Source organism: Cyprinus carpio, chromosome B13, assembly GCF_018340385.1.
Source record: "Cyprinus carpio isolate SPL01 chromosome B13, ASM1834038v1, whole genome shotgun sequence".
In the NCBI taxonomy this organism is placed as follows: domain Eukaryota; kingdom Metazoa; phylum Chordata; class Actinopteri; order Cypriniformes; family Cyprinidae; genus Cyprinus; species Cyprinus carpio.
In genome coordinates this window covers 15,920,312-16,208,669 of record NC_056609.1, presented here as the reverse complement: position 1 = coordinate 16,208,669, position 288,358 = coordinate 15,920,312, and the positions used below count along the sequence as shown (strand labels likewise).

Here is a 288,358-nt window from a genome sequence, read left to right as displayed (position 1 = left end):
GAAATTAATCACTTGTTGTATTTGAAATGCCCCCCCCCCCCCACACACACACCCTCATTCACTGTTCCCTAAATTAGTCCAATAATCTAGTCCAGTTAAAGGTGTGAGTGAAAACGAGTACGCGAAATCAGACGCTGAGTGCACCAGAAGGGCTGCCGCTTCTGCATAATTTGTACTTGCTGTTTAATAATCATTTGAACCGTAGCAAACTGGCAGCTCCAATAGAGAAGATTCTTGAACTCTGTTCTGGAAACTATCATGTATAAACCTTAATTAAACTATTTAATGATCAAGTAAAAATACATTTATACCTGTATCATATTGCACTGTACCTATATAAGACCAGCGGTTTGAAAAATAGATGGATGATTCAGCTGCAGGCGCCATCTTCAGGCAAGATTTGGAAATTTATTTGGCACTACACTCACAGTGCATTTTTGGGTATTCTCTAGTTGAGTGTACATCGGTTGTACACTCGTTATTGTGTTGCATTATGGGATTAAATGAGTGCACTTGATAACGTCCCCTATAGTTTTGGACACCACAGTGAATGGCTGTCCTCTCAAATAGTGCTGTTTAGGGTGTAGGAGGAGTCTCTGTGTCACGGCACCCATTTATGTGCAGCGTTCTGCTGTATTTTGGTGAACTGATTTAACTACTGATATCTGCACAATTAATAAATCTGCACTTTTAGATTCTATCTAGTCTTGTTTCTACCCAATCTTGTTTCAAAAATTGCTTGGCAGTCTTTTATTCATCTATTTTTTTTATTTTTTAGTGTAAAACCCTTTTTGTTTCTTTGAAGTCTTTTATCCTCCTCAAGGCTGCATTTATTTAATCAAAAACATAGTAAAACAGTAATATTGTGAAATACTGTTTACAAATGTAATTGATTGCTGTGATGGCAAAGCTGAATTTTCAGCAGCCATTACTCCAGTCTCTTCAGTGTCATATGATCCTTCAGAAATCATTCTAATATGCTAATTTGGCATTCACTTAACATTCTTTATTATTATTGTCATTGTTGTGTTGCTTAATATTTTTGTGAAAACAGTAATTATTTTTTTCACGCAACTTTTGATCATTTTAATGAGACATTGCTAAATAAAAGTTTTTTTTTTATTTATTTTTTTAAATTACCACCTCTAAACTATAGCTGTTAACTTTGTTAGCTTGTTGTTTTTTCAGGAACTGATAAAGATGAAGTGTGCTCTGCTGATGGATCGGACAACAAACCAAAGCAACTCAAGTTCCCTAACCAGGTGTATATTGATCTACCTCTGTGGAAAGATGAACAGGGGGATAGCCAGGGGCCGGCTGGTGGAGGTGAGAGCCAGGAGGACCCAACAACCTCCACCAGTTCCACCAGCACCACACCGCAGCACACACCCACCAACAGCCTGAAGCGCACCACCACACGCCGGCGCACAGACACTGTTCTCTATGGCTGCGCCTCCATCCTGGCATCTGTCGCTTTAGGCTTTGACCTGCGGGAGGTTTGTAAGGGTGCTGCTAATGAGGAACCAGAGCCACGTGAGGAGAAGAAAAAACGAGAGGGCCTGTTTCAGCGTGCCACTCGCTTCCGCCGCAGCACCAGCCCCCCCGGTGGCCGCTCACGCAAGGATGAGGTTACCCCAGGACCTGTAAATCTACTCGCCATGTCATCGATTTCTGAGTGCAACTCCACCAAGTGCCTCCTGCAGACAGATTTTGAGGGGACTGTGTATAACCTAGTGAACGAGACTCCAGCTAGGAATTCCCAGACACATCAGAATACAGGCACTAGTGACATTCTTCCCTTAGCCCCTCTGCAAGATCATCCTTCTGGATCCAGCTCTCGACTTAGGAGAAAGAAGTCCAGCCCTGCTGTGTGTCAGACCAGTAAGTTATGTTATTTTTTTTTAGGAATGATCACAATATAATAATTGTTTCTTATAACTGATAAATGGCCCATATTAAAGTTGTATACCATTTTGTCAAAATAATGTAAAATATATAATCAATATAAAATCTGACCATTTTAAATGCTACAAGCGAATATAGACCTCACAGCATTATAATTTAAAGTATGAATATTTTAGTTTTTTTTATACAGTTTTTATAACGTTAATGTTTTTATTACATGACCGCAAAGGTAATCTAAATAAAAAATAGATGAAAATTATTGTTATTAATCATTATTACATTTAGATTACTTTTGCTGTCATGTAATACATCAAATGCACCTAATACATAATGCATAACTTTGCTGTCATCTAAAAACATTTTAGTTGAATTTTATAATAAAACACATCTAAATTTTCTAAATATAAAGTAGTTTGAAATGAGTATGTGAAATTAAACTCTCAATAATATAAGGATAAGGTAATTATAGTAATAATAATAATAATATAAAAAAACATTAAATATCAGCTGATTAGCAGTATGTTGTGTATCTTTAGTGCATTTAATTTAGGTTGTTGGTTTATGGGATTACAAAAAAGTTTTGAGGTTTTACTTTGCTCATTACTGCATTAACCCATGACAGTGAAGTTTTGTTTTCAAATATTGTTTATTAATGATGTTACTTTCTTTGCTTAGTTAATGGCAGCAGTGACTCCCAGGCTAGTCCAGCTGATTCCTCTACCACTTCCCTGAAGAAGAAGGCTGACAGAGAGCCTGCTCAAGAGAAGCAAGCCTCCAGACAATCAGCATCTAGACACAGGCCACTCTCCCTAAGAAGCAAACCTCACTCCTGGGGTCTTCTAAAGAGCCGCAATAAGAGCTATTCTCTTGGGCACTACACTGGGGAGAAGAGTGCCCAAAACTTGGACATGGTCCTCCCCTCAGAGGTCAAAATGGGCTGCTCTTTGCTGGATATGGACACAGAGGGTCAAAAACGAGACTGCACGGTTCCCCTCTGTCGAATACAGAGCACACCGAGTCGACCGTCTGTCTTTGAACTGGAGAAAGAGTTTTTATCCTGAAATAAGCTGCATCTGGAACACAGTCTTACTTTTGTCTTGAATCTGTCTGTTCAACATGACGTTTAGTTGTTGCTTTTATTTTCCCCCAAGATTAACATCATGGCCTTTGATCAATATTTGAGCCATTGCTGCTGGAGATATTCTGTGGTACTTTTATTTATATGCTGTATACTTTGATATGTAATTTAATATGAAGTGACATACATGAAGTGAATGATCAACATTCCACTGAATTTACAGTAGAATTGCTGGTTTGTAGATTTTTAAGAAGTGAGATGATTTGTAAACCTTTTACACTGATGAGCAAGATCTCAGATTCTGTTAGAAACTACAGATTTTTAAAGTGTTCAGGCATTTCTGTCAATTGATTTTTGTATCACGTAATGTCATATGAAAGGCATAAACAGGGCCCACAGTGTTTATATAAATAATAATAGTTGTACAGATGAAGTGGTTTAGCTAATGTGATTGACCAAACTAACAGACCTCACAATTGCGAGTTCAAACAGCGCAGTTCCCTACATAGCTCTTTATTTTTCCTGTACTAATACATTACATTTTCAGGGTTTTGTCTTTTGACACATTTGAAATTGATTCCTACTTTTTTTTTTTTTCTGAAGTTATATTGGAGACGAACCTCACATGAGACTCTCTCCTTTTTTAGCTTTAAGTCTGATGCGTTTGATCTAATTATGTCTTTTAGAGGTGTACACATGCCTGTAGCTTTTTAGGTTGCATAGCAAAAATATATATAGATATTGCCTTATGCTGCCAAATAGTGATGAATGAATTAACTATATTGTTAGTGTCTATCAGTGTTGCTATTATTTACAAATCATTCCAGTCTATACAAAACCTAAAAAAATGAATTGAACTAATAGATTCATCAAGCACCAGGATGCTACTTAAAACTCTTACCATCCAAGTAGCTTGATTTTGAGTTTTAAGCTTCAGTAGGTTCACTAAAAATTTAAAGCAGAATGTTTAGAATTGTAATTGATCATATGATGTTAAAACAGGATTTGGTGCTTGAACTGTGTGTAAGTGTTTTGATCTGTTTCTGCAAAACCCAAATGCTTTTTTTTTTTTTTCTGTCATTCTATATATTCAAACTGTTTTCTTAATTATTACCCTGTGTAAAAGACTGAATTATTAACTCGTTCATTGTCTATTGTGGACTTAAGTAGTTGAGTAACTTGCTTTTCCATTTTCTCTGTGTCTCTTAAAGTGTTGTTTTGTATCTGTGGAGACTGTGATTTGAAACGTACTTAATTGAACAAATTGAAACGTTATTTTGTGGTTATAGGGTGTCAAATGGAAGAGTACTGTACTTTTAGTACTCATCTTCTAATTGGAGGAGATGTGTTTGAGAAACAACTCAGTATTGAAAAGGTTGTTATAGTAGGGATTAGAATTATTTACTGTATTTCAGTCAGCATAAATGTACTGTTTGTGCAGAAATAATCAGAGGTTTTCCCACTGACACCCTTTATGTGGTGCTGTTTTGAAGACAGAAGAACAAAATATGTTTTGTAGCACTGGAATTTTCGAGTCATGATGACTGTTCATTACATTTATGCTGTTATTGTATTAAGGCATAATGAGTACTGTTAGTTTAGATAGACAACTGCACATTAGGATTCGTAAGAACAAAGGACTTGGAGAGACATTGTGGTGCCTCTTTTTTATGTCTTGCAATGATCATTACTAGATGAAGTAATAATATGATGCCTGTTTTTAAGGAAATCATCTGGTGTTATTGTCTAAGCACAATCATTTCTCCTATTATGGGAGAACTGCAGAGATCAAACTTTTAAAGCAGTTTTATTTAGACCGATTTCCAAATGTGAATGACAGAAAACAAAAGATTTATGTTTTCACCAAAGTTGAGGTCTTGGATTGTGAAACGGTTTTGAAAGATTGTTACATGGTACACATGCACTGCTAATAGTTTTACTGGTTTTGCTTTTTAGTGTATGTTGTATTGAGCTATGTTTTTATCCAATGTTTTACCCATGTGACCAATTTAATGTTTAAAAGTTGTTCTGTTCAGATGTGGACTGGTTATTTGCTCCAGGAGGGCTCAAAGAAAAAAGGGCTGAGCCCAGAATCATCTCATTTATATCAAATTCTACTATTTTACTGTACACAAGTGACCAATAAATACTTTATACAATTCAAGCATCGTTTTTTTTTTACATAATTTATTTAGTTTTTCTTTCAGTCATTTGTATATTTGAGTTCCAACACTTACGTAACACAACATTAAACTAATGTCTGGTGTTCAGTTCTCCACCCTAAACATGATGATTAGTTCATGTTTTATTTTCAACAGTCATTAGCCTTAAAGCTGAAGTGTGTATATATTTTAATAATAATAAAGAACTTAATACTAAATATCTTCAAGTAAGCCATTTGTTGATTTCGCTGAGAAAAAAAAAAAAGTGTAAATACTTTCCACTGCTGTTGGCTGAAACCAGTGATGTGATTTGAGGGTGGCACTATTTCTTTGTCCACCAAATGAAAGATGAGGTTTCGGGAAACCTGTGTGTAAACAGTCATTATTTTGCTGATGGTGATGTTGCTAGCGGTGCAGAAATTACACACTTCAGCTTTAATTTAACCTAAAGGCAAAGCCAGGCTTAAAGTCAGTCTTATAGTAAACATGACCTTGGTGAAAAATTGCAGACATTCTGCTATGTAGTGTGTATGTGTCTAATTTTCACGTTGAATAAAGGTCCAGAAGCAACTTCACCCTGCAGGCAGATAAAACACAAATGTTATAATCGAAACCAGAAATAGTATGAATACTCTAAAAATACATGTGCATCTTGTATGTGCTCAAAATTTCTCAGAACTGAAACTCTTAGCAAAGTAGACAATCACTCTAATTTATCCTAAGGTGGTTGGAACTTGATCTGAGGGTGTCTCAAGAGTGCAATCTCTGTCTCGAATAACAAGTAGCATGCCTGAGCTCACTTTGTCGTCTTTTTGTCTACCAACCATTAATACCCGGGAGGCAACTTGGAGAAAGCACAAAGGCGGAAACTTGCCATGGACACCATCATTTATCTCAGGTGTTTCCCTTAGTAAAGAAACCATATCACGTGTTACATAAGGCTTACCTGTGGGAGACACTAAGCCTTCAGTGAGTGCTGATGCAGGTGCTGGGACTCCGTAAGCTTTTGCGGCCTGAGCGAGGAGTAACAGATACAGCCTGAAGGCAGTAGGTGGTTTTCGGACGTAACCCCTCAATCACAAGCTCCTTGGAGCAACTGTCTGTTTCATAAACTTCCTATTTGGGAAAGATGGTGAAGGATTAGCATACTGAATTTGAGGAATTTGGAGTCATTTATAATAATTACAGTAAATTTAGGGCATGGGCTGCCAGACATTTTATTGTTAAAATTTCAAAACATTTTGGAAAAACTGCCAAATGAAGTGCAATTTGCTTTGTGCATGCTAGTGTTCGTATGCAGATTATTTCCTACAATCTAGCAAACTGCAATAAATAAAGATAAATAATTATATCAACCAATCAGCAAGCTAATTAACTAATCCAGTCATTTGTTCTCTCAGAATCAAGAACTAATAGCTGTATGCCATGTTTCAGTGGAACTCAAAATCAGACATTCTGAAGAACCTTGGTAACCAAAAAATTCTGGTAATCACTGACTTCCACTGTATGGAAAAAGATATTTCTTAACATATCTTCTTTTATGTTCCACAGAAGAAAGAAAGTCCTGTTTTGGAGCATGAGTAAATAATTCCAGCATTTTCATTTTGGGGTGTACTAACCTTTTAACTTTAATATTCAACAGTTTCGGTCATCGAATCTGATTGGCCGAGGAGAGTTCCAAGAACACTGATACAACAATGCTGATCTTTTCACTTGTTTTATCACTCCGCTTTCCATGTTGGCGCCTTCCAGACAAACTGACTGAATATTAGAGGTAACGATTTTAAACGGACTATTTCTGTTATATCTTTCCACCAGAAGTTAGTGACAAGTAACTGTCTTTATGAGTGGGTAATTGAATCATTTTCTTAACCGATTCGTTCATTTACTAAGTGTTGATACATGACAGAACACATTAAACCGACTAAAACAGATGAACAAACTGGCAATGCTGTGTTTTAAAATATGAGTTCTTTAATATTAACTTCTTGTTTACTGAACTAAAACTGTGCATCTTGAGTCAAGAGTGGTGTTGTTTCATGAGTCTTGACCATGTGATATTGTTTAAATCTATAATTTCACATAGGCTTGAATTTGTAAATGTATCTGCAAGGGTTTTCTTACCTCCTCTATATCATTGTGTATTAGGTATATTCTAAACGTCAGTTTCTGCAGTTTCGTCACTTGTATCCTAGAGCCCCTATGTCCTCGCAGTGGTGTCCTCGGAGGTCTGAGCTGCACTGAAATGATCCGTCCTGTCACGGTCACCTTTATCTGCGGTGGGCTGAAATTGGCTGTAATTCAGAGGAAGTTATTTGATGATAAGTTCCACAGGAAGAAAAAAACAAATATAAAATTGTGCTGTTATGCCATCACAATCACATTGTGTAATCTTTTTCCTCTTCAATTTGCACCTCCATATCAAAATCAACCATATTCAGATGGACGATCATTTCAAATGTAGACAAATGTGTTGAATTATAAGCTTTTCTCAAGGAAAATCCTAATTAAAATGATGCAGTATACTCACTTTCCCACTGAGGGTAAAACCTGTGGCTAAGGACCCATGATGAGAAGCCTTCAGAGGACAAGGAACGGACCCTGGCGTAGTACCATTCTCTGGGATCTGACGTTTCCTGGCTCAGGTCACACTCCAGCAACCGGATGCCCTGACAGTGTTCAGAGTTAGTCCACTCCTTGTCTCCGTATCTGAAAGAGAGATCACCAATATGAAACATTTTAATAGTTACAGAAATGTGAGGATTCAATTTGGGTGGTGCAGCAGATATTGAGTTATTTTCCAACCTAATTTACTTTCTTTGACAAGAACTTTGTGCACGCTTACATTTTATGCTGAACAAAATATGTCAGGTTCTTGAGAGCTTTGTGTGGATGTTTCCAGTGTAAGACAATCCTTAAATACAAAAAAAATAAAACCAAAAAAATTGCAGCCAAATCATCCTGCGGAAAGCCTTAAAGACAGTAAAAATGAAACTTTAAATATTGCGCATGATTGTTTATGCAGGCTGCAAATGATCAAGTTAAAGGCTTGAATTGAAAATATTTAACTGTTTGTATCAAAGTTTATAATTTAGAAGATAATATTAACAACATTAACATAGTGCCATCATCAAATTTCAGTGCAAGAGACAAGCTATTACTTACAGTCTGCCCAACACAGAAGTGACATTGCAAAAGCAAGTTCCAGGCATTTATGTCCAGTCGAGGCATACATGTTAACAGACAAATGACACTGTGGTGGTTTAACGCTGAGACCTTTTTAACTGTATCGTTCTTCCCTAAATTCGCACGTCATGACTCATGCTTGATCAAGCAGTTGTGTATTTCAGGATTTAGGAACAATACATACAATGAACAAACAAAAAGACTAGTATCAGCACTGACACTAAATTGCAGTTATTCATTGAGTGCCTGCAGCCTAAGCACAGGCCACACTTTTCTGCATAATGGTAACCACAAAATTCAAAAACATTACAGAAACTCCTGTAAATGTCAACATAACTGTACATTAAACACTTACATGTCTTTCCTTTTACTGAAAAACACTGTACTGTTTTAATACAGCCCCTTGCAAAGTATGATGGGAACTACAGATCCACTACCCACTTAGTTATGTCAACCAAATGATTTGTGAAGGTTTAACACAAATTAATTAATGAAACTTTAAGGGATGTAACGATATTATCAATATCACGATAGCAAATATGAAATATGACGATATGAAGCGATAGGTGTAGTTTTTAAAATATATTTGTTTTGGGCCATTATGCTTTGGCACAATATCTGTCAAACGAACTAAAACCAAAAGCACATTATGGTTTAATCCCTTCATCAAGCCCGCTTTTGCTGTGTGTTTTAAAGTGAAGTGCACACATTGTTCATGCGATCAGCTCGTGATCCGGTGTTCCCTATGGATCGTTCACTTCATGTTGCATTATGGGTTACACTCCTGTTTACACTGTTACTGAAGCCTGATTTGTTAATGTTTGTGTAACTGCAAAAACCAATGGCGCTTTAGCCCTCTAGAATGGGCAAAGTCGGCTCAGAGCTGAGATTCATCAGAATCTTCTTCTTCAGCGACGAGACCTTCTCTTCGCTGACCCAACTATGAAGAAGCCGAAGAAGCAGAAAGAAGAAGCTGCTACTCACCTGCTCTCCTGCTCTCCTCGCTCTCTGCTGTGGAAGGAGCCACCTGCAGCGGAAGAAGATGCTATATAGCCATATAGCTATATAAGAGCATTTCCAGAGCAAATTTCCTGAGCAAGTTTCCAGCGGCATTGTTCCCTCCAATCCCTCCAATCGCTCTGCTCCCTTGGGTTATCAGGCGAGTCAGGGAAATGAGATGTTCTCTCCTCTTGGTGGCCCCACTTTGAAGGAACCAGCCTTGGTTCCCAGAAATGATTTAGCTGACATCAGCAGGTCCGTGGAAGATACCACTGAGGAGAGACCCTCTCTCGCAGGCACAAGGCAAGATTTGGCATCCCCAGCCAGAGCTGTGTGAGTGTCCCCTTAACGGGAGTCTAGCCAGCTCCTTGCAAGAGTCTCTATCACCATCTTAGAAGCTAGAGCTCCGTCTACAAGATGTCTCTATGCTCTCAAGTACTAAACCATTACCCAATTTCATTAAACGCGAAATCAGGACCTGAATTCACATGACGTGTCCTACATGCTAACTTTCTTCAAGAACTGTTGGACGAGGGGCACACCCCATCTACAATTAATGTCTATGTGGCAGCCATCGCAGCGAATCATTCTCTGTAATGGCTGGTCAGACAGTCGGCAGGAATGACTTGGTTGTTAAATTCCTGAGGGGTGCTCGGAGGTTGAATACTCCATGTACCAGGACTGAGCTGATGTGGGATTTGCCCCTTGAGGGCCCTTCCTTCGAGCCGCTACAATCAGCTGCCATACAGGTCATGACGCTCAAAACTGCTTTGCTCTTGCCCTTAGCATCAGTCAAACGAGTGGGTGACTTGCAAGCCATGTCGGTCAGTGCTTTCTGTCCTGAGTTTGGGTCCTACGCGCAGCGGTTACGTGCCCAAGGTGCTCTCAGCTCTGTTCAGAGCCCAGGTAATATCCCTGCTGGCCCTCCCTAATAGATGGTGAACAGGGTCAGAACTTATTGTGCCTGTTCCGGCCACTCAGAGTTTACGTTGAGCCCTCTAAGTCATTCAGACAGTCTGAGCAGCTCTTTGTGTGCTTTGAAGGCTGTTCTGAAGGGCTGCCATGCAGTCACAAAGCAAAATTTTAATTTTTTCCCAATTCTTCATTTGTCTTTTTTCTTTTTAAATATCGCAATAAATATCATATTGTGGACACAATATCACAATATCACAATAAAATCATATTGTGAGATTTTGATATTGTTGCATCCCTAGCAACTTTAATTTTAAATACAAGTAAATAAAAATAAGATGGTGCAAAATGTTCAAAAATCATGTTACTTTAGCTCATTTTAATTAATTAAGCTGAACAATGGTTGTTGTTGTATTTATTATTTTATTTTTTGGAGTGAAGAAAGGGCAACCCTGCACAGAGGCCATTATGTATGTCATCCTGTACAGTATACTGTTACATTATTTTACTTGAATAATGATGTCTAAATTCTTGAATATGTAAAGCAAATGAATCTATGTATTGTTAATTACATTCAGCTTTAGTTCCCAAAATGAAATCCGAAAATGTGATCAAATATGTTTAATGGTGATCCAAAACCACAATGATAGACTCAGAAAACCCTTGAAGAAATGCTTTTTCCCTGCACCTTATTTTAAATAGTTCCTCTGTAAGGATATGGACATCATGCTGAAGTCATATGACGAATACCTCTCAGGGAATACCTCTCTCACACTCACTAACCACAGGCGTCATGCGTGAGTTGACTGCATGGAAACAAAAATAGAGTGCTTATATAAATAGGTTTTAGCTTGTGCTTGACAGGCACGTCTGTTCTTTAAAATATACATCAGATAAACCTCTGGTTCATTCACAGGAAAGAAGCAGAGGTCTACAGGAAAGAGAAATGCGTGTACTATAAAATTTAATTAGCTTTGATACCAAGTAACAAGATCGATTGTTACCTTCACGATTTTTGGAAATGGTGTAACCACATTTCCTCTTTTCTGTATGCTTTGAAATGTATCTACCTGTTTGTGTTACCCAGCTAAGACTCTGACCTTTCACTTTGTTCCCCAGCCTTTGTTTTTTCACTTTTTCACTTCACTTTTATTATTAAAAGGGCATTTACATGTCGGATATGATGAACAATGTAACGTATTACCAGCTAAATGCCACATTTTCTGTACCTGTTGTACCATTTTGTCATGGTTTTTTATTTCCATTGAAGTAAACTTACGTGTCTCTAACGTCTTTAACAGGAACAATAACAGTTTGACAGTGGAAAATGATTCCATACGCGTCACACACAACTTCTGTTTATCTAAAATTAGGGAAAGAGGGTTTTTAAATATAGGTCAGTAGCATGCAATATTTTAATATGATTTTAAACTACTGCCATGGCCTTTAAAAAAGAAGTACATTTAGCATATTTCCTGACACTTAATTGAATTTTCAATAAAATGGATTATAGTTTAAATTTATATTGAACACAGATAGCTAAACTTGTTTATGTTTTTTTGACCCACCTAAGTGGGAATTAAATACATCTTTATTCTGTTGTCCATTGTCTTTGAAATATGGTTAAAGTGTACTGCTGAAGTATACTAACAACTATTTATGGTAGACTAAGATATAATGTCATTTTTATTCTATTCTATTCTATTCTATTCTATTCTATTCTATTCTATTCTTAAATTAATATTTAAAAAATGAAAATTCCAATTATAATAAAGTACTTTACATGTGCTTTAATGTTAGAACATATTTATGTATTTTTTTTTTAACAATTCAAAAAAAAAATTTGAACATTGCTTTTTGATTCAGAAGAATGTAATGGCTCCAAAAAAAAAAGATTATTAAAACAATTATTATAAAATGTACGGCATCACATTACAATAAGGTTCAGTTTGTTAAATATATTTAATGCATTAAATAATAATACATTTGTTACAGTATCTTTGATAATGTTAATTATTATAAATACAACTCATTGTTAGTCCACATTAGATCAGGTCCATTAAATAACATCAATAGATACTTTTGTTTTAAATAATGTTTTAGTAAATGTTGGAATCAACATTAATTAAGATTAATAAAAAGGGTTAAAAGTGTTATTAAATGTACTTTAAAATGTATAACTTTTAATTTTACTATTGCAAATCACACTTTTTAAAAATGTTCTTTTATGTGCTACAATGTCAAGAAAGTGTATTCTTTTCTTTTTTCTTTAATTTTATTAGTTTTTCAAAAAACATTTTCAACAACAAAACAAACTTTAAGGATTTGAAATTCAGTACAATTAATCACACTTCTTTTTCACAAGGGTGAAGAAATGCTGAAAGTTTATTAACTGTTTAAGTAATTTGCATTAGCTATAACTGCTAAAGTAAGATTAACATTTGCCTTCAAATCTCAGGTGTGTCTTAGCTCTTTTGTGTCCAGCAACATGTGCTCATCGACTGGGAGTCTGGAGGTCTATAGAAGGGACGGGTCAAGACTACTTTTGTTGGTCTATCGAAAATACCTTTGGTTTGACCCAGTTGCCATGGTTTCATTATCATTCCCTACAGCTGTTCAGATGACCCTGCCCCACGCTGTTGTTCTCGCCATTTCCCGCCATCTGATTTACCCCCTCTCTGTATACTCGTGGTGAGTAGTTCCCCCTTGCCAGGCTTCCCTTGACATCATTTCCCAGAAAGAACAATGGCTATGTCCCCTCACCTTTAGTCAAAGAATCTCAAAAGAAAGCTGCCAAAATGATTTGTGCACTGCCTGTGAGTCACTGCGCTCTGAGAAAGTGCTGCAGAAATGATGACTCAACAAAGAAAAACCCTCAGAAACGCTGTTTGTTTGATTTATTTCTTCAGGAGATGAACAATAGAACGAGCTCAAGATATTCCTCCCTTTTTTTCTGACTGCTGTTTGCTTTTGTCACAGAATGTGTTCTGGGACTTTCACAGTACATTAACTGAAAAATGCAAGTTCACAAAGTTCATTGAGCCAAGATAATTACATGGCTCAAATTAGAGCAAACGGGTTAGTATTTTATTAACTTTTTACTGTTATATTTAAAATAAAAATAAAAGAAAGTTAAGAAACAGTAAACATGCACTTTTACAAAGGTACAAAAGCAGTCACTGTGGCAGTACCCTTTCAAAGGGTTTTTTTTTTTTTTTACCAATTTGGTATTAAAATGTACTGATATGCACCTTTCTGAGACTATAAGCGCATCTCCTTATTTGTATTAATTTATCAACCATCACATGAGGAATAATTTATGTAGGAACAAATAGAGTAGAAGCCATTTTCAAGTCATTTATACTGTACGGTATAATTGCATCTTTGCATAATGACATCCCTTCTTTTTTAAATATTTAAGTAAAATATCATTAGCTAGATGTACTTGACATTTACAGATTTTTTTGTGCTTGAACTTCCTTTCTCGCTGACTGACAGACTGAGGTGTAAAAATAGTGACAAACTATTGTGAAAGAATGCATATTGTATCAAAATGATCTGTCCAGACTATAGACCAGATATTAAACTGAGACCTGTTTCCAGAAATTGCATTTTAATTTCAGAAAAAGCTGGTTTTATAGTTAAGGTTTGAGACATAGGCTGATTGTGGACCATGTTCACACTTGAGTCAAGTTTGGCCACTTTCAACAGAGTCTGAAATTAAAACATATTGCTTTAGGTCAGATTGTCCACATACAGTTTACAGCTGCATTTATATCACTGGCTGCAGAAGTTCAGCCTGGAGTGTAAAATTTGATCAGATTGTTAGCTTAGTAAAAGAGGAAAGATTCTAGTCATGATGACTTGCAAAAAAAATAATTTCAATTGTGAAATGGAAATGTAATTGAGTAAAAGTATTCAGCTTCACTAGAACTCAAGTAAGTACTCAATTCTTTTAAATAATACTTAAGTATAATGAAGTACAATTACTAAGCATTTTACTTCTGCTGTTTAGTCTTATTTGGAAAAATCATCTACTTCTGTGTTTAAGGTGAACTTTCACTACCAGTGAAAAGTAAGAATGGACTCTTAAATGTAAGAGTTTTATTCAGCAAGAATGCATTAGGTTGATCGAAAAACATGTAACATGTAATAAGACTTCTGTTTCAAAAAAGCTGTTCTTTGAACTATTTATTCATTATTTATTCTAAAAATCATAGTTTCCACAAAAATATTCAGCAGCACAACTGTTTTCAACACTGATAATAATAAGTGTAATGTTTCCTAAGCAGCAAATCGGCATACTAGAATGACTTCTGAAGGATCGGGTGACACTAAAGACTATATATTGAATCTAATGTGTCTAATTTTCTCACCATAACGAAAGCTCTGAACATCTTGTTGACTTTGATGTCAGTTACATTAACACATATTTGAACAATGCCTGCATTCCCATTTATATGGAAGCCCGTTTCCGCCACTGAATAAAAAATTAAAAAGGTTATTGCTACTTTTTATTTCACAATTCTGACATTTATTCCTCACAATTGCGAGTTTATATCTCGCAATTACGAGAAATAAAGTCAGAATTGTGAGACAAAAAAGTCACAATTACTGTTATGAAAACAGGTACTGTTATGAAAACAGGTTGCGAGTTATAAAGTCAGAATTGCGAGATATAAACTCACAATTACGAGAAATAAAGTCAGAATTGCCTGATATAAACTCACAATTACGAGAAATAAAGTCAGAATTGCCTGATATAAACTCACAATTACGAGAAATAAAGTCAGAATTGTGAGATTAAAAAGTCGCAATTGCGAGTTATAAAGTCAGAATTGCGAGATATAAACTCACAATTACGAGAAATAAAGTCAGAATTGCGAGATATAAACTCACAATTACGAGAAATAAAGTCAGAATTGCCTGATATAAACTCACAATTACGAGAAATAAAGTCAGAATTGCCTGATATAAACTCACAATTACGAGAAATAAAGTCAGAATTGTGAGATTAAAAGTCGCAATTGCGAGTTATAAAGTCGGAATTCTGACTTTTTTTCTCGCAATTGTGAGTTTATATCTCACAATTATGACTTTTTTTCTCTTGAATAGCCACACTTTCTCGCAAAGCACTATAGGAAACCACGAGATTGAACAGAAGAACAGAGACAGAACGCGGCAGTTTTCCTTACCTTTTTATCGTAAACAGAGCTTTATATGCCATTAACCGACGACAAGGTATGGTCATATTTACTCTTTGGTATGATAATCCTTTACGATTTACGTATGTTATTATAGAAGACTTTGGGCAAGTATAAAATCTGAATGTTTAACTAGCGCGTACTATGGTATACTAGCTCATGTAACGTTAGTTTAATCTTGGATGTTAATTGTCGGTTTTATGGAAAATTAAGTAGTTTTCTATCATTGCATAAAAACTGAGTGAAATAAGGTTTGCATACAGGGCTTGCTTTGATACGCACGGCACATATTAACCATAAGCCAGAAAACCATTTCGGTTTTCTGTCTTACATACTCGGTCTATGCTTAATATTGGCCTACCAGCCTCACTCTGCTTATGTTATTAATTTCCATTAAACTATCATTGCAGGATGGACGAATTAATCTTTTTTCTGAGGGAAAGGAATATTCCAGAAACCACCATAAAAAGGCTGGAGGACGACAAGGTAATATTGAAACAAACAATTTAACCCACTGAATAAATTAAGAGGACAGTTCACCTAAAAATAACAATAGTCATAATTTAGAGGAAATTACCAATTTAAGCCCACATTTGATTTAAGTCTACTTACAGTTTTATTTCTTATAAGAATTATTTAGAGTTTATTTTATAAAATATATGTTTTAAAGGGGTCATGAAATGGAAAATAAAAATCTGTATAGAGGTTGCTATTCAATTAAAATATTCTGCAGGTTTTATACCTCAAAAGTTCACATCTCAGTTTGAAATATGAATTTTGTGTTTTCCACCTTTTTGAAAAGCCAGAATTTGATACCACCCCATTCGTGATATAAAAATTTTCCTCTGCATGCCCCTTAACATGCAAATCAAGGAAGTGTTCTGTTGATGTGCTGCCCAGCCCCATGGAAGTACCACTGTGGTCCAGTAAAATATTAATGATAAATCATTGTCTGATGATGGATATCACAGTTTACTGATTTGAGAATCATTTTCCCTGATACCATTCCATCAGTCATGTCATGTATTTTTTACTGCCACCTTTCAAAATAAGAATGTCATTTCAGCAAGTGGAGCCAGGTATCATGCAAGCACAGAAATGTTAAGACTGATGAGTAGGATGAGAGAGAACTCTTGTGAAGAAATATTTACTTGATTTTGTAATGTGCATGTAAGATATTTTCTATGAATGTGTGAGGGTTCCAATTCATTAGCCGCTATATCTAGAAGAATAACAAAGTGCAGTAAATGGTAAAACTATTTTCGCTAGAAACCAGTATGTTTATGATTATGACAGTTGATTAAAATAATAGTAAATACCAATTTTCAGTATCAAGCAGCATAACAGACTGTTTTTGTAGAGCTTAAATAACTAGATCCTTTAGTTTAGCAACCAATTCTCAATATTAACTAGTTGCTTATGCATATTAACAATATTAACTACATGCATAGTACTAGGATATTGGCTGTTTATTAGTACTTATAAAACACATATTAATGCCTTATTCTGCATGTCCATATTTTAGATCCCTTAATCTTAAACCCCATACCAAAACTTAAGAAGCAAATTAGGAGTTTATTGAGGCAAAAGTCATTGTTTATATTAAGTTAATAGTGAGAATTGGTCCCCAAACTAAAGTGTGATTAAGTTACTAACAGCAGAGCCATACTTAGATTAAACATATAATGAGTACTCCTGTGGGAAAGATGAACACATTTAATAAATGTACACAAGCAAACACTTGTATTATACAATGCATTCAAACTGCTACACCTCAGATGTATGAGAAATTATCAGTAAATAATAATTTATTAATAACATTTTAGTTTAGTACTTTTACTGTATTGAAATATAAAGTATAACATAAGTATATTTATTTAAATACTTAACTAGTTATATACAAATTAAGTTAATTATTAATGGTATAACAATTAAATAATGCATTACATATTTTGAAATATTTTTAGATTTAATTTAACAACTATATTTAAGTTTTATCTTTAACTGTAAAAGCTGCTAAATATTTTCACCCAACACAGACTTGTTACTGCTGTAGTTTTGTTACTCTAAATTTAGTCTGACTCACTTAATGCACAGCTCTATTTTTGACTTTGAATCATCAGATATTTCATTCCATGTTATTTCATCACTGTCAGTCATAGCAATTAGCCCCAGAACAATTTATTTTTTACACTTGCGTTTGTCATTCTCGAAACAGTATAGGTGGCCGTTTGGTCCTCTTAGAAAAACATTCTAAATTTCTTCAAATTGTGAATGGATTATGTACAGAAAAAACTGCGCAAAGGGCACTCCGTAGCTGATTTTTACAGTTGACCGGAAATGACTGAGCTGGCTTATCTAAAACCAGGAAGTAACTGTGCCTATGGTCAAGTGTATGACTATAATCCATTTTTGGTTTAAGAATTGCATAATACTGAAAAAAATATATATATTTTTTGCAGATTGATGTCAGTGTCCTACTGCTAATGACTGATGACCAGATGAGAAGCTATTTTCCTTCATATGGAGACAGACTCGCAGTGATGGGGTTTTGCAGGAGGCAAGAAAGTGAGCCAACTTGCAGGAAGTCAAAGCTGTTTGAGCGCCTCAAATCAAAATTGAGCAAAAAGACAAAAAACTGACAGTTCACAAACTGAAACCCAAACAACTAGAAAAAACATTCTCAGCGTACTGTAAGAAAAGTTGAGATTGGGTGGATGCACTATGATGGGCAGGGCTTTGTTCAAATGAGAGCAAAAAAAGGAGGGGGAACAAGGAAGTTGAGTGTGCCCAAAAGACTGGAAAAGGGACGAACTGATGGAGGAGGCAATTCGTTTGGTTTTTTCCCAAATGGAAAAAATTCTCATGGGAGTATTTCTGAGTTTGAATTGGATCTAACAAATTATCAGGAAGTGTCACTAGATAAAGAAAGTACAGTGGGGGAAATGTATAATGCATCCAAGCTCACAATGATGAGGTTCTACCTGACAACAAAAAAGGTGGAGAGGGAAGAGGAAACAGAAAGTGAAGTGGAAATATCAGACACAATGGACAACTTACACAGTAATAACCAGGATCAAAGTCTTCCCACTTTTAGCAGAATGAATGACTTCTTTCAAGCTTCAGACACGGATGTAATTTTTGTGGAAAGTCCAGGCAATGATGCTGTATCTCTCTTGCATTCCACCGAGGATCTGAATGTTGCAGATGATGATCTGAATGTTCCTTTTCAAAGTTCTTCAATGACCTTACCAGATTACTCAGATACAAGCGATGTAGTGACAGTATTCACTGGTGACATCACTGGGATAGATGGACAAAACTTAGATGACACTTTGCCTCTGAGCCCAGAACCCATTGTTCCACACAAAAAAATTCTTGTTGTTCATCGCGGACAGATATTTTCTGAACTTATTGCACATTTCTGTGATGAAACCCTTCCACATACACAGAGTGAAGTAGAAGTGAAGTTGCTCCTCCCAAATGGACAGTTTGAGATGGGCCATGATGTTGGTGGAGTGTTCAGGGATTGCCTATCAGAGTTTTTGGCAGGAATTCTATGATCAATGCACGCTGGGGAACAATTTTAAAGTTCCCTTTCTTCGACATGATTTTGGCAAAGAAAAGTGGGAAAGTGTAGCCCCGGATAATTCTGTTCGGGCTGGAATAAAGAGAAATATCTCCCAATAAAACTTGCACCTGCAATCTTGCAGCAAGCAATAAAAGGATCTGTAAAAAGTGATCTGATTGAGAACTTTTTGAAATATGTCTCAGAAAATGAGTGTGCTGTGTTAGAAAGCTGCAGAACAGACTTCTGTAATGCAGACCAGGAGGAATTGCTTGAGATCTTAGACAACTACAGTTGTCGGAGAATTCCAACAGAAGAAAACTTCAAGCAAATTTTGCAAGAACTGGCACATAAAACTCTCATTCAAGAGCCTGCTTATGTTCTTGAACAGTGGGCAGGCATACTTGGACCTCTGAGCAAGGACCTTGAGGAAATTGAAGATGTGTACTGTGCATTACAACCAACGGTGAGGAAAATTGTGCGATCTCTCAAATTTCCTGAAACAATGAATATACACCAAAAGGACATTTCAAAGCACTTGACAACTTACTTGAGGGAGTGTGATGCAAAACGACAGTCTCTGTTTCTTAGATTCTGTACAGGATCAGATTTGTTTATAGGCAAAACTATAACAGTTGATTTCACAGACCTTAAAGGGTTTGAGAGAAGACCGGTGGCACACACCTGTGGCTGTTTCCTGAGGCTTTCAGTGCACTATGACAACTACCCAGATTTCAGGTCTGAAATGAACAAAATTCTTGAAAGCAATGTCTGGGTCATGGACATAGTTTAGTGGTACCACAATGAAATATTGGCAGATATGAGTTATGGCCGGCTCATATGCTAGCTATTTGTCTTGGGTCATTCTTCATACACTTACAATTATTTTACACATGTATAGAAAGTAGAACATTCACTTTAATTTGTCCACTTAGTTATTTCTGGTTATGTTGAATATTGAACAACCTTTTTTGTTTTTGAAGATTTACATTTCAATAGTGAACCATCTCCATTGTTTAGGTGCAACCGAGTGTTTACATTAAATTGTACAAGTTGTTTATGTCAACTGTTCATTCAAATAGGCGTTGAACTGTTAAAAATGTTTTAATGGTTCATTCTTCATACATTTACATACTGTACAATTATTTTACACATATACATAAAGTAAAAACAGTCACTTTAATTTGTTGACTTAGTTATTGCTGTTTATGTTGAATGTTGAACAACCTTATTTATGACTTTCAATAGTGAAAGTGCTCTTCATTGTTTAGGTACAAACTACTGTTTACATTAAATTGTACAAATTCTACATGTTACCGCTTCAGTGAGATGATGGCTTTGAATCATTATAATGTGTTCTTATACTATAATGCGTTCTTAACTTTGTGCTTGTATACAGTTGGGTATTGCATTATTGTGAACCCCTTTCACACATGCCATAGGTAAAACATTTTGAACAGTTTTATAAGATTGTTTTATTTGAAATCATATTAATATGGTTTGTTTTATTCTTACTTGTTCCACATTGTAATGTTTGGTTAACCACTCATGTATTAAACACAACACAACCTGCATATATGGTGCCAAGGTTTTCTTTTTTTTTTTTTTTTTTTTGCATTGAAGATGGAGTGAGTACCAAAAGCCAATAAATAATGCACATCAAAGTCTGACTTTTTTTTAAAGAATATTCTGAAGTTTTAAATTCTATTTCAGCTGTAGCGGCACACAAAACCTGACAGCCAATGTACCATGTAAAATTATTACAACCATTCAGGTTCATCAAGCCTGTTAAATGATTTATAGGACTACATAGATAATACTTATAATAATTTTAGGTTTTGTTTGGAGCAAAATATGTACCACAACAAGGCTGCATAATTAATAAACAAAATACGATAAAAAAAATTCAGTTTCGATCAAAATTTTATTTCAGGCATAATGCAAAATACATTATAATACCTATATAACCATTTTGTTCATATTATTTTCAATCACCTGCCCTTTAAACAGGGGGGAAAATCTATACATTTTGATCATTTTCAACACATAAATACTTTATTTTTGAGGTTCAAAACATTGTCTTGTACATCTAAAACAGGTTTGCTGTGCTTCATTTGTATTCAGGTTAGGCCTGAAAGTAATGATAGTGTATCACAAAAATGTTTGAAATCATGCAAAAAAATTTACATTACTGTAGTTGGAAAAACTTAGTTTATACATTAAAAAATAGTCTTTTTTTTTAGTATTCATTACATCTAGATGCTTGTGCATTTTCCCCTTTAATTCTGATGGTTGTGCTTTTGCCATGTTATAAGACTGAAAACAAACAGATCACAAATAAGATCTTGATTTGACATTATGCTGGCCTCCTTTGCACATGAGGATAGATATGAGGATGGTATGGAACAAATTATTTCTGCCCTCTGAAAACACAAAGCAACATCACTGTGATTTTATATCATCATGCACTGATTTATAATGGAGATTATTTACTGTACCTTGAGTAATGTGTCTAATAGACAAGGTGATCCTGAGGGGTGTATATAATGATGGGATGTAAATGTTTTTCCATCTGGATCCTCAGAGTAGGCTCATGGAGCCTGAGCCTACATGACACAATAGGGTTGTTAGCAATCAAATGCAATCAGTATCAACAAAACTCCATCTTTGAATTGCATGGGTGGCACATAAGCTGCATCAGAAGTTGTATTTATGCACTTAGTCTGTTAAATGCAGCTCATTGGTAGCATAATTGCATTTACAGTACAGTTGTAAATTGCAATACAATTGCAATTGCATCAATAATGTTATGAGGTTAATGTTTTAATTATTGAAATTTTGTGTAGAAATAATGTAGAAATATGACATGTCAGTAGCTGTCCCAAATTACATTGTACACTCTTACATTATGCACTGTGTGTCTAGTGTATGGCATTTAGACAACTTGCTTGTCATCACTTACATAATTAAAGGTGCAATGACTGAGTATATGAAGTGTCCAAAATACTGTGTTGGAATTTTTAAGTGTGAACACAATGTTTATAATGGCATATAATGGCATAAGCATATGAATTCGTATGCACCTACTGATTCATTCATTCATTCAGTACACATTAAGCTGCCTATTGTATCATCAGTGCTTTTCTTGGCTTTTCTCACCTGGGTGCTTTAGAGGTTGCAGGGCTTCATACAGTGGATAATGGTTAAATCTGTCAGCAATAAGCAATATGCATAATTTAGGGTTCACCATAAGGTTCAGCAAGACTTGAAAGTTTATTACAATAAAGGGTCTGGCCCATAATTGTAAAAAAAAAAAAAAAAATGAATTCCCTGAACATAAGCATGTTTAAATACAAATGACCATAAAGTGAAATATAACTTCTGCTCACCCTTAATCTTGATAGAGATAGAGATAGCACAATGGAAGTAAGGATGGGGATTGCAGAGCCTTTGAACTCAGAAACTTGTTTTGAGACTTGATTTGCCATTTCATGAAAAAAGAACAAATAAAAACAAATACAAATAATATTCAGACAAAAAGTAAAATTTTGTATAAAAAAAATTGCCTTGTGAATTGTTGTGACCTATAATAATATGGGAAAAACAACAACATCTTTCCTTTAAACATGTAAGGGACAATTTTAAATATCATTCTTGAGTGTCAGTATAACAAAAGACAAATGCAAAAATCTTTATGGTTAGATGAAATCTTTATGGCCAGATGGGTAGTTTTTAAAAATGTGAACTATAATTATGGAGACTTGCTTCTTAATTAGCATGGCCAGCCAGTTTGTGGGAAGTGTTTTTTCCTTGCAGAACTCTGCAAATGTAGTCCTTCTTACCTATGATTGGATTAAAAACACACTGGAATGTGATGCCAAAAGCTTTGCGATTCCATCCAGTGGTCCAAGGTTGCTTGGGTAGGGAGAGTAAGGCTGCAGTTCAACATCTACAGACACAGATATAAAATTCACTTAAGGAAATATTACTTTTATACCAATTTTGGTAATCTGAAATACTAAAACAATTTAAACAATACCTTTATCTTATAGTGAATGTTGTAGATTAGATTAGAATGGTGAATCTATTCCTCCAAATCCAGTCCTTGAAGGATCAGTTCACGAAGTTGAAGGTAAAGGTCCGTAATTTCATAAACATCATCTGACATGACAAGGTTATGCTCAGCCATGAGTTCTACACACAGTTGAAAGACATCCTCATCACAAGGGTAGTCTTTAAATAAACACTCCTCTTGGCAAATGCTCAGTTTTGTTTGTTCAACTGGATGCAAGAAATTCTGCACTCCATATAAACTGGGAACAGCAAACATTATTGAAGGTCGACCACTGGGAGCACGTGGGTTGTGAGTTGGCCGTATCCTGTGGCAATTCCAGGCACTGACTATTTCATCAAGCTCTTCCTTCATGAAAAAAAAAGAAATGGAACATATATTCTACATTGTCTTGCAATTGAATTAATAAAACTGCACATTGTAGGTTATGTAAATAAATATAATATTAAGTTATAATCAAACTTCAATACTCTCTTTAATGATAAAATTAACTCTGATAGTGAACAAAATTTATTACCTGTATAAAATGTTGGAAGCAAAACTGGATGAGACATTTGTCAGTGAAAGTATCAACAAAGTGTCCATCTTCTTTTAGCTGTTCAAAATGATCCATCCAAAATTGTATGCACTGGCTTCTCAAAGTGGACCACCATCGTTCAATTCTCTGGTTCCCAGTGCTTGGACCAAGAGTGACACATTCTGAACTCGCAGTGTCTCTGAAGAATGTCTGCATATCTGCTAAATGCGTATTTTCAGTTCCATGGTCAATGCGAATTCTTTGTGGAGATCCGTTATTCTCAGCAACAGCTTGTAGGAAATAACCTGCAATTACTCGTGGGTCATTGTTCGTTTTGTATGCTTCAAGCCAGATAATTTTTCTGGAAAAACCATCAATGCATCCGTTTATGCATATTCCGTAAGGTTTTAACTTATCATATCCGTCAATATGCCAAACATAGTTTGGCCCGCGACTGTTATACATGCGTCGCCGTAGACGACCGCGAGCACGCAGATCAACTCCTTGTCCATCTAACAGTCGCATCAACTGACGGACAGTTTTCTCTGTCTGTAATAATGCCGGACAGCCAACATTTCTGGTGCATCCAGCGATAGCCATGTTGTCGTCCCGATGTCTGTAGCTGCTGGTGTATAAAACGTGCCACTTCAGCCTCATCTGTTTTATTGCGTCTCCGCCACAACTGATTCCTGCACAACGTTCTTTTCAAGAGTCCGGAAACTAAGCTTTATGTTGTGTGATTCCTCCAATAAAATTATGATTTCTCTATTAGTGAAACCGCGCCGAAAATAAATCGCCTATAATATTTTCCATTTTTAGGCTATAGAATATGCAATCCTGCTGTCTTTGACACTCCAAGGTCAATCTCAGTACCAGGAAACTAGTTGTATCTCGCAATTCTGACTCTCACAACTCTGACTTTATAACTCGCAACTGCGACTTTTTGTCTCACAATTCTGACTTTATAACTCGCAATTCCGACTTTTTATCTCAAAATTCTGACTTTATAACTCGCAATTGCGACTTTTTATCTAAAAATTCTGACTTTATAACTCGCAATTGCGACTTTTTATCTCACAATTCTGACTTTATAACTCGCAATTGCGACTTTTTATCTAAAAATTCTGACTTTATTTCTCAGAACTGCGAGTTTATGTCTCGCAATTCTGACTTTATAACTCGCAATTTCGAGTTTGTATGACGCAACTGTGAGAAAAAAAGTCAGAATTGTGAGATAAAAAGTCGCAATAATCTTTTTTTAATTTTTTATTCAGTGGCGGAAACGGGCTTCCATACATTTACTTCCTATCTGGATTAACATAATGTCTAAAATAACATTTGTTAATAGACAATAAACACTACTACTACATAGCCAATGGAGGGCAGTATAAGCAAAGAGCTGCTGAGCTGTTTCTGCATGTTATCTAACAATTTGGGCAGATGGTATTTTTAGTAGGCTATCATTTATGAACATATTGCTCCTTTTGTTTTTGGATCTTCAATAACATTAAAAATGTATATACTAATAATTTCTGGATGTAAAAATGCTGAGGGATCAAAAAGTGGTTTAGATGGCACGAGAAGGTGTTGAGCTGTTCTACCTGAGAGGTGAAAGCACAATGAGTTCTCTCACAACAGCCCTTAAAGAATGATACAGTCAGCTGGTCTGCTCAGTCATATGTTTACAGAGTGGTGTGTGGGTTTAAAAAGGAAGTCCACAGATCTGTTGCCCGTACATTCTTGTGTAGAATGACACGTATAGTTGTGAAGAAGCAAGCCACATATTTTCAGAGCAAAGTGATGCTCGCTCATTAGACATTTATGGAATGAACTCAAATAGCCTTATTGTAGTGATGCATATCATAAACATTAAGATGAAAAGAGCAAGAAAGAGCTTAGTGACAACAAAAAAAAAAAAAAAAAATATTTCTAAACAGAATGACATTTCAAAAAATAAAATAGAAGGTCAAATGGATATGACAATTGTCTATAACATTACTTAGAATATTATTGTGGGATTAAAATGGAAACATTCAGTACAAATTTTCTTGGAAGAACTTTACTCAAGTTCATCTTGTTTTTTTATTCGGAAATTAAGATAAATGCATTTCAAATAAATTATTTTATATGTAGTGCCAAATTATTCCTATGGGTTACTTGCAATACAATGCAAGACAGTACAAAAAGTAATTATTAAAAGTATTTATACAAGTTATATACCATTTAAGTAAATCATGATACGTGTGTTCATACTAGAAACAACAACAACAAAATGAAAATAAACGGGTAAAATTGAAATTAGAATAAAGCAGTTTTTTTTTTTAGTTTTATTGTTTTTGCACTACTTAGGCAACAAAAACTTGTTCTTTTGAGTCAAATCTTTTAAATGGTCATTTGAGCCCGTTGCCAAAAAAGCAGTCTGAACGACTTGTTCAATAGAAGCATAAGTTACTTTAAAGTTACTTTAATAGCCGAAAAACAGAAATGTTACAAATAAAACACACACACACACACACACACACACACACACACACACACACACACACACACACACACACAAACTTTTCAGCCTAAATTTTAAATGAGTAAACAAAAAAAAAAAAAAAACCTTCAACGCACCAATATGTGCTTAAATAAAGCTTTCTGGAACGTCAGGATATGAAAAAGTAATAAAAAAAAACAGCATTCTTCCACCTTAGAAACATTGCCAAGCTAACCCTAACCCCTGATGCAGAAAAGCTAGTTCATGCGACCTCTAGACTGGACTATTGTAATGCACTGCTAGCTGGTTGTTCTGCATCTTCAATAAACTAGCTACAGGTAGTCCAAAAATGCAGCGGCCAGATCCTTAGCAGGTCAAGAAAATATGATCATATTACCCCAATTCTACAGTCTCAACTCTACCTATTAAGTTCCGTATCAGTTACCACACCACAACCCATCACGCTCCTTAAGGTCACAAAACTCTGGACTTTTGGTAGTACCTAGGATAGCAAAGTCCACTAAAGGAGGTAGAGCTTTTTTTGCATTTGGCTCCCAAACTCTGGAATAGCCTTCCAGATAATGGTTGGGGTTCAGACACACTTTCTCTGTTTAAATCTAGATCAAAAACACTTACATCTCTTTGGCCAAGCATTCAAATAATGCATCTCATAATTTTGGATTGCAATTATATCTGATCAAATGCGCATTATTATTCTTCAACTCTACTTGTTTGGAACAGCAGCTACGCTAATTATGTCTCTATTTGTTTCTCTGTTTTGTCACGGCTAGGATTTACACAAGCTTCAGTCTGGATCCAGAACATCTGAGAAGAGATGATGCCAACCCCTCAGAGGACCTCAGATGATGCTAACCCTTAAAACAACATACAGAACTTCCACATTTTGCTATAAGTTTGATTCCATCATATAATAATTGCTGTTAATAGTGTTCATCGTCTGTTTGATTACGTTTTTATTTGATTTTTCCGTACATTTCTGTCATATGTACATAAACTGACAGTCACCACTGATAAGCTACTACTAAATATTATAGAAACTTAATTGTATCGTAAAAAAGCGCTATACAAATAAACTTGAATTGAATTGAATGTAGCCTTCAAGAATAGTTGAACTGGTTTTTTGAACCGGTTCTTTGAAACGAACTGTTCAAAAGAACCGATTTAGTGGAATTGATTCAGATTTTTATTCACCAACAGAGAGCAGAGCACAAAACAAGCCCCCGGAAACAGCCTTCGTGCAACACGATTGGTGACTTGTCAGAGTGGCGTCATATACCCGCGCTTTGTTTGGAACGTCAGCTCGTTGGCGGGATTTAGGCTCCGGGAAGAGACAGGCAGCAATTGTTTTGAGATGTGAGTTTTACTATTAAATGACAGTAACACGTAATAAATATATAGTTAAGACACCTAATATCATTGTAATATATGTATTTAATGATAAATACGTAGGAGGATTGGTGTAAGAAAGCAAATGATGCTACTTAAACTATGAACTATGTTAGCTATTTAACCTAGCATTATTCAAGTTTAGAAATCATAGTTACTGTTTATGAACTCTCATCAGAACGGTAATTTACTGTGGTGTCTGTATTGGTATTTATTGATCATCAGCTATTTAGACTTATTATTATAATCGCTGCTGGTTTGTCAACGGTTTTGTATGGATGAAAGACGTCACATTATCCAGTTTTAGTAAACTTGTTGTTCAAACTCTGTCTAGATTTGCAATGCAGTTTCCAGGCAGAAGAAAGAAGCTGATAGGCAGCTCTCAGAATGATCTGTATGATCACTGTCTTCAGTTTTATGGTCAGCCTCCTCTAGAGAACATCTCTCTCACTGAGTTTGAAACCTTTGCAGTGGAGAGATTGAAATGTGAGTCATCTGCATGGTTCAGGTTTATAGAGCCTTCAAGTAAGAATTATTTTAATATGCTAATAATTTATTTGTATATATAAATACTATGTGCTTTTCCAAGTGCTCAAGACTGTCGAAAACCTTGGGGTGAGCTGTGTGAAAAATTCAGAACAATACACCAAGAAATTGGACGCTGAAATTTCAAGTCTGAACTTCCCACAAAAGGCAGAACTGGTGAGGACAACACATTCTTCATATACACTTTATTTCTTATGCTGCACGTACACTGCATACATTTTGTTAAAAGAAACATTTTCAAAATCTTCAAAAAGAATTTTTCTTTAATAAAGAGGACGGTAGGTATTTTTATTTTACTATATTGTGCACATAATTCATTAAAAAGTTATTAAATTTGTTTTACTTATGCTTTTTGAATTCTTTATATCGCTTTTTTTTTTCTTCCAATCTGCTCTAATAACCCAGAGTGAGCAAAAGGTTCAGGGAGGAATATCTGAATATGAGAAACGAAGAAAAGACCACATCTCCCATTTTATTCTGCGCTTGGCTTATTGTCAGACGTAAGTATTCTTAATGTGCAATTCAGCATGTACTTAAACAGATTCATTAATTATTTTGTTTTGGCCAGTTATCTTTTTTTTTTTGTGAATGATACTAATCTGTTTTTAAGTGTACTGAAACTTAAGCTATGAATGTGCATTTATGTAACATTTAAAATCTTAAGTTGAAGCTGAACTGTTTACAGACCTTTGTGCAGGGTTTTGCTCCAAAGGCATATTCTCTCGTTTATTGGCAAATTTTTGAAATGTAATGTATACATTTATAGAAACCATATGCTTTTATTTCATTTTAGGGAGGACCTTAGGCGATGGTTTATCCAACAGGAAATGGATCTTTTCCGCTACCGGTTTAATGACCTTCATTCAAAGCACAAGACTGACTTTTTGCATAAAAATAATTTGAAGTACGAGACGGTGAGACTCTTTTAAATATTAATTTAATTGTTGCAACATCCCCCAATTCCCCTTCTTTTGCTGATATTTGAAAAATCTGTGTATTTTATTATTTTAGATTACAAAAACTGAAAAATAACTAATAGCTAAATTGTTTTCTGCCCTAATCAGATTCAAAACTCTCATCCAGCTTCCCAATATATTGCTGACTAATCACTTTGTCCAATGTTTTGTAACTTGAAAGATGGAAATTGTTCATTGCATGCCCCTGCTAAAACCTTCATTTTCCTTTTTATGTGTTATTAGAAAGATCCCATCATGATCATTGATGTTTTAGATCTGTGATAGAGTGTGTTTTCACGTACAGTCCTGTAGGGGGCAGTTGTTCAACACTTAAAACATGGTTCATCTTTTAGTTCATGTCTTTTCAGTTCCACTCTCTTAACATTCCTAATATGATTTCAGAGCTATGCCTGAATGCTTGTGTTTTCTAGCCGTAAATAAATGCTAATGCCATTATGTCACTGAATAAATGCTAAATAATATATTTTGTCATAACCTTTTCACATGATAATTTAATCTGCTGTTTTTCTTTCACATTGCTCTCTGAATTGTGGTGATAAATGCTTTTTGTCTTTGTCAAATGTTGTCCCTGCTTTATCTCTTGTAGTTCGAACGACAAAAATGTCAACTGTGCATTTTTTCCCTTTCATTTTACAGGTAAGTGCAGAGGAGAAGAAAAGCCTACAAGACAAGCTCATTGCCTCCAGTTATGGATTAAGTGGAACCAAAGTTGAAGAACATGATGTCTACAAAGTAAGATAATTCTAAAATTATAAAAACGGTAGAGTTCTGAAAAATGAGTAACTTTTTGTAAAATTTGGCATACTAGAAATGTTCATTACAAATCATTAAATTCATTTAAACTAAGTTAAAGTTTATAATGCATGTTCTATGACTTGTAAGTGTTTGTTTAAACTAGAATTAGATATTTTAAAAATATTTGTTTATTGACCTGCCTGTAAATCTTTTAAAAATAAGCATGAGATGTAACACTTTAACGTTATGTTTGTGCTGTAGATTTAAAAATTATTGAAGTATATAACTACTTCTTTTTCTGTGTCAAAGGTGCCATTCCAGGATGCTCTGGATTTAGTGCGCACAAGGAAAGTCTACTTGCTGGCTGGAAATGCTTACATTCCCCACCATGAAATTGTCACGATTGTCCTTAATGACTTCCGAACAAGACTGTCCAAAGCACTTGCGGTAAGTAACAAAATTGGAGTCCCTTCACAAAACTATCAGTGACCACCACCAGAGGTTCATTTGTTAATGGTGAAATGGATGTTGTAAACTTTGAAGTGAGGCATTATTAGAAGGGATTTTGCTTTTGGTTTTGATTGGAAATGGTATCAGATAAAAAAACAAAAACAAAAAAAACACCCCACTCTTACCATTCATTTCTTCAATAAACCTCAAAGGTTTCCTATTTTCGAAGGGTTCATGGGGGGTTATTGTAAGCTACGGAAACAGAGCTTGTAGCTCTCAGTTAGAGTTGATGGGGGAACTGCGTTAAGGTGGTCTTGGATGACTAGAAAGGTAACGCGACAGAGAGGTTATAGCAGTCATGATATTGCTTTTTTTTAAGGTGTGAAAGAGTGGGCGTAAGAGAGGATAGTTTGGAGAGGCTTAACGCAAAGTGCTTGATGGCACACACTGAGAAGTCATGGGTCATTTCCACCCTCAGACGGAGATTAAAAGGCGGCTAGGAGATGGAGGAGGTCACAGGGAGGGTTGTTGGTCAGGAAATCAAAAGCAGCTTTTCTGTTAGCTCCTGCCAAGATTGCTGTAACCCACCACGGAGGCGTCTTGATTTCTTCCCCCAACTCTGCCAAATGGCAGCAAAATGTGCTTCACTGCGATAGGCTATTATCTTTTGAAAAACGACGCTTGTGTTTGTGTTCCTACCATTGAGTTTCTCCCCTTGCATCATACTTATAATGCATGTTAATGTAATGTGTGTCAGGATATTCCCAGCAGACAGCACACTGAAGGCATTTCATGCTTGACGTGGAGCATGAGCTTTGCTGCTTCCTTGTTGTCTTTTGTTCAGTAGCACAAGCTCAAATATTAAAAAAGTATACAGGATCAAACGGGCTTTAATCTTTTGAAAATAGTAAGGCACTGTACTGGAAATGCTATTGAAGAAATGTATTACAATATATACAGACACATGGGGTCAGGTCATTTTTTATTTTTTTTTGAAAGAAATACTTTTATTTAGCAAGAATGCATTAAGCTAATCAAAAGTGACAGTAAACCATTTATAATGTTATAAAAGTTTAAAAATAAATGCTTTACTTTTAAACTTTACATTTTCACCAAAGATTCTAAAAAACATGGTTTTCACAGCATTGATAACACTGAAGAAATGCTTCATGAGCAGCAAATCAGTATATTAGAATGATTTCTGTAGGATCATGTGACACTGAAGACTGGAGACTGCTGGAAATTCAGCTTTGCCATCACAGAAATACATTTCCTAAAAAAAAATATTATTTCACTGAGGTTATGTATAAAATAACACTCTAAATATGAAGTGCAGTTTAAATATTTAATTCATCAGCAGAACGGTGTGGTGACTGTTAAGGTAATAGCCGCCTGTTTGTCATCTTCACTCCATTAATATCCGAGACTCAAATGAGAGTTCCTGTGATGGTAAACAATGCAGCAGCAGGTTTAATTGCTGCTATAACTGGAGAAATTAAAATGTGCACAGGATATAGGGAACAATAATAAATCGGGCAGCTTTGTGAACTCAGATTACTTAACAACATTAGTCTGCCCAGCTTGGGTTTAATTGGGCATTTTAATTGAAACTGGGGAGCGGTTGTGTTCGGTTGATCGCTGGTAAGTGGAGAAGAGACAGGCTTGGTGCATTTAGTGTTGGCATGTAGTCTGCATAAATTTCCTTGTGCTTCTGGGATTGAACGTTCTTTGTGCTAGTTGAAGATGGTTTGTAGGAAATGTGTTTTGTGTTGTGCTGTTTCTGAGTTTTATGTCACACCTGAATGTTGGGCATTATGATATGTCATAGATGGATGATGCAAAATTAAGAAAGGCTTGTCTCAGCATGTTAAATTATCTTTCAGCTTGGCAGATTTTTTTTTTTCCGTCATCTACATGCCATCTCGTCAAGGCTGGCCATCATAGTGAGTCTGCCAGGCAGTTGGACAGCTGGTGGGATGGGTTTTATTTCGGCGTAATGTCCTCAGAAAAGTCATTTAAATTATTATTCGTAAGCTCTTGTCCTACCGAAGCGGGGAATAGACACTGCTAGTCAACAGTCTCCCTCCTGCCAGTATATTGAAGCTGTATAAGCCCGCGCATTAATCCATCGTGGCTAATGAAAACATATGCTGCCTGCACATTTTCTTTTTGATGGCGTTCAGGATGGCCACGCTGGAAGAAAATGAAATGTGTCAATCTTCATATTCTCGTCGACTCCATAAATCAGGCCTGGAATGGGTCTTTTATGATACTCAGAATAATTTCCAGTGAGATTGTCTGAAATCAATTGCCTGGTTCAAAATCCTTTTCCATGCATCACCTAGTTTAACTCTGAATGTCCGTTTTAGTAAAGCTGCCATTGACCAGTAATTGTTGCAGGTGAATATTTCCAAAAGTGAGAGAATGCATTCATTTTCTATGTGTTTTTTTTTAGTAACAGTGTGTTTATTTAAAGGGTTAGTTCACTTAAAAATGAAAATTAGGCTGCGTTTTACTCACTCCTGAGGCATGCTAGGTGTATATGACTTTCTTCTTTCAGATGAATCCAATTGAGTTATATTAAAAATTCTTTGATCTATCAAGCTGTTTCATGGCACTCAACGGGTGTTGCATTGCTTCAGTTCAAAAGACATGAAATAAAAAGCAACCTTCCATAAAATAAAGTCTCACAAGTGTCTGAACAAGTGTCTGAACAAAGGCCTCCTGTCGTGAATCAATGTGTTTCTGTAAGAAAAACATCCATATTCAAAACATAATAATCACTTTAATCTTGCTTGCGCTCACTGTTAAAAATAATATTTCTTCTTTAAATTCATTTTGTGAAATATAAACATTTAAATGGTGTCTGTTGAAGAACAGGAAATTATAATGAATATGTTATGGTGCATGTATTTAGCAAAATGCCCCCTCTACTGTTTATTTTTCTCATCTGACTAATTAGTTTATGGTGACACCAAATGTTTTTTTCTGAGGTAAATGTGACATTACTTGACATTGTTTACAAGCTGTCATATTGATGTCTTTGTGCGACTGAAACACTGATTGAGCGATTGGCGTTACAAGAGTTGTAAAGTTGTACTCTTTCTTTTAACTTAACTCCGGATGTTTAGTCATGTTTATTTTGTGCTGAAACTGGTATTAATGTCGAAGAGATGATCGCGCTGCCACGTCTGTTGATCGAGGCGCTACAGCGATCTGTCACTTCACATTAAACAGCTCCAAAACAGCATTAATTGTTTAAAAACTGCAATACAATGGAAAAGATTTGAAATCTGAGACTTTATTTCATATTAAAAGTACCAAAGCATAATGCTTATTGCGATTTATTGGATGGGAAGTGCCCTTCAACGTTCTGTCCATTAACTGAAAACAGGCTAGACTAATCTTGGGATTCTTGGGATTTAAGAATTGATATTGTTCCGTAAAAATAAGAATCAATTAATATCAATATATCGATAATTTTTAACCCAGCCCTAGTGTCTAATAGGGCTGAAATGATTAGTCGACATTATCGACAATGTTGACAAAAAAAAAATTGTCGACAAATATTTTTTGTTATCGAGTAGTCGTTTGATTTAATTTGACCTAATTTAGAGCCTGCAATAATGCGGTTTGACCAGTGTGGTGCTGTAGTGCAAGACTGTAATTCAGCCCTCCTCGATGCAATTCAAGAGAAGAAGAGATACAGCGCTCAGCGCTGCTTCAGAGAAACGCACCTGAGCCGAACCGAATGGCATTTGGATATGAAAATATGACGCGCTATTTCCTCTAAATAACGAAATAAACAACAGCAACAACAACAAAACAGTCTTCAGTGTCACATGGTCCTTCAGAAATCATTCTAATAAGCTGATTTGCTGCTCAAGAAACATTTATTATTATTATTATTATTATTATTATTATTATTATTATTATTATCAATATTTAAAAAAGTAGAGTACATTTTTTTTCAGGATTCTTTGATGAATATAAAGATCCAGAGATCAGAATTTATCTGAAATAAAAAGCTTTTGTAACATTACATGCAATACCATTCAAAAGCTTGGAGTAAATATCTTTTTTTTTTTTTTTTATTGGGGTGGGGGGGATTATTGTAGAAATTAATACTTCTATTTAGCAAGGATGCTTTAAATTGACATAGACATTTATAATGTTACAAAAGATTTCTATTTTAGATAAATGCTGATCTTCTGAACTTTCTATTCATCAAAGAAACCTGAGAAATTCTGTTCAGCTGTTTTCAGCAACAACAACAACAACAACAATAATAATAATAATAAGTGTTTTTTGGAGCAGCAAATCAGTACATTAGAATGATTTCTGAAGGATCATGTGACTCGAGTAATGATGCTAAAAATTACATAATAAATTACATTTTAAAATATATTCAAATAAAAAACAGCTATTTTAAATAGTAAAAAATCTTTCAAAATCTTTTTTGCTGTACTTTGGATCAAATACATGCAGGTTTGATAGTGGTAGTTTGACTGGTAGTGTATATTTTGAATAAAATTGTTTATCCAAAAATAAAACATCTAATCACTTACCCTTATTTTGTTTCTTATCCATATTATATACTTACGAAAGGAGATGTTAGGCAGAATAATGTGTCATTCAGTTAATTTTCATATAGTAATTAAATGGTTAATAAGAAGGTTTCTCTGTCATCTCATTTTGTGTGTCAAATATATTTATTTGTATAAATTAATTGTATAATAATTGTAATTACATAATATTATTTCCCAAAGCTGAAGTGATTAGACTCTTTTATTTATTTGTTATGTATAACAGTATTTTAACTAATTGCAAGAGCTGAATAATGTCAAATTCTATTGATTAATCAGTGAAACAATAAACGATTAGTCGATTAATCGTTCTAATAATCGTTATATTAATTGATTATCAAAATAATTGTTTGTTGCAGCCCTAGTGTCTAAACCGATTAAGGTCTATAAATGGATCTATAAATGATGTTGATCTGTGTCTGGATGGTGGACATTGCTATTTTCCTGCTTATTTCCTTGTTTCATTGACTGTCTGACAAACCAGCTGAAACTTGGTTTCTTTGGAAAGTTCCAAAGGTTCTCCTGGCAGGCAAGCTGCAACTTGCCAATTATGATTTAAAAGCCTTGCGTAGTGTTCGATATTTAAAAGCGCGGTCACCAGCCAGCAGAACGAGGTGAAATACAAAGGTAGTCATGTAGAGTTAATTGTGTCCATGACGAACAAACAGAACGTCTGACATGGGGATCCATTCTTAATCAAAGCTGAGCTGCGGCTTATGGTCCGACATTTAAAGCGCTATTTCCATCAAAGTCAATGTAGTTCCCTCTCGTTGTTCAAAAGTCATCATGGATGAAGCAGCTCGCTCTGCAAATGTTCAACACTTTTTGAAAATAAGACCTCTAATATAATGAGCCTGTCCATTGACAGAAGATTATTATTAGCCTGAGCCTTATAAAGCATGTTAGAGACCGCACCATCTCACTAATTCTTTTTCTGTCATATTGGTAATGAGGTTTGGTTTAAAGCTTCAGTGTTCTTGACTTTCACACTGTTCCTATGATTCATTTTTTATGTTCTTTTCAGGGCTCAATAATATATATATATTTTTTTTTTGGCTGGTCAGGCAAGTAGTTCAGTATTACAGTAGTTCACATTATGCAAGTATGCTGCCAGTGCTGCACAAGCTCGCGGCACCAGGGTTCAAAGTCCGAAGCGGGAGGAAAATCTGCGCTGAAACTGTGTTGCTCGTCAGTTTCTCAGTAACATTTTTATACATTTTTACAGGGCACGTGACAATGCAATACGTGCGACAAACGTCTTCTCAAATTCGTATTGAAAATCATTAATGAATCTGCTGTTGTCAACAAAAAGAAGCACTGAGGTCCGCCAATTTAAAGCTGAGAAAAAGCAAGAACTCCATCATCATTCATAAATGTTAGTATTGTAATTTTACTGTTGTTCTTGAAAATACTATAAAAGACAATAGTGATAATAATAATTACAACAACTCCATTTATTCAATTTATTTTTTTCTCAAGAAATATCTGCATACACATGAAACCATGAAACCGATACAAAACTATGTAGTATACATGCCAGACCAGTATGTGGTGCTGTAATTCTGCCACAGAGATACACTCGTTCATTGTTTGTTCATGTTGTTGCTGTTACATGACATAACGTTAGCGATGTCTTGACTGGGGCGAGATGCGGGGTGATTAACAAGATCTTAGGTCAATGCTGTGTTCTGTTAATGCGTGAACTTCATTATTTAAAGTGCACTTGCCGTCCAATAATAACTTTTTGATAAAAAAAGTATCAGCTTTAAAGTTATTCAAAATTCATAAAGAAATACAAACAATAAATACAGCTTTTTTTTGGCGCTCTTATGCGGCAGGCGTGATTGCGTTAGCGCCTCAGTTCAAGCGGCAAGTAACCCATTTAATCTTTCTCTTTACTAATATAGTACATAAGGAACATGAATTAACATCAAGAGGCAGGCTATTTTATAAGAGCCTACAGTACAACTGACTGAAATGTCTCATGTAAAAGCTCATTCGTTTCAAACTGCAGGAAAACATGTAAACATTGCAACGTAATATACATTTACCTCAGAATAACCATTCGGTGTCCATAAGCTCATCAGTCAGCTAGAAAAATAACTATTAAGAGGAGCATTTTGCTATATTTATGCGCTGTTGCATTTTAATATTTTTACTTAAAGTGTTGTCTGCATGATTCAACTCCTATAAAATTGCATTTTACTAATTAAGAAAAACAGACTGAAAGTGTGAAAGACATACACTCTTAAAAATAAAGGTGCTTATAAGGTTCTTCACAGAACCATTTTTGGTTCCACAAAGAAGCATTCAGTCAAAGGTTTTTTTAAAGAACCATCTCTTTCTCAACTTTTTATAATACGAAGAACCTTCTTTCGCCACAAAGAACCTTTTGTGAAACGTAAAGATGTTAAAGGTTCTTTATGAAACCATTTAGACAAAAAAGGTTCTTCTATGGCATCGTGAAGCACCTTTACTTTTAAGAGTGTATGACAACATTTACAGGATGCATTGAGGAGGAGCCCAAACTACACTCAGTGGTCAAGTGATGCTTATGGTTCATGAAATTGGTACAGATTCTGTGTAATAAACATTTCTTTGTGACTGTAATTTTCAAGTTGGAAAATACATTTAGTTCCCATTTTAAGTGAACCTTAGTTTCCAGGTCATCTACAATTTTAATCTAATGGATTAAAATGCTCATAAAGTCAAGAAAATAAAGCATGACATGATTGAAATGTTAAAATTTAAATAATCACTTTTATCACAAGAAACCAAATGTTTACATTTATAAGACATAATAGGATGTCTAGCAAACGTATGATGTAGTGACATTTCGGCACTGGCCCGGGCAAGTGGCAGTTCCATCAACATGCTGAAGATCTCTTACAAACTCCATATGGTTGATCTTTGCTTCTTTAATAATTGGCACTTGTACTCCAGAAAATGAGAGAGAATTAATTAGTTAGTTATATGTTTTCTCTGGATGTTTTATAGATTTAATCACCAGCCAAGTTTGCTGACTTGATCATGTCAGTGTTCTTTTTCTCATTAAACAGAGCTAGTCCTAATTATGAATCTAAAAATATATCATAAGTGGCCCCTCTGTGCTGTCTGATCTTTTGTTTTTACCTTGATTTGCAGGATTTTGACTTCCAAAACTAAACTTGACTGAAAGAAAAGGCTGTCTTTCACTGAACAGTAGAAAGTTTCACATCTTAAAATAGATACTGGCAATTTGGAGCATGCATAAATCTTTCATTGTTAGAAGTGTTTGTGAGAGGGGAAACTTTGACACAAGAGTTTAAGATATTTGAAAGTTGGATTCTGTGTTCATTGGAGAGTTATTACTTTAATTAATTTGGCGCAAAATAATACATGTTTAATTAACTCTGTTTAAATATTATTTTAAATTATTTTAAAAAATTCATTCTTCTTTAAAAAAAGAAGTTTGCAGCAAGTTTGTTGTCCTGTTTTGTGTTTTTGAGCATCATCACACATACAGAGGTGCGTTTGTCATATCAGCCATAAATGTGACCTCTATTTATGCTAATATATCATCCATCATCATTTGTGTTTACATTAGATCCAATTAAACCAGATAATTTCACATACACCTTTTCAGCCATGTTTTTCTCTTTTGACTGTCAACCAGAAATGCCATTATCAATTTCTTTTGGCTGAAATCACGGAGCATCTCTAATTACTGTATTTACCGTAACACAGTAATGTTATGCCTCCAATACCTTTGCTGTATTCATGTGATAAGATTGTAAATGGCCTCCAAAGATACTTTCTTTTAATCAGTTTTTCCACACTGACTGATTCCAGGTTCTTCTCTTTAATTTTGTGAAGTGTTTCTTTTTATCACCAGGCTGTGAAATATTACCTTATCGCTAGGCATCACACACTTTTCCAAAGTAAAGCTTGGCCTAATTGATTGTCACCTAGGCAGAGTAGAGAAACACAAGCACTTCCACTCTGCCTGCCAACAATTCAATTGAAGTTGTCAATCCAGAGCCCAATTTTATCCATTTGGCTGTAGCTGGCGTGTCTGGCTAGGGCTGTGGAGGTGCCGATGGATGGATGGACACATGCTGAAGAACATGGCAATGGCAAACTCTCAATCATGCTGGGTCCTTCCGTAACTGAAAGGCCATCTCGAGCAGTTGAAGGTTTATTTTCCCTTGTCCTCTCGGGTGATTAATGAGCAAGCATAGCTGTTGTGTGTCCAGACGAAGGGCTGATGCATTCCTTGCTTCATTATCTGATCAATGCGGAGGGACTCTGATAACAACTTGAGTCAACAAAGCTTAGGGATTGGCTCAGATATATATATTCTTTTATTTTTTTGGAAAGCGGTTCGCATCAGTGAGTAATGAGTATCTGTTTCACGCTGAATAGCCTAATATTTAACTGTATCTTAATTAAGTCAAGTATTTAAATAAAATTCCCTCATGGAAATTAATCAGTTGGCTTATAAATGAACTTAAATTAACTATATATGCAGCCATGTGATAATGCTGTCTGCTAGTGCATTAAGCAGTAAATTATAACAGGATTGTTAATGGATGGATAAATGCACTTTAATGATTTTAAATAGAACCTTCAGTGCAAATCAGCATCTATTGTTCTGCGCACAAATATTTAACAAAGCATTCACAAAAGATGCTGGACTACATAGAGTGCAAATGCAAAGTGACTGTAACCTGTTATTTTAAATTCTGTGGTCAAAGCTTTGTCAGGGCTTCAGATATGAAAGCAGACTCTCCCTCAGGCTCTTAATTATTGATTTATCATGCTTTTGTGAGAATACTATGGTAAAAGATGGTACTATGGTATAGAAAAATTGTATTCTAAACTACAAATACACACAAATATTACAGCTTAATTATAACTGTATATACAGCAAATATTACAACTGTTTTCAGCATTAATAATTTGTTTATGAAGTACCAAATCAACATATTATCAACATGATTTTTTTTTTTTTTAAGGATCATGTGACACTGAAGACTGGAGTAAAGGCTATGGAAAATCATTTTTGCCATCAAAACAATACATTACATTTTAAAATCGATATCTTTAAGATGTCTTAAATAGATTGTGCCATTTCTTGATAGTTAAAGCATTTGAAAAGTCTTTGTGCTGTATATTTCTTGGTAGTCAAACCAGTGCATCCTCTTACAAAATTTATTCGCACTGCAGGTAAAATGGTTACAAAACATTCTCTGCCCATCTGGTGTACCGGCCAAATAACGACACTGATGGGAAACTAGAAAGGTTTTGCATTGTATAATGGCATCTAACTGGAGAGTTAGCACTTATGTCAATGAGGCCTTTTAAGCACTGGCTTATTCCACCAAACATCTTGAGGCAGTGTGAAGAGAATGTGCAATTAGAAACACATCCGCTTCTGTATTTTTAATTGTCTTTCATTCTCGCTCAAGACATTCTACCCACAAGTTTGCAGTCCAGTGGTCTTGTGCTGTTGATTTATGAATGTGTAATGGCAGGCTGGAGATCTCTCCCACTCTGTGCTGTGCCAAATTTCCTGATGAATGCTGGAGGAGAGAGATGACCTCCTTGTGGGATCCAGATAACAAGATTGATTTGGGTTCCTTGTCGGCAAGTCTTGCCTGGGATGTAATGATGCGAGCGCTCCATGCATTTATCAAAGCTCCACTTGTAGTCTTGTCTTCAGCGTCTCCCTTCTTGCTTAAATGCAGAACAGGGATTGCTTTAAGTAGTTTCCTGTCTTTAGGGAAGCTGGGAGCCTTCGGGCATGTTTTGTACTAATAGTTCCTCAGTACAACAACAATAATCGGTTTAAAAATATTTCTGGTATTGGACACAGGTGTCAGTTTCATGCCAGAGATATTTCGAGAAACAGACGTTGACAATTAACAGGATTTTTATTTGTGTGATTTTTATTTTACTCATTGTTTTGCCTGTACGGTAGCTGCGAATTAATTGTGAAAGAGTGAAAGAGTAATTGAGAAAGCATGATGCATTGAAATTTGCAAAACAGTTTAGTAGCAAAGTTAAAGTCTTAATGTTCCATTGGAAATATCAAACAGGTGAATGTTCAGGAAGATTTTACAATTATCCGGCTATTTTATGTTTGTGCCAGTATTCAATATAATGTGTTTTGAATTATGAAAGGAGCTCTTCATTAGATGATAATGATCTTGTGTGAATTATTCATTTTATTATAGACTGGACTAACATTTAAATTTATTGCTTACATTTTATACTGATAATTCTCTATTCAAGCCTTGAGAGGATGTTAATGTGACATTATGGATCGTTAAAGAATTGGAAAGTGGCAGCAAAAGTACAGCGTTAGGTCTTTCTCTTTTTGTGGAGGTGAAATGTTTCCAAGAAGAACGCTTCACACACTCTGTGCGCCTCTCAACACCGCCCACTTTTGAAACGCGGTTGTCGCTTGAATTTTCCAATTTTCATCTCACAAAAAGCCAGGGCTTCTGAAAGGCACTTGAATATAAATATTTTAGGGTTGTAATTATTTGAGGAGGAAGCATTGATGTTTAAATATTTAAGGCTTCGTCTTTCAGTATGCTGTGACAGTGTTTAGTGGGGCTCTCAAACTATCTTATTGCACAAAGTCTCAGACGTCTGTTACAGCGTCAGATTATAGCTCAAGTATGGATGGGTAATTGTATTTTCAGCTGTTTTATTAGCATCTTTATTTCTGGTTTGATGCTGGATCTACATGCTTGACATTCTTCACACTTCAGTGGAACACTTAAGGATGAATTTGCAGTTTGTTGATGATAGGGTAGTCATATAATTTAGTTTATTTATTTATTTTTCACTAGTAGTGATTGATTCAGCCTTAGAGATGGCGTTAAGAATTGTATATTATTTGTATTATTTCTCTGCTGTTTCAGAATAGGTCATATGAATTTTATTATAGATGTAATTACTGTTTACCATAGCAGAAAATGTCCAATAAGCGGTGATTGTTTGATATTGCACCATTGTACGAACTCTGAATTTGCAGGTGACTGATTTTAATTTCCAAAGCAACCACTGTGATAAATGTTATAATAATATAAAATGGGACCATTTTGTATTTATTTTGAATGTATTTTGTATCTTAATAACGGATACAAAGTCAGTTATTAAAGGCCGGAACACACCGTCGTTTTTATATATATGTTTTTTATAACAACATGAGCCATTTAAAATTATTAAAGTTATCATCAACATTGCAGATATTCAAAATGGTAAGCAAGCGCTGCTTTGTTTAGGTTTCATATATTTGTGTTTATCTTGTATATCTTTGTTTCGGTTTCTCCATTTGAATGACGAATATTTACCATTGATAGCTGCTGAAATAGACCGCTAAATCCTCTCACGTATGCGCAGAATGCATGTGTTAGTTTGCAGTCGGCTGTAGTCTGTGCGGTGTGTTCACGTGCAGCTTTTTGGTCCGACGCTGCCGACACGAAGCAACAACATCATCGGCTTTCATTGCTGCAAGTTTTTTGAAGTTGGCTTGGTATGTTCTGGCCTTAACACTATATACTGTTTTTTTTTTTCTTCTGCTGCTAAATTAATAAGTATGTCAACCCTCTACTATGCGAGTGTGTCACTCGCATATGCGACTAAATCTGCATTCTGGCGACTAAATGATGTCTAATATTAGCCAATGGCTAATAAATTCTCAGATTTTACTCACCAGTGTGTGAGTTGGAGGCTAAGTATAAGTTTAGCGCAGATATAGTTTCACTTGTGAACACTCTCTGACTGAGTGCTTCAGATTTCAACTCAACGTAAATCCAACTGTGCTATATTAAACTTAACCTAAACTCAAGCGCAAAGCACCACAACTCGACGTATCTTAAAATCCACACACAAACACACACAAATAGACATAGATTTGTCTCACACGCATGTAGAGAGAGAGATAGAATTGACGTGCTACATGTAATGGCGTTTAAGAACTGCCGGGTTTTCCGGTAGTGGATGGGACTAATGCACAAACGGCAATCTCATTCCCCTATTATCGTCCCTGTTTTGATTTCAGCAAATCAGTTTGAGCGAATGAACACAGCCTGATTAATATTCATAAATCCAGCAGCTTGTTAATCCATTTCATACTGTGCTTATTTGTAGAATTCGTATCATTATTTTATCAGTATTTCTGTTAGTTTTTTTCCCTAATTTCTTTCTTTTTACAAAAACACTGAATGACCAAAAAAGCACGACCACCAGTCCTAAGTTCAGTTAAAATGACTAATATGCATACATGGTTATCAAGTTTTAAATCAAAGTTCTATCATTAAATAATACTTGATTATCATATTATAATGCTTGACTGACTGTTAAGAGTGTACTTTCAGATATTTTAAAAAAAGTACCATTTTACAAACATATATGTATGTGTATGTATGTGTGTATATATATTAATATATATCAGTCTGGCGAGTAAACTAAGAAATTTACTAGCCAATGGCGATTCAATGGCCAAGGTGTCCGTAGAGGGTTGCATGTTGATGTTTATGTCTTATGACTTATGTTTCTACTAAACCTGCATTGTCCATTGTGCATTGTTCTCTGCGATTGTATTTGTCATCTGTCCATATCTTAGATCTTATTTAACACTTAATTTTAGTTCTTTGTAGTCTTTATTTACATATTTAGTACTTTATTTAAATCAATTTAATCTTTTCCATTCTTTCCATCCTTTTATTCTTTTTATATATTCATTATAAACAAAGAAATAAAGATACCATGATACAAACTATGATTGAAATGACAATAAAGCCACTCTGACTCTAAATCACAAACAACTGGAAACATCATGGGGCCTTCGAATATTGTTATAGACAATGGGGGCCTTGGAGTCAAAAAGATTGAGAATCACTGCCCTAGACTTCAGCCTGTCTTCTGGGTTTCATAGTTTTTTCATAAGTGAACATGTCAGATAGGCATCATGGGAAATGTAAAATTGACCTCCAGTGAGACGTGACCTTTAAGTTTGCTCTCAGTCTGTTGATCCCTCAAGTACCTCTGGTCACACATGGAGCGAAGGCCGCTGAACTGCACAGTGTAAGAAGGCTGGAATTGGATCACTGTTTGCTTTTCATATCACACTGAATACATTTAAGCACAGAAGATGATGATGTTAGATAAACACATTAACTCGCTTCAGTGCGAACTCTACAGAACATGCCAGTGTGTACAAAATACAGATCCAGCACATCTTTCCAGCAACAAGTCTAGTAGAGTGAGATCAATGTGAATTTAAAATGGGGAAAATAAAGTATCCAAGGGGTCAATATGTAATAACTGAATGGGTCAGTCATGGTATAGTGTCAGGGTGTGTTCCCACTTGTAGTTCAGTTCGTTTGGTTCTTTTGGTCCGTACCAAAAAGGAAAATGATACATTTGGTCCTGGAACCTAAAGATACCGAACCTAAAAGCATAGTGATATGTTCACAACCTGATTGGTCGTGTTGAATGACGTATTCGTGACGGAACTTACTGAACACGCCAAACAAAAGGTGTGTTCGACTTAAAGCGGCGCTGTGGGTGTATGATATCAAAGCACCCATTAACCGATCGGATCTGGTCAGCGCCGCTTTAAGCTGAACACACGTAATGCCATCTGCTGGACTAAGCGTGCTCATTGTTGCGAGTACATATAATTTTATTTTCACCACCTGCAAACTCACATAAAGCTCATAAAAGGCACTTTACCTCCATGTTTGCCCTCTGCTCATTTTGTTTTGGTTACACCGCTCGTTCTGTGTTATCAAATCATGTCGCATAGCATTGCATCTTATTTACTGTTTTTGGTTCGTTTAGAAGTATTTGGTCCGTGTTATGTTCATATTTCATTTGAACTGGACCCAGAGTTTGTTTGGTGCGAAACCAGGGTTTGGATGGCAGCGTTCATGAATTAATTCAAGTTTCTCACATTAAAAAAATCTAATTGTGCTTAAAGAACTAGTGCATATAGCTGAATTATTATTATTATTATTATTATTATATTAAAACATTGTAACTGTTATCAAGGTTTGCAGTGGGTTGAAAAAGTCACTTTATTTTAATGTTTCCTTGTTACAGTGCAAATGGATTTAGTTAGTTGCTTTTAATTTATGTAATGTAATTATTTAATTTACTGTTGCCTACTACAGTAAATAAATTTAACGTATAACAAGGACACATTAATATAAAGTGTTACTGAAAAAAGTGACAAGTTGATATAAGTAATATTTTCCAGATACATAACCATTTATTTTGGCTTTAGTGTAGTGGCTATGTATGTTTATATAAATCAGTTTAATTTAACAAATAACCTGTTTTCTTTATATCATACTTATGCCACCCATACAGTATATGAGGGTTATCGGATTGCTGTTTGCTTCACACCACACTACTCTGTTGTCGCCAATGTCAGTTCCAGTCAAAACACTTTTCTTTTCAACCTACAGGACTTGGGTCGCAGATAGATTAACCTGCTAAATATCTGTCAGTCAGCTGCGCTTCTCTCAGATTGCGTCTTTGAAATTTCACACAAAGCAATTGCCACTCACGTGAGCAAGCACTGATTTGCCTTCGATTTTGAGCCTTTGTTAGTGATCTCCATTAACCGTTGGTGAGTGGTAAAACAGGGCTTAAATGTAGCGTGTGGGGGACATTACTGTTGTTACGATTTCACACAGTCTAATCAAGTCCTTATACATCAATTGCATATAGCTAAGCTGTTTGTATATTTAAGAATGTATTTTAGAGATCTTGCCTTTAAAAAAATTTGAAAACCCTTGCTTTCATTTTGTCTTCCCAAGGCTGGCTGATGGTGTCTTAGGTGATGGCAGCTGTGCATCGTGGCAGCAGTCATACACAATTTTATAGGTTTCATCATGCCTTCATAAAAGAAGAATGACCTCTGTTCCAGTGTCCAGATGGCAGTACTGGTCTCCTCACAAAATGTGAAATTCGAAAACCTTGAAGTGTCGCCCAAGTGTCTTTTGTGTTGAAATACTTTGGATCCTTTTTGGAAAGTCAGTCAGTGATCTATGCGGACCGAAGGATAGTAAATGATCCTGCACCATGCATCAATTCACAGCAGTCAGCCGGTTGCCAAGTTTTAACGCCAACTCTGCAACTCTGCCTCTGTCTCTGAGCTCCGGTGAATTTGCATCGAATGACATTTTGCTGTAATGCTAACAAGGGAAGCCTGTGTTTTCAATCAGTCAGCTTGTGAAAGGCTCTTGATGTCAGCACAGGTATTCTGTGGGAAGTGCCTGAGATTATTGTGCTTACACAGCAAGTGTGATGCTGGTCACCAAGGTTACAGCTGAATTATATCTGCGTCTGTCTCAAGGACCCTGGAAAGCTTAAGATATAAAGGTTGTCATTTTGGAACTTGCCTTTGGGGTTAAAATTTTTGTCGTTCATTTAAGATACTCATTTAATGAATTCAGTGTAAAGTAATACTTTAAATAAAGAGTCCAGCTTTGCAGTCATTGTAGGTTTCCAGTGTTTTTATGGTTTTATTTCCTCAGGCTTTTTTTTGACAGGATGGAAAAGCAGAGGGCAACACTCTCTGCTCACCTGTCATTCCTTAAAGCAAAATATTCCCATCCAAATGCTGTTAGCACTTGACAGGTATGAGTGAGCTCTCCAGACCATGCATTAAGCTGTATTTCATATCAGTGTGAAGTCTGTTGGTTCCAGGCCTTCTTATTTCTTTTTCTTAACATTTCTAAGTTAATATTTTGAGGGCTGAAGCAAGGCTTGCTGTTGCAACTTTTGGTCCATCTAACGTAATGCTGGAAAAACATGTTTGGTTATAAATGTGTAATATATTTGCTAAAAAAAATTCTAATGATAACAATGTTATATATATATATATATATATATATATATATATATATATATATATATATATATATATATATATATATATATATATATATATATATATATATATATATATATATTTTTTTTTTTTTTTATCATATTCTGAAGCTCTGCCATGAATGCAAATGCTATGCAATTTTTTTTCCTTGTACTTGATTGGATTTGTACTTGCTGTAGAGCTTTTAGTTTTAAAATATGTTTTGTGCCAGTTCTGTTTTAATTTTCCAATCATTTTGGAGTTGAATGTTACACAGTAAATATACAAGAATACTCATTTACATTCAATTGTTACAGTCTAATTGTACATTTAACTCCTGAGAAATTTTAATTAACTACATATACTTACTACATGGTCAGAGCTAGGATGAGGGTTTGGTTTAGGGTTAGTTGCATGTAATTAGGCATAATTTATTGTTATTACTATTGTTGTCACATGTGTAACAAGGTCACTGTAAAATAAATTACTTAATACTGTTTGGTAGGGGTGGGCGATATGGCAAAAGATATCATATGTTTTTTTTATATAAATTTTTGGACAAAGATACACATTACAAATTTTTTCAGGTACAATAGGTGTATTTAGCAGTAGCATTCAATAAATTGAATAAACAAATATAAAAGTAAAACACTATATAGATTGATTACTCTTAAAGCAACTGTATAAGTTTTTCAGTCATGATTGGTGAGTTAATTTTCTCTTTGTGTTTTGTTGTTTTATTAACTTTGAAGGAATAGTTCACCCAAAAATAATGTCATAGTGTTTTGTATGCCATCATTAACTCACTCAAAAGTTGTTTTAAACCTAAATGAGTTTCTTCCTTCGGCTGAACATAAATGCTGTTTTGAAGAACATGGAAAACCAAACAGTTGCTGGTCCACAGTGACTTCCGTAGTATTTTTTTTTTTTAACTAGCAAATTCAATGTGGACCAGCAACTGTTTGGTTACCACATTCTTCAAAATATCTTCTTTTGTGTATTCAGCACAAGAAAGAAATTAATACAGGTTTGGGACAACATGTGAGTGAGTAAATAATGACAGAAATTACATTTTAGGGTGAACTATACCTTTAATGACAGTCAGCAGCATGTTTGGTATTGTCTCTTTAAGACCTGTATGCATCTAATATACAGGCACGCATCCATTTTTCTCTCAACTGTTTACTTTCATTTTAGACATAACCAACTGAGTCTATATGTATCATTTTGTGTTTTTTTGACAGTATTAGCACAAAAGATAACTTAGTTCAGTAATTAGGTGCTATTTGACAGGCTTTAGTGCGCGCACTTCAGTTGTAGGTGCTCAAAAAAAGCGCATGTCAGAACAGCGCGTGAATGAAATGTTTAACCGGCAAGGCTTTAAAGCACATACAAATAATGTACTTTTGTGATTGTGCATAAGTGCTATGTCCCGTGTGTGTAACTCTGCTGAGTTAATATTTGATGTGAATGAATTTGGTGTTGTACAGTATATTGAGGCAGAGGCGTCAGAACTGCAGCTGATAGAATGTGCGCTGTAGCACGATACTATGATATTTATTCAAAAGCAGATCGTGGAGACATTTTTATTGTTCACGATCAAAAATCGTCATATCGCACACCCCCACTATTTGGTAACACACTTGAAATTTTTGCCTTAACTGAAAAAAAAAAAACACTGATGTGACCATATATTAAGAGTGCACGTACTAAGACAAATGCTGCATTTTAAAGTATTACACAGCCACAGTGTTATATTTTGATACAAGCTATATACATTTTTTGTCTGTGTGTGTTTGTATGACCTATTACAATGTAATGATGATGAATCTGTAAGTTGTCTGATATGCCAAAGGGGAAAAACAAACATTTAAGTTTTTTTTTAATAAAATTTTTAGCAAAGGAAAATAAAAGCTAAACTTGTTTTCTGGCAAATAAAAGCTAAGCTTGTTGTAGGAATGTACAGTGCAACAATGCATAATTTATTTTGTTTGTTTTAAAAATTCTTCCTCTTATAAGCTGCACACTATTGGCCTCGTGTTAGACATGCATCCTGCATCTCTGTATCTTTGTTGGGCAGATTCCCCTCAGTGGTTCCAGTTAATCTTGTCGGTTTCGGTATTGCTGATTGCTTATCAAGATGCTGATGTCTCCACCAACAAAGGGGAGATGACTTTTGCAGCCTCGTTCCAGACTATGCTAATCCAGCACTCAATATGGCCTATCCGGGGATTTATGAAGGCAACAGTGGGCTTTCTGATTTACGGCTTTACACAGATCCATCTTCAGGAACACGCGGAAAGGTCTGCTCAATATGTTATCATCAGATCCAAACATTTAAAGCTCGGAGCATGGTTGTTCAGGATTTAAGCAGCTTCCAGGTTGCTCAGAGCTGCTGGACGTTCACATAAACATTATTGTTGTTGCGGGCTTATGGATTTTGAGAGGTTTGTCTTCTCCATGGTCTTCTGTGCCACATAAAGACATTTAGGACACGAAAATTAAGCCATTCTCTCATGTGCTGAACCATGTGATTCTTTCATAAGGTTCGCTCTGAGTTTCTACTCTCAGTAATGTATTTTTGTAAGCTGCTTATGAAATGGCAGTCGTCCAAATGCTCCCCTTTAAACCGAAAGCAGAATTTAATATGAGTATGAAGTGTGTGTATGTGTGTGTGTATATACACTCACTGCCCACTTTATTAGGTGCACCTTGCTAGTACCGGATTGGACCCCCCTTTGCCTTCAGAACTGCCCTAATTCTTCGTGGCATAGATTCAACAAGGTGTTGGAAACATTCCTCAGAGATTTTGGTCTATATTGACATGATAGCATCATGCAGTTGCTGCAGATTTGTCGGCTGCACATCCATGATCGAATCTCCCGTTCCACCACATCCCAAAACTGCTCTATTGGATTGAGATCTGGTGACTGTGGAGGCCATTTGAGTAAAGTGAACTTATTGTCATGTTCAAGAAACCAGTCTGAGATGATTTGAGCTTTGTGACATGGTGCATTATCCTGCTGGAAGTAGACAGCAGAAGAATGGTATTCTGCATACCTTGGTTGTAATGAGTGGTTATTTGAGTTACTGTTGCCATTCTATTATCTCTACCCAGTCTGCCCATTCATCTCTGACCTCTGACATCAACAAGGCATTTTCGTCCACACAACTGCCACTCACTAGATATTTTCTCTTTTTTTGGACCATTCTCTGTAAACCCTAGAGATGGTTGTGCGTGAAAATCCCAGTAGATCAGCAGTTTTTGATATACTCAGACCAGCCCGTCTGGCACCAACAACCATTCCACGTTGAAAGTCACTTAAATCCCCTTTCTTCCCCATTCTAATTCTCAGTTTGAACTTCAGCAAGTCGTCTTCACCACATATAGATGCGTAAATGCATTGAGTTGCTGCCATGTGATTGGCTGATTAGTAATTTGTGTTACCAAGCAATTGAATAGGTGTACCTAATAAATTGGCCGGTGTGCGTGCGTGTGTGTGTGTGTGTGTGTGTGTGTGTGTGTGTGTGTGTATAAAAATAAGGTAATTCCTGAGGACAGTGCTGCTTGGTGCATTTGTTGGCTGCATACAAGCTTTTTGAAAAAAACAAACAATCAAAAACTTCCTTGTTCAAAATCGCACTTTAATTTTCTTCAAATTAAAAGTCTTAAGGCGGAATAATGACACTAAAATCACCATCATGAACACACACACAGTTTATAATACTATTCGAATAATATTCTAATACTAAATACTACTATTATTTATATTAAATATTATATACTGAATAATAATATTGACGTTAACTTTATTAACAAACCGCATATTGAAGTCTAAACAAGTACATTCTCAACTAAACATCTTTTAAAACTACATTCTGTGACACAAAAATAGTATTATTCTTTAATTATAGTGCATTTGGCCATTACACTCACTGTGAGAAATATGGCAAGCAGAGTAATACATGATACAAGCGGTGAACCAGTCGAAGGAGCTCTGTTATCACTTTAATATCGAACTATTATCAGCCAAATAGGTTCGAGGTCCAGAAAGAACTGTTGTATAAATAAATATATATATATATATATATATATATATATATATGTGTGTGTGTGTATATTCTCATCAGTGATCTTTACGTCAACAAAATCTGCTCTGCTCAGTATATCAGTATGCGCTGTACACACTGCTAATCTCGTTAGATTGGCCTCTTGTGCTCATAATGCAGTGTGGTGACTGTACCTTTCTTCTACTAAAGATCACCAGACTCCTTTCGCATAGAGATGGACTAAGCTGTTGGCGCTTTTGCTAACAAGCAAAATCTAGAGTGCCTGCCATTCCTCAGAGAGTCCAATAAGCCTCCGTAGGACCTCAATGATGCCAATTAGCTTCATCGTCTTCTCGCCATTTTTCATAGCCTCTAGCAGTGTGCGCAAGGGCTATCTAGGAGTTAAAGTCCCTGACAAGCATGCCTCTAAATTATTTCTTGTATGTTTCATCACAGTTGAATCACCATCTGGACCAGTCCGCTCATTAGATTTTCCTGTCTGGACAATTTCACATGTTTTCTGTTGCCAGCTCGAGTCAGTATGACATGTTCTGAGGGGAAGATTGTTTAGAAAAAAAGCTGTTTTTATTTTTCTATTGGTGAACAACAATTGTATTTGAGGTTTTGATACAACCTATTTTATTAAAATACAGTAAAAATGGTATAGAACTGTTCTCTATTTAAAGGGATAGTTCATCCAAAAATGAAAATCCTGTTATTATAACTCACCCTCATGTTGTTCTAAACTCATAAGATCTTCATTCATCTTTAGAATACAAATTAAGATATTTTGGATGAAATAGAGCTTTCTGACCCTGCAAAGACAGCAACACAATTACCACATTCAAGGTCCAGAAATGTGCATCATGGTACTCTTGTGAATGCGTGTTGAAGACTGACACAGAAGATAAGAAATTGTTGAATAAAGTTATTTTTGTTTTCTTTTTTCGCACAAAAAGTATTCCCGTATCTTCATAAAATGATGGTTAAACCACTGATGTCACATTTACTATTTTAACGGTCTCCTACTACCTTTCTCAGCCTTGAATATTTCAGTTGTGTTGCTGTCCATGCAGGGTCAAAAAGCTCTCGGATTTCAAGAAAAATATCCTAATTTGCTTTCCGAAGATGAACGAAGGACTTAAAGGTTTGGAATGACAGGAGGGTGAGTAATTAATGGCAGAATTTTCATTTTTGGGTGAACTCTCCCTTTAAAGATTTATTTATGTAAATAAATCAAATTTAATTTATTCATGTGAAGGCAATGGCATAGCTGAATTTGGCAAAGCTGTTTTTGTTTGTTCTGTTGAAAACAGTTGTGGTGCTTAGTATTTTTTTAATAATTTAAAATAAAACTAAAATGATTGTCATAGTGTTTAATGCATGGTTATTAAATTTGAAGCGTTTAAAAAGATTCTGTGTGTGTGTGTGTGTGTGTGTGTGTTTTTCTCTTGACATTCCTACCTTGAACGAATGTTTCTTTTAAGGTTTGTTCAAAACATGACATTGGGTGAATGTACTGCAGTATGCATAATATAGACGTGCCTACAGAGTCATTGCTTTGCTCTTTTCTGCTTATCTCTGAAGTGACACCAGCTGAAGTAAATTCATTTTCATATCAAGCTTAAAGCTTCAAGTTGGCATGTTTGATCAGTTTCTTTTCTGTCTCAGCAGCCTGTCAGCCGGTGATGTTGTATCCAAACATAAATGGAAAGTTAACAGATATGCTCTGTTTCTGTATGAAAGGACACACTGTACAGAATTTGCTCAGCTGGAGTGTAAGGATGTCCTTGCATTACTTGTTTCGTCCTGATGGGGGAGTTGTCTTTCCAATTCTCCCTTATTTGTCTCAGCAAGCATATTTTTTGCGACATCTGTTCCCTAGTCATGTGTCTTAAGCAACCAACATGATAATCAGTTAAAAAGGAAGTCTCGCCATACTCTCCACAAAGTGTTTAATTTGTACACACTGCGTTTCTGATTTGTTAGAGTCAAGTAACAGAAAATGAACAAATTAGGTTCTAGTTTTAAGGGGACTGACATGAATTTTACTCTTTGGAATGTCTCGATTTCCATGTAACTATTAAGAATCCCCTTCAAAGAAGATAGAGATGCTGCAATTATCTCTTCATGGAGAAATTCCTGTGCATTTTTTTTGTTATTATAGCAACACTATAACTAATGACTGTTTTAATCCAGACAGAAAGATGCTAAGCATATGTTTGGCTGTGAAATAAAATATTAGTGAATCTTACGGTTTCCCTTGGTACCAAGAACATTCATAAACCACATGTTGGTTTGAGTATGGCCTAATTGTACATGTTATTTTGTGTGTAAAAATATTTTAATATATGTGTGTGTGTGTGTGTGTGTGTGTGTGTGTGTGTGTGTGTGTGTGTGTGTGTGTGTGTGTGTGTGTATAATTGTTTTTTTTTTTTTTAAGCTAAATTGCATGTTTTTAGTGCCTGTTTTGGTGAAGTCATTGTAAACTCATTTGCCTCATAGACCTGCTGCCAGACGTTTCTGGTTCTTAATTTATTATTTTGTTCACTATTACTAACTGTTTACTTTAATATTTACTTTAAATAGCATTTAGTTGTGAACTACTTAAAAGCTACACTCCAGTTAGAGCTGAAAAGATTATTTGACATTATCGACATTGTCAACAAGAAAAAATTGTAAACAGATATTTTTGTTGTCGAGTAGTCATTTGATCTCATATGACTTAATGCAGTGTTTCCCAACTGGGGTGCCGTGTAAAAAATCATTTTTTAATAATTTTAAATTGCTAAAATGTTCAAAAAAGCACCCATTATATAATATCCATTTCTGATGTTGTCAATAATTAACGATGCACTAAAATTGCAGCTGACAAAAATTTGTTCACTGCTCAGGTTTCACTTTCACATGTTGTGATGCTCTGCGTATTATACCGCTCTATGCGTCTGTGCTCTGCTCAACTCTCCACTCATTTGCCGTTCATTAAAAAGTTAGTTAACCCAAAAATGAAAATTAGGCCATAAATTACTCACCCTCAAGGCATCCTATGTGTATATGACTTTCTTCTTTCAGACGAATCCAGTCGGAGTTATATTAAAAATTGTCTTTGATCTTTCAAGCTGTTTAATGGCACTCAGCGGGTGTTGCAGTGCTTCAGTCCAAAAGAAGTGAAATAAAAAGCATCCATCCATTATTAAAAAAAAAGAAGTGTCTAACACGGTTCCGGGGGGTGAACAAAGGTAGTGAGTCGATGCATTTTTGTAAGAATAATATCCATATTCAAAACGTAATAATCAATTTAATCTAGCTTGAGCCAAAGGATGCGCTCAGTACAGTCAAGACAGTTCAGGCATTGAAGTGCATCAGAAGTAAAAAAAACGATATAAATACTGTTCCGTTTCTTGCTCAGATCGATCTTTTTGTCATCTACATTTTGGATGCCCTGGGGATAAGCAGATAAACATTAAATTTTCCTTTTTGGGTGAACTATCCCTTTAACAAAATAAAACAAATCAAAAACAAAAAACTCTTTCATCATAATCTGTAAAATGGAAACTTGTCTCTAAAAACGCGTCTAATGAGATGGCGAGTCAGGATCGGCAACTTCATCCTTGTGACACAGACTCAGAAAACACTAGTTTATTAGTAAATAATTCAAAATCTCCTTAATATTTCCCCCTGATATTCATGGTAATTACTTTTGCTGGTGCTTTGTGGCAAGCTTAAGCCTATTGCGAGCATTTGAACGCAGAACTGTTTAGCTACGCTGACGGCACTTACCCTACATTCTGCTGCTGCTGCTGGACACTAAACACCATCGAGCCGCTCTTGACAGTTGTTATAGTCTTGTGTTGTTTCCATTAGCGCGGCAATTTTTTTTAATATAAAATATAAAAATAAGGAGAAGCCTAATACAGGCCAGAGGCCCGGTCCACGTCTGATGTGAAAATTGGCCAGGGCTTTACTGTTCAAGCTCATCGAAGCAGCAAAGTCCAATAAAAAATCAAGCCGACAGGAAACATGTAGTACAGTATTGTTTCTGTTTTCAATAGCCCTACTGTGCAGTAACATGGTGTGGTATATGGGCAACACTGGAAACGCTGCCCCCTCATTGATCTGTTAACTAGGGTTGGGTATCGATTGGGTTTTTTACGATACCGGTGCCATTTCGATACTTTTAAAACAGTTCCGGTGCTTGAACCGATACTTAAAAAAAAAAAAAGGAGCCACAAAAAACTATGGATAACATTTAAAGAACATTAAAAATATTTAAAATAAATCCACAACTTTCACACGCTCCTTGGATGCTCTCATTCCCCAAGTTGTGCTTCCCTTACTTTAAGGCTAATAAATGTATTTCATGATCTGGGTCATTGTTTAATACAAAACCACACATAAACATTCAAAATTATCTCTGTCAATCACTCTGATATTAAGTTAAAATGAGTGCTGTCTGTCATTGTCTTTAATCAGTTCTGTGAATGACTGTATGGTCATTCTTTATAAAGTAGCAACAATGTCGTTTGTAAAGTACAGTACTATTTCTACTGACACACTACAGCAAAAGATATAAATAACTGACCGAACACCATTCTTTGGGATGAAAATACTAACTTGCCGAAGACTTTTGCACAGTAGTGTATGTATAAAGTACGTATAATTAAATTAAGTATATTTAAATAAATATAATTAAAAAATTGAAGTGACATACAGCCAGGTATGGTGACCCATACTCAGAATTCTTGCTTTGCATTTAACCCATCCAAAGTGCACACACACAGCAGTATGTGTTCATATGTGTTAAGGGCTAGATTGTCGCTGGAGGAAACAGCTGTGATGTGATGAGCGGTGAACGGAGCGGAAACTTTACAGTAGATGGGAAACCGATTGCTCCCTCGTGACCTTTTGTAAACTGTATTTATGACAAAGAACTGCACAGATACAGATATTCTAACAATCTATCGATAAACACACCTTGTGTCCTTTGTTTCTGTTTGAGTCTGCTTGTGCTGCTCCGCTGTTTGAGTCCACTCGCGCTGCAACAGCTTAAGTCTGTCTACACTGGATGTGACAAAGTGACCTTTGAAAACCATTTGAAATTTGTGTCAGTGCGTCATAAATAGAACACAGCAGCAGTTTACTGTCGGGAATTAGTCGCGTCGCACCGCGCCACATCCAGGGTAGACAGCATAATACGTTCTATTGTATTTTTGTCGTGGCGTGTCGTCCGGTTTGGACATGGTGTTGAGAGAAAAATATGTTCAGCTGTAGTTCACTGACAAACTAGGCGATAACGCATTCGAAATCGAGGGCGATTTTGCCTAATTGTCAGTGAAATACTTCTGGGTAGTGAAAGCCGCTCAATCTAAAAGCAGGTAATGCTTATTTACTACTAATCATGGGACCGGCTTTACTGACGAGATGCGCATGACAATCGAATGTGATTAATTGCACAGCCCTAGTTTAAATTAACTTTAAGGTACACTATTGGTTGCACTGCATATGTATATCAGCACGTAAAAGTTTTAATGTACTTACCTGTCTTTACCCATGGGATTGCTTTGAGTTGCAGTAGTAATGAGATGAGTGTGACCTTGTGAAAATCACATCAGGCTCCAATCTAGCGTCCTATCAGTGTCTTATGTTAGGGGTGCTCCGATTGATCGGCTACCGATAACTATTGGCTGATAATCACGTTGGGATGATTGATCACCGTTCTCTAAAAGGTCGATCTCAAAAAAACGATCTCAAGCTGATGACGTTGCCGTGAGAGGTTTGGCATGACATGCAGGGGCACCTTCTCAGACTCTGTCCAGCGCGGGTGAAATCACAGCGTGCGCGCTCTCACGCTTTCTCTCTCAAAATATGCAAATGCCTTCAAATCACCACACATCACGTCTGTCTATAAGCGAGCTGCATGGTGCACAGTTGACACAGGAATTGTCACTTGCACAGTCGAGACAGTGTCACATCGTCACTAAAGTTTATAAATTGCATTTATTTTTAATTCTTGCCAATGTTTAACCATTCAGCGCTTGCATGCTCTCCTGGAGACCGTACACTCATGCCATTTGCAGTGCATACGTGGTGGGTATTTTTACTGCGCTCATGTTAACGGATTGAATAAAGAATTGATTGTAAAAGAAAGGGCAGTAGAGCTGACTATTTATGTCAATGGTAAGTTTGTGATAACGTAAGAAGTTAAAATGTTTTGCCAATTGCTTGAGCAACTTAATATATAAATCTAGAAGTAAATGCAAAAGTAAAAAGCATTGAATAATATTTACTTATATTTATTGTGTTTAAACATGTCTGTGAAAGTTTGTATGACTGTACTGTGTAAAAAAAAAAAAAAAACAGATTTGCAATGCTGAAAAGGCATTACCAGCCATGGATCATTAGCGTACTCCTCTGTGAAAGCACAGTCTGTGCTGCTTCCCCTCTCACAAGAGTCACCTAAAAGAGGAAACCCCCCCCCCCCCCCCCCCCCCCCCCCCCCCCCCCCCCCCCATCAAAAAATGAAATTCAGGCCCTGAATAAATGTCTAAAAATCCTGATTGGAGTATCACTATAAATGGTTCTAAATGATAAAAAGAAGGCTTTAAAAAGACCGGTATCGGCAGATACTGCTATCTGTAATCGGTGATCAGCTTCAAAAATCCTAATCGGAGCACCCCTGTCTTATGTGCCTGACAGGCTCAACTGAAAGGGATTGTCATGCTCAGGAATGGACAAAAGTGACCTGGCTCAGGGCCACCGCCACCATGTTCCTCATCTCTCTGTCGGCTCTCCACAGTGCTGCACACTGACCCTCAGCAGGCCGGCCCTCTATGCCACCGTCCTGCTTCTGACTTCTATTTCCTGCCAATTATCTGGACCACCAACATGGCTGTTGTTGCGTAATGACTGTGCCTTGTTTTTTCTGCCGTTAGTGAGCCATCGTGGCTGATGTGTGTTGCTGTAATGGCTTCTCATGGCCATGGAGGACAGATAGGAGACATTACTGGGAGTGTCTCATTAAATGAGCATGAAATTGAAAGCTGCTTCCCATCTGACAAAGACTTTGTGTTGAGCTTTTATCTCTGATGATATGTAGTTGGGTTTCACTTGATAATACAAAAGAATGAAATTATTCCTCAAAGTCTCCTTTATGGAGTTTGTTTGTTCACTCTATTTGATTTTCAGAAGAGTCACAATTGCACAGGAAAAGACAAATACAAAGCTAACGAGTACTTTCCTGGATTTTTCATAATATTATTCTCAGTGCTGGAATTCTACAAAAATATCAAGTCACCCTTTACGATATTAAGGTCTAGAAACGGTGACGGTGCAACATGGTCTGTCTTGGTTATGTCTTATAGTCTGTTCATTTCGATTAATCACTTTTTTTTTCTTTTTTTTTTTGCACTGAAGGGTGTTCTCTGAGCAAGAAGTTCAGGGCTCCACCAAAAAATATTTACACATGATTTTGGGCACATTTGTGACAAAAAAAAAATCTATATATATATTTATTATTATTTAATATTATTCTTTTTTTGCTAGTGATTTTTATACAGCTTTAATTCTTTGAGGACTATAAATACACTTTTGTTGAGCAATTATGGTATATGACCAAAGCATTATTGATTAGTTTTTATAAAAACAATTTTTTGAAATACTCTCATTCAATGATAGCCAATGAGAATTTTTCTAAGCATTTTAAAATGTATCTAAGTTTTCAGTCTGGTCCTCCAACAGAGATAATCAGCCCAAAAATAAATTAATGTGGTTAAACAAGTAAATTCAAATAAAATAAAAAGAAAAAATTTAGCAATACTAGAAATTATTATTTTATTTTTTTGCAGTGCTAGAGATAATTACCATAGACAGATAGATAGATAGATAGATAGATAGATACAGATAGATAAATGGATAGAATGAATTTCACACTTGGTCCTTTTCAGAGGTCTGAGCGCGGTGCTTTTTGGCCCATATGTGAACACTCCAAACGATCTCAGACCCCTCGGAAGCGGACCAAACCAAGACCATCTTGGGAGGTGGTCTGAGTACGGTTTGCTTTCGGCTAATGGTACGGTTCGCTAAAATCGTGCATTATGAACACAAATCAGCCCGGGCTCACTTGATTTTTTTTCATTCGCGAATTCCGTTGTAGTTTGGTCATCGGATGTCTCCGTACAAATCAGCTGTTCATAATGGCTGCATTTTCTGTCAGATCTCTACATATTATTAGCTCACAATGTACACTCGTTTATTTTAATTTTAACCGCAAGAGAGATGCAGTTGTGCGCCTTATCATTTTTGATATACGGTTCTACGAGCATGCACATCCCGGCGGGGGTACTAAACTACACTATTAGTTTGAGCAGCATTTATTATGTTTAAACTGTCAAAAACACCCATAGTTCACATAAACACAGTTGGTTTTGTCTCAATCGAATGTAAACATCTGGGGAAAAAATTGCATGTTTTTCAATACTGATCTGTGCTTTACTGTAGTTCTAGTACAACAGCCTAATAAGATGATCAGTAGAATCTTATATTATTCATACTATGAATAATATTCAGGTTTTTTTTTTTTTTTTTTACATTTGATTGTTCCATACTTGAATGCTGCTTTTAAGGATACCTACTGTACCTGAAAAATTTAAAGCAGTTTAATATATTTTCTTTTATTTATTTTATTTTTCGTATTTTTTTCCCACAATGTTGTCAGTGTGCTATAAAATAAACATGATTATATAAACAAGGAAAACAGTTTAAAATAAATGTTTTTTTTTTTTCTTTTTACAAAGGTGCAAAAGACAAACTTAGTGAAATATTCCATGTTCAAAGGTATAAGCTCATTCAACAGTAGGCTATTTGTAGCAATATTGTTTTACAAAATAATACTAACAACACAACTACAACTATCTTTAAAAACAAGTCTCTTGGTTAGTGAGGCACATACATTGTAAGTGAATAGGATATAATTTTGGAGGCCATAGGGTCAGCCATCAAACTCTGAACTGGATTAGACCCAAAAAGCAACAGTCTGAACACAAAGAGTTCTGAGACACCATTACTCTTCAAGTGGACCAAAAAAGGATCTGACTCCTCTTTCAGGAACAAGGACAGTGAACATAAAGAAAACTGGGCCCTTTTTCACTTGGTCCACTTAAAGGGGTCTGGGTTTGGTTCTTTTAAAAAAGACCCAAGTGTGAAAACACCCGAAGTCTTGGTGCTCTTATTTTTATTTGAGAAATGTTTATTACTTATTTTTTTGCACTGCTGAGCTTTTATCCTTTTTATTCCTCTAAATCCATGAATGTCATCACTGATAATTGATGCATTTGTTTTAATGAAACATTGTTGAGGAGTGGGACTGTGGATGATCTAGTTTTAAAGGTTGTGTGTCAGTGGTCATTGGACTGGAAAGTTTGCTGCCTACGCTGCAGTTTGTCAGCATCTCGATAGCTTGATCATCCTCAGACCTCCGCGTCTCTACATCATTGTCTCCGTTTTGCTTCAGTTAACAGATATCCTGCCACTTCAGCACCAGCGTTGATTTATGATCTTGTGCTGAAGATATTTAAAAACATTATTTACTGAAAAAAACTGAAATGTGTTTTGACACTATTTCAACTACTAAACACTTTTTTTTCTTTTGTGTTTATCATTTGGTTTGTAAGTAATGTTTCTATTATGTAGCTTTTGGCCATCTAAAAGACTTTCAGCTCATTGGGTACCTTTTCTTACCCCAGGAAAATTATTCATTATTCTGTTTGGATAAATTCACAGTTCATGCTCAAGTTATTGACCTTTTGAATTTATCTTTACTGCACTGCTGTAAGAATTACTTTAACCTCTGACCCTTAACACATTTTACATTTTTTTTTTCCCTTCTAGATGACTGCACGATCCCTGCCAGCGGTACAGTCTGATGAACGACTCCAGCCTCTTTTGAGCCACCTCAGGTAATTGATGATTTTGTGTTAATCTCTTGTTACGTAAAACTATATTCTACATTTTTTATTATTACATTGTGATCATTACAGCAGCTTTATGAAAGCCAGGTGTTTTATTCAGACATATCCACATGGGACTTTTCTATTTTGTTTCTTAAAAAATAGTAGGAAAAACATTCATACAATAATCCTTAGTTGTTGTTTGCAGTTTTCTTAGCCTACTGAGGACGGATCAAACAATCCACTTGAGGCCAGCCGGTACCCAAAGTGACTCTGACTGCTTTCCTTTATCTCTCACACGCGCTTTCATTCAGTCTCTTTCATTAATGCTCTTGGCACAGTCCCATTATGATGCGCCAAGGGTCCTCCATGTGTGAACCTGGCCTTGTGTTTTGGCTGCAGCCCAGGGGGTATACCAGTGTAGATTAAAGCTGGGCCTCTCAGCCATTGGCCACTCTGCATGCACGGACGACTGTGTCCCCCCACTTGCTTGCAGTGAAGGGGAACAATGGCAGCATTCCCAGCAGTCAATTCATTTGCTTTTTGATGGACTCTGAAAGAGAGCATTTTAATTGGATGTGTCTTTAGAGGGGACAGTTGTGGCTGTGGAGGATTGGCTAGTAGACTCTTTCACTTTCTGTCAGCACTGGGCATGCCAGATAAGAGGGCGTGAAAGGCCGGCGTGGAGTGGAACAGTGAGGGAGTGTAGAGGAATGGGAGAACAGGGCCTGGAAATGCTTAATTATTAATACCATCACACACATGGCCACAGCGGATGTGGCACTGTTTGGTGGAACCAGACCAAAAGGAATCTGCTTCTTTGCACCAGTCCCATTTTTGTACGAGCTTCTCATGAAAATGTTGTGTAGTATTTGTTGTGTAGTATAACACTTCTGTTACTTGATGTCAGTGGATTCAGTAGAACAGTCTGTGGCTTTGTGATATAACAGGGCTGCACTATTGACATTTACTTTTTTCTGTTTACGCTGTGAGAATTAATGGGAGTAATAACTATAATAAAAATTACTATTTTTGTCCCCAGTATTGTCAAAATAAATGCTAATGTTCAAAAATAAATACATTAAAACTGTAATATTGTGGAGAATTAGGCCTATTACAATTTAAAATAACTGTTCAATTTTAATATGTTAAAATGTAATTCATTTCCGTGATAGCAAAGCCATTTCAGCTGCCATCACTCCAGTCTTCCAGTGTCACATGATTCTTAAGAAATCATTCTAATATGCTGATGTGGTGTTCAAGTTATATTTCTTATTATTACTTACTGTCTTATTGTTACTTAAATTTTTTTGATGAATAGAAATTTCAAAAGAACAGAATTTCTTTGAAATATAAATACATATTTTGTAAAAATTACAAGTCTTTTGTGTCATACTTGATCAATGTAATTCATTCTTTCTGAAAGTATACAAGTTTGAGTGGTAGTGTATGTGTTCCAGTTAAAAAAAAAAAAAAAAAACACTTCTTTCTCCATTTGCAAAAATATCTTATGCAACAATCTTTATTCTTGCACACTTTTTTTTTTTTTAAATCCGGGCAACAATCTAAACCAATATTTGTGTCTTGTTTCCTAAATTTGGTCCAGAGTAGAGGGTGAATTTGTTAGGGATACAATGGTCTTTTGGACTTTTTCTTCCACTGTATATTATGAATGTGAGATCCGGGCATAACCATCTTTGAGGAAAATGTGCAACAAATTATATAAAAGTTGCTTTAGTGAACTAAAACTTTAGTGTGCCCCCCAAAAAAACCCTACTTCACGGTCTAAAATTGCCTCCAAGTTAGATATTTTCTAAAGAATGTGGCATTGCTAAGAATATATCAGGTCTGCATCTTGCAGAATCTGTATTGTTTCAAGGTATGCGCTCTACTTGCAGTGTTTTGTTCCTCCACCAGAAAGCAGGAATGCATTTGAATAACTTACCTGTTAGACTGTGTTCTACTCTGACCTTGTGATTTCTCTTCACTGTGATTGGCTCTCATCATTTGTTCCTTTATTCTTTTGTTGTAGCCATGCCTATGTGGGTCAGGACTACAGCATTCAGAAGAACATCGGGAAAATTTCTCTTGAGCAGATTGATGCGGTAAGTAACAACTAAAGTTTTTGGAAGAGTTATATTAATTCTTTAAAATGCTATATGTAAGCAAAGGAGTATTTTTTTATCAAATTATTTATTTAAATCATTATTTGTGCTGCATAGGATTTATTGTGAATTCTACAAATTAATTGGGTCTCAGGAGAGTTTCTTTAACTACTTGCTTTATATTTGGCTCTTGAGACTTGTGCACATTTTTATATTTTCCTTTCCATGCATTCTCAAGTTACTAGGACATTGAGCATGTCCTACTTTGGTGGTTGGAGTGGATGTGCACAGATGTTTCCAGGGAAGAAAGCTGTCTGTGGGAAGATCTGCTTCTTTGTGTGTGTGTGTGTGTGTGTGTGTGTGTGTGTGTGTGCACGGTGTATGCCATCTCAGGGCCGGTTGCTGTGCCAATTAAGTGGCTCATCAGCACATGCAAATTTTGTCCTTCACTTTTTGCTTTTATTTGAACATTATTGGATACACGGAAATCTCTTGTAATTAAAGCCTTTGCATTTAAACAAATTGCCTCTGTTTTGAACCCTTATATCAGTATTTCAACACATTGTAACCAGGTGCAATAAAACTATTCATGTAAAAGTTTTTTTCCTAATCACACATAATAGTACATTTAAAATCAAATATTTCTTGATTGGCTGTGATTGTGTCAGTTGTTTACAGTGGACCTTTGGTCTCTGTGTTTCTTGTCTTTTAAGGAACTGATACTGTAGCTGTCTGCACCTCAGAAGTGGCTAATAAATCAAGCCATTTTTAATAACCACTCTTCTCTTTTCTTTGCTTCCACCAGCTCTCGGGCAAGTCCTTTCCTCTGTGTATGAGGCATCTCCACAAGGCACTGAGAGAGAACCATCACCTGCGGCACGGTGGGCGCATGCAGTATGGCCTCTTCCTCAAGGGCATTGGTCTTTCTCTGGAACAGGCCCTGCAGTTCTGGAGGTCAGAGTTTGTCAAAGGGAAAGTCGATGCAGACAAGGTAACTCTTCATCTTCAGCTTGTACTCCCTTACATTGTCCTGGTTTTCCACAGGTTTTTGTCCCCAGATGGTTACTTTAGTATATTTTTGTGTTTGTAGCAATTCTTTGATGTTCTGCTTTTTTTTTTTGATGATGTCATTCTGTTTCTTCATCCCTCAATAACTCTTAAGAGGGTCACCCAAATGAATGAGAGAAGATATTAGAAGGCCAAGTTATTCAGCTTTCTTATTTTGATGCTAGAGATAATTTGCCGTCCTTCCATCGTGTCCTTAATTACAATTCTAGAGGAACATGTAAGATCTTATTTTTTGCGCATGGTACATTAAACAAGAAAATTACACTCCCAATCTCAGCCCTATGTTTCCCTCCCTCCGTGCTCCGCAAATGAATGCGCATTCCCAGCTGATGCTCAATCAAGGAGAAACAAATGAATTTCAGATCCTTACCTGAGAATGGCCGTCCTGTCGGGCACACTTTTGAAGTAATCGTCAGTCTCACGAGAGCTCAGTACCAGCTCAGAAATCACTTATTACATGCTGCTCCAGCTGTTCTGGAACTCCCAGTTTTATGTCTTCCTGTTTCTTTTGGGATTGTAGCTGCTTAGTTATTATTTTTTAGGGATGCACCTACACACTGGTCCTTTATATATGGTATTATTAATTATGTTTTTGCAGGTCTTAAAAAACAATTATATAAAGTCTTACATTTGATTTTAAAAACTCTGTGATTTATCATATATTGGTGCTCTCTTATTTTACATATTGACTCTCATTTATTCTCATCCGTGAATAAGGAATATCTTTTGCTTTTATCGAGCTGATGTTATGCTAACCATCCAGAATTTGTGCCTAAACATTTCCATCTTTTTTTTTTCTCCCTAAAGCATTACAGGATTTATTAGACTGTATTTGTGTCAGCAGCTCAGATATTGAATACGCAATTGATCTACTTTTGTGCACAAGTGTTCGACTGTCCAAGAGATTTAAAATGACAGAGCATTCCTAAGCACTGGCATATTTTCTGTATCAATGGCAGAACTTCAAGGGAAATCTCCTGAAACTCTCTGAAGCTCTGCCTGATGCTTTGAAAAGATGTTAAGTATTCATGACTGGTGCAGGATAGCATTTTGTTATAATGTAATTTAATCAAATCGTACTGTAAATCTTCTATACAATTATCAGCTAATATTCAGTTAATTCTTGGATTGAGGCAACATGATTCAATTGTACCCACATACTGAATGCAAACAAATACCCTGAAATGGTTTTTGTCATGTTCTTGTGAATGCATTTTTCATGAGTAGATATACCGTGAGTGAAGAACAGCACAGCCTGTGCTAGCTGTACTAGAAATAACAACATGGTACTAACAATAACATTGGAGTTTTTGAGTGGTCTGCAATTGAGGTGAATATCAGAATCTGAAGTATGCTAAAATGAATAAGCTGCGCAATGGATCTGTCGATTTCTGCATTCACATGGGCACAGAAGAATGGTGGGCAATATTCTGTGAAAACATTGTAAAGCAAAACAAGTGAAAAATTTGGGTCATTTGCTACAGAATGGTGCTCTTTGTATTTTGGAGGAAATAAGATGTCAGTTTACTTCAAAAAAGCAATGAAAGAAGATCAAGAGGACAGACAAGATGGGGAAATGGGAAATGTATTACCAAGCACCTGCAAAGCAAAATAGAAAGTAGCCACAAATAGCTGGACTTTAATAGGTTAGACTGACATTCTTAAATGGTAAGTTTATGTTCAACAAATAATGTTGACTTTTGGCATTTACAGAAAATAAAGTTTTTTTTTTTTCATACCATCACCAAAGAAAAACTTTAGAAATAGCTAGAATAAGTTTGATCTTTATACAAGTGCCAGTCCACTTTTTCAGCAGCCTTGTTTCTGGACATATTTTTTAGTGGTCGACCGATATTGGTTTTTTGACAGCCGATGCCGATATCTTGGAAAGCAGGGTGGCCGATAGCCGATATAATTTATTTATTTTATAACTAATATTTATGAAATTTTAAATTATTTGACAATGGATTAAAAAATAAATATGTAAAATAAACATACTTATACTTTAGATGACAAAGTATTTTTCAGAAATAAATATTTAATAAATATATAATTAAAAAGGAAGTAAATACTGTAACCAACAGGGCACTCAGTATTCTGGGAAGTTTGTATGCATTGGGAATCATATTTTTCAAATAAAACCAGGGCAACACTTATTTTTCATACAGCACACAGAGAAAATGACATGAATATGACAGTGGGCAAATGCATAAAGTGCAGTATAATTTGAAATCATGAGTTTAAACTTTAAAGCATTCAATTCACATGCACCGACCATCACACAGAGAACATGTGATAATGCTTGATAAAAATACACACTTCACAAGATCTCACAGCTGGATTCGACTAAGTTTGCAAGGTTTGTGAAAATAAATGTTCATTAGTCATTCAGACATTAGTCAAAGATATAAATGCGTATTTGCTTAATGCTTATGGCAAACGAGAAAGTATTATGTTTGCCTTTCTATTACTAATAATATAAAAACAATCGTTATAATACTTATTGTATACATTAATTTCTTTGTTTAACCGTTCTATCTGATTATTAGACACACTTCTAACCGTATTTAGACAGAACTGTTAACAACGACAGTAAACGAGGGAAAATGTGAGCACTGTGTCAAAATAAATGTCCCGCCTCTAATACATTGGCCAAGCAGAAAATTTGAGTTAAAACTTATTGGCCAATGCCGATATTTAAAAAATGCCAAATATCGGCCAATATATCTGCCTTGCCGATATATCGGTCGACCACTAATATTTTCCCATAGGGCTTCCAGGACATTGCAGAACTGTTTTGGCACAAATTCCTTGTAGCAATTTTCTGATTGTTGGCTTTTTTAAATCATGGGTAATTGTAGTTTTCACCAGAAATTCTGCTGTTAAACATAATTATTTAAAAAGTAAGTTGAAATAATGTAGACTGATTGCTTCATAAAAAAAAAAAACATATGCCTTTGATTACTACCTCAGAGTTCCCAACAGGTCTATCTTTAAGTTATCATTAAAAATCAATTCCCTTATGGAAAAGTGTAGTGTGGTTTTTAATTCTGGAACCCTTCTATTGCATATATAAAGTGTAAATTCATTAGATACGCTTTTTTCCCTGACCTCTACCAACTTTTTGGTCCCTTTCAAGTATGTAGATAAAGTCAGCAGACACGTCACCCTACATGTAAAGACCAGTGCCCCTGTGCAAAGCAATTACATATTCTAGTGATATAATGCCCTGGAGCTATGTATTCAAGCGCTATTCCAGTTCTTCCTGCTTAATATCCACACTTGCCTCCATGGCAGTATCTTAAAATAGGACTTGCAGGACAAGAATGGTTAGCAGTGGCCAGCCTTCAGGAAATCAAAATCCAGGCCAATTTAGTTCTGTTAGAAATGCTGCGGCACAAGTCCATCTGAAACTTCTGTGCACTGTCAAGCGGAAAAATCTAATATTCATATCCTGTGTGCCCTATTCTTTGTTTTTGTCCTTGCTCTTAACATGTTCCCTGAAGCTAAATTCAAGTACAGATATAGTGAGCATGGAAATGAATGAGTAAATTTGGATGGGCATGCCAAAGTAGTTTAACCCTGCGATGGACCGGCCATCTGTCCAGGGTGTTTTCCTGCCTGTGGCCTGAGTTGTTGGGATAGGATTTAGCATCCCCATGTCCCTACAAGAAGTGGTTTGAAAAATGGATGAACGAATAGAAGTAATTTGAACCTATATTATGTTACATTTACATAACTGCTGTCAAGTTTGTGGTCAGGATTTTAACTTTTATAATAGCAAGGATGGATTAAATTAGTCAAACATGTAAAGACATTTAAATTTTTTTCTTTTTAATTTCAAATAAATACTGTTCTTTTGTTCTATTAGGGCTGTGTTTTGACACAAATTTCACGATTCAATTGGATTCTGACTCAAGTTCTCGATTCAAATCCACTTTTGATTTGATTCGATAAAAATCAATATCGATTATTTTGGATACATATCAAGTACAGTGCATACTAAATTTTCTTAAGGAAAAAAAAAATCAGTCAATTGTGGTACTACTACTGTATAATATTGAAGGTTAAAATGAACTGATTTGTATACAAACTCTTAAATTACACTCAGTTAAGTTTTTATAATAATAAAGTAACAATTACATAACCTAATTATATTTATACTCCAATCCGTTTTTGAAATATAACCATTTAAATGTTGACTGTCATAACTTGACAGAATTAAGAATAAATTAAATATTGAAGAACAGTTAAAAATTATAATGAATATGTTATATGGTGCATATATTTAGCAAAATGCTCCTCTCTAGAGATTATTTTTAAAGCTGACTAACGAGTTTATAGTCAACAAATGTTTTTTCTGAGACAAGATACAGATTTCGGTAAGTTGCACTCTTTTAACATACCTTTGGATGTTTATTCATGTTTATTTTGGGCTGTGACTGGTATTAAAGTGGAGGAGATGATCAGTTCATGTGCGTTTCGTGCTGCTGCTTCTCTTGAATTGAGGCGCTTTAGCGATCTTTCACTCTACATTAAACAGCACCAAAACAGCCTTTATTGTTTAAATATCATAATAAAATGGTAAGAATTTAAAATCTGTGACTTCAAAAGCAGGACCGGTTCTACGGGGGTGCTAGAGCGTGCTAAGCACCCTTAAACTAAATCAGTAGCATCTTAGTTAAAACTGTAATAATGGCATTTCATTGCAGATTTGGCAAACAATCTAGTGCAGGGGTGTCCAAACTATGGCCCATGGACCATCTGCTGCCCACTATCACTCCTGTGGCGGACCACAAGGGATTTTTAAAAAATGATATGAATCTGCAGAAGTGGGCAAACAATGCATTTCATCCATCCAGCCAGTCAGTCACTCCAAAAAAAACAAATAATATGAAAAAACAACAGAAAAAACAAATAGATCTACAGCATTTAATTAAATAACACAACACCTGATTTACAATAACACCATCCCACCGCTCCAACGCAGCCACCGGAGCTGATCGCTGCCACTCCAGTCAATGCTTGTGTTTACACCAGCTAGTGTTGCTTTCGTCAACGAAAATTGACTAAATATCATCGTCAACGAACCTTTATTACGTGACGAAAACGAGACGAGACAACGTAAATGCTGGTCATGTGACGATGACTATAATTAAATGTATAATGCAATATTGTTGACGAATAAAAACCAGACTAAATGTGGTTTACAAAATAAAAACTATGCTAAAATGTCTCTTCATTTTTGTTAACGAAAATGAGACGAAATGAAATGTTATAACGTTATTTCGTCTCGTTTAGTCATTATTATTATTTTGCAGTATTTCTGTTTCCTGCGTCTCACTTCAGGGCTGCATCAGGTCGCACTGCGCAGACGCTACTGACGTTACTTCCTCGCAGCATTATTAAGATGACAACAAACAAAGTTCAGCGGGATTTATACTTTCACCTGGCTCCGCTGACTGCGAGCGCAACTTCCCAAACGGACGAGGCTTTTATACTTGTCGCGTTCGCTACTGTACTATTCTTTGAAACGACAGGGGAGCGACGAGGAGTCGGGAATCACTGGTGAGAAGTAATTTGCCAGTACAAGTCTTGTGATGAATGAGTTGATGAATCAAGAATTTCTTTAGGTACAAACTTAAAACAATCTTAAACTATTGGCTGTATTTCGCACAAGACAACTTTAAGCAAATAGTGTATAATTAATATCTAAATGAATTCTAATTCTATTTTATACTATAAAAATAAAACGTACTTCAAATAAGAAGCCTTGGAAAAAAAAAATTCCCCTTCACCTTATGGAGTTTGAACTTCATATTAAACTGCTTCTGTTTCACACAAACGGCAACACAGACGTGTATGTTCGGATGCGGAGTTATGTGGAAAGTTACAAAAAATGCCGTGCACTCCGCCACAAGAAATTAGTTAGCGTGCACTCAAAGCGGACTTCCGGCAACACCAAGATGGCGTCATATTTTCTGGTTCACCCAAGCGAACTTGCGGACGCGTCGAGTATAAATCAGCCTTGACACAGAGAAAGGGAGCGATGGCCGGCCAGCCGGGGTTCATCTTTGGGAGAAAAATTAGCAGATTGTATTTCATTTTATTTTATTTATTGTTTTTATTTATTTTATTTAAAGATAACCTTGTTTGAAATGGGTTTGGCTAAAAGAAAATGCTGGTTTCGTCTATACAACTAGGTACTTTTATTATATTGACTGGGTTAAATAGAATGGCATTACTAAAAAGTCATCAGTTTTCGTCAACTAAAATTAGACTAAAATGTCATCAGTTTTCGTCGACTAAAACTAGACTAGACTAAAAAGAGTATGAACGTGACTAAAGCTAATAAAAACTAAAATGACAGCTTCACACAACGACTAGACTAAAACTAAAATTAAAACAGGCCGCCAAAAACAACACTAACACCAGCTCATCGCCACACAGCAAACTCAAAATAAGTCAAACTATATACACTACAAACTGGAACAATTGTAAATAAGTTACTTGTTTTAAAAATGTGAACGTGTTCATTTGTTTAGAAAAATGTCTAAAAATGCTTAAAATGCTCTGTAGACGTTCCAGTATCAGAACAAATGCCAGTGTTATCCTCCTGCTCACAGGCACTGTAATTTAGAGGGGAAAACATGCAAAGATATGCTTTCTTCTGTTTTCCACAGACATTTTTATGAAAATGGATATAGTACAGTTTTTTTCTGGATTATGAATTGAGTTTTTTCATCTGAAACGTGCTGTGATTTCCAAGGCGACTTAGGCTATATAGAGCAATTAAGGTCAAGCGCAAAGTGCACACATTAGGATTGGTGACAAAAGAAGAAAAGGCAAGTGAGTTTGTTTTGAGTTTGTATTGTGGATTTTCCAGCAACCACACTGCTTCGTTTCGCTTTAATTATTTAGGCTGGGCGTTTATAATATATGTTTATAGTGAATCCCACTATAATTTGTGTTTGTTTTGTACTTATATTTTCATTTTTTTTAGGGCTGTCAAATGATTAATCACGATTAATCACATCCAAAATAAAAGTTTTGTTTACATAATATATGTATGTGTACAGGGTATATTTATTATGTATATATAAATACACACACATAAATTATATATTTAGAAAATATTTACATGTATATACATTTATATATTTATATTCTTATATTTTTATATTATATATAAATATATTTAATATATAAACATAACATATTCTTCTTAAATATATACATTCATGTGTGTGTATTTATATATACATAATAAATATACACAGTATACACACATATATTATGTAAACAAAACTTTTATTTTGGATGTGATTAATCGTGATTAATCATTTGACAGCCCTAATTTTTTTTCCTGTTCTGAACACTGCTAAATTTACAGGATTTTTTTGTAGTGTGGGGAATATACATGTTTCTGATGTTTGTAAATGTGATGTGGCCTTCGAGACAAAAAGATTACACCCCTGGGCTAGACTAATCAATTCTTGGGATTTAAGAATCGGCATCCCAAATAAACATCAACAACAGCAAAATAGCTTAAAATAGATACATTTTCATGCTGTACATTGTAATTTTTTGATGCTTAAATTTCAATTGTACCATATAAATGATTGATTTTTGTTGTTTAGTGTTTTATTTCTTATTTAGACAGAATATATTTAGACATTGGTATAAAATGTTATTACTATTACCGTAATGGTGTGAATTGTTATAATCTTTTTGGAAATGGTCCTTGTGTTAGTAAAAACCTTTCACAGTGTTCCGCCTCTGCTAAAAGTTGAAGCAGCTCTCCTAAGCACCATATATTTGCCATGCTGCACTGCCGGCACCGAAAACATACTTGAGTTCAAAGAGGTGCTTTTGCTTTGACTACTGCTAAGCCACTTTCACAGACTCAAAAGCAGTCAGAGGGTGTCCATTTACAAATATTCCTTCTCTTAGCCGCCAACCATTCCTCTGGAAGAAGTCAGGAGGTGAAAATAATAAATAAATAAAAGAACACATCCAGACAAACACATTCTCTGGTGGTCACACACCGCCACTCGCGAAAGTGCCCCATTTCCAGGGTGGCTGCGTCCCCCTCAGTCTGCCCTCTCAGGTGGAACTCAGTCCACCCACTCACAGCGAACACAGCCTTCCTTACAAACCAGCGCATGGTGGAGTCGGTGGGATGCAGGTCGCAGTTCTGTGAGTGATGTATGAGAGGTGTCAAGGATATCAGACGGCACAAAGCCCCCATTAGCATTCCACTTTCACTGGCAAATAAACAACCGTGGCAACATCTCAGTCTGGACCGCTTGTTTTGATTTGGCAGTGGGTGGTCGCAGATAATATCCTGAGGAATAATCTATGCAATTTCTTTATGAAGGAATTGGTACAGTGTTGTTTTGCCTTTCACAGCTTTCTGTTACTTTCTGCTTTGGCATGCATGAAGGAATGCTGCCATTTAGCACCTAATTTTCAGATATGCTTCTTGTAAATGGTGGCTGTGCATTATACATGCAGTTCAGCTTTTATGCACACTGATGAGTAAAAAAAAAGCACTCTGCTGTTTTGATAAAATCCACTTCTATTTTTTTTTTTTTTTTTTGCTCCTTTGGTCCAAGGTTATTAATCTGCAGTAAGTTGCACAGTTCTTTAGTTGAGAGTAAAGCAACAACTATCATAATAAATAATGATGGCGATAATTATAGTACAAGCAACTGCAAGTTCACCTAACAGCATTCTGTATGCAGCACCAAAATGGTTTACATGCAAAATATTGTCACGAGTCATTGATTTTTGGATGAATAAATTATTGTTTACTCTGAGGCTCATCTGTTTGATTGCTGCATGAAGCACGGGACCCTGATGGCACCTGCTACATATCAGTGACATGGATTTTGTTTGGTGTCTCATTCGTGCAGAGGGCCATGAACGGCTGAGGGCAGGCAGCTATGGCCTTCCATGCTCCTCTCTGGCTAAATGGTTGCTGTTAACACTCATTTTGATTGAGTGAGCACAATGTCAGGTGCACCGGGGTGACGCTCATTAAACCAACACATCATACTCAACTCCCCAGCATGAGAGATTGTACTCTTCGACCGTAAGTGAGAATCTGGTTGCATTAATGTGGCTTTACTGGTTTATATTGTGTGTGTATATAAACTCAATTTTTCATATTTAAGGTCTCTTCACAGCAACACAGATCTTAAGCAAAACGTTTCGGCCGAGTTTTGTATGCTATTTGTCTTGTCAATATTAATACATATACATATTAAAAGAAAACTGCAGATGGGCTGAATAAAATTCATACTCTGATAGTAGGTGGCACTTACAGAAAAGCAGAAATACCCTGGGACACAAAGCACTTGGCAGCTTTCAAGAGATGAAATGAAAATTCTGTCATTAATTATTCACCCTCATGTCGTTCCAAACCTGTAAGACCATTGTTCATCTTCAGAACACAAATTCAGATATTTTTGATGAAATCCGAATGCTTTCTGACCCTGCATAGACTGCAATGCAACTGACACGTTCAAAGCCCAGAAATGTAGTTAGGACTAGAGGTAGACTCATAGTGAATTTTACCAATATTGATAGCTAGGTTGGACAACACTGGCCGTTATGACTAATCAACCAATGGTTTTTAAAATGGATACTGAACGAAAATTAAAATAGTGCTCCACTATTTAAAAAACAGCACTGAACCACAATTTGTAAATGAATAAAAATGTAATTATGATTAATTAAATTAATTATGTGAATGGCGCTATGTGAAAATAATCCATGTGACATCAGTGGTTCATCCTCTTCTGTGTCAGACTTTGACACACGTTCACGACAGTACCACGATGTATGTGTGTGGTGCTGCTGATCCAGGAGCCGGTGTTCTGACATAGAACACGATTGGGCTGCGGCTTGTTTGCAAAGAGAGGAATGCACATGCATGTGTTGTGGTACTGTCATGAACGCATGTCAAAGTCTGACATGGAAGAGAAGAAATTGTTGAACAAAGCCATTATTTTTGTTTTCTTTGTGCACAAAAAGTATTCTTGTAGCTTCAGAAACACTGATGTCACATGGACTATTTTAATAATGCCTTTACTACCTTTCTGGGCCTTGAACGTGCCAGTTGCCTTGCTGTCTATGCAGGGTCAGAAAGCTCTTGGATTTCATCAGAAATATCATAATTTGTGTTCTAAAAATGAATGAAGGTCTTAGGGGTTTGGAATGACATGAGGGTGAGTTATTAATGACAGATTTTTTTATTTTTGGGTGAACTATCCCTTCCAGTTTCTGACACGAGAAGGAAAAGTTATACAGTATTTACATGTTTTCTCAGAGATGCAAACAAATTTTATCAAACAACACCAAACACAAGAATTCAGAGAGCCTCATCTGGATTTTTCCTCTGCTATTCACTGTTATTTGGAAAAATAATCATAGTTTTAGTGTGAATCGTATTGGTGGGCCAGCTGTATTCACAGTGCGAGGTAAAAGATATTGCAACCCCTCTCTATACAAAAAAATCTGGTGCATTCACAGCATGGCAATATTTGACTCCATCAGAACAGTTGCATTAACAGCTGTTGATTCAAATTTAAAATGTTTATCACACCGAATTTTGGCACTGAACATTCATCTCTGTGTAAACAGGCCTATACAGTTTCTAAACTCAGGCTTTTGCAAAGTTGTAAAAGTTGTGGATGATTAGTAGGGCATTGCTATGCAGTTTCTATGGTATTTTAAGTGTTTATTAGTTTATTTCTCAGGTGTTTGCTTGGCGGTTTGCCCCAAATTCCTATGATTATTCCAGTCTGTAGATATATTCTTGGGTCCAGTTGTCAATGTGATTTCACAGTGGGTGATGCCACAGAAGTGAAATCTAAACTTAACAAGATGTCCTGCTGTGGCTGGTTAGGACAGAAACTCAGGTTTACATGAAAAAAAAAAGCTTTCATCTTTACTGCTACAATCCAGGTTAGGATAAATTGTAAAGGGTGTCGTTTGTGTTTTAATGCTTCCCCGTTAAGTATGATTAAAGAACTGTTCCTCATTATATGGATTTATTAAATTAATTGTTAAGTAAACTAATTGAAATATTAATTCCCCTCACTAATTAGCAAGTATCAAGTAGGCTTGTATTTGTGTTTTATTCAACAAACTTCAAAAAGGAAGAAAGAACATCTAAAGCTTTTTGTCTCCAGACATTTTCTGTCTTTTGATTATAGACTTTAATAAATAACAGAAAGCATTTGCTGTGAGTAATCCAGCCACGAGTTACTTTAAGGATGCGTAGCATTTAGAATAATTACATAGCAGGTCATTTCAATTCTTTCTAAAGTACGTTATAGCCACTTTTAATCTTTACACAGCACTGAATCATTTAACATTCGCATGGGGTGAATAATCTTCTTCAAAAGAGCATTAGCATGCAAAATATTCCATGAAAAGACAAAGGTAATTACAATACGTTTGAGCATTTTGCCAGTAACCTTTAAGGTGCATGAATCACTGTTTGGCTTATTCACCCATGCTGAGGGGGGCTTGAAGGATGGATGCAGGGAGAGGGGCATCTCACACCTCACTATTTCTGTTTAATTGAACCATGATGCCTTTTTATTATTCAACACCAATGGCCTCAGCACGAGAAAGTACAGCTTGTGGATTTGCAGCACACGGGAACGATACCAAAGCCACAGATTCTTTGGCTGTGACACCAAATATTTGATTGTGTAGTTTTCGAGTTAAACCTGTTTATTATGATCATAAAACATAAGAAATCCTCTGGCCAGAAGTATCATTTTCCTCAGATTGCATTTGGCATCTAGGTGTTTTGTCAAGAAGTGATGGGAATCTTTCTGAAACCTGTCTCTGTGCCTTTTTATATTCTCACATTCTTTTCCTCACCGCCGTCTCTTAATGCTTCCCTCAGGGAAAATGAGGAGGATAATTTATGGAAAAAATTTGGATTCCCCTTCCTGGTGTCAAAAAGGTAACTGCTCTACAAGGAACTGTGATGGTGACAAAAGTGGCTGCGTTGTTTACCGGTCTGGCTGTCTAAAACGTCCCCCGCGCCCCCCCACAGCAGCTGCCTGTTTAATTAGAGCGCCGGGCCCCCAAGAGACCAGCAGCTCCTCCAGCACACTGTATGGAGAAAACCAGACCATCTCGATCACTCAGGCCCCTTACTGTTCACGCTGTTTACTCAGCCGAGACTGCATGCACCACAAAAACTTAACGCTGAGAATTGACATAGTAAAAAAGCCAGTAAATAACAAAGGAACATGCAGGACAGTAACTGTGAAGAGAAATCATTATGCATATAGACAGTGGAGGACAGTCACTAGATACGATGTTATTCTAATCCATTCCTGAGATGTTTATGTATATATATCGCACAGTTAAGAGCACCAAATCAACACATTGGAATGATTTCTGGAGTATCATGTGACACTGAAGACTGGAGTAATGGCTATTTTAAATGTATAACAGGGTATTTTAAAATATGAAATTATTTAAAAAAAAAATATATATATTATTTCTATCTTTTGTTGTAGTGTATCAGTAGGAAATATCAGTTTACATTTTCTAAATATTCATTTAGCCGATCTGATGTCATCATCATCCAGTCTGTCTAGAATGACATGAAGAAACAGAACAAACTGAGACAGACTAAATTCAGAAGAACTGTGGCAGTGTCTCCAAGATGCTTCAAGAAACCTACCTCAAGTGTCAAGTACAGCAACAGTTTATCTGTGGCACTTCATCCATTGCTGTCAGTGAGATTCAGAGCTGGCCCCACACACAGAGAGCCGTGCCCAACCTCTCTTTTCATCTGGGTTTGCGCTTAATGCCTCTACTGAGACATCCATCTTTTGAATTCACATTTTGTCTTCCTGTTCCTCCTTTTGCAAAGCAATCTTAAGAAATTGTAGTGGTTTGCACTCCTTTCCATACTTCATTCTTTAAGAACATAAAGCATTGCCTTTTGTCAGAGATATGAAAGGCTGATTGTATCACCCCGAGCAGTGATTTTGGACTTCAATAGATTTATGTATATTTTTCACTGTTGCCATCCCTGACATGCTTTACACTTTCACAGATTATCTCATATTAGCAAGTCAGTATCATTTTATCATTCTTTCCACACTTTGGCATCAGTGGGATCAAATTAACATGGACTTTTACTGCAGTCATAAAGAACCGCTTTGCTGATGGTCATACTAAGATCCTGCGTCTGTCTGTGGCACGTACATCTATGTGCTTCTGACAAAAAGAGAGCGATTTCCTATGATGTTATCTGTATTCCCACAGGGTACAATATGAATTCAGTGAGCTGCATTTTAGCAGCTTTGCCAGACAGTATTTTTTTCTAATATAATCACCTACTCAACACTCTCCTGAGCTCTCCAATACAGTGGGTGGACTGTCGCAGCTTAAATCGAGTTTTACTAGCCTTTTGTCGCAATATGCTTAAACACATTTTAGGTGCCGGTCGACTGTGATAAAAATGGCTGCAATAACTCAGTACCTTTATGACCATCTCCAGTACGTCTCAGTCGTGTAGGGTTGTGAGAAAATGGAAAAACAGTGCAAACAGTATTTTTTTATATACTTTTACCCCCAAAATATCCTATAATAATATAATGGTTACATACAACATTGTTTTTATATTTTGTAAATTTATTTTTAAAATTTTTAATTTGAATCCATCTTTTTAAAACCTCTGGAAAAAGTGTTTAAATAAATTTCTTATAATGCTTACAATGCAAAGACAGTACCTTTTTTTTTTTTTTTTTTTTTTTTTTTTTTTTTTTTTTTTTTTTTTTTTTTATGTACAGGTTCAGTAAATATACAGTGCAATACAACCTTTTAGATGTATGATATTTTTAATTAATAGTTTCTTGTTTTCACAGAGGAATCAAATGATAATTAGCAAGAAAATGCCCGACAGAAGCATTTCAAATTCTCCTTGCTGTTGCACTCAGTGAACAGTATTATGAATCTACTGAAGCTTTCAAGTGTAATAATCTAGCATTCAATTTCCAGAAAACATCTGGAAATGAGACGAGCCTGAATCCAGCGAGGAACAGGTCATGCCAGGTGCCTGTTTTATAATCTGTAGAAAATGACGACTGATTAACTCACCGTTTATTTTGGTACAGATTTTTCTCCAGGTTTACTTTGGAACGGATATGAAATGGCTCAGATGTGCATTTGCATACATTAAGGGAGAGGCTGTTGACATTAATGCGGTAATTAGTTGCATTCTAATGAGCTGATGGTGCAGCCAACAGCAGCGAGATGTCTGTGGGTTACTGCCTGACAGCGTTTACTGTAAGTAGGAGTCAGCGGCAGAGTGCTGTGAGCCGGGGGACCCTATATGATGATTGTTTTGCCACATTACAAAATGTACTTACTGTGTTCCGGTGTGTGAACATTTAAAGTCAGCGTGAAATCAGAATTGACCTCATTTACTTTCATAATGCACATTCTTTATGACTTTCCTTTTCCGCTAGCATTGCTTAGGCAATGTGTGCAGTTGGATAATGTTAAACGATAGTCAAAAAGCTATTCAGGCATTGTTTATTTTAGCAACTTCCATTCAGCCCTATTCCTGTATGTGTATTTTAAGAAGAAAATAATGGACCTTTAGGTATGCAGCAGCTTGTCACTGTGCCAGAAACTTTATTTATGTACCTTATTTACTCCTAAAAGATGCATAATAGTGCTTTAAGGGTGTGTGTTTTTACTGTGAGGCACTAATATGCACCTTTTAGGGACAGATAAGGTGCAAAGGTGTCTCTTTTAAGGGTACTGCCCCAGTGACAAGCTATTGCACCCCTTAAGGTACTGTTTGTTTTTTTGTTTTTTGACAGTGTAATGACAACTTTTTACTATCCAAATCCATTCACACTCTACACGCCCCCCACCCCCCCATCAAATATTCTGTTTCACTCAAAAATATGTCACATTATTTAAGTAAAGTGGTTTTCAAACTGCAATTCACATTGATTTTTTAAAAGTACAAAAGATATGAATAGGTCATTTGCTATTTGACTTTGAGTGAAAACGGGGAGAATTTCGGTTCCATAAAGGCAGATTAGATTTAAAGCTCACATTCAGAGCAGATCAAGCGTGGCTCAGGCTGTTGTGAGATTGAAATGTAAACCTGGATGGGATCTCAGTCAACCAGGACAAAATTCACAGGTTAAAAATGAATTTTAGTTGGACAAAAAAGATCACAAGAAGAGTTGTGGAATAGTGATATGATATTAAAACTGAAGGGCTTGCTTGAATCTATAGACCCATCGTGTCATTAATTTGGGATTGAGTAAGTTGATTTTATGGCCTGTTTAATTGCAGCCTTGTAGATAGTCACCTTGTCAAGTTCACAAGTTTTATTACTTTGGTAATGGCATCAGACTGCTGCAGGTAATTATCTCTCTGTCTCCCTCCTTTGCTCTCTCTTCTCTCCCTCTCTAAGCTGAGACATAACCAGCTCAGGAGGCTAGGTTACCCTTTTGGATAGTTACCAGAGTGTACATGATTGGTGTATTGAGTTCAGGCCTGAGATTGAATGCACTGACCCCCATCAAATGCAAACACTTTAATGGTTTCCTAAGCATACACCATATTTCTCAAGGTGGGTGATGTACATAGCAGAAAAAGCTGTGCAAAGCACAAATAAGACTTAAAGGTGATTTCATGTCACTTTTAATTTGTATGATAATAGCCGCATGAGACTTACTTTTTCTTGTCCTTCCCCAGCCCGGCGCAAACAAAAAATTCCACATTGAAAATCTAGGATTCAAAATCTAATTTAAAACTGAAAATGTAGTTTAAGAGTTCTGCACTATTTCTAGGTCACTAATCAAATAAGGACATTTGTGACATTGATCATGTGACTCTTTGCACAGATGGTAAGATTTTCTTTTTCCATTCCTGCTCTTTAGATAATGCAGAACACGTTCATCAGAATTAACATTTGTAGAATTGATACGTCTTGAGTGCTGCTGTCATCAAATTGAAAGGGGGACAAATTCTTCTATAATTCTTAAACTATCTTTTTTTTATGGATATTTTTTTTTAGTTGTAATGTGAACAACAGTTCTAAAGTTAAGGGTCAACACGATTTTTTTTTTTTTTTTTTTTTTTTTTTGATCAAATAAATGCAGCCTTGATAAACATAAGAGATGTCTTTCAAAACTTAAAAAAAAAAAATCTTACAGACTTTCTATTCATTACAGAATCCTGAAAAAATATATATATTATCAGTTTCAAAAATCAAGGATCACGTGTCATTTTAAACTGTATCAAAATAGATTTTCTTTTAAATTATAATAGTATTTCACAATATTACAGTTTTTACTGTATTTTTGATCAAATAAATGCAGCCTTGATGACCATAAGAGACTTCTTTCAAAAACACCAAAAAATCTTACCAACCCCAAAACTTGGAATGGTAATCACAAATTAGAACAGTGTTGTTCTAAAAATCCTTTGCTCTGTGAATATTTTGCTGTTATTTTTATTTCTGCTTGAGGTAGCAGCTCTTTAACTTGGGTTTCCTTTGCATGTGTTAATTTTTTAATGTGGTTTGATGGCGATGCCTCCGAGACATGAGATTTGTGTGTAGAGAGTGAAATAGAGATGGGGGAGGGGAGCGAGAAAGAGAGCAGCCACATTATCCATAATCCAGTCACAGCTGTCTGCGGTTTGGCGACACCACTACAGCAGGTCCCTGCTAATAGCTCTATATTTCATAGCGGAAAACGCCCTGCCACAACCCACTTGATGTACGACAATGTCTTCGTTTCACCTACAACCTCCCCACTATCCCTACCCTCTTCTCACACGCTTTACTGTCCTCTCCCTCAAACTCATGTTCTCTCTCTTTCTCTCTCGTCTTTGTCTTGCTCTGCAGTTTGATAAAGCATATGCCTACAGTGTCCGCCACATGTTTGGGAAGGAAGGCAAGCGTACTGACTACACCCCCTACAGTTGCATGAAGGTGATTTTGTCAAACCCACCCAGCCAAGGCGACTACCATGGTGAGTCATACTGAGCCAGACTGTTGGTTTTAAATGCAATCGGTCCCCCCGAGGTCCATCTTTAGTTGTGTAATGAAGACAATTGAAAGACTGCATAGTACGCAGGTGGTCTTGAATTAGCTGTAAAATAAAAGTAAATACAAAAATGCAATTCCACGCAGCCTAATTGATAACACCTGCTTTTCGCAATGCACATAATGGACAAAATGCATCCGAAAGTGAGCATCACTATGTCCTGCTCACTATGAAGGCCAGAAAGCTTTAGGTTGTATATACTAAAGGGTGGAGGGCATTACTGTCTTACATGCTTCAATACACCATCACAAAGATATACACCATTGGTACTTTGTTTTGAAATGAAATCTTTCCTTGATAATATAGTATGAACATTTGTTTATAGCTGTTAGGACAGTGCTTGCATGATGTCTTTTTTTAATGAGGTTAAATCTTTTTTAATTTCCATGTGGTGGTGCTTAAAATGTAAACAAAAAAATTTAAAAAATTCAGTTATTTAAATGAAACAACAACAAAGACTTACTTTTATTCAGCAAGGATGCATTAAATTGATCAAAAGTGACATTAAAGACAAAAGATTCTCAAATAAATCCTGTTCTTTTGAACTTTCTATCCATCGAAGAATCCTGGAAAAATGTATCACGGTTTCCACAAAAAATGTTAAGCAGTACAACTGTTTTCAACTTTGATAATAGTGAGAAATGTTTCTTGAGCAGCAAATCAACATGGAAAAATGGATCATGGGATACTAGAGATTGGAGTAATGATGCTAAAAAAAAATCAGCTTTGCATCACAGTAATATTACATTTTAAAATACATTCAAATAGAAAACAGTTATGTTGAATTGTGATAATATCTCACAATATTACTGATTTTGCTCAAATAAACTTGATGAGTCTACTTTAATAACCTCTAAAACTTTACAGATGCCAAACTTTGAATGGTTGTCTTTGCATTCCTACATGTAGTTATGCAGACATTTCCTGCTGAAGGTCTTTAGAAGCATGAATTCAATTGAGGGTTTTGAAATCCCTAAAAATATCTTAAATTACCTTTTTTGAAAAACAATTGCTAGGACCCTCTACCGAGGACCACATGATCATAACTGCTAATTTACTTCCTTGAAGTGGCCATAAAGTATGTACCCTTCACTAACACTAACAACCTTGTGGAAGAGCACTAAGATTTAATTGCTCACTTTAAACACAATCCGACAAGTAGTAGCGCTTTCCTGGAGTGGCCTTCGAGGCACAAAATAAAATAAAAACGCTTGGGTCATGTTCCAACTGTCCTGTAGGACATATTTTCAGACACTGGTTTGAACTGATGCTTGTAAACTAATTTTCTCCCTCTCTTCGTCTTCTTCACAGGGTGTCCATTCCGCCACAGCGACCCTGAGCTGTTGAAACAGAAGCTGCAGAACTATAAAGTCTCCCCTAGTGGGATCAATCAGGTTTGTCCGACAACTAGCACACACTTGACCAGGCTCAGGTCATGTCTGTAAAGGGCTTTTTAAAACTTAACTTGGCATCCATTAAAATGATTTGCACAAATTCACCTCTCCAAGACCAACAAACAAACAAAATCTACCAAATGAGTAGAAAGGACATTAGTTTGACAGTTAACATGATACGACTGTATAGTAATCACACAAAAGTGGTGTGATTTTAACAAGGCATCCCTGAAAACCCTATCCTGCAGTATTTTTGGAATATTAATGAATCTGCTGTACTTCTGGAATATTAATGACAAAAAGAAATAACGCTCAGGATTCTCCAGTGTAATGACAGCTTCAGCTCTCTGTTGATTACTTTGACCTTTGCTGTATCTAGTGATTTGATGCGTTCTTTAAAGTACTCTTAAAAGTCATTTCAGCTGATTTTCTTTCTCACACATTAAAGCAGCTGCAACTGGCCAAGGCAGTGAAATGAAATGGACCAGCCTTGCTGTAATGTTCTCCTGGAGTTAGAATCCTGACGCTAATGCAATTAACGGGCTGGTTTTAATAAGGCCATTAAGTTCAGCATTAAAAGGCTCTTAAAAAATTATATAAATAAAGCCAAATCTTGCATACTATCTCTGGTTTTACAGTTAAGACTTCTAGCTGATATGTGTGAAGCTACTGTAACTATAAAAATTTTTTTTATATATATATATATATATATATATATATATATATATATATATATATATATATATATATATATATATATATATATATATATATATATATATATATATATATAATACATATTTACATTTATATGAATAGTTTTTATATCATTATTACTACGTTTTGTATTATTTGGGGGGTATGTGGAATTTAAATGATGGTAATAAATGTAACATATAATGTTAAAATAATACTTTTGAACTTTTGTTTTATAAAGCATACAGTATAGTTTGAAGTGCATGAAAAATCGTTCTGCGCTATTTGAGAAACGTTAGCTTGTTCCCACTGTAAGGTGTGCTGTTTTTTTTTCTCTCGCATGCCTCATCCGCTACCACCCATAGTGCGGTCAAGGGAAATGGCTGATGGCTGCCTAATGCAGTCCGACATGCCAGCCCAAGGGTAGCACATTTCCAATCCAATTAAATTCATAATTTCATTGGAGACCCCAAACAGTGTCCTTATACACTCTCAGTGTTCAGAGTCTTAGACCTGTGGGCGTGTGAAGCAACAGCTTGATGTTCACCCCAGGAGCTCTCGCAGCACGTGGCCCTCTCACCGCAGCACCAGCCCAGTGCTCTGGATAATTAAAAACCTCAGAAAATGTGAAAAGCCTGGGTAGTAGGGTGATTAAAATGCAGAACGTCAACCTTCTCAGTCAACCTGTCTATTGACAAAGTGACATTACAGTCAAAAGGGCAAGACTCCAGTCTGAAAAGAGAACTGGTGTAGAAAACTGAGCTCACCTCTCTCTCACTCGCACTTAGAGCCCGTCACAGCGTGACTCTTGCCTTAGGAAGTGCAGATTAAAGGATTGCATGCTTGGTTCACAGTTCAAACAGTGGGAGAAGAAGCGAGAACATGTAAAGTCACACGTAGCATGCATGTTACAGATTTAATCCCAGCATTTTTCATGCCACCACTTAATACTTTAGCATCCCCTGAAATTATAGTCTTATGTAGCTCCTATTTGTTTGCTATCAAGCTATTAAGCCACAGATATAATAAAGTAAATTTGTGCCCATTGTTGCTTCAAGTGCATAGAAATAATTTGTTTACTTTTTACTGTCAAGGTAGATGATTTCTCACCTAAGCATCATATATGGAATTACGTTTGTGGCAAACACTTAATGTGAATCAGTTCAATGAACCCATTCAAAGCTCAGTTCAATGACTCATTCCCTCTTGTTCAAGGATTTCCTGTGGGATTTTTCATGTTAAAGTGTTTGACTTGTATGCAGTTAAATGTTGCCGTTTATTACTATATAAACTGACTAAACTAAATTGATGCAAATTTTAGGAAAAAAATATATATATTCATGGGGAAAACATCCCCAATCACTTTAAAAAAAAAAAATTAATCACACTTTTTTTTTTTTTTCAGAAATTAATCGCAATTAATCCAACATAACATTAAAGTTTTTAAACATATTTTGTATTGCAATAATTTCAAAATTATCTTTGAAAAATGTACAAACATTTTTTTTTTTTATATTTGTTTAGTCTGTCTAATCTTTTTTTATGACTGAAGGCGAGTATCACTGATACCAATACTACTGATGTCTCTAGGAATTTTTTCATTTTTTTCTAATATTTAAACTTTGACTATAGCCATTCAACATTACAGTATGATTGAGAACTATAAATTTTAACATTTATTAGACTTCCAAAAAATAAAGAAAATCTTCTAATTTAACTGAACTTAAAACAATCTTCACACAAACCCATTATAATAAGTGTTGTATTTACCTGTGCCCTTCAAGTAGGAAATATACATAAATTGAAATTGAAGTTTTCAGCTCTAAAATCAAAATTAATAATAGATGAATCCTTAAAGCTACAAAAGTTAATGATTTTTTTTTTTTTTTTTTGTTCTTTGATTAACAGACATCACAGCAGCTGGGTTATTAGGTTTTTGGATGCTATTACTTAAGGAACTGCCGCTTCTGAACCTGACGCAGATCTGACATACATGCTCATAGTTTCATTCCCGCTTTAATATGAAGTAATACAGGATACAGCTTGTGCCGCCATATTTGTGTGTGCAATTGAAGAGCACGTTGTATGAGCACAGTATAAAGGCTGACAGAACAGGAAAATTAGTTTCTACTGATGTATGGCCTGACAACATCTCATCTGACCGCAGTTCACGGTTGTTCTACTTAAGCTCCTCGTCACCTATACCATTTCCGCACTCGTTTGACTAGTGCCTGGCACTGGAAGTAGAGTGCATGTCTAAAAGAAAATTCAGTTTGTGCTCATAAAGATGTACTGCATCTAAATAAATGCAATACTTGTCAAAAAAGAAGAAAAAAAGACAGAAGCAGCAGTTGTGAGTAGGGTGGCTAACGCAAGGTCCATTAAACTGGAAAAATTAATCACCTGTGTTAACAAGTTAATGTTGACAGCACTAACATTTTTATTGTATAGTGTGTGTGTTTAAGTGTGTGTGTGTGCATATATATATTTATTTATTTTTAATTTTTTCAGCCAATCATAGTGGGTAGCTAAATAGGCAAAAAGTATCTTTAGCTGCCTGCAAAAATATATTTTTCAAACTCACACATCGCTACAAGTTAAATCAGTGCAGTGTTAATGTGTAATGCATGTTATTAGCTGTTCTTGGCTATGTTATCCACAGGCAATATGTTAAACCAGTAATATTTATCTTGTTTTTTGCAGTATACATTGAACCCCTAGCTGGTGTTTTGCTGTATATTTTACCATTTCTTCCCAGTAGCGTTTGTCTCTGGAGCTTTGAGTTAGGTGTTGGATGGTGTTGGCTCTCACCTTTAAGCCCATGTATTATGCATTTCAGCTCTTGCCATTGCTAGCTGAGGTGGAATGCCATACTTTACCACAGGGAATACATGGTGTTAAAAGCATCACCTGAGGGGAGGTCTGAGCAAAAAAGAAAAGGAAAGAGAAGTAGAATGTGTAACCACTTCTCCTTCTCCCTTTGACGGCATTTTGCTGCTGTCTCTCACCTGAAACCTCATAAACGTGTGCTGTGTCGGCAAAAGTAGCACAATGCATTGTTAACTGTGTTATTCATCTTTATTGCTCATCAAAGACTGCTTAGATATTGATTTGACATTCTGGCCCCCTTTACACCTGCCATTAACATGCGTTGTCAGCGATCAGCTTGTAGTTGGATGTGACGTGACCACATTAAAATACTTTCAGATTCATTGTGTTTGGATTTAGAAGTGGTCAGGGATGGTTTCTGACCATATTCTTCCATGAAACATAAATACTAATGCATTACTGATGGGCTTGGTTATAAATTTTCTGTCAGGCTCAGTTTTTATCTTGTTGTAATGCTTATTAATATACCATTTTTCATTTTGTTTATCTGTCAGAATGGCAAAAAGCATTTCAAGCTCTCTGTTGGTGTTTTTCAGTTTACACAAGCTCTACAGTGTAATAAATAAGTGGCATTTTCCATCTGGTCATGCTGGAGACATGAACGAAGGTGTAAATAAAATTTTGTTAAAAGGACATCTTGTTACTCTTTGGATATAACGTGCATGTTAATGGCAAGTTTAAGGTGCTTTGAAATCTGATTCTTTTTGCTGTTTTGTGAAGCCAAGAAGTGTTGTCTTTCTCTTCTCAATATTTGGTCTTTAATATTTTACACAGATACTTTTTTAGAGCATACATGTAAACGTTTTATAAATAATTAAGACCACTCTATTACTTTCATTCATTATCGCTCTCACTGTTTTCCTATTCCTTTCTCTCTCCCAACCGCTCAACCCTTTCCTCTCTCTCTTTTTCACAGATTCTGGAGCTGGTCAAGGGAATGCACTATCAGCTGGCCTGCCAGAAGTACTTTGAGCTGACACACAATGTAAGGATGCTTTTCATTTTGGCCTGCTGTAATTGGGCCTGCTTTTGTCAGCTCAGGGACAGCCCTGCAAAGTCTTTACAGAGCCTGACCATTATAGTCACATCTGCCATTAGCTTAAAATCCAATAGAATCTGAATTTGTAAAGTTTGTATAGCGCTTTAAAATTCATTAACCCACTAACACATGGTATCTGCTGCAAGGACAGATAGTTTTTAACCATTTATGAGCAACATGGGTGATTAAATTTGGTTCTTAGCCATAATTCTGTATGACTGGTCTTTTTGGCTCCATCCCAAATGGCGCACTTGATGTGAATTTGCAGACTTAAGATGACCATTGCTTGTATCAGTGAAGTCCATGGATCCGTAGGGTGTCGCAATTGACATTTGAGGTCTTAGGGTGGTATTTAGGACAGGTCCTTTATGTCATAGTGTTGTTTTATTTATAACAATCATTCAGCATGGCTGACGGAAGTGGGAATGCATCAAATACTATATCTCTGGAATATCTACATTTTATCGCAATGGACAGATGTGTAATACTTTCAGAAACAGTTACAGATTGGGAATTTTTTTTAATGTTTTTTGAAGAAAGGAGACATTACATTTTTTTATTTTTTTTTTCTGATTTAATAAATCATGCATCAAAGCAATAAGCCTTCAATACGTTCACAACTTTTATCATCTAAATCTATTCAAGGTCATTAATATTTTCAAAAAACACACGCTGAGAGAAATATTTCAGAGCAATGTCAGTCAAGATTACCGGTGTGACACCTGTGCCCTGTCCCTCTGCTAAAAATGCAGCCCAGCTGACAGGTTGAGAATGAAAATGTGCACACACCAACGCCAAGCAAACGCATGCTATCTGCTAGGTGACAGGTTAATATGAAGAGGGGGAAAAGACGGTCTTGGATATGAAAGAGATTGGTAAACCTTTCAGATGTTTGTCAGCAGTGCTAGATGGATTTTAAACAGGGAACTCATGAGATTTATTTCAGAATTTACCAGAAACTTGTAAATCAGAACTACTTATAATGCTGATGCGAAATAATATATTTTTCTGAGTTTGATTAATTGACTTCGCAAATTCATAGTAAATGAATGCATAATGAAATAATTCATAGTAGGTTATTAGATGTTTTATACTCGTTTTTACTTAGTATTTACATTTTTGTACTTAATTAGTTGTTAATTTACTGTAGTTTTCAATAGCATTGTTAACTTTTTATTATTACTGTTTATTTTTATTTATTTATCTATTTATTATTTTCTAAGTGTTTTAGCTCTTTTAGTTTTAGCATTTTAGGGATGTTAAAGTAAAAAAAAGAAGTTTAATGGTGTTACATTTTTATCACAGTCTAGTATTAATGATACTGTATATATATAGTGGATTTATATATATATAATTCAAAAGTTTGGCCCCGTATAATTTATTTATTTGTTTTTATGTTTTTGAACATCATTTATTTGATTGAAGTGCAGTAATAAACAAACAAAAAAAAAGTAATACTTGTGAAATATTTTTACAATTTAAATTAAGCATTTATTTGAAATGGAAATCTTTTATAACTGTATAAATGTCTTTACTCACACTGATCAATTTAATGCATCCTTAATAAAAAAAAAAATTAAATAAAAAAAATCTTGTTGACCTCAAATGTTTGAATGGTAGAACGGTATATACAGTAGTGTGTGTGTGTGTGTGTATATATATATATATATGTATGTATATATATATGTATATGTATATATGTATGTAAATATTATTGTTTTAATCTGTGTTCATAGTTTGTTTATTTACACTGCATAATAAAATCCCACACACATCTCTGTAAACACTTCAGATCATATATGCCTCTGTTCTTGCTGTTGTTGATGCTTCAGCTCAATGTCAAGATAAGTAAATCAAAGAGCGTGTGTATAAATTTCTAATCTCTTGCACATCTAGATTTATTCCCTCAATAAGAAAGGTTTATAACAGTGTTTGTGTCTGCGCCACCCCTCTTTTAATGCCGTAATGCACTCAAAGTGTCATTGATAGGATATAATGGCTTTTAATGGCTCCCGGTGAAACGCCAGCGCCTTTGCAGTCCAAGGGCATCATTTAGCTCGTGGCCCCGGGGCGCTCGGGACTGGGGTCATTGCTGATGACTAATAGCCCCGAGCCAAACAGAGCAAACGGCTTATGATGCGGGAAAATGAATAAGACGGCTTCCCTGATGAACAGCCTGCAATAACAGGATTTGAAAGATAAACTGCCCCCTCCCTCCTACCAAGCCCAATGAAAATCACATCTCTGAAATTCATGACTCATATTTTAGTGTAGGTGAATGAAGAAACCCCTGACGTTAACTGGCTCAATAAAACATTCTTGTTGGAGCATCGGTGGATCCGCACCACCTCGCCTTCCCTCCATCTGATACGGGATGGAGCAACCATCTTGGCCGCAAAAACACGCTTGTTGGATTCGAGCGTAGGAGACTTTAATCACTGCCATATGCGCCCTCCGCTTTCACATCCGCGACACATAACAAATACACTGGCAGCATTTATTTAAAGGTCAAAATGTAATACTTCTCTGATGAAATATTTACACAACCACAATAAATCATAACAATAGAGAGAATAATGAAAAGAAGGAGGGGAGCCAAGAGAGGCGGACCTCGGAAGGAGGAAAGCTTGTTGCGCATCCGCCGGATTGATCCGCCTGTAGGCCTCGGCTGGGATTGTTTCATGTTTATGCATATTTCATTTGGCGGAGAGTTGCTGGGCGAGGGTAGTCCACTGTAATGTGTTAACTCTGAGATGAATCCGTGTAATGGATCTTTCTGTCCACAGCTTAACTACCGCAGGGACCCCATGCACTCGATTCAGAGAGACGGGTTTGAAAGTTTGATTCATGAGGAGTATCAGGGGCGTGCTGTGATTGAAGCATAATTAAACAGCCATATCCTCTGCACTTAGAAACAAATGGATTGCGCAGCGTTCTGAATGTGATGCAGCTTTCAGGAATCCATCAGCGAGAGCCTCAGCCTGAAAGAGAAGTCTGAAAGAAAGGAGAGATTGCATAGAAGCTACCAGCCTAAAAAATCCCCGTGTAGCCTGGTTCAAGGCAGTTATTAAAACGTGGTTTAATAAATACAAGCACACTATTTCAAATCTAAGTATGCTCATTTGCTCACTTAACTTGTTTTGTTTGTTTTAGGTTGAGGATGCTGGGTTTTCTCTCAATCATCCTAACCAGTACTTTACTGAGAGTCAGAAGCTTCTCAGTGGAGGCCGGGACATCAAGAAAGAAGTTGATATGTCACAAAGAAGCCAAGAAAATCCTGCCAGCGTGACCCGTCCATCTCAGGCAAACTCCAAACAGGCCCATGAGGAGATGGGGGATTTAGACTCCTTCTTCCAGGATGAATGATTTTGTAGAAGTTAAATCAAATTTGAAATGAACAGACCATACAGTGGGCCCTTACTTGTTTACTGTATTTGATACTAATTGTGTTTTCAATACAGAAAAGGTCTGATCTGGCTGTTTTTTCCTTATCCTTTTGGTGACAAGATCTTTTTCAAATGACCTGGTTTTTATAAAAATAAAAATAAAATAAAAATAATTTTTACATTTCATAAAAGCTTGTTCCATTTTTACTAAACCTATTAAGTAATAATCTGTGTAATGATCATGTTTAAACTCTTTGGTTTACAGTGGTGCACACTACCATTCAAAAGTTATGGGGCCAGTAAAAATCTTTTACAAATTAATAAATTAATACTTTCATCAAGGATGCGTGAAAGGGATAGTTCATCCAAAAATTTAAATTCTGTCATTAATTACTCACCCTCATGTCGTTCTAAACCTTTAAGACCTTCATTCATCTTCAGAAGACAAATTGAGATCTTTTTGGATGAAATCCAAGAGCTTTCTGACCCTTCATAGACAGCAATGCAAATACCACATTAAAGGCCCAGAAGGGTAGTAAGGACATTGTTAAAATGGTCCATGTGACATTAGTGGTTCAACCGTAATTTTCTGAAGCTACAAGAATACTTTTTGTGTGTACATCAGAACACCAGCTCCTGCATCAGCAGCATTACACGCATGCATCTTGGTACTCTTGAGAATGCGCAGGGAAGACTAACACAGAAGAGTTGTTGAATAAAGTCATTTATTCATGTTTTTATTTTCTTTGCGCACTAAAACTATTTTTGTAGCTTCATAAAATTAAGGTTGAACCACTGATGTCACATGGACTATTTTATCAATGTCTTTAATACCTTTCTTGCTGTCTATGGAGGGTTTGAAAATGTAATTTGTGTTCTGAAGATGAACAAAGCTCTTGTAGGTTTGGAACGACATGAGAGGGAGTAATTAATGACAGAATTTTCATTTTTGGGTGAACTATCCCTTTAAATTGATCAAAAGTAAACCAATTTATAGTGTTACAAAAGACTTAGATTTCAAATAGATCCTGTTCTTCCTATATTCATAACAAATCCTGGAACAAAAATGTATCACGGATTACACAAATATTTTAAGCAGCACAAATGTTTTCATTTTTAATGAAAACAAATGTTTCTTGAGCAGCATATTAGAATGATTTCTTAAGGATCATGTGACACTGAAGATTGGAGAAATACCTGCTGAGAAGTCAGCGTTGCAATCAAATATAAATTACATTTTAAAATACATTAAAAACAGTTGCTTTAAATTGTAATATTTCACAACGTTTAAGCACAGTAGTGAATTTTTTTCAAAAGGGAATCTCAGAATTAACATTTGCCTGAAATTTATTTGCCAAATGCTTTTATCCTAAGTGAATTTTGGTATCCAAGCTGTAAATTTTCCATTTCCAGACAATCAAACCCATGACCTTGGTGGTGTTAGTGCCATGCTGTACCAAACTGATGTAGATTGACAAAAGTGTACAGGTAGCTGTGAGGGTACTGCTGCATTTGATCGTCACTGCAGAAAATAAAAACAATACAGTAGGCGATTAAGATGATGTGGGCGACATTTAGATGCCAAATACTTTGCATTTTTCCAGCTGCACTTTTCTCATTTCAATGACAAATCTGAAAGTAAAATGGATTATTTTGGAAATGGAAAAAAAACCTTGATTCCTCTTGCTCATCATGCTGGAGGAAGAAGTAAAGCGGAGTCTCGTTCTATTACAGCCTCAAGGACATGAAGGATGTTGATTTTGGCCTCACAGGAGGTGCTTTCCATTCAGCCCTCACATTAAAGCTATCTGTAAACCCTTCATCCTCACTTCTGACTCTTAAACATAATTGCGCTTGAAATGAACATTTATTTTGAATGTCAAGCATCATTAAGTGGAGCAGCATTTGTTCTTTGTATGCCACAAATGTTATTTCTAAGTGTCTGTTGTGGCGGCACCATTGCTATGCAGTGTCACATTGTTTTCTTCTGAAAACGTCCTTGAACATTGAAAAATTCCCCTCCCCATGATCAAAATCCTCCTCCTAGGATTGCCTTACTTCTCACTCCCTCCGTAATGGTTTAGTTCTCGCCTTCTCTTTCTTACTCTGTACCCTGGACAAGCCAACATGCTAAATTTAGAGGCAATTAGAGGCACCGTGGAGTTAGACCTGCATTGTGAATGCAAATGCGTCCCCTTGGTAGGGCAAAGACAAGTAATAGTACCATTAAGGGACAAATTTAATGAATGCTCTTACCTTTGAGTGTTCATATGGTTTCAGCACAATTGTTATTCTCCAAATGTGTGCACACTTCTTTGTAATTCTGGGTTGTTTTAAATAAACCTCTAAAACGTCCCTTGGTTAGGTGAAACCAAAAATCTGCTGTGGTGTGACATCTTTATCTCTTTTCATTTTGAATTGCAGGCGAAACAAAAACTCAAACTTTGTTGCTCCATTCATATTGTTGTCTTAAACAATCATAATGATGAATGGAGGAAGAAACAGAAATTGCATTTCAATGCTTGATGACAGACTGACTGGATATGAGGTTCATTTTATATGAACTCGGGCCATAATGTTGGGCCATAATGGCTATGAAGCATGTTGTGACAGTGGAGCCGCACTGCCGGCTGTGCTTCAATCCTGCACTACACCACACTAACGGAATTAAATTAGCTTTGGAGTTTAAAAATGAAGCTTGACAGACAAGGGATTAGTGCAAAATAATATGCATCTGGATATAAGCAGTGCACAGCTGGGGTATTGACAGCAAGAGACCTTCATGTTTTATATTTGGTAGAGCTAGACTGCATTTGACAAAGCCCTCCCTCTTTACACCAGTTCCCTGGTGCTTCTTTTAGCTTTGACGCACGAGCTTGCAGTCGTTTAGCCATATTAAAGCAAGTTCAGGCTAAATTTAAAAAATGAATTCCTGTTCATTTATGTCTTGGAATTTGAATCGGCCACAGGATGCTGAATTCAACAGTCACACAGCAGATTTTAATTAGTTCAACATTTACAATTACAAAACATTTACAAACAATTACAAAACATTATAACACTTTTTTTCTACTTATTTGACACATTAGTACTGTCCAAACAATTAATTAAAAAAAATATTTAATTTTGCCACAAAATGTCCACCACATTCTATTCCGATTGAATAAATATTGATATCAAAATGTTAATCTGTTTATATGAACCTATTTTTTGAATATAAATCTTTATAACATTAAACAATTACTGTCACTTTTGACCAATTTAATATATTCTTGCTAAATACTGAATTCTTTCCTTTACTGTTACTTTTGAATATTAGTGTAAAATTTTAATGGGAAATTAATCTAAATTGTTTTGTTTTTTGTTGTTGTTTTTTTTATTTTTTATTTTTATTCAAATTTACACGGCATTCTTAATTTTAATTGTGAATGCATGGTGCACAACCCTGTATTATGGAGCATATAATCTGCACATACGCTTCATGCTTCAATTGCTGTGGAAGGGAGGGTAGTTTAGGAAAGTGCATTCGGTGGAGGAAAAGAGAGTCTAATGTATTCAATGACGTGCTCATCCGTGCTTAAAAGCTTGGATGCATTTTACCTCTGTACATATAGGCATCATTTTTGCCCATTTATCTTGGGGAAGTGAGAAAAATGGGTTTTTGTCAGTTTATGTGTATTTACTATAATGTAGTGTATAAAATGAAACATAATTTTAATGCTAATTTTTTCGAAGCACAGGTTTATTCCTATGATTTTCTTTTTTTTTTTTTTTTTTTTTTTTTTGTCAGATGTCATTCATTTAGGTGCATTAGCAATGAGACGTGCTGTATTTGATAGGAAAGATTTTGTAAAGAGCCCTGTCCCGGTGGTTTATATAAAACATGACCTTGAGAAGTTGAAGGGTGCAGAGCGTGTGGTCCTCCTTTGTGAGCACCAAGAGGTCTCATGCCACTGGATGGTAATTAGTTCCATTTGTCAGTCTTTCATGAGGTTAATATCTGAGAATGGCCAGCCTGAGCCTGGGACAGGTGCAGTTGGCTGCATGGGGTAACAGAAGTACTTACCGTAGCTTTACACTTTTGAAACATGAGCTACCAGTTTCTTTCAATTTTATCTTAATAGATTTAAAGGGATAATTCACCCCAAAATGAATGTTGTATTATCATTTACTCACCCTCATGTCATTCCAAACCTGTATGACTTTTTTTTTTTCCTGTGGAAAACAAAAGATTTTGATGTTTAATTCTGTAAAAGATGACAGATTCTTCATTTTTGGGTGAACTGTCCCTTTATCAGAATTATTTAATATCTAAAAACACGTGGCGGTGCTTACAAAGAATTTTGTTTTGCTTTGTGAACACATTGGACAGAGATTACAACTTAATTCCTAAAAAATTCACTGCTTGAGAAAGTTTATCTCTGTTTACATACAAAACTGTCAAAAATTGTGACAGACAAACAAGTTCAGGTGTCTTATTAAAGGAAAAAGAACCTACTTGGTGAGGCACAGTTGATTTTCTTGTTAAAAACAATCAAAATTAATAAATTATCTTGAGCATGATATCATTTCAAGGGGTACTTTAGTTATACTGGCAGGGCTTTGGGGGTACATCCAACAAAAAGGTCGGAAAACACATTTCTGTTCAACCCTCTGGGGTCTTCTGAAGTTTAGAATTATTTAAATATTAATTTAGATTAAGTGGGATCTCATGTTGTGTTACATCATTTGAAATGGCTTTTGTTTTTCTGAAAACAGCTTTTTTTTTCTCCAGCTCAAAAACACTGTAATGAGTAAATCTTCTGTCTGTCTGTGCACCTGTTTACTTTGACCTCATGACCACGAAGCCTCCAACTGTGGCTCCGTCATGTAAAATATTATTTTGCATTCTCTCATTTTCATGGACAAAACCCTCTACAGTTTTCTAAGCTCTGTCAGCAGCAGCCTCCCTTATCTTGATGTGTAGGGCTCTTTGTGGTAGCTTTTATCGACTGGAAGTGTAATTTCTCCACCTCTAATCTTGCTGAAAGTAAGCTTGAAATGTCATAGATAAGCACTTTTTGGAACTTGTTTGTGGCCTAGAGGGAGTAATTTGGTATTCTCAAGCATTCCACCTTGGCGTAAGCAGTGTAAGAGATGAAGTATAAAGACCGGCATTCGTACAGAAGCGTTTTTGATTCGCTGTGCTTTAGCCGTGCTCAAATATAGGACATTCGGAAAAGGGTACAGCAGTTTATCATGTAAGTTTTTGTGTTTTTGTCTTTCGAAAGAACCCGTCCTAGATCTATGAATAATAAATACAGGTGTGTAAACATTTCCGGATTGGAATGGGCTGGGAGATATTTGTCCCTGTTTTCCTTATCTACAGTTTCTGGGTATGAAGGAGGAAAAAAATGAACAAACAAAGAAATTCAGATGACTGATTCAGGGCCGTTTTTTCTCCCAATTACACTGGTGTATTTTCACAGCTAAATTGCTTTTACTGGTGCATGAAATTTATAGACGGATCCTGCCTAGTCGGAACTGAAGCCAAATATATCCATATAGTTTCTATATTGTGTTAGATTTGGGGGGGAAATCTATTACACTGATTTGAAATATCCTGCAGCTACATCTACACTCCACCTTGTACCTAATCTGTCTGGACATTGACTAATTAGCACGGGCCGCTGGTGCATTTGCTGGTCTGGAATGAATAGTACGCATCCCGCTGATGTTCCTTCTTTTCCTGTGTTTCCCTGTAAATTTATTCACCTTTTCTCTGCTCAGAATCCATGCATAACAATAAGTGTGCTACGAGTTGCATCTACTAATCTTTAGTTCTTTGACAGTTTGTCTCAATGTATGTGGGAGCTGGGAAGAGAAGTGTGCTTGCGCGAGCGTGCGTGTGTGTGTGTGTGAGTCAGGCAGCAGAGTGGAAGAGTATTTGATCATGTCTTTGACAATGCCTGTGACAATGACAGCCTGCACTGCTGGTGGAAAAGCCAGTCTGACTAGAGCCTCTGCCAGCAGTTGTGGTTGCTGGCGGTGGGGGTGGTGGGTTAGGCGTGTTGCTCTGATCTGCACAGCACATGGATGATGAGTCTGAGTCTTTGGAACAAGCTTAAATGTGTTGTAGCCCTTTCCTTAGCCACACAGAAGTCTTACCCTCCATTGAGGCTGGGCATTAAAGAGTTGAAGGTTACATCTGAACCAATGTAGAGGCCTTGAGCAAGTTACAGCTACTGCAAGTAGTTCAGTCCAATACAATGGAACCAGGAAATTATTATTCTTCGTTCTAGTTGCTCATTTTTATTTCTTTAGAATAACTTATAGGCACTAGAGCAGGACTAGATTTCCTATTTTTGCACATTGGCCAGTATCGCAAATTATACAAACTCTGGAGCAATTCCTGGTTATATTCCTGGGTGCCTTTGTGAAGGGTCAATTGTTTTTGTGGTACATTTTTCTGTGTATCTTCAAGCTTCCATTAAGGAAGCTTTGCAACAAGACACTGCAATATTATTACAAGTCTCTTAAGTCATTTTCACTACAATTGATAACGGAGACACAAAATGGTACTACTGGCATTTGTATGCAGCGAGAGAGCGACACTGCGGTGTGATACGAGAAACATGAAAGTAGTGCTGGTTAGTTGCCTGCAGGAGAGGACTCTGGCAAATATTATCTGACCAACCCAATTGCATTAGAAAATGTAAGTTGGTAATTTCTTACAAATTTATACAATTGGATTTGTACAGAAACAAAAAAGTAAACACTTTATCTTCTCTTCAAATCAACCTACAATTGAGGACAATGGAATATATTTATAAGCATGAAGGTCTATCCTTCATGTAGCTTTCTTGCTTGCTTAGTTTTTCTAAAAATCAAATTTTAGAGGCATTACAGAGCATTACTACATTACTTAGTAAGTAATACAATCCAGTATGTAATGGAAATGATGTTGCAGTCTAGCTGCTCATCTTTTCTTCTTTAAGTACTAGAGTATGACTAGATTTTATATTTCTGCACATTATATGCTGATTCCTGCTTATTATATGACTACTTACCACAGAAATGAATTCATGGACATGAAATATTGATTTGAGTTGAAATTGTTTTATAATTTTACCTGTATAATATCTTAAAGCTTCCACTAAGAAAAAAAAATCATTACATACTAAATCTGATTTGCAACGAGATGAACAGAACAGTAAACTACAGTAAAATTAAGTAATACAGTAATATTAACACTGAAGTCAACAGAGTAACTGTGTTTGCATGCAACGAGTGACACTGCAGTGTGATACAAGAAACATGAAAGTAGTGCTGGTTTGTTGTCTGCATGATTGGACTGATATATGGCATTGCCATAGTCAACAGTAAATATGATCTAACTCCATCTATTTAAAAACAAAACTATTGTCAATTTTTTAAGAAATTCGTATAGTTTGCTTTGTGGAAAATTTTAGATTTTTAGAAATACATTAATGATGAAGGTCCTCTCCTAAATCTAATTCTCTGTGCAGTGTAAACAAATTGTACGAAAGTTTGCAAATGATTTTGTATGAAAAAAAAAAAAACGAATACGCTAAATCTTAAAAATACTTACAACATGCTGTGAGAGTGTCAACATCAGACAGTGAATCAGAGTAAATTATTCCACAGAGCTGTGTAATAAAGAAGCAATATCAAAGTTAAAATGTAGCATTCTGAATCCAAACTTGCCAGCTACGTGACTACAATGGAGTAGTTTAAATTACACGCTCTTACAAAGCTGCATTATTACAAGCTTTTCTCTAATCTGTTTTCCTTGTGAAGAGCGATCAGTCCATGGCCTCCTCATTCTTTCAATAGCAGCAACATCATGTTGTTGCCTCAAAACAAATACATGCCCAAAGAATATCCATTTACTTTGATTTACTGGATGAAGCGCATAATGAATTTTAATGCATTGTTTGATGTCATTATCCATGGATGCACATGCTGTTTCCATTACCATAGAGATGCAGGTATTGTAATAAGTTGCTGTGTATAGTAGCTAAAATAGAATGTTAATCAACATACTTGTGGAATAAAAACTCGCATTGAGAGGCTACACAGAACTGAATGAAATGCAAGCATTAGCAGTTTTGTAATTTTAGGAGCTTTTCGGACATTACTCATTCATCCGCGAGTCCTGAGTTCTGTCTTATTGTATAAAGCTGTTGAGGTGGTACTGTATGATGAAAACAGCATAAATGAAAGTCAAAAAGGAGCAGTTGGTTCTCGACTTCATATCAGCTTATTCCATTGGAAGTCTTAAAGAAACAAAGTATCGGATTGCAAAATCCATGCATGGAGATTAATGGGTTCCTTCAAGCTCAAAAAGTGTAATTTTCCCATTAGAGAACTGGGGAAGTGATAACCTTCTATTTACAAGCATGTAGATTACAGAAGGTATTGTTCTGCTCAACCAAATCCAAACAGAAGGTAAATCAAAACCCATTTATTCATTTCAAAGTCTCAGTCTTCCATGAAGGCAAGCTATTGTAGTGATTTCCTTCAGATTTCTAATGCTGAATAGCAGCCCACAGGGGGTCATTTTTCATCAAGTCTATAATATGGACAAGGCTTTACTGCGGCTTCTGAAAATTTCTACTTTCGACCGCACGTATTGGTTTAATTTTGATGTGCGCCGTTTTAAAATTGCAATGACTGACTGACTAGTCTTATACAAATTGAATGGTCCCCGAAGTTCGCATGACGTCTCAACTGACGACCCAAATACATTTACATTTATTAGACTCCCCGTAACGCATGGGAGATGGTCTACTAAATATAGTGCATTGAGATGCTCTTCATGAATTGAATTTGTCAGGCTAGAGATTTGGGACTTGATTCTCTTGCATGCCAATGAGCTCTCAAACATGCTTAGCAATTATTGTCCAAGTCCCTGTCCAAGAATGTCAACAAATGCGTGATTGTGTTTACCCATATTTAAACATTCCATTTAAAATGAGCTCAGAGGTGTTGGCGAGAGGTTTGTTTTGTGTTTCTCATAAAGCATGTCTCTCAAAACCACAGTGCCGTAGCAATCCATACTCATTAATCACGCTAGCTCGTGCTAATGTGGCGCCGTCCCACCGGATGGGCAGTTCAAACTCTCATGAGGGAGAAGAGCGCAAATTTACTGCCGCCCCAATTTATTAATTGTACAATGTCGTGACCTTTTCCCTTTTAAGAGCACTTCAGCTCAACGGACAAATGGCAGCCAAAACTTTTGTGCTGCACAGATTATGCGTCTCTATTTGGAGCCCAACTGTGTCTGAAAATTAGTTTTTGACCTTGTCATGTGTTTCTTTTTTAATCTAGGCCTGGACTGATAGATTATTGCACTGCCTGCCAAGAAAGGGGGTAGTGTGTTTGTTTAGAAGGGCGGAGATGCGTGCCAATAGCAAAGTTCACCATATCCCATGGCACTCCTTGTCTTTGAAAAATATTGCTGAAATTATAATGAATTATGGAATAAAGGAGGAGTAGATTTCACAAGGCCAAACTTCAAGATATGTGACCTCCATCAAATGAAGCACGACTGAATGATTCATACGAAACCAGCCATCCTTAGACGCTTCTCCTTTTCCTCTTGTGAAGTGCATTGTTTACCTGTAGTATAAAAAAAAGCATAAGCATTTGGTTGTTTCTTCAACTATGTTGAATAAGGGACATTGTTATATACAACTGTGTTATATAAGGGATATTTATTTATTTATTTATTTATTTATTTGGACTTTAGATTTTTAAAATTTGTCTTTTTTTTTTCTTTTTTTTTTTACTAAAACTTCGTTTTATTTGTTATTTTATTAGTTATTAGCTACTTTTCAAATACCTTTTATTTATAGATTTTGTTTTACCCTAAAAAGCGAAATCCAGACTTTTAATCTTAAAAGTGACAGTGAAAATCTCAAAAATAATTATATTATAAGCTCAATATCACTTGTGACCAAATTATTTTGTATTCAGAATTTCCAAATTTTGCAAGACGTGAATATATTATTGTGCATTTCAGAAACTTAAAATGTTAGCTGTGAAAGTAGCTTTAGCAAGAGAAAAAAAAGAAAAACTTTGTTTTTATGGCAGTGTAAGGAAAATCCGTGCCCATATCTGGATGTTGAACAATTAAGCAGAAATGATAAAAAGTAAAAAGAGGATAGAAAAAAAGAGGACTCCAAGATAGAGCTGAGTAAGCCACACAACTGATGCGAGCCTTGCCTGAGGAGCTGATCGGCAGGAGCGAGACGCACGCTGTATTTGTTTGGCGTGAGTGCTGGAATGTATATTCACCGGCTGCAGAGAGTATGATGAACTGCTGAAGAAACTCACAAGATCGCCATTCCATTGGGTTTTGCTCAGGAGCGTCGCTAGACCCATTTTTCTGGGGCACGTGCCCCAGTATAAATCCTCTGTGCCCCAGTATAAATCTCTAGTTTAATTTTTAACAATTTACTTTATTTGTCAGTGTATTAATTTACATTGATAAACGCAGAAAAAAACAAAAACAAACAAACAACAACAACTGGTCTATATGCAAAGTAGTAACCTTTAACCGAAAAACACAAACTCGTGCCGTCCTTTTGTGCAGAAATCCATTTCCACACGTCTGTGTTTCCTTGCTACAACTGCAGCACGCAGCCTGGTGACGACACGCAAATGAGGTAGGCTATAAAAACACGACCAAACTAAAGCAAGTCTCTAAATAATATCGATCATCTTATTTTGAATCGATCATTGTTGGCTCCTGTAGATGGACATCAGAATTGTGTGTGTGTGCGAAGCAGAAAGGAGAGATGGTGAGTTTGAGGGAGGTAAACAAACTACTGTACATCTCCAGGCAGACAGGTCTCAGACATCATAGAATTGCAATGTTGCTGAGAAAAACAATTATGTGTTCTGTACTTTCAGATATGAAATTAATATTTAATTCACTAGCTAGGACTTGGCTGGGAACCCGAAATGCCGGACACTCACATAAAAAGTTGGCAGTACTTTTGCTGGCAGACAGTTTAATGTTAAAAAATTAACCAATCAGTTAAGGACTTGGCTGGGAACCCGAAATGCCCATAAAATGTAAAAATCAGTTTAAAGTTATTGGAAAAGATTACTTTCTATCAGTGTGAATAAAAAATAAATAAAAAATAATGTTCATGTTTAATCATTTTAGACACGTGGTTTTACTGAAGGCTACCAGGATAATGATAGAATGATGAGTTTATTAAATTCATAAACATAAACGAAGTATATCTTCTCTATTTCCAGTTTGTAGCGTGGACCATTCATTGCAACATTTAATCTAATTCTCATGCTTAAGAATCTGTTATCTTGAAAAAAAATTTACAGTATGCTACTACGGCCTACTGACTTGGTTTTAAACCTATATTATTATCCAATTTATAAGCCTTAAAACATCTTAAAATGCACATGTGTAGGTCAGGAAAATCTAAATTTTCAAGGGGGAGCATGCCCCTGAACCCCCCTACCAATCTCCTTTTAGGGACCTCGGTGTTTATAAAAACCTGCATACACCCCTGTTTGCACAGTGTATGCCATTTATGCCTTAAACAAATGTTTATGTTTAGTATGTTAAAGATATAAATATTTTTTAAATACATACATTACCTTCCTCAGTATTGTTGCAATGTAGGGATATTGGTTTAAGCAATGCAAGTTTGTACAGTGCATTGTGTTGCACACTTCTTGCACACAGCAGGCTTTAAGAATAAAGTGATAGAAAATGTAAAGGGAGCCTGTGCCCCAGTAGAGCTTTAGGTCTAGCAACGCCACTGGTTTTGCCACTCCAGAGAAAACTCTGCCTTCCAAAAAACTTTTCCCTGCCATTCATGGTCAGCGGTATTTCACACACAAGCACTCACACACCAAATCGCACGCATTTCCCCAACCATACATTCGTGATTCACTCTAATTGAACGTCTCGCATTAATGACCTTAATTTTTTTTCCTTTCAGTTTAAATGACTTGTTGGTTGAGAGTGTAGAATTTACTAACCCTGATTTTTTCCGTCCTTTATGGACATCTGACAGGTTGAGTGTTCTGTTTTGGAGAGAATGCATCGAATCTGCTGATTTTGTTTGCTTAATTCAGGTTTCGGAATAACACCACCAAGGGGCTACTCAATTCATTTAATTATGCTTGTATGGTTAGAGAGTCGGACTTGTAACCCAAAGGTCACGTGATTGTCGGTGGGGGGAGTGAATTACCAGTGGTTTCTCCACCTTCAATACCACGACTGAGGTGAGACTCCTCAGAGGTGAGGCAAGGCACCGAACCCCCAACTGCTCCGGGTGTGTGTTCACGGTGTTTGTGCACGTTTGCTCACTACTCTCTGCTGTGTGTGTGCTCTTGGATGGGTTAAATGCAGAGCACAAATTCCAAGCATGGGACACCACACGTCCTTTCCTTTTCTTTCATTTCCTTATAGGGGTCTTTCATTTGCTTTTAAAATTATGTATGAAAAAAAAAGAATTATTCTTACACACTGCAAATTGTTGTTTGCCTTTCATTGTACAATGTGCAAGCAATCTATTTAGTTTTTTTTGTAACTGTGGTTTGAAATTTCCCAGAGATATCTCTTTATTTTGAAATTTATATGGTGACAGGCCAAATCCTGCCCGAGATTTATTGTAAATAATCTTTTCCAAACTGTCATTAGGGCGCACCACCATTACATTTTAAATGTTACACAATGCTTGTTTTGAGATGTTTGAGAAAGACCTTTGTGGAAAAAAAAAAAATTACACTGCAGTCATCTCCAACTATTAACCATTGTACTAAATAAGACTTTCACAAGAGACCAGTCATTCTTTTCTTTGTCAACCTGGACATTTCTTGACTCCCAGCTGCACTTGTATCTACTTTGTGAAGTGAATGAACGGCATGCACTTAAGTCGGAAGTAGGCCATTAAAGAATCTAGCTACTTACCCATTACAAAGAAAAGCCAGTGGGAGTTTGAAGCCTTGGTAATACTTCAGTCCTCATTGTGTATCACAGGTCTACCCCCCCCCCCCCCCCCCATCCATTCCAAAAATGCAAATGAACTTGGGAGACGGGCACTGGGAACTTATTAACGCCCTGGATTTTTCCCCCTCATGTCTCAAAGGATACAAATGAGTGGTCCGGACAGAAGAGGAGAGTGTCAGTAACCTGTACTGCTGTAAATGAGTCACTTACACGTCTAATGGGAGAGCTCTGAGCTACTGCCTCATTCCTTCAAACTCCCTCCCGGCACCTCCAAGTAACACACTCAATTTTTCATGACATCCGGGACGATGAGTTCATCAGTTTTAAATGGGACATTTCCTCAATATTACCCTCTTTTAACTAGGCTGCTTTTGGCACTCTCGCTTTATGTGAAGATGAGAATGTTTAAAGAAAAAAAAAGTCAATTTTTCAGCTATCAATGAACATTCATTGTTGTAACTTTGAATAGCTTGTGCTAAAATTGCAAATGCAAATATTCACTGTGGTTCAGAAGAAAGAACCTCTGCCAAACAATTTCCAAACTAGAAAATAGCATTTTGAGAAGGCAATCTCTTACCTGTTCTGCTCAGATATAAGAAATGTTGCTATTGGACAGGAAGTGATTGGCCTGTCCAGCAGGGGTCATGGGCTGTTGGGCTGGTGCCATCTTTTTTTTTTAGATTAGTTCGATTCACAGCACTCATTGAGTGAGTGTCAGCTCGACCTTGACTGGATTCACAGTGTTCTTTCTATATGTCTGTATCCTTATTCCTGATTCAGTTTATTTTCTCAACTATGGAGACCTTTGCAGTTACCTTAATTGCATGCAGCCTCTGCTGTCAACATGCAAATGTACTGTATTTATCTGAATAAACTCAGTGAGCATCATTACATGCATACACTATATAATCTTGCATGCTAAACAGAATTTCTTATATCTTATTACATACAATTTAGGCAGAATAAGAAAGGTTAATTAGAAATGCAAAAGGTTATCTTATATGCTAGCTTAAAAACAATATAAAGTCATATCACAAAATATATGTAAAATGTGCTTTTAGATAATGTGCCATTTAGGTCTGAATTGTGTTATGATGTACAGTGACAGATTTCTTTTCTATAGCTTGTTTTTAGAATTGTTATTTGCATTCATTAGCTTTGTAACTGTTGTTTACATACTGAACAAGTATTCCTGATGACGAGCAGCATAAAAATTTGATATTATTTTGCACCACAAATGATGAAAGATATTTAGCAGTTATTTTTCATCACAGATAATGTTCAAGTGCAACATTTAATAGGCAGCTAACGCCCAATTATAGGCCCAGATATGCTAATGATGAAATAATTAGTTTCAAAATGACAGGGAGGAAGTCGTAAATTCACAGGACGAGTTGAACAGAACGATTTGGAATCTGACGGTAGTTTGTTTCTTAATGATAGTGCAGATTTCAGAAGCATAAAAACTCTCATCTCATCCTCAGAGGTACCTTTTAAAGTTTCCGATGAGATTTATGTCTGAAATTATTCCTGCAATAAAATAATCAAGGGATGTAATTAGATTTCCATATCCATAAGCCATTTTAAAATATGTTCTGTAGACTGAGCGGCATGAGTGGAGGTCAACAGGGCACGGTGAGTGTTTTTGGGAAAGAAAACAAGCAGACACACATTCCTCCATCATAACCCTCGGCATCCACAATGCATCAGACTGGCAATGGTCTCCTCTCTCGATCCTCCCACACGGTTCTTTCTAAACTTGTCTTGTGGGCTCAGAGATAGACACTGGCAATTCATTGCAGACTAGAATCATTATCCCAGTTGTATATGGCTCCAATAACTTTAATAAGTCAGTTGTGTGCCAGTATCACAGTGGCGTTAAGGTGAGAGTAGGGGTGCCTGCGAGAGACTTGAATCCCCAAGATTTCCTGCCATGGCTGCAGGAACAAGAAAACAAATGAGCTACTCTGTGCTTCCCCATTCATCAGGAGCATGTACTGTTGCTTTCTCTCTCTGTATTTGTCTCTCTTTCTTTCTTTCTTTCTTTCTCATGGGCTTTGGTTTACCTGTCATCTCAAAACCAGCCCTGCACAGACTATGTTTCTCTCATGGGAGTCTTCTTAAAACTATTTTTCATTCAGCGGTGCACAAACAAACAGTTTTTTCCTGCATGTTTCCTTCACTTCTGGTCCAATAAACACAATAAACATTAGCCTGCTTTTAACTGAAATTACCACCATTGGACTTATATGCTTTATATTTTCATCTTTTGTTTTTGCATGCATTAATGTGACGATGCCTTTCTGTATTGTTCCCTGCATCGAATCAAAGGTTGGCCTCAGGTGAAGATGTTCCTGTAATAGAGCACTCTGTATTCCCAGAGACATACACAGTTTGCAGCGGTTGTACTTATTCATCACTTACAAATTACTCCAAGGATATTCCTAGCAAAATCAGACCTAGCTACCCAAAATGTGATTTTGTAAAAACAAAGCAATAAAAGTCTTCACTTTAGAGTAGGGTGACCATTCTCTTTTTTTCTGGACATATCCTGGCCGGGATTTCTAAATTGCCTAAAATGACCAGGTTTTTGCTTTGATTTTCTATTGACACGACAGACCTCATACATTACATGTATTCATATTTGCATTGCTCTGACTATTCTCTGTAGATCCCATCTTCACGCATGCAACAATTAGTCGATTATGTACAATTCCTGCATGCCATTGGTCAAACTACTTTTGATTCATTACCTTCAGCAAGTGTAGAAATAGGAAAACAAAGCTAAAATCAAAACATTTTAGGCAAAAAATGACATACTGTACGTTCACCCTATTTAAGGTCTATTTAATTTAGACCTAAAAGCATCTTGAAACAGCATAACGTAATTGTAATAGTAATTGTGGCACAAGTGCTGAAAAAGTGTTGTGCACCATTAATTATGTATGCCTGTAATTCTAATGTATTGAATTTATTGCAAACAGTTTGCAAAATTGCAGTTTAAATTTGAATGTAAAGCCATATGACTATAATCTTTAGCACTGCTGATGTTAAAACTTTTGAAATTTGAATGTAGATGGATGGCGTTCCAGTTTAAATTCTAATTCACTTCTAACTCGTAATTTGAAAGAGGGCAGTTTTAATAAATATAAATTTATAACATGCATATTTTAATATAAATATTGCTCAAAAGCATGCTTCTACTGCATGTTTTCATACAAAACAATTACACTACATTTCAAACAGATAAAAGAACATGTTCCACTTTATTTCAAAAGTAAATACAAATACTTTCCTCAATGGCAAAATGGAGGAAATCATTTTTACACTTGTCCTCTAGCCTGAAAACCCTATAATAGTGGCATATTTCAACTTGAGTGTGTTCCTCTTGTATTATGAAGAAGAGCTATTGCAGTAGCAGATGGGGCAGAGGTCTGATATGAATCTTATCCACCTAAAAACACACACCCCTTTTTTTTTTTTTTTTGCTGAGCTTTACTTTATTCCGTGGCTAAAGGTTAATTATCTGTGCCCTCGATTTGATGTGCTAAAGTACACTTGCTCGTGCTGATTTATGCATGATTGTCTGCTGATCGACATCTCTGTATCGCTCTTTATAGGAGCTGGTGGTGCTGTTTTTAAACAGCTCTCATTTGACAGCACAATTTCCAGTGTCTGTGGCCTGTTTAACAGAATTTCAGGCGCAGCAGGGAGGATGTTGCAAAAATAGATCAAGCTGGCAGTATACTGCAAAGAATATACTGCATGTCAGTAGTTGTGAAGCAAAGTAAGAGGAGGTCATGGAGGCAGATAGAAAAGCATTTGAAGAACAAAGTAAAAGAAACAATAACTGAAATTTGTTTTGATGAGACATTCTAATACTTCTTTTTTTGTTGTTGTTGCTTAATACTAAAAAGCCACAAAGCAGAAACTTTTAAAACATAAGAAATAAACAGTGTGCACCATGCTTGATTTGATAAGAAAGTCTTTTACTAGCATCAGCATCTCTGCTTGCATATAACTAAGGCAGTGAAATCCTTCAGTGAGCCAGAGTAAACACTGCCTGTGAGCCGCTCTGAAGATGATCACCTCAAGCCCAATGGACCAATAACATTTCTCATACATTCTTCTCACCTTTAGACACTGCTCTGGGCTGTAGAGACAGACTGCTGTGATTTAACACAAAGGATAAAGAAATGAATAACTACTCCAGCCAAAGAGCTTGTGCTGCATTCAGATTAATGACTGTTACTGTATGTCCTACTGCAAGATCATCTGCTGTTACCGTAATGAGAGCTGCACAGATCACCTGAGAAATGAACCCTGCTTTCTTCCTTCCTCTCTCTTCCTTTCTGTAATCTCATGCTTTTCTATACATACATTCGTTTGGTTGGTTGTTTGTTCATTTCATCTATACTATCATTCTCTTTTTTTCAGTTTTTTGGCACAACTGACTATTTTTTAATTCTTTTGTTTTGATTAATTTATTTTTCTGTATGTTTATACACTTTAATTTCTTTAAGTAGTTCATTTTCATTTAATTTAATTTAATTTTGTTCTATATATTCTTTCTACTTTCTATATTGTCTTTTTCAATCTTTTTTCACATTCTGAAATGTAATGTAGCAAAGACTTTACTTACAGTTAGTAAAATATCAAACATGGTCTATCGAATAAAGTGTACCTTTCTTTCTTTAATTTTCTTTTTCCTTCAATAATTTCAAAATTGTTTTTTATGTACATTACTATTCAATCGTGCAGGATCTGTAATATTTCTTTATATAATTAGAAAAATGGTTACTTATACTCCCCAAGGCTGCATTTATTTGACCAAAAATACAATAAAAACCATAATATTGTGGTTATATTACCATTTGAAACAGCTTTTTCTGTTCATATATTTTAAAATGTATTTTGTTTCTGTGATGGCAAAGTTGAATTCCTCCAGTCTTGTGTCACATGATCCTTCAGAAATCATTCTTATATGCTGAACCTTGATACTGTTTTTCTTTGAGTAGAAACTTCAAAAGAAAAATCATTTTTTTGAAATGACGTTGTTTTTTATAATAATGTAAAAGTCTTTATTCTTACTTTTGATCAACATGTCCTTGCCGCATAAGAATATTCAGTAAAAGTCTTACTGACTCAAAACATTTGAATATTCTTTCATTCATTCATTTTATATTTTTATTGTCTTTCTTTCTACTGACACTATTATGTTATCAGCAAGCCATTCTAATATCTGTATCTAAACGCTAATTGATTGATAACAGTCCTAAGACCAAAGTCATTTTCACTCTCAAATTGCATAAAATGCTAATAGCACTGTTGTCCTCTTGACAATATTAGAAAGGGCAGCCCGGCACTTGAAAAAAAAAAAACTTGCTGGTAGTAAAAGTGGGAGTGGACTTCTTGAGGCTGTATGTAAACTGTTCATTATTCCGCCGGGGTTCGCTTCATTAACCTCTCAACCATATGACCTACACAGCACATTTGATTAACTTCATTCCCTAACTCCTCTCATTTCAGTAAGCCTCACCTGCGGCGCTGCTGTCAGAAGCCATTAAACCTGCAGAAGGAGACAACATCTGGAACAGAGATTTGAGAGGAATCAAACTTAAAGAAAAGGTTCAGTTCATTTTATTATTGGGAAAACAGCAGTTTATAAAGGTAGTGACTGTTTATTCCAGGATATGGACCAGAGATGGTTGTAACACTTTTCACTTTTGCAGCATTTCTTTTTTTTTATCATTTTATACAAAACCCCATCTCCAACCTATTTCATTTTAAGCATTTTAAAATGAATTGAACAAATACATAAAACATGGACTAAGCATTAAAAACATAACAGAAGGAGTTTGTTAGTGTTGTCACAATTATGCCAAATGTTGGCTTACACAATGTCTTATTTTGTTCAAACTTTGGGGGTCCAGTAAATGGGGAAAATGGTGTTAGCTCTTGTGCTGTACTAAAAATCAGGTGTTTCTGGACAGAAATAACTAGCCTTGTAAAAATGTTTTATTTATTTTTTTCTTTTAATATGTGTTGCAAATTAGCTCAAAATGGAAATGTATATAAATAATTACAATTAATTATGATTAATTAAAATTATTTATATACGCTGCCAGTAGTATCTGTAGCAGAATTAAATTGCCATCAACTAATTTGTTCGTCCAGCGAACATTCAGTGTAAGTTCATATCAACTCTAAGAAAAGATATTTTCATGGCCACAGAAAATAACTTTCTTACACTAATGCATTACAGCATGTAGCTATAGATCCGATCATAAAAGGGACACTATTCACAAAGCGGTGACAGAACCAAAAACGAATGTAATCTGTGCACAAAAGTGTTATTAACTAAACACTAACACAAAACTAATCTAGACAAACAAACATACAAATGTGACCCTGGACCACAAAACCAGTCTTAAGTCTCTGGGGTATATTTGTAGCAATAGCCAAAAAAAAAAAACATTGTATGGGTCAAAATTATACATTTTTCTTTTATACCAAAAATCATTAGGATATTTAATAAAGATCATGTTCCATGAAGATATTTTGTAAATTTCCTACCGTAAATATATCAAAAGCTAATTTTTGATTAGTTATATGCATTGCTAAGAACTTCATTTGGACAACTTTAAAGGTGATTTTCTCAGTATTTTTAATTTTTTGCACCCTCAGATTCCAGATTTTCAAATAGTTGTATCTCGGCCAAATATTGTCCTATCCTAACAAACCAAACATCAAAGGAAAGTTTATTTATTCATTCTCAATTTCAAGAATTTGACCCTTATGACTGGTTTTGTGGTCCAGGGTCACAAATAACTCATTCATGGGGAGTTGGAAGTGGATGACTGAAACTGTTAGAGAAACCAGAAAATGCAGTTATGGAAATGAGTCAGTTAACCACTTAAGTGAAACCATCAGCACTGTTTTATAATGGGGTCTACAGCTTATCCTAAACCTCTGTTTAATTTAGTTAAATGTATGATACTTGCATTGCCTTGGCCTTGAACGAGCGTCCGGATGTGGTTTCAGATGAAAGTCTTGATGGTTTGGAGGTTCGGTGTTGAAGGTTTAAAGAGTGATGAACTCCAAAAAGATGTTAATCTGACTCTGTGGTGGTCGGGAGGGAGAGTTTTCGGTAACACTTTATAATAACTGCACACTATTGATCATTAATTAAGCATTAGTAAACAGAAAATTCATAATTTATAAAGCATTAATAGACATAAATAAGCAGTTTATAAATACAGATATAAATGCTTTATTCTTGATTTAAAAGCATATCTATAATGTGTGGTAATCATCGTATTATCATACTTTATTCATGATCAATTTATCATTTCTCAATAAAGTATAGCATTAATTACAAACCAGTTATTTAGGAGTTGCCAGTGATTCATAAGTTCACAAGAAATTGTAAGTAAATGTAGTAAATTCTGGTAGTTATAAAAGCATTTAGTAATGGTCAGTTAACTATTTATGTGAGCTCATCTAAAGTGAGGACTAGGTTGCCTTGTAAAGCATTTATAAAGGATATTTAAAGGCTCAGTTATCTTCTAAACAGAAAAAGAAACAAACACAACACAGTGATACAGAAACATAGAAATATTAACAGCCTTTAAATCTCATTTGTAAAAGCTTTACAAGGCATAAATAGTCCTCACTTTAGATGAGCTCACAAAAATAGTTAACTAACAACTACACATGTTTTATAACTACCTGAATTAACCCTGAATTACAGTAGAAATACATGCTAATAAACCATTTATTAACACTCTAAGTAACTATTACTATATGTCTGAATAATAAGATGTATGAATGCACATTTAAATAGTTTATTAATAATTTACTTACATTTCTAAGTGATCTTATGAACCACTGACAACTCCTTAATAACTGGTGTGTAAATAATGCTATACTTCATTTAGAAATGATAAATTGATCATTAATAAAGTATGAAAAAAAAAAAATTATTAAATACATTATATATATGCTTTTAAATCAAGTCTAAAAACATTTATATCTGTATTTATAAACTGCTTATTAATGTCTATTAATGCTTTATAAATGATGAATTAACTGTTTTATAATGCTTAACTAATGATAAATAGCGTGCAGTTATTATAAAGTGTTACCGAGTTTTCTCCCAGATGAAAAGTGAAGAAGAGGTAAGAGAAACATCAGCTGAGATCCAAGGATCTTTGGTGAATGTAAAGACAAGGCCAAAGCCTGGTGCAGACTTAAAGGTAGCAGAAGAGTTCTAGCTCACATCCTCATCTTCTCAGAATCTAACAGAAATGCAGACTCAAGGCGGAGTCTTGAGTCTGAATCCGAGTCTGTGACTTGAGTCTGTGAGGCTTTTTTGAGGATTTGAGTGAGCCAGTGAGGAATGGTACCTTTGGAGGGAAATTTTACGATCCTTTGTCTCTAGCATGGTGTTTTGTATATGAAAATCAATTGGGTGTTCAAGAAAAGATTCTTGTTGCATAGGTATCATCAAATAATATACACTGTCATTTAGATCATGAACTCATAGATACCAAACATGGTATAGGTGGGGTTATATTAACTAGTGATCTATGATAATGCATGCATAAAACAGTATACAATACAAAATACAATATACAAGAACAGTAATAATAAACAAAAAGGAACTGAGGCTATGCGTGTTCATTTAAAGGTTTGTCTATGAATTAATAAGAGAACAGTCCATTTCTCTGGGCATTATGTGTCTTTCATATAATGTGTCTTGTTATATATATAGTGGGAAAAAAATGCCCAAAAAGTACAAAAATTATTAAACAATTTTGGGAAAATTTTTATACTTGATAAAGCAAAGTCAGTAGGTCCAGTGTGATAAAATTCCTAGCATTTTTGGGGAAAAAGACCAGTACAAATGTTAGCATATGTATTAAATTAAACAGCAGAAGTTGCTGATTCAAGTGAGACCAGATCACAGATAAGCATCCATTAACCTGATCACAAATCAAATTATAGCCCAGAAGTGAAATAAATTTTCTACCTCAGAATAGTTATGTTTTATCTATTTTTGCTCCCCTGTGCCAGTGTTTGCAGACATTAGATTCATAAGAACTGTTTTTTCCTTCTTCACTTTCCTTAGTCTAAACCAGCTGACATCATGAAACCTTGAATGTAAATGTGCTAATTTGTGGCAGTCAGACAGCAATACAAAGCCGCACAAAGGAAGTTCCTTTCACTTTGTAACCGCTGGAGTTCCACAGCTCAAGAAAAGACAAGTGAAATTGATTCCATTTTCCCGTTAGTGGCTCTTTTCCCTAAAGATTCACTTTTGGGCATGTAATTCATTTTAATTGGAATATGATGTGATGTACACAGAAATAGCAGCGGAAGAGTGGGTGATGTAGCAGCGGCCTGTCTGTCCCCGATTCTTACCCTTGTGTGATGCATGCTCGCTTTAATTATTCCCACACTGATGAAGACATGCCTTTAAAACCATTTAGCCCATTTCAAAGAGTAGACACTTTCTATCCGCATAATTTTCCATCCACAACACCAGTATAGAAAATTAGCTTTCCCTTTTTTTTTTTCTTTTTTCAGTGAAGTGAATACTGTCACATGTATTAAAACAGGTCTACATCAGAGTGTGACATATCAAAAGGAAGAAAATGGAGGGCGGAAAGGCTCTTTTTAATAGAGTGAATTGTAAGAGTGGAGTCCTCAGAGGATGCTGGGAAGACATAATGGCACTGACAATCAACTGGCTGAGTGCCTTCCTCGTTCTCTTTTCAATGGCTGTGATTTGGGGGATGCCTGTGTCTGTGTCTGTTTGAACCCGACACAGAGCCGGGGAGTCAGCTCGACTTAAGTGGAGCAGAGATAAGCACCAGGAGGCTGTGTGGAGACCCAGTTACCCATAATCCCACAGACCGCCCTGTGACATTGATAGATTAAAAGAAAAAAAGAAAGAGAATCAGTGCTCATACGTTCAAAGCTCAGTTGAGCTTGTTGTGGCTGTAAATGAATACATCACAATATAAGTCTTAAAAAAACACACACACACACAGTTCCATGGCAAGATGGCAGCCGTCAAAGCTTTGTCTGATTGAAGGTGTGATTGCTTTTTTCTCTCTTAGACCTTGCAGCTTTAACAAAGTAAACAACAGGCTTAAAATCACCTTTCCTTTCTGGGTACTTATTTATCTCTGTGAAGGAATCTGATTGCAGTGCACATTGCAAACATCCAGGTTTTTCAACAGACGTCACAGCCACTTCATATCAGGATAGATGCCTTATTAAAAAAGAAAATGAACATCTCAAGCTAATATTATTGTGACATGTAAAACATGATGGAATGCTCATAAATGTCCAAATCTCCAAATAAATGAAGTATACCAGACACCCTGCTGTCAGCTTTGATATCATAATTATAGGATGCAATACTGCAAAACATATATATGTATGTAATGTGTATTTACTGTTAATTAGATGGTGTGTGAATGCTGGAAATCAACAGCTTTAAAAGAGCTGACGTCTGAAAGCATGTGTTGATACATTAGAATTATCTTGATGTTTTTATATTTAAATGAAACTGTAATTAGCCCATCTTACCAACAGTTATATGATTTCTGCCACTATATCAGTCTAATTCTATCTTCCCCTCAAGGACTCTTTTATAATCAAATACTTTGAAGAAATATTCAGAGTTCAATACAAGTTATCAGTCTGTATTGCACTTGTGGAATAATTTTTATTATTACATAAATTAATTTAATTGATTTGTCCCCCTAAATATATACACAACAAATTACTAATAATACAAACTCTAGATTATCATTGTACACTACATTTAAAATAGCTTCTGCAGCTTGCACAGCAAACATTTGCAATGAACAAGCAGGAAGTTACTTTACTACAGCTATTGCTCATTAAACAGCACAACATACACTATAAACTTAATTCAGAGCCACCCACATCCAAACCACAAGCTCCACTCTTCAGCACAATGGTACCTCAACATAACAGGAACTCTTAAATATCAAACACAGCTGAACACTAGCAGCTCTTTCACTTTACCCAAAACACAATGTAACACTTCATTTTCAAATCCACATTTACTTCCCTGATTTATTTCAAGCATGGAACTAAAAATCCACTGCCCAATTGCAGTTATTGCTTTACAAGAATGATTCAGGGAATCTCAACTCTCTAAAAAACTTTGGACACAAAGTAGAAACAAAAAGATCAGAAATTGTGTTGCTTTAACTCATTTTAATGAATTAAATTTAACAAGCAGCATAAATATTTTTTTTTGCAGTGTATAGCCACAAGATTTGCAGTGTATTAACATGATTTTAGTTATATCCAGATTTATATTGCAAATATTGTAAAACAACTTTACAGCTTAAGTGATAAAACACAACTTTTAACAGAATAAGAATTGGCACTGACAATGAAGTGAATAATAAAATGCTTTTATAAAGCCTCTAAAAATTTGCTCCATTTACATCCATTTTAAGTTCTACACAAGAACCTTAATTTTTGCTTTTAAAGAAAACGAGAGAAGTCCTTTTTTATAAGGGTCTAGCACTATCCACAATTGAGAATTTGTATTGAACCTGGCTATTGCTTTAAGTTTTCTTTTTTAATTGCACAGATTCAAACAAATAAATGTTTTGGAAACAGACATTATGAGGCTGAGGGATACAGACTTGAGAAAGCATATTATAATATCTTGACTAACTGCTGTTGAATTGAAAGCTGCATTGCTAACATTAGAGATGGAGAACATCACCTTCACGACCTTTACAACAACCAATTAAAGCAGCATTACAGACTCTGCACAAGAGTGCCAGTGCTCCAATTAACAAGATAAATAACGACATTTGGATTTTGTGCCCTCGTCTCGGAGAAATGTGCCCCATCTAGACACAAAAGTAAATCACAAATTAAAAAGCAAACAGAAAACGCTACAAAAAAGAAACTGAACAATTACTATCAATCACTCTTGACATATTATATCTACACGATGACTTGCATGATGAAACTACCAATAGAAAGTAGATTGTCAGGTTTAATATTTTTTTAGGTTGATTGACAGGCTCACTAATTACGCTGTAGACTCTATTACTCTTAATATGTAACATTCACCTCATGCTGTCAGTCTGTGAGCTATAGTGCTAATACACCTACTAATGCCGTTCCTAAATAACCTCAGTGTTTTATGTAAGTGAACTAGCTGTTGATTGAAATGAGCTCATCTTGTGTGGAAATGAAAATTGTGACATGATTACTGCTTTAATCTTGTCTATAATTTAAAATATCAGAAGCTGTATTTGAATTGTTTTCCTCCATTATCCACTTTCTTGTTACCATGGGAACTTGAACAGACAGTCTTGTGTATGATTTGATGTGAATATATATATATATATCTTTTTCACATTAAATCTTGTCGAAGATCTCAGTGTAGGCTGTGGTGTAGTATGCAGAAGTGAACATTTCCTCTCGCTGGATCTAATGGCCACGTTCTCTGGGAGGTGGCCTTTATCACTCCTGACATGTGTTCTGTGTCGGCACAAGGAGAATTATAATGAGGAACTTGGCTAGCTAAAGAAAAGCTCATCCTCCTGGGTAACACTTTGTATTGAGCTGATGAAAATGTGTAACAGCTAAAAAATAACTTTTTGGATGGATAATAGCCTGACATCTGTGTATTTTCTGCAGTTATCCAGCTTTCTTTCAGAATCTCTGATTCTGATTTTTCCATTTGCATAGCATATGTTCAATTTCTGCTCCCTTTTTTAGTTTTATCGGTTTGGATAACAGAGTCCAGTTTCACTCATGGCAGTAATTGTCCTCTTGACATTGCTAGATGAATAATATTGGTAATGTCAAGAAGACAGTTCATGCAGAAAAGATTACCGGTCAATTGAGCTCAATTTGCTCTGTGCAAAACTAGCCGATTATTCCCATGGCTGGGTCTCACGCAACTCTCAAGTTCTTTGAGAGAACGGGCCCCCAAAGGAGATAATTGTTCTTCTTTGCTGGTGTTCTATTGTAGCTTTTAAGGAGAAATTTCTTTTTAACATTTATTCCAAGTTTAACACAACTATGCCACAGGAAGAGGGATACCATGAGTTTATTTTCTCACTATAGGAGCACAAACAACTAATAAAAATAGCTGGGTTTTTTTTTTTAAGAACTATTTGAAGTGACATATAGCCAAGTATATAAAAACATACCCACAAACCCAGCACTGCACATAAACCAACCAAACAGCACACACAAAGCAGTTAACACACACCTGCAGCAGTGGGCAGCCATTTATGCTGCAGTGCCCGGGAAGCAGTTGGGGGTTCGGTGCCTTGCTCAAGGGCACCTCAGTCGTGGTATTGCCGGCCCGAGACTCAAACCCACAACCTTAGGGTTAGGAGTCAAACTCTCTAACCACTAGGCCACGACTTCCCCTTTAATAAGACATTAGAGCACGTGGCAAGGCTGCTAGCATAAATTCATCACCTGAAATAAAGGGTGCTGCTGGAGCAACCATCAAATCCTGATGTTATCATTTTAGGCTGACAAATCTGGTTTAAATCACCTAAACACATCTTGAAAAAATCAAGGACACCGTTTCAATTAAGTTATCTGCAATGCATTCACTTGAAATTTTTGCTCAGAAATGTGTATTCAGCAATCTTTACATCGGTTTGTGACAAATATTTGTCTTTTAAAGTTTTGGCTCTTCAGATTATATTTTTAAGTTGAGAGATTCATGAAGGACAAGCAGTTCACCAAATGGCCAACCACATAGTTTCTTCACCCAAAGACCTCTTGCTTGTTTATATGGTTCTAGAAATATCAGAGTGAATGTGTTTTTGAGATCTTAAGTCCATGAGCAAATGGAGAGAAGGGACATTAGAAAATGTCAAAGTGTCTCTATCAGGAACTCCCTGAGATTTCACTTATTCCTTGCAGAAATTGAGGTGCAGTGTTTTCACAAGAGACAAAAGCCGAGCAAACACGGCTGCAGGGCTTGCCACATTGATAAGGTGAGGTCAATGCAAGCTCATAATCGACTTCAACAGCTTATGGCGCTTGCCCTCTGGGAATTTCCACATATCAACAAAAGCAGCTCGGCGGAGGAAGTAATAATCTGCTGATATCTGGACTGTGGCATGGGACTACCATCGCCAGCGGCTTTCCGAAATGGTTTTCAAACAAATCCCTTCTAAAAAAGAGAAAAGTGCTTTAAGTGATTTATCAGTTCTCTATGAGGCCTTTGTCTTCATCTTTTTGAAACCCTCTGGGCCTCAGAACACAAATGCATTTCTGCTTAACTTTGGTTACCTACACAAATGTGCCCCCCCCCCCCCCCATAGTTGTGGCTGAAATTTCTGTAGTTGTGCATTTCCTGACAGTTTGTGTGTGTGTGTGCACATTTGCTTCATGTCATATTTAAAGCGCTGTGGTCTCTAAGCAAATTAAATGCTTCAATGACATGTCAACATTGGTAATGACTACTAACGTGTGTCAAATCAGCTTTGTTGTTCATGACCCATTTCCGTGTTTCTATTCAGCATTGTCGGTGTCATTAAAAAGGATTATATTAAAATGCGTCACACATTTTAAGTCGTATGTAAATTGATGAGGTGTAATTGTAATTAAATCATAATGATTGTGCCAGGAATCGCTGCATATTAACTAACTCAAAACATGAAGATGAGTATTTTCTCTTAATTTTTGGTCATTATCCAGTAAAACGCTTCCTCTGAAGTTGATTTGGTTCAGGAATCCAACAATCCTACCTGCCAAACCATAAGCAAAGGCTGGTGTATCAGAGGACACATCACTGTGATGGATCATGAACTCTCTACAGTGTGACATGGGGAATATACATCATGCTGTCATGTGTTTTGATCCCTCCAGTGAGAACTCGAGTGTGTGACACTATGCTGCAGACAGAGGAAAAAAGCACACGACCTTCATTATAAAGACCCCATAAAATCATTATTTTTACCCTTCTACATATCTCAAGAATGAATTTGCCCTCTATGTTTTGACACAGCAGTCCTTAGGCATTAGAATCAAACCTAGTTATGGTGCAACACACTTTTAGCTGTGACAATGTTGAAACAGTAGTTTTGTTGAGGGTATGGTTCACTGAAGGGCGCATGCACCGAAATCTCTAACTTGAATCACGCAGTTTTTGATGCCCTTGTCAAATATCTCTATGAAATGTGTCTCTGCAGACTTTAAGTCTATTGTTCTACACATCTTGGCTGTTCACTTTAAAGGGATAGTTTCTTTCATTATTTATTATGAGGGTATGTTGTTCCAAACCCTTTTGCTTTTATTTTCTTTTCTGTTGAACACAAAAGGAGATTTTTTGAGGAATCTTCACATTTTATATACATTATGACAGTTCATAGTGAGCATCAGTCTAAAAGCCTTAAATGACAAGTACCAAGATTTAAGTCATTATTCATTGTAGAAAGTAATCATAGTTCAAGTCTTTATAATATTCCTTCTCTAGTTCAGCTTTTTAAAATCTAGTTATTGTATTTAAGAATCATATTTAATTAGTGCTGCTGGATAACAGGTTGGGTTTTATATAAGGATCACAAGAAAACAACTGTAGAATCTAATTAGATAACCTCACTTAAAAAAAAGCATGCGAACGCTCTTATTAATTCATATTAAATTAAATATACTAGGTGTGTATTCCAAACAACTAATTTACACTGAGCTAACTAATGTAACATTTACTGCAACTTCAAATTTCTCAGTTATAGTTACTTTAGTAATCCGATTTATTTGCTAAAAACATGCAAATCAATTGTTTTAAGAGACCAAATAAGTGTCACTCCGGTAAATTAAGCTTTAGTTGTGTAACTAGCAATAGCGTACATGCACATACTAATATGCCAACAAATCACTACCACTGCTAAACAACAATAGTTGTTTTTTAAATAAAAGAATAACTGTGCCATAAATGCAGACATAACAGAAATCCTCTTAAAACTAAATAGAACACTGACAGACCCTATATTAATATTGAGTATAAACACTTAAAATAACACTTAATTTCAACTTTTCTCCTATAGTATGAAGTAAAGCATGCTGGGAACTAGAAAGTAGTTTGAGAAAATTATACTCATAGAAATCAATTTATCTTAAAGGGACCCAAAAATGAATTATTTACTCACCTTCATGTTCTTCCAAACCCACAAGATGTTCGTTAATCTTCAAAACAAAAAATTAAGATATTTTTGATTAAATCTGTGAGTTTTCTGACCCTGCATAGACAGCAGCATAACTACCATGTGACTATTTTATAGTCCATGTGTTGCTGTCTATACAGGATCAGAAAGCTCTTGGATTTAATCAAAAATATCTTTGTGTTCTGAAGATGAACAAAGATCTTACGGGTTTGGAACGATATGATGGTGAGTAATTAAACAGAATTTTCATTTCCTCTTAAGAGGTTTCTGAGTAACATAGGCATAGTACACAAATAGTATGCAGATTACTAGATTTTTACAGTTAAAATGAACTAATTGTTGTACATTAAATAAAGTCATTTGTTCATTGTTATTTCAAGATCACAGGAAATCGAGTATATGGCCTCTTCCATAGATTTGCCAGAAAACCTGTTTACCTGCTCTGGAGCTGGACTGGCCAGCATGAGACTACAGAATGAGACGCGGAATTTAAAAAAAGGCAGATGGAGGTTTTTGCTTAAACATCACTGCTGACTGCAAAGCAGATTTTCTTAAACACAACTGCAATAGTTGTCAGTCTGGATAATATGTTAATTGCCTAACACAGATGTCAATCACACTCATTTAGCATTAACCAGAAACACTTTTTTAAAATGTATTTTTGGATTTAGGTTGTTAGAAAACCAATGAACAATAATCTTATAAATAAAATCTCTGTAAAATAACTGTCCGGGCATATTCACTTTAGTGGGCGGGGCCTATGCCCCTAAACTACAGTAGTAGGCCTACCTTTAAGAGTTCAATGAAGCAAACTGAAATAATAGAAGACATCCCAGATGCCAGACAGTAAAGTACTGTCAGAATAGGATTAATTAATTAGCGGATGGATAGAAGCATGTTATTGTGTTATGCTTTTGTTTGGAGCTATAGTGAGTTTTGGTTCACGTGGTGTTGCTGCATATGAGAAAGAATCCTTAATGACGAACAGCTGGTGAAAATCTCACTGAATCTCATTACAAGGTTCTTCTCACTTCAGATGTGCTGCAGAGCAATATACCTCAGGAAAAAGCTAAGATCTCACATGCAGCTTTCCTAAACGTGTTATAAAATATTCCATTCCAGGAGACTTTACTAGGGGTTTGGAAGATACGCTGTGCCTTAAAATGTAGTCAGTGTGTTGGTACACACACCGTGTTCTTTTTAAATTTTTATCTTCTACTCACAGAAAAATCCATCACTGGTAAGAAGGTGTGAGCCAAAAATTCTTGGAAATTTATAAAATTACCTCTGTCAGTGACATGTTTGAAGTTCTGCTTTTATGTAAATCAGCGGAGTGTCCTTGACTACAGTGAGATTTTAACAGCCTATTTTTAGCATCTGTCACCACAAAGCAGAGGAGAGGGTTTGCCTCCATGTGCTAACTGCTCAGAAGTGCTCTCCATATGAACAATTTGCAAGCAACATAGTGCTGGAAAGCCATATTGTGGTGGCTCTAAAAACAAATCATTTTTCATGTCTGCCATTTGTGGGTTGTTTTATCATGTGGAAAAAAAAGGCAAGACTAATACAGCAATAATGGATTATGTGAAATATGTTTTATCAGCTTTTATTAGCGTACCAAGGCCCAGGGATTTATAAAGGTTGTTGCATTAAAGCCCTGCATGTTCAAAGGCGATTTAATACAGCGCTGACAATAAAGTGCTACATGTGCATTTTTAAAACAAATCTCTATCCTGGGTTTGAAATCTACTAAATAATTCATTTATTTGATTAACTCAAAAGGAAAAGGCTGAGTAGATCATTATTAGACAAGATAAATGCATAAAAAGATTTTTATGGACAGATTTTGAGGAGGAAATGCTAAAAATATTTAATAAGTAAAAACATGGGCCTGTAGCAAAATTATTAAAGTGACTAAGCATTCATGTTGGAAATTAGAGTACATCACATATTTAAAAAAAAAAAAAAAAGCATTAATCTAGTATTTAGAATGACACAAATGAGTAGCAGACATGTTTTATTCAAAACCAAGATTGCAGATTACAGTTTACATATACTGTAAGTAGGCATATGAGGTTTAGTGTATCTTAGGTTTATTCCTGATTTGCAGTACATTTTGAACTCTTCAGTAAAAAAAAAAAAAGATGTTCTATGAAATGTTATACCAGACTTTCAGAAATATGCTCTGCACAAGCTCAGGCACTTTCTTCATTAATTATAATGTGGTTATTTACACAGTGACAAGAAAATTAACAGGATGCCTATGATGATGGAAAAAAAGATCCAAAGTTGCTCAGTGAAGCACAGAGAGAGAGAATCTACTTGAATTTCTTTTTATAGTTTTCATATTATTATAACCAATTTTGTCATTTTATCAACAGAATGGGATTTTTAAAATGAGACAAACCAACTATCAAAACATCACAGAACTCACATAAAATCCACTCCTCATATTTACTGATGCTTGTGCTGGTGTTGTCCCACCAAAATCACGCCACTTCCTGGGGGCTTTTTAAATTTTTTTTTTTTTTTTTTTTTTTTTTTTTTTTTTTTACACAGTATTACACATGACAAATGAAAAGTTAAACTGATTATCAATTAAAGCCACCCAAAAATAAAAAATAAAATAAATAAAAACAAAAACAAACAAAACTGGGTTTAAATTCCATTTTTAATTTATATTGTGAATTGTAATGAAAGCAAACTTTCATAATATGATTTCTTTTAAAGATTGTTTAAAGCGATATATATTTTTTAACCAGTCTATTAAAATTTGATGAAGACTTGAAAAAATGTCTTGACATTGTGGAAATGAGTCGTTGGGTCACCATTTAAATTTTTTTATCTTTTGCCTTCACTAGTTGATTTGAAATGGTCCTGTGTTATGTGAAATGCTGCTTATAGGATGCTGCAGTCTGGAACATTCCAGTTTAAACTCTGAGCTCAGAACAGTTATAAATCGAGAACAGTTATAAATCGCTGACATTTGTGCTTGTAGCACACAGTACAAATCCTGGAAAGACAGTTTTGAATTCAATACTGTCAGAACAGCAAAGAACCTATTTGAGCTGTCAGCTCATCCTCACATCAGGCCTGGCTTCCTGCCAGACAAAAACTCTGATGAATTCTGATGAACTGTTTCATCATTGAAATTCCAATTTTAAACTGTTCTGAGATAAGACTACAGCTCATCATATAACACTGACTGTTAAAGCTGTCTCCATCCATGAGGAAGTGCACTGCTTGATCTAGTGCACTGTTGTTTTATCTCATTGAAAGCTTCCACACACTCTCTCTTTTGGTGTACACTCTAAAAGTTCAATTTCAGATCAATATTTTGAGAGCTGATTAAATTTATCCTGTTATTTTTCCTCTTTAATCAAAACAAAATTGTTTGGCAAAACAAAATAAATGTATTGACTGTGTATTTTTGCAAGGCAGTTGTAATGGGTTCAGGGTGACCCATCAATGAAGCAGCACTCAAGAGCATAATGACAGCAAAAAGGAGTTAGTCCATGACTCTTTGGGCATTTAAAGGGACTATACACTTATGGAACAAATATATATATATATTTTTGCATGTATGTATATATACAGAATTATACTATACTCAAGGCACAACTGAGAATTATATACAGCATATATTTCTCAGTATATCTATATCTGTATCTATATGTATATATATATATATATATATATATATATATATATATATATATTTATAGCTGAGCCATTTAAACAGTGTAAATGCACTGCAATATAACTAGACACTCAGACACAGATTTCCCTCCTTGCGGTAATAATACAGACATGATGAAAATCCCTGAACATTGCAGTTGACAGAGCACCTCTCAGAGCTCCACTGCAGCCTTTTCCATGCGTTAGCTCCAACTTGCCAGATGCCAGACATCAGACACGCTTATTCACTGTCACAGAGACGGCCCTCAGATGCGGCGCAAGACAGGGGCTTTGTATTTTGTCCTCATCTCTGCTGCTGGGGACAGATTGGTGCAGGAAAGAGCCCCTGTGACATCTGGCCCTTATGTCAGCGGTGGGCCTAGCTGCCTAATGAAGGGACATGCTTGTGCTTGGCACTGCACTGCACACCATTTATTAACGTCAGAGAAAGTCACACCAGGGTCTGCTGCACACTTTAATGATGGTACACTCAAGCTCACAGTGTTTGCAGGCATTTGTGTGAGAAAGCTAGTCCTGTCAGACAGGCTTACACTTTACGCTCTCTTGCCCTGTCATTCCTGTAAAATATGTTCTCAACTAATAGAAGATGCATTATATGAAATGATGCAATGTTTCAAATATCCAGCATCAGATTCCTAGGTTTAATCGCACAAGTATTCAGTATTTTCACAGAATAAAAAATTCTAGCATTGTATTTTTGTCCAGTAGTCTCTTTCCCAGTTTTTCTATAATAAATTATTGTCTGCTATAGCATTCTTCCATATCTATGCATGATAACATCACTATTCTGAAGTGCACTCCACTTGTGAGTATTGAAAACACTCTGTATAAATATAACAATATTCAACAACCGAAACTGTCACATGAAGAATACATACAGGACAAACCAGCATACATTTTCCAATATTCAACTTTGGATGAGGAGTATATTTTAAACTACTGTTATTGTTACTTAGCCTATTGTTCCAGAGCATCTGCCAGTGATTTCCATGTGAACCTATAGACCCTGATGGGGTTCAGGTGTGTTTGATTAGAGTTGAAACAGAACACTGCATGATGGGAACAATTACTCAAGTCTAAAGATCTCAGCACACGTCTAGAACTGAAATAAACACTATAAGACTTCATGCAAAGGTGTGTTTCAAAGCTTTATTATGTACTGTTAAGTATAAAACCGTGTTGCTGGTCATGATTTTATCAGTGGTACTTCTATGTATTGCAATGCATGAGAGAATTCACTTTTTTATAGGACATGTACTTTCACTGGAGCATTACGATGAAGAGTATTTTAATTTGATTGTGGGTGAGTTCACATTTCTCACTATTGAAAATAAATAAATAAAAGCATTTCCTTTATTCCCTGTACCACATAGATAATAACAGAGAGACCTGGTAGATTTGCTGAATACTGCTGAGTGAAACTGGCAGTAAACTGGTTTCATACTGGTTTCAGAGATAAAACTTATTTATGACTAGAAAAAAATGTGTTTAAATGTTATCTTTACTGTTGTAGTCGAGATGTGTGCAAACTCCTATTTGACAAACCATTCTGTACAAACTATGGATTGCTTTGAGGTATATGCATTTAATCCTACAAGCTTTTCACATTCTCCAGAATGATGCTGTTTCATTTGTACAGTCATAAGGAAATTTAATTTTAAAATTCGGTCTGAGCTGTGTTGATAACCTCAAGGGCACTTAGACGGTGTTAAAATGCCACTTGAAAAAAAAACATGATTGGATGTTTTGAAATTTCCACTGCAAGGAGAAAAAGCTCAAAACACATTCAGCTGAGGAACTCAAAGCATTAATGAGAATATGTGTAGATTTATGTACTGGATTTTGATTACATACAATATTTCAATGAAGATGAGCCTTTGTGTGAAATTCACTTACTGTATGTATTGTCTAACTGTTAAATATTTTTTGAAGCCTCAGGCTTTGAAAGCACAGGTTCTGATGAGTAATATGTGCTGTATTTCAACACTGCTAGTAATGACATACAAAGAGCAAACTGAGTCATATGCTCACAGATGACACTGTGGCAGAATACAGAAACAAGCTGCTTCTATAGCCCCCAAAATACAAGAAAACTGTTTGTGTTGCATGAAGATATTTATAAGTATTTAGCTGTAAGTGGTTGCATATCTATCAAGATTTAATGCACCATGTTAAACCTTCTCATTTAGCTGTCACTGAGGTGACATAGCGTAGATGACGTACTTAGACAAAATATACTCCATCTTCAACAGCCATTTAATCCAATTATGTCCTTTTTTGTCCTGTGGGATAAAAAAGATTAAGCAAAAAGAGGATATATGACCAAAAAATTCAAGACCTTACAGCATAGCACTGTGCATGAGAAAGGATTTAAACCTGAAAACAATGTTAGGATCAACATAGCCTCATATTATACCACAATATGTGGCATGCCTTATGTTGCTATATTGATCTTAACACCATAATGCCATATTGAAATTATGGGTCTTTAAAGAATTCAAACTGGATGTGATACAACTTGAAGGTATCTGCTTGGACCTTCTACGTGGTCTGAATGAGCCAATCCAGGGTGAGGCCCATCTCATAAGACGCTGTTCAGATTTCATTTCACTGAAAAAGACAATAAAAACATGAGTCTTAACTTAGTGTCACTCCAAAGACAAATTCTCATAAATGTATCTTTTTGACTGGGAAAAATAGGATTATATATTACAGGACTCTATATTCTACATCAATACATACCAGCCAGTAAGCACCATTTATTTATTTTTATTTCTGATGTTATCAACCTGTGTTTTTTATTTCATTTTACTGCAGTATCTAAAAGCTTTCTCATGCAGTCCTTTCCCATCTGTCACAAACCAAGTGTGAATTTACAGTGACTTACACAAGATTGATACGCAGTGGTCATCTGTGCCCTGCAGTGATGTTCAGTCAAGATCAGCTCTATTCAGATCCATGGAAATGAGAAGTGCAACACTGGTGTGGAAAGAAAAGAAACAGATCATTTTTTGTGTTTGGATTCTTCACACCATTAATTCTGGTGCATTTTTATGCTTTTCCACCAACATCTGCCAATACAAGAAAATTATCATACACAAGTAAGACAGCTCATAAACTGTGGGCTGAAACGCATCATGAGCAATGTTGGCAGTGACCTCGAGAAAGCGCAGTTACATTGACAAGCATCTGTCAGTTGGATGCTGTTGTCTGCAGCCCTGCAATTATCTTTGGTTTCCAGAACAAATCCCTCAGTCAACTTGCCAAGTGTGTAGTGTTACCATAATAGCAGAGAATAAGAGAGCGCAAGTGCACTCCTGCAAGCAGATGGTGTCATTGTATCACTGTCAAACCTCTGAATTCTTGGTCCGACTGCATTAATTGACTCTTCAATCATAACATAATCTTCACAGCTTTTGGTGCATAACAAAAAAAAAAAAAAAAAAAGCAAGCATTAGCATAAATCAAATTTGTTAGAGTGAATCATAAATGCAATTAAAATACAAACTATTACTACAATTACTACTATGCTTTATGAGCAGTGGAGCATTTTATCAAGGTTTGTCAAGGTTTGTCTGGTTATCATGTTAGGGCCACCTGAGTAGTAGGGGGGTATTATGAGGATATAAAAATTCTTTCTCCATTAAGGGCCAATTTAAAATTAGTTTCATATTCTGACATAAAGTTGGAAGCAACAGTTTTTCCCTTGTACTTCGTACAGCTCATGAATGGGAATGCTAATGGGAAGATTTCTCGATGACCTCCTTGTTTCAAATGCCATTTTCCACAAAGATTTTACTCAAAGTTTTAAATGAATCACTTATTGTCTTGTTTTCAAATGTCCTTGAATCACAGCAGAGCAATTAACTTCCTAAAACAGCCGTAATTTGCAAAGAATTAAACAGATGAAGAGCTGGGTGAGTGGTAAACTGATTACATGAAAACAGGTGAAAACAGCAAGGCTCGCTGCACTCTGAATTCACAAACAGGCGCTAGGCACTCTGGGAATGTGGCCCCTGGCTCACACAGTTATAAGCTCAGCATGAGAATGGCTTGGTGCAATGTGTCTGCCAAAACAGCACAAATAATTCTGGAATCCATTATACCCCCATAATACTAATCAGTCGAACACTAAAAATAAACACATGATATGCAAACATGGCTGCATTTTCCAGGTGATGTGTTCAGGAGGTACTACAGGAGTGTGATTTTCACTAGAAGAGACAGGATAAGTCACAAATGCATATCTTCCTAAAGCGTATGGAGTGCTTATTAAATGAAGAGGAAAGTTCTCTATAATGAGAAGAGTGGGACTGCTACTAATTGAGATTCATTAAAAACTAAAGGATAATTACATTGTGTCTCGCATGCTGAATTGAATATTTGATTATCACATGATCAAAAGTGCTGCGGTTTTGAAGCACAGCTGCGATATGGCTGTGGGTTGTGCTGATATTCAGACCAGAAAAATGATTGCAAGTGTAATATTTTTTCAACAGTTCAATATATAAGACGTTAATATTGAGTAACTCACATTTGCACACAATATTGCCAGTTACTTTGTGAATATATAACTAAAATAGTTACGACTGAAGCAGTTGCGTTTAATTTCTGTGGTTTTGAGCAAAGCAATTAATGATTTAATGATGCACCCATAAACTAAGCTACTAAGGGTAAAAGTCCTAGAAATTCTGGCCTTTTTATTGACACTTATGGAATGCTGCTCAGCCAATCAAATCTGAGGAAAAGAACTAAAGGCCCGTTCACAGCACGGACAATAACTATAGGGATAACTATAGCATTTAATTATCAGTGAGACTCTAGAATGATAACAACATGTAGGAACATTGACAGCCAATCAGAATCCACCCAACATTAACAAGATTGAGCATTTAAAGGGGCAGACACTGTATCATGCAAACAGTACAACAGATGTTACTGTGGATACTATACAGCTGCATCTCATTAAATTAGAATGTCGTGGAAAAGTTCATTTCAGTAATTCAACTCAAATTGTGAAACTCGTGTATTAAATAAATTCAGTGCACACAGACTGAAGTAGTTTAAGTCTTTTGTTCTTTTGTTCAAAGCACCGAACCCCCAACTGCTCCCCGGGCGCTGCAGCATAAATGGCTGCCCACGGTGTGTGTGTGTTCACTGCTGTGTGTGTGCACTTTGGATGGGTTAAATGCAGAGCACAAATTCTTCGTATGGGTCACCATACTTAGCTGTATGTCACGTCGCTCACTTTATTGTTTGCCTCTTTAAATGCTTGAGCTCTTTAAGGTCGGGTGGATTCTGATTGGCTGTCAATGTTTTTTATTATTCATCAGGTGGAAAAAGAATAGTTCTGAAAGATATTCCATCAATATTGTTCCTCTATGTCATCATTGTTATAGCTGTGATCACAGAATTACAACAAATATTATTACTTTATACTTATAGTTATCACAATAGTTATCATCCTTGTTGTGAACTACACTTAAGTGTTGTATAATCTGATATACTGTTATTATAAGTAATATACGTATAATAATATATTTTCGCTAAGCTTTCTGTACACTTGTAAGAGGCAGGTATACACAATACTCTATATGTAACAAGAAATTGCATCTATCCTCTCAAGGAAATGTGGCTTCTGTAATTGGATGTTGAAATGCTGCGGTTACGCTTTCCATGTTTTCAAACACACTACTTACCTGGCATCCAGCGTCTGTGCACAGACTGTTTATAAGCACTTCCTCAGCCAAATGAGACAGAGCCCCTCACTGATTGGTTTTTATCAGTATGCTCCACATATCGACTGCAGAGGGCCTGCAACGGTAGAGAAGAGATGTTACTCAGGTTAAACAAACAGAACGTTTAAGGAGAGGCTGGGAAGGGATATCCTACTCTTGGCAGCATAAAAGCCAGAGATAGAGCTGGATATGTGGGAGGACTTGATGTCAGAGAACTGCTGATGATATAGTCATACCCTCCTCAGTCTAAAATCTTGCCTGAACATAGATGAAATAACATGAATATGACCACAGTCTGACATACTGGTATTTGTTGAAGAATTAATAGCCTGACATGTCGCTTTGCCTCAAACCACATCATGCAGTTGTTTTGTTTGTTAAAGATTTTTATACACCGCTTATGATTCATGATCTACTGAAGAAAAAGCTGTATCTTCTTTCACTCTCCTCCACGCTGATTGTACGAAAGCTTAACGTAGGTAATGATTACATCTTACATTACATTCTCAGGCTTAAATAAAAGCTACAAGCTTCATTTAAAAGAATTTAGTGTATTTATAGTGTATTTTCAAATCTCTACATCATCTGCACTGATTACTGATTATGGAAAAGTAATGGAGGCTGGATTAACTGGTCTCTTTCCATTATGCACGCTCATTCCTGAAGAATCCTCTAAAGAGGCTATAGGCTAAAGGCTCATACACTCTTTCAAACCTGAGTCATAAACGTCTGTTAATTCCCATACAATGGCTTTAACTGAGGCACTACATTGTGGGATATCAACATCACAGGAGTGTAAAATAAAATAACTAAATAATTTAAAAGATGAAAAGACCAACAGACTCATCAACCCACATTTCGAAGGTCTGAATGCTGCTAAGAAATTGGAGCTTGTCGATTTCTCTTTTTGTATGGTTAAGAGCTTTGTGTCCTTAACATTTGTTTTTTCTGCTCTCCTGCTGTGTTAAACCCAAAGGAACTGAATTACAGGACCAGCATGTAATGTGTTCAAGCACCATGCTGCCTAACAAAATCATTTTAACATTCATTCTTGTGTTTGGAGCTGGTTACACATTTTATATTTATATGTCATTTAAAATTTAGATAGTTAATGTTGGTAATCTTTATATTTGTCCTTTTTTTATTAAGTTCTGATGTGCTGATATTACTCTGTAGATGTTAATAAAATGCCACTAATCCAAATATATATATATATATATATATATATATATATATATATATATATATATATATATATATATATATATATATAAAATTGTCAGTAGCTGAGGAAGGTATTTTATGTACCAAAAACAAAAAACAATTTTTGTTATTGTGCCTTTGTATTGTTGTGAAAGTATCCTTAGTTTTTAATATCATGGCTTTAATAAAAGTTGCTGTTTGGGCCATAACTGTATTTTTTTATATATACAAACAAATAATTCCCTCTGTGCGAAAGAAATGTGATGACGATTCTAAAGCCCTTTCTCTTGCTCACTATGTGATGACCAACTCTGTCATAGATTACAACAGTGATTTTCAACAGAGAAAAGTCTTTGACAGCAAATTGAATGTATTGTGTGTGAATTACAGACACCCAACAGAAAGCATCATGCATTAATCTGTTATTGTCATAAATGTATTCTTCCTCACCGCAGGAAAAAAAAAATTGAAAAAGAAAATGCATTGTGAATCACAGAAAACCAGATTTAACAGCCTGAAAAGTCCAGTTGCTTGTTACTAATGAGTCTCATTAATTCACAGCACATGTGAGATCAGTCATAAACTGATATTTTTTTCATATTAATCACCTTCACATTTGCATTCAAAATATCAGATCTCATGCACTCTCTTTCACAATGGAACACTGTATAAAGACAAATGAGATATACATCCAAGCTTCAAAATCCTCTGCTGGCATGTTCATGCCGAAGGCACTACTGTGAAATAGCAAAATCGCCACCTGTGTGCCACTGATTAGAAGATAATGCCCATTTTAATTAGCAAGCCTAAAGCCATTCAGCATCATACCAGTCCACAAATCACAATATCATAAAAATTATTGAAATAATGAATAATCCATTTTTCATTACTTTTAATTATATACTATTTTACATAAATTGAATATAACGGTTAAAGATTTATGTCATGCAGACCATTAACAAAAATCACAGCAGTGTTAATGTGACTAAAACATCTTTGCCATCGTTTCCGTTCCTATTACCTTTCAATTCTCAAATAAGCCATTTGATAAGCATCAGTGATTTAATCATCCTTTGTTGGCTTACAAATGGTTCTCTGTGTGAAAAAACGCATCTGTTTGAGCATGCCCCTGTCTTGTCCTTAATTAGACTATAAAACATGGCTGACCTCTACAAAAGACTTCCATCCATCAAGAGAACCAAAATAATGTGACGATGGTCAAAATTAATAGAATGACTAATGTATGCATTTTGGAAGGCCCAAGCATTAAAAAAGCTTAAATCGATATTAAAAGTGTTGCGTTAATTGATTTAACAAATTTTTGTTTGTTTCTGATGCGCATAATTGCCTTAGCAAAAGAAAAAATAAACTAAACAGAGTGAGTCTCAAGGAATATTGTGTTTTTGTCTCTTATTGCTGTTCACATGCGGGGATCTCCTGCAGCATATTTAATACAAGAAAAAAAATAACAAAAAGTTAATTACCCAAATGTTCAAAGCTTTGTTCCTGAAGGCCACATTTCACTCGAGGTCATACAATCACTACTTAATATTTTAGTGGTGCAATTAATCTGTGCGTAGTGCCATAAGTCTATATCATACTGAGTGGGTTTCTGTCTTCAAGCTATAACCCAAAAGGATGTTTGTGTTACTTGTTAAATGGTTTATTAATTGTACTGTCACAACAAAACATTAGTACATGCTCCTCAGCTTGAAGTAGAATTGTTTGCTTTATTGTTTTGTCTCGCTCTAAGATAGCTCTATGGTACATATATGTGTATACTGGGTGTTTCCAATGTAGCATGACATATTTTTGCTAAATGAGAGTGTTTCTCACATATATGGGTGGAAATGAATGGCTGTATGGACTTCCATAATAATAAAAATCAGGCAAGAATTCATAATAAACCCCAGCAAATATATACCTAAACTACATTTGAATGCATTTGTTATCATGTTCAGAGACACTTTTGCAGCTTACCCAGTCTGACTCAATCCACTGCATCTCAGCTCACAGAGAGACTGGTACCTGTTGGAAGGATAAATCAAATTTAGGATATAGATTTCGAGGCGCTATTAGTATAATACACAAAATGAAGTAAGAAGAGACAATGAGTGAGACTACAAGTCAAAACAAACCTACACTCGCATGCACAAATAACAGATGGATTGAAAACAGTTTGACAAAGCATATGTTACTATCAAAAAAGTAAACCAATTTGTGGGGCTGGACAAAAGCTGTCAGAGCAGAATATGATTTGAGAGCAACCATCTTTTTCAGCGTGTCTGGTTAAAAAGCTTAGTTTAGGTATTAAAGATCAGTTTTAGCTTCTTTTAAAAGATGGATTGTTAATTGTTTTGTTTTTTTTAAGTCATTTTTGATGTCACTAGTTAACTTTATTAGCGGATTTAGAGGGCAGAGGCATTTATTTGGGGTTAGTGAGGGCAGGTTTACTTTTTGAAGTATAAATAACTTAATTTATGACTGGCATTCGCAACATTAGAGTTATTATTAGGGTTACCTGCTTAACGTTTAGTCATCCTTTCGAAGTCTTAATACGCGTCAGCATTCAGTTCTAATAGTCACAAAAAAGAGTTCAGGTCTCTATGGGGCCTCAATAGTGCTGATATTTAAAAGCATTGGTATTACAACACAGATGCAGCCTTCTGATGTTCATTAACATAAATAGCAAAAGAGGAAAATATACTGTAGGTAGCAGAGATAAAGCATTTTAACTGGATCCCATTCACTTCTGCGAGTGATGAAACAGTGTGAATATCAGCCATATTCACTTTGGCTACAGTGGTTAACACCAAAGGCTGAAGGCACTTAGAACATTTTATTGGAATATGGGGACGTTCTTACCTCCTGAATCTCCATATCATTCTCAGAGTCACGTTAGAGCAGACAAGTCAGTCCGACTTATTGTTTAATAAGCTGAAGCTTAAAGAGTGTGTTAAAAAAGATTCAATTTATTGGTCTAAACAGTTGATTTCCATTAACATGTTAAACATTTAAATGACTAATCATGAGTCAATGAACAATTTAGAGCTAATGTTAAAAATTATTTAACAAAGTTTAATTCTATTAATGAAGCTTATCTATTATTACACAAAATGACTTGACAACGTCTCTACGGTTCCTTTTTGTGGCTTTTCTTTGTTAAATAGATATCTATAAAAAAACATATTATCCATTTCCTCAGGTCATACAGGCATTTATTACTAGAGACAAGTACGTACCTAATCTAATTTTACAAAAATGATCTCATCTTTATTAACAAATTATAGCAACACAAGTTTAACAATTATGATCACCTATTTAGAGAAGCTTACACAAGGCGCTTTACATCCTTTTTATTACATTTTTATGTACAAATACAAGCTACACACAAAGCAAAGCACTTGGATGTGGCTACATACATAGCCAATTGCTTTCAAACCCAATACTGATATCAAAATTAAATGTACAAACTCAGTATTTACCATCATCAAATCAAGAAGTATTACGAAAGATGTTATGTACATAATGAGTCTCTCCTCATACATTTTTGTCTTAACGCAAAGGTTCCCAAAGTCAGGGAAGCATAATGTGTGGCTAATTCCATGCTTTACATTTGGGGGACAAACAATGGAAAACTAAAGGAAGGAGCATTCAATGACAAAAGTACACTGCCAAATCCTGGCCAGAATTTACGTTCATAAGTTGTCATATACAAAGTAGTCAACAGTTTCAGATAAGAAGAGGGACCATGTCGCTTCCCAAACCTACCCCCCCCCACCCCCTCCCAAGGTTAGTGTGAGTTTAAAAACATGACTGACCTATCACTTAAAAATCCAATTTTTGATTATTTAGTAAATAAGGTTGACGTTGTATGAAGGTCACATGATCTGGAGCACCTTTAATATCTACCATAGGGGTGATCTCTGTAGCCCCCTCGAGTAAGTCTTGATGCTGGAGCTTTGAGGTTGGGCCGCGATGATATCCAGTCCTCTTCTGCTAAAAGTAGAATGATTAAACAGGGGGAAAATGCAGAACTGCTTAAAACAGTTGCAACAGACTTCATTTAAAGTATCTCAGAGAAAAATGGACACAATTTAACACAAGTGAATGTAGAGGAGAGGAGCCTCTTTAAATGGGTGAAATGCAATGCTATGACAATTTTTAATGCTTTTTTGTTCTAAACATTACAAAATGATAAACTGAACATGATTTTACATATACATTTCAATAATTCATTTAGAGCCCCATTCCCGCATCCCATCTAGGGCATTGCATGTTCGCCTCGGTACATTATCGTAGATTTGAGAAATATACAATGTCACATTGCCCTAATTATCAGTTACCAAAGGCAAAGCAGATGAGGCATGAACTCCTGGCTGAGCTCACAGTATGACCCTGCTGTCATTTAAATACAGTATGTGTTGGGAGCCGATGCTCCATTAGGTTCTCTGAGTGTGATCGCTGGGCCATTGAGGAAACAATCAGCCCGCCTTCAAGGCAAAGAACCTTAACCTTCATTGTTGCTAACTACCGTTTCACAGAGAAAGGAGGAAAAACCATTATACATCATGACAAAATCCCTTTTATTCTGGTATTCTGTGTAATGATCACTACCGCACAACAGCCCTCCCTCACTCACATTATATTTAATAGCTTTCCCCCTTAGTTCCTCCTCACTGTGAAAAACTATCTCTGCTCATTGCAATCTTATGGAAGTCTATTTCCACCACTGAGTAAAAATACAATAGGTATGTGAGATACGTTAAAAATAAGAAATAAAGTCAAAATTGTGAGAAAAAAGTCAAAATGTATTACTTTTTTCTTGCTGCTTTGAAACAGTTGCAAAAAGTGCTATATAAATAAATGTGACTTGACTTTATCAAGTTAATCAATTATGAACCTAATATTATTATTATTATTTAACTCTATTTAGTTTAATATTGTTTCAATTCAGTTTAATAAAAGGGTCATTGTTGCAAAGTTAGTGTCAATATCCAGCTCAATTTAGTTCAAATTTGGTTCTTATCTGAAAGTGTAGTGTAGTTAAATCGGTAATATTACTAAATATTGTCTTTTAACCAAAAAGCTGTGAGAAACAAAGCTGCAGCTGTGAAACTTAAAGACACTGTGTGCAATAGGAAGTCAGAAAATCGCTATTGTGAGATACAGAGTCTCAATTACCTTTTTTTTTTTTTTTCTTTAAGGTGAAGTGGGCAAAACCTTTCCTAACACAATGAAATCTTGGTTTCAAGTCAAGAAGTGGCAAAACGTCAACTCATTCCTGTTAACACTTTGACACTCCACTGCACAATTTGCAACAATACAAAATGAATGAACAGGCACATATACATTGGAAAACTGGCATCAGAGGAAAACATCAATCCATGCCGAGAACAGAGGGAATACTGCATCAAATGTAATCCACAGAGGGCACATATTCAAAAGCCAAAGTAATGGCTGAAAGGCCATTCTAACTCTGTTGGTGGGCCTCAGCAACGCCTCCAGCTCTCCACTGGCTCAAGTCCACGATTTCAAGTGCATCTTAAAACCCAGCCCTGAAGCAGACTAGTAAGGTAAGATGGCAGCTGCTGTGTCCTGGGCCTCTGTGATTTAACAACTGGCAAATGCCGCTAGGTGTTTTTCCTTACCTTTAGCTCTGAAACATTTAACAGCAATATGGAAAATGAATGAGGCAAAGAGGTTTCTCACTGGTGTGGGCAATGTGCCATGACTGAGTTTCAGCCTGCCTGCCATGCAAACTACTGCTATGCAAGAGGATGTTTCTCTTTGTGGTGCACCATTCAAAATTAACAACCTAAAATCCTAATAGTTTCCAAGTAAGCTAAAAGAAAATTGATGAAAAAGTGATGTTGTTTTAGAAGAACTGTAGATAAGATGCTTACCATAATTATTGTAGGCTTCATCATTATTACCGTGTCCATATTCATAATATTCTGAGACACTGTAGGAGGGAAAATAATTCTTATGAGACATTTTGACAGATCCTTAGAGTCAAAGTTAAGCATTAATTAGCTCATGTTGTGACAAAACGTCTTTTAAAACTAAATGTGCACCTTTTTGACTGGTTGCTGTAGTTGTCATCATAGCCCTCATAACTCTGGTCATCATATTCCCCATCATAACCATCATCATATCCCTGAAATCACAGAAACACAAAAGAATAATCACAGAGGGCGACGCTACAGGACTGAATCTGTCTCAAAGCAGCACTCTAATTGTTTAGGGTTGAAAAATCAATGTTTAATTACACCGCAATAGGATTTCTCTAGTAAATATACTCCCAGAGTGGAGGACTGGCACAGCTGAATCATGTCCAACAGAAAATATTGATCAATGAGCGACAATTGTCTCATTTGCCATGTTTGAAGACAAGTGGATAATGCCTAGGTCGATCAAGTATTACAGACAAAAGAAACAATAAACAGATTAAAACTTCATGATGAGATGTTCAGGAGATCCTACATGACTCATGTCATCCATACACTATTTCTTAAGCTTTCATTGATATTGAAAGAAATTTTTCTTTTTACAATGCACATACTGAATATGCAGCACATATTTTACTATGCAATTGTGATATTTTAATGTCTGGATTTATATTTTGGCCTAATGGAAATTCAGCAGCACATAAGAATCTTTTGGGGAAAAGTATCTGAATGGGACATTCTGTTTTGTATAAACAAAATGGAGCACATTTGTATGACTATTAAAATTTGTTTGTGTCTGTGAGATACTCCCCAACAATAAGACGTTTTGGCCTGTAAAAGATACACAGCATCATAAAATGAAAATTCATCTTCGTCCTATGCTAAATACACAATTTTGTGCTGATGACACTGTTTTGGATTGATTAAAACAACTCACTATAGGGTAAACTCCAAATAATTCACAAATGCATAACATCAAGTGTGGTGTTTCCATTTTGTTGTTCACACAGACCAACTGAAAGCGCTTCCCTTTTTTATTAGGCCTAATCTGTCAGAAAAACCTGGGTACGCTATTTTGACCCTGTCTATTCCCTTTACATTACAATTCTGCACAACAGTCAGGTTTTATGAGTACGACGAAGGATTAGACTAAATTAAAGTTATGGATTATGCCAGGGATTAAGTTGTTCAGGAGATCTAACACACAAGTTTCCTTCTATTAGATTTTCCTCGTGCTAATAGGGTCAGGGTTCTGTCCTCTCCCTCTAATTGACTGGTTTGTTAACATGTCCTCTTGATAGAGTTCTATGCATATCTTAAGCAGCAGTGTATAGAAGAAACAGCATGTTTTACTATTAATGGCATATTTCAGAACATGCCAATCACTCTAATACCAACAGCACTCTAAGGAAATACATTTTGGTAGAACAGTGAGAGGTAGTGACTGACCTACCAATTTAATAGGGTCATTTCATCAAGAACAGAAGGAGTAGCTTTCATTTTAACATTTGCAAAGATGGAGATGTGTTCTTTTTGTCTGCTATGACATTTAATGAACGAACAGAATAGTTCAACTAAAAATGAAAATTAATCAAAATAGCATTTGTTATAAAGAAACAATCGCCTGCACTTTTAGAACCAATAGCTAGAACATGCCACAGTTGTAATAAAAATGTATAGGGAAAAAGCTATTCTCAACAGATCATCTTACATGAATTCTACAACAAGTTTACACAATAAATGAGCCTACAATAAAACGTGATAAATTCTAGTAAAGGTGGTCATTAGTAGTTTAAAAAGATTTCAATATATGATAGTGCTGGTTCAAGACTGTTTTCTCCTCTTTTCATTAATCTTTTTAGTTTTTTTTTTTTTTGTATTTTTAGATACTGTTCGACTTTCTCCATAGCATTTTAAAGTGGCCGGTTCTCTAAATAATTCAATTCGATCACATATTTGACCATCAGACTATCATTACAGTACAAATCATTAAATGCACTGTACATCCTCGTTTCCTGAAAGAAATTAAATATGGCTCTACTCTGACTAATGTCTATTCCTATATGTCAAAAAGTTAGAAACAAAACATTCTACAAAAGGAACACATGAAATCACATTGAAACATCTATATGAAACTATTTAGTACTTTATAGTATGGAGAGGTCTTGTGCATCTATGCAAACACTATGTGGCCAGGATATTACTTAGTTTAATAACAAAGTGTTATTTAGGAGGTCCTTGTGTCTGAGCTTTTTGACTTTAACATGCACTTACAAGCCACTGCGCATAATTTGAGCAAGCTCTAGTTAATGGTGCTTGATCGTTACATTTCAACACTCGTTTGAAAGAGCAATTAACTCTGGTCCTATTGAGCAAGCTAACAGGAAATAAATCAAGTGGCAGAGAGCACTGCAAGAGTAATTAATACAGCAGACAGCCAAAGGTCTTCAATACTCAGCTTCATTATCAATTGACAACCACCAACACCTCTTGACAGTGACTGATCTCCGTGTGGAACAGCAACTGAATATGATTCCTCACTGGAGAGCAGCAAAGGGAAATGAATGGTTGAAAATGCTTTTTGTCTGTGATTCCGTCTGCTTACTGAATCCTCTTTGTCTACCACTTGTTTCTCAACCAATTTTTCAGGGCTAATATTTTCAGTTTGAAGTATGAGCAAACATGGGCTTAAGGCCAGACAGGATGGAGCAGTCTGAAATATACTGACATCCAATAGGCCATATATCTATTTAATAGTCCATTCTGATTGTTGCAAATGTTGAATGGACACATAATTCTTTCAAACATAATCAAAATGGGATTTCATTGCACATCAATTTTATATTAAAGGGAAACTGCATTTCATATCATGGTGATTAGTGACTAATAGGTTTAAATGAATTAAATATTATGTTCAGTTAACCACAGTTTATTGGGAAAAGGATAATGAAGGCAGAAAGACCAGTGTTCTGACACAAAACTAGAGTTTTGATTTGTTTTGTTTTGTTGGTATTGTAATTGGCATCTCTGTTTGTATTTGCATCAGTAATTCACTAGTCAAAACCAATTGGCCGATGTTTAGGAAATAAATAACAATATTTATGTAGCACTGTATATTAAATATATTAGAATCATGAGTTTAAGTGGAATTTAGTTATGCTGGTATGGGAAATTCTTTGTAAAATAACTATTATGTTGATATATGTTAAAATTAACTGCATGGTATCGTTGTGGTTTGTTGAGTATCTGATTAAACAGATTATTTTTCTAAAACAGCTGTTCTCTGAGTTTCTCCATACATATCCATGCAAATATGTCAATTACCATGTGTTGCTCCATATGTAGAGAAATCATCACATATTTTTCAGGACAGATTTACACAGTCTTTGCTTTAGGAAAACAATATCTCAAATAATTTATTCAAGCAAATCTATGGCCAGGAGTCAGGTTTAAATTTTTTATATGATTTTTCCCCACAGAATTAAAAGATCTAACCACTTACAAACTGGAAATACAAATAATTGATATATCTATTTTTATCCTTCCACCAACCCAAGAACAACCACATGAATATTTATAGAGCTAAAATAACAGTTTAGAAAGCACTGGCTTTGCCTGAAAGCACAGTCGTTTGCCAGTACTAAGAAAGTGGCAGCAGAAATGTGATAAAATAGGACTGTTTATTGCCAAAGATCTCACTGTAGAAATACAGGAGCACATATTACTTGTTACATAAACTTTTACAATCACCCAAATAAAATAACTAATTCAGTAAGCTGATGACAGACAAGTAGGCTATTACTTCTAACCTTCAGAAGCAGCAATTCCTATAACGGAGCAATCTACTGCGCATTTGCAAATCATGTTGCAATAAATTTTAATAGGCGTTATTTCATGCACGACAAGGAGTTGTGATAGCCGTAGCCAGTGTTCCCTTGATTCAGTAATCACTAACCAGTAAATATACTGTAGCTCATAGAAATCATAAGGGCTGATATTTGCGTGTACTGTACACAACAATTTAACTGGTAATGACATGCAGCTCATCCCTCCTTGATATTTTCACAGCAAAAGCACAAGTGCTACTTTTCCCAGTTTTTTAACTGCCTTCTCATGTGCAGAGCTGAAATAATATTTTAAGCCTCTAGGCACTCCACATGCATCTCTTCAGCAGGATATTATTAAACTTCTTCTCGAAGAGTATGTCGTACATCTGTTTTATTCAACGAGGGAGTTCTGCATGAAGAATTCCATTTCAATAATTAGTTCACCTCAGAAATGTCAAGTCAGCGGTGTAAGCGAGTCCATTGTTAAAAAACAATTACAGCCGTGGTGAGAACCTTGCTTTGAAATAGTGCGAGTGAAGCCTTTTCACAACATTCTATTCTGCACCTTGAATTGGCTTTTGCCATGTGAAGTGGTGTGTGATTGTGTGTGTAAGAGGTTTACTGCGATACTATCCGAGACACTCAAGGGCTTCTTTCACAGCGATTGACCCTTTTCATTTATTTATCCACAGTGAGTTGGTTGTGACCTTAGAAGGCTTTTTAATTGGGTTTTCAAACAGTTAGCACATTAAAACAGTATATTATGCAGGAAAAAAGAAAACTGTGAGGCAGTTAAAGGGTTAGTTTACCCCAAAATGAAAAATCAGTCATCAGTTTCTCACCCTCAAGTCATTCAAAACCTGCAAGACTTTAGTTCATCTTCAAAACACAAATAAACATATTTTGAATTCACATATAAAAAAAAAAAAATTCTCCAGTGTGTTATCGCTGCACCACTAGAATTACCGAACAGAAATGGAAAAATAATTATTGTTCTCAAACACCTTTTTCCTGTTTGCCATTGGTCAAGACAAACATATAGCCCCTCCCCAAACTAACACCATTGGCTGAGACACTGTTGCTATGCTGGGCTGGTCAGGATACTCAAACAAACAAAAAAATGTTTTGATAACACCACAGAGCCTCAGTGTTTATACTTTTTTTTTTTAGCATACTCAACCTAAAATTAGCATATAAGCACCCTGCATATTAAGCTGGGATAAGAAAAAGTATTTTAACATCAAACAACACAAACAATGGCCAACGGATAAAAAAGCTGAAAATTACAAATCATCAAGCAGCTTTGAACTTATTATTTTGAAATGTAATAGCGGTCTCGTTTTCTGCTTAGCGACATTCAGAGCTCTGTTTATTTTGTGGGAGGAAAAGGGGCGTCAGCTCATAGAGGAGTGTCTGACTGGATTGTAGAAGAGTGAAGAGCCCTCTGAGAAAGCACTTGTGATCTTTGAGTAAAGCTGTTGTGCTGAGAGGGAGAGGAAGAGGCACTCTGGCACGGCTCGGCTGATATACATAAGAGCTGTGATTAACTGGATTCAAATCCTCACCAACAAGAAGAGCAGAACCCTGCCACACAACAGTGGATATTCATGTGTCTTTCATTTTATACATCTTAAACCTGGATGACAGTTTAATTTTGTGTAGAAGCAGACAACAAATTAATAACAGAAAGAAAACAGACTATTTCTATTGAACACATATATACACATATCTCTGTAGCTTAGCTGAAAACTAGACTGCTGTAACATTTCAAAATAATATGTTCAAAGCTGCTTGTTGATTACACACACTATACAGTATGTCATTTTTTAATGACAAGTGGAAGGACATATTACTTTTAAGGGTTTGGATAAAATATCCATGGCAAAAAAATAAAAAATCTAATATCTTATTGTTATTAATAAATGTTATATTTACATATTTAATATCTACATGTATCAAAAATTACCCATAAACCATTTCACCCCAATATTATAAATGGATAATTGGGTTTTTAAAAAACTGCACTTCCTATTCAAAACAGGTCATTATGTCACTTCAGTAAAAGTTTTAATTTGACTATAGTATTTCATTATTTATAAACTTTCGCATAATTGTTTGATATTACTGTAATATAACTCTTCTGCTGTTATGTTAATCACACAAATGTAATATGATTCAGAAAGATCTTGAATCTTTGAAATGATTCTTACCAAAGAAATGTGAATAAGTAATACAAGATTCAATTTTCAGATTCAGATCACTCTCTCTATGTGTAATATATAAAATATAGAAACAAGATACACCAGTACATAGTCATTTACACTTTTATATGCACTTATATATATTTCCACAAATATACATGCACATTCTGGAATTCTAAAAGTCTAGGTAAAAATCGAGGTTGAGGATTGGCAAGGTAAGATTTTGAAAGGTATACAATATGTTCCTAGTGAACTGCTCATTTCTTAGTCCTTTTTCCCCCACTTGCCTACCCCAGAACCAATTACTCCACGTTTTTCATGTCTCCAGTAATACAGAGGCTCTCCAGCAGAACTCAATTCACGTTGGTAATAAGTCTGTACTCAAACATTTCCCCATGCAGACAGACCAATCTGCCACAGCGCAGCACATATAGGGCTTTTGCATTAGGCAAAAGCTCAGAGGGAATCGAATCCATGAGATATTGCTTTTTTCATTAGGTTGGAGTTTGACGTTCACTTGGCTGAGAATTTGCAAAAATAACCTTGTGCACACCTGGGTACAAAAAGTCTGCAATGTGTAGGTGTTGTCCTACAAATCAGCAAAAGCTTCCATTATTGTTTAATCACCATCATCATCATCAATAATTATAATACTGGTAATGGTAGTCAGATACTGATAGTGATAGTCAAGCTCATTGTCTCACAGACAACAGTCAATCAAGTGAGCAGATGCTTTGCTTTTTGCACCACATGAATTTTCTTTACAGTATGTCAGCATGTAGACTAACATTTTATGGCATTTAATCTGTCAGAATGGATTCTGTCTTCACTGATTCATTCAACCTTTGGTAAATAGAAAGGCCATTCCTTGTACATTTCCCGCAGTGAATTTGATTTAAGGATTCATAAACCTTTTTTCTGTCAAGCCTTCTATTTTGTGAGTGCGTATATGTGTTTGTGTGTGGGTGTGTAAGCAAGACTTTCAATAATGAAGAGCTTTTGGACACAAACTCAACTCAAAGTGTTTCTACCTCAGTAGTTCTTCAAAGAGTTCTTCTTCAAATTTCAAAAAAATTCATTTTCATTAAAATCACTTAATCTTGACTTACGTAGTCATCATATGATTTGTGCTTGGCCTGCAGTAGCGGGGCTCTGTATCCAGGGGTCCCTGTAGTTCCTCTGGCCCGGGGTGCAGACACTCCCCTAGCTAGTGTGGGTGTTGGGACGGAGGTGCGTGTTCCCACAGTTCCTCTGGGTGCTGCTGCTCCTCGTCCAGGTGGAGGGGGTGCAGCTGCCCCCCCTCGACCTCTAAAGACATAAAGTAAGAGAAAATATATGATATAATATATAATAGAAATATATTATTTTTTCTCATTTTATTTTGTTTTTATGAAAATATACATATTATATTTTATATGATAATATTTTATATATTTATTAAGATTTTTGGTGCAGTATATTTGTTGTTATTCTGTTTTTAATTACTTATTTTATTATATTTTTATGTATTTAATATTAAAATAAAATACAAAAAATATTGATAAACCAACTTTCCAATAATGACAATAATTTAACTTAATTTATTTGAATTAATAAAAAAAAAATCAAAATTGTTTGTGTCTGTGTAGATTCAGTTTAATGATTCATATGAATACTGTAAGTCATTTACATTGTACAGTATTTATTTTCTTAGTCGCTTCAATAAAAGTGTTAATTTGTTAGCATATCAGCACCAAACCTTTACATAATTGTTTGATATTGCTGTGATATAACTCATCTTCGGAACCACACACTTCTGTTTAGACACATACCAAAGGCTTGATGCAGTGGCAGCTCTATGCAAAATTAGTGCAGCACAACTCCAGTGTTTACAGATCAAAAAAATTAGCATTTTGTGTGAAGTCATCTGCTGCAGTGCTATAATAGTGGGTTGCTGTTAGCTGGTGTTTTCATCACCAACAGCCTATTAAAGCCCTGTGAACCATAATGCCAGTGATTCAATAAGGTGAGACAGCAGAGTTTTCAAAGATATTGCAATATTCACTGCCTCAGCTTTTTTCTTTCATTGCACTGCTCTGGTTACACACTGTAAGAGTGGCAGTGAAGCATGGCATCAAAAATCAGTCTGTAGAGCACATTGTTTCATTCAGTGCAATGAGAGACAGCTTTATTTCGCTCCCTTGTGCTGCTATTGTGGAATCAAGGGGTGAAGTTGTCCATTTCTGGAGTAATTTTCAACCTGATTACTGTTGCAGCATGGCAGATGGAGTTGGCAGCACTGGTGAATGGCAGATGTTTCGGTCTGTCCAGTTCTACATTTTGTCCATCCAAACCCAAAGATCCTACAGAGACTAATGGCCTCATCAGTGTTGTTGTTTTTGCCATGCTGATTTGTGGTAATGACTTCTCAGGGCACACATTAAGGGAAAGAGGCGCTTTATAGGTTTATCCGCCAGGAACGGTAAACAGAAAGATCATATTTTGAATCTATTATTACTACCTGAGGTAATGCAAGCTGTCGTTGTTTTGGGAGAATCCTAGAGGGATCTTCAGAGGCTCAAGCAAGCCAGAACAAGTGCAGTGTGAAATGTATGAAATAAACATTAAAGATGGTGTAAATAATGTATGACGGTATATATAAGTTATGCTTTTGATGAGAACAATTAAAGCTTCACCTGCTAACCTGATTAATTACATTGAGCCTCAAGGCACATTTATGATGCAATAGTGCACAAATGTTTGGCAGTGAAAAGTGGGCCTCTGTTAGAGTTGTTAACAGTTAGAGTTAAAGCAGTTAGAGTAAACTTGGATGACTTCGGTTTCATCAGAAATGCATTTTTTTTTATTATTGTTATATGATATTTATTATTTTAGATCTGATTTGTAATTAATTTATTAACAAGCACAATTATATCAGTATGTTAGTTAAAGGAATAGTTCACCCAAAACTTATTTCTCATTTACTCATATCATTCCAAACATGTCCACCCTTGTTTATTTTTTATTTTTCAATTTTGGTCCTTTCCTAACTAGTATCATCTTCATTAGCTTAAAACGTCTACCCTGTTAAGGTCTACCTTGTTAACTGAGCCTGAGCTTTTCTGATAGACAGACATTTTCTCCTTCTGATAAGATATGATTTTTTAAACATTTTTTTTTTCTCTCGAAGGGAGAATATACAAGAAATATTCAAAAACCTCTTGCTTTATGTTCCACGGAAGAAAAAAGTCATACGAATTTGGAATGACATGAAGGTGAATAAATGATGGCATACTTGGGTGAGCTATTCCTTTAAGGTTTCTGTGATTGTTCAGAGGGGTGGTGAGGTGAAGCTACTGTACCGGGTGGAGGCTGTGGAGGTCAGACGTAAGCCTCGTCCTCGTGCAGTTCTTCCTCGGCTTGGGTCATCTGAGCCATTCAAGTAGGAGAGCTCACGAAGTTGCTCCTGCCTGATCTCATCATTGTAATCCTGTGGAAAGAAAAAACAGCAAACCTGACATAAAAAATACATTTCTATACAAATGTGAATGTGTCGTATGTGCATCTCATCTGACATGCTTTTACAAAAAGAACTGATCCAGTTGGATGTACATCTTGCAGAAGCCAGTGTCAAAGCAACTGAGTTTTAAATGTATTGCCAGAGCACCAGAACATTGGCAGGGAATTATAAATATGCTGCCAGAAAGTTTAGCTGACTTCAAACAAAAAACAAGGATAAAAACAGAAATCTGTTTTAGGTTGTTTTTCAGATGTGGAGGACAAGAAACATTTTTGCATACATACTGACAAAAAGGCACCATAGGACACGCACTCCAAAATTTGGTGCAGAATGAGGGAACGTGAGGGAGAAAAATAGAGCGCTGGCTTATTAACTTTGTTTGACATCAGCTATCAGTGCATTGTTGTGAAAGAATAATTCCACTTTCTGCATTTATAAAGTCATGACAGGGCCCTGAATCACAAGGACGATTACAGAGTGGATAGCGCTTATTTTATTATCATGTCACTGCCACAGGCAGATAAACGGAGCCTCATTTCCACCAGCCACTTATTTCCCTTCCTGTTTGGCACAACAGCTGGGCACAGGCAAATATCAGACATGGCAGCTAGAAGAGAGTGGCCTTTCCACAGAGATATGCTCAACCATCAATAAAGATTGCACTGCTGAGATTTAGAGCTGATTTTGTGTCCAAGAAATGGGCTCGGGCTTGTCCATTGTTAAATAAAATGTAAATATACCAAACACACTGTGTAACTGCCAAAGCTACTGTATATAATATGACAAAATGTTTTTTTTTTTGGAATGCAGTCTCTTATGCTTGTCAAGAGTACTTTTATTTTATCAAGGAATGCTGTAATATTGTAAAATACTATTACAATTTAAAATAAAACTTAATATATTTTGAAAAAAATGTATTCCTGTGATGGCAAAGCTGAATATTCAGCAGGCATTATTGCAGTCTTAAGTGTCACATGATCCTTCAGAAATTTGATGCTTATTATTATTAATGTTAAAAACAGGTTTGCTGCTTAATATTTTTTGTGGAAACCATGATACATTTTTTTCCAGGATTCCATAATGAATAGAAAGTTCAAAACAATAGCATTTATTTGAAAGAGAAATCTTCAGTACCATTATAAATCTCTTTGCTGTCACTTTTTGATCAATTGAATCCATCCTTGATGAATAAAAGTATTAAGTTTCTTCAAAAAGGATCACAAACATAGTGCATTTATTAAAACACTACATAAATATCCTTCCACTACAGTACTAATTGGTGAAGCTTTTGGAAATAGGACAAATGAGGGGTGATTATTTCACAGTCCTCAGAAGATATTCTTAATAACTGCAGAGATCACCAAAGAAATCTAAAACCTAGAAGTAGGAATTTTGATCATTTCTATAACATGTTGAAAGGTGGGAGGTGTGTTAGGTTGTTGGATCAGCGCTGTTGCCAGGGCAGCCCATGTCGTAGCCTAAACAATCTGACTGCATTCCTTGCCTTGAGAAATGAGGGTAACACATGGACAGACAGAAATGTATTTTATACTGATCAGATGTAATGAGCATTCTGATGGACTCATTATGTAGAGAGTCTAGAGGTAAAGCTAATTATGGTCTGAATCAGATTTAATAACAGCGATAATGCATTGATTCAGGATATAAACAGGGAGTCTTAGAAACACCAGGCCAGATTGTGTCCAGCAAGCCAGTAAGGCTAAACAATTAAATAAATAAAATAAAAAATTCTTGCTTTTGCTTTTCAGTTCCCATATGAGTCTGTACATCCACTCTGTATTCATGGTATATATTAGACTTCCTCCTGCAAAATCTAGCCAGTTTCCTTCTTAATGAGACTACAGTCAATACATGTACAGTACTGCCGCTGAGGAAAGCCCACTCACACCTACTAAAGATGCTGCGTTTTGCATGAATCACTCTTTTCCTTTGGCAGTGTGTGAGATTGTGTAATCGTATTCACATAATGGGCTTTCTGTAGGCTTTATCAACAAAGGTTTAGGCCTATCAGTCGTCCAGGTTGCAAAGGCATTTTGTTTGTTTGTTTTTTTAAAGACATATTCATTGTAATGTTAACCAACCTAATCTGGAATTACAAAATTCATTCAATGGAACTTCACAATTCATAGTGCAATTTAATCCAGAGCTAGAGATAATCTGCATGCAGCTTTATTTTATTGACAATGATACATACATAAATCATTGTCTCTATGCTCTATTGTTTTTAAAAAGACACTACTTTTATTCAGGAAGGATGCTTTAAACTGAATAAATATGATAGTAAAGACATTTTATAATGTTACAAAAGATTTCTATTTCAGATAAATGCTGTTCTTTTAAACCTCACACAAAAGAGTCCTGAAAAACAGTATCATGGCTTCGACAAAAATATTAAGAAGGACAACTGTTTCAAACTGATAATAAGAGCAGTAAATCAGCATATTGAAATGATTTCTGAAGGATCATGTGACACTGAAAACTGGAGTAATGATGCTGAAAAATCAGATTTGCCACCCTATACTGTATTTAAAATCCATTTATTTCGTACTAAGTATAGTTAAAATCTCTTAACATATTTACTGACAGATAACTCGAGACTTGCTGATATAAAAAAATATATAATTAAACTTTATTTGGTGTACTACTTGTGCACAATGCAAAATGTTTAATATTAGGTCTAAAATAAAAATATACTAAGTATATCTTTAATTGTACTTGATCTCTGAATAATTGCTCTTTAAATGCAAAATGTTTAAAGTGTACCTGAAGTGTACTTGCAATAGTTCCACTATAACAATTAAAAATATACTAAGTATATCTTTAATTGTACTTCAGCCCTACTTCAGCACAATTAAAGTGCATATTACAAAGTAAAAAATTTGTTGTTACAATTTAGCAGACTTTAAGTATACCAGTTTAGTATACTAAAAGTATAATTGCAGGGTATTTTATTAAGTAAATAAATATTAAAGTGTATTTATAGTATACTTATAAATAAATGCATTTCAAATACATTTAAGTATATTTATTTTCCACTATGGCAACTCAGAAATAAATTACATTTTAAAAAATAATCAAAAAGAAAACGATTCTTCTGAATTGTAAAAAATATTTCAGAATATTACATTTTAACTGTATACTTTTAATTCAATAAATACAGCCATGGTAACTATGAAAGATTTCTTTAAAAACATTACAAATATCTTACTAATGGTAGTGTATGTGTTAGTTGGGAATTATTTAGAAGCTGAGTCTCCCTCCCTTTGCTAACAGCTTTCACTCTTCTGGGAAAGTTTTGCAGTAGCCATTTTCTCTCATTCAACACAAGAGCATCACTAAGGACAGGTAATGATGATGATTCAGGGGGTCTGGCTTTTAGTCTGTGTTCCAATTCATCTCAAGTAGGAGTTGAGCTTGGTGCAGGTCAGTCAAGTTCTTCCACACTTGAATCAGTAAAACATTTCTTGATAGACATTTCTTTCTACACTGTGTCATTGTGATGTGTGATACTGGAACAGAGAATAGCTTCCCAAAACTATTGCAAGAAATAAGCACACAATACACTAGAATGTCATAGCATTAAGGTTTGTTTTTACTGGAATTAAGGGGCCAAGCAAAATCCTTTCATTAGAAAAGGGCCACAATGTCATGTCTCTATAAAACAAATGCTATGACATATTCACATGGCTGCCTAGATACTATTAACATTTCAAAGTGCACCATCTTGAGATGCCCGCACACTCCATTAATCCTGACAGGAATCAAGCTTTCGGACAAAGATAAATGAGTAGACCACTATAAACAAATTCAGAGACCGAAAGACGTGAAGACATTAGCTCCAAATCCTAATGAGCTGCCTTGCCGCCCACTGCCTGCATAGGAAGCTGCTTTTATGGCAGAATCCTAACTGAAATGGATACACACATTGCTGTCTTAGAATCTGGCTAAAAAAGAAGGCATCATTATTATGTCAAGAGCATGTCTATTTTCAAACACTTAAAGATATAGATTAGAAACAGAGCTATTGAGACTGAAAATGCATCTGCTTCTGCATTGGACATAAAGATAAAACAGCAGTACATATGGAGGATATGACCAGACCAGTGATGCAAAGATGTGGCCCAAGAAGCTAAGAGCCTGCCTAAAGCCCAGGGCAGGAGATGTGAATGTAGGGAATCTCTCCTAGAACGCTTCCTCCCTGAGGCCAACAACTCATACTGCTACATTAATATTTACAGTATGGACTATATACAGAGATATTCATTTGACACATTCATTACCTTTGAAAGCTCCAGGACCCATTTTTTTCTAACGTTACAAGTAAGCTAGTGTGTGTACATAACTGTTCAAAGGTTTGTGGTTGATAAAATTTTTAAAATGTTTTGGAAAGTCTCACCAAGGATGCGTTTGATCAAAAATACAGTCCAAACAGTAATATGGTGAAATATTATTGCAATTTAAAATATCTGTTTTCTATTTTAATATGTTTCATGTAATTTATTGCTGAAGATTTTCAACAGCCATTACTCCAATCTTCAGGGTCACATGAGCCTTCAGACATCATTCTGGTATTATGCTGATTTGGTGCTCAAAATTAAATGAATGAATGAATGAATCTTACTATTTCTACTACTATTAAAAAGTTGTTCTGCTTATTTATTTATTTGTATAGATTGAACACATTCATTTGAAATCTCTGTGGTGAAATTAATGTGGATTTGCAAAATACATTATCAGAAAATAGCAGTTCTCTCGGTTTCTAGCCAATTCCAGCTATTAAACATCCAATTTTGTAAGGCAGATGTCCAATGTATATATTTAATCACATGCATAACTCTATAATCTCTTTTTTTTCCCCTACGCAATAAACATGAACAAATTTATGTATGCAGGAGAGCACTAGAGTTCAGTATTGGTTGGTGCACTCATCTCATCTTGGCTTCCAGCTCACCATCCCTCTCAAGGAATCCAACTGTATGAACTTACTGGAACAAGGAATTTCTTAATCTCCTCCAGGGCATGGCTCATGCGGGAATAGGCTTCTCCAGGTGGTGCGAAAACTTCAATTAAAACATGAAGATCGTTGCTCAAATGGGCATATTTCGCCTCTCCACTTTTCCTCAGCTCTTCCTCCTAGAGATGGAAAAATATCAAGTCAAGACTTCTGTGTGAAGAATTAATTATCATTAATGAATTAAATAAATAGTACTTTTTTCCACCACCCCCAATCCACATTATGCATATTTTGAACTGAGAGTGAACTGGAAAGGCATTAAAGGGATAGTTCACCCAAAAATAAATTCTATCATCATTTATTCACCCTCACGTGGGACATTTTTCAAATGATCTTTTTGACCCACATAGAAAGGAAAGTCATACAGGTGCGACATGAAGGTGACAGAATAAGAATTTTTAGGTGATCTGTCCATTTAAGAAAGAAGCTCTTTTTGATTTGATGATGTTCTTTGAATGTATTTTGACAAAATGTCACAAAATTACTTTTTTAGCTCACATTTAATAATAATTCTCATAACGGCATAGGAAAATTGTGAACAATGGTACCTATCAACACCCTTACTCTGTAACACAGATAATGGGTATGTAGATACTGCAAATCAATATGCTTAAATCTTCCCAAGGGCTTTTTGTCAGAAGTAAATTGACACTGTCACCTTTCTGATTTAATTCTGCCATCAGAAGAGCAGAAAAGGGTGATATTTCACAGAAGTATTCAGATCTTTAATTCTCTCTGATTGCTGAAGGTGTTCTGTGGCTCTTCAAAAAACTTAAAACTTCACAAAGATTGTAATTATGGTAGCCAACATTTCTGTCTAATGTTGATTTCCATTCGGCTATGGCTTCTTAAAGACAGGAGGGCTTTGATGTAGGGGCCATTCACAGACGTCTGATCGCTGATTCGGGCCCTTGTAGCCCCTTCAGCTTTAATAAACACTTACCGATGCCATCTCTCTATCAAGTCAAAGTGACCAAAGCACTTTTTCCATCATGCTTTGCATCGACGAAAGGTCAGGAGACACTTAAGCTTTCACAACATTTCTGAGAGGCGTAATCATATCCATATACAGGCGCTGACGAATTGTGAAGATGTGATAATTTTGCGAGCAGACACAAATATATGAGTGTAGGATGGACGCTGTGGGTGTTCTGGATTGACTTAAAAATGGACAGACAAAAGGGGAAGCAGGAGATGTTGAAAAGTCTGCTGCCTCATTTACAGTCCTCTGGAAAACCGTTCGTCAGATGACATTTGTTCTGTTTCAAGCCTGAAAGCTTTCACGTTCCTTTCATGTCAATCCATGAAGTAAATGTTCTGTTGTTTCAAAAGGTAGGTCTGTCTCCCAGGATGCATTTCAAAAGGCACTCAAGTAAGCATGTCTAAGCACAGCAGAATCCTCTTCAAATGTGACAAAATGAAGGGTTCCTCAAATTTATTCCCAGTAAAGTACAAATAGTGAATCTGACACTTATAAGCCTGACAGTTATCCAGCGCCCCTATAGAGTTAAAGAGCTCAGATTTGAAAAATTTGAACAAAAGCTTATAAAGCTAAATAAAATCTATTCCTGAAACTCATGGAAACTGCACTATGGGTCATAATAAACGCTGCATTTATATAAACATAAAATTAAGGATATGAGTTAAATATTTCTGCTATGTATCCCCAGATATAAATTGTTGTTTTGCTTTGTGGTGAATGTAATATCCTGAAATGTTTTTTTTTATTATTATTATTATTATTATTATTATTCAGTCCATTTGCTGGCCTTAGACACGAGGGTATCATTCTAAATCCAATATTCTTTGCTTTGCTGATCCTTTGATGTAGAGACTCATCAGTTTGATGTAGACAGCAACAAGTGTCGGCCCAGATCCGGCCCACATCTGGCCCACATGGATTTAACACGGGCCAGATATCGCCCGGATCTGGGCCAACACTATGTTGCTGTCTGGTCAGCAGGACTTTAAGATACTGCACAGACAAGTCTATAATGATGCACAGCAGACTCTTAATTTAACATGTACTGTATAACAAACCTGTACCAGCTCAAGGTGACTCTTTATAATGGAATATGTTTGCATTAATGATTGCCTTTGGGATTTAAAACAATCCAACAGGCTCTTGTTTGAGTTCTGCCATAAATTTAAATAGATTTCAGACCATGGTTCATCCGCATTGTTAAAACAGTGTGAAATTCTGGTGAACAGTGTGTTTGTAAAACTTAAAAAGGAACCTTCTGCTTGTAGAAACTCCCCACATGGCTATTATATATCAGACAATGCATATTCCTGTCTCATTTGGACCACTTTTAAGCATGTAATAATGTAAGACAATAAACAATAACAAGACATTGGTCTTGTTTGGTTCTGTGAAATGATTGCAACGAAGACAGATTTTAGTAAAAACAATATGCATAATATGTTTAAATTAAAGTCTGAGGGGGATTCATTAAGAAAGGATTATAGCCCTTAAAGCATCTTTTATTTGCATGTTATCTGCATTGCTTGAGCACACTATTCACTTAAGAAATTATGTAAATCAGGTAATGGTAAAATTGGGGCTGTGTGCATGACGTGATCTACACAGTGCTGTTTGCACAATGCTGATATATAAATGGAGGCAAGGCCACATACAGTATACACACTATACAAGGAGATGTGAAAATAAATCCAAGATACAACCAGATCAACCAGATCATGTTGCAACAAATTGTTCCGACATCAGCTTTTGTGTAAATAATTCATACTTCTCAGGTAACTGTAAATGCATTGCTGATTGCACAAACAATGTTTCTGTTGACTTTGTGGAAATCTTATGATAACAAAGTTTAATTTTCATCATGGTGTTGTTGAAAAAAGGATTGTTTCATGTTATTGGTTAAACAGCACTCAAGATTGTTGTAAATATGCACGCATCAACTGAATGCTATTAATATGCCAAGTCTCCATGCTTCACTTGTGCCTAACAACACCCCTTAACAGTGGTAAAATCGCTTTGGTAAAAACACAGCCTCCCTTTGCTTATTGCTTCATTCCATTTCATATTCTACATGAAAGAAAACTAATATTTGCTTGATATTAATGTTTTTCATTCAATGGAGTTACATTCAATAATATAACATTAAAATTAACATTTTATTGAGCTGGGGAAATCAGGATGGCTTATTATGAGATGACAGGAGCAGCAAACCGAGAAATATTACATTTGGAACAATTCTCTGGCTAGGTAATGACCAGTATGTCTCTTAGGGCAACTGTTTGGCTGAATCACAAAATACCATTTCTAAACATTACACTCACCACAACTCAATCCAAAGCACTTGTTTAAATCAGATCCACTGAGAAAGATCCATACTGCCAATAATCTAAACATCTCCTTTACAACCTAGAGATGTTGTTAATTCTACAAACACTGACAATTAAAAAAAACATAGGTCTGTGAGCCTGCTAGGCTTTACTTTCAGCCAAATAACTCAGTATGTGAGTCAGTGCTATGTATTTGTGATATATCGTTTGCAATATATATTTCTTTTTTCAAGAATTTAAACAACATAAGTAAATGCTAAAAACAGCAGTTCTTCCTTTATCTAGGAGAATATAGTGCAGGTAATGATCTTCAGTCTCAGCATCTTCTTAAACTTTGCTCTGTCAACCACTGCTGATGCTTGTTAGACTCAAAGAAATGAAAGGTTTACAGTATTTAAGGGATAAAGCACTCTGCTCTGGGACAAATGAAGTGTGCATAACATGTAAAAGCTTATGGAAGCCCATTTCCTCCACATTAAAAAAAAATCATGGTTTGGTAAATCATAAATATGATATAAAAATAAAAAATTATAAGTCATAATTTAAGGTAAAAAGTTGAAATTAAGACATACTAAATCATAATTAGTATAAAATGGAAAAAACATAAGATAAAAGTTATAATAATTAAAAAGTTGAAATTGGCATAAAAGATCATAATTGAAAAAAAAATGGTGTCATTTGATTTATTTTATTTTAAGTAGGCAATATACAAAAGAGGTTTTAAAGTTAAAATAATAAGATAAAAGGTCACAATTGTGAAATAAAAAGTCAACATTTTATGTCATAATTAAGACTTAATCTCATAATTATGACTTAGTATGTCATAATGACCTTTAACTTATATATTACTTTCTGACTTTATATGTCATATCAAAACACATTTTTTTATTTCGTGGCAGAAACAGACTTCCATACAATTATTATACTATTATACTTTCTCATTGACAAAAATCAATATATGGTTTAATACAGGTCTAATCAAATGCAGGTAGTTTGTTTCTGTCATGAGCAGTCAGTTTAGATATTAATATCCAAAAACATACTGGTACAGTTATGGTATACATAGTTACAGAAAAATCAATGTTAATCATAATAATAAGCATTTATGGAATATATTAAATTTATACAGTACACAGGAGGATAAAGAAAGAAGTTGCCAGTCATCCTACCTTGCCTTTATCCCTCATTGAACCCTTGCCGAGGATGGACATCTTTGCTCCCGTTTCCTCTTGTAATCTTTTCATGGAATTGCCCCTGGGCCCCAGCAGTTTCCCAACAAAATTAAACTGTAATAGAGGAGAGAAAAGGCAATACGGTTGGTCTCTCACACTGCCTGCTTCCTAGACAGCTGCCTCAGTTACCTCACAGTCAATAAAACAGATTCAAAAGTAAGTTGGTTTTTCTCATCATGCACAAAAACTACAGTGAGAGAATGAAAAATTATTTTTGGGTTCAAAATTAAATCTGTGGCAGTCGTCGATCATTTTTAGGTTCAAGTTTTTCAAAAGCGATCAAAAAAGACGTGAGAGTCTACACCTGTTTCTGCAGGGTACTGCAGCCGCTCATGTGTCTAATCGATGTTTGGGGTCAGTGGTTGGGCTCTGCTGCTTTCAGAGATATTATAACATGTACCAAATGCCAAAAGGGATCTTCAAAATGAAGCCCATGCTTGAATGAGGCATAATATAATGAGTTCATTTCCAATGGGGATTCAAGAAATACTACCCAGATGATGAGCTATCCAGCAACTGCCTTGGGGCAGCAACTAACATTTCAGTCACACAGCAGATCAGCGGTCACTGAGAACACTTGGCCTATTTTAATGAACGTTCAGGAAAGTACAACAACACAAATGTGTGTTGGTGCTGATGTCCATCGTCTGAAGTTCATCGTCTGTATATTCTGGTTCAAATAAAGTTCAAATCCCTCTCTGTCGAAATCTTTAGGCATGTTTACGAAGACTGCTTGTAAATGCATTCATTGTGGCACTCTCATGAATGCACGTCAAAAACTGACATGGAAGAGAAAGAAATTATTAAATAAAATTATTTTTGTTTTCTTTGCACAGAAAAAGTATTCTTGTAGCTTCATAAAATAAAGGTTGAACCACTGGTGTCACAATTTTAATGATGTCCTTACTACTTTTCTGGCCCTTAAACATGTCAGTTGCATTGCTGTCTATGCAGGATCAGAAAGCTCTCTAACTTCATCAAAAATATCTTAACTTGTGTTCTGAAGATGAACGAAGGTCATACAGGTTTGGAATGAAATGAGGGTGAGTAATAAATGACAGAACATTAATTTTTGGGTGCGCTATCCCTTTAAGATTAAGAGGCCCAAATAAATAAATAAATATTGGTTGTGTATAACTAGTCCACTACTGTGACAATTCAACTATAACACAAATAAAGCATTCTGTATGGAACACATTTGTAAAATCTGACTTTGCATAATATTAGCGATATGGCTGTTTACTACAGTATTTGTATATTTCCAGCCCAATGAGCCAGACATTACTCAGGGAAGTGAATTTGTCCTTCAAATGTTTGCAAAGGTTAGCTGATATGTGGCGGCCAGAATGAAACAGTTGGCAATAACACATGTTGACATACCCTGCCTAGCACATGGCTGGAAACTCCTCAACACATGCTCTACCCAGTCAGCCTGTAGATGCAGCTGTAGGGAACTCTAGCTGACGAAACGCAGAAGAATCGTCACCGAATTTGGCCAGAGTCACAAAGCAAATGCAAACAGTTTCAGGTGAAAGGGTGAGGTGTGGGTAGGGCAGTATATTTAGCAACACTGCAGCACTGCGCCAAAGCAGCATGACCAACTCTTTTGGAGCGGATGAGCTGGAGGTGTGCCGTTTGCATCCCCTCTGATGGGGTGTGTATGACAGGAATACTCTGCAGCTGGCTGGGTGCCTCGGAGCAGATGGTTGCCTCAGCTACAGTGTGAAGATGCTCACTGGGCGGCTGCAGTGGAGTGGCCTGTTTTCATTAAGCTAATGAATGTCTGGAGCCACTCTCCTGCTCCACGGTGGGCAATTTAGGCTTTATTAGGGGGCACAGTTCAGTGCTGGATGAGGTTTGAAGTGATGCAAGCTGTCCCTCGCAGTCCCCGGCAGAGGCAGGCCACAGAATGATGGGCATTATGCAGCACTGACAGGCTGAGGATGATAAACCTGACAACCGGAGGCATAAGTGTCAAACTGCATCGGCTTATTATGAGCAAATGGGACTTCTAAGAAAGAGTGCATAGTGTGCTGTTGTGATGGAGACTAGATCACTAACTCTCACTTCTGGAGCCTGGATCAGTGTGTACATCGGAAAACCGCCAAAATCCAGGAAAAGCATTCACTGTTGTGTTTATTGATAACTAAAAAAAGCTTGGATGGCTATTCAGTGTGCTGTCATGCAGAATCACTTATTATTGGAGCCCGCAGTGACTTCAGAGTGTGTGTGTGGCTGGCTGAACAAATGACTTTTCACACATGAGTCCCTTTGACAGGGACCTTCACCTGCGCTCGGCGCTCTCTCGTGTGCATTACATTGATTTCTCTGTCAAAATCTTTTCAGAAGTCATTCAAGCCACTCAGACCACTAAGCTCTTGATCAGTTTCATATTGGTACAATCACCAGACACATTTTACTATCATCACATACTGACAGTCATCCTATTGGAGACATTTTTGTTGATTTGTCCAATATGCTATAGCTAAACAATCTGGAGACAAAAAACATTTTTATCCATTGAGGGCTATGCAAACATAACCGTGTTTATTTATTTATTTATTTAGAATGTGAAGATGCTGCACAGCAAAACTGCATAAATTAAAACATGGATGAAAAATATCTTAGTACAATAGTAATATGATTCTGTCATAATTTCTTTAAGTTAAGCCAAAATTTTATTTTGGCAAATCTTTGACATTCAGTGTGTATTTTACTGTAGTTCTTTTCTCTAATGAAACTGTGTAAAGCTGGTGAAGTGACTCTCAGAGCAGCTCTGGAGATGAAGTTCATGTATTCATGTTCTTATATATTGAGACAGCAAGCAGTAAAAACACTGTGAGTACAGACTTGTCATGCACTGATTGGCTCTAATCACATTTAAGTGATTAATCGATATTGAATAAAAATCTTTAAAGCTTATCATCGGTATCAACATATCACTCACAGTGTTTTTAGTGTCTGCTGTCTCAATATATAAGAACATGAAGACATGAACTTCATCTCCAGAGCTGCTCTGAGAGTTTTCACCAGCTTTACACTGTTTCATTTGAGAAAAAACTGGGGGTGGATAAGGACAGATCCCCTCATTTGATTGTAAAGCGCTTTATGTGTACAGCAATCCACAATAAAGTGCTATATAAAATCCTTCATTCATTCATTCATAAATTATATTGCAATCTTGATACAATATTGTTTATCGCCCAGCCCTAATTACCATAGATATGAATGTAAATGCCAATGCATAACTATCTCCAGGTATCACAGACCTCCTTTTTTTGTCAGGAATTATATCTGTTAGATCAGGTTTCAACAATTTTGAGAATCTTTGCACTAAGACCAACTTTACTTGTTAATTCAAACTTCCTCAGAAAGAGTCTTAAGAATTTAAAATCTTTTTCTAATGCATTGTGTACTTAATTCTGAATTTAATTTTGTGGTGCATTAAAGGGGTCAGATGATGGGTTGTAAATTTTTCCTTTCACTGTGGAGTGTTACAAGATCTGTAAAGTTGCAAAGACTAAAGTCTCAAATCCAAAGAGTTATTCTTTATAAAAATTAAGACTTGTCCACGCCCTCCTAAAATGCCTCGTTTAAACACGCAACAACATCATAACACAGCCCAAATGTTCACGCAAAGAAAGAAGGCGTAACTTTTATTCTCGCTGTTGAACAACATGCCGCCATGTTGTGGAGATGCTGTGTGTTTCACTGTGAAAGTGAAACTACTTTGTTTGGCCTTCCAAAAGAGGACGATATCCGCTTCATCATGCCAAGAGCTGATCCATGCTGGTCACTGAGGAAATACATCAACTTCACGCTGTGGATCACCAGATCGGCTTTCACCGTGGTAGAAGTGGAGTCCAACCCGGGGTCGTCACATGTGGTCGCCACAAGCCGGCCTGCCACTACTTTGTTGAATCCGCCGGCTGTGCAGCTCTCAAGTCCTCTGGCCGTTCCTCACTCAAGCACGCAGTGATGCTGTATGGAGAACTGTTTCCGGAACCTGCAGACTAGCCTACAATGGGTCTGTGATCAAAGGCTGTTCTATAAAATGGAGCAATTCCAACTTTGCAAGGACAGTCTGGTGTTTCTGACTCACAGCCTGTAAGTACATTTTTTATATTTAAAGAATTTGCCACTGATGATTCAAACACGAGTTTTAAGTAGTGTAGAGTAGTGCTTGTTGTTTGTCGTTTCTCCAATCACAAATGCAGACATGGTTTTATGTCGCAACACAACGTGTTTGTAAAAACACAGTATAAGTCATTAATCAGTAATTAGTCCTCACTGGATGTGTAGTTTGTAATGGGTTTTATTGGTTTTGTCTGGCTGTGCTGGGAGACGCCATCACAGTATGGTAAGGGGAGTAACATTTCCATCACATGCTTGAGGTATTCAACCAATCACAATGCACTGGATAGCTGGCCAATCAGCGTACACCTCTCTTTTCAGAACGATGAGCTTTGTAAAAATCAACGAGTTTTAGAAATGCGGGGCATAGAGGAGCAACAATAATGTACAGTATGTGGAAAATAATGTGTTTTTTTAACCTTAAACCACATAAACACATTGCATTACACCAAATACACAACATAATGTTCTTTTTAGCATTGTCATATGACCAATTTAAGAGTGCTGTTCTAGAACACTTCTGTTGTTTTCAATGATAAAGTTTGTTTGTAGAGAAGTACCACTAGGTATCTTCCTTGAATCTGTGCATAAAGGGAAAGAGTAGTCACTGCCAAAGAATCTGTGTTTGAGGTGTCAAACTCCACAGCAAGTCTTGGCTGTGCAAAGAACTTTGTACATAAAGTGAAACTGTGTCAAGATGTTGCACATATTCAACAGAAACTGCGTCGATTATCATTTTCTGTTAGTGACACTGTGTCAATAGAACTGAACCGTTTGCTAGTAGCAGACGTTATTGAAAGAGTAGATTACCATATTTGACACACTGAGAAACTTTTTTCGCAGTTGAGAGGTGCAGTGCTGTTTTCCACAAATGATCTTGCAAATGCCTACCATGCAGCCATTTATGATGCAGTGCCCGGGGAGCAGTTGGGGGTTCGGTGCCTTGCTCAAGGGGACCTCAGTTGTGGTATTGAAGGTGGAGAGAGCGCTGTACATTCACTCCCCCCACCTACAATTCCTGCCAGACAAGACTCAAACTCACAACCCTTGGATTGCAAGTCCAACGCTCTAACCGTTAGGCCACGACTTCCCTCGACTTCATCAGGTCCCCTTTCATGAAGATAGCAGAGACCTTACTGCCTTTATAACACACGAGTGTCTGTTCCATTACAAAAAACGTCTGCTATGGATTAGCTTCAGCCCCGTCAGCATTCCAAAAATTTATGTCCACAATCCTCGAAGATGTTCCAGGTGTCCATTGTTAACTGGAGATGTCATCGTATTTGGTGACTCTATTGCTAGCCATGATGCTCACCAAAAAACAGTAATGCACAAACTTCAAGAAGCAGGGCTGTGTCTTAATGAGCAGAAATGTAAATTTCACCAGGAAAAACTCAAACTTCTGGGCCATTCCATCTCTAAAGAGGGACTGATGCCAGTTAACAGTCACATGGAGGCTATGTAATGTAATGCTCCACCTCCTTTGGACGCGTCTATGCTAAGATCGTTTTTAGGTCTTACGGCATGGTATGCAAAATTCATTCCAAACTTTGCACCCGTAGGCGAACCTATGAGAGATGTGCTTAGAGCAAACTCAGACTTCACATGGACTACCAAAGCTCATAAGAGTTTCCAGAAAGTCAAAGAACTGATTGCACAGAGCTCCGCACTGGCATTATTTGACCCTGCATTGCCTACAATTGTCACAACAGACACATCAGATTACGATATCTGTGGTGTCTGACCCAGCTCCATCCAGATAAATCAGAAAGGACAGTGGCTTTCGCTTCCAGAGCCCTTGCTTGTGTCTGGACCACTGAGCGTTGGAGAACGTATCTGTGGGGCATCAAATTCAAGTTGAGGTCGGACCATCAAGCATTGACTACCCTCTGAACTACTAAGGGTATGGGAAGGGCTGGATTGGAGAGTAACACGATGGTGTGCCAGATTGCTTTGCTTTAATTATGATATAGAATATAAGCGTGGCACTGACAACTAGGTCACAGACTGTTTGTCATGCTTGCCCCTGACAAATGAAACTTACCCTGATGTGTACTCTGAACCAGAAACTGTAGCTGCCGTGAGCACCCTGCTATCAGCTGTGCCACTGACCGAGTTTGCTGTTGAGTGCTCGTCCTGCCCTGAGCTCAACAAACTCCGCAAGTATGTTGAGAACAGTTAACCGACAACACCTAAGACTATGTCTGATGACATGATTCCTTACTTTCTGGTAAGAGATGAACTGTAGATTCATGACTGGAACACATTGGTTGATTGTACCACTCAGTTTACGTTCAAGGTTGGTCACTCTAGCTCACGAGTGCCATCAAGGAAGTGTGAGGACCAAGCAAAGGCTGAGAGCGCTATTTTGGTGGCCTAAGATGGATTTACAAGTACAGTCCACCACTGCAGCCTGTGTCACCTGCCAGCTACACGATAAGACAGCTAGAACCACACATGCACCACTGACACCGGTTCAGAATCCAGCTTGCCCTTGGCAGAAACTTGCCATGGATGTGGTGGGTCCTTTTGAGATAGGTCCTGCTAGCTGCACTATTACATTAATTGACTATTACTCAAAATGGCCAAGAAATGGCATTCAGATTGAACATGACAGCAGCAACTGTTTCGAGTTTTCTGACATCAGTCTTCAGCCAAAAAGGGAATCCACTGGAGATTGTTACTGACAATGGCCCTCAATTTCTCTCTTCGGAGTTTAAAGATTTCCTGCAAGAGAGAGAGAGATGTCAAACACATTCGCACCTCCATATACCATCCTGAAGGAAATGGAGCAGTTGGGAGTTGGAATAAGGCACTGAAAGATGCCATTCTGAATGCACAAAGAGAAAGAACTCCATGGACTTCCTCTGTGGTAGAATTCTTGCAAACGTACACAGCTACTCCTCACGCCACTACAGGAACATCTCCTTTTGAGCTTTTGTTCGGGAGAAAGATGAGGACAAAGTTGTCAATTCTCACGCCATGCAACATAACCCCTGCTACAAGGAAACTGAGAACAAAAGTAAAGAAGAAACAACTAAAAATGAAAGCGTACGTAGATACAAATCAGAAAGCAAAAATTCCAGAGCTAAGGAAGATTATCAGGAGAAGAGGAATGTAAAACCAAAAACCAATTAACCTACAATGCAGATTATCAGGAGAAGAGGAATGTAGAACTACGAACTCAGTGACGGACAGACATGGGACGTGTCTCATTTGGTACCACTGCATACAGATCTCAGGTCAGCGGAACAATCAAGTTAACAACAGAAAACGTTGATAGACCAGCAGAAGGACAGTGTGTCAGAAAGAAGCCAATGTGGCTGAAGTACTACAGGTATGTAACGTAAACCTTGATAGTAAGATTGAAACCAAGATATGTTTCAGGTTAAGTCAAACTGTTCAAATTTTTACATAAATGTTAATGTTGTACATGCTTGGTTAATAAGACATGGTTCAGTAAATAGGTAAAGTATAAAAGAGCAAAACCTAATCAAGCTTATAGCAAATTCCTGAACCTTGTACTAGGTCTTTTGTTGATGTTTTGTATTACTGTACAATTGCCACGGTAGTACATTATTACTGTTGAATACAAAAAAAAAAAACATTTGTTCAATGAAAACTTCTGTTGGTTAAGAAGTACCTCTAGGTAATTTTGTAAAGGGTTGTCAATACATGACACAATGTAGGAATGTTTATTTGAGAGTTTTTTGATAATGATGATTACCATATTTTGCAGAGTGTGTTCTTTTCTGATTTTTGCTGTTTAACACTGTCATTCTGATGTCCCATAAATATGATACTAAATTGCCACCAGTAGGTAGCAGCAAGTCTCCGTCTTAATATGGGGGATCCATTGACATCATTCATTCAAAACGGCTGATTAGAAACAAAGCTAGTGATTGTCTTCTTTATGAATGGGCCACTTTCATTGACTCAAATGATTTGTTCAAAAATTAAGATTCATTCAGTAACAAATGAATGAGCTCATTCATGAATTACTGTTTGAATGAGCACAGTGCTGGTCGGATATGCACTACAAATCTTACTCTGGAAAACTTTTTTAAAAATGATTTAGGTAATCTTGTGCCGAAACAGAGATAAACAGACAGCATTTTTGACTAATATTACCACATTTAATACTAGCATGTTGTTTGTTGAGCTGTTTGTTTAAAATCAATTAATAAATTGCGACCACGCCACCATAGGGGAAAGCAACACTCTTGATATGTGACATAAATATTAAAAATAAAATACATAAAAATAAAAAATAAAACCACATCACAAAACATCTTATATCCCAAATATCATAAATCAGCCTACATCCTAAACTGAAAAACCCCTTCATAACTGTACTGAAAAAACTGGTCATGATGTGGTGGTATTTTTTTTTTTTTTTTTTTTTTTGCAAAGTTACAAAATGTCAGCTCGCACAGAGATAAAAACAACAGTTAACTATATTAGTACACGATAAATACTATTGTTTGTTGACTGGTTGTAGTAAAATCATTTACTTTTTCGATCACGCTGACATTCTGGAAAGCAACACTCTTGTCACAGCTTAGACATTTTGACTATCTGCATAAATCTTAAAAATAAAGATCTTGACAGACATTTTGACCCCATATCTTGAATTAGCTGCCTATTGTAATCTGATATAGTTTCATCATTTACTGAAGACACTGTCATGATGTAGGGTTTTTATTTTTTAATTTTTTTTGCGTTTTGAATGTCCAGCTCGCTACTATTTAAACATTAACATATTAATTCACGATAAATATTTTGGCTACACCTTTGCCGCTCATTTTCTTTCCGCATGTCAGGGCTGTCCAGAAGCTCACAATGCTTTACACTGCAAGTCCTAATGTACAAAATGGATCTTTTGAGGTCATACCCTTTTTGTTGCCACGTCTGTCCTAGGGTTTTAATTTAGAAATGATCCTCGCGTTCATAAAATCCACATGCTACTATTAAAACTATCAAACTCAAAAGACAATATGGAAACTATTTAAATCACATGACCCTTGTGGCATTATTTAAACGAAAACCAGACTCCGGAGGCCGAATATCAACGTAAATAAATGAGTAATTTGTTCCGCTTTAAATTCAAAATAAAATATTGTAGCGAAGGCACTTTATTTAATTTTCAAAATGATGTTTTCTTTATTATTTTATATTATTGTTTAAGTCATCCTGCAGGCCGGATTGGACACCTCTGTGGGCCGTATGATCTACACATTAAGCTAAAGAGATATTTAGCACAAGACACATGCTAACTTGTGTTATTTACAGATTTGGGCTTCAGACTGTGCCAATTAAACCTGGAATTATAGACTCTGCAGAAATAGCTACAACAGCTACAGTCTGCATCTTATGCTGTATAAATGACTATGATGTCTAGGGCCAATAAACTTCTAAATATCCTCAAGGCTGTTTCAGCAAAAATGGCACAAAACTCCTCAAGCTTCACAACAGAATGTGCTGCCAGCCAAAGTTGGCAAAGGAAACACTTAACATAACCATTAGTGCAGTTAGGCTGTTTGCCTCTGTTTGAGTTGGAGGTTGAAACATAGCACCCTTGCCATAAGCTGTGAAACCAGATAAGATCCACAGATGGGGTTAGATGTCTACTGCCAGTGTAGCCAGCTGTGCTGCTAGCGAGGCCGAAGACTGGCTGATAGCAGGATTATTGCTGGGGACTAGGACTGGGAGAGATGTAATAATGGCCAGGAGAAATGGCTTGGCCGCAGTCAATGGACATGGGCATTAGCAGAGAATGGTTGAAACAGTGGCAGCGCACTATGGTGTTAAATAGAGGCGGGAGTCAAAGGGCCAGTGCTGGCTGTTAGTAGAGGCTAATGAGCTATGAGAAAGAGGGAGAGCTTTGATACTGGCCAGTATTCACCTTATATTATTAGCTTTAACATCAAAATAAGTCAGGATAATGACTAATAAAAAGTATATTTGAATATTTATAATAAATACACTAACTATACCGTTCAAATGTTTGGAGTTGTTACAATTTTGTGACACTTTAAAATAACTGTTTTCTATTTTATATATTTTAAAATGTGATTTATGTTGATAACATTTGTGCTGCTTAATATTTTTGTAGAAAATGTGATACATTTTTCAGGATTCTTTTATGAAAAAAAAACTGCATTAATTTGAAATATAACTTTTTTGTAAAATTGTAAAAGTCCTTACTGTTACATTTGATCAATTGAATGTGTCGTTGCTTAAAAAATATGAATGTTTTATATATGCCCGACTTACTTTACAATATTATAAATTATGAGCAATATAGAATGACTTTAAAGTAAAATTGTAATGTTAAAGCCTCGAAACCTTTATCATATCTCAACAGTGACATTAACAAACCTCTCTTAACATTTATAGATCTAATAATAATAATACTCAAATAATGATAAATATCACTTGTAAAAAGTATTAGCAATATAATAATTATATTATTATTGTTGTTGTTATACTAATATTTAAGCATATTTATTATGAAATGAAATGAGAAAATAAGATGCACATAAATAGAACGCATAACAAGCACGCATGATATCAGATTAAAAACGCATGTTCCAACATTCTGAACATTGTGTTCAGTGCAGCTCTAGAAAAGGTAACAGCCTGAGGAAAAGTTGATGATGGATCCCCTGCATTACAGAACCCATATTGAGCTCTGACACTCTGGGGCTGACAGCACAGATGCAGGGTAAACAAACAGCACATTAAGACCATCTCAGAGTCAGGAGGCTGACAGGTTAAAAGACTGCTACCCATACAGATGAGAGGCATCCACTCTCTTCCCCAGACTACATTTCCCATGTCACTTTGGTGTCTGCTCTTAAAACGAAATGCTGTCCTGGAAAGGTCAAAAAGCTGGAAAGGCACACATTTACAAGTTTTCCAAGTGCAAAAATATTTGTTTGCTAAAGATTATGGCAGCAGCATCACAAATGAATGCCTTTCTGCTGGCTGCTTAGTGAGTGTGTTATCCCATGGGGTGCTGGTCATTTGAAACATACTGGGATAAGCCTTATAAATCGATTAGGAAAGAAGCCATATTCCCATAGGCTCAGTGTTTCTTTCCATGACTTTCCGTCTCTCCAAATCTTGAACCAACAACTGTGCACCACAAGAAAACCTCATTATCTGAGCTCATGTTTGAAATTATATAAATAACCTTCCTCAAAACAAATAAAAGGCGCCTCAGCAGGCTTTTAATTCATTAAGAAGATACAACTTCCTCACTATTGTTGATTTTTTTTTTCTTCTACTGTCTACTGTTCGATTCTGAATCTTTTCAGCAGCTTATCTATGTTAAACACCTTTGACAAGGTTGGTCGGCCATTGGGACTAGGGAATTCTTTAACAAGACAACAATTGGATTATCTTTGTGTGCAGAGCTTGCCTACACCTCCATGTAAAGGTCATATAACTGGAGACAGATAAGCCACAATCTATGGGGACAACAACCACCGGTGTTACTATTCAACGGATTAGTTGTGTTTTCAGAACTATAAAGGCAAACCTTGTGGTAGATCAGTTTGCGTCTGTTCTTGTTGCTGGTTTTTAATGAAAGGTTTAGGTAAAGCTGGGTGTTTACTTTTGCAATAAAACAGCATTGTGAATTCTCAATGCTACACTACAATAGTTTTAAGAATATCTTCAAGATCTTTTGGCTAAACACGAGTTCAATTCTTGCTGTCAAATGCTTAAAAATATGTTCCCATGCTTTCATTTCTTGCATGCCTGACTTTCTTTACAACACTTTAAATAAGACGCAATTAAGCAATGACAATAATGTAAAATTATTATGTTAAAGCCTTGAAACCTTTTAAATCTTTTAACATTAAGTCATATCTAATATAGTATACACATAATAATAACAATATTAATAAAACAACAGTTATTTAATAATTATTATCATTATATATGCTAAATTAGATGTTTTTATCTCTATCAATATTAAGAGTTATGATAATAAATAATTATACATTCTTCATTATATGCTAAATATGCAGTGTATATACTAGATATACACAGTATATACATACAGTATGTGTGTATAAATATCAGTGTTTCCCATTCATTCCCTAGAATACCTATGTATTATATTTATACTTCTCATTATGACATGTTTATATGAATGTATTTCTGAAGGGAACTGACTGACTTCAGAAAAGTTTTGATGGCATTTTCCCGCATAACCTCCATATAATGCATTTTAAACCAAGGAAACGCTATATTACTGCTGTTCCATAAGGGCCACCTGCTGTCAGAGAGAGTGAATTTGTGTTCTCATTCAGCCTGTCTGTCGTTTTTGTTTCATTTTAGGATAATTTCACAAGATAACGTCAGATCATTCTGTTTTTGCCTCAAATGTTGAAATGATACAATCAAATTGAAATCAAAAACTGCTCATGCTACATGTGTGTAGGATCTTTTTTGTATCATGATTAAAATGCAGTGGTTGGCTGTAATTTTAAATGGCTTTTTAAAAAAATAAATATGTTTTGTTGTAGTAGTAGCAGCAATTGCCTATTGGATAGACAGATATCCTGTAGATACTATTTGCATTTCATCAAAAATATTTGCGTTGTTGTTCCATTCTGCCATGCTTACCACATTTCTACCTTCAAGGAATTATTTATATCCTGATTTGACATGGGTTTGAAATAGTGCAGCATAACAGTCAGAAAATGGGCTTTAATGGGCGATGCAGCTAGCGCCTCGATCCAGGTGCTGATGATGCAAGGTTTTTTGGCAGCACTAGCATGTGCTACTGGACATGTGTTTGTCAATTTGATGTTCAACCCAATGGAATCAGGTGAATGATAGCATATACTCCGCACCATTTTGATTCATCAGCATACACTGCACCAAAACAAGCTTAGCATCTACTACGCCTCTAATGAGTCTCTGCATAAACAGATGTACCCATAGGACATTTGCTAAGTCTTAATTAGAATCCTCTGACAAATCAGACACCAGGGTGGTCTGGCTACTTTGTAAACCTGTGCAAACACAATGAATTACACTACAGTGTAAAGCAAGACGTCCCAAATGTTTATGCACATGTCCCAGTTACCCCTTTTGCTGATCAAAATAACACCATCCCCTATGGGAAAAAACCGCAGACCATCATAAAACAAATTTGCAGCAATGCTCAGATGTGCAGAAACGCCCTTTGATAGATTGCCCAAATCCATCTCTTAAATCTAAATACAGTGGTTTCCATGGCGACCGTGTCTTTGACTTTACTAGATGGTGATGCAGGTACCCCATTCATCTCTTGGCCTCCTTTTTGGTCTATATGGGTGTGACGCTCTCTTGATTTCTATCAGTTCTCCCAGGTATCTGAGGTCTGTGTCAGCAGGGACTATATTTCATTCCAAACCACTGACTGAGCTTCTCTGCAAGTTATGGTAAATCATACACTTTATTTGCATACAGATAAAAGACACTGATGAAAAAAATGAAAACAGTGTGCAGTTTTGTGATGTCACAATGAAATACATACAGATCTGTGCATAGAACAGTTACAGAGGTAATACGAGCCAGGATAAAAAATATCTGGTGACTCAACATTTGGTGGACACCGTCCAAAACACATCAACTACTGTAAGCATATTTGCTGAGTTTTTCAATGCAGTAGCAGAAACTGGATTCCCAACAAGATTTAGGGGAGACCGGGAGCAATTTAACAAACTAAATGTTCTCAATGATGTGGGATGACACTTATTCAGAATATGCTCAGTAAAGTTCTCTTTCTAACTGAGAAAAAAGTGTTTTACATACACTGTAAAACTGAACAATGAAATGAGTTAATATCACTTAAACATTACAGAAAGGTCAATGTAGTTAATAGAAGAAGTTACATGAACTAAATAATTGTGTATATTAAGCTGAACTTAAACTAAATGAGTTGCAGCAAATTTCTAATTCCCAGAATGCTTTGTGTCAGGAACAGTAAAAGGAGAATAAATGTTCAAATTAAATGTTATTTTGTGTGTTTTTGCACAACATTATATATATGGGGTTCCCAAACTTTCGCATGCCACTGTGTTTTGGAATTTGAAGATCAAGGTAAATTGTACTTAATTTGTGTTCCGGGAAACATGCAAGTATCTTCTTTTGCTTCCGAAGGGCAGTACTAAATGGAAAAAACTGATATTTCAACAAAATAAGAAAAATTCGGACATCTTCATCCTGTTCAAAAGTTTTCACCCCCCGGCTCTAAATGCATCGTGTTTCCTTCTGGAGCATCAGTGAATGTTTGAAAACAGTCATAGATCATCTAGGTAACGACACACAGTATTAAGAACCAAGGGTTCCCAAACTTTTGAATGGGGCTATTTTAATAATTTCAGCTATTTTTTTGCCTTGTGGACTATATGTAAACATCTTTTATGTAAAACATCTTACTCAGGACAGTACTAAATAAAAAATAACATGCACTTACTATGATCTCTGTTATTTTGTTAAAATTATTCTCATTTTCACAGATTCTGCAAGCGGTTCCCAAACTTTCGCATACGACTGTACAACTATATATATATATTGTCTGGTATGTATATACTGTACACACACACACATGGTTTACAGGGACTCTCCATAAGCATAATGGTTTTTATACAAACTGTATTTTCTATTGCTCTAAACCAACCTTACATCTAAATCTACCCATTACAGAAAACTTTGTGCATTTTTAGATTTTCAGAAAAAAATAAAATAAAAAACACCATTTATTAGTGTCCTCATAAATCCCTTTCACATTGTAATACCTATGTCATTATATCAAACTGTGTCCTCCTCATAAACCACATAAACATGCACACACTCATATTAGTTTTATTTTTTTTTGTGGGGACATGTGGTCCTCATAATGTAGGGAATACCAGGTACACACAAACTTCTTGTATTACAATCAATTGCTTTATTAGCTAATTTTTAATTTTTCCATTAGAAGTCTGGTAATGGCACTGTAAGTTTTATTATTTTCTTATATTTAGCCAACATTTTGTATACTAGAAAAGACGTTAGTGGTCTGTGAATTATAAAGGAAAATGTTACAAATGTCCCTGGTTTACCATACTTAATATGGTATGTTTTGATCAGTAAGTGCAAAATCATGATAAATAAATAACCATGATAAAACCAAGTTGTATAAGTTGTTCTGATGCCTCTGATTTGTGCCATAAATTCATAAGTTCATAAAGAGGATTGTGAACACTAGTAGGCTGCAACTCAAAAACATAGAAAAGAAAAAGCACTCTTAAAAAAAAAAGAAAAATAAAAAATCCCCTTTTTATGTAACCTTGTCAATTCAGCACAGAGACGCCATTGAACTTAATATTCAATTAATAAAATTATTTAAAAACAATATCTGCTGTCAGTGCCACTGTACATGCATTTAATGTTTTATTTCATTTCAAATAAAGAAAATTCTCTCCAATAATTTGGAGAAAAAATAAACATACACATGCTGTCACAGTTGCCTTCTGTGGCAAAACGAAGAACACAGAGATGAGGATAAACTCAAAGTAAACAGTCTTTAATCTACAATCCAAAAGTGGTAACACAAGGCAGGCAGAGACACACAAGAACCACAACACTGATGTTAATACCATACAGGAAAACACAGGGCTTAAATAATCAAACAAATGAGATCATTAACAAACACAGGTGGATACTAATGAACTAATAATGAAACAATGAGGACAGGAACATGACCAAATATGGGCATAAGGAAACACATGAGGAGCAAAACACACACAAAACAAGGAACAGAATCTGACACATGTATTATAACACAGCAGAAATGTGCAATTAATTTCTTGTCAGGAAAAACAAAGATATTCTAAGAAAATGGGGTAACACATTAAAAGTCTCAGTCTGAAACAATGCAGACGAATAAAGATTCAGAACAAGGAATTCATGTCAAGGTCAATATATACATTACAACAAATAGTCAAAAGATACATAACAAACTGCCTTTCAAGGTCCACAAAGACCTATTCTTCATTATGCAAATACATAAACCAAAGTTAGCCTAATTTAATGAGAGGATCAAAGAAACCAAGACCGACTCCAGCTCAGTTATTCTGTGCTGCAGCCGAGATGCTCTTCCTTGGAGACAGTCTCATCAAGCATGATTAGACAAAACTCTGAGACAGTGCTGTCGTCACACGCGGATTAATTAAACGCACATAGATAAATCCTGAGGATTTGTAACAGAGAACATAACATAAAGTCTAGACTCTATAAGCTATTATCTGTTATGGTCCACAAGTTCATTGATCAACTGATGTTGAGGTATAGTGGTTTCTAAGCATTAAACTAACCTTTTTATTTATTTATTTTTTGGCTTGGCCTTTTCTATACGAGAGAAATGGCTTCTAAATGCAGCGAAACATTTAAGCTCTATATCAAGTGCCATGACAAGTAAAAGAATATACGTAGCATGGATACCTGTCAAATATTTTCTTAGCAGGACTTCTTTTCACTAATGCACTAACACTACTTTTGTCTAAATAAATTGGCAGATTACATTTAAAATATGCATTTTAATTTATTAATGATTTACTTTAAGTGAGTTAAATGACTGCAAAGGTAATCGAAAATTTGAATCATGAGAATTGAGTATGTAAAGTCAAATACAGACATTTCAGACATTTTTTTATTATCCTCTCTCACCCAGACTCTTCACCCCAAAACCTGCTTCAGTCTGCAGTTACAGAAAGAAAAGCCAGGATTCCCATAGCTCTTCATAAGGCTCTAAAAAGCATTCGTCTTGTATCAAATCAATAATAGCCTGAGCTGCTAAAATAACTTGCACACATTGACTCTGTTTTGTGCAGTCGTGTTTCGCAACAAAACTATTTCTTGCACGTGAAAAATATAACTCTTTACAAAAACACAGCTTTTTTATGCTTATATTTGGGGAAAAAATACACCCTCTTACCCTCGTACCAAAACCGATATGTAAATAAAATCTTGGAAAAATTACATAATCTACACTTAACATTAATCAATCTGACGACACTGGAAAGATATTTCTCACATTCCAGGATTATCACAAGAGATCTTTGCCATACAATTTCCATAACTACAAAGCAGCCAAGATCCTGAGGAAAGGGGGATTTGGGAAAACAAAAATCCATTGTTACAACTCGAACAAGACATGTAAAATCTAAACCTAAGGCGTGTTCTTTGTACTCTTTTTCGACAGCACAAATCTACTAAACCCATCAAACAGTCTGCACATTTTAGTACTCCAGGGATTCATTTCCTAAAGCAGAAACAGTAAAAAACGAGGGAGCATTTGAGAAGCACAGAAGCTTTATGGATCCGTCTGTGTGATGCTCTTGGGCTTTTTTCCACTCATTTTCAAAGCATCATTTTAAAGCAGCACAATGCTAAATAAAAGAGTGACGCGTGCGCCAAACGTGATAACGACAGAGTAGTCTGAAATAAATAACCACTTACCTGAAATAAAAAAACTCTGTTTTTAGCTTACATCACAACCTTCTTCTAAATAAATCACTGTTACTGACAAAAATGTGATGTGGGATATTGTTTAACATTATACTGATGAATAAAACCAGTCAGGTCTGGCTCTCTAAATACTGAATCTCTATAATCAAACTATCAGCAGGAATCAAACATAAGCACTCAGCGCCAAATACGCTACATGTCTAGTTTTTATGGCACATTTAAAGACTTCAGCTGTTATCTGTGAATAAAAGCGATCAACATAACAAATATAAGAGCTACAAAGTCAAAGCCCCACAGGAAGATCAATCAACCAACAGACAATAACATGATACAAAACTGACCATGTTGCTAAATGAAATGGTTTTATGTCTCTCTCTGTTGGTGCTCAGATGCTAAAATTTCCTAACAGATGTGTGTGAGGCCAGCTGGTAAAAAGAATAATAATTTCCTGATTACGAAATGAGGCAGAATAATGTTTGAACAGGTAGAAACAGATGTGGCGTGCCTGTTACTCTGAAAGAGCCAGGAGTCTTTTCAGCTGGGACAGAAATATAAGGTGTAAATAACAGCAGATCTGCAGTGCAGCACAAATCAGAGTCTGACACCATCTAGTTTGCTCTTGCCAGATACAGAACATATTAAGTCATTACCACGAGCACAGCAATCCCATAAAACTGATGGACTGCTTTTGATCCTCTCTGATCTCCACATGACTATAACATTGATTTGACCAGCACATCATCGCGCCTTTAGTATGTTGCATGAAGCACTGAGGTCTTACCTTAGGATACTGCTGCACCGGGATCAGCACGCGCTCCGACAGTTTGATGTTTTTGTTGCTGATGATATCCAAGTATTTCTTCACCTCGCCATCTTTTCTCAACTCGTCTCCTTCAAACTTTTCAATCTCTGAATGAAAGAAAAAAAATCGCTCGGGTCAAATAATGTCATGATTTCAAGCTCAAAATATGAGTAAAAACTCTTTTCAGCTTCCTGTGGCACGTTTATTAACAACAATTAAATAAATACTCTGTGTAGAATGTAACTTGTCGGCGTAAGCCTGCTAAGCCCTTATTCGCATGACAAACACAAATTGAAAAGCTGCTGCGCAAAACTGTAATATTTTGTGCTTGAGGAATTTTATGGTGCTTTTGAGAATTGAGCCGGAGACTTAGCAGCCACACAACATTAAAGAGGCTTGAAATGAAGCTGTCACCTGGGATCCTCCAGGGATCCCCTTCTGTCGCTGCTAAATTAATGCTCAGCAGAATTGAGAATTATGAACCTGTGCAAGTCGTGTAAAACACGGAGCGGGGAAAGAAGGGTAGGGAAGTCAGCAGGTGAAGGGAGACCATTATTTTTCACCTCGACTCTGGTGAGTCTCTCAGCTGCTTAGACCTGCAGAAAACCACATCGTCTCACTTTCACTTCTACACTGAATGTAGTGGGGAGGAGCAGCCTGGATTTCATCCCAATGTCTTTTCAAGTTTTAAGACCTGTAGACCCAAAGTGTGTTTGTTTTAATGATAGCTTAGTGTGGTGGTCTTTGTGAATACAACACAGCCTGTCTGCTGCAGTTATATGGCCCCTTATGTATTTAAAATGAAACTTTCTCTCTGTATAGTTCTTCTGTAATGATCACCTCTGTTTTTCTAAATAAACCACTTATTGTTTTTTATCAACGCTTTGCAATAAACAGCTAGAAAGCAATTATTTGCTGGTTATAATATAACCTGCTGGAATTAAGTGCAACAAAAGAGGATAAAAACACTGAAAAAAAAATAAAAAAAATAATGACAGTTATTTTCTCAGCTATTTTGAACCAGCTGGTCTCAAGTTGATTTTTAGAGGATATATGAAGTCAGTTCCCCTCAGGTGTCCTATCAGAGAAACCACAGATGTAGTTCAGCACATTTATGATAAACATGTCTCACCAATTTTTGAAAACCAGAAGGCAGACCTACTTGGTACCTTTAAAAAAAAACCTTTCCTTAATTTTGAACAGTATTATCGCTTTAAAACAGTAGTTCTTTACTAAAAACAATAGACAGAAAATATGATCTCAGTTTACATCTTGATTTTATGTATATTTTTAGCCTTTTAATTCTGATTAAGTTCTTGATTTAAATACTTCCGGTCCCCTTGGAAGCTTGCTGATGCCCCCTAGTGGGCCCCGACCCCCTAGGTGAAAACCACTGCTTTAAAACTTACAAACCTATTTTTGCTTGAAATACTTTATAACACTTACAGCCCTATGGTTGTGAGTTCAGACGCCGGCTGAGGCGATGCATGAACTGGAGAGTTTTAGAGGTCTTGCTTCATCGTGTGCCCTTCAGCATGAAACTTACTCTCAGGTGGCTGCAAGCGACTAATGGCAAAGCATCTGCAAAATGACAACAGCACGAAAAGGTGAAATTTCTATCAAAAAAAGTAAACAATGACATGGTCTATGTAAAAGTCACCTGATCGTGATGATCGATTTTTTAACCTTTTTTGTACTGGGGATGCTGTTCTTTCTGTCGCCTTACCCTTTCCTCTGTAAGGTATGAAAGAAATCAAACCAGGCTGAAAATGAAAGGAAGACCTAACAATAAGGCATACTAAGCCTAAATTAATATTTATTTTTGCATGAAACTGTAACATAGGAATTAGGAAAGTATAACCACTTTGTCCTCTTGCTTATGAACATATGTAAGTTCATTTGAAATATAAAAGTACTTCTGCAGACTCAGTAGCTGCAAATTCTCATTGTAATCCACTGGGAACAGACTTGTGCTCTGTGCATTTCTAATACTATTTTATTTGCACAGAAAAGATTTGATCAGACAAAATTCAAAGCTGCCATTATTACAACATACAAACTGCCTGTGAACAAAAACAAATTTAACATGAAAAAAAAAAAAATCAAGAGCGCTGTAAAACCTCTGTGTCTTCGGATTTCATTGATTTTGGATGCCCCTAAACGTAATGAAAGCCATCTCTTGAGTATGCCATGCATGCCTGACAACGCTAACTAATAAAAGTCTCTGGGTGCTATTTAGGAGCTGCTGATCTGATCTTATTGAATGAGTAAAAGACCAAAAAGTCCATAAATGGGCTTTTAGTTGATACATATAACAATTTCAAGGGTGAGTGACTCTGTGGAATGAGTATTGCCGCATAATGGGGAAGATCCAGGCTTAAATTCTGGCTTGGCTTCTTTTTCTGACATTTGTTGTTATGCCTTTGCATAAAACACTTCAGCCCAGCTTTTTTAAGGAGTGCCCTATATGGTTACCAATGCATAAACAATTGATTGGTCATCCAAAGGTAAAAATATACATATTCAAGCATTTAAATGTTTAGAATTTACGAAAAAAATCTCTAACTGATCTACCAAAAAGCATTCAAATCTGATTTTAAATTGATTTTTAAATTTCATCTTCTTGGCATTATAATAAGCAGAAAAATGTGCACATCACAGAATATCACATATTTTCATCTAAAGGCTCTGTGAAGTTTCTCTACGGTTGTAGTACACAAGACGTTTCTAGATTGAATTCTATGGTCCTTGTTCAGCATGAACCAATTGGGTACAATTTAAGGGATGCTGGATCTGTCAAAATAACAATGTTCACAATGACAAAAGAAAATCTGAAAAGACCTTTGGGCCTAATCTGAGGCTGATCAAGCAGGTGGATATGGCTTTTAATAATATAATTTGGAGTGTCACAGTATTGTTCCTTGATATACAATACATTTTACACCACTCGATCCACCGTTTCTAACAATCCATCAGAAAGACATAACCGTACAGAACTTTGAAGACTCACGGTCTCTCTGAAGATAGCATCCTGCTGGCTGGAAAATGAAACTTTTAGCTGAAAATGACATTCACATTGTAAAACACATCAATCTGACCTCTTGATCAGGACCTCACAGTAGGATAATACAGCTATGAAAAAGAAAGGTAAATCACTCTTTTGCTCTAGTAAAATACATTTTCAACCCAAAATCATATGAAGGTTATCTGTTACAGTTTTTTTTTTTTTGTCACCCTCACTTTGTAATCTGTAACATAATCAGTGCAAAGATTGGTTTGCACTCTCCTGATACACTCATACAAACATATAAGGTTACAAAGGTGTAGGTTTAAAGCTATTTAAATACAGATAAAGGTGATGACTCAGTCACAGGATATGGAGGAGGCAACTGGCACAAGTGAGAGATGAAAATTAGTTTGAGCTAATTGTGCGTTGTTCAAACCAGCCTTGTGTTTCTGCCTCAGCAATATTACGAACCATGGGTAATAATCACAGTACCCTTCCTATTCAGAAAAGTCAACTCTGCAGGAATAGTAGCTTTGTAATCCACCAGAACACAAATTAACAGAGAGCTGAGGCAACTGCCAAGGCCCTGTGTGATTGAACTTTCCCATTTCATAACATAAATCCAACTTCGAAGGATATGCTTGATCTATAATAAAACCCAATTTGGACAATTTCAATCCAAAGAACACAGACAAAGGATTTAATACAAACTTTTTTTGGCAGCACTTATGCTACGTCAGCTTGTGAATTGTTGCCCTGCGGTACCCAAGGGAAATTTTTTTCAATCTGCTTTACAACTTTTTTGTCTACTACTCATACTACTTCAGTGAGCAATGACCACCTTTATTAATTTTGATGAAGGTTTATATTCTGGTTAAATTTTTACTATAATTCTTGCTTAGATTTCCAGAAATCAGACGTTCTGTTTAATCTGGTTAAGAAATCAAGTTTGCATGGTACTTAAAGGGGTTATTCAATGCAGGAAAGATATGTATATTTAACAAAACTTGGCTGTCTATGTAGTAGAAAGGCATTTTTATATAATAGGTGCTATAATTGGTGCTATGTGACTGGAGACAATTGACAAAACGGGTTACGGTGTTCCCTTTTGCCAAAGTTTGCATCATCCAGCAGACTTCAGCTGACAAATAAACTGGGAGATCTGGGTGCAGGTAACATAAAGAGGACACATTGTTCATTTACATATAAATGGTCAAAATATGATCCAATTCTGATTAATATCAACATTCTTGTGCCTGTAAATGCAGTCAATGAGAAATTGATTGCAAAACACACCCACCCACACCCACCCACACACACACACACACACACACACACACACACACACACACACACACACACTATCCACTAAACACACACTATCCACTGACTTAACACATCATATGAGTGATATTACTATTTTTGAATGAAACAAATGCACTCCTGCTTATAATATTTTGAAATGTAAAATGTTATACTTCGATATGTTTGAATGTGTAACTTTATAACACCATGATTTTACAAAAGGCTTCATAATATTTGATTCAGATGAGTTTGAGAAACTCATTTCAGTTTCTGAATATTAATATATTTCCATCTTCTGCCTATCTCAACAAATATTACTCAAGTCATTACTATTAGAAACCTCTTCTCTTTTCATTTCCTTCCCCATCATACATCACCTTTCATTGTGCATCACCCTAATTTACATTACTTAATTAACCTTAGTGGCCCGGCGGGAATGTAGATATTATAGTTTATTCAGAGGTGATATCTGCACGTTGTGCATCTTAAGACAATGAACCATTAATACAGTAATCTTCTACACTAAAAATGTATGACCTTCAAAAAGATGCTTCACAGTCAAATACACTGACATTACCGCTGACATAAAGCATTCATTATGGATATGCTTCCATAATTCATATCCCTGCAACAAATGTGTTGTAATGGTTACACAACAATTCAGGGTGAATGAAAATGATTTTTCCTGGATATTTCTTAAGGGGGAGGAAAAGACACTCAACATTAATATTTAACCTCCACAGTAAAGAACATCTTGTCTTGCTTCCTAATTACAATGAAAGTGAGCCTGGCGTGTGCTGCATCACTCCTCCCTGAGCTTTTTATTAATTGGGAAAGAAGACTCTCAGGTCTAAAGTATACTTGGTTGACAGATGTCAGCACAGCTGGTTCTTGCACCTTTCAGAGGGTGCCATACCAAAATTAGAGTGACGCTAAACGAATCAGGACAGTAAATATATTACAAAGGGGTTTTTAAATGTAATTATCATTTAATTATGTTTTGCAAAAAAATATCAGAGATAGTAAACAGGCCTGTTTACACAAGAATTAAAAATTTTACCCAGCAGGTAGCAGATCTTTTTCCTTTGAAAAAAAAAAAAAGTCTTACGTATGATTTTACAACATTATAATTCAACAATGAATGGCTATATTTTTGTTAACTAATATTAAAATATATATATATATATATATATATTTTGAAAGAACTCCTTTATGCTCACCAAGGTATATATTTGATCAAAAATAACTTCCATTTTGATATATTTTAAAATTTATTTCTGTGATGGCAAAGCTGAATTTTCAGCACCCATTACTCCAGCCTAATATATTCATTTGGTGCTCAAGAAACATATTTCTATTATAAATGTTGAAAACAGTTATGTAACTGCTGTGCAATAGTTTTGAAAACCATGATTTTCAGGATTCATTGATGAAAAGAAAGTTAAAAAAGCAGCATTTATTCAAAATAGGATTTTTTCTAACATTATAAATTTCGTTACTGTCACTATCAAAAACAAAAATCCTCAAATTTGTTTATTATTAAACATACATGCGTGCACATATTACAGGCTGCCCACAACAGACTGTGCATTTGGACTGTATTCATTCAGCTATTGACAGCTCACTAACAGTAACACAGAGACAAAAATACAAAAATGCCTAAAATCATTCTGACATGCTTTTTAGCAAATCTCTTTTCTCCATTACATTTTAAATGGCTCCCCCGATCATAAGAAGATTCCTTAATTGAACTTTTGCCGGGGGGCTCGTATTATGCATGAATAAGGAACTGAGAGTGTGGCTGTCATGCATTAAAAGGACGATATGATTTCTGCTCCAGCTTTGCTCAGTCTCCTTTCACACGATGCTACAGATGAGCATAGAGAAGAGCAAAGGGACAGAGAGATAGCTAGCTTTTAGATCCCACACATTTGCTTCACCTGTCTGACGCATATTTCAAAATGAAATCACACACTTCATTTAGTATCCATTTTGTTCTATGGCCAAAATGCACATTAGCATCTGCCACGTGTATAATGTTGATGCAAATTATTCCAGGAGCACAAGGACAAGCCCGTTTGAATTTGCTGTCAGTCACCCCCCGTTCTCCCCGAAGAGTGGTATTACATCAAGTCACCAAACACACTTGCAAGGGAGTGCTACTCACTGCCTCTCACAGCAAGTGTATGGGCATCCCATTTTTAGAAGGTGTTGCTTCTAAAAATGCCATCCAGCCAGAGAAACAAAGACACTTGGGATTTCTTTGTTCCAGCTGGAGTTTCAGGAACAATCTATGCAGTGCAATTCTCTGTGTATCTCATAGCAAACACAAGTGTCATGTGCCAGTTATGCTGCTGAGGAAACTAAACAAGATGCATGGTGAGGATCAAAAATAAATATATCCTGGTGGAATATATAAATGCAAATTTAATTAGCTTTCTAGATAATAATGAAAAAAGAAATTAATCAAATGTTCAATCAAAATCAAAAAATTAAGGAAAATGACAGTCCTTTATTTCTTTCAACCAATAGTGAACCGCACAGGATTGTGGGATATTATCTACATCTGCACTGCTTCAAAAACCAACTTGGATAAAGGCACAGTTATGCGAATGCTAGATTCAGATGTTCCTTGATGCCTTCCTACCAAAATATACTGCCTACGAAGGCATCATTTTTCATTTTTCACAGCCATTAACTCAAGGAAGGCAACATGCTAAAGATTCATGAAGCCGGGGGCAAATATACAGTTGGCTGGTGGCTTGGAATCATTTGTTCCATCAGTAAGCCTACAGTATATATGGAAGGAAAAAACTAATAGTCACACTTCTAGTAGCGCACAGCTAAACAAGGTCTTCCTGTGGCCCCCAAAACATAAAAGAGACCTGGCACGTCCCATATTATTAGAACAGGGTATCAAGCCATCTATCAATTTCAGTTGTGGAAAAACATCAACATATTTATCAAAATATTAAGGTAGCTGGCATTAACCTATTAGCCTGCACATGATTACTCTGTGATAGAGAGCTGTGGCTTGATAAGTTTTCAAATGGGAAGCTGTAAGGAACAGCTGATCCTATCAACATACCCATTTTAAATAGTTCACACTCTACATACTAATGTCCAGAGGATTGCAGTAGCTGGTCTATCAGAGTCTGTGACTATGCAATCTGCAGGTCAAATTTAAACCGCAGGAGAACTAAATCAAGTTAAAAGGCTGCTTATGAAAATGGAGACATATCATTAAACATTCATTCCATCTTGAGACACGTTCTGTGGCCTAATGATTTCGTTTTGTCAGGACAAGGTTAGTGCTAGATCACACATTTGATCAACTGCATTCATTAGCACTAATTCAAGACATCTGGAAGCATATGACCTAGAATCTGAAAGATGTGTGTATTAAACCTTATAGAAAATCCTTATTAACTTGGACTGCAAACATTTTACACACACTGTGTAATTTAAAGCAATGGGTTATGAGTCTCTCAGTCAGAAGCAAAGAATGGTTTACAAACTGCTAGTTAGCAAGATCCCATTAGCCCCTGCTGGGAAATGTTGTAACTACACTACACAACTATCTGGTAATAAAAAGCATTTTTCTCAATTGACGGATACTGAAAGATGAAAGTGTATTCTCAGTAAATGAAACAATTTACTAAACACCAAATGTTTCATTTTATTATAGTAGTCCTACTAGAAGATACTTTTTTGAGGGCTCTGAAAAGCATGCAGTGTGCATCCTTGTTGAGCAAAAACCTCATTTCAAATCTAGTACTACTACTAGGTGTTGCGTCAGCCGAGCAACTGCCATTGAGATGAACGGTAATACTGACATAAAGCTTTCTCCAGATATTACATCCTTGGTTATAATAGTGAAGGGTGATTGATTACTGAAATATGACACTCATGCTATTCTATATACAGTAACTAAGGTTGTAGCAGTAGAATTTTCCCATCAGACACAGCAATCCTTGAGAGGTCATATACTACTGTTAATTAAACCACACATTAATCACTACAGTTAAGTGTGATATAATAGATGTACTGTAAAAGCAAAATCAAATATAATTAAAATTCTCTGATTAAAAAATGTTTTGTCTACAGCTTTTCTTTCAAGACACTGTTTACCCCAAACATCTGTCCAGAAATGAATGACCAGCTGTTTTAATCATATAAGAGCACTTTGATTTAAATGCTTTGTTTTCATCTCAGTTCATCAGGGATGAAACATTTCAGCAAAATCCTGCTTCATCTTTAACACCACCTTGTAATATCCATTCCTAAAATGTTGTTGCTAAGCAGATTTTTTTTCGTCCCTATGAGGCAAAGAAGGCTCATTTTAGAAAAATATACTCTAAAGTGGATGCAGTAGCAGTCTGTCCTTTTCTAAAGTAAGTGGTTTGCATCAAGTCACCTCTATAAAAGCAATTCAGCAATGTGCTTTACAAGATCAAAATGACAGACTGGAATGTGAAGCATCCTCTTTGTTCCCCCATGAGGAACAGCTCATTCCAGGTAGGTAGTTCTCTGAAGTGGACTGTCTCACCTGAAAATCAAAGCATCTGGACGGAGAAGATGAATAAACTTTAAACAGTGTCTTTCAGCCAAACTTCCCCTATCTTTTCTGAGACAAACCTGTCAACACATTTTGCTTATATCCAATACCGAAATGTAATATATGAAATATTGTCTTATATCAAGAAGACTGATATTGCCACATATGCTACCTATAAGGTGATGTTTAATTTTCACATATATGCATTCTCTGGGTAGATGAAGATATACGTTCATAACATATATAAAATCCCCAGTAGAATTTTTACATGCACATATGTTAATAATATTTTTTTATACATATGGCACTATATTTAGCAACTATATATGTGTGTCAACAATATATATTTTACTTATATATGGAACTTTATTTATTTATTTTATTGTGCAGATTCTTAAACAACAACATATACATAGCATATGTGAAAATACACAACCTGCTATTTTTTTAAACATCCAGAGCAATAGATGAAGAAAATTATGTACAGTATATGCAACTTTATTAAGTGTGATATATATATATATATATATATATATATATATGTATGTATGTATGTATGTATGTATGTATGTATGTTAATATGTTTTTGTAATTTTTTCAAAATGTCTGTTTTTTATATTTACTTTTATATTATATTATACTACTTTTATATTATTATTTATATAATGTCAACATCTATTGATGGGTTTTATTTTTACACATACATAAACATATTTGTATGGGCTAGATATACATGTTAATATAAGAATTTGTTCCAATTTCTAATAGGTTTCATATATGTTTTTACTTTTATATTACAATATATGTCATATCCTGTATGGAAACCTAATATATTTATTTATATTACATTTGTGTATAAGTTCAAATGTACTCTATGTCATGATATTTCATGAACATAAAAAAAAAAAAATGATGAACCGTACAAATGATCTCTTGGAAAACAGCCAAACATTGAGCAGATTATCAAAAAATCATCTAATTTTGTATGGCTCTGAGAAAAAAAATGAAAACAAAAGAAAAACAAGATAAATGATCCTCTGGCCATTGCTTTGCTGCACTAAAATGTCATGATAAGTATCACTTTTTTTCATATTCTAAAAAAAATCCTAAAATTAGTGATTCTAATAATTTGTGCAAGTTCTTTCACAGTGCACTGGAACTGTGCAGTTTCAGAGAGGTCTAGACATTAGAGTTACGCAGCAGGCACAGGCCATTAGCTGAAGTGCTTAGTCGTCAGTTGTTTCTAGGCCGCCTGGTGTTTAGGATAAGTTACGCTTGTATTGATCGCCGTTGTAATATTAATCACTTCCCTCTTAAAGGGAGTGACAAAATTTGTACCAAAATATCTAAGCTGTGGGAGACTCCTTGCCTGAACTCTCCTTAAACCCAGAAACTCTGAGAGTGAAAGCATTTGATTTAAATTCCCTTAATATCCCAAAATGTACAGCAAACTTAACAGTGTAGTTTTAAATCTTTAATAAGAATGCACATATCAAAGTGTTCCCTGAACATGGGCCAGAGTCATTTCCTATCCAGGTTTAAATCAGGTGTACTGTTCACTGGCCCTCGAGGTACATGCAGTACCAAGAGGCCTGACTATCATACGACATTCTGAAATAAATCAAATATGTGCTTGGGTAAATAAACACTGGCAGGGTACCAGTGGCTCAGCATGAAATTTAACGAACCACAAGGTTTGCTTTTTAAATTTTTGCCACTATTGATACATTCTTCATAGTGTCCTACCAAGGTGAGAGGTGATTAAGTTTAACATTTTTATTTCTTTCATTATTTATGAATAAATTACATACTTTATAATAATATAATTATATAACACTGAAATGTGAACATTAAATGCAAACTTTTTTACATGTCTTGGGGGAAGCACTAAAAATGAAGTCTTTCAAGACAGTAGGTGTCTACTTAGATTAAAAATGACCCACAGGAGAGTAAGTAGACTGCCACTAATTACCATTAATTCCAGTTCAATAAGCCTTTTTGTGCAGAGGCAAAATATTCAGCCTGAATAATGGTAATATAAGCTATATGCAGACTTTCATAACCATGGCCAATTTAGTTTATTTGAAAGATAGCATACAAATGACTTATTATCCCTTTTGTGGAGAGCTGTGTTACTTGATTTGGTTTCAAGATTATGACTAATTATTTTTGGCACATAAAGAGGTTTTTACTAGACACATTTGTTACCTACAGAAACCCCCTTTAACACTTTCTTCTTTGAAAAAGCACAGCCTGTTTTAAGACCCAATTCTTCAGAACCTGAATCATCAGCTCAGCCTTTCGGATTTCCCGTTCTTTCAGATGGAATTACTGGCCTGTTTACATAAAAACACTTTTAAAAAATTATATTTGCCATAAGCTTGCGGAACACTTTTTTTGGTTTGCTTGATTGCCTCTATCATATGAAAATGAATCTAACCTTCATGAATAAATACAACACATGAGATGACATGAGCTGTATGCAACCAGATGCAGGCATTCAGAACACGTCTATAAAACAAACTGAAGCAGCATTAATAGTGACTTATGTTTTAATGTAAGTTAATGTTGCACATTATTTAAAATTAAAAATATGTTTAATGTTTACAACTTCCTGATAACCAGGACCAGTTACAACTGTTGTCATTTAATTATATGCATGCTTATTCAACAGCACACACCCACTGTGCTCCCCTGCACTCGAGATAATCTGAGCCAGTGTGAGTACTTTGTAATAGCTGTAATTGCCTCTTAATTACTCTGCTTACTATCTGATGAGTTGTCAAGGACTGCTTTTATCTTATCCCAACTATAATAACTTCAGATCATATGCAATGCTACAATGTTAGGTTGTCCTTATGACCTAAAACAAATGAACACTGGGGTAGGCAATGAAATATTTAGGCTCTCTGTGCTGAACAATAAATCAATAGATATACCAGCATATAGGCTATAGCCGGTAAGTTATTGTTTTTCCATATCATATGGCAAAACGTGGTTTTAAGTGATAAAAATTTGATAAAAATTAGTCATAGCTAGCCAAATACGACAAAAATAAATAAATAAATAAATAAAAATTCGTAGACAAAAGTAGGTAACCATAACAACAGAAATCTGCTCGCCAGTTTCCCATTACGATCAGATTTGGGCTGTGCGTATAAGGCAAGTGCATGACTATATATGCTAGCTATATGATAAATTACCTATATCACAAAAACTAGTGTTTTGTTTAAATAGTAGCCTATTTTAGATAAGTGACGTCTAGCTGACTATGCAGTACTAAATGAGTTTGTGAGAAGAACATAGAAAGATTATGCAATGAAATTACTTTTATATTTAATGATTTTACATTTTATTTCTTTAGAAAAAGCCGAAGTTGCTTTGAAATAACTGACTGCCCTTTAAGTTATGGTATAATTATCATACTGGTAATTAAATGAAACAGAATGAGAGATAAACTTATAATTTGAATTTATTAGATCAAATGCATAAAGAATCATTATTATAAACAGGCTACATAGGTTTCAGTTTATGAATGCGTTTTCCGTATTGTCCGATCCAGTAGCCTAACTCGAAATTATTTCTGTGATTATAGTAAGCGACGTCGTTGAGGCACGCGAACTTTTCCGGAAGAACTGATGAACCTATTGTCGCTTATGCTGCTTCTAATTTCTTTTTTGAATTCCGTTCACTGATAACATATGTGTTGACTCTGAAAGCTCACTTGAGCGCTGTATGAAAACGAAGTTGTGCACAGTCCCAATAACTGGAAAAGATAACCTTACTACAGGAATTATTTATAAAGACCAAACCCGCCTGTGAACAATTCCCTCATTTTACTAAATGATCACCTGAAATAATAATAGCCTAAATGATAACACATGAAACGCGTGATTCATTCTTACATGATTAATGAATATTGTATTTGCGATAACGCCACAGACAATGTAGCCTACAGCAGCGACGCAACACCAAACAGATACGAGCCTAAAAATGATGGCAGAAGAAATCATAGTTTACCTTCAGCGAGAAGGCGCATCGCGTGGACGAACGACGGGTCCAAGCTCTCCTTCTCGGCAACGAGCTCTGGCAGGTACTTGTCCTGATCCATCACTGGATTCCTCTCCTGAACACCGCGAGTACAGGTGAGACGACCAAAGTGGTGAGTGATGGAATGGGTGTGTGGATGTTGCGTTTAAATAGACTGCGTAATATCTGGGAGGGATCGTGTGGTTTTCGCGCACAACGTGGAAGATATCAATGCAGTGTACCCATCTCCTCGAGTCTCTCATGTAAAACCTCCCACCTCAGACACCGAATCTGTTCTCTCACTCCGCCCATCTATATCTGGATTGGTCATCATGGCAGAGAGCCAACTGCATGCAAATATCAGATATTGTCTATAGGACTGAACAGGGGACATTCTGAGATCCCACTGCTGATCTATGACCCCTGTCCATGGTTCTGAACACCTAATCTTCAATGCAAATCTATGGTTTTGCTCTCTCTGACGAGTAACCTTGGATTTCCTTTGCGCATTTGTTTTGGAAAGACAGCAGACAACAAATGCATTGTTGTAACAGTATTATAAAGCACATATAACTGGACACTGAATCCAACATGAAATAATGGTATGAGTTATTCTTCATATGCTTTAAAGTAATAGTTAACCTGAATCGGAGAAGCTTCTGATTTTTTAAATCCCCCTCAGATCATCCAAGATGTAGATGAGACTGTTTCATTGGAACATATTTGGAGAAATTTAGCATTACATCACTTGCTCACCAGTGGATCCTTTGCATGCAGTGAATGAGTGCCCTCAGAATGAGAGTCCAAACAGCTTGATAAAAACATCACCATAACACTTCATCCAGTGAAAAAGTCCATCCCCTGTTGTCCTCTCACATCAAAATCCACCAACATCTTTGTTTGGAAATATTTTCAACTGTTTTTGCTTGTTCTGTACATATTTCTCTCCTAATTCAAACAAGATGATTTTTTTTCACTGGAGAAAGTAATATTATGGATAGAGGACTTTATAGCTGGAAACAAGTGAAAATATAGCAGTAAAATGATTTTGGTAATCGGAACAGTGCAATAACAGTTATTCAGGACAAACATAAGTTTTCCACTGCAGACAGCGGAGTTGGAAGGGAAATTTGGTAACGGCCATGAATACTAATCAGTGGATTTCCCATTTGCCTCAGTTTGCCAAGATGGATTAAGCTGTTGTGACAGACAGTCACAGATAGTGCAAACACACACACTAACACTTAGCCAAGCAGCTAAGCACATATGAGGGGGAAGGAAAGATAGCCACAGAGGAGAAGAGGAGAGAAGACAGAGAGAGAGCAAGAGAGATAGAGATAGAGAGAGAGGCAGTGAAAGGAGGAAGAGGGACAGGACCAGCTTGCCTAATTAATAACTGAATGGATTACAGTGCTGTTGGCAAACATCTGCACCCCAAGTGTCATATTTACTGTCTGCCTGTGAACTATGAACATAATTACAGAATACTGGTCCACACAGACAGAGTGTTGCATGGTAATGCTACAAATGAAAAACCATTTGGCACCAGTTATCAAAAAGTAAAACATCAAAAAGTCTCACGTGAATACTGTTTTATCCGGAATATTCCATAATATAAAAAGAGGGTTATGAAAACAAGAGCATACAAAAATAGAAAGCATGCTACTGCATTTGATAAAACCTTTTTATATACAGTATGCAAATAATTTATAAAGTGTAGTATGTCACAAAACAAGCCATGCAAGCTATATACAGTATATAAAGATGGTTTGCAAATAAATGTTTAATAGAATTTCATCAAAAAGAAAAAAAAAAGAAAACCTAGGAAGAAAGTCCACACTATTAAAATATTGATTCGCATATTTTATTTCTGACAAGAAATACTAACTTCAGTATATTTCTAACCATCGCTTTAATTTAAAATGACCAAAAAACTTGCAGGTGCTTTGGGTTCTTACTTTAGAACATCTTAATTTATTTCCTGAGTGACTTCTGATTCAGGTTTAGCTGAAAGTTCCATGTTGTATTTTAAGCTTTAACACTCTGGTCGGAATCAGTTTGGCAATAGGATAATCAAATGGATTTGGAGATTCTATATTGATTTCTGAGGGTGGTGAATGGGAAGGGATTAAGGAAAAAGAAATAAGGGTTTGTGGAGGATCAACACCTTCTATACATCACTCACCACTCAACATAATGAAATCCTTCTGAAAGGCAAAAGCTATCAGTCGCTATGATATACGGTTCTTTTGTCTCATCTCTACAAGATGAAAAACAGTGTTATTGCTTCATCAAAAGATTGCAATTTATCAAAAGTCTCTCACTTAGCCTAATTTGTGGCTTTTGTGTTCTCATATTTACAAAATATATGTAAATTTGATATACAAGTTTTTATTTTCATATTGGTGAGAGAAAAAATCAGTTGATGACTATTTATGGTGATATTATGGTATTTTTTCCACAGTTATCCAGCATCACACCATCAATCAGTTCCTTTACCATATTTGTATTCATACCAGCCACTTTAGAAATAAATAAATTGCCGCTATATTGAACTTCTGAGGGATCTGGTCAAGAACAAAACAATGAGAGCAGCCTCTGTAGTTACACTTAACAGCTTGGCATAATTTATTCCTTGCATCATGTATTAAACTAGTAAGAATGGCTTGCTGCAGCACTCTAGTGGCCAAAAGTAACACAACAGGATCAGTAGATCAGGCCAGTGCTTCTCAGTTGGTTTTGCTTCAGGTCCCAGGTTTTACATTAAATGAGCAGCAACTCACTACACGTACAGTATGTAAATTTCTCAAATCTGAATGGGAAACTGATAATTTTGGTTTTTAATTGTCACTTAAAATTCAATGGTTTTGTGCTGTGGGCAGCCAATAATTCAAAGCACAAAACAAATTCTGGCAAGCACAGAATTTGTTGTTTGTAATTTGTTTTTGTTTCCTGCTGTCACATTAACACTTAATTGGACAGTGTTTAATTAGAAAAGTGATGCATTTTACAAATATTAACTTTTTTTTTCTTGAACATAAAAATCATCTGTCATGAAAACTTTAGAGAAAGTCTTTAATATTCAAAATATATAACTTTCAAACATTTAATCTGTTTTTTTGGCACAAAAAAAAAAGAAAACTTCAGAAGATCCAGTCATTCATTCTGGATTGAAGGCACACCAAAGCACTGAAGGATAATTAGACTTTTTTTTAAAAAAAAAAAATGCAAGGAAAATACATGATGAATTGCAAGGCTGTAACAGCACCATGTGTTAGGAATAATCAATCTTTATTACATTGTCAAAATAATAAGTAGAGCTAAAGTACATTGACTTTACACCTCAGAGCAAGTTTCCTAACATCCATTAAAAACAAATAACGTTTAGTAGTATGCAAGATTTTCAAAGACCTGAGCTGCACTTTAATGAAGCACTTTTTTGGCGTGAATCAAAAACTTTAAGCGAATGTAATCAGCTCAGGGACAATAGCTTTGGTATTTTAGCAGAGTCTCCGATTGTGGAAATGCAATAGCCCACAGTGTGAATTATTAACCAGCACTATTGAGAGAAATCAGGAGAGGGGAGGAAATGGGGTAATGGGATATTAAGTTTTGCTCAGTTTGAGGACTAAGGGTTCACATGGCATCTCAGGCCCTTGTGTCGCATCAACCTCCTGCTTCTTCGCTTGAGATTTATGTATTTATTTATTTTTACAAGCTCTCTGTTTCACACAAAGCAATCCATTCTACCCTGACAGGTGGAGAGAGCTATTGAGATGATGCTATAAACAGCATAGGCTGGTACCGACTGTCTTAGTCTGTAGTACATTCTGCTGTACAACATTTGCCAATGAAAATCATAGACTGAGGTCAGGAGACGTTAAATAACCTTAATGGGAGATAAAGCAGTCAAACACATTCATAAACTGCTATTTTTATGTTAGATGTCATGGCAATCTAATGACAGAAGACCAATAAGCTAAATATATTATTTAGTAACAATTTAGTTACAAACTAGTTAAATACATTTTTGGTCATAATTTAGAATACTTTTCTTACATCATCTATGAATAATCGAAGAACACAGGAACAAATCGGCAACACAATATTACCATTCTAGTAACTACAAATAACTAATAATAACTGATAATAAATAATTAATAATGGACACCTTAACATTTTAACGTACTTATATAATCAAAAAGTAATATGATTTGGGTAAGCAAATAGTACTATTTACTAATTATGATTCATTTTAAATAAATGGATTTTTAAATGCAGTTTTTCTTTGGCCAGAAGCAATGGTTCAAAATCATAATTATAATAATAACGGGTTTATTACAAACACACAGCTTTTGTCTTCATATATGTTCATTGACATGCAGTCTGGAACTTGTGGATTATTGTGATGTTTTTTATCAGCTCTTTGGACTCGGCACCCATTCACTGCAGAGGAAGTGATGTACTGTTACATTTTTTCAAATCTGTTCTGATGAAGAAACAAACAACTACATTTTGGAAGGCCTGAGAAGGTAAGTATTTTCAGGTAATTTTCACTTTTGAGTGAACTGTTCTTTTAATTTAACACATTCAAGCACTGTTTATCTATCAATATCAATTCTATTTTTGCAAAACCTTGTTTTCAGGATTTTCAGGTCAGATTCTATGGCAGTCAGAGGCCCAGAGGCACCGGTCCCACTGGTTTGCATATAATTACAGTAGAATATATAAAGTAGGCCTATATTGAGCAGGAGAATGTGGCACACAGCTGTTCGTTACTGTTCATTAAAATATTATGATTCATAAAGGTCAGCATTAAGGCAAAATGTGTTAAGGCAATGTTAGGACAGCGTATCTAAATTAGGCTTATGATGGTGAAGGCCAGAGCAGATAATGGCTGCCACTGCCCCTGGCCATAAGAGTCCACGCAGCCAGCAGGGTTAAATAGTGAGTCTGCAGTACCCTGACAAGCCCAAACCCTTTGTCATCCACTATAATTTCCACTGTGAGCTTCCTTGTAAAAGAAAGTTTAATAAGAGCCTCTGGGCAAAAAAAAGTACATATAAAAGACCTTACATTACTAATTGAAATAGCTTTTTTGACCCACAGGGCAGCCTAATATCAGCAGTTATTACAGTTTGCCTATTCTACTAAGGGAGCTCTCCATGATCAATTAAGATTAACTCATTTTATTGCTCCTCGGGCTACTTGTAAACAGTGCTGGACGTGTCTTGTCTTTTGAGGACCACTACTGAGAAAAGGAAAAATAGTACTCAAGCAACTGAGGGTTTGCTGTGTATAAAACAATTTGTGTTTTCAAAGAGACCTAAGCATCTGTCATGGAAAATTTATTTGATCAAAAATACAGCAGAACAATTATACTGTGAAACATTGACATTTAATTAACCAATAACGTTTTTCTATTTTGATATATTTTAAAATGTAATTTATTCCTGTGATGGTAAAGCTTTCAGCACCATTATTCCAGTCTTCAGTTCCAAAAAAACATTAACAAATCATAAAACACTCATTCTCCGCTCAAGAAACATTATCAATGTTGAAAACAGTTGTGCTGCTTAACATTTTTGTGAAAATGTGAATTTGTGAATTCTGATGATTTTTTCAGAATTTCAGGATTCAAAAGAAGAACAGCATTTATTTAAAATAGTCACAGATGTATAATGTTACAAACTGAATAAGAATGGTAGTTTATAAGCTTTAAAATGTAAACTTAATGTAAATGTAAAAAGATGATCTAGTTTCATTAGTATATTTAGAAATGGAATGAAAAGCATTTAATAATAATAATTATAATAGATGTTGCAATAATAAGTTATGAAAAACTGATAAGCAAATGTGTTTAGTATAAATAACTGGTGAGATGAATACATAATAATAAAAAATAATAGTAATAACTTACAGTAGAAATCATTATATAAAGAATGAATTCCAGACAAACTACATTCGATCCACTATCTTCCACTTGAGGCTTGAGGTTTCAGCATCACACCAGTCATTAGTACAGTTTGTGACATACTGGGTGCTACACATGAAATACTGGCCAAGGAAAATGACGAATGAACTATATTGTAAAATCAAAGTGAAATTTACTGCACGAAGAGGTTGAAAAAAATGATGAATGGTCATAATCAATGCAGTGACATTACAAGAATCACAGCAGCTTAAACCAATGGAGTCAGTGTACCCCTTCAGTGGTACAGCCAACCATTTTTCTCATTCACTCGTGCTGGGGAATCTAATACATTTAATTGCCACAAATGCACAGCATACAGAATGTTAGCAAAAATATGTGGCATTGATTTTAAGAAACAAATGGTTCTAAGGTGCAAATTAATGTGTAAGTGGAGAGCAATGCATCACACAGTATATGCATCCCCATACATCATAGTGCAAGTCATTGGGAGTGTCTGGCATTAGTTTTGCAGTGTGGCAGGAAAGGAAATGAGCTTGCTAGCATTCTCAGGGACAAACAACAGCTAGTATTTCCCTACTCATTAGTCACAAACCACATCTAAATAAAGAATCCATAGCTTAAGTGTTTGATCTCCCAGTTGTCTTCTTAAATGCATGAGCGATGCTCAGATCAATATGTAAGGCCCACTAGGAGAAATATGATGCGTTAATTCATCATTAACCCAATGAGATTGGGTTAATACATGCCCTTTGGCTCTAAAACACATTTTCTTTCATTTTTTCATACACTAAAGAAATCTGTCAAGCTCACTCTGAAAGACGTGAATTGCTAGATGATTCACTTCCAGACGTGAAACATAAATCAGAATAATCTTTTAGTTTTCCTCATGCCACTGCTTGCAATGAACACATCTGTTTAACTCAGTCACCTACATTTGTTATCATACACACACAAACTTTGATTCTTGAACAACAGATCACTGAATCATGGTATATTTTGTATTGGCTGAAAGAATAATGGCATATTGAGTTATATTTAGTTAAATACTAAAAACAGTTCACTCTTTTCAATAAAATGACTAAGCATGAACCTGTACAGTAGATATTTTATCGAATCTAGATAATGCATAAAAGGTAAAATGTAGATGCTCTGAAGCAATCTGGACACTTAATGTCTACACATAGGCACAGATTAAGCTAGGCATGGTAGGATGATGTCCAACTACCTACATACATTGTGACATTAGTATATACCTTTCCAGTTAATGCGGGTGTGACGTATCCCGATCAATATCACACTGTGCTCATTCATTTAGGTAAGAGGAGAACTGGTCCCCTGACTGTGCCTGTTTCTTCCAATGCTTTATTTTGCCCTCTATTTCTGCCAGCGTCATCTTTGACTTGCTTAGTTGGAATCTAAAAGATGCTTAATATTCAGTAATATCATCAATTTGACGGCACTGACACTATTGGATGTGCACAAAACTTGAACTGAATTGAGCTAAATAATGACTCTATTGTATTCTGTAGAGCTGCTTTATAGCTGACATGAATTCATTTATAATTAATGAATTTTGCAACATTGACTCTGTTACTGAACTGAAATTAATCAACACTGAACTGACTCGAGCTGAATAATGACACTACTGTCTTCAGTAGAGCTGATTATCACTGAACCGAACTTGTTTCATAATGAATGAACTTTACACAGTTATAAAACTGAACTGAACCAACATTGAACTGACTGGAGCTGAATAATGACACTATTGTCTTGCTACAACTGATTAGCAGAATTTTGGATCAACCTCATTTTTAAAGTTTGCATAGTTGATTATGTTACTTTCCTGTTTGATTCTCTGAAGCTGATTTGAAACATATCTACTGTATAAAGCACACACACACACACACACACACACACACACACACACACACACACACACATATATATATATATATATATATATATATATATATATATATATATATATATATATATATATATGTAGACTTCACTTGAATATCACACCAAAATTGTATATACAGTATATACAGTAATAATGTTATTTTTCCCTCCCAGACTTCGTTCAACTCCACTGCGTTTTCTTAACATGAACAGTTTGAATATTACCAAGGTCCTGTAACTCATTGTTTTAATTACTGGTTATCTGGGGTTCCTGCCTACTTGCAAAATGTTAATAAATTTGAAATGTTCCTTCCAACTTTTCAAACTTCTGCCCTGCTTGAGTCTACAACAATGTGCAAAAGAAATGTGTGAATTAGCGATATATATTAAGTCAATAATTAACATCAGCCCTTCATTAAAAGTCTCAGACCAGACTTGGCTTTTGTCCATAATATTATGCAACACAACACAATAAAAGACAGGCAGATAACGTTCTAGGTTAAAAATCTGCTTGGTCCTCCTAAGAACAGATACTGCAAATGACTTACAACCAGTGAAGATTTTGCTTAATCCAGAAAACAGTGAGTACACATTTAATTTAATATTTAAGTGTTCGTAGAAATTAGATGGGAAAAAAAGAGACTGGCCATGCATATGAATTGAAACTGGCTAGTTCCGGTCTACTTTTATGTAACGGTTTACCGGTTTAACCCTTCGTTGTAAGTTTATATATATAGTAGGCTATAATATAACTAGTGCGTTTAGCTATAGGGCTATTGCCCTACAAAGGCGAACCCCAGCAACTGCGTAACGTTATACAGTTAAACTGGAAAAGTGAATCTGGATCGGTTAATTATTTTTCACAAAGTTGAGGAAAACCTCGACTGTCACAGGAAAGATCATAGTGTGAGAGACCGGTTTTATCCACCCAGCGCTTTGCCTTTACGAGACATTGTACGGTAAGCACGTGCCTTTTCTAGACCATTGACATACGCTGACAGTCCAGTTTCCATATGACTGGAGCACAGTTACAAATGTCCTTAACGTTTACCAAAGTCCACAAGTTTTCTCAATGCCATATTCTTATTTTCTTTTTCATTTGCCACTCTCATTTCTGTTTCGTTTTACAGCTCGTCCAGCTCATTTTAATAGAACTAAAATATTCCGCTGCATATGCTTTTTCAACTGGCAAATATCTATATAGCGTTATGCCAGGCAAATGTTTAAGTACAAAAAGTAAAACTTACTGGTCGGGCTCGAGTCAAGATATGGTCATTGGCGCACATAAACTTGTGTACGTGTAGGCCTATTTACCATGACGAGAACATCTTGTAAGTGACTTACCAGCATTTTCCGTTAAAATGGCAAAGAACATTGTAAAATATTGTAATTTCTAGCGGGTTTCTAGTTTTCTGAACATAGGCTAAGCAGTAGCCTATTAGAAAGCATAACTTTAAAAGATCAAAAAGAATTCGGGAGAATCAATGAATTTTGAATAATTTGCCACAATGTTAAGTAATCATGTAATCATTAAAAAATATATAATTATAATTGTGAAGTGAAAATTGAATTTCCTTCAAACTGTAGAAGTAGCTAAAGCATTCAGAATATTTATTCTATATTCTATATATTCTTTTTAATTACATTTAATGTTGTGACAGCTTTATTGTAGAAACTATAAAGACAACAGCATATTGGTCAAGACCCTGGTCATGATATATTCTTGTAGTAGTTTTTATTTAGTCATGACATGTTTCTGGTTTGCAAAACATATGAAAGATGTTTCAGGTAAACCAAATGGAATTGCTCCTTTCATCTCTCAAGCCCTCACTTTAATAGAGCTTGAGTAAACATGACAGGAGCCTGAAAACCTGCTTCCTGTAAACAAACCCAGACACCCTTCTCATTGAGATGAGCTGTGAAAGTTGCATTTACCCACTCTGTCAGTGTTCATCTGAATAAATTACACAGCTCAGTACAGTCCAAGGGCAATATATTAAAATGTGCTAGCTCTCAGTAATATATCCTCCCTCCTGACAGCACATGCACATTTGTTTCCTCAGGGCTAGAGGAAGACCGAGGATGAAGACTGTGATTGTGGTGCATGGTGGCGCGTGGGCCATCCCGGACATGTTAGCCGAAGCATCCATGGCTGGAGTCAAGAATGCAGCATGGGCAGGCGATGCTGTTCTTAAGAATGGTGGGAGTGCTATTGACGCTGTAGAAAAAGCTGTGAGGTCTTTGGAAGATGACCCAAGTTTTGATGCAGGTATAAAACATACAGTATATACTAATATTATTTATATTTAATATTTTTATATAAGTTTTGGCTCTTTGACCCTGACTTTTTCTATTAAAGATTTAAAGCAGAGGAAGTGCAGATTCAGTAGTTCATCTAGGCTCTGAGTGGGACAGTATTTCATCTCACACCCATGGCACTTTGTTAATGACCATCTTGAGAGTAAGGTGAGAGATTCTCAAATAATTATCAGATTACAAGGAGGAAAGCGGGGTAAAACAAGACACTTCATTAACACACCCGGCCTGTCGGTGCCAATCTCATCTGTGATGGCTAAATGCCACCATAAGTGAAATGGCTAATCCTCTTCATATCAGAGCTGCACATTCAGTGCCTCATCAGGATCATTTTATACACTGGGGTAGCCAGAAGCACAGACTGATCAATAGATGACTAATGCAATCCTGTTTGGAATTTTAAGAGGTAGACATCAGAGTGGATAACAGTCTGGAGTATGTCAGGGTGTCATGACAGAGATAAGAATGAGATATCTGTGTGAGAATGAGATAATGTTGTATTACTTCAGAACCTATATGTCTGTCTGTCCGTCCATCTGTCCTTCTATATACACTGAATAAAATTATGCTTTCGAACAACTTTAAAAAATACTCTAATTTGTTACAGCCAAATTAGTTTTGTTTTAATGAGTTTTTCTAAAATTATATTTAGGGATTGGTTCAACCCTAACATTGAAGGTCTGTCTGTCTATCACTTTTTACGGGAAGTGTCATATGAAATGTGACATCTTTGTACACGTGGACTTTCAGAATTGGAATCTTTCTTGGGTAGGTCATGGTGCAGTGCTGAATATTGATGGAGAGGTGGAGCTGGACAGTATCATCATGGATGGGGAAACACTTGCCACTGGAGCTGTGGCATCTGTGAGAAACATCGCTAACCCTGTTAGTCTTGCTCGTGCTGTAATGGAAAAGGTATACTTTTCTTCTCAAATAGCTTCAGAATAATTTTTTGGGGGAATAGAGCTCTCTCCGGTGAACATGTACCCCATTTAATTCAAGCCATTTCTTTCTAAGCAAATATATTACTGAAGGGGATTTTTTTAATATAGGGGTTGTGATACAGAAATTTAATTTCCAACACCATTTCTGTATATTTTAGATATGACACTGCAATACATAAATCCAAATTCAACATCTTTTCTTCAATCATAAAGGCTTATTTCATTTCACTTTCCCATAAAGACTTGTGTGACTCAATTTCTCATTGTAAGAGTCACAAGGTTGCTATAAAAATATGTCCAGTATAGATTTTTATCTAAAACTGACATTCACACTGGATAAGGAAATGAGGAGACCTAGTTCTTGATATCTGTGCTCATCAAGGAGGTCTATGTGGATCACTTTGAAGATTTATTGTAAAACACAGAACTGGGTGGATATACCCATTTTTTAAAATTCTTATAATAGATTAAATTACCAAAAAAGCCGTGGAATTGACTTCAAAGGTGAAATTATATGACACCTTAGATTCAGGATTTTTCCTTGCCTGCAAAGGTTTAGCTTGTCTTTTTTCCAGCTGCTTTGTAATGAGAGGCTCAAAGGGAAATAAATACTGGCTGATTTTCAGATTGATTTTAATCAGTGCTCTTTGTAATGACATAGGCTGCGTTTACACTTGGCATTAACATGCAATCATCATGCAAGCAGATCAGATCATCAGTCAATCGGTACACAGCGCGTTTACACTTGGCAACATCAGCTGACTTCTCTGTCTGAAAAACCAATCAGATCTGTAAAGTTGACCTGAAGTGGTGATAATTCTTCATTTCAATTTCTACCTTAATTTTTTGGTTTTCTTTTGAAAACTATTTTCAGTCGCGGGACATTTCACAAATCAAAATAAATGTACGAGTCTCACTAGCGCTCTGCGAATGTAGACACGATGGCTGGGTTGCGTTTGCAATTACACTGAGATCCGATCACAATGCGTTTCGACTACCTCTGTAACAGAATACGCTGATCGGATAACATTCCGATTAGAAGCACATTTACACTTGTCTTTTCAGTGTGTATGTGGACAACATCCGGATACAGGTCACAATCACATGTTAGATCCAAGTGTAAACGCAGACTAAGTTAGTTATCACAACAAAACCTGCATTTAAACAATATATTAAAGGCTTTTCAGCAAAATAAAAAAAAAGTAAAATAATGAAACAGAAATTTGTGAATCTGCAACACAGTTGCATCAGTTCATCATGGCAAGATCGAAAGAGTCATTCAGTCTTAAGCCGCCTTTCCACTCCACACGACATTCGGACACGATTGTCGCATTTCTCCCTCTAGTGGCAATTGCGCAGAACTTTCAAACTGGTCGTGCAGCAACGTTACCTCGGCATATTCACCATGGTAAAATGAATAATTTTAATGAATATAATTAATGTATGAATGCATGGTAACAAATCAGATGACCCCCCACCCCCCACCCCACCCCAAAATAAAAAAGTAAGTTTTATGGGGCTAATCAACGTAAATAATGATTTTAAAAATTATAAAATACATTTTTCTGCCATAATTATTCTAAAGCACCATTTCACAGAAATAGTGTTTAAAGAATAATGTTAAAGTGAACAAAATATTGGTAATTTTGACCCCGCGCCGATAGTTTTGATTAGAATACATCACATCTGGTCGGGCGTCGTATACAGTCTAGCAGCAGAAGTTCAAATATTTGAACGTATCCAAAGCTCAAATCGGATCCGAAATTTCCGCATACGCATATAATCGGAACTCCACGCAGCTCCCGCACTACTTTCCATTGGAAATTAATGTCTTCCAGTCTGTCACTTGTCGTTCGTCGGAGACAGTGGAAAGGCGGTTTACAATATCACATAACAACAAAAACATAAAATCAAATCATGCACATTTGATCCTGACCACATCAACAGGCATATTTTAACAGCCAACAGCCTACATAAAAGAGATCTCTTCAAGATACCTTTATCTGCTATTTTAAGGGAAGTTCAAGATACCTTTTTTCACATTTAGTTGTATTAAGGCCCACTGACACCAAGACCGATAACTATAAAGATAACTATATAATGATTACTAGCATTCACAACATCAGCCTATAACATTGTTCATAAACAACTATATTTATGTAATCTGCTGCTTTAAATGCTCAACCTCTTTAAATCGGGTGGATTCTGATTGGCTGTCAATGTTTTTATCTTTCTTTAGCTGGAAACAAATTATTCAGAAAGTGTCTCCAACAATGTTGTTCTTCACATTATCATTATAACTGTGGTTTGGACTTCCTTATTCTCACAGAATAATGACTTAAAATTTGATAGTTAAAGTTAATGTTATAGTATATCATTCTGGGTGTGACTAGGCCTTTAGCAACACAACTTTTCTACAACAATGCCTGTATACAGTAACCTCTGTGATATCTGTCTGGAGGTAGAATTATTTTCTGTATATTACACCATTAACTAACAGCATCAGGCTTAAAAAATAACCACATACAGAAAAAGAATTATTAATATTTACATAGCCTTGGTCATAATCTCTCAGCTGCTGTTATATGCAGTAGAAGATAAAAAATATGTCAAAGACATTAACATTTTCCCTTTCACCGATGTTCACCTTGCAAGGTGTTGGACATGAAGGAAACAAAACCCAAAGAATACAAGATAATTGATTATTTGCAGCACCTGTCTTGAGTGCCCCAAAAGACCTTGGCCTTACAGTGGATTGGCAGATCTCTTTAATAGCCAGTATTAAAAATTCATCAAGTCTTGATCAATGCTGCGATCAAGCTTCACTGACCTCATGCTCTTGCTTTGTGATCTAAAATGCGCAGTATTTGACAAAGAAATATGACATTAATAACCACGTTAATATTTAAAAATTTCCTAAAACAGAGTTATGGTTTAATCCACTGAGATATTGTACAGAAAGTCACACAGATAAATAAAATTGTAGACAGCAGAGTATTGTCTCAATAAATAATAGCAGTTTCACATGGAGATGTGGACAGTAAATATGAAAATAAAGTGAAAGGATATACATAAGATGTGGTGAAGTTGTTTTATGCTATAAACCGTCTTTTTTTTGGAGTGTTTATGTGGAAGATATAACATGTCCAAGGGAATCAGAATGTAACAGATAGACTACTACTGATTTAATCAGAACAAAGAACTAACCATGTAAGACATTTAACAATTTAAGGCTGTAAACCTGTCAAACAAGGCCTAAGGGCCCATGTCAATTTGTATCATCTGCATAAAGGCACTGCAGTACATTTGCTATAAAGATGTTTTGCAGACCAACCCTAAGGGTAATTCGGCCTTGGGTTCCCTCTGGAATATCAAATGGATTTTTACAGTGTAGTCAACTGAATTTTTCATTTATGAGTAAGGTCTGTGGTTGACATTACATGACAAGATTTCCAGGTTCTGTTCAGGAACAAAAATGACACACAGTCATACTTAAAACATGAAATTTTAAAGGGAAACCATAGCTTGAAACATGTAATCTGCTTGCCAAGTCGTGACATATCAAATACTTTTTCCGGGTTCAAGCTGTCTACTCTGTTTCAAGTAAGAATACTGTCTCAACAGCTGTTTATGAGAACAAACTTTTAGAAACTCATGATGTACACTACAGGCATCCAAGACACCAATATTTTAACAACTGATAAATAATAAATCACTGTCTGTTTGACTGAGTTTTCAACATGAAGGTTAAGATCATGATTTTTCTGTAGTGGTAGAGCACACCATTAGTATATACTAGCACTGTTTGTTGTTTGCTTTTGCGATCTGAAGGAGCGTTTGGTCCCAAAAACGGTGACACATGAAATCAGACTGGATTGAATAAATATTTAGACTACTAATCATCTCTTTAAACCCTTTTTTTGTGTTTTTTTTTACTCAGACAGATCATGTCATGTTGACAGATAGAGGAGCGAGTATGTTTGCGGAGCGCATTGGTATTCCAATAGCTGATGATTTGGTGACTGAGCTGGAACGAAAAGACTGGGAACAAAGCAGTAGCTTTCCAGTCGGAGTCGAAAAATTCTTCAACACACAATGGTGGGTAATTTTGTCAATTTTGTGCTTTGAGATGTTTTTAATAGTTCCTGTTCTCTTGACATATTTCATTTCAGACACTGATTTTGACGACTGTACAGTTGAAGTAAATTGTCAACAGCATCTTTGGAAAGATATGTTTTTTGTGTTCTTGCAGGGAAAGTATTTGGTGTTGCTTGAATAATTTCTCTTTCAACTATCATGAAAAAAAGAAAAGGATGAAAATCTAGAGTTTTAAAAGTGGCTCTTCTTGGCATTGAGGCAATGGGCTGAGAATGGCAGCATATTGACGTGCTGGCCTGCACAGAACTGTCATTCCCTGAGGCCTTAGGCAGTGCAGTTAGAGCTGTGTGGGCTCCAGCAAAGAGTGTTGAGTAGTAGTGGAGTCAGGGCCATGGCGGGGTGTAACCTCAGCCCCTGAGGGAGTCTGTAAAAATAGTGCTGTGGAGGTGCTAAGTGTCAGTTGGCTGAGCTACTGCCTTTCATCCTGCCCCACTGTGGCTTCATTATTGATAGCCTCCCTCTGCTCGCCCTGTACTGCCATCACTGGGCTTTTTAACACACAGGTCCTAGAACTCAATTACCCTCCACCTTTATTTAGGTGATTACATGGCCTACCTCTGCCCTTCTGGTCTGACCACGCTTTTATAATACAACAGTCACCGATGTGCCAGAACTTCCTATTCATAGAATATTGATCAAAACAGATTTAAGTATTGGATAAATCTCATTCATTTAATAAATATGGATACCACTATTCAGGGTCAAAATACATTTCGAAAAAATATGTATGAAAAAAAATAGAATAGAGAGCAATGGTAGAGTTCAAAAATGAAATTCCATTCACTTTTTCCATTTCAATGAAAACTTGCCTATCCTAGACCTAATGTGTGCTACAAGGTTGTTAATCAATTATATATATCAAGCACAGCATTAGTTCTGGCAGGTCACGTCAGTCAAGCTCGTATCAGCTGACTCTTAACTAATCCATGACTACCTACTAATCCATGGTTACCCTTCTCCATCCCCAGCTCCTCCTTTCTTCCACAGTCAAGACTTAACATTCAATATTCCTAGTTGATATTCCTATCCTAGATTATGTTCTTACATTAAATTGTCATTAAGAACATTAATGATATTGGGGGTTATTGCTGCTCTCCCTGCTCTTATCAATGCTAGGCTGGGAGGTTTTGCCCAGAACAGAACCATACTGCCAGTCCACACTGTGTTAATTGTCAGTCATATTTGACAATGGTAGTCCTGACAGAAATGCTTTTATTGATGTTTTATTGTCCAACGATGGGATTCCTGGTAAAAACTGCATTACCCATGATTCTGCAAAGAAATGTACACCAATAAGATAATTGAAACAAGCAAAATGCCCTAAAGAATTCTTTAATGCCTGCCCACTTCCATAAAGCACTGAGAATGACATAATACAGTCAGACTCCCTACACTTTTAAATACTTATATATTTATATGTATAAGCATGTTTTGCAATAAATATAAAACTTGCTTCTATATACACTATCCACATGTTTAAATCAAGAGTTATCTTTATCTATCTTTTTTTTGTCATTTGCAATGCTTCATGGGATTGTAGTTCTTTTCTTCATCAAAGCTAAGTATGCAGTCTTGTACCTTTCACATCAGAATTCATAATGTTTTGATTCACCTCATAGCAGGTTCATTGTTTCTAACTCTTTAACAAAAATCCCATAGGAAAAATGAATAGGCCTGAAAAACAAATAAGCCTACAAATGGCTTACTTGCTGCCGTCTATGAATATTAAGATGGAATAGGAAAACTATTTTTAATATTTAAACACTGGCACTAATACAGTAAATGGAAGCCCCTTTCTATCTCAGAATTGTTAAAAAATTAACTAACTTTATATATTCCATTCTATGTTTGTAAATTTGTTTGTCAAATTTCACAATGTGATTTTATTTTTTTCAATATGACTTCTTGGATATTTGAACTGTGTTTTTATAACTCACAATATGACTTTTCATATCACATTGTGACTATATCTAAAACAGCATGACAGTGTGTGACTTTTTTCGCATTTTATACTTTATCTCCCAATTACCATTTTTATTTTTACTTTCAGGTAGAAACAAGCTTCCATATACATCTGCTTTAAAGGGGTCATATGATTAAAATTTTTCCTTTCTCTTTGGAGTGTTACAAGCTCTTGGTGCATAAAGAAGATCTGTAAAATTGCAAAGACTAAAGTCTGAAATCCAAAGAGATATTCTTTATAAAAGTTAAGAGTCAACCACTCCTACCTGAAACGGCTCGTTCTAACATGCCCCCACATGTCTACGTCACAATGTGGGAAGATTTGCATAACGCCTCCCAAATATTCACGCAAAGAAAGAAGGCGTAACTTTTATTCTCGCTGTTGCTGTCGGGCGCCATGTTGTGGAGACGCTGTGTGTTTCATTGAGAAAAGCGAAGCTACTTTGTTTGGCCTTCCAAAAGAGGACACAACTAGAAATCAGTGGTTAAGTTGTATTTACAACACTTTTCCGGAACAGTTCAACCCAAATAATTAGATGTGTGCAGCGCATTTTTTTGCGGAGGACAAGGACTGTTTCCTGGAAGAGTAGTCTACAATGCCGGTGTCTGTTTCTATAAAGTGGGGCACTTCCAACTTTGCAAGGACAGTTTGGCGCTTCTGACACACAGTCTGTAAGTAGGTTTTCATATGTAAAGGATTTGCCACTGATGATTCAAAAGCGAGTTTTGAGCAGTGTGGAGTAGCACTTGTTGTTTGTCGTTTCTCCGATCACAAATGCAGACATGGTTTAATGTTTACGCGGCGCGATACACAATGCAATGTGTAAAAAGACAGTATACAGTAAGTCATTATAATAACAGTAATTATGTCCCCACTGGATGCAACTAATGCCTCATTTGTAAAGAGTTTTATTAGTTTTGTCTCATTACGCCGGGACACACGGCATCACAGTGTTGAGGGGCGTAACATTTCCGTCACACGCTTGAGGCATTCAGCCAAACACAACAAACTGGATAGCTGGCCAATCAGAGCACACCTTGCTTTTCAGAATGATGAGCTTTGTAAAAATCTACGCGTTTCAGAAGGTGGGGCATAGAGGAGAAACAATAATGTACAGTATGTGGAAAATAATTTGTTTTTTGAACCTTAAACCGCATAAACATTGCATTACACCAAATACACAACATAACATAATACGCAACATCATATGACCCCTTTAAATGCATACTGCCATTTAGTTTTTGCGATTATTGTAGTATGTAGAAAATACATTTACAACAAAAAGTTAAGACAACCACCTGTTCTTCTTAATGAGAAATCTAAACTTCTATTCCAATATCTGCACACTTCATTAGGCTGTTTATGGATGTGTGAAGATTTACTGCAAAACTCTTTGATCACTTTGAAGTGTGAAATACAGTCCACCGTCAAGCTGCTTTTAAAAGCTGTTTTCACCTAAACCGATGAGCAAGATCCAGGCATCGCCGGTGATTTAAAAGAGCAATCAAGCGCCTGCCAAATATGATTGATGCCTCAAATCTGGAACCTGACAACTGATTCTTCGCCAGCTGCTTCAGACAAATATTCTCCACGAGGACCATGTTTGCTCTCCCATTTCTGAGAGAATGACATGGAGGCTGTTTTCTTTAATTTCACCTTGAACCATTGTCCTCCGTATCGCTTCAGACTCATAACACACGCTTGTTTTCCACAGCACTGCTGCCTTAATCAGAGTTTCATGGGATATGAAGCCTGTGAAATACTAGGGTCTCTGTTGATCCCACATTCTGCTCTCTATTCTATTTCCTTTCAAGTGAACTGGCAGGGAAGACTGATGTGCGCATCATAAGAATTGTGATTTGTTTTTTTGAAGAACAGTCCATACTTTTTCATGTGTGTCTACAGAAATATCACAACTGATACAACACCTTCCCTGCAATCTCTCTGAGTGTACTCTGCCAGACTAGCGGCTGTGATTCAGAGTGGCGAAGGGCACTTATTCTCGCTCTCTTCCTTTGTTGACAGGCAGATGATGATGAGTCAATTTCGGGTGTGCTGGCACTCTTAAAAGCATCTGTGAGGTTGTCATTAGCACCATCCCCTTCAAACATCACCAGAACAGTGCAACATGCTTTTTTTTTGGACTGAGAGTCACATAGGAAACAAAAATAATTGCACAGAGGCTATATTTGGAAGGGAGTTTGAGGCTTTAATCCAGTAGATTAAGAGTGCAGCGTATTAAGTTGAATTCCGGGACAAAAGTCTGTCTGATGAAGAGGAACTTAGCTAGAGGCACATCTCTGAGTGTGATGAATAATAATGCTGTCTCTTCAAAGCACCTTTTGAAAATACCATGTCTAAGACCAAAAAATTACAGATCTGAGGGAAAAAAAAGCTCAGCGCTAATCTTTATTATTCAAGGTTATAGATTTTTTTTTTTCATAATTACAGGGGCCATGATACGGTCGGAGCAGTGGCTCTGGACTCTTTGGGTAATGTGGCGTGTGCTACATCCACTGGAGGAATCAGAAACAAAATGGTGGGAAGAGTCGGAGATTCTCCTATTATAGGTGAGTCGGATCAGAGATAGAGGACAGAGATAATCTCTGTGTCACACCAACATTAATTTTGAAGCAGTGCCTCGGTTGAATGAGCCATTTCAGTTTGAAGGTGTCAGCTCTGATCAATACTCAATTGTCAGAGTGTTTTCTCCCGAGGTAACACACATTAACGTCCCACTCTGTCTGTGCTGCTGTCTTTTCCTGTGTGATAAGGATCTGGTGGATATGCAGACAATAGAAGTGGCGCGGTCTCCTGTACTGGTCACGGAGAGTCTATACTCAAAGTCATCTTAGCCAGATTAATCCTCTTTCATATGGAGCAAGGTATGAGACTTTTACACTAATCCTGATGAGTGTGTTAGTGTGCATGCACACTTGTTTACATTTAAGGGGAACAAAGTGTCCATATTTGCTTAATTCATTTTTGTTTTTTTAATGGATTTATTTATTCCATTTTTTTGAAAGGCACCTTTAAAAACTACCTTTCAAGAGTTTGGAAGATTTTTTTTTAAATGAAATAAATCATTTCTTACAGGAAGGATGCATTACATTGAATAAAAGTGATGGTAAAGACATATTGTTGAAAAAAAACTGTTTATTAATAAATGAATCATGTCATGGTTTCCAGAAAAAGGAAAGTAGCACAACTGTTTTTAACATTTATAATAATCAGAAATGTTTCTTGAGCAGCAGATTAGCATATTAAAATGATTTCTAAAGGATCATGTGACACTGAAGAATGGAGTAATGACTGCTGAAAATTCAGTTTTGCCACCACATAAATGACATTTTAAAATATATTAGAATAGAAAATAGTTATTTTAAATCGTAATAATATTTCACAATATTTTTTACGTTCCTGTTAATTAAATAATTGCAGCCTTGGTGAACAAAAGTCTAAAATAATTTTAAAAAGTAATATCAAATGTATTTGTTAATTTAGTGAGATGATGCATAAAATGACTGTTTTTTATAGATTTTTAGATTAACATTTATTTTAAAGTATAAGAGAACATGTATATTTTAGGTCCTTATTATCACTATTTCACTATTTAATCATATTTTAATTGGTCCTGAAGTGTGCCAAATGAATTTACAGTATAAATATATCCAAATCAAGACAGAGGTCATAAAAGCTGCATGCATTATACTTATATAAAAATTATAAAAATTTAAATTAAAACAGGTGTAGGTGGAGTGTAGCATTTCATGCTGATGCCAATTATAATACTTTTATTTTTCAAAGTCCAGTCAGGTTAATCAATATGACAGAATTACAAATTACATAGACAATTATTCAATGTATAGCTAAATAAGATTTAATTTTCAGTATTTTCTTGTATATTTTGAATGAAAAATTCTCATCACCCATTTGTTTTTTCCCCTGCTATGTCTTCCCCTTTGTTTGTGTTTTTACTCTTATGCAATTTGTGTTCATATTGTTTTAGCTTGCAAGGTCTCGATCATCTCTACCCCTTTACCCTCACCCACATGTTGCTATTATTATCAGATTTTGTATAACCAAGCAGAATGAATGTCAAACTGCACAAAAATCGGATGCTGCTGTTGCCAGTCATTTTAATTGGTGTGTGTGAGAGACAAGAAGGATTGGATGTGCTGCCACAGTAGACAGATGATAATGAGGTGTGTTTTTGTCTGAGGAAAGAGTGTGAAGGGTCAGCAGGCTATTGTTTGCTTTGGTATTCTGTGGTAGTGATGCTGCAAGCACAACCATTCTGTTTTTATATACCAGTTCATTATTTTATCAATTATTGGGCTTGCCATTAGGGTCTCAACTATTTTTTTAACATTTGTGTATTGTTGATAAGTGTGATCAATTCATTTGGGTTTTTAGAAAAATTTTATTAACACTGCAAGTTATTGGTACCATTACTTATAATAATAATAAATATGATTAGCATAAAAGCTGTAATAGTTAGCTAGAGGCCCACGTGTCCCCAAAAAAGCAAGAAAATGATTTTACTGCTCTGAAGAACAAGAAACAGGACAAAAAGAGATGGATGAAAGAGAATTAAAAATAGACATTACAATTAAACACAGTATGTCCAATTAGAAAATAGCAAACTCACAATGCAAATGTAATTAATAATAAAAATTTTAATGCTATTAAAAATTGGAAAAATGTTATATTGTTGCAGTGTTTGTCTTGTTGTTTTCTATGTTGGGCAACTAAGACTGCAATACTAAGACTGATGGAATGAGAAAACCATGAGAGCAACATATATTGTTCACTGTGTGACCTGGAAAGGGTCACTGAGGACACATACACTGTCAGTGCAGTATTTCATCATACGGCACACAGAGATCAAATGCTCTTGTTTTTTTTATGTTGTGCTGGAAAATACTAGAAAAATACAAGCACAATAGAAAATGTTGTGAAGTTGAATGAACCTATGTACACTGCTTTTTAAAAGTTTGGGGTTGGTTGTTTGTTTTTATGTTTTTGATGCTCACCAATCAGAAATACATTAAAACAGTGATGTTGTGATATATTATTACAAATTAAAATAGGCCTACCTGTTTTCTATGTTAAAATTATTTAAAAGATTTTTGAATTTTTAGCATCTTTACTCCAGTCTTCGGTGTCACATGATCCTTCAGAAATCATTCTAATATGCGGATTCGCTGCTCCAGAAAAATTTCTTATTACCATTGTTGTGTTGTTTAATATTTTAAATTGGTAACATTTGTGATGACTAGAAAGTTGAGAAGAACAACATTTATTTGAACTAAAACAATTCTGTCACTTTTGAGTAATTTAATGCATCCTTGCTAAATAAACATTATAAGGGGTGACAGTGTGTTGCTACAGTATGTTAACAGGTGTTTACAGCCTTATTTAACCTTAAAGAATTTAGAATCCCTATCATTTTATTTATTCAGTTCACATGTGCAACACTGACCGGAAATGCTTCTGAGGAAGCACAGTAAAAATACATGGCAGCCAGATAAACTTACTGCTAACTTTGCTGACAGTATCACATACTTGAGTGGTTCCTTTGTGAAATGCAGGGAAATCAGCCACAGCCGCCGCTGAAGCCTCACTTCAGTACATGGGAGAGAGAGTGAAGGGTTGCGGAGGAGCTATTGTTGTGTCCTCCACCGGGGACTGGGCTGCCAGCTTCACCACACCACGCATGGCTTGGGCCTCCATTAAAGAGGACGTCCTGCACTGTGGGTTAAATCCCAAAGAAGATTTCACTGAGAGGCTGAAATGATAACATTATACTTTAATTGTATTTTCATTCATTATTATGAATTTCTTAAAACTTTCATCTACTGTAGTTAATATATTTTGCTAGATTCTATCAGTTTCCTATGTGATTAATTGTATCCTTTATACAAATCTAAAAGTTACTGTGCTTCAATAGTAATAAGCTGTTTCTCATATAAAGAAAACAAATACTCCTCTCTGCCGGTTCTGACAAGTTTAACCAACAGTTAATGAATGATGATTAATTGAAGGTGAAAACATTGTACATTTTAGTAACTTTAGTAGCTAGATTACTGTACATACAATATATAATAACATTTATGCAGGTTGTCCCTACTGTTTCCTCAGTGAACAAACAATAGAAAACCCAATATGGTGTTAAGTGACTAAATGAAGAATTCTCAAAGAGTTCTGATAAGCTTAATGAATAAATTAATGAATAATGATAAGAGTTATCATTATAGGTAATGGCATCATTGTATGAAATGTATGTATGTATGTATGTATGTAATGCACAAATGACATCTGACTACGTCATAAACTGTATTCGGTAAGATAGGAAGACAGATGGAAAATATAACAGAAATATACTGTATAATGGCAAATCAGCATTTTAAATTAACCAAATACTGTACATTTGTATTCACTACATTTGTGGAATTCAACATTATTAAAGATGAAACTTACCACTTCATGTCTTTAGTCGCTTCATTTCAGGTTTTTATGTGAAGGCTATTTGGTGGATCTGAAGGATAAAATTATTATGTTTCTTTAAAAAAAAAAAAAAAAAAAAAAAAAGATCACAGTGTTCCTGCTGATTTGTGAAAAATATCCTTGATTGTTTGCTTCTTTTAGTTTGTGAATAGAGCAGTGACCATATTATAAAATGGAAATGAGGGAACACAGTTAAAATATTCCAGCCGTGGGAATTGATGAATGAGTAATTTTGTCCTGAAAGTTTAATTCTTTATTAGGAAAAGAAAAGTTTTCGCAACTGCTCCTAGTTAGTGTCTCCTTAGTTGCCCTCCTCTCATTTATTTATTTCATTTCTTTTCAAATTAAGGACAGGCTGTGTACTGTATATATGAAGACAAATATGCTATACGGAGTACAAGTTCACATACTTTTAACAATTAAAAATTGTCAAAAGCTTCTAAAAATTGTGTGCCCTTATACTACTATTGTATATCTTATGCATTATGAAACAGTAAAACCCATTGTAGTTGAAACCATGCAGCAGGGCAAAGACGTGCAGGAATCTGAGAGTTTTCTACCTCTCCAAAAAGACAAAAAATTCTCTTTTTATTGCAGAGGAAGCTGATTATTCCATAGTGATTCCTGAACCCCTGTTGAGCGCAGCACCTCTACAGCAATTTACATTTTGACATGTTTGATCAATCACTCAAACTACAAAAGAAATATAAATAATTAATTAAGTAAAGATTATTAGCCTGGACGCATTCAATGTATTTGATCAGTGCAGTGCTGTTAGATCAAAGCATGAAGAGCCACATTACAACGTCTACCCAGCACCATGAAACAAAAGTGTGCTTCCTCAACTGAAAAACAAACATTATGCGAAGAGCAACCCCTCTGAGATTTAAAAGAACAATTCTGACTTCAGCAGAGCTGCAGTAGGTCAGTATTTGGGATTCCTTGTTAAAACTTAAGTCAACATTTTGCTGAGCTGCTGAGATGTTCCAAGCTGCTCTGTGAACTTGAGACTTGATTAAGCTTTATGTAAAAAATACGATACTATATTTATTATGTATTATTTTTTATTAAAATGCATAAGTCAGTTTCTACATAACATTTATACTGGTTTTCTCCTACTGTTTAGGTGAACAAATCTAAGCACAATTGGTGTTAAATGACTAGATTAAACAAACAGAATTTACCACCTGTGGTTGGGGAAAATTAGATGCTAACGTTAGTGCCTCCTCACAAAATAATCATCCTACTAATTATTTTCCCCCCCCTCGTTACAATTTACCTTTTCAAGTGTACAGTGCGTTAATTGCAAACATCTGGGATTGACAGCATCACACTTACCTTGTGTTTATGCTTTACTGGGATCGTGTCGCAGCCTATTTTGTTGATGTATTCTCTTTTGAAAGTGTTATTTCTGTTAGATTCTAATTTGTGTTTCATTACAAAGTTTTCACTTCAGGACTGAGGCAGTCAGACGAGTCCGTTTTTTAAACCCAGAACGAGGATGGTTCTTTGTCTGTGCCGCCCCTTAGTGGTAGTGCGTGGTATTGCAATGTATGTATTAAATTAGGTGGAGTGTGGAGCAAGGTAATTTGTTGGCTTTGCGTTTTTATACAGTGGGTTCAAAATTCCACATAAACATCTGGGATCCAAAACCACCAACAACCATTTGTTTTTGTTTTTTTTGGGAAAAAATTCACATACATTACAAAAAAAGTTGTGATATTCACTCTGTTAAAGCAAATGCATTTACGTTTTTTTTCCCAACCTTCTTGCATTCTTATGGTACACTGACTTACAATACACCAAATGCTTTTTTTCACGCACCTCATAGATGTCTGTTTTGGGAGTGTAAGTGACCCACGTGCATCCCTTACGAAAAAGAAGTTTATACAAGTGTGCTATTAGTATACTTCTTTTAAATTAAAATAGGAAAGTATGCTTTTAGTTTACTTTTTATGTACTTCTCAGAAATGGGCTTTATGTATTCCTAAGAAATATACTTAAAATTACATTTTAGTATAGGCTACTTGACTTATACAAAGAGTCTAAATATATTTGAGCTATACTTGTGCTCCTAGAATCCGTGTTTTCATTGTTATATGGTATTTCCAAAAAAAAACACAAGTGAAGAAGAAAAAGAAAAAACAGATACTAACACTTGTAATCTAACACGATCATCTGACATGAAACAGCATCAAGACTGAAACGTTATGGAATAAAATGTGTTTTTTATTAAACTTACCCACATTAAAGTGTTTAAAAAAACAATGCATGAAACTAGAATAAAATGTTTTTGTTTACAAGCAGATACCCTGTTCTTTCTTTGGATGTTTTGTATGTTCAGATATTCATATAACAAAATATATACAAATTAAAACCTAAATAGGGACATAGTAGTATACTTAAAGTATGAGGTAAAGTTCACTTAAAGAAAACTTATGAGTATACTTGCAGTATAAAACTAGTAAACTAGTAGTTTCCTGAGACTATACTTTAAAAAGTATTTAATTAGTAAACTATCAGTATACCTGTAAGTTCACTTTTAGTATAATTGCAGTACAAACTACAAACATAGAGGTAAACTAGTTGTGTACTCAAAGTTTGCTACTGTTATACTTAAAGTATACTTAAAAGTATACTTTTATATACTAGAAAGTGCGCTAATTTAGTCCCAAGAAGTATTGAAACAGTACACTTACAAGTATACTACTAGAACACTGATACTTGTAAACTTGCTACGTAAAGCATATTTAAAAAATATACTTGAACTTTACTTGAGTATACTTAATAAAATTTACTTGAAGTATACTACTTTTTGGTAAGGGATGTGTAATAGTCACTGTAATTTTGACAGAGAATTCCACTCACTTAACTGTTGTTGGGAGCTCTAAAGTCACAAAAATATTCATAAAAAAATATTAGATTTTCTTAATTCCATTATTATTATTTTTTTACTTGGGAGAAGATATGGGGTTTAAACTGATATTTTTCACTATCACTTAATCACACTGAGTATATAGCATTTGCACAATCCGTGCACATCACGACAACAAACATAGTCAGTCAAAAGCTGTAATATTGTTTATTAAATATTGCATAATGAGGCAATCACAGCAGTAAATAGTGTTTTAAATTCATTGTAATTAACAGCACTGCAAATAAACAAAAACAAACAAAAAAAATGCAAAATTCGCCTCTGCATACAGACCACAAAGTAATAATTATACATGAAACATCTCAGGTGTCATCTCACACTCTTGAATAACTCATGTGATTGCGGTAACGAACTCAGTAATTGTCTCCTGTGACACACTAAAACGTACTTAAAAAGTAACGTGCTTACCTCAAGGCAAATAAAATAAAATAAAATAAAACGAGGCACAGTTCAATGAAGCCATGAGACAGAAAGGCATTTCAATCCCAACACAGTGTCAGAATCACTCGTTCAGTCATATGAGACAGCCTGTGTTACGCAAATCTCTGTGCTTTCCTAATATTCTTCATTTAATATAAACTGTAATATTCATAGAGGTTGCTGTAACTCCGATCACTTTCATTCATTTTACTTTACATATTTACAACTCTGACAGAATAGGAAAACTGAATTTCAACTGTGTTCACATCCAAGTTAAAAGTTTCTCAGAGCATTACATTCAGATATGCTACGCTAACTTATAACGATTCAAAAGGCCAAAACATCATATTTAATAGAGATCACATATATGTATTTGAATTCCTTGTTGATCTTTTATGTGATTACTTCTTGACAAAGGTTTTAGCAACAACCACTGGTTTAAAAAAATGAAAAATATAACATCTAGATACTTTAAATGACTCATTTCTGTCCAAATGATCTTTTCCTAATTTTCGTTTTGAATTGGATGGAAGGCTGGTAAGCATAAGAGTCTCAGACGACCCTCATGCTCTCTAGCAGCACGTTCTCTGGCATTATATGGAATGGACCTTATAAAACTAAAGGGGAGATTCAAAAAGACACAATTTCATCTGAAGAAGAAATCCAAATCTTCAAATTTGCAATTCTACTTCTTAAAAGGAAGCAAATGCAAATCTACAACCTGGAGTAGATGTGAACTACATTCAGTTAAGGAAGACCACAAGCTAATCAATGGAGACTGCCTAACTAAATGCACACAACGGTCCACATGTAGCATCCTCTACTGTGAATGGCACTTTGAAAATGAGGTACAGCAATCTTATATGGATCATCGTTTCCCAACATGCAGCCATATTACCGGACTCATAACACTATGTAAATGTCACTGTCAAATGGTACCTGGGTTAAGATGTTATCAAGGCTTGTTATCAGAGGTAAATACTGTGCCTCAGACTCCTAACACACTCTTCAGAACAACCAATTCAAAAATGGATGACTGAAAAAGCAAAATATGCACTAATAAATAGCATCTTTTGAGGCAAAGCATCTGTTTAGTGGGGTTTAGTTGTAGCCCTTCACCTCACTATATTACATAACACTTAAAGCTTGATTGTTTTTTGTTACCAATTAAAAAGCTTGTTAGATCTGGAGTTTCTAGAGTCAGTCACTCCATCGTAATCCTATGAACAAAAATGTGGTAACATTTTACAATAAGGTTTTATTTGTTAACATAACAGTTGCTCATAGTTAGTTCATGTTAATGGAATACAATAAATAATAATAATTTGTCACATTTATAAAGCGCTTTTCTCTACACTCAGAGCACCAAGTTACTCTTTTCGAGGGACATCCTAGGATTTTTACACCCACATGAATTCAGGACCTCGGTTTAATGTCTCGTCCAATTAACAAATGTTAACAAATCAGTCCTTACTGTAAAGTGTTACCATAATTTTGTATGTCAGTATAATCTGAGAGTTTACATCAACACTGATTTACATCATTTTGATGTCTACAAATAGCTTTGCTTGGATTCACAAATACTAATGTTGTTGTCTCATCCTTTGAGCCCTCATCGGAATAGAAATTTACATCATACTCTTTATGAAAGTATGATAAAAAAAGCTCCATAAATATGCATTTTTTTTACACAATGGGAGTGTAAATTGTAATTTAAACACTTTTCAAATGGCTAATCCTAACTTCTGATACTTTCACAGCTTCTCTGACCTGTAACCCTTAATACGGACACTTTCAGGTTCCTTTAATACACTGTCATCTCTAACAGTCACACTCAAACTTTTATAGCAAAAATAAATAGTAGAATTTCATGTTTTTCAGTGATGTCAGGTATGTGATGAAGTTGTACAATTCGCAGCTGTAAACTTAAACACCTTCTCCAAGTCTGATATACTTCATATTAATGGCTTTTAGCGGAGTCTGTACATTTTCAAAAAACAAAAACAATGTATTCTTCTAAATCCTTCAACAAATGCTGCCACTGTTGCACAGTTGAACTGCATGTTCTTCGCTGACATGCCGCACACCTTACTGATCACATACCTGGACATTCATCTGGGAAAGACCAAATTTTGGAGGGGAGAAATAGTCTTCATTTGACGTCAACAGGTTGAGTGTCCCAAATGGATCAGGCTGCTTAAGCATAGTGTTAGAATCTCTTCATACAACCCATTATTTCTTCAAAAGTATCATGTCACAAGTTAACAGCTTTCACATAATTTCCTGGGAAAGTGCCGAACTGTTTTGTCCTCTTGGATGTACCTGCACACAGAACCCAATGCATACAGTACATAAGAGTCTGGGCACAAATAAACAGAAAACATACAACTCAACAGAACTCTATAATCCTGGTTTAAAAATAGATTTAATAGCACTGTAGTTTCATTCATTCATTCATTTATATATATATATTATATATATATATATATATATATATATATATATATATGGATTTAGTATGGGAAAGATGACTTAATGCAGAATTAATACACTGATTAATGACACATACCCACAAACCAGCCATCATCACATTTCTCCATGACACTGACCAGGTCTCCTTCCTGCAGCTCCAGCTCATCATCATTCTGAGGCATGTAATTGTACAATGCCTGAAATCTACAGCAGAACACAACACATCATTACACATGGAAAGGGATGGGGCAGGAAACTACTGCACAAATCACACTATTGACCAAACGTAAAGCCTTGTTTAGTCTTTCAGTTTAGTTGAAATAGAAATAAAGCTTTATTTAAAAACTTTAATTTAAAAAAAACACTGCGCACAGTTTTGTCTGTCTGACACAGAGCACCATGGTAAGTTCACTGTGCCTGCAGTCGGACAGCTCATAAAATGCAGACATTCCACAGTTACATAAAATACAATTATGTGTATTACATGAATGCTTAAAATATATCTACCTAAAACAAGGCTAAATAAATTTGTCATGTCACTAGCGTTTTTGTTCAGTGTATTTATAACGTTACAAAAAACTTATTTGAAAAAGGCTGTTCTTTTGAACTTTCAACATCAACTAAATTTATCATGGTTTTCACAAAAATAATAAGCAGCACAACTGTTTTCAACACTGATAAAATAAATTGTTTTAGCACGTCTTTTAAATGATTTTACTGACTCCAGACCTTTGAATGGTAGTGTATAATTTAAATAACTTAATTTCTTAAATTTAACAGCTTTGTTGTTTATAAAAAAAAATCGGGCTTCATTTTTATTGCAAACTGTTGTAATACCTCAATTGCTACTTAAACTTTTTTTTCACTTCCCAATCTAAAAAGTTTGCTTTAAATGGGAGCTTGAAGAAAAAAAATACATTTCATTCTCAAAAAGTATGACTTGAAGAATATATTTTAAATTCAAAACTCGCGTAAATAAGGTTTTAACAGTGCTCTTGTGAATTCCTGAGGGATGTCCTACATTTTTAATAGTGATCGACCGATGTATCTGTTTACCGATATTTTTCCCGATATTTAAGCATTTTTCCATAATCGGGTATCGGTTTTGTAATATCGGATTCGCCGATTTACGGCGCCATCTTGTGGCCGTTTTGAGATTTCCGCCATTGCAGCCCGGGCGTCTGAGGAGATGAGTCAACAACTCAGTGCACAGGTGAAGTATATGTTCTACTTGGTTTGCTTTAATTAATCAACTTTATTTAACATAACAGACATGCACAAATGAGATCTGAGACATAAATTCCTGATATAGTTAATTTATGCAGCTTGTTTCTAAACAATTGAGACGAACTCATTGAGTCACGTAGTGTAATTCGTCATGTCCTGCCCCAATAAAGACGTAACTTTACATGAATTAAATAAAACAGACATGAATGAGGGCATGTTGAAAATAAAAGCGCTGAATTTAATTCTCTATCTGTTGTATTTGCTCACCATTAGTCTAGAAGAAAAAGTTCGTTCATATTGCTTAGCAACTGACGGATGATCAGGAGGCTTAAGCACAGCCACTGAATGAAACTTTTGACAAGATTATCTTGTTTAAACACCCTAGATTATATTATCATTTACTACATAACAATTATTTCGCTAATACACATATAAATATAGCCTGCCGCTTTGTGGAAATTAATTATTTATTATCTCCATGCGCGATCGCGGTTGATTAAGTTATAGTCAAACAGCACTTTGTCAGTTGGCATTTCATGATTTAACGTTAGATTAAATTTAGATCATAAAATGCCAACTGACAAGTGCTGTTTAACTTTATATAGTCTCGGAAAAAAAGTTCGTTCATATCGCTCAGGGTTGATGATCAAGAAGCCTCAAGGACGGCCACTGCATGAAATTTTTGACAAGATTATCTCGTTTAAACACCCTAAATTATAGAATCATTTGATTTACTACATAACCATTATTTAGTTAATACAAATATAAATAAATGCAGCTCTGTGGAAATTATTTATAATCTCCACACGCGATCGCGGTTGAGTAGCCCAATTTATAGTTTTGTGTAAATGCATAGATAAGTTACAGAAATCATTCAAAAATCAATTCATAAAAAACACAAACAAAAAACAATAATTAATAACACAATTAGGAAAATGCAATGATGTATGCTGTTTTGTTTGTTACTTTCCTGACAATGTTATATATTCCAGCTAATATTATTCAGTGAATTAAATTAAAATTACCCAGTGAATTATTCCTCACTCTTAAACCTTATTCCTCACTCCTTTGCCCCCACCGTCTTCGGTGCCCAGTGAACGAGTCTTCAGTGAAGTGGGAGCCATTTATGAAAACAAACGAAGCAGGCTTACAGGGCAGAATGCTGAAAGACTCTGTTTTCTACACTACAACCTAGTTCTGCTTAACTGGGAGTATTAAGTTACACTACTAAATAGCTATGCACTTCTAAATAGCCCCCGCCCCCACCAATATGTTATAATCATTTTTGTGCTTTATTTTTTTACCTCAAAGCTTTTATTTTAAAACAAAGACACTTAGCAACAGTGCACTTTAATTTTTTGGACTCAGACCCCTCTTGTTATAAATAAAATGGTTTGTTCAGCTCATTTGTGTTGTAATAATTGTCAAAAACAGAAGTATAACAGTAAATAAATATCGGTTCTGCATATCGGTTATCGGGTACATAAACATGCAAATAATCGGTATCGGTATCGGTTATAAAAAATCAATATCGGTCGATCACTAATTTTTAAAGTGCAGGCCAGTGAAAACTACAGGTGCATGGACACAGAAACACACTGAGGTAGATCATACTTACATCCCACAGCTCATGCGTCCAGGCTCAGGACTGCTGCTCTGGGACAGGGGTTGCTGGGAAATGATGAGAGAGTGTTTACTGGGAGGAGGCAGGAGTCGGTGGGCGGAGTCTATAGGGCGTGACAAAGTGCTGCAGTACCTCACTGAGGTCTCTGCAATATTCATGATCTCATTACACACTGCCTCCTATTGGTGGAAGGGGGTCGGCCCAAGAGGTGGCCACAAACCAGGAAGTGGGATCAGTCATTCAGATGAAAAATTGAGTTTGAGGAAGGGGCGGTGTGGTTAGAGAAGACAGTAATAGGGAAGAAAGAAGGGAATGTCCATTAAAACCAGGAAAGCCGGAAAGGATGGTAGTGTCCAGAGGATAAGCATGGAAGAGTAAGACAAACAGAATGAGTGCAAGTGGAAGGAGCGGAACATACGCCACAATCATATAGGACAGGCTTACTTGCAGGGTACAGAGATTTGTCATGCATTACATGGGTGAGTTTAAGGGTTAGATATCACATAAAATTAAACACTGAGATGAGCCTTGTGATTGACTGATGTGTATCATAAGGACCCATCAATACAGTATATGAAATAGCTCATATTCATCATTCATATTGAATCAACACAGATGACATCAAGAAATAAGTATGTGCATTTAAGAGTAATTATGACTTCATGAAAGTTAATTTACCGTGAATGAATTGGCATTCATGTTGTTGTCTTGAATGTCAAACAGCATGACAGGACTTCTTGAAGATCGCCCGTAATACTCTACATCATTTCTGAATGGCTGTAAAAAAAAAAAGAAAAAAGAAAAGAAAAGGAAAAAAAGAACATGAATCAAATGATCTGCCTTTTTTTAAAACATATACCATATACATCTGCGCACAACAATTCATGAGGTTTGAAGCAGACACAAACAGCAGTATGGTTGCCACTTGATCAGTCCATTATTATTTGCAGAGGACTGCAGTACAACCTTACAGTAGATCAAACAGATAAAGGACTGGAAAACAACTGTGAGTTAGTAGCAGTCACCACATTTCTTTAAAACTTCAGTCAAACATTAAAACAGTGTGACATCATGCAGGGATGCTCCCTCTAGTGGAAATAGTCCTTAGGATAGCTTACATTTCTAGTGTATGTAGCTCAGTAGTCAGTAAGACTTTTATTGTTTTTTTTTATATAAATCTATAATGCTCACAAAGTCCGCATTTTAATTTAAATTTTCACTTTAAAACAACTATTTCTGTTTCCATATCTTTTAAAATGTAATTTATTCCTGTGAGGGCAAAGCAACATTTATTTAAAATAGAACTCTTTTGTAACAGTGTAAAATTTTGTCAATTTAAATCAAATTAATGCCTCCTTGCTCAATAAAAATATGAATTTCTTTTAAAAAACATACTGACCACAAACTGTATAGCACTTTTTATAACCTAATACATATTTGTCATTTGAATGCAGATACAAAATACAAGAGTTCTTCAAACAATTACACAGAATTAATCTACATAACCTAAATTAACTACTGTTAATATAAATCAGGGCTGCTGATCAATTTTTTTTCTGATTAATTGCATTATATGCTTAATCAGATCAATCACAATTATTCACATATATCAACATTTGCTAAAAAAACAGCCTCAAAATAAATATTAATCAGACAAATTCAGAAAGTGCCTTCAGAAATCAAAATATTATTTGTTATCAAAGAATTTAACCCTTTCACTCGCCTGACAATCCTTTTTCCAATCTAAATCTTCAATCTGCCATTAGATTTAAGGGTCCTTGTTTCATTTCAATGTGCACAATCTATAGATTTGTATCAGACATGCATGATTTCATAATAGGAAACATAAACAAAAAATATCAACATCCAAGCTTCGTGCTAATCATGTTAGAGGTACATGCAGCAGTTCCTTTTCATCTGTGTTTCTCTCAATAGCCTCAAATGTGTGACTGAAACTCACTAGCACAACCAGAAGGGTCAGATATTATTTCCTAATTTCAGCATGTTAGATCTACAACTCATGCCGATGTAAACAGTGACCTTCCTTGAGCTTAGGCACCACATGATGGGCACCTTTAACAAACACACCACACCATGCAGAAGATACCTCTGCCGGACTATTGTTCCTGCTGTAAGGAGCCTTGCGGAGGCTGCCAGCCCTGTCTATTTCAGCCCCATACCCTTCCTGAAACTCCTGATCCAGCCTGTTGCCCCGAGTAAGCCAACTCTCAAGCCCAGCACCCCCACAGGGACTCAGGCTGCGGGACAGGCGGGGAGAGGGTGGAGAAAGGAGGAAGTCCTCGCCTTGAGGTGGAGTGAAGGTGAGGAACGGGGTGGCTGAGCAGGGGCGGGGCGGATAGGGCGGGGGTAAAGGAGATGTGGAGGGAGAAGCCACTGGGGAGACGCAGTAGGGGCTGCCGCTGATGGGAGGCACAGGACTGGCTGACATGGAAGGGGAAAGATATTCGCCCAAGCGGTATGAAGCGCTTGGCAGAGGGGGGAGGGGTGGGGTGGGTGCGGCGGGTGGGCTGCTGCTGACTCCGCCCACAGTGAGCGAAATCCACTCGTTGGAGACTGCGTGGACTTCCGGGGAGATTGAGCGGCGGGGAGACCGCGGCAGAGGGAGAGGGGAGGTCGTGAGCCGATTACAAATGGGCTTTTTGGAGGGCAAGGCCAGGTGTCAGAAGAAATAAATGGAAACAATAAAGAGGAAGGAAGAAATGGAGAGGTGAAACAGTGAAAACCACCATACGAGATAATGAATAAACAAAAACAACTGGGAAAATGAAAACAGTGAGTTGAAAGAAAATGATCCAAGGGCCACGACTATTGTCAGGTGTTTACCTGTGGAGAGGCATTAGTGCTCCGGTGAGGTGACTGGCTGATAGGGGGATCAGGGAAGTCCACTCCATTTTTCACTCGGGGTCTCTTGTGCACCTCTATGTAGGTGACGGGGAAGATGCCCTGCCGGTTAGTGCCAGAAATTTTGCCTTCATACCAGTTCTCATCTACTCTGCGAATCAGTGTAATACGCTCCCCCTACAGGCAGACAAAAGATTTTGAATGAGTTCCTGCAGACATGACACAAATTGCAAAACACACACATTAAATAAATCAAAACTTAATTGTATAGATATTTTGTAAATTTCCTACTGTAAATATATCAAAACTTAATTTTTGATTAGTAATATGCATTGCTAAGATGTCATTTGGACAACTTTAAAGGCGATTTTGTCAATATTTAGATTTTTTTTTTTTTGCACCCTCAGATACCAGATTTTCAAGCCAAGCCATTTCAAAGCCAAATATTGTCCTATCATAACAAACCATACATCAATGAAAAGCTTTTTTATTCAGCTTTCAGATTATGTATATATCTCAATTTTGAAAAATTGACCCTTATGACTGATTTTGTGGTTGACAGTCACATATGTCATTCAAAAGTTTGGAGTTAGTAAAAATGTTATACTTTTATTCTGCAAGGATGCTTTAAATTGATAAAAATTGACAGTAACAACATTTATGATTTTAGAAATTTATATTTAAAATAATTGCTGTTCTTTTAACTTTCTAGTCTTTAAGTTTTTTGAAAATAATCAAAATAAATAATCACTGTTTCCTCACAAAAATATTAAGCAGCACAACTGTTGACAACATTGATAATAATAAAAAATATTTTGTGAGCACTTCTTTCAAAAACATTTAAAATTCTTACTGACCCCAAACATCAGAATGGTAGTTTATGTGTATATAAACCATCATCAGTTACACACACACACATTTGGAATGGTGTAAGTGCAGTGTTCTTTGGAATTTCAGTAGAACGGAGTCATTTTCTGACTAATTTGCCTGTAATAAAGTCTGCAAGGTAAAGTCTGCTTAGATATGCGTATGTCCAGATATGACTCAACATTCATATATAATCATCTTCTATTCATCTGGCTGGTGATAAATCTGTCCTGAATGTTTGGCTTAATTTGCAGTGTAAAAAACTATTAACTACTAACTGTTTTTTGAAAAAACTAAAAATGATCTTCATTTATTTTTATTTTTCCTCTTCCATAACATGTTTCTGAAAGCTTTCTGCTTAGCTTGTTTCATCCCACTTTAAGTGTGTTTGGCTTCACATTCAGCTCAGTAAATAATAAATAAAAAATAGAATTCATGACACTGAAAGATTATTCAATAGGTAGTTTTCTAAACGAAGCATACATATACAGTATATAATAATCTCTCTAGTTCTTGTTGCTCGCATATCAGTAGTTGTACACTACGTGTGGTTAAGGTTGTCGACTCCAAGACTAAAGCATATGCTTTATTAAATTGCTGAAAAAATACCTTTCTGAAAGACATTTCAACAGCAGTGTCACCAGTGAAATTGAACCGAGCAATAGCCTCTCCATATTCCAACACCTGGACCGGAGCACTCTTTTTGGGCTGAGCCTTTTCTGTAGGGGGCAAGATTGGAGAAACAGCATAACAGACAAGAAGTTATTGCACACTCTGAAACTCTATGAATAAAAAATATAATACTAAAGGATAAAGGAGATGTACCTCAACGTAGCTACGTGGAAAAATCCCAACTCTCCCATGATGCTCTCCCTCAAACCAGTTCTGATCAACCTGCCGGTAGATGTATACAATGTCTCCCTTTTGAAATGGTAGTTCCCTGATAAAGGGGAAGTAAAATGTGGTTAGATTTGTGATATCGTATTCTAAACTTGACATGCTGTTATTAACAAACACTTATTATGATCTTGTTAACATCTTTAAGTTAAGTTCAGATCTGAATTGTGAGACACTTACTTTAAACTTTCTGCTCTGAAGTCAAATTGAGCCAGAGCAGGAGTCCTCTGCAAACAACAACACACCATTAGCATTATATAAAACAACACCACACACAACACAAAAACTCTCTCTCACACAAAGAAAGAAAGCAACAATCAAACATTATCCTTTTTAAAGCATAATACAGAAGATATGTCACCTCTATGGTTTTTCTCTTCTCTTTCTCATTAATAACCAGCAGGTCGCCGAAGCGGTCATTAGTAATGAACTGTTGATGAGTCACTACCAGCCCAGCATGTCTCCGAGCAGCTGTATCTGCCTCTTCCTGCTCTCGCTTTAAACGTCTCTGCTCTTCCAGAATTTTCTTTGCAAAGAAACAGGCATTTAATTCATAAAGAGAGGGGTTTATGCCTATTATAGATTTACCACATTGTATAGCAGCAAAATAAGTCTCCATAAAACATGCTTTAAAATCTACATGTCCATCATTATCAATATATATATATATACAGTAGTATCTATTCCTAAACTACTTAAAACACTGAATGTAAAATTAACTAAATTTATATAAAAGAGAAAAAATTATTATTTATTTTTTTAATATTTTCCAGGTAAAAATGTCACTCTTAACACATCCTTAAAACAAGATACATTTATAAAATTGTGATTTCTTTTATTGTTTTATGATCAAACCTCAATAATTTTGTCATTGGGGCAGGCAATTCTACTTAATTTCAAGATATATTCTTTGAAAACAAGTCATATTATCAATGTTCTTTCACAAACAAAATTATCTTGTTTTATGGATGTTTACATGTTGTTCATGGGAAAAAACAAAAATATTGATAAAGAAAATGATTTGTTTGTGGTGGGAAGATAATGTCAAAACAAATGGCACCTCTTTATCTCCGTAGCGTTTCCGGACTGCTTCGTCTGAGTTTTCTCCATGATCTCCTTGGTTTAATGGATGTGAGGAATCGGATTCTGTTTGAAGAAACACAGGATTCACTTTCTGTTGCCATGATAAGCAAAATTACACAAAGAAAAACACACAAATCACAACACTTCATATTTCTGAATGCCCATTTATACAGAGTTTTAAAAGACTCAATGGGGATGATATAGACATTCTGGAGAGAACACAAATACAACAAACGAAGTCTTTTCATTTCAAAATCTAAATTACATGAACATACAATGGCTTACACATCTTGCAGTTTAAAATTGCAACAGTTTATTAATCTACATTTTTTGAGATTTGCAGGATAAGCATAAGCCATGGTCTGTCAAAATAAAAGGATGCATGCATCAGAAAAAAAGTATGGTACAACACAACATTCAGACAATGTTTTAAAAAAAAATGTCCAGTGTAATATGTATAATGCAGTTTTGAAAATCAAAACTTATGACACAAACATGTAATTATAAACAAGTAAAAAATAAACTGGTCCAGACCCTTAAACAGAGTGAAAACAGACTCATGCTAGGGTTACACTATTTTGTGGAATTACTTTTTTATTTCAGATCAAATCTATGAAGCTGTAATCTACAAGGATTTAAAATTTCTATGCGTAAGAAACACTGTTAAATGCCTTAAATGTTTAATGTACATACTGCATCTGTTCAGGAATAACATGGGAGGCCTGTGTATTTTCTCAAGCTGATAAGAAGCTAAATGACAAGTGGGTGAATCCGCGCCAAAATTCCCCTCAGTTTTCAACTCTTATCATTATTCTATGGAAGGATGAAAACAGAATTTCTGGTATGCAGTAATACATGATAATGGATCATAGTAAGGCACATAATAAGTATTCTGTAACTTCTAAAAATGATGGGGATATAGAGACCGATGCAGATTCTATCCTTGTAAGTAAAAATTTGGTAACACTTTACAATAAGTTTCCGTTAGTTAACATTAATTAATGTATTAACTAACATGAACAAACAATGAACAATACAATAATAGTTCGTTAATTCACAGCGCATTAACTAATGTTTTAATTTGACATTAACATTTTAATAATGCATTAGTAAATGTTGAAATTAACATTACTGAAGATTAATAAATACTGTAGAAGTACTGTTCATTCTTAGTTTATGTTAACTAAAGTAGTTAACTAATGTTAACTAATGAACCTTATTGTAGTGTTATAATCTGATTATATGTTAAAGTTTTATATTACACTACTGTTTATGATTCGACTATATAATTCTCAATGTTTCATGGGATGCATAGATCATTCCCTCACATAACAACTTAAGTACAGTCTTGTTATTTTGTCTGAATTTTAAATACATTTTTGCTTAAAATAAAAACAAATAGCTTAAACTTTATTGAAGAATGTTTTGAAATACCTTTGGAAAAACAATTCTGGAAACAGGGCAACTGAAAGAACGAGTCAATCACTGTTGCGCTCTCTAGGGTTGTACTTTCGGAGACTACACTATGATAGGCTCTTTTTTAAGTCTGGTCTTGGTTTGTTGCTTATTCTTGATATGGTTAAACAGGTAACGAAAAAAGTGTGAGAATAAAAAAAAGTGATATGACACTTTTACACTACACAACAGAAATGGATAATATGCCAATCTGGTAACAAACCACACAAAGTCGGCACACGGCAGAAATGGAAAAAGTAAAGTCACTCGGTGATAGCAGACAGGAGAAAGAAAGGCTGGAGGAGATGAGTGATCACAGACATTGTCATGCCCGAACATGAGTGTGGACAATCTGACACTCATGACACTCTCAATATAGCCACCTTCAGAGTGATCTTTACTGGCTTCTGAGCCCTCCACATCCATGAAGTCATCCGAGTTGCACCCTTCACAGGGAGAGCTGTCTCCATTACTGAGCCTCTCCAGCACCTCCAAAGAGGACAGGCGCTGGGGAATCAAAGGCTTCAGTTTGGCCGAGATGACATCTCCGGCCAAGGGCTTCATGGCAGAGAGAGCGCAAGTCTTTTTGGCTTGTTGACTGTGTAAGGACCTCCGTAAGGAGAAAGGCGCTGGTCCCATCAGAAGCAAGTTCCTGGGGGGACTGCACTTCTTCTCCTGCTGGGTGTTGGCCTGTTGGCGCTCATGCCTGAGGATTGTGGTGAAACGTGTGTAGGAAGCCGGGCAGGTGCCTTTACACTTGCTTTGTTTGGTGTGGAAGGGGAAGTGATTGTGGTGATGGTGACCTGTGGGTTCTGAGGCACCCCCGGATGGCGTCTCTTTGGCAGGATCATGAATGCAACTGTTTTTCTCTTCTGATTTGCCCTCATTTAGATCCAAATGGAAGTCAGTTCTTGAGGAGTTTGGGCACTCGTCCGATACAGAAGCTTCCTCTTTGGGGGTCTGGGCCTCTGTATTCATGGCTGGACAGTCCTCAGGCCCTGGCAGGACTAAAGTCTCAGCTGACAGAGCAGACTGGAGAAAGCAGGCTGGCGCAGGGCTGTGGGGCGGACTTGGGTTACTAGGGAGTATGGGCATCGAGGCAGAACGAGTGGGCGCAGAGTTTGAACGCTGAATGATACTCTCAAACTCCAGCACTCGAAACATGACAGCATCCCGGGGTATGATCTCAGTCCTCTCCAGGGTAATGTCGTCCCCCGGCTTCTCAAAAAAGGAAGCCAGGCAACGGACACTACCGTGGGGGCTGGAGCCCAGGGAGCTCGGCCTCTGAATGTTGTGCATGTTCCGATAGAGGGTGGAGAACTCGGCTGTGCTCCTCACAGATCCCACAATAGGTCCATTTTTATGCAGGTACCTGCTCTCAGGTGAACCGTTGCACTTGCAAGCTGAATTTAACCTGTGATTGGCATCTGTCGTATCTCCACTGCGTGAGCCACAAGCCTCGTGATGCAGATCCTCGCAACTGTGCGCTTTAGGCCGCTGCTGTGTCGGCTCGGTTCGTCTTTCCAGGCTCTCATCGGTAGAGGGCGATAGCTTGGGTTTAAACTTGGAGGGAAGGATTTGAGGGATGCAGGCTTTGGCAGCAGACAAGGACTTTTTAGTCTTATATTGAGAAGCTAGTGCATTAGTGGCAAGAACTGAGTGAGTATTTACAGAAGAGCAGGGTGAAATCATACAGCCATTCCCACCTTTATAATCCACTGGCAGGCATGCAGGGTAACAGAACAAACAGCGAATTAGATTACACTCATAACAAGCAAAGACACAATAGTTCCACACAACTGGCAAATAATGAAAGAAATGTCACATCAATTTCTAAATAAATATTCAAAACAAAGAATATTTTGTCAGTACAACTTATCAAGAGCATTCAAATAGGTTCTACTCTGAATTTAATTATGTAAAGCCTGAGGGTAATACATTGTTTTTTTGTTTTGTTTTTTCTCCCCCAAACCAGAAAAAGATTTCAACAGTCATGTCAATCACATGGCTGACTACCTACACAACACTGAAACAAATACTAACCACTAACTCTAACCTATACCCTAACCTAGGACATCCTAAAAGTGATACTGTCACAATTAGATAATGGGATCCATCCGTGATTTTTTCTAAACTCTAAAGTCTGAACTTTTCTTTACAGGTGACTGCATGATGGAGTTGACCAATGAAATCGGCAGTTGGGCATGGTTTGCGCTTAACAGTTTTGGCAAAAAATCACGGCAGTACGTATCATACTTACAGTATAAAACGTGTCAATGACAATTTACTATGGATACTAAATATTCCATTAAAAGGCTAGTTTCATCATTTAACAGCTAATGTATACTGTATATATACTGTGTGTATAAATGAAAAAAGAAGCATATTTTGCATAATATATATATATATATATATATATATATATATATATATATATATATATATATATATATATATATATATATATATATATATATATATAGTAATCTAAAAATATAAAAATATACAAGATTTAAAAATAACAAACAATTAAAACCAAACTGCTAAGACGACGAGAGGCTGAAATATCAAAGCAAAATAACTTAAACATTTCTTACACTAAAACAAACAGCATGTAAAAGTAGGTTTTATTCAGACTATTTTATAGTGCTGATTCATATTCAGATTTGTTTTTTAACAAACATAAATCTTGGGGATTGTTAAAGGCATTAATAAATCGTATAACAACAATAGACTTCTTGTAAACTGCAAGACAAAACCAAAATATTCAATGAGAAAGGCTTAAGTGTATCAGAGTTTAAATTACATAATTAAGTGCTAGTATAGTAAAAATAAAGAAAAGTAATTATTTCTGTTAACTTGCAATTGCCAAATTCTGCCAATTAGAACACCTCCTGCAGCATGCATGTGACTCCCTTGGAAATACATGCATTTGACTGGCTCAATAACTCTTTTATGTTTAAAAACTGTTTTAGAGACATATACACAAAGATAGGTTGTCTAAAATTTATTTAGCATTTACTCCACTTCAGTCCAACCAAATGCATCATTCGTTTCCTCTTGTCAAGGTTTGTTCAAATGTGCCAATATGATTTCTCCTTTGACCTCTCACAGGCTCCCCAAACCGCACCAAGACAGGCACTTACTCCCAATGTGGTCTTAAACTCATGTAAGCACTACTTGAGTGCTCCACAAGTCTTGGGATTTCTCACCAAAGAAACCTCAAGTGTGCTGTGAAGTTACCAACTGCTCTCCACAGGAATTACAGCCAGAATGTTAACAGATATTTACAGTACATTGACAAAAATACAGCAGGAATTGATAGTAGGGGAAAAAAGGGAAACGTTGCAAGCCAGATTCAAACACCACAGCTCAATGTGTACTGTAATTAATTTTTCTCTTGATTTCTTTATACTCAATTACGAATTAAAAAACATATCTTTATGAAGTGTCACACATGACTCAACGACAAGATACATGACTGCATTGTATGTACTGTATTCAAAACATCTTGTCTTGGAATTTCAAAGTAGACAGAAACAAGAGTTAATAAAAGATCTTCACCCATTGATCAACAAAGCTCCTGTCTAAACATGTGGGTCATGTTAACTATTAATGGATACAGTCATCATCCTCAACCCTTTTCGACTCGAGCGGCCCATCCTCCGGGTCAAATGTGCTAGCATTCCATTCATGACCTCACTCTGACAGCTGACCCCTCATACCTGACCACCCCTGAACATGCTGCATGTTTATCTCGTCTGCAGGGTGAGTGTCTACCATCAAATCCACCTTTTAATCTCTACGTCTATCCCCTTTCCTCCATGTCCACACCATGGTCAGCTTCTAAAGCAGTTGGACACCCAACTGAGCCAAACATCATGAGCTCATTCTGTCTAACAGACCGGTGTGGAGAGAATGACTAAAGGTCAAACTGGACATCTGTTATGTTTCAACTGTGAAAAATGGCCAGCTTTAACAAAACACAAAAAAGACAAATGAGCTGTGTTATTTGTGTGGTATTGTGAAGGAAGGAAGGAATGTGGAAAATGCTGATGAAAAGGGGCTCAACGGGTAACGAATGGATCGGCTTTACAATAGCGCAGTGTGATTTTGATTATAAATCCTTAAATTAAAATCATTTAAAACCTGAATAACATTTGAAACTCAATAAACATAAGTAAAACAGCCTGGAAGCCTACCTTTAGAAGAAGTGCTGGGGTGGCGCTTGTTAAGCGCTCTCAGGCCCTGCAGTGGGATGTCGCCGCCCTCCAGGACACTCTTGTAAATGTGCCGATCACATTCCGGAGCTGCCTGCCCACTGGCAGACAAGCTGTCCTTCTCCACTTCACCGTTGCCTGCTTTACAGGCTGAGCTGGGCACAAATAGAGATAAGAGGCTGTGACTCACATAAATCATCATCTTCATGTGACATGTCCAAACAGAACAGAATGCTAGTAACACGTTTACTCTATATGAAAAGAAAATGTTTATTATTAAAAGCAGATATAGAAAACAGAAATAGAAAAAATAGAAATGTGAAAGAAAAACTATAGAAATACTATACTACAGAAAGAGTATCATAAAATAAAAAAAATAAAAAAAAGTATTTTGCCATGGATTATATTTGAACACTGCAGTGAAGATTTATTTTAGAACAATTTCTAAAACTGCTCAAAAAAAAAGTAATATAAAATAGTATATGTTTTATGAATGGTTTATGTGTGGATTAATTTGATAAATAGTCACATTATATTACAAATAAAAAAAATGAATTCATGATTGAACATTTTTTTTAACTAAAACTAAAAAAATTAAACATTATTATTAGTATATGCTTCAAATGAACAGATATTCACATTATTTTACAAAAAAATAATAATAAATAGAATGAATTCCTGACTGAAAAATATATGAATATTAATTTTACTTGTAATGTAGGCCAAACAATTAAAAATATTCTGAGATGTTTTTGGCCAGCTTGTGTTTGCTCTTTGATATAGATGAGACAGCACCAGCTGCTCTGGCCCTTATCACAACATTCCTCAGAGGCCTGTGTGGTATCCTTTAAAAAAACATGCTTGAAGCTTTCCATATGTAGAAGTTAGTCATATAAACCTAGAGTATGTGCTTATAGGAAACCGTACAGAAGTTTTTAGGGATGCACAACTTTAATAAGTTGTCCTGTGTCTGGTGTTCCCATATAATGAGCTGCAGTCAGGCTGAATAATTTTTACATGTTGGTTTAAGGAAAACTAAAGTATATCATGTTTACTTATCGAATATGTCACTATTCTGCATGCAATAAAGTCATAAAACGGCCTGTCTAGAGTTCAGTAAGGCCTTGTTATGTTTCACCAGACTATTCTCTGCTGAAAAATAAAAATGTATGACAGTCATAGTTGGTTTAAATTGGTCTACTTAGTTTCACAGTCGGATCAGCTTACAAGTGTTCAAAACCCTAAACCAGACCAGCCTGACAGTCTAAAAAAGACCTTAAATTGTTTTTTCAGCAGGGTTAACACAACAGACTCACATGGGCTACATGCTAAGTGATTTGGGAGGGAATCTTAACCATGACAAGGATTTTAAATGCACAGACAATGGTCCTACACATCGGCAGCTCTGCTTCAAGAGAATCATATTAACAGTTACTACTCAACATGCCAATGAAATCCTAAGGGCCCTAGCATACTTTCCTACCTTTTCATAGTTGGAAACAATAAAATACCCTTTATTCAACAAAAATGATGTGTGCGAACAAGACTCTGTTCTTGTGACTCCAGCTTTATAAATTATTCCATCATACTGTACACATAATAAAGTCTCCATGAATGACATCACTCCAGGGATGTATCGGATGCTTTCTGCTAGAGAAGTGCGAGATGAACACACGTCATTCCAGACGCCACTAGCTCCAAACTCAGGAACCTGAGCAGCTGCCTGACAACTGCTGGAGCGGAGATGGTCTTACCATATTTTTCTGACCATGAGTAAAGTATTTTCATGCTGATCGGCTTCTTTTCAAGGATCTGTTAGTCATAAAACACAACTATGTTTCTCTCAGGGTTACACTTACACAGGGTAACATCTCTCACACATTCCTCAAGTCATGAGAGCATATTTTCGGTTTAGTGTTTTGGCTGAACACTAGTTGGCATCCTGGTTTATAACTGAACCATGAGGCTTTTGATAAAACAATAAACTCCACATCCAAACATCAAAAAAATCCACACACCAAAGAGAAGACTGTTTGTCTAAAACCATGTGCCAGAGATTCTTAAGTGAAATGTAAGTACCACAAAAGATTCATTCATCTGTATGTTTTACCGTTACCCGTTTGGCGAAGGAAGCCTAGGAAAATGTTAAACTGTTTTAATGAATATGTTTACTGTTTAAATCCCCAGTTTTTTTTTTTTTAAAAAATAATTCTAAAAAAAAAATACAACACAACAAATAAATTATATTTTGTTTTTGGTTGGGCATGCTTTAGATAGTACTTCAGATGTTTTTCCCACAAAAATTCACATTAAGAATAAAATGTTCTACCCAGAGCACATAAAAATATTTGGAGAACTCAGTAACTTCAAGCTTCAAACTCATTTAAAAAAGAAAGAAAAAGAATAAGGAAATAAGAAATAAATAAGCTAAATAAATAAAGGTAAAATAATCTCTTCTTCTGTTTACACTATTTTTTATATCCCTTCCTGTTGTAATTTTTTTGTAAACAATGCTTTGTATAACAGTGTATGCTAAATTAATAAATGTAAATGAATAAATTTTTTCTTTGTAAATTAAGTTATTTTACAATTATATAATTATTAAAATTAATGGTTAAAGTTATTAAAACAATTTTAAAAACCTGTTCAAATGTAAAATAAAAAAGCATCATTTAAAGACATAATATTAATATTAATAAAGACACAATATTGCTGTTGTGAAGGCGTGATTTGGGGGATTTCTCTTAACAGAATGGGTCGAGGTGCAAGGTCCCTTATCTTTCTTAAAAAGATATCCAGGCTTTATCAGACACTAGTTTCAGCACGAAACAAATCATCACACTATCCAATGCCTCTCCTCCAACGAGCCCCCTCCACGAACGCACGCACACATGCACGCAAAAATACATCACACGAACACATACAGACTGTATTGCAAATGGTCGTTCAGGAAACAGAAGAAAGGAAACGAGGGAAATCTCCAGAGCCCCGTGACAGCTCTGCCTGAGAATAGATGGCTAGAGAGCAAGACAGACACACAAACACACCCACATACAACAAGGGCGTCAGAAAATGGTGGAGAGGAAACATTTGTGAGGGAAAAAAGGAACATGGACTTACTATTGCTGTAGGTCGGAAGATGTTTCCAAAGGGCTGAAAGAGGGGGCACTCTGCAACAAACCAAACAAAGAAGTCATTGATAGCTCCAAAGGCTTGACTCTCTGGCAGCTGGAAAGGGAGAAGGCGCATTAGTCAGTCAGGCTTGTGAACGTCTGCCGCGTCCAAAGCTCTGAAACTCTTAGGTCCTCCGGACGAAGCCGAGCGTGGAGAAGTAAGCAAGTATTATGGCCTGCATGCAAGTTAGGGGGGAAAACAAGTGACTGGGAGCAAGGGGTGGGATTAGCAGGGGCTGTGAGGGGCGCCCATTTTGGGAGGGGGCTGTCAGTGCTTCCACCAATCAGCTGCTGTCTCTCACCGAGGCTCTCTTTTGTCTTCTATTGAGTCACTCTCATTACTGGCCGGCCAGACAGGGAGACAATTAACCAGCTGGTGCGGGAAGCAGGCCAAATTACATGGGCAGACACACACACAAATAGATTTACACACATACATTAAGAATATCACGAGTGTTGGATCGAACATGCTGTACAAAAATCACAGGCCGATATTAATAGTACACCAAAGGAAGTTCACATAACGGGCATCCAGTGCTGGGTAGCAACTGATTACATGTAAACTAATTACGTAATCAGATTCCAAACATTAAGTACTTGTAATTAGATTATATTAAATTTTAAAGTGCTTATAATCAGATTACAGGTACTTTTGTATTAAATTATTAAATATTCATATATTATTTTAAACTGAAATATCCCCTGCAAGATTTCATTTTGAAATATAATTTAACATCAGTTCTCAGTTCTCCGATGTCAGTTAATGGTCACACTGACATGCAGCTAAACAAATGAAATGTTTCTATTTTTAGTGTTCAGGTAAACTAGTATTTATTTTTCTTTGATAAATTCATGAAACCCCTCCAGTTATTTTACAAACCCCAGTTCGAAAAACTAATTATCCAATGCATATCTATGTGATCAACAAGTTAGGTCAAAAGTAATCTAAAAGTAATTAAAAGTAGTCTGATTATATTACCTAAAATGTGCAATGTAATGGATTACATTACTTACTACAATTTCCATCATGTAATTTGTAATCAGTAACAGACAACAATTTATAAGTAATCTACCCAGCACTGTGTGCGTCAAGCCAATAAGGAGAGTGGCTGTTATTGCCGGGCAGCAACTCCCGATGGCAGATCAGAGAGAGCCATTCGCTGGGACGGCCTGAAACCCCCCTTGCATTTTGAATGGTTTGCAGGCATCTAATTTTAGGCCGCTGTTTCTGTTGCTTTTCCCCAAGTGTATGTCACAGATGGTAAAAATAGCATGATAGCACACCTCTGAAGAAAAAAGCACAAGTGGTGTTTGCAAATACGATTGCACAATCCCAGCCTGCCGCTGTCCCTTTAGAGGCATGCCACATGCGTGCCAGTACCCCACGACCCCCTCTTGTGACCGACAGAAGAAAAGTTCAACTCCTGACCGCAACATGTTTATCCCATTGGTTGCTGGGGTAAAGAGGATCACGAATAACCTTCGCGAATGAATACAGCCTTTGTGAGAGAATATCGCTCTATTTATACAGCATCATGTTCTAGAAGTTTTGTTTCCTGAGGAACACCCAGTGACATAACAAGCCGCTACTACGTGTACAAAGCGTCCCTTTTTTTCCCCATTTTTCTTCTCTCTAAAAAAACAGCTGGCACAGCATCCCAAGAGGCTTTCGCACGAGACTTGGCACAGATGCAAAGAATAAGCAAACAGGAAGCATGCATGAAAGCCTTATCTGAAGTGGCACGCATCTTAATCTAAATACTTGTGACAGCCAGTACAATACCTTAGTGTGATGCAGCTGTTGAGATGAGATGATAAGAAAGTGAAATTACGTAATTAAGTATAATATAAACAATGTTACTGGTATTATGTACAGAAAGCCCTGTATACTGTATCTGACAGCACGTTTTTAAAATAGTATGGTATAAAATACCATGTAAACAGACTAAAAAGATGATTCTGTTTATCCTTAACTGTAAGGAGGAATAAAGGAAACAAGACTCACAAACAACCACAGCAGTAAAGTCAGAACTGTTATAAGTGAGATTTTAACTGAGTACTTGACATTCTTGACATGACCCACGGAGACGGTGGGTGAAAGTGACGTGCACAGTATGTCACTGAGGATATTGTTTCAAAGCCTTACGTTATTTAAAATGCCAACTGAAATAGCATTTCTCATATTAGGTATTTAACTTTAAAGGAAATGACATCTCAGGAAGTAATAATGCTGATGTAGCATTCCTTGAGAATTTCCCATCGTCTTATCTGGTAAGTCCAGTTGTCACATTGGGGTATAATGGGTCTAATGTCAGTATGTAGGCCTTAATGTACAATGAATCTATCCTTAAAAGGCATAGTTCAACCAAAAATGAAAATTCTGTCATCATTTTAAAAAAAAATTCATGGGGGATGGTATGGTCAATTCCTTTATCTAATTCCTTTATCTGTCTAATTAAACAATATATACTGCTAATTAAACAATATTTTGCTGAATGTGTTTTTGTGCTGGCACCTTGGCTGGTTTAGGACTGTCATGGATAAATGACCCGTGGGTGGCAGCAAATCTTTGATTTAATAAATGATTTATTGAATCATTCAAATCAAACGATCCGTTCAAAACGACTGATTCAATTAGAAAAGTGAATGGACCGTTGAATCACTGGCAAAAACAGATTCATTCAAGGAATGAAACACCGCATTGCTCTACACTGTTGTATTAAATTATTAGCATATTTATGTGCTGATATTCAGAAAACTACATTCCTTGTGCAATGAATATAAAAGCATAAAAAGTCATACATAAGTATTTTTTCTTTCATTGCTTGAATTATTCTAACTGCATTCTAATGGGCTTCATCGCACAGTGAATGCTTCTGGACTCTCAAGATGTGTTTGTTTTTGTTTGTTCCAAAGTCAGTGACATACTTTTCAGCTCTCCTATCGTCTCTCAGTCCCTCACAGTTACACATACAGCACAATGACATTATGTCAGAGGAATGTCTTTAAATTTTAATCAAGGAAAAATCATACCTTCTGTTGTCTTCTTTTTAAAGGGGTCATATGATGCTGCTAAAAAGAGCTTTATTTTGTGTATTTGGTGTAATGCAATGTGTTTATGCAGTTTAAGGTTCAAAAAAGCATTATTTTCCATATAATGTACATTATTGTTTCTCCTCTATGCCCTGCCTTTCTGAAACATGTCAATTTTTACACAGCTCATCGTTCTGAAAAAGCGAGGTGTGCCCTGATTGGCCAGCTATCCAGTGCGTTGTGATTGGCCGAATGCCTCAAGCATTTGACGGAAATGTTACGCCCCTTAACATACTATGGCGTCTCCCAGGCCAGCAGCATGAGACTCAGTCCAGCTGCTCTGCTCGTGCACATCCCAGCATCAGTTCTCTTTTAGCAGTTCAGTCAATGTTTTAGGAGTAACTGAATAACTCTGGATATTTGTTTAGTGTCAGGGACGTTTATAATTAGTGCGTACTGAAGACGCAAACCATTTCAAACGATTCAGTTCGATTTGGTGAAATGATTCGACCGGTTCACTAAGAAGAGCCGGTTAAATAGAAAGATTCGTTCGCGATCCGGACATAATTGGCAAATTATTTAAATATAAAAAACATACTTACAGGCTTTGAGTCAGAAGCGCCAGACTGTCCTTGCAAAGTTTGAACTGCCCCACTTTATAGAAATAGCCGTTTTGCCACAGATGCATTGCAGGCTACTGGCTCAGGAAAGAGTCCTCATTCTCCATAAAATGCAGAGCACACATCTGAATATTTGGGTTGGACTGTTCTGGAACAGTGTTGAAATACAACTTAACCACTGATTTCTAGTCGTGTCCCCAAACAGAAACCCAAACAAAGTAGTTTCACAATGAAACACACAGCGACTCCACAACATGGCAGCGGTGGCAACAGAGAGAATAAAAGTTATGCCTTCTTTCTTTACGTGAACATTTGGGCGGCGTTATTCAAATCTTCCCACACAGTGATGTAGAGATGTGGGGGCATATTAAAACAAGCTGTTTTAGGGGGGTGTGGTTGACTCTTAACTTTTATAAAGAACATCTCTTTGGATTTGAGACTTTAGTCTTTGCAACTTTACAGATCTTCTGTAGAGAAAGGAAAAATTTAAATCGCATCATATGACCCCTTTAAAGAACTTCAAAAGTTGTGCTTGAACCATTTTGCACAAAAAATGACGAAAACTTGCTTCCGCTTGTGCTCAGCTTGTTACAGAAACAAGTTCTGATTGGCCAGTCGCCGTTATTTAGTTCGTGAATTATCATAAGTAAAGAATTTTAACATTTAATTTGCACGATAGATTTTACATAATGATGGTTAGGGGGGGATGGTGGTTTCACAGTGGGGATGCTTTCTGTCATTTCTTTCCACCAGAGGGCCATCCCCCCGCATCCTCCCTCAATTCAAGCCCTGGTTCCAAACCTATGTGACTTTGTTTTAACTGCAGAACCTAAAAGATGATATTTAGAAAAATGTTGGGGGTGGGGTGCAATAAAAATAAAATAAAATAAGATAAAATAAAATAATTGTATTAAAATAAATAAAATAAAAACAAGTCATACTGGTTGGAAAAACATAAGGGATAAAAAATTAATAAATTTTTATATATGCCACAATCCCACAAAATACAACAAGATAAAATCATATAAAACCACAAAAAACTTCAATAACTTTTCTTTTTATTTTCTTTTTATTTCCTTTCTTTTTTTTTTTTTTTTTTGTTTGTTTGGGGGGGGTATATAACTATTTTTAAATTAAACCATATATTTCTAGCTTATGTGCCTTATAGTTCTGGCTGCTATTTCAAAAAAGGCCATAATAAAGATCAAGAGATGTTTACCACAGTATTTCCTAGGATGTAAATTCCTTTCCCCTGATTGTTAAGGCTAGTCAGTGGAACAGTGTGTTAATAATGTTTGTTCATTTTCATGTGCTAGTTTCCAAACAGGTGCAGGAGATGACTCAAGAAAATTTACAACTTTTCTGATATATAAATAGCATACAATGTGAGTGAGGTACTGTGCAACTTAACCACATGAACAAATGGGGCTTATGTGTCCATTTATGAAAGTATAACTTTACATACAACCTTTTTCTTGCATTCCCTTCTACAAAAGAATGTTGTTGTCTCTAATTGAACATGTAATGGTTATGAACTTTTGGTGCAGTACTACTGTATATGTCATTCCATATGCTGGTAATCACAGGATCTGTAGGAGACGGGCTGACTGTGCTCGTCACTGTCATAGAGTTTGGCGTGTCAGTCACTGAGGAAGCCAGGTCACATGCAGTCTCCAATAACCTTAGACCCACTTAAAGACAGACACACACGCAGCTTCATACATAAAGTTGCCCCCAGTTAGGAGTCAACAAGCTCAACAAGTCTATTGCTGGGACTTTCTGTGACCTCAGCTTTAGGACCCGCTTTAAGCTGGTAAGACGGATACTATTGTTAATAATTCTAATACTAACAAAATATCTCAACAAATTTCATGAGAGTGCTTACAGAGCTTTAGAAATTTGCTTAATTTTATTTTTACAGCTGAATTTTTATGGGAATCCTACTAAGCCAATGAAAATTTCACACTGGCTTGTGAAACTAAGACTATTTCAGTATTTCAGCATTGCATCATGATCACAGTGAGAACGGGCTGCATCAACAGACTCTGAGTAACTCACTCTCAAGGGAAGTGACTCCTCACTTTCGTCTCTAAACAAGGAAATCTGGAGAGAGACAGGAACCTTCTCTAAACTAGTGCCATGACGCTGATGGTCAGATTTATGAGTCTATCCATCAGGAATGCAGCCTGTGACTCAAGGGTTTAGTTTCACTGTCAGAAGAACCGATTCTAAAGACATGACATAAATGGCATTCAAATAGGATGCATGCATGGACAGTAATATTGTGGAACATTATTACAGTTTAAAATAGCTGTTTTCTATTTTAATATTCAAAAATTAATCATAATCAAAACATCCTAAAACAAATCTCAAACTCCATCAGCAATAATTACTTCAAAGACACATGATCCTTTTATTTTTATATAATTAATTTTGGTGTTAATTTATTTAATTGCTTTTTTCAGTATAGAAAGTTCAAAAGAAATGCATTTTTTTACACTCTACAAGTCTTTACTGTCACTTTTGATAAATTTAATGTGTCCATGCTGAATAAAATCTTTAATTTAGCTTAAAAAACATTGAAAAACAGTTTTGACTAATGACTAATATTTTAGTTATACAGTATCTCCAACCCTACTAGCAATCATAGTGAGTTTCTAAAAAAAAAGGTGAACAACCCAATCACCTTGGAGTGTATCATGGTACGTGTCTCCAAGCAAATAAGTGTGAACAAATGTCCTATTTACTCCCAGGTGTTGAGTTGATGACAACGCTGCCCAGGATCTGTGCCACTGACAGCATAGCGACACTCTTCCTATCCTTTACTGGAGCCGGGGACAGCACGCCAGTGCTACTTTACAGTGCTTTACTTACTAACTGCGTCAAGGTCAGACAAAAAGTTTACACTGTAAAAATATAATCACCATGAACGGAGAGATTCCGGCAGGATTTTATGTACTTTCGCATTAGTAAAGGTGGATGGAGCGAATCTGACAACCAATAAGTGGAGGCCAACTTTTCAGTCAATGCTGCCAGGCAACGCTGCTGAAAACAGGCAACAGGGTTAAGCACAGGGGAAACAGTTTGGCGAATGTTGAGTCTGTCGCTTTTACCAAACTAGTTGTAACATCACAGCTTGCTGTCTGTTTCCAGTCTGGGCACGCCATAAAACTGAAAACCTACTCAAAGCCATCTGTGCCAACACCAAAATTACTGCCAGTTAAATAGCAGGATCTCATAAAATGCACAGGTCGCAGTAGTTTTTGTCAAATGAACCCCAACTTCAAATCAGATTCCAGTTTAATGTTTTATCACAGTGCAAAAGATAACATACGGAGATTCAATTACAGTCTGTAAAGACAAATATGAGATGAAAAAAGATGGTGAAAAAAGGTGCAGGATTTAGAATATGATGAAGAAGCATGCTGGGAAACTGAGAGGTGGTGTTTGCCATGTTTGACTGAACCGTTAACCGTTTCTATCTCTGATGCAGCCTGTGAAGCACATTCAGAGGAACTCTTCCAATACTACTTTTGTGTTGTTTTTGTACCGCTATCCTTTCAGGTACAATGGGCTGGATAAGGAACATATAGATGAATGGTCAGTGCAGACAGGAAGTGACGTAAGATGGGTTCTAATAGGCTACATTCACAATGCAGGCAAATGTGGCACAAATCCGATTTTTGACTCTGATCTGTTTTTCTCATGACAGTGTGAACAGCACAAACAACATGGAATCTGATCTTTTTAATTCCGATTTGTGCCACTTCCTTATATGTTACTAACAGGTCAGATGTTTTGCAATGCAACCGCAGTCTGAACAGTCATATCAGAATTTGACTTTTACATCACTTTAGATCAACATTCGTCACGATTCTGTTCTCATGGAAGTCGAAATAATCACGACAGTTGATAAAGGTAGAAAGTGAAAGTACAGCGATGTGTCAGAACTTGTAAGTATTACAGTGACAACTCTATATACAAGCAAATCTCACTCATATCATAAAAGTTTATTTTAAAACTGCTCTCTTCTGTCACATCCTTGTCTTTTCATATTGCCTCTGCATAATTTAGCTGGCTTCTGTCCTCCGTGTTTACTTCTGTATCTGCACAAGTGAAGTGAATCCCATGGAATTGGGCTACTGTTGCTGAGGGCTGTTTTTCAACTACTGTATGTTTTGGACTAATTTTGAGAAGCAATTGGGTGGATTTTCTTTTGAAAACCTAGCAACCGTGATTGTATTGTTCTTTTGCACATACGGTTCAGTTCAGGACCATGATCTGTTCACACTGGAAATCATCTATTGGCCACATTTACAACAAAAATGTGAACAGATATACAAAGAATCAGATCTGAGCAAAAATCAGAATTGAGCACTATGGCTCGCAGTGTGAATGTAGCCATAGACAGACAAAAATATTTAGGGTCCTGTATGAAAAAAAGGGATGACATGCAGTTTTATTTTTAAAAAATTGGGTCACTTTAATACTGCCAACTTACCGCTTTGCCAAACTCCATCTCAGAAAAGAACCTATACCAAGGCTCATTCTCTACATCTACATCTTCTGGACTTATGTCCTGAGTCTACAGAAATATGGCAACAAGGAAAGGAGGACAAAGAGAGAGAGAGAGAAAGAAAGAGAGAGAGGAAGATTCAGAATACAAAGACAATGAGACTGAATGATGGTTACATGAACTATCTCTTAATGGCATGATCTCAGACAGTAAGAAAGGTTCCAGGCTGAGAGAGTGGAGGAAACATGAATAGCATTTGTTTCCAGCTTGATGACTTATTGCAAGAACATCTGGTTGATCTCAGCAGTCAAAGGAACAAGAAATAGGAAATAAAGATCTCATAAAGGCAAAGTCCTGATGGTGGAAAGGGATCCATTAGAGCTAGGGAGAAATCTTTAACACTGTATAACAAGTGAATAAGGAGAATAGACACATATTCATGTACTCAAAATGCATAATTTTAGACTTCTGCTATCAATATTTTTTTCATTGGTGTTTGTAAAAAATATTTGCTATACTTAACAAATATAATGCAATAATGATGCTAGATTTAACAGTACACTATCATTCAAAAGTTTGGGGTCAGTAAGTATTTTTATTATTATTCAGCAAATACACATTCAATTGATCAAAAGTGACAGTAAAGACATTTATGATGTTACACAAGATTTCCTTTTGAAGGAATAAGGATCATGTGACTGCAGACCGAAGTAATGTCATTGCAGGAATAAATTATATCTAAAAATATCTTGAAATTATATTAATATTTTAGATATTTACTGTTTTTACTATATGATCAAATGAATAAGCATAAGAACCTTCTTTAAAAATACTTTATAAAAAATTACCAACCCCAAACTTTTGAATGGCAGTGTACATATCACTTAAAAACAATAAAAATATTTCACAACACTGAATTTTCCCTATAAAGAAGGATTATTTCTGCAGAGCTAAATCAGATGAATAGTCACAGGCAGCACATTATCTTCTGCCCTAGATAGGACCTGACCTAGAGCCATTTTAATTACTTTGCCTAACAAAGAGAAAAAAATTAAAGACCTAATGCAGCTCGCACTTTCTCTGCTTCAGTTGTTTCACTGACGAGGATCCAACAAAGCTTTGCTTTACTTCTACAATAAACCTATTACAGAGGTATGTCATCAGAAAGACCTTATGTAATAGCAGCAGCACCCAGAATGAGTCACGCTTACAAGATTGAATCACTGAATGTCATAGTAATAAACCTTCTATGAAAAAAAAAAACAGACTGCAGACACATACAGTACATGCCCCTGCAGGAGCCTCTATTCTTAACTGGGTCTGGACACTACAAGTGTCACTTATTGATGAGCTTTTTATAGCTGAGTAAAGGGTCCTCCTACTTCCTATATTCTAACATTACTGTGTGCATCAACACACAATATATATATATGCTACTTATCACAACATTGAAAAAGGGTCGCCAGGACAAATCACCTACTGAGGTCAATTAATAAGACTACCAAGAGACACATAGCTGTGAGTGTGCTGTCCTTGTGAGTGAAACAGGCAGAAACCAGCTTTTGCAGCGTCAAACAGCATGCACAGGTCTGCACCACCAACACCAGCAATCAAACATGCATGTATAAAGAGCATCATACCGGTCTCTCCAGCTTCAGCACTGAAGACTTTCCTGGCTCGTACTCAAATATGCTCTTGGGCTCAGCGCGGTACTTCCTGGTGTCTACTTTCTTGTCAGGGGGCTCCCACTCATTCCTGCAGGGATGGATGGGGGGAGAGACGAAGTGATACAGCGAGGGAGGTGGAGAGTCGCCATGGCAACCAACAAGGGCAAGTTTTAGCTGCACGTTTCCATACATGCGGCGTATGTTTTAAAAACACAGCATTCATTCCTTATGTAAAAGCACTTTAATCATCTAACCAATCTACACCAACATGTGTGCAGCTACAAATTTCAGTTTTCTCCAAATTATATTATCATTACAATCATTCAGGTGAAATGTAAATATATATATAAAAAAATCCATAATATAAAAATGATACTATATTTAACTGCCATTCAAAAGATTGGAATCCGTAAGATTTTTTTAAAGAAACTTTTATTTTAATACTTTTATTTTAATCAATTTAATGCATTAACATCTTTTGTAATATTACCTCTACTAGAATATTACAACACATTTATATTTAAAATAAATGCTGTTCTTTCTGACATTCATATTCATCTTGAAAAAAGTATATATATATTTTTTTTTTTGATTTAAGTAAAAATCCTAGTTTAAATAATTTACAAACTTCAGAATTTCTTTATTTATGCAAATCTTGATGATCCATGTTACCCACAAATAGTGCAGAATCTTAAAAATCTTTTATTCATTTAATTTCAATTAAATGCTTTTGTTTAAAAATTTTCAAAATGCTAGAACCTTGTTTATCCCCAATTTTAATTTATATATATATATATATATATATATATGTGTGTGTGTGTGTGTGTGTGTGTGTGTGTGTTTATATATAAAACCTAAAATAAACTACAAAGATACAAGGTAAAGATACATTATGGTAATGACTTTTCTGCTAGTGAACACAGATTACTGAAATAAACGGGTATCTATTATGAATTTTAACAGCAAACAGCAACATCTCGTAAGCCGACACATGCTTGTTAAGGCAGCATGACAAATGATGAAATACAATGCTTCCAATACTGAGGTTTTGTGAAGAAATGTCATCATCTCTATCTTGAGCAACACTAGCATGGTGCAAGAACTCACACTCTAATATGAACATTTTAAGACATCAGTCAATGAATGTGCTAGAATCTGCTTCATTAATCATATTTGTTTCATATCACGGCTCACCTCTGAGGTTTTAGGGAAGATGTGCGTGTTGGTACAGGCAGCTGTCCCCTGGAGCTCCCCATGTCTACAGCACTCTTGGAGCGAGGGACTGCCCGCACTGAAACACAGCTTTCCTTTAAATAAGAATTCATAGTGTACTTTATATTTTCTATCAAAGGATTAAAACGAAAACACTTACCATCCTCACCACCATATGACGGCCTGTCATCTGAAATAGTCAGAAAATACTTATTAGGTACAAATAAAAGTTAATACAGCTGACATATTTTGAGAACTTGCAAGGTTTTTATTTCAGATTTCAAATGTATTCCTAAGGTAGTTTGTAATCTGTTTTCTTATTGTGCTGTACTTAGTGTAGCCTGTACTCTAAAGCAGCATCTCCGGGAGGTATTCTAAATATCTAATACATACTAGGTGAAAATTACAGGGATTAGTGTGACATACATAGCAGTCCATTATCAACTAAACAGCAGCTCCAAGACAAGGCCACTTTATTTCCTCAGACCAGTAGATGGCACTATAACCACAGCAGTGTGTTTTCCTCATGCTGGAATATTCCATTAGCTGGTTAGTTACAATACAAATAACACATTTTCACCACAAACTACTGCGAGGAGGCATTCAAATGATGATTATTTAACAAATACTTGAGACCAGCATTGGAATGGCATTGCTAACTGTGCATTTTAAAGAATCCAATGGATACACAAAGCACATTAGGTGTGTTGTGACTGCTTTAATAATTCAGCAGAATGGTTCTCTAAAAGCATAGCCACGAAACACATCACAGAGGTATGAAACCTCTTAAAATGGAGGCAATCAATCTATGAGTTTTAAATACAAGGTGATGTGGTTTTCCCGGTGTGTTGAAAATAGCTCTATTACCACAGCTCACCTTGAGTGCTATGATGCCTCTTTAGGACAATCAATTTCTTGACACTGTGTACATATAAATTAGAATATATTGCACATCGGATTTGTGAAAGAATGGACACAGGATGGAGCCAACAATGTGGAACATTAACACCTTATTTTATATACTGTGGCTATTCTCAGCCAAGTTTGGGAAAGAAATGCTAATTGAATATAATACTTAATACTTTTATTCAGAAAGGATGCACTAAATTGATCAAAATTGACACTGAAGACATTTATAAAGTTACAAAAAAAAATTCAATTGTTTAACAGAAATCACAGAAATAAATTACATTTCAAAATATATTCAAATAGAAACCAGTTAATGTAATAATATTTCACAATATTAGCATTTGTACTGTGTTTTTTGATCATATAAATGCAGCCTTTCAAAAACATTTACAAAATCTTACAGACTCCAAACTTTTGAACAGCATTGTATATTCTATTTTGATTTTCATTAACTGTATATAAAATTACCCAACACATACACAGAGATAAATGTGATGCTAAATGACATACAGAAAAGAGTGACATGAAGAAATGTTAATAAATATCAGATTATAACTATTACTAAGGTACCTCTGGTTTTCAGTGGCCTGTCATTGCTCTCTGGAAATATGTAGGTGGGACGATATGGATTTTCTTCGACAGGCTCTGAGTAAGGTGAGTGAAATACATAACACATGCGGACAAAGATGACTACACACAAATACATGACTGAAACATGACATTCAGATTTGGACACAGAAAAAGATGAAATAAAAGTGTTGATTGTATGTGATTCCCAAGGAGCATCTTTACCAGGGACTTTGTGAATCTGCTTGAACATGTTTCTGTACCAGTCCTTTGACAGCTCTGTGTTCTAGAAAACAAAATGGTACAGATGGTGTTTTATTTATATATGATTTTTGATATAGTTATGTAGTCAAAGTCTGCACAGGTATATCTTGAGAACTAGAAGTGGCCGTTTCTTACCCGTACTGGGACTCTGGGTGCTGGGATAGCTGAATGTTCAGACAGTCTCATTCTCTTTCCTTCCATGTCTGCTGGAGACTCAGAGGAAGATTTATTCTGGCTGACAGCAGGGCTCCGATTAGGGCCACTGCCCTGCTCCGCCACAGCTCTGAAGCACAAAGCATCCAGAACACAAGATAAAATACACACTGGTCTGGTTCTTTCAGCTGACACTTATCTACTGTAGGACAAAATCTTTAAAAGCATCACTGAATGATTTAATATATTTGTATTTGACAGATGTACATTGTAATTTAATCCTGTTAGAATCAAACAAGCTTCTCCTCATTAATTTTAACAGTTGTTGAATACTGTAACTAAAAACTAAAAGTTACATTTTTTACATTTTATACAAAATGTTTAATCTCCACTCCCATAACCATACAACAGACACTAGCACCTTAATAATAATTGCAGTGATACCATTCATTCACGCAGACATCTTATGTTAATTTTACCTAAAACATAACTTTGAGTTAAGGGACAGAACATTCTCGTTTCTCTTTCTACATCGTGAAAGCATTTAGCTTTTTTAATGCACATGATACTTTTACTTTTGATCCATCCTGAAGTATTGAGAGGTTGGTATTTACCTCTGCTGTGCTGCAGCAAGACGATTGTTGGGTTGATGCTGCTGGTGGGGGGGTATGAAGATGACACTTTGGCTGATAAGGTAATAGCACTTGGCTGATCAAGGCTGGACGTTACACTTACAGGTGAGTCCACCTGAGGAGAACACACAAAAACAGACACTCTAATGGTTGTGAAATACAGACAAGTTTGAATTTCCCAGAATTCCTTATAGGGGAAATTTGCATGAAATTTGCTTCACTACACTTCTCTCTCAAGCAAACAATTGTTGCAAAGATTCCTCTGCAATGCTGATAAAGACAATGACAAATAGCATAGAATAGCACTTAAAGTATTTGGTTACTTCTAATTTTTTAAGATTTATATAATGCTTAGCCAGTTTTATTTTTATTATATTATAGTAGGCTACTCATTTATATAGTTTACACAAAATTACTGAAATTAAAATATTTTCATTTTAAAGAGATCAGTTCACCAATCAGTTGGTGGTAGCCATTGACTCCCATAGCATGGAAAAAATACTATGCAAGTCAATGGCTACCAGCAACTGTTTGGTTACAGCATTCTTCAAAATAATTTATTCTATGTTCAACAGAAGAAAGAAATTCATACAGTTTTGGAACAACACAAGGGTGCATAAATGATGAAATTTTCAGTTTTGGGTGAACTATCCCTTTCATTTTAATTTCAGTTTTAGCCATTTTGTTATGTGCTTTTGTCAGTGTTCTACTCCACTTTCATTTATTTTTACATTTTTGTAATTTTAATACTTCAGCTTATTCAACTTTTTCAGTGTAATGTAACATTTTTATGCTATTTCAGTTTTTTTTTCTAATAACTAAATAACTAATTTCTAATTATTTTAACAGTAATAGTTTTAGGTAACAATAACAACACTTGCTTAACAAATCACTAGTTAAAAGTTAGTTAATAGTCAGAAATTACATTCATTTTTCTATTACCTTCTCCACTAATTGCCTAGAGTACCTTTAGGGATTTATAATTGATCACCTTGGATCTATACCATTATAGATGATAATGCAAATAAAATAAAAAAAGAAATGTTATCTTGCTTGTAAAATATCGACAACATTCATTCACTGCCCTCATTTAAATGATTTTAAGATTGAAAAATTCCTCAGTGTCTCCAGAGATCTTAGGATCGAGCTGTTTAATTAGCACTGATATCAATCTCTAAATGGCATTTTTGCAAGAAAGCAAAGCACTGCTAAAAAGGAACGGAGTTCAGACATGATGACTCACCTTTGTTGGTGTCTCACTGACTTGAGTTGAATTTAAATCAGCTCTGGTGTTGTTTACACTTCTCTCAGCCAGACTTGTTTCTGTGGCATCTCCATTGACTGCACCAAGCCATCCACCTGTAACAAATCCAAACAGATTCTCAAAGGATCAGCCAATCTCCAAGGCACTTTTAAAACCTAAAAAGGCATAAACGTGAAATAAAGCTGCCTCCACTTGGTTTGTTTCCAGAACTAACCACAATTTGTTTAATTAATTCCTTAATCCTCCATTAAACGAATCACCAGCCAGAATCTGTCAGAACTGAACCCCACAGAAAGACTGAGCACCCACTGAAATGCTAATTTATGACTGGAAAAAAACGATTCTCTGAACTTTGTCAGAAGAACAAGGGGACCATTGAACCCACTGTAAGAAGTGTTTGTTCCAATGGCCTTTTTATTCAGGCACAACAACAATTAAGGCATCTCTCCCAAGTGCTGGCAGTTAGCCAGGATAGTCCCAACATGGAGATGTTGAAAACGTCCACGCTGAAGGTTTCTATTTCCACAGCTCAACGTGGGTGTGAACAAAAGACGTCTTTGATTATCCCCTGCAAATATGAACATTCACTGAAAGTTATTTGAGCAATGAAGTTGAATGTCAGACAATGCTGTATATGTTCCACAAAAAAATGCAAATTTGTCTCTATAATTTACTGTGCAATTTAGCAACTAACCACACCATGCCCATTGACTGTCAAAATAACATAACATAAACCTTTTCATTAATAGGAAATTAATGAAAACTCAAGAAAGCACCATTCCTGTAAACAGAGATCTTTCCAGTTAATGGGGGTACGGAAAGAAATAAAAGCACTTTTTAGTGCACATTATCTGCAGCTACAATCATATCCTAAGTAACATTATGACAGCACACAACAATTAGTCTGGCACTGTCCTGCTTTGTGCAATATATTCAAAGCACTCTCCTATTGACAAATCCTGCATTTCCAACTCACTTTTGGCAGCGTTCTTGGATAGCTCTTGGCTTGTGCCGTCCTCATCATCGATGTGCACTAGTGTAGCCCTCAAAGTAACAGCACCCTTGCCCTTGCAAACACGGGTAGGGTCCAGCTCTGCAAAAACATAAGCAAAGAAACTGATTTTTTGATCACTAAATAAAGTTTCATATTACTCATTTGTTACCCTGCACCACAAAACTATAGTCATAAGTAGCAACGGTATATTTGTAGCAATAGCCAATAATATACATGGGTCAAAATTATCAGTTTTTATTTTATGCCAAAAATCATTAGGATATTAAGTAAAGATAATGTTCCATGAAGATATTTTGTAATTTTCCTATCTTAAATATATCAAAACCAACACAAGTAACATGCATTTCTAAGAACTTCAAAAGCGATTTTCCTAATATTTTGATATTTTTTTTCTTTTTTTCTTGACTAGCTGTATTTCAGCCAGATATTGTCCTATCCTAACAAACCAAACATAAATGGAAAACATATTTATCCAGCTTTCAGATGTATCTCATTTTCAAAAACTTGACACTTATGACTGGTTTTGTGGTCCAGGGTCACATTTGATATTATGTTGGTCCTCCAAATCCTACAAACGCTGCTCTTACCAGTAGGCATGAGATCCGGGGAGCTCTTCATGGTCCTCAAAGGAGTTACTCGCACAGCAGATACAGTGCGCCGACAGGGTAGACGTGCTGCAAAACACATAACCATAAGTAAGATGTGGAGAACAGCAAAAGAAACTAAAGAGAGCTATTATAATTGCATTTATCACTTTTCAACCTCCTCTGTGACATTTTGGGTCATGACCCACCCATTGAGAAGCACTGCATTAGTTTTACTAGAGTTATTTGTTTGACTTTATTGAGAACAACAGCTCTAATAATGCTCATATAGAGACCCCAGGCTTTTTAAGTTCTAGGAAGATTGTAATCACAGTGTTCTCTGAAGGCTGGCACAAATATCAAGAAAAGATGGATGAACGGAAGGAAATAGGGGGCCTGGCAGTGAGAATACTGATTCAACAATGACTCAAGCCAGGGAGAAAGACAGAGAGAGTCTGTTTGTGATTGCTTACTCATGAGCCTCCTGCATCAAGACATTAGACAGCTATTATTCATTCCTTGTTACTGCCTTTTATGTAATAGTGTTTTAAAACAGGCTTAAACAATATCATATAGTGTCATATAGATTTAAAACTTGCATGCAGAGAAAACAGGTGTTTAAATTGCCTTTTGCTGTTTTAATATTATTTATGTAGTTTTCTTTATCTGTGTTGCAGTTGTTTCATACATGCCCATATAACTGTAAATAAAGGCCAGCCAGGCCTGCATAATGTCAAGAAACTGGATGGAGATACTGAAAGTGTGGCACACTTACCAGGGGCTGCATCAAATTTCCCTGTGCCCTCTGCTGGAGAGCCCTGCAAATGAAAATGAGCGAAAGGAGAGATGAAGGAAGATGCTGAGAAAGGGAACAATGTTGCTCAGCATGTCATTAGGAAAAGGAACAAAGAATATTAAGTGGCTGCCGAACAAGATTCCAGCAAGTCAACAACAACACATCCATGGTATGTCCCTTATCATGTTTACAACTGCAAAAAAGCTAGTGCAAAAAATGGAAGTGGGTGATATGACCAACATCTTATTTCACAATTTGAAAAATGTTATCAAGATATATATTGTCCTTCGGCACAGCCCTAGCAAAAAAGTATGACAATTAAACAGTGATCACAAAAAAAAAAAAAAAATACTGCCCTGCTAGCTTGACTTGCTTTGTATATTTAGGCCTGATATCAATGGCTCTGAATATAAATATTTAAAAACAACCTGATTGGCTGGAATGTGAAATTTAGACTGGCATAACGTTTCAAACAATCCTACTAATATGGTAAGTGTGAGGGTGCTGATGCATGAGGAGACTGACTAACTGATGTGTCACACCTATGGCTGCGGTTCACACTGAAACGAGATACAAAGTGACCCGTTACAGAGCATTGGCTGAGTAAGAAAATATGGGTCAGTGAAAATGTATATGTTTCAGTAGCTGCCAATGGATATCCCTCTAGCACAGATGTTTCTGCCCTGCAACAAATGAATAAGCCACTTTGGATGAAAGTGTCTGCCAAAACAGATAATGATTAGTATTTTAGATACTTATTACTATTTGCCAAATGAAAGCTTTCTTTATACCTACAAAATATTACAGAAGTCCTGGATAATAGCATTTCTAATGCATCCATCTGTCTCTCTGCGAGGTCTCATCGACTGATTATAGCCTACAGTTGCTGTCTATAGGAAATCAGAACCAGTTAATTAGCCAAATAATTAAACTTAGATCATTTAATAGAGCCTATATCTTAATGAAATTATATGGTAGGCCTATATAAAAATATAGCCTAGATAGAAGTCTCTCTCAGATATTTACAGAAAAGTCTGTTAGCACTGGATTTACCCATTTGAAAATGGATATCATCCTAAATTTGGAGTTGTTGAATAGTTGCGTAACAGCAATTTTGTAATTCAACAATACACGAACATGCTGTTTATTTTAAATGTTTATACAGCATACTGAATTGGATAAGTGGGAATCATTTTCCATTGTAAATTTAATAACACGTCCAACGAAAACAGCTGCATGCATCAATCCATCAGTCAGGAGTCACACGGTTTGAGGATCCTTAATACTCCGAATTGCTCCACATGCTGCCTTTGTAGAAGATATGCTAAAAATCCTGATTTAACTTAAGTTTTGAGGCGTTTTACTAAATCCAAAGCCATAACAGTTAATAATTATATATGAAACTGATTTATTTCTACATATTAATGTAGTTAATATCATACCGACACGGCTTACCTGTAAGGACCTTCACCTTCAGAGAACTTCAGCTGAGCTTAACTTGGTTTAAAGACCTAACAAACACCCAAACACTGAGGGTGCCCTTTTAAATGTCCTTTGTTGGGGCCTATCATACAAATCCAGACTATCATGTTCTATTCTCTTCAAAGAACTGAACCTTAACAATGCTTTGCCTCTTTCAACTACCAAGATGGACCTGTCAGCACCTGCCACCTGGGAATGTAGCACCTACTTAGCATGTGATGAACGAATTACAGCATCCTGCTTTCCATCCACCTCTCCATCCCTGTCTGGCATGCCAAGCACCTCATGAGGCTATGAACTATATTAAGATAACTGTAAGATAATAGACCAAATATGTTATAAATCTGGACGTTTGTCATACTAATGTGATAAAGTATGGACTATTGACTGTTTGACTTGAGGGGTATCAGAACAGGGCATGGGCCAAGTTGGACTAGACACAACTTTCTCACAGTAAACAGTGACCTGGGTGGTCATATCAAGGTCAAAGCCATGAACACTGACAGTTCAGGCCACTCTAGTGTATTAAAAACACTTATGATGATTACAGTCTCCATCCAGTTTGCTAAAAATAAAATAGATCCAGTATAGTCATTCAGATAGATTTAAAAGGCATGCTAGAAATATCCTAGGAAATTAATCTTTAAAAAGTGTCCTAACCAAGAATGACACAACAAAACAATAAATAATAAAACAATAACAATAAAAACTACAATCTTATTATTTTTCCAAGCCAGCCATGACCACAACAAATGGCCTCTCTTTAGTCCAATATCATGCTCCCCATAACTGTACATTATATTGGATATCTTTAATTTAAAAATTACATTTTTTTGTAATGTCATGCAACAGCTTTGTGTTTAAACAGACAAATCATGTGAACACACAAATAGCTGGAAACTTCTTGTATTGTGCCTGGTAACTGCTGCACTCAGTCCAGCTGGCCTTCTCGGGGCAAAGCTGTAAAACAGAGCAACTGTGGAAAGGCTCATGTCAGACATGGGTCCAAGTCTTAGTTTCAGAACCAAAACACTGGCTCAGATCTCACTCAAGGCCAAGCTGTAACTCTCAGGTCCACAGCTTTGGCTCATGTAGCTATCGGTGAGAAAGAGGGAGTCCAGCAGGGGCACTTAGTAGATCAATAAGTCTCTTACATTTCTGAACACTTTAGCTCACTGGAAGTCCAATACAAAACATTAATGTTTTATTTATAAAGACAAACTTTTTTTTACAAAAATGAAAGTTATGTATATTAGCGTTTACATTTTATGTTCCATCTTATCATCTGGCAACCACAGATGAAATAATGATAAAATAAAATACCTCATCCTGCTAACACGCATTTATGAGCTTTTCTCCCAAATTGTAATTATCACGTAGCATTACTCTCTCTAGCTCTACTCACTCCAATTTTCAGCCAAAGTCTGTTTTTAATTCAGAATATTATTTATAACACACTGTAAAGTGACTATTTGAAGTTTGTTTTGCTTGTTTTAGGTTGATGTTAAATTATATATATATATATATATATATATATATATATATATATATATATATATATACAGTATATATATATATATACTGTATATATGCATACACACACATTATTTAACATTGCTTTCTAACATAAAAAATGTAAATGTACATTTTTGACTGATAAAAACAACTAATTCAGACATTACTACATAAAGTACATGTTTGGGTTATTTCTTTCAGTGTAGACAATTTCTGAAAAAATAAAAGGGTCCCTTTGGTGAGCATTCTTTGCTAAATTCCCTCCCTTCTACCCGTTTATTTCTGTGAGCAATACATCGGTCTTGTGAACTTCTAAAATGTCTCACATATCAATAATGCTGCTGAAAGCCTTTTAAGAACTTGGAAAAACCCTGTGAAATTCAGCCAGATATTCCAGATTTTGATGGCAGAACTATTGGCTAAATAAAAGACTTTTCAAATAAAATCTGTGGGAACTCTCCAACCATTACAATATCCAGAAATGTAATAAGTCACAGCATTAAATTCTAAAGCACAGCTGAAGGTCATCATGTACATCCCGCACTGTTTTCCATTTCCATTTCCATTATGCCAGTCCTCTTAAAATAATAAAGGGGGTGACACAAGAAAAAGCACCGTGATATTCCACCCAAGAATCTCTGGGGATTGCCTCATTTTATTTCCATGATAGCTTTTATAGAGTCCAGCTTTAATACACAAAGGAGATCTACAAGGGGCCTGCTGTAGCCGGAGCGAGGGGGCCGGAGGGGAGGGGGGCTCTTACATAACACAGTTTGACTTCTGCTTCGTCAACAAATGGCAGAGGGGGACAGAGAGAGAGTAAAGCTCACCAGAATCACAGCAAACAGCTCCAAACATGGCTCGAGAGTAGCGCTGTAGAAGAACAACCGTGGGTGTTTAATTGAGAATAGCCCATCAGTACCATAAACATCTTCAGCAGACACACTGGACGGAGGCCTAGACTGTCACACTCTCAACACATTTAAAAAACGGCATCATAAAAGGAAATGTATTCAGCTGTGGTATTTGCCTCAGCCACCATTCATCTACATGTTTTTTTTTCCGAGCATGACATTACTTTTAGAGAAACCTTGCAGCTGTATTACGGAAGAATATGAAAGGTGATGAACAACTGAAAAGGGAGCTAATTCCAACAAAACAACAACTACAGGTGTAGATAATATTAATGCTGATGATTAATGCTAATAGTGAGATTTGTGAGCTTATTTTGTTTTACTTACTATTTTGAACTCCTATGGGCTTTCAGGAACACAAATACTGCATATCAAAGCAGATTTTCTATTACAAAAATACTCAGATGTTTGAAGCTGACCCACCAAGCATAGTTGTTGAGTTCAATTAATGCATTTCAAATAATTTTTGAAATAATAATTAATTTAAAAAATATAGTTTTGCAGTTTACTCCTATTTGTCCTTTTCCCAGCATACACTGGGATATGAATAATTACAGTATAGTTTCCTTGTTTACCTGTTTGCCAGTTTTATTTACATTTATTCTGGTCCTATTATTAGTAACTTGCTATTTCTTAATATAGTTAATTTCTATATTAACACGATTAGTTAGTTGTATATAATATTGTACACTTGTATATATATATTTAATTTAAAATATTACATATGCCCAAGATTAAAGATAAACTAAAAATAATTGTAAAGTTCCCCTTATTTACACTGTTTTAAATCATTTAATTTTATGCATTTCTTTTCTTTAAATTAATTTAGATGTCATGGAGAGTAAAGTGCTTGTTGTCCTAAACTATTGACCACATCACATGGAAACCATCACACACACACCCACACACACACACTCCACCACAAAATGAAAATCTTGTCATTATTCACTTACCCCTGTGTCGTTCCAAACCCGTAAAAGCTTTGTTCGTCTTTGGAACACAATTTAAGATATTTTGGATGAAAACGGAGGCTTGAGACTGTCCCATAGACTGCCAAATAAATAACAGTGTCAAGGTATGCTTTTCATACTTTCCTGGACCTTGACACTTACGGGGTAAGTGAATAATGACAAAATTGTAATTTTGTGGTGGAGTAACGCTTTAAGTGTGTGTGTAATGAGTAAATTGGTTTTATTTTTTAATTATTATTATTATTATTTTGTGTGTGTGTGTGTGTGTGTGTGTGTGTGTGTGTGTGTGTGTGTGTGTGTGTGTGTGTGTGTGTGTGATGGTTTCCATGTGATGTGGTCAATAGCTTAGGACAACAAGCACTTTACTCTCCATGACATCTAAATTAAGTTAAAGAAAAGAAATGCATAAAATTAAATTATTTAAAACAGTGTAAATAAGGGGAACTTTACAATAATTTTTAGTTTATCTTTAATCTTGGGCATATGTACTATTTCAAATTAAATATATATACAAGTGTACAATATTATATACAAGTTATATTAAGTGATATACACTGTTTAAAAGTTTGGGGTCAGTAATATATATATATATATATATATATATATATATTTAAGAAATTAAGAATTTTATTCAGCAAGGACATACTACAATTAATCAAAAGTAACAGTAAATACTTTTACATTGTTACAAAAAATTTCTGCTGTTCTTTTGACATTTCTAATCATCAAAGGATCTCAAAAAAATAAGCAGCACAACAGTTAATAATGAGACATTTTAAATTGTAATATCTCACAATATTACTGTTACTATAGTTTTTATCAAATAAATGCAGCTTTGGTCCACATAAAATACTTTACAAACATTAAAAGTTTACCAACCTCAAACTTTTGAATGGTAAGTTTTATATTCTTAGAACTGTGAATGAAATTGGATTGTGTCCTGGGATCTAGACCATTTAATTTAATATCAGGACAATTCGTTTAAATTATCATATTTTACATAATTCTATTAAAAAAAATATTAAACTCATTTAAAACTCATTATAAAAAAATCATGCAAACTGTAGCCTTCGTTCAGGTATATTTCACCCAAAAATTACAATTCTTTCATCATTTACCCATCCTCAGTTTCAAAACCTGTATGAATTTCTTTCTTCTGCTGAACACACGCACACACACACAAAAGACATTTTGAAGAATGTTGATAACCAAACAGTTTCTGGTCCCCATTGACTTAGTATTTTATTTTATTTTTTTCATATTATGGAAGTCAATAAGGACCAGCAACTGTTTGGTTAACCACATTCTGCCAAATGAAATTATATTCAAATTATTTTATGTTCAACAGAAGAAAGACACTCATACAGTTTTGGAACAACTGAAGGGTGAGTAAATGATGACAATTAATTTTTTTGGTAAACTATACCTTTAAGACTAATAACATAATATATAAAGTAATAATTTACTACACATTCTATGACTATAACATCACAATAACCTATAACAATGCTATATATGTAAGAGTAATAATAAAGCAGCGTGATGCTACAATACTAATAGTTTCCATTTCCTTGACTGTTTCAAACTGTTCCTTAGCAAAGACTACCAATGACTAAATTTAACAACTATTAAATATTCCGCTCACAATCACCTGGCTTTATTACTAAATAAACATTTCCATACCACTAGCGAACACTTATACTGTAGCACACTGGCTAGTGGCTACTGAGAGCTATCTTCACCAGAAACAGTCAGCATTCATGGCATCTGATACAGAGTGAAATTTAAAATAACAACTGATATCACATCATGGAATACAGAAGCCCATTATGTCTGGATGATGTTCTAGTGCACAGCTGTGCTTAGATGAGTCAAAGTCTCCGGGTCTGGCCCTCGCAGGCCTCGGCATTTGCTGACCAGGACAACAGGCAGTCACAGAGGGAGGGGTGCGCGGCACGCGGTGCATGCACAGCATCAACTGCAGCCCAAGCCAGAAAAAAAGCCTTTGTGTGCAGCATGGATGTTCTAGAAGGACAGATGGGGCAATGATAATGAGTTTCACACTTGGGATACAAAGCAGTGCGTAACTGGGCGGCTTTTGAAATCGAATGACTGACAAAGCTCATAAGGCACACAGGGATTTATTTTGTAGGTAATAAAAATAAAAATTGACCAGACTGAGCCTGATCTGGGATACTAAATTTTGGCACCTCAGTGAACAGCCCAGGATGTGACACATAAGTGTTGATGACATATAAGAGCAAAAAATGTTCAATAAGTTGATGAAAATGCAACTGTTCAATGTTAACTCATGTTAGCTCAGGCCCATTAAATAATATTAACAGATAAAACTTTTGATTTTAATAATGTACTAGTAAATGTTGAAATTAACATTTACTTTAGAAGCATTTTTCATTGTACTAATGTAGTTCACTAATACTAACAAAGGGAACCTCATTGTAAAATGTTACCATAAGAATTTAAGGTTTTCTTTTGAACAATTTCATTATTTTAATGAGACTTTTTATACATTTGTGTCACCTTGACATTTGTGATTTTATACACCAAAATTTTTTTTTAATATATTTTAATTCAGAATTTAAAAACACAATAATCATAGAATTTGTGAAGTTATTGTATAGTAATAATGTATATATTGTTTTGGAATTAATTAATTAATTGATAGCACAAAAAAGCCACACCACTGGCCTTAAATGTATACATACTAACCATAACTATTATTAGTTATTACTATTATTAACATGTAGGCTTTTAGTTGCTCTGTTATGCCCAAAGTGTATAACAGTGTACAATGCAAAAACAAACTAAGAAAAGTCTGTCCCAAATATGTCCCAAAGTACTGTGTTAATATGATTTTTCATAGGTGTTTTAACTTTATTTTGAATCACATTGTGTTGTGTTTTATGGTTGAAGGGAATATCCATAAACTTAATGAAAAATGTATTGGTCATTTTCTTGCAATAAATCTATTTAGCGCTGGAAATCTCACCAGCCAGCAATTCATCAATATTATTCTAACCAACAGAGATTGTAGGCATCCCACTTGCGATGCAGACAGAGACAACTGTTTCAGACCTCTCAGTTATGTGACTGGTGCCTGATAATTTTGTCAGGGGATGTAGACTATTCAACCACACCTAAAAACGGCTCTGTGATAATCCAGACATTTCAAGTGCTTCCCTAATGATGGAGGACCCCAAATCTCAGTGTTGAGCAACACCACCAGGCACAGCCTTTATAAAGCAAGCCAAGCCATACACATTCACACACACACTTGGACTTCACACTCTCTTGAAAGATGAATAGTTCACAGCGATCTGTAAAACACAATATTAACACAATATCTGAAGATCCATCATGCTGAGTGTCCCAGCTATGTGTTACATGGCAAATAAATGAAATGCATAACGTTTAAGCCCTGACATATCATTGTCACGTTCTGTCTAAATATGATCTGCACTCAAACTATGAACTCTCATCGGGCAAACATCTTCTCAACACTGACCTCAAGCCAGCTGGTCCACAATCTGTCAAAGCAGCAAGAGGTGAAAAGAAAAATCTGTCGGCACAACACAATCTGAAAGCAGAGACGCTCTGTTCAACTTCTTGTTTGCATTAGCGTGTTGCTTTGTGCACACAGACCTTGAAATTTGTAGCGCTAACAAAGCAAACACTTCAAGTGCCACTCAAAGCCACGCTGCAGTCAATTGGGTGGAAGGAAAGTATGGGGGTTGGATGAAGGTTGCTAAGCAACATGGTGTAATATTGAAATGGTTTGGATGGGAGTGGATGTGGTGTATGATCTGTCAAGGGCGCCTCAATCATTGTCTGAGGCTGCAGATAACCAAAAACATGCAGACATTCAGCATGATAATGAGTGTGATATTGCTTTTAAACAACAGTTAAATATTAAGTTAAGATTTATTTACAGACATTTTTGACACAATAATGCCAGATAAAGTTGTGTAACCGTCTGTGTTTGGCAACACACTAGTGGTGTTTCATTCTTCAGTGTTTTTACGAGTTAATGATTCAATTCCTGAATAAATCAGAATCTTCAAACGAAACCACTGACTGAATAAAGCAACTTGTCATAACCTGGACCTGGCCATATGGACTTTACCAAACTAATATTTACTGGCAAACAAAGAAATGTAACTATTTTTCAATTTCTTGTTAATTTTAAAAAGAATAGACTTGAACTGTTCTTTTTGAGATACATTTGGCAAAACATTGTTTCATTTATTTTGGCACTGCACTCATGAAAGGAAACTTGGAAAGATTTTAATAAATTCATAAAAATATTTACCTAACTTTTTCTCTTTGTTTGGAAAATATTTTATTTGGTTTTACTAATGTCCCCTCAAATTAAATAAATATATGTATTTCTATAATTATTAGAATATCCCCCAGGCTGTGTGTTTTCTTTTATTTATATTATTGTAGTTTTGAATGTACTTTAATGATGTTTCTTTTCTGTTGCACTTTAAACTTCAATTTACAAAAAGAAATAGGCCTATTTTAAAAACTTATTTTGGTATAAATGTAAGTCAGCTTTACTCATGTAAGTAAACTTTGGAAAGATTTGACTAAATTTATGTTTCCATTTTTTTTTTTTTTTTATCCAACAAAGTACAACAGAAAAACAAGGTTATTCAAAACTACAGTAATATAAATACAAGAAAATAAACTTAAAACTGCTGTAGGATTGACTGTAAACGCCGCTCAGCCAATCAAATTTGAGGGCTGGAAGAATCGTTATATAATGCAGAATGGATGCTTTGTTTTTAAGCAAATAAATAAATAGCTTAATTCATTAGTGGACACTGGACATGAATAATGTTGTGACGTATTTGTAATGGCAAATGGCTACCGGTTGTAAAATACCACAGCAATATTCTACACTGATTTGCTGGAGATTTTCAGAATCATTAAAAGTCACCTGTGTAACTGATAAAGACAGCATAACACATGATCATAATTAGGCCAAAGTACAAATAACCTCTTGTTAAAAAACAGAGGATACTATTAATATGGTAATCCCCTCAATCCTATGAATGTGAGTGACTCAGGAGCTCCACACTCCACCATGAATGAGAAGCCTGCGATTTTAATCTCACTCAGAGCACTTCCTCTGTCTTCATTCCATCTGTTGGCATACGCCTGCCCTCGCTCTCTTACCAATTCCTGCCTGTTTTTATCCAATTTGAGTGATATGCAAAACAAAGAACGTGCCTAAGGGCTTAATTTTTGGTTAACAAGTGTTTCAATAGCAGTGAAATGAGAAGTGGCAGCAAATGGCACTAGGAGAAATGGATAATAGCATGTTATTAGCAGTCAAATCATGTCTTGGCATAATTGCAGTGCTACAAAAAAATTTTTTTACTAAATTGACAAACCTATGTAAAAACTTATATGGCTTTATCAGTGCTTACAGAGCTGTAAAAATACTTCAAAATCCTGAAGTCTCATGGCCTATACTATAGATCTATATGTAACAACCTGATGATCCTATAAGATCAGCAATATCAAATGAATGAGTTTGTCATTCACGAGACAACTCATTTAAACAGCGTTTCACCACCAATCTTTTGGGCACCTGTTCACCACACTAGACAGTAACATGATTCTACACAAAGCTTATAAAACATTAAGCAGGCAACACAAATTATTCATTATCTTTGTAAGGAGACGGCTTCCAAAGACGCTGGCAGGAACTTCTCACAAATGTTGCAGTCTCTCACCTACTTAAGATTTTAATGTTATTCACTTCCTCTTGGTGAAATACTATATATCTCCTGTGCCAGAGGACGATGATAACATCATGTATGTCTGGCACAGGTGTTGAGCTGAAACATCTGTAAACAAAGATACAAATTTTTCACAGGGTGTGAGTTTTACGGTGCAAACTATTCTTCCTTTTTTGCCAGTGTACAATCCTCTTGTCAGTGCACTTCAACTGCATTACAACTACATTATGCTATTAAGGAACAGAACAGAACTGCTTACAATTATAAAAATTTTGCCCTGTGTTAACAACTGTAGAAAACCATGTTATTTTAAAGCAGGAAAAGTATGTTATTAAGCTTAAAAGTTATGTTAATAAGTTTATACATCTGGTTTTCATTTCCGATAAAGTAATTTAACCAGGTTAACTAATTTTTAAAGAAGAAAAACAAATTAGGAATACTGCTTTGTCTTCAATTTAAATGATTAGAATTTATTTTTAAATAATTCTTCCAGGGGGTTAGAATTTTGGTTAATGTATTGCACGTGTGGTGGACAGTTTATTATTAGAAGTAAAATACATCAGCAAAAGTGGGACAGACAAACAACACAATTAAAACTAATGTTGAATAAAGAAGAGAAGTCAGCCTCATTCTATGTTTATTTACTGTTATTTTTCATATGCAAACTGGAAGCTTGTTAACAACAATATATATTTCTGAAAAACTGCTTGGTTTCTAGCTTGATTGTGCTGGTCATGTATGGTCGAGATGATAGATGAACTACCAGCCTGTGAGACTGAGGTTGCTCTGGCAGACCATGATAAAACTAGCTGGTAGACCACTGGAGTCGGTAGACTATACAAGTTCCAAAACCATCTTAAGTTAAAAAGTTAAAGCAGTACCTAACTGTGTCTACAGAATTTAGAAATTGAATATAATATTATTTTAGATATTTAGACCTAAGTAGGTTAGAGCATCAAAAAAGAGTGAAAAGCTTTTATCTGTGCACCATCACAAATCTACCAGAAACCGTCCCACTGCACAGTTCATCTACTATACATCTGCCGCATACACCGCACTGCTGTACAACTACAGGCAGGTCACTAAGATTTGTTTAAATTGTCCCGTTTAATTTTTTCAACCCATCAACAATAAGTCTCGTTTCACTGTCCTGCTCCCTCCGCGTATTGCGTGAATGCTATTCTATTCCTTATTTGGATGTCAAGTGCAGCCGAAGTCAGATCTCTCTTCACGCGGAATACAATGATCTCTATCCCATCTCCTTCATCTGACACATCGTGCTTTCAATAAGCACTGCGATTCATAGTTTCACCCTTTGACATCCGTCAACAGAGCCATAAAATGAGCACTATATAATAATAATACCACTAATGCTGAGTAACTGCTGCCGCACTTCTGTTCTGCACTGAACATTTGTCTGCAATGGATGGCTGCTGCGGTTTATTATAATAAACCCTGGGCCAAATAATAGAGCCCCAGACGAAGCAAACACGCAAACTTTCTGTTTTAGTTTAATGTGAAATATCACTGAGGTATCACTCAAACACTAGGAATATGACAAGCAGGCGTTGCGTAACACCCACCTTTCTGAGGAAGCAGTCCAGGTTTCCGTATTGATAACGCCGCTGCACGCTGAAGAGACGGTGACCGCACGCCGCTCGCCCGTGCATGCAGCCTCTCACGCTCTCATCACAATATCACTGAGTGGGAGGAGAGGGGCGTTCCGCAGAGGCACAAACGTTTAATCAAACTTTCATTTTAATAAAGGTGCATCTTCAGTGCATATTTAAATGATCAACAATGATAATAACAGAAAATACATTTAAATGACACATATTACATTCGGTTAATAACTTACTAATAGATATAAAAATAAAACAATAAAAATCATGCTAGTTTACATGTTGGCAATATTCATTTTTAGCGTTTTTGGGTAATAATCAAGTTATTTTAATTTTCATAAGTTTAAAATATTTAAGTCATCTTGTGCACTCCTTGGAAGTTTGCTGAGGCCCTCTAGTGGTCCCAGGACCCCTAGTTGAGAATCACTAGTCAACAGATGAGCTAAAAAAAAAAGAAAGTAAATATAGATTTTTTTTTTCAAAGTAAAAATCAAAAAGACAAATTTAAATTATTTTAATTTATTCTTAAGATTAAAAAAAAAAAGTCAATGCAGTACCTAACTGTGTCTACAGAATTAGAAGTTGAATATAATATTATTTTAGATATTTAGATGTAGGTGGGTTAGTGCATCAAAAAAGCTCAGGCTGAGAATTAAAATCTTTTATCTGTGCACCATCACAAATCTACCAAAAAACGTCCCACTGCACAGTTCATCTACTATACATCTGCCGCATACACCGCATTGCTGTACAACTACAGGCAGTTCATTAAAATTTGTTTAAATTGTCCCGTTTAATTTTTCCAAGCCATCAACAATACGATGGACTGAACTTGTTTAGTCTCGTTTCACTGTCCTGCTCCCTCTTACTAATAGATATAAAAATACAACAATAAAAATGATGCTAGTGTACATGTTGGCAATATTCATTTTTAGCGTTTTTGAGGCCCTCTGGTGGTCCCAGGACCCCTAGTTGAGAATCACTAGTCTACAGATGAGCTAAAAAATAAAATAAAATAAAAAAAATTTCACAGTAAAAATTAAAAAGACAAAATAAAATTATTTTAATCATAATGGTATTTATTTGTACTGAATTATAATGGCACATATAAAAACATCTGAGAAAGTAATTTTTAACATTCACATGAAATTTATTAAGCAAGTAGCAAACATATAGCTACTGGATTGAGTATTAAATAATTTTGTGAATGGAATTTTGAGCATATTGTCGAAGCCAAAAGATAAAATATGTTTCAAGTACATCGGGTAGGCTAAATACTCATTATTTTTAGGTAAATATATGCATTTGTCAAACACCTCCACCATACTATATATACTGAGGGCCTCTATAGAGGCCAGCATTTACACACAAACAAAGCCTTGCAAACCTTAGAAAGTATTTAAAAAGGATGACAATATGGAAGAAAAACTACATCCATTTTATCATGACCTTAATCAGTTTTATTTTCACGATCTAACAAAAATGTACACACCCACAAACAAAAACTACACACACACACACAAACCACACATCTGCCATTTTCACACTGTGCATTCACACTTTTTATGCTGTTAAATACTTTCTTTCTCTGCTTCTATTTGGGTGATATATCATAGCCAATAAAAAGTGAATACATCAATAAATACTTGAAATGCATAAAACTATTCATCTTTAAATCTCATCATCTCATGACCAATCCCAGCCAACACAATCTATATTTCAAATAGAAAAAAGTTTGGATTACAACAAATGTAGGCAAAGTCTTGAGTTTGCTGTCTGCTACTGATGGGACTCAGAGAGCACAAACCAAATGGCTATATTGCAAACAAGTGACTATATGAAAAAAAAAACCTCCAACATATTGCATATCTTCAGCTGAAGATTTATCATTTAATACCTATAAACTAAGGTGATTGTTTGCATTGCAAGTTGAGTCTAGATCAAAACCCTTGAGGAACACTGGACACTGAAACCACAGGCAGTATGTGAAAAATAAGATAGCTTCTGAAACTGATGTTTGCATAATATCCTCTGTGATACGTAGATGGCAGTTGGTAAATATAAATGGCAAACCAGTTTCCTTAAGAGGGACCTTCATACAAAACCTCTGTAAGGTCATTGACTGACAGGGCAACAAAGCAGCTGTCTTCAGTTTTGGACACAATCAGTAGCTTTTGTTCCACCTTGAAGAGACTACAGATCTCAGAGGCTCAACAAGAAAAGTGCAGAGTCAAAACAGAATGAAAGCCAGCCATGTTGAAGCATGCCTTCACCATGTGCGTCTCGGTATAGGTGGAGGCAGCATGGGCCTTTGCGCAGTCGTCTGATGAACAGGACGTGATGGAGTTGATACATATCGCTCGTTTAGTATCTCTGGATTCCTAAGAGACAACAGGTTAAATTTAAAATGAGTAATATACAAACTGAGCTCCAGACAAACCAGGGAAATAGGTTACAACTGTTAAACTTATGTAGCCTAATAAATAAATATCAATATATGTAGAGGGTTTTTTAAACCCCAAATATTAAACAGTGAATTCTACTGTTCAAACGTTTGGGGTCTGTAAGATTTTTTTAATGTTTATGAAAAATAATCCTCACCAAGGCTGTATTTATTTGATTAGACATACAGTAAACATTTATATTGAATATTATTACATTTAAAATGGTGGCAAAGCTGAATTTTCAGCAGACACATCATGCTTCAGAAATAGTTTCTTAATATTATCATTTTGAAAACTACTCAGTGATACATTTCTTTCAGGAATGAATAGAAAGTTCAAAAGAACACAATTTAATTTGATTATTTTCTTTTATTTTTCTATATATTACTTATTTCTTTTTTAATAAATACAGTAGTTTATGTTAGTTGTATGTTTATCATGTTTCATGTTGTATGTTTTATTTCAACCTCAGGCATTCTGTTTTGTTTTTTTACAAAGAAATTTAAAATTAAAAATCTCCCTTCAACTAACATTTGCATACTGAATTGTGATCGGTCTTGTCTTCTCTAATTTCTCTAAATTTATCATAGCTTCCATAAGCTAGGCAAGATTTAGCAGTGGATATGTGGCACCCACATCAGACTGCGGATGTTCATCACCCCCATCTTTCTGACACCAATCCTCTGATGTCTGTGTTTGTGTATATTAGCTGGTGAAGATGTAGCACATTCTAAACCCACACTCCATCTTCATGAGATTTTAAGGTTGATGCTTCTACCCATGATCAAGTGACTGATGGAAAGTTAAGCTTCACAAACTCCGGCGTTGTGGTTTATAGAGTTCAGCGATTAATGCTGTGGTTTGTCACATGGGGCGGTGCAGAGTTTCATAAACGAAGCACCTTCGCTTCACCTACAAACTTTTATCCAGTCATCTGGTACATTCTCACAGTGAAACCTCTATGTACATGTTCACTCCATACAACTTCTAATCTAAAGACTTGCTGTATAAAATAATTCTCAGTTAAATTTATTTTTACTTACAGTTTGAAATATACTTCAGAATAAAGCTTGTCTTTTCTGATTCCAACACAGTTGGTTTTACCTGGTACTGTGTAAGCTGTTTTAAACACGTACCTCTCTATTACCCGTGGTGGGACCCTGGGTGGAGGGAGTACTGGTGGAATATCCACTACAGGCCGGAGAGGCCGCGGAGGAAGTGGAATATCCGGAGGCTCTTAAACCATTAAAGAAAAGACATATGATATGATGAATTTATAATACAACAACCTAAGCTTAAATACTTTGTGCCTGTATAGTTCAGTATAACAATAATCTATTATTGTGTAATGTATTATAGTTTAAATGTTTGCAGTCACTAAAGCTGCATTTATTTTATTAATATTATAAAAAAATATTATTACAATAAAAAAAAAAAAAAAACAGTTTCCTGTTTGAATATATTTTAAAATATAATGGATTTCTGTGACGGCAAAGCTGAATTTTCAGCATCATTATTCCAGTCTTTTGTAATACTGAAAACAGTTTTTGTGATAAAAACTGACCTCACATTCTCCTTCCACCCCACTGCTGTTGCTGACGGTGCTCTGAATGCTCAATCTGTGACTGCTACTGCCTGCACGGGTCAAACCTTTACAATTAATTTGTAGAAACACGTCGTACTTGTAAACATGGTTCTGTTCACAAGTATTATCAGATGTTATTGTATGAGATTAAAGAAGTTATTTATTACATACTAGAAGTGCTGGAGGTGCTTCCTGTCTGCCAGCTTCCTCTCTGCAGCGGTCTACTAACTGGAGGGGGTTGGGCAATCGACCGAGGTGCAGGTTCGTACACTGAGCAATTCACGTTCATTTGAGAACCCCACTGACTGTTTGTTTGCATGGGTGCTGTAATCATAAGCTCTAATGGAAAAACAGAAAAAATTTTACATTTTAATACCATGCCATGTTAACCACTTAGGAGTATATTGTATAATGAAATGTGTCCTTCATTTCCTTACCATTTTTCCCTTTGCCTCTACAGCGTCGAGTGATGCTGTCTCTTAATCTTTGTAAATTTTCCTTAAAGAAAATGGAGAGTGTTACAGAAACATCAGAGACACTCATTACATTTGTTAAACCTATGAAGGGTTAACAACGTATTTGATACGCAAGGCTTCTTAATTATCCACATGATCAAAAAACCTCTTGTACACAATCTACCACATGCATTCCGATTAATAGTTCAAACTTTTTTTAGAAAGTAAAATTAAATATAATTTTACAAACATCATGAGTCATTTTGCTGTGAAATCTAAATGTAAGAATAACTTTATATTGTTAGTAATATTCCAAGATGAACACCTGCTGGACTGGAGCAACTCAGGTGTATTTAATTATCCATACAGAAAAATAATGTTAAAATGTAATTAAAAAATCTGATACGTTAGGTTTTTGAGGAACATTTATTTGTATCTTCCAGTTATCATTGTATTGTTGCATTATATGTTTTGCCTCACACAATATTTTGCCTATGACTTTGATCAGAAAACTAAGCATTTAAATATAATCTTAACAAGACATATTATTGGGAAATATAGAGTGACAACTGATATTTATATTAGTAGTTGACCGATATATCGGCCGATATTTGGCATTTTTCAAATATCGGCAGATACGTTTTTCTGCTTGGCCAATGTGTTCGAGGCGGGACTTTTATTTTGACGGCATTTAGAACAACAGCATCTGAGCACACAGTGCTCACATTCTCCCCCTTGTTTACTGTCCTTGTTAACAGTTCTGTCTAAATATGGATAGAAGTCCATAGAAGAATAGAAGGAATTAATGTATACAGAAAGTATTATAAACATAAATTAAAAAATAATAATACTATCACTAACACAAACACAAACAATAAAATACTAACAAAACTGAAATCATCATTAACCAAATACGCATTTATATTTTTTAAACAAATCGGTCGACCACTAATTTATATGCATTTCATGTATGTAGTTCACTGTACTGTTATAAAGATCTCATTGATTTACATTACAAGCTATCAGAATTTAATCTAACGTTTTGGACCTATAAATAACATCTACATCAAAGTGCATATTTTCACTCAGTTGCACCTCTAAAAAAAACTCAAACTTCCCTCCTTGATTATGAGCTCTCACTATATCAAACTATATGAGCCATAAAAGCCTGTACAAATATGATACTCAAAAAAAAAAAAAAAAATATGCACAAATTTGACCTGGAGTTACTTACCTGCTGAAAGCGGAGAGAGCGCCATCTTTTATCTTGATCAAACTGCCAAGCCTTGAACTCCTGCACTGCCTCTTCCACAGTCAGCTCACCCACCTTCACCCTCTCCTGCAGAGAGATGAGCTGCCTCTGTCCCGGGGTCTTCATACCTGCAAAGGGGTCATGGTGACTGCTCATGTCTCTGTCTCTCACCAGCCGTACGGGAGCTGCAAGCATGGAAAATTAGATTTACTTTCAATTGAATAATCCATATTTTGTTCATATAAATATATGGTTCTGCAATTAGGCACAGGAAACTTTTATACCTAAAGAGGAATCCCTTTCTGGCCGTTGACTGAGTGAGTATACAGATTCCTTGAGACAAAAAACTGTAAAACAGGTCAAATTGAACTGAAATTACTATAAGGGGACTGTTTTCAGAGACAAACTTTTCTCTCAAAAATGAAAATTCTGTAATAATTTACTCACCCTCATGTCATTCTAAAACTTCATGAGTTTCTTTCTTCCATGAAACACAAAATAAGATATTTTGAAGAATGTTGAGAACCATGTTGATTCTTCAAAATATCTTCTTTTGCATTCCGCAGAAAAAATTAAGTTTGATGATATAAGAGATAGTAAATGATGCAACAGTTTCTGATTTTAGAAGCTAAAATTAGAGCCTTTATGTTTGCACTGTGGTTTAGCTGTGTTTGCATAATGAACTTTTGGTTTGCACCTTTGGAAATGTAGGTTGTGTTCTCTTCAGGCTCTGGCAGGTTGGCGGGTCGTGGAATCGGTGCTGGTGGGCGGTTGATTATTTCAGGGGTGGATTGTGGCTCCACTGTGTCATAAATTTGATCAGGACAGCACGGATTATACAGGTCTTCTTCTTCTACGTCCCCATAGATTTCTGCATTAAGGTCATGGTAATCTTCATCATCCATTTCAGGTAATCCACCATTAGTTGAAGCATGTTCAAAGGACTGTAAACTCTTGTCAGGTTGTGCTAAAGGAAAACAATTCACGTTATTCAACAACTGCACAATATATAATAGCCAAGAATGGTTTATACCCATTTGTACACCAGTTTACATCTTTATAAATGCCAGATATTAGCAAGTTGCTCTGGTTTCGCACTACGCAAACAAGCTACATCCTGTGGCAGAGAGGTTCAAACATACATACAGTGGTGTGAAAAATTGTTGGCCCCCTTCCTGATTTCTTATTTTTTTTGCATGTTTGACACACTTTAATGTTTCAGATCATCAAAAAAAATTTTAATATTAATAAAATATAACAAAAAAGTGAAAACAACATGCCGTTTTTAAATGAAAGTTTTTTTTAATTAAGGGATAAACAAAATCCAAAACTACATGGCCCTGTGTGAAAAAGTGTTTGCCCCCTAAATCTAATAACTGGTTGGGCAACTCTTAGCAGCAGCAACAACTGCAATCAAGCATTTGTGATAACTTGCAATGAGTCTGTTACAGCGCTGTGGAGGAATTTTGGTCCACTCATCTATGCAAAATTGTTGTAATTCAGCCACATTGGAGGGTTTTCGAGCATGAACCGCCTTTTTCAAGTCATGCCACAGCATCTCAATAGGATTCAGGTCAGATCTTTGACTAGGCCACTTCAAAGTCTTCCTTTTGTTTTTCTTCAGCCATTCAGAGGTGGACTTGCTGGTGGGTTTTGGATCACGGTCCTGCTGCAGAACCCAAGTTCGCTTCAGCTTGAGGTCACGAACAGATGGCCGGACATTCTCCTTCAGGATTTTTTGGTAAACAGCAGAATTCATGGTTCCAGTTATCACAGCAAGTCTTCCAGGTCCTGAAGCAGCAAAACAGCCCCAGACCATCACACTACCACCTCCATATTTTACTGCTGGTATGATGTTCTTTTTCTGAAATGCGGTGTTACTTTTACGCCAGACGTAATGGGACACACACCTTCCAAAAAGTTCAACTTTTGTCTCTTCAGTCCACAGAGTATTATCCCAAAAGTCTTGGGGATCATCAAGATGTTTCCTGGCAAAACTGAGACGAGCCTTTATGTTCTTTTTGCACAGCAGTGGTTTTCGTCTTGGAACTCTGCCATGCAGACCAGTCTCTTTTTTTATGGTGGAGTCATGAACACTGACCTTAACTGAGGCAAGTGAGGCCTGGAGTTCTTTGGATGTTGTTGTGGGGTCTTTTGGGACCTCTTGGATGAGTTGTCGTTGTACTCTTGGGGTAATTTTGGTCAGCCGGCCACTCCTAGGAAGTCTCTCCACTGTTCCATGTTTTTGCCATTTGTGAATAATGGCTCTCACTGTGGTTCGCTCGAGTCCCAAAGCTTTAGAAATGGCTTTATAACCTTTTCTAGACTGACAGATCTCAATTACTTTCTTTCTCATTTGTTTCTGAATTTCTTTGGATCTCGGCATGATTTCTAGCTTTTGAGGATCTTTTGGTGTACTTCACTTTGTCAGACGGGTCCTATTTAAAAGATTTCTTGATTGCGAACAGGTGTGGCAGTAATCAGGCCTGGGTGTGGATAGAGAAACTGAACTCAGGTGTGATAAACCACAGTTTTAACAGGGGGGCAAACACTCCTTTACACAGGGCCATGTAGTTTTGGATTTTGTTTTCCCTTAATAATAAAAACCTTCATTTAAAAACTTCATGTTGTGTTTACTTGTGTTATCTTTGACTAATATTTAGATTTGTTTGATGATCTGAAACATTTAAGTGGGACAAACACGCAAAAAAATAAGAAATCAGGAAGGGGGCAAACACTTTTTCACACCACTGTATATAAATATATATAAGCAGAATATACCAGGTTGGCTTAATAATTGGACTATTTCCTGGTATGTTACGTTACAAACATGAAAATAATATTGTAAGCCTTTGCAAAAATGTTGTACACCAGGTGAAACTTCTAAGTAATATGTTTTCAGGCTTTTTGATAAGTAACAAGTTTTCACAGATGTATATATGAATAAAAAAGACAAGATGGATAGTGTTATCACATGGGAAAAAGAGGCAGAAGTCACATAGTTACACAAAGAACTGTTGTGTCATGATCAACATTTCTTATTGATGTACCTTCAAAAAACTTTCTCAGCATTGTCTCCGAGTTACAGTCCTCCAGAGCACTTTCCAGATCATCATCTGTAGAAACATGAATTTTGTGCAAACAGTTTGCATTACATACCTTAAAGAACTGACATTAGGCCTATGAAACATGTCTTTTAATGCTTACGTTTTATCATCATATATAATCATAAGTTAGCAGTAGTAACAAAATATGCCTTGAAAAACTAATAAAAGAAATGCTTTAATTTATGCAACAATGACTACAGTTCTTGTGGAAGAGAATATATCCTCGAGTTTCAAAAGAAAATGCCATGCACAAACCCATGTCAGGATTTAGTTTCATCATAGACTCGTAAATGTCCTCGTTATCGAAATTTGTGATGAAATTTTGGGAAGCCGTCAACATGTCCTCATAGATATCCTCATTGCCAGAGGTGTCCTGAGATTCCTCTATATGGGTCTTCACTAAATCTACTGTCTCCTGTTTTGTTTTATGAAAAAAGAAAGCTTGCATTTATTATCAGCATCATCACTGCTATAATACTTATATGAAGTCTAATAGAAATACTGCTGTGTAAATGTGTGCTAATTATTAACAGAGCTATATAACATAATGAAACTGCACATAGCACTTTTACAATGCTGTGTTATTTAGTTTTACATGCATTAATATGTTTATGTGTTCCCACAGCATTTCAGGAATTAGTTGACTTTGTTTACTACAATTTGTTGTCTGTTTCAGAAGTACATTTACGCAGTTAACTCACAACATATTCGTCCATAAACTGTCTTAAATCGGAGAAGCCACTCTTCTCGGCCAGTTTGTTAGGGTAATCACCATCTTTGTTCATCACACTGTAGGCCTGCATGGCCCCAGGGCACCGCATTAACAAAGATGTTAACTTTTTAAAGCCATACTTGGCTGAGAAGTGAAGCAGTGTTGGAAGTTCCACATTACGGTGATCTGAAAACAAAGAGACTGCTTTTCATTATTGTTCAATAGAGTTTCCTGTCTTTGAAAAAAAAAGTAACCATCCACACCAGTTCCTTAACTTGGTGTGATGTTATCTACCACCATAAAAGATATTCATCATAAGTGAGATTTCTATAAACTATAACACAAGCAAGCCATTATGAATTAAATCACTTACCCGCTGGTGTGTTATCTGCAATTTGACTAATTCCAAATACTTGTAATGCATTTAGAGGCATCCGTTCTTCCAGACAGTCTGCAAGCAAATTATCCAACGACTCGGGCACCTTTGATGTGATATCAAATGCCTGAAAATTGAATATTATAAAACAATAATTAAAAAGGCTCAATGTTAGTCTTTAAATTAAAGGTAATTTTCTGTAAAAAGGGGGCAAATATTATGGTCTGCATGGTAACATTTAACGAATGTTTATTTCTGCTCCTGTTGCCTCACAATTTTTTTAAATGTCTAAAATTGACTTGTTACTGACTAAACAACAAATTACATAAAGCATCATGCATTACTGATTTCAGGGCTGTGTGTTGCTATTCAGGCATTTGTATGAGATCAGAATGAGATTTTTGACATAAAATGACTTGATGACTTTAAACAAATGTTAAATTGTTTAATTTATTAATTTATTAATTTTATTATAATATTACAAATTATTTAACACATTTTTCACAACACCATAATGTTTCACCACTATATAATTGGTGAGTATATACGAAACATTTCTGTGAAGGTACTTTGAAATTATTAACATTTTGAAAAGTGCTATGCAAATAAGCTTGGCATGTCTTAACTCCATTATTCACACATTCATTAACTAGTCATTTCAGTTTATGTGATTCAGTTTTTCTGTTTCATCATTACCTGACACATGAACTGCACTGGATCCACTGCTTTCTTTAGATAACTGCAAATTTCCTCCATTTCTGTGTAATATGTTACAGTTGTTGAACAGACCACAGATTCATTTTGATAAAGAGTCAATGAGACTTTCCCAGCTGGCATATCTAAGAGAAAAATATATTTTTAAGAAAACAACCCTGACAAATCCAAACACAAATTTGAAAAATCCAAAGCTTCTCTTATGATAAGTGAGCACATTAACAGGAAACAATATGTAAATTCAATAGAAAGTGAAAAGGCATAGAGGAACTGATATGAAAAGTTCCTCTTTCTGTGTTTTTGTCTTACCAGGTGACTGTACAGTAACAATGTACTCATTTACAGGAGTCCCAGGCATCCGCAGAGGTGTCGAGTATTGAGAGTGAAACTCCACCTCCAGTCTGCCCTCATCCACAATTTTCTTTACCATGATTATATAAATATTCACATGATTCTTTATGGGAACAAACAAATGGTAAAAAAAAAAGTCACGGGACAGCGTCAAATACAGCAAATGACATAGAGTAACACAAGACGATGTTAATGATGTTAATTCCACAAATGTCAGCAAATGCCTTTGAATGAAATGCTGAAGCTATAGTTTGCTGCAGTGTAAAATTCTTTGATTTCACAAAATTCAAAAGTAACAACAGTTTACAATTTAGAGGATAAAGAGTTTTAAAAATAGGAACAACACTTATGCTATTTAAGCCATATATACACTAAAATATCGAAATCTCAACTTGTATGAGTGTATACTGCATTAAATGTCTCTTCGTCCAATAAATTAAATTAGGCATAATTGGATTTATTATATTCACAAATCAAATCGATTGAAAACTACTCGGCAAAGTATTTTAGTGATTAGTTAATCACCCTACAGACAGGAACAAAAGTAGTCTATGAAGACGACAACTTCATTCAGCTGTGATATTGTTTTACTCAGTTTATCACCCATCGCTGCTACATCATCCTTCTTTCAACATATCACCAAATTAAGAATGTTATCTAAATTAAGACTGTTAGACAAGTGCCCTGCACTGACTTCCTGTCTAATTTTAAAAAGCACAAAGAAGTGTGATCTCAAACTATGTGAGCTTCATGCTGACATTAACAATTAGGCCTATATATATATTTAGAAAAGCTTTTTTTAATTAGGCTCTGCACGCACTGCGCTTACCCCACAGAGTATTCTCTCTGGTTGGACGGTGAGATAAGTTTGGTCATCTTGTGGCTCCGTGGCATTTGAAGAAGTTTGCTCAGTATGACAAACATCATTCCCATCCAACTGAATCTGTTCCGTCTCATCGGGTAAAGTCTCAGGAATCTCTGATAATGTGAACTCATTCATTTGTTCTTCTAGTTCAATTTCATATGGATTCTGGCAATGATTTTCATTAACAGATCCTAGAACGAAAATGATATATCAAACATTATTTCAAGCTGACCTCTATATGATTAATAAGATTAATTATGATCCGCCAAGAAAAAATATTTATGCAAAAAAATTAAATTAAATTAAATTAAATCACAGAGCTCAGACATATACAGACCTAATCATTTCAGGCCAACTGAAGTACTAGGATTAATTAAGTATTATTTACTCAAATTAATTATGATACAACATGCATAACTATTTAAGGTACATAAAATATATATAAAAAAATAGAAATTAAAAATAAATAAGAATAATTAAAAAAATACAAATATACATCTTATCCAACACATAGTCTTAGAATTATATTCATATACATTCTTTTGCAGTGTTTGTCAGTCTGCAGGGGAGTCATGTTAATGTTTTACATCTTTTTAGGCCATCTTTGAAATATTTTTATTGTTGTTGTTATTAAAGGTGAACAATAGTGCAAGTAATTAATATGTTCTTATGCTGAATGCACATACCATTTAAAGAATACATACCATGATTAACACACTCAAGGACGGTAGACACATATACTGATGGTTCTTCTTCTGAATTGAGCTTTCTCCAATACTCCCAGTATTCAAAATAGTCCGCTGACACTTGCCCTTCTGATACGCCACACAAAAAGGCAACAATTTTGAATGGAGGCTGAAGAAGATCCCGGAAAGTGTCCTGCACCTCTGGGTCTTGCTGCATGTCCAGCAACGCAGCAGACAGCAAAAGCATGATGCATTTGCTGGAGCCAAACAGCTCATGGTTTTTCATCCACATCTCTTCGTTCACATCATACAGAATGACGGAGCCCTCTGGAAAGTTAGATGATGCCGCCAAGATTTGCTGTAGATACTCTGCCCATTCCCTGGCTTCACTGGTATAAACAATTAACACCTCACACATTGTGGAGTATCCAGGTTGTTCTGCAACACAAATGGATGATAAATGGAACAGCAGAATTAAAAATAATTCTTGGTTCATCAACTACCAAAATTAAAAGTAGCACTGTAAAAAGAATTACACTGTAAAGAAATTTCCTCAAAACGCGAACAATTCACAAATATTAAACACGTTAAATTATATGTGAAAATTAAAGTAGAAAGACTTTATAATTTCTTATAAAACACACTCCAATAAACTTTGTTCAAAAAATTATTTTTAACGTTTACGTTAACGTTACGAAAACTCAAATACATTGTTTTTTCTGCAAAAAATTTACTGTTGCATTTAAATCTAACCAAAGTACACCCTAAAGAGCTTGTTTATTTGCCGATTAATGAATTAGTGAAGATCTGAATGCCAGCCATGTTGCTGGGGCTACATGAGCTTGACATGTTTTGTCATAAGATGATTGAGCAATAAGTTGGTTTTGTGAACCAAAAATACATCAACAGTAATTAGTCATCTTTTGTCTCCTAAACTCTGACCTAGTGTCTATGTACAAATTAAATTAGCAAACACATGATATGAATAAAGAATATAGTAATGGAATTTTATGAATCAGGCTTGCTAACTATGAAACATCTTCTATGACCCACATCAACAGTACAGTGGTGATCAAATACGGTTAAAGATACATTTCAGTGCAAAGCATGTTTAGTATGTCACTCAAATGATTTACAACAAATTTCACATTTTATGCTATCTACACATTTGTGTGACTGTCCTGTTTGTGATGTAACTACTACAGTACATCAGCTGTACCCCTCTGAACACAATCGACTGTATTGAGTTCCACACACTTCAAGTAGATATAAACAGAAACTCATTCTCTGAAAGGAGATGCAATTAAGCAACTTTATATCACACGCAGAGTTATCTTTTACTATTGTTTCCCGCAAAGTCAATGAATGCTAAAGCAAAAATACAGGAAGATTTTTTTGCAACTTCCTTTTCGCGTTCAGCAAAATTATTATTTTGCATCATGTCATCTCTATCATTTTCAACAACAAAAATTTATAAATTTTTATGTCCGTAAACTATTTAAATTCTAAAATAAATTCAAAACTACAATTCTTAACCAAAGACCAAACCAAGAAGATTTTGTTTGTTCAAGCATAACATTTTAACAGCAATAAATAAGATCTTTATTTAAAAATCACTCACCTTGTTTCTTGTGATAAGACTCCCAGCGTATAATAAACAATGTCTTGCTTCAGGTGGTGTATAGTGGCTGCAACTTCCCACAGTGGCTTTCTGTTTGCCTCCGTTCTCTGCCTATAGCTTCTGATGAAAATACACCACGTATATGACTGTGGTATAAGACCGATTTGCCTTCAGCTCATGACTTACATCTACTAAAAGAAACAGTCTATTTCCTGATGGTGGGTGGTAGCGTCACTTCCTAAAATACACTGCAACTGCTTAAACTCACACAGAGAGAGCTGCTGTAGGCTGCTGTGACCCTGTAAAACAGACAGAAAATTCCCCAGACAAGTTAAAAACAGAAGTTAAGTAAAACTTTAATTTAACTTATATGTAAAACAGCCAGCACACTCAGACCATTCACAAACTTTGTGTACAGCATAAGAACTAATAGTTTACCACTTGATTCGTTCTCATGATTCATAACAGTGTTTCATGTAAAAGAAATATTGTAAAAATGTTAGAGTCAAAACAGTTAAATACTGTTAAATATAGCTGACATTCCCATATTTCTGTGTGACATCTCACATTTGAATGTTTTTCGTAAAATAGTTCTGTTTCTTAGACGTTTCTTATCAGTTATGTACATCTTATGTTGTTTAATTATTGTTTAGTGCATTATTTCATGTGTGTTACCTTTATGGTGTTTTTCATTTGTGAGTGTAACACCTTGCACCTTCTATATATATTAGGATTTACCTCAACTACTTGTGATGAACTTTAATTATGTGGCTTTCTCTTTACCACCAGTGTTATTGTGGTGTTTATCAGCATATGTTAAATATAGAAAACAGATTTTCATAATTAGGTACATTAACATTATTTCAGTTAATAAAATATACAATAAATGTAATTACAATCTAAAACTTAAAATATTGCTAAAATTCTGGAAACCACAGCAGCCTTTTTTTAAAACTGTAAATACCAGCTTTTTTTAAACAGTGCAGTTAAAGTAGTTAATTATTTTTCTACAGCAGATGATTCTGAGCCCTAAAAATGAACACTGTTTGCTAGCTGGTAATAGCAGCGGGACTATTTTTCTTTTCTAACTGGCCTTTATTTAACTCTGTATGGCCAAATACAGAAACAATGCAAAACCATTAAAGTTCCTATTTAAAAGTTTGCTATTAATGGCATTTATCTACCCACTATTAACTAAAAGGAGGAACTAAAACATTGCAGCCTTTGCAGAGTTTCAGGTACATCTGAGTCAGGTTAAAGCAAAATGTTGAAGTGAAACATACATTAATTGTGAAAATAAAGTGGAGATAAATTAGGACACACTGTATCTACACTTTAAATATGCAAGGCAATATAGGTAACATTTCTATAATGATTTCTATGACTACAAACAACATTTCTATGAGTTTAGGTAAATGACCAGAACCTTGCAAATGTTACTCACCCTATGAGGTGTTATTTTCTGCTCTGTAGTACCCTAAAGAGAACAATCATGAACTTCTTCTTTAGTCCGTGATGTAAAACAAGAATCTTACTGTGGGTGTAAGAAAAAAAGTGTCACTTTGTAGAGACCACATGGGAAGGATGTTCTTAAATGGACAGTGGACATTTGAATTAACATATATAAACATCAACAAGTCGAGAGACTTAACTGTTCGATTTATAACGTTGGGAAATATAAATGTCATTTTCACTTTATACTAATAAACACCAACAAGGTACTAACACAGCATTAATCCAACAAAACCCAACTGCATTTTGGTGTTTGTTGGCTAACAAGCCATATGTCCAAAAAGTGTCAACCACATTGTCAACCACGCAGAATTGCTGACATTTTACTATTTTTTCATTCATTTTTCTTGGCGCCAAGTTGCAAGATACTATGTAGGCTAATCTTTATCTGTAATCTAACCTTTTCGGTTACTAAAACATCTTTTGAAAACACTGTTTAAATGTTTACATGAAAAACTTAAAAAGGTGTACCACCCACCCATCGTTTTGACAGGGGAGGTACCGGCCTTGAGAAAGAGGGTCATATCCCATCATTCAAGCCATAATTTACCTGCCAACTGATGAGACAGTAAGATAAACCACCTACACACCAGTATGGACAGACTAATAGACCAAAAAACTTAGGCAAGACACATACAGACAGACAAAACATTGTTTTTCATGTTCAAATTTCACATTTTGGGCTATTTTGCTTCCAAAATCTCTTTCAGACCAGAAAGAAAATGTTTATTTTATTTTACTTTTGTATCTATTTGTTACTGTAAAGTTCAAGGCCTCATGAAATCAGAAATCTTCACTTCAGTAGCATTTACATACAACTTTGCAGTTTGGTTCCTTTCTATATTCTTAAGGTTTTAACAGAGGGGTTTATTATATTATTTAACATTTTAATTTCTATTCTGGAAATAAGAGTTGTCTTTTACAATAGAGACTGCGAGTTTATTTTAAAGCGTAAAAGTATTGAAAAATCAAAATGCATAAATAAAGCTCTGTAAAAAAAATGTTATTTGCATTTTAAAAACACTAGCCTATGTTGTGACTTATCACTCGCGATCTTCACGCGCAGCTGAAAATGTGGGTCAAATACAGGAAATACGTCATGTAAGTAGACCAGTGGTCAAGTTCAAAGACCACAAATGTTGGTTTTGGGACAGGCCCAATGTAAAAAAAAAAAATATATATTTACCTGTCATATCCGCCAAAACGTGCAAGCAGCCAGCTTGTGTCTGTGAAATACACTGCTTGACATTTAGATGGCGCCAGAATATTGGACAGTGATAAAGGCAATGCCATAAGCAGCCATATCAGAAGCTAATGATAAAAATATGAAAGCTAGCAACATAACACCCGAATAATTGTGATATTAAATTAATATTTATTTTTAATAAAATATTTATTATAAATATGTACATTTATTCGTTTAGTAAAAGTAGTCAAAGACACCAATAACCTTCGCGTCGTGGCCTGACCTCTGCTGGTGAACACTTGTCATACCTCAAAGAAACATGGCTGCGCACCAGAGCTCAGAGTGGAGGACCGTGTGCGAGAAATTTCGCCTGGCCCAGGACCTCTCCGAAGTAGAGTCCAGAAAAGACCCTGAGAACAACCCTTTCCGGTCGAAATACAAAGCTAGAGATCTGTTGAAGGAAATCCATTGTTCACTGAAAAAGATCCAGATCGAGGAGGAGGGCGAGGCTGACAGTGAATCCAGGCAGATGGTGGATGAAGGAGCGGGGAATGAATGCGAGAAGTCGTGTTCTGGAGACTCTCCCGCCGGTCTGGGAGCGGCCAGGCTCGCGGTGCTGCAGTACTGTCTCGGCGTGAATCACATAGAGACCGAGGAGCTGTCCGCTGGAGAGCAGCATCTGATGAACTGCCTGAAACTCATCGACAAGTGCACAACAACACGGGAGAACGTCTCGCTATTCATACAGGCCCGGGTACATATACACTGCTTACACTAGCCCTTGCTCCTAAAAGCCACGTGTAGTTTAATAAATGTAAAGTGTTGTTTGGTGGTTGACTACTGCGCTTTGGTGTGTGATGACGGTAACAGTTACATAGTGTGTGTGTTATTTTTTATTTTTATTTTTTACAGAATCAGCTCGGCATTTTGTGGGCGGGAAGAGATGAGATCGAAAAAGCACAAGGATTTCTGGAAATCGCCGAATCTATGTATTTGCTCTACATGAGAGAGGTGTGTGTCTGTCTCAAAACCTCGTGAACTCTTCCTAAACAACTGCATTTTGGACATCATATTATGAGTTCTGTATGACGTCGCTGTGACGTCTCCGCAGTAGCCTGACTGCTTGCCAAAAACAAGAGCAGTTTCCCAAATGACGCACTGTACAGTATGCACTTATACTACGTACTCTACCGTCCAGTTTAGGAATTAGATTTTTGTGCGTTAAGTGTGCAACATCTTTTAAGTTTTTATTAATATATATATATATATATATATATATATATATATATATATATATATATATATATATATAGCTTTTATTAGGTTTTTTTTTTTACCTTGACAGTAATTTCTAAATCAATCTGATGGTACGCTGATATTTAATAAGGCGAATGGGACAGCTTTCATAAGCCGTTTCTTACTGGTGCAGGCGACAGGCCCTTTGACAGCTAGACACCAGCGATGTACAGTTCACACAGAATTTCATGCTCTTAAAGGGATAGTTCACCCAAAAATGAAAATTCTGTCATTAATTACTCACCCTCATGTCGTTTCAAACATGTAAGACCTTCGTTCATCTTCATAACACAAATGAAGATATTTTTGGTGGAATCTGAGAGCTCTCTGACCCTGCATAGACAGCAATGCAACTGAAATGTTCCCAGACCCAGAAACGTAGTAAGGACATCGGTAAAATGACATCAACTTCAGTTTTGCAAAGCTGCGTGAATACTTTTTGTGCACAAAGAAAACAAAAATAACAATTTATTCAAAGGGGTTATCGGATGCCATGCACTTTTACGAGCTGTTTGAGCTGAAATGTGTGTTGGCAGTGTGTGTACACAACCACCCTATAATGATAAAGATCCACCCAGGGTTTTTTGTTGTTGTTTTTTGTTTTTAATCTCGGTAAATCATTTCCCCTTTCTCAAATCGAGCCGATCTCAGATGCATCTGTGTGAAGTCCAAGGGGCAACCTCCTGGAAACACAGAAGAGACTAAAACTGCAATTCATCGACTGGCCGCTAGAGGCTGGCTCCAGAAGTGAGTCAGTCCCATAGACTCCCCATGTTAAAATGGGCAACTTTACAGCAGAAAAAAACATGTTTACAGCCTGGTACAAAAAGTGGTTTTGATCTATATAGCTAATTTTGCCCTTCATGACCACTGCGATGGGGGTGAAATTTTTTATTACTCATCCATTTCAATTATATTAAGCCTTAAAGTTTCACATAATTGAGGGCATGGCCACTTGAGTGACACGTGGATTGCCGCTGCGGTCACCACCATCGAGCTAGGTGGGTGTGGTTTCAGCAACCAGCACCTGCCTCCTTGCCCATTTTCGATTATCTGGGAATGATGTGCTGCCAAGATGGCTATGGCCGGCTCCGCCCACTTTGAGCTTCAAAAACGCTCTTCAGTTCAGACATCTACGGGTTACATCACAGACACTATGGGGAACTCATGGCCTAGTGGTTAGAGAGTTTGACTCCTAAGCCTATGGTTATTGCTCACTATACCAGCAATACCACGACTGAGGTGCCCTTGAGCAAGGCACCGAACCCCCAACTGCTCCCTGGGTGCCGCAGCATAAATGGATGCCCACTGCTCCGGGTGTGTGTTCACTGCTGTATGTGTGCACTATGGATGGGTTAAATGCAGAGCACAAATTCACAGTATGGGTCACCATACTTGGCTGTATGTCACATCACTGTATGTCACGTCACTATGTCCCTGTTTTTATACAGACTATGGTGATGCCACACAGACAGGCCCTTCCCATGATTGTTTGATTGACAAAAATGTCTCCATAGTGATTGAGGTGTTTTGTTGTTGGATCTAATAATGAACGTAGCAGTTATCATTTACTCCCAACCAGTGGATTACATTTGTTTTTGAAGGGAATGCGCCCCCAATCTACCTTAATGCATTTATGTTCACACAAATCATTTGTGGTCCAGCTTCATCTTCAGAAGTAGTGAGTGTAAGGTTTTTTTTTAATTAATCTTTGCAAATTGCTTTTCATAATGATGTGCTAATTAGCAAGTTTCAAGATGAATGCAGCTAAAGTTTACCATCTCTCAGAGAGCGGCTCGGAAGAGAGGGACGAGGTGAGCTGAGCTCATTTGTATTTAAAGCGGAATGCAACAAAACAGCGTGCTGTAGACAGAGCTGTTTTTGACGGTAAAAACTGTGTTGTTTTACACTACCATTGAGAAATTTTAACCAAAAAACATTAAAAACCCATCATTAAAAACACAAAGAATCATCAACTTGTGGAAAATGGGCATCCGATGACCCCTTTTCAACAATTCTTCTCCCCGAGTTAAAGGTGCAATAGGTTATTTTCTTCAGAAACATTTTTTGTTATGACGGTTGAAAATCTCTTCACATAACAATTCAGCGCGTTCACGTACACTATGCAGACAGAGTGAGAATGGCAGACAAACATCAACAACCTGATCTTCCTTCCTGGTATTGTAGTACCTTTACTAACTGTACTATAAAGTTTTCTCACTGGTGAATGACACATGATGTATTGTAGTAATATTGTCTATGGTCATCTGATCTGTTTGCGTTCAGGAGGCGTAGCTTTGAACGGCGATTGCAGAGAGGGTTCAGATGATCGCTTTCAGTGCTATCAGGCTAAAGTTAGCATTTTCCAAGATCTCCTGCTGCACCTTTAACGTCTTCAGCCATTTTGGAGAGTACTACTTCGCATGCATGCGCACATTTTCCCCAGAACGTTCGCTAATCAACGGAATTAGCATTGTTTATGTTCATGAGAAACCGCGTACTTGTTGAACGTAAACAATGCTGATGCTGAGTCAGTGACTTTGCAGGCAGCGTTTTTGCACGAAGGCACCTCCTGAAACTGATTTCGGACAGGCTTCTGAGGCAGCATAATGGTTTAATGATCTACAACAAAATAGAACGAGTTTTGATGATAACTAAAATATTTAACTATTATAATACTGATTTCTCACTAGAAATAACAAGTGCAAAAAGTTAGTTTGAAATATACATTTACACACAAACTGACCACCAAACGCAGATTTCAGATGCCATCTTTATTTTTTTATCCCAACCTTCACAGAATGGAATGCACAGGATTGTGGGATATCAAAGGCAGCATAGAATACATCTATGTTGCCTTCAAAATTCCATCAGAAGAAGGTACCTCAGGAGCAGAATTTGTATTCGGACGTTCCTTGATGCCTTCATGCCTTAAAATGCTGCCTCCAAAGGCAACATTTTAGAGCTTTCGGATGCAGCTTATGTTATTTTTGTTTTCTTTGCGTCACTGTTGAGCCACTGATGTCACATGGGCTGTTTTACCGATGTCCTTACTACGTTTCTGGGTCTGGGAACATTTCAGTTGCATTGCTGTCTATGCAGGGTCAGAGAGCTGTCAGAGTTCATTCAAAAAAAAACTTAGTTTGTGTTCCGAAGATGAACGAAGGTCTTACAGGTTTGGAACGACATAAGGGTGAGTAATTAATGACATAATTTTCAGTTTTGGGTGAATTAACCCTTTAACTGTAGGGGCTCTAGAAAGTCACAAAAATACATAAAACAACATACAGTTGCACATACATGATGATGATGATGTTTTGGTCTGACATTTGTTTCCTTTATGCATGTCAGGATGGTCAACCACCACTGGATCTTCAAGACTTTTTCGTGCTAGAGGGAGAAGAATTATCCCAACAAGAGAAGACAAGAAGGTAATATCCATCCCTATGATCCTCTATATAAAACATTATTGTGCTTCTACGAATGTTTTAACCCCACTTTTTCCCCTTATGTGTCAGCAGGTTTGAAATGGCATATACGCACACACTGTATTATCTGGCTCAAGTGTACAAGAATCTGGAGCAGTATGAGAGAGCTGGACAGTACTGTCACAGTACACTACAGAGACAGCTGGAGTACAAGCAGTTTGTGCCGCTCGAGTGGGCCATTAATGCAGCCACACTGTCACAGTACTACATCACCAAGGTATGACGTGTATAGAGTGTGTGTCCCACAGCGTCTTTTCTTTTTTGTAAATAGCGGTTGGCAAACTTACTGGGAGGTGCATACTGCCGCCTACTACCGATACGATCAGTAAAAAAAAAAAAATTTTAATCGGCTCGATCGCAATCCTTGAGATTGGCTCGGGACATCCATAATCATAACCTCCATGATTCTGTAGTCCAGGTCATAGTAATTAACTTTGTCTCTGTTGTCATTGTATCACAGACACGGTACATGGAGGCCCGTCACTGTTTGGCTGCGGCTAGTGTAATTGCTACTCTTGCAGGAGAAATCCCCTCAGAAGCAGCTGCCAAAGAAAGTGGGTTTCTGTGTGGTGTTCATTCTTGTATGTTGCTGGATATTGTGTATTTCCTTTCACTTCCATTGCTTTACTGAATGCCATGTAGTGGTTGCTAAATGAAAACAAAACTCCCTAATTTTAGGCCGTTCACAAGTGGCCTTAGTTTCACTGAAACTTTCACTGTAATGATACTGTATTTTATTATAATAGTACTGAAACAATGGCATCTGAAACAATCTGTCTGTTATTGTAAAACTCATGCTTGTGGGTTGTTTTGCATTTCATCAGATCCTGAGGTTGTACAAACCAACAAACTGTGGCTTGTACAACTTTGGCCAATAATACAGAACCTCTAACGTATAGAGATGTCGAAACTGTAAATTAGTTTTGTGCAGCAGAGACTCCATGAAATACAAAAAGGTTATACCTACTAAACATCTTTGAAAGATCTACAAAAGTGTTAAAATGCTGCATTTGAAGCATAAGACTACTGGTATTTACAAATGCAGAGTCAACGCATTATATAAACTATATAAACTTTTTTAACCTTAAACCGCATAAACACATTGCACTGCCCCAAATACACAAAATAATGTTCTTTTTAGCAACGTCATATGACCCCTTTAAAAATCCTAATGTCCCCAAAGAAAGTATTTTCCTGCTTTCCTTTTGTCTTATGGCACATTTATTAAAATTAATACGTGTGGGTTTACAATGATATGATAGATAACAATAAATTATGAATGTTCTCAAAGGTGATGCTGAATGTGAAAAACGTGAAGAGCTCCTGCAGAAGCGATCCGAAATTGCCAGATGCTGGATTAAATATTGCCTTAATCTGATGCAAGATGCTAAAAAACTTCTTGAGGTAGCCATGCTTCTTTCTTTTACATTTTGAGAGCTTTGACTTATTACTTTGACTTGTCTAAGCATTTTTCATTGCTCCATAGGATAATATCGGAGAACTAGACTTAGATCGGCAGGAAGAGCTGAAGAGGGCACGTCGGAATGTAGAGGAAGAAAAAGAGAAGGGAAGAAAAAGCGCCATTCTTTTTGGTTCAAGTGATACCTTTGACTCCATTTGCAGCCTGGAAGAGAAAGTAAGCAGCATGCTTCCACTAGACTTTGAAGAAGCCCGCAGCATCTTTCTGGTGGGTCAAAGCTACGTAGCCCAGGCCAAAGAGTATTTCGCAATGGATGGTCACGTGACGGATCACATTGAGATCTTGCAGGATCATAGCGCTCTCTTCAAGGTCCTGGCCTTCTTTGAACAGGATCTGGAACGCCGCTGCAAGATGCACAAACGTCGTGTCGACATGCTGGAGCCAGTCTGCAAGGATTTGAATGCTCAATATTATTTGCTAATCTGCCGACAGCTGCAGTTTGAACTTGCAGAAACCTATTATGAGATGATGGACCTGAAGTTGGCTGTAGCTGACAAACAGGATCAGCCAGATGTGCACACCATAAAGAAGTTTAACAACTTGTGTTCCTCCTCTATGAAGTATTATCAGATGTTCCTCGACTCCATCCGCTCACCAGAGGGCAAGTTTCCTGAAAAGCTCGAGGATGACCTGCTAAGGCCGGCGCTGGTGGCCAAATTCCGTGTTGCCAGATTACAGTCCAAGCTTATTTCCAGTAACCTGGCCACCCAACTGGAGAATCTCACCCACTCGCTGGAGTCATACAACTTTGTAGTACAATACTGTGAGGAGAACCCAGAAGCCAAGAATGCTGTTGAAACCGAGCTAGAGTTGAGCAGTGAGATGGTCTCCCTGCTTCCTCTCAAGATAAACAGAATTAGATCCAAAATTGCCTCCTGCAACTAACAGGCTGTTGAAAACAGTATATTTTGGCCCTTACATAAATATAAACACACACTACTGCTTGTTCCTTGCCAGACCTTGATATATCAAATGAGCTTTCCTAGGACCACAGTGTAAGAAACTCCTTCAACCGTAGAACCATCTATCACAAACTCTTGTTTACCGATGTAACTGCATGATTTACAGTCACTAATTTATTTTCAGTGAGCAATGTACAATTGTATTTAATGCAGTAAAATGTTTTTCAAATTTTATGACTGGTATGTTTAGTAGGCCCAAGATTTAACATATAGCTGTACTAATATTAAAGCATTTTATTCCAATAAACATAAAAAAGCATAAATGCCATTCTTCGTTTTGTCTTACTCAGTCAAAACAAAATATTAAAGGAATACCTCACCCAAAAATCTAAATTTGCTGAAAATGTACTCCCCCTCAGCCCATCCGAGATGTAGATGAGTTTGTTTCTTCATCCAAACAGATTTGGATAAATTTAGCATTTCAGTCATTTCATCTGCAGTAAACCGGTACCATCCAAACAGCTGATAAAAACATCACAATAATCCACAAGTAATCTTACTCTAGTTCATAAATTAACATTTTGTGCAGTGAAAAGCTGTGTTTATAAGAAACAAATTCATCATTAAGGTGTTTTAGCTTTAAGTCCATCTGCAGTTGTCCTCTTACATCAAAATCGACTGTGCTTAATCTGTGCATATTTCTCTCCTGATTCAGAAAAGACTACTTTTTAAATGGACAAAGCAATATTATGGATAGAGGACTCATAGCTTAGCCGGAAGTAACAGTCTGAAGTAAAAACGTCCTGATGTTAACTGATGGACTGGAGTTGTGTGGATTGCTTGTGGGTTATTGTGATATTTTTATCAGATGTTTGGACTCTCATTCTGACAACTCACTGCAGAGGAAGTTAACTCACTGCTTAATTTCTCCAAATCTGTTCTGATGAAAAACAAACTAAGGGTAAATTTTCAGCACATTTTAATTTTTTGGAAAAGTATTCCTTTAATTGTAAATTTCGATTTCAAACACACACACACACACACACACACACACACAAATGTGCAGCCGTTATACTGGTAGATTATCCAGCTGAGTGCAAAGAGGAAAGTACCAGAGAGTACAGTGCCTGTCATGTTAATTTTATTTAACTGAGTTAATGTAGCATCAAGAACATTTAAGCAGCAAGCTTGATATACATCTTGATGTACATTCTTTCTTCGCAAAGGATGTGGTTCATATTGTACA

At 35.9% G+C, this 288,358-nt stretch overlaps 8 protein-coding genes and 3 long non-coding RNA genes across 31 annotated transcripts in view; 5 read left to right on the top strand and 6 right to left on the bottom strand.

Moving 5' to 3' along the window:
- LOC109100408 (mitogen-activated protein kinase kinase kinase 21-like) overlaps nt 1-5,147 on the top strand; it is a 19,429-nt gene extending 14,282 nt beyond the window's left edge. For both annotated transcript variants that reach the window (XM_042736881.1, XM_042736882.1), the window contains 2 exons: nt 1,189-1,881; nt 2,581-5,147. In XM_042736881.1, the coding sequence (XP_042592815.1) occupies nt 1,189-1,881; nt 2,581-2,966 (1,079 nt within the window). In that variant the 3' untranslated portion in view covers nt 2,967-5,147. The remainder of the gene's footprint in view (nt 1-1,188; nt 1,882-2,580) is intronic.
- A 35-nt stretch (nt 5,148-5,182) lies between these two features.
- On the bottom strand, nt 5,183-8,551 carry LOC109100709 (interleukin-22 receptor subunit alpha-2-like). Its single transcript, XM_019114146.2, has 6 exons — nt 8,311-8,551; nt 7,991-8,117; nt 7,676-7,854; nt 7,270-7,439; nt 6,092-6,261; nt 5,183-5,722 (listed from the first exon to the last, which is right to left on the bottom strand). Exons 1-5 carry the CDS (start codon nt 8,378-8,380, stop codon nt 6,112-6,114), a joined length of 696 nt encoding a protein of 231 aa, XP_018969691.2. The 5' UTR covers nt 8,381-8,551; the 3' UTR covers nt 5,183-5,722; nt 6,092-6,111.
- A 6,886-nt stretch (nt 8,552-15,437) lies between these two features.
- LOC122139420 lies at nt 15,438-18,067 on the top strand. The gene is made up of 3 exons (XR_006156256.1): nt 15,438-15,483; nt 15,857-15,932; nt 17,909-18,067. It is a non-coding gene; the product is annotated as an uncharacterized LOC122139420 (long non-coding RNA).
- Nucleotides 18,068-21,086: 3,019 nt separating this feature from the next.
- LOC109047072 lies at nt 21,087-24,136 on the bottom strand. 2 transcript variants are annotated; one of them, XR_006156255.1, is made up of 7 exons: nt 23,604-24,136; nt 23,054-23,434; nt 22,857-22,963; nt 22,404-22,489; nt 22,174-22,223; nt 21,513-21,620; nt 21,087-21,437 (listed from the first exon to the last, which is right to left on the bottom strand). It is a non-coding gene; the product is annotated as an uncharacterized LOC109047072 (long non-coding RNA). The 2 variants fall into 2 exon arrangements; XR_006156254.1 differs by having other exon boundaries at nt 21,087-21,620.
- A 3,176-nt stretch (nt 24,137-27,312) lies between these two features.
- LOC109100411 (DNA primase large subunit-like) lies at nt 27,313-90,520 on the top strand. The gene is made up of 14 exons (XM_042736879.1): nt 27,313-27,459; nt 27,827-27,978; nt 28,082-28,194; nt 28,444-28,538; nt 28,832-28,952; nt 29,652-29,747; nt 30,060-30,197; nt 60,600-60,667; nt 62,691-62,763; nt 63,569-63,754; nt 80,756-80,882; nt 82,269-82,351; nt 86,853-86,921; nt 90,129-90,520. Exons 2-14 carry the CDS (start codon nt 27,834-27,836, stop codon nt 90,339-90,341), a joined length of 1,527 nt encoding a protein of 508 aa, XP_042592813.1. The 5' UTR covers nt 27,313-27,459; nt 27,827-27,833; the 3' UTR covers nt 90,342-90,520.
- A 32,818-nt stretch (nt 90,521-123,338) lies between these two features.
- Nucleotides 123,339-186,911, bottom strand: khdrbs2 (KH domain containing, RNA binding, signal transduction associated 2). Of its 7 annotated transcripts, XM_042736873.1 has the most exons (14): nt 186,602-186,910; nt 173,691-173,818; nt 155,198-155,314; nt 150,692-150,838; nt 145,527-145,654; nt 143,295-143,493; nt 136,284-136,366; nt 136,113-136,171; nt 134,119-134,205; nt 132,187-132,234; nt 128,965-129,079; nt 126,153-126,244; nt 125,804-125,875; nt 123,339-125,547 (listed from the first exon to the last, which is right to left on the bottom strand). In XM_042736873.1, exons 1-10 carry the CDS (start codon nt 186,690-186,692, stop codon nt 132,212-132,214), a joined length of 1,062 nt encoding a protein of 353 aa, XP_042592807.1. In that variant the 5' UTR covers nt 186,693-186,910; the 3' UTR covers nt 123,339-125,547; nt 125,804-125,875; nt 126,153-126,244; nt 128,965-129,079; nt 132,187-132,211. The 7 variants fall into 7 exon arrangements, with proteins under 7 accessions (XP_042592807.1, XP_042592808.1, XP_042592809.1 ...); XM_042736874.1 differs by lacking the exon at nt 123,339-125,547 and having other exon boundaries at nt 125,803-125,875; nt 134,119-134,202; nt 186,602-186,911; XM_042736875.1 differs by lacking the exon at nt 123,339-125,547 and having other exon boundaries at nt 125,803-125,875; nt 132,728-134,205.
- Nucleotides 186,912-194,909: 7,998 nt separating this feature from the next.
- si:dkey-103j14.5 (isoaspartyl peptidase/L-asparaginase) lies at nt 194,910-210,313 on the top strand. 2 transcript variants are annotated; one of them, XM_042736871.1, is made up of 7 exons: nt 194,910-195,028; nt 196,511-196,716; nt 197,536-197,678; nt 201,648-201,805; nt 206,280-206,398; nt 206,603-206,713; nt 209,423-210,313. In XM_042736871.1, the coding sequence occupies exons 2-7, from the start codon at nt 196,530-196,532 to the stop codon at nt 209,626-209,628; spliced, it is 924 nt and encodes a 307-aa protein (XP_042592805.1). In that variant the 5' UTR covers nt 194,910-195,028; nt 196,511-196,529; the 3' UTR covers nt 209,629-210,313. The 2 variants fall into 2 exon arrangements, with proteins under 2 accessions (XP_042592805.1, XP_042592804.1); XM_042736870.1 differs by lacking the exon at nt 194,910-195,028 and adding an exon at nt 195,156-195,406.
- On the bottom strand, nt 201,800-212,013 carry LOC122139418. Its single transcript, XR_006156253.1, has 4 exons — nt 211,677-212,013; nt 210,312-210,369; nt 209,397-209,582; nt 201,800-203,137 (listed from the first exon to the last, which is right to left on the bottom strand). It is a non-coding gene; the product is annotated as an uncharacterized LOC122139418 (long non-coding RNA).
- Nucleotides 212,014-213,404: 1,391 nt separating this feature from the next.
- On the bottom strand, nt 213,405-263,158 carry LOC109060833 (sorbin and SH3 domain-containing protein 1-like). Of its 8 annotated transcripts, XM_042736869.1 has the most exons (27): nt 263,042-263,158; nt 250,785-250,827; nt 250,013-250,099; nt 249,387-249,503; nt 248,390-248,505; nt 247,129-247,261; nt 247,026-247,028; nt 246,497-246,642; nt 246,323-246,383; nt 246,101-246,175; nt 244,782-244,811; nt 244,604-244,700; nt 243,383-243,497; nt 241,728-241,811; nt 233,521-233,570; nt 230,383-230,555; nt 224,703-224,788; nt 224,004-224,168; nt 223,823-223,869; nt 223,571-223,685; nt 223,355-223,480; nt 221,861-222,055; nt 221,124-221,672; nt 219,695-219,793; nt 219,011-219,195; nt 216,263-216,369; nt 213,405-216,015 (listed from the first exon to the last, which is right to left on the bottom strand). In XM_042736869.1, exons 1-27 carry the CDS (start codon nt 263,126-263,128, stop codon nt 215,948-215,950), a joined length of 3,159 nt encoding a protein of 1,052 aa, XP_042592803.1. In that variant the 5' UTR covers nt 263,129-263,158; the 3' UTR covers nt 213,405-215,947. The 8 variants fall into 8 exon arrangements, with proteins under 8 accessions (XP_042592803.1, XP_042592796.1, XP_042592800.1 ...); XM_042736862.1 differs by lacking the exons at nt 247,026-247,028; nt 248,390-248,505; nt 249,387-249,503; ... (1 more) ...; nt 250,785-250,827; nt 263,042-263,158 and adding exons at nt 226,564-227,898; nt 235,357-235,371 and having other exon boundaries at nt 246,497-246,644; XM_042736866.1 differs by lacking the exons at nt 247,026-247,028; nt 248,390-248,505; nt 249,387-249,503; ... (1 more) ...; nt 250,785-250,827; nt 263,042-263,158 and adding exons at nt 226,564-227,898; nt 235,357-235,371 and having other exon boundaries at nt 219,011-219,063; nt 246,497-246,644.
- A 980-nt stretch (nt 263,159-264,138) lies between these two features.
- On the bottom strand, nt 264,139-280,343 carry LOC109082156 (phosphoinositide 3-kinase adapter protein 1-like). 5 transcript variants are annotated; one of them, XM_042736857.1, is made up of 21 exons: nt 280,211-280,343; nt 279,947-280,071; nt 278,693-278,782; nt 277,435-277,547; nt 277,249-277,368; nt 275,646-276,065; nt 274,906-275,132; nt 274,035-274,179; nt 273,708-273,850; nt 273,009-273,138; nt 272,625-272,821; nt 272,179-272,338; nt 271,867-271,932; nt 269,514-269,783; nt 269,101-269,163; nt 268,799-269,001; nt 267,547-267,607; nt 267,281-267,448; nt 267,089-267,174; nt 266,661-266,761; nt 264,139-265,461 (listed from the first exon to the last, which is right to left on the bottom strand). In XM_042736857.1, exons 6-21 carry the CDS (start codon nt 276,043-276,045, stop codon nt 265,350-265,352), a joined length of 2,532 nt encoding a protein of 843 aa, XP_042592791.1. In that variant the 5' UTR covers nt 276,046-276,065; nt 277,249-277,368; nt 277,435-277,547; nt 278,693-278,782; nt 279,947-280,071; nt 280,211-280,343; the 3' UTR covers nt 264,139-265,349. The 5 variants fall into 5 exon arrangements, with proteins under 5 accessions (XP_042592791.1, XP_042592792.1, XP_042592793.1 ...); XM_042736858.1 differs by having other exon boundaries at nt 277,517-277,547; XM_042736859.1 differs by having other exon boundaries at nt 277,249-277,365; nt 277,517-277,547.
- LOC109082179 (KIF-binding protein-like) lies at nt 280,266-287,440 on the top strand. The gene is made up of 7 exons (XM_042736861.1): nt 280,266-280,700; nt 280,859-280,957; nt 284,594-284,673; nt 284,764-284,947; nt 285,191-285,284; nt 286,022-286,134; nt 286,217-287,440. Exons 1-7 carry the CDS (start codon nt 280,266-280,268, stop codon nt 287,093-287,095), a joined length of 1,884 nt encoding a protein of 627 aa, XP_042592795.1. The 3' UTR covers nt 287,096-287,440.
- The last annotated feature ends 918 nt before the right edge of the window (nt 287,441-288,358 follow it).

What these genes read in the sequence shown, in the direction of transcription:
- LOC109100709 (XM_019114146.2), bottom strand. Translation starts at nt 8,380, where the DNA reads ATGTATGCCTCGACTGGACATAAATGCCTGGAACTTGCTTTTGCAATG. An exon ending in TATTTTGTTCAGCATAAAAT is followed by an intron (nt 7,855 to 7,990) that starts GTAAGCGTGCAC and finishes TCTCTCTTTCAG; the next exon opens with ATACGGAGACAAGGAGTGGA. An exon ending in GTTTTACCCTCAGTGGGAAA is followed by an intron (nt 7,440 to 7,675) that starts GTGAGTATACTG and finishes TCTGAATTACAG; the next exon opens with CCAATTTCAGCCCACCGCAG.
- LOC109100411 (XM_042736879.1), top strand. Translation starts at nt 27,834, where the DNA reads ATGCAGTTTCCAGGCAGAAGAAAGAAGCTGATAGGCAGCTCTCAGAAT. An exon ending in CGCTTGGCTTATTGTCAGAC is followed by an intron (nt 28,539 to 28,831) that starts GTAAGTATTCTT and finishes ATTTCATTTTAG; the next exon opens with GGAGGACCTTAGGCGATGGT. An exon ending in CAGCCAAGGCGACTACCATG is followed by an intron (nt 80,883 to 82,268) that starts GTGAGTCATACT and finishes TCTTCTTCACAG; the next exon opens with GGTGTCCATTCCGCCACAGC.
- khdrbs2 (XM_042736873.1), bottom strand. Translation starts at nt 186,692, where the DNA reads ATGGATCAGGACAAGTACCTGCCAGAGCTCGTTGCCGAGAAGGAGAGC. An exon ending in CGGTGCAGCAGTATCCTAAG is followed by an intron (nt 155,315 to 173,690) that starts GTAAGACCTCAG and finishes CCTCTATTACAG; the next exon opens with TTTAATTTTGTTGGGAAACT. An exon ending in ACCTCCACAGCCTCCACCCG is followed by an intron (nt 143,494 to 145,526) that starts GTACAGTAGCTT and finishes TTATGTCTTTAG; the next exon opens with AGGTCGAGGGGGGGCAGCTG.
- si:dkey-103j14.5 (XM_042736871.1), top strand. Translation starts at nt 196,530, where the DNA reads ATGAAGACTGTGATTGTGGTGCATGGTGGCGCGTGGGCCATCCCGGAC. An exon ending in TGACCCAAGTTTTGATGCAG is followed by an intron (nt 196,717 to 197,535) that starts GTATAAAACATA and finishes TTTCTTGGGTAG; the next exon opens with GTCATGGTGCAGTGCTGAAT. An exon ending in CGGAGATTCTCCTATTATAG is followed by an intron (nt 206,399 to 206,602) that starts GTGAGTCGGATC and finishes CTGTGTGATAAG; the next exon opens with GATCTGGTGGATATGCAGAC.
- LOC109060833 (XM_042736862.1), bottom strand. Translation starts at nt 246,562, where the DNA reads ATGGAAGGAAAGAGAATGAGACTGTCTGAACATTCAGCTATCCCAGCA. An exon ending in TGCTGAAGCTGGAGAGACCG is followed by an intron (nt 241,812 to 243,382) that starts GTATGATGCTCT and finishes ATATTTCTGTAG; the next exon opens with ACTCAGGACATAAGTCCAGA. An exon ending in GCACTAATGCCTCTCCACAG is followed by an intron (nt 221,673 to 221,860) that starts GTAAACACCTGA and finishes CCCTCCAAAAAG; the next exon opens with CCCATTTGTAATCGGCTCAC.
- LOC109082156 (XM_042736855.1), bottom strand. Translation starts at nt 276,045, where the DNA reads ATGTGTGAGGTGTTAATTGTTTATACCAGTGAAGCCAGGGAATGGGCA. An exon ending in CCTTGAGTGTGTTAATCATG is followed by an intron (nt 275,133 to 275,645) that starts GTATGTATTCTT and finishes TTTTCGTTCTAG; the next exon opens with GATCTGTTAATGAAAATCAT. An exon ending in CCACCACGGGTAATAGAGAG is followed by an intron (nt 265,462 to 266,660) that starts GTACGTGTTTAA and finishes GTTGTCTCTTAG; the next exon opens with GAATCCAGAGATACTAAACG.
- LOC109082179 (XM_042736861.1), top strand. Translation starts at nt 280,266, where the DNA reads ATGGCTGCGCACCAGAGCTCAGAGTGGAGGACCGTGTGCGAGAAATTT. An exon ending in AGAAGCAGCTGCCAAAGAAA is followed by an intron (nt 285,285 to 286,021) that starts GTGGGTTTCTGT and finishes ATGTTCTCAAAG; the next exon opens with GTGATGCTGAATGTGAAAAA. An exon ending in ATGCTAAAAAACTTCTTGAG is followed by an intron (nt 286,135 to 286,216) that starts GTAGCCATGCTT and finishes ATTGCTCCATAG; the next exon opens with GATAATATCGGAGAACTAGA.